Source organism: Dermacentor variabilis, chromosome 1 (assembly GCF_050947875.1).
Source record: "Dermacentor variabilis isolate Ectoservices chromosome 1, ASM5094787v1, whole genome shotgun sequence".
NCBI lineage: Eukaryota > Metazoa > Arthropoda > Arachnida > Ixodida > Ixodidae > Dermacentor > Dermacentor variabilis.
Genome location: NC_134568.1, coordinates 151,762,662 through 152,010,443, shown reverse-complemented (window position 1 = coordinate 152,010,443; position 247,782 = coordinate 151,762,662). Strand labels below are relative to the sequence as shown.

Below are 247,782 nucleotides of genomic sequence, written 5' to 3'. Positions count from 1 at the left end.
AACGTGAGTAAGGTCTGGAGTCGAATTACCAATTAAAGATAAGTATTTTGCGCGTTTCACTACGTCAACGAGACGTTCCTTGACAGCCTTTCCCATATGCTCGATAAATTGATCACAAATGGTTTTTTGACAGATACGGTGGGTGACCTTTTCCTTTGTTCCCCTAGCGTTTGATGTGCTCCTCTAGAAAGGGATCAAACTTGGCAATGACCTCAAGCACTCCCATATAATTGCCATTTCTCGGTGAACCAAAAATCTCCTCACTGCCCCTAACCGCTAGGTTGCGCTCAGCTAGAAGCTTAACTACAACGACTACGCGCTTCAACACCTCTGTCCAGTAAGCGGTCTCAGTGACAAGATGCTTAATCAGCTCCTTGTCAATTGTGCTGCTCGAGTTAGAGCGGGCGAGCCATGCTGCCACGTAGTTCCGGTGCTCGATGCTATTTTCACGTGCGCAAACCTTTTCTTCTGCTCTTTTCCAATCAGAAAAGCCGTGCGTGGTGAAAGCACTAGGGTTGCTTGAAATCGAAAATAGTTTGCACATGAAACTGTAAACGGAACCTTTGGACTCAGAGTACATTAACCAGTGTCGCTGGTACGCCTCCCCATTTACAGCCTTTCGCACGAAAAGATGAGGTGACTATAGCGTTTCTGAGTTTTGTATTGCCTTTCGGAAGGCGGAAAATTTTCTGCCCGATTTTGAAAATAAAATGGCCCTTTATCGAGGCATACACTCCGAAAGCTGTCAGTAATAACGTCCGGCCACTTAGCAGGGTCACTTCGGAGAATCTCGCAACGTACCTCTTGCTGCGGGGGTGTCTGTACTTCTCTGTTGCCGCAACGAGAAGCCGTCTCATTCATCCTCTCGAGGCACACTTTGTGGGTGGGAACATGATTATTTGAAGCCAAACTAACAGGAAACAAGTGAGCCGGTTCTTGGAGTGTTGTTTCATGGCGCTCGTCTGTAGAAGGAGGCTCATCGGGGAGGTTTGGCACCTGTTGATCAGCAGTAGTAGAAATCGGGCGCGGCGGACCGGACACCTGGAGCTCTGTGGCAGGGGCCCGGCCGAGTAGCATGAACGTTGCTGACTCAGGAACAGGACAGGGCTCGGTTAGCGTCGGTTGCTCAGAAATATGGACGACCGAAGTTGGCACCGTTTTCACAGGATCCAGACAACCAAGATGAGTCAAACCTTGCTTCTTGCCAGGAAACCGTGGTGATGGAGTTGGCAAGTCCTCCACAGGAGCACAGCCGGTACTATAGGGAGTTTGACACGGACTCTGGGTAGAGCGATCATACTGCTCCGCGGAAGCTGCATTCAGTAGGTACTGTGTCATCTTTGGTAGCTTCTTTTCACGCTCTTCTCTTTCTAACTTTGCCTTTCGTTAGGCGCACCACTTTGATGCTTCTGACCGAGCATTTTCGCATTAATGGATGTTAATTTTTCACCGGGCACTTCGTCAGTCCGACGCGACCGCAGGTGTCCAACGGTGGCCGTCCCGATGACTGGCGCACGCTGCCTGGATGGTCCGTGGCTGGCCGAGAGTGGTGCGTCCCCCGGGAGCTCCTCAGCGGGCGGGCTTATGCAAGCTTGACTGGCGGCTCGGGGCTGAATCGCAGCCCCGAGCCCCGAGCGGGTCCTCTGAAGAGAGGACCCGCTACGAACATGTGGGGCTAACAACATGCAAGACAACATCTTTCAGAAAACTTAGGACTGCGTTGGTGTCAAATAAAGGTTCTGGGCCGAGTAGCATTACGGGATGTAGGGGGATGTGCTGCCGGTATGCTAGAGAAAAATGTTTCCTTCTCTCAGATTCGGCTGCCCGACACTCCAGGAGGACGTGGAGGACGGTCAGCCTCTCCCCGCATCTACCGCAGGTTGGAGGATCATTTTCAGTGAGTAAGAAGTTATGCGTGCCAAATGTGTGTCCTATTCTGAGGCGACAGAATAGGACATCTGTTCGCCGTGATTTTGTTACGGAGGGCCAAGAACCTAACTGTGGCTTTATCACGTGCAGTTTGTTATTTACTTCTGCGTCCCACATACGTTGCCAGTGGTTTCGCAGTTTCCTTCTTAAGGAAGGCTTCAGGTCTGTGACAGGGACCGAAGCAGTAGGATTAACTGCATGCAATGAAATTGATGGGGCCATCTGGTCCGCAAGAACGTTACCCTCGATGCCCCTATGTCCAGGCACCCAGCATATAATCACATGCTAGTTAGATATATATGCTTTACACAGCACGGAGTAGAGTTCATTAATTACCGGATTTTTGTGGTTACAGAAAGACATCAAGACCTTCACAACACTAAGGGAGTCCGTATATATAACTGATTTCTGGAGTTTTGATTTATTTATATGCTTTACGACCGACAGCAGTGCGTAGGCCTCAGCCGTACAGATACTAGACTCCGGATGCAGTACATCGGTTTCCGAGAAGGATGGACCGACGGCTGCATAGGACACCCCGTCGTGTGACTTCGATGCGTCTGTGTAGAACTCCATGCAGGAGTATTTTTGCTGGAGTTCCCGGAAATGCATTTGGATTTCAATCTCCGGAGCGTGTTTTGTAACTTGCATGAAAGATATATCGCATTGTATCAGCTGCCACTCCCAAGGAGGTAGCAGCTTGGCTGGATGCATTAGGCGAAGCTCGAGGAGTGGAACATGCATTTCATGACTAAGCTCCCCCACACGCAGCGAGAAAGGCTGTCTTACGGATGGACGATTGTGAAAGGGTGAAGCATATGTCATCTCGTTAACGGTATTATAACACGGATGTTGAGGATTAGAGTGGACTTTCAGAAAGTATGTTTGGCTGATGTATGTTCTCTGGATATGAAGTGACCACTCATTCGATTCTGCATATAAACTTTCAAAGGGACTTGTCCTGAAAGTGCCCGCGGCTAAGCGGATACCTAGATGGTGAACAGGGTCTAGCATCTTTAGCGCACTCGGGGCGGCAGAATGATAGATCACGGCACCATAATCTAATCGTGAACGAATCAGGCTCTTATAGAGATTCATTAAGCACTTCCTGTCACTACCCCACGTAGTCTGGGATAGAAGTTTCATTAGGTTCATTGTTTTCAGACATTTTTCTTTAAGTTGTTTAATGTGGGGGACGAAAGTGAGTCTATAGTCAAGTATAACACCTAGAAACTTGTGTTCTTTGTTTGCGGGTATCTGTTGTCCACATAGTTCTAAGCAAGGATCTGGGATCAGGCCTCTCTTTCTTGTAAAAAGAACGCAAGAACTTATGTTAGGATTGATCTTAAATCCATTTTTGTCTGCCCACATCGACACTTTGTTCAGGCCATGCTGTACCTGTCTCTCGTAGACTGCGAGGTTACAAGATTCGAAAGCTATTTGAATGTCGTCCACGTAGACAGAGTAAAAGATGGCCGGTGGTAATGAAGCACGAAGCGTGTTCATCTTCACGATAAAGAGCGTGCAGCTGAGCACGCCTCCTTGGGGTACCCCCGTTTCTTGCGTTAAAGGACGTGAAAGCACATTGCCGACTTTTACCCGGAAGGTACGATTGGACAGATAGCTTTCTATTAGGTTAAGCATATTGCCATGGATGCCCATTTCTAACAAGTCTCTTAGGATTCCATAACGCCACGTTGTATCATACGCCTTTTCCATATCGAGAAATATCGATAGGAAGAACTGTTTATGTATAAATGCATCCCGGATATTTCCTTCAACACGTACGAGATGATCGGTTGTGGCGCGCCCTTCTCGGAAGCCGCACTGATAAGGATCAAGCATTTTGCTCTGTTCAAGGAAATGAATGAGTCGCCGATTTATCGTTTTTTTTCAAACACCTTACAAATGCAACTTGTGAGGGCTATCGGGCGGTAACTTGCCACTGAGGAAGGGTCTTTGCCTTGTTTCAAAACAGGGACCACAATGGCTTCCTTCCATGCGGTTGGAAGGTACCCTGCATCCCAAATGGTGTTGAAAAGTGTGAGTAGTGTAACTTGCGTATCATTGTGTAAGTGTTTGAGCATTTCATACATGATTCTATCAGATCCTGGTGCGGAGCTCTTGCATGTGCTCAAGACAGCTCTCAATTCGGCAATACTGAATGGACGGTTGTAAGGCTCATTCTCTCGACTTTTTCTTTTTAATGGCTTACGTTCTTCTATTTGTTTATATTTGAAAAAAGATTGCGAATAATGCTTTGAACTTGACATGCTCTGAAAGTGCTCCGCAAGTGAGTCTGCCTGATCTTGCAGTGTATCACCCTGTGTATTTACCAGAGGGAGTGAATATGTTTGTCACCCTCTAATTCTATTTACCTTGTTCCAGACTTTGGCCTCATCTGTAAACGAGTTAATACAAGATAAATACTTCTGCCAGCTTTCTCTTCTGGCCTGTCGGCGGGTTCTCCTGCCTTGGGACTTTACTTTTTTAATGTTGACTAGATTCTCTGCAGTGGGAAAAGCGCGTTGCAACCCCCACGCTTTCTTTTGTTTCCTACGAGAGATCCTACAATCGTCGTTCCACAACGGGACACGCCGTTTACATGCCAAGCCAGTTACTTCTGAGATGCATTTAGATGCAACATCTATAATGAAGGCTGTGAAATACTGCACAGCAGCATCAATTCCTAAAGAAGACATGTCATTCCATGAGATACTAGTGAGAATTCGGAACTTCTCCCAGTCAGCTGTGTCGATCTTCCACCTAGGAGCCTGTGGTAGACATTCTTTTTCTTTATGTGTTCTTAGCAGTATGGGGAAGTGGTCGCTCCCGTAAGGATTGTTAGTAACTTCCCATTCGAGTGCAGGCAGTATACAAGGGGAAACTAGGCTGAGGTCAATTGAAGAAAATGTTCTGTTTGCGAGAGAATAATATGTGGGTGTCTTCTTATTCAGCAGACACGCACCGGACGAAAAGAGGAATTGTTCAACGAGACGACCTCGCGCATCGATACGAGAGTCTCCCCATAGGCTGCTGTGCGCATTGAAATCGCCAAGAACAACATAAGGTTCTGGCAATTGATCTATCAAGGTCTGAAATTCATGTTTGTTTAGTTGGTAATGCGGGGGTATGTAAAGCGAGCAAATGGTGTTGAGTTTGCTTAGTAGGACAACTCGAACCGCCACTGCTTCAAGGGGCGTTTGTGGCTGTAAAGGTTGACACGCTATACTTCTATGAGTGACAATGGCAACACCGCCCGATGATGCGACGGCATCATCGCGATCTTTGCGAAAAGTTATATACTGTCGGGGAAAGTTTGTGTGTTTGTTTTTTAAGTGTGTTTCCTGTAAACACAGCACTTTTGGAATGTGTTTTTGGATGAGTTCCTGCACGTCATCAAGGTTTCTAAGAAGACCTCTGACGTTCCATTGAATTATCTATGTATCCATGTTGGTAGTAAATAGGTGCTGTGTGTACAAAAACAGAAGTATTAATTACAGAGATTTCAGAGCTTAGATTACAGAGCTCTTTCGAGGCCCTGTAATTGGGGTCTTGCCCTTTCTGGGGCGTTCGAGGGAGCCTCGCCGCTCCTTAGGCGCTTGGCGCGCCGGGAGGACAGGTGTAGTGTCCATTGCCTCTTGTGACGCGCCGGACACATGCTCTTGCGAGCGAGAAGTTACCAGGGAGGGTCCCGCCTTGGAGGGCAAGACCCCTGGGCCCACCAGCCCGGAGGTCGATGGGGCTCCCTGGGGGATTTGGCTGCGCCGGCCGTTGCCAGCGCTGGAAGGGACCTGGGAGGTTGAGGCAGCCTCGGCTGCGCCCACCTTCGGGGTCGATGGTCCCTTCTCCTCGGTTAACGGAGCAGCGCTAGCTGCAACCGCCTCGGGGGCAGATGGCGTAACTGCCGACTCACTGCTTGTGGGTCGGACAGCCGCCGGAGGCCGTTGTGACGCTGCCCCCTGACGCGCCACATCGGCAAAGGTTTTCTTTGGCAGGTAGGATACCCGCCTGCGTGCCTCCTTGAAACTTATATTTTCCTTCACTTTTACCGTTACGATTTCCTTTTCTTTTTTCCAGGATGGGCACGACCGCGAGTACGCGGCGTGCTCCCCATCGCAGTTTACATAGTGGAGGGCGTTCGCACAAGCTTCAGTGGTGTGTTCGTGGGCACTGCATTTCGCACATGTTTGGCGGCCCCGGCAGCTCTGCGAGCTGTGGCCGAAACGTTGGCATTTGAAGCATCTGAGGGGATTTGACACATATGGCCTAACACGAAGTTTGATGTACCCGGCCTCTACAGACTCGGGCAGAATACTCGAACCGAATGTGAGTATCAGGTGCTTGGTTTTGATTTCTTTGCTGTCACGCCTCATCTTAATTCTTTTGACATTGATAACATTCTGGTCACTGAAGCGTTCAGCCTCAGTGAGCTCGAGCAAGTCATCGTCGGAGACAACACTGCGGCTTGTGTTCATCGTGCGGTGCGGGGTTATAATTATTTGGGTTTCCCCAAATGACACTAGTTTTGGCAATTTCTCATATTGTTTCTTATCGCGGAGCTCCAAGAGGAGATCACCGCTTGCCATCCTCGACGCCTTATAACCTGGACCAAAGACTTCAGTCAATGACTGGGAAACAAGGAAGGGTGAGATTGTTCTTACTGGTTTATCCGGTTTTGCAGAATGAATGACATGGAAACGCGGGAAGGATTCTTCTTGCCGGCCAAAAAATTGGAAAACTTCATCGGCGCGCCCTCTTTTCTGAGGGCGATCAGGCAGTTGAGGGAAGGAATTATCCATAGAGGAGTGTGTAGTTTTCGGCGATAACGCCAGCCACCCACCGTGGAGTCCTACAAGGGGACGCTACAGGAACTGTAAAAACAGGTCCTGCAAACGCCAGCTGTACGTAATTACTATAACCGAATATGAAATAACCTAGGTTGGCTATTCACACAAAGTTAACAATTGCTGCCTGGAAAAAGTGGAAGTAAGCGGAAGCTAGGAGAAGACAGGAAAGATGAAAAGTCAGAGAAAGACGAAGGCTGGAGGGAGAGAGAGACAGGTAAAGGCAACTACCAATTTCCCCCGGGTGGGTCAGTCCGGGGGCGCCGTCTACGTGAAGCCGAGGCCAAAGAGGTGTGTTGCCGCCGCCGGGGGGCCGTAAAGGTCCGCACACCCGGCATCGGCTCAACCCCCAGGATCCCATTTTCCCGGACACGGCTAAGCCGCGCACGGTGTTACGTTTCGCCTACGACGCGCGGTATAGCCGGCGCGGATGCAACGGACGCCGGGGCTTCGTTCAAAGCGGCGGACATTTTGGCCTGTTCGGCGCCGCCGCTACGCCTCCCCGCCAAGCGCGTCCAGGCATGTTCCAATGCCACGTGTCTTCAAGTGCGCGCGTGTGTGTGTGTGCATGTTGGTGCCCACGCTTGTCAAAGCGCGGCAGCCGGGGAGAGGAGCTCCCCCAACTGTGAAGCGAGGAGGTCTGATCGGCGCCGGCCCGGCGGATGCGTCACCTACTCGTCTCAACGTGCCCGAGCGGCGCATCACGTGTGCCTCTGACGAGGCGTTCCTTCTTGCCCTCAACTGCGAGAGTATAAAAGCAGCTGCTCCCGGACGCCGAGAGAGGCTCCGATTTCTTCAGTTGAGTTATGTGCTCTCCCGTCTCTCCACTTCGGTCGACCTGACCGCCCGCTCTTTTGCGATGCTAGAATAAACAAGTTGTTCTGTTACCAGTCGACTCATGCTTTGCCGGGACCTTCGGATGCTTCCAGTTGTGCCCCAGGCCGCCAGGCCAACGCTACCCTTGGGGCTTGCGACCCAGTTGCAACAACGGGTGTCAGCGCTGAGATTCCAACAACGGCTACGCGCGGAAGGTTCCAACCCTCGTGTGCTCGGGTACGTGGTGTCGCAACACACCAAACGCCTGCTGACGCAGACGCCCCTGCGGGGTGGTTGAGGTTGAGCGTGGCGTGAGATATTGTTGCGAATGGACGTGCATTTCAGGGCTCCGTGGCGGCTACGAAATAAGCTTTTGTGCATGCTTTGAGCTTGCTTTTGTTTTTCATTTGCTGATCTTTTTAGCCTTTAAATAATAATTGGATAGTTTTCTTTTTTTGTGTGAGAAGGTGTGTTTCGTGTATATTTGGTTTGGCAGGATAGTCAGTGTCTTTTCGCGCCACCTGCTTCAGCACGTGCAACCGGGTGGGACGTTAAGTCTTTATAGCCTTTAAATAGTAGCTTGGAAGCTAGTGGCAATACTAATAGCTATTAGTGGTTTTAGTGTGTGTGCTTTGGTATCGGGAATATTGCTTTGGTAGGAAAGTGAGAGAGTGGCCGCGTGGTTGAACACGTGTCGTACCTTAAGCCTGTGCGTCATTGAATGCTTTTAAGACATTGGTGAGAATTACTTTGCGGCATTTTAAGGATTTATATTCTGTGCGTATAAGTTTTTGCTAGAAGGCACGTGCTCTGAAAGTTTCGGTATTTGCATTAGAAAAAGCCATGCAATACATGGGAAGAAAGCCGGGAAAGCGTGCAGTGTGCGGAGGGTCCCTCCAGGCAGACGAGGGGACGGATGAGAATGGACAGGGATTCGAGTTAATCGGCAGACACTGTGATATCGATGCTAGGCTGAAGAAAATGGAGGCTTTCCAGGATGAGCTTATCAAACAAGTCGAAGAGCTCAAAAATGAGCTAAATATGGAGTGTGATGCACGGAAGGTAGTAGAAAAAAGTCCAGCAGCCGAGGAAAACCTGAACAGGGCCGCCATTGTGAACGAGGATGATCGTGATAATGGAACGCAGTCTCCCGTCGTGATAGGAGAGGGAGTGTTAGCAAAGCACGTGAAATGCGTGCAACATAGCGATGGGGTAGCTGGAAAGAGCGGCACTTACCTGGAGGCCGCCACACAAACACACACACACACACACACACACACACACACACACACACACACACACACACACACACACACACACACACACACACACACACAAAATCAGTGTGTTCAATGAGTGTGTACCAGCAAAAAGCACTGTGTGCCAGCATGAGCGCAGGGGTCAATGCGCCTTGTCAAGTCCGAATCACGCGGAAAAGGATAAAGGGAAGCAGGCAGAGGTAGGAAAGAGTGAAATGGTGATTATCGCCGGTGGCTCAAACCTGGCTAGGTGCTCAGGAGCAATTGCGGAGGGAATGAAAGGCGATAAAAGAGTGGCGGTAAGGACGTTTCCAGGGCGGAAACTGGGTTCCGTCATGGAGTGAGCAAAAGCAAAGCTCGCGGAAAATGCCCACGTGCGCAACCTTGTCACAGTAGCAGGTGGGCTGAATGACGTCCTAAAGAGGAAAGGGACAGGACTAGCCCAGCGCTTGGCGAAGGGAGTAGACGACTTGCGGGAGCTGTACGCTCAGGTGCAGGTCGTGGTGTGCACGGTGCCGGAGATTTCCGTACGTGACAGTCACGTACAAAGAGCCGTAGGGGCTGCTAATAAGGCGATATTGAAAACGAGCCGAGGGAAAGGTTTCGAGGTTGCCGAAGTGAACTGGAAAGTGAGAAGGTGTGGTGGTTTTGAACGAGACGGGATCCACTTTGACAATACAGTGCCAGGAAATACCTCGGGTAAAAGAATATAACTACCTTGGTATATGGATAAACGAAGGCAATAGGTATATGGAAACAGGAAAAAAGCAATAACAGTAAAGGGGAACAGAAATGCAGCCATAATGAAGCACAGAGCGCAATGGGGATACAATAGGTACGAGGTGCTCCACGGTATGTGGAAAGGTGTAATGGTTCCAGGACTTACTTTTGGAAATGCGGTTGTTTGCTTGAAATCAGGGGTACAATCAGGAGTCGATGGGAACCAAAGGTCAGTGAGACGCCTCGCATTGGGTGCTCACGGGAAAACTACAAATGAAGCTGTGCAGGGTGATATGGGCTGGACAAGTTTTGAAGTGAGGGAAGCTCACAGTAAAATTGATTATGAAGAATGATTAAGGACTATGAAAGAAAGTAAAAAAAACCTGGGAGAGTGTTGAGGCATTTGTACAGGAAAAACATTGAATCACAGTGGAGGAAAAGAACTAGGAAGCTTACCACCAACTATGCAGCCTGTAGGGTGAGCAACACAGCAAGAAAGGATGTTCAGAGAGGCTGAAGTAATCTCATGGGTGGCGGCAATGGAAAAGAAACATGCCATGACTAACTACTTAAGAGGAAAAAACGAAATCAGGAAAGAAACAATTTATGATAACTCAAAGCGAAGCTCATTACTTTTCGAAGCGAGATCAGGATGCCTTAGAACACGCACCTATAAAGCGAGATATAAGAAGGAAGAAGAAGCATGTGCTTGCTGCGGTAAAGCTAGGGAAACGATGGAGCATGTTTTATTAGAATTTGACGACATTTGACCAGCGGTCGGTTTAGCCACCACTGGCCTCGTTGAAGCCCTTGGGTTCAGCAAGAGCAGTGGAAAAGTAAACACGCCCGCAATAGAGATAAGTAAGAGGCGATTAGATTATTGGTGGAAGAAAAGTAGGAAAACGACAAAAAACGGAGACGTACAAAACCAAAGTTCAGAATAGCGGGTCAGAAAATTTGGTTGTGGGAAATCATCGTGTTTTTTTTTAACCTAGGTAGGACATTAGGCAGGACAATAGCAAGAGCTTGGTGGCGCAACCCACCACCCCGTTTGAAAGGGGACGCTCATAACATCCATCCATCCATCCATCCATCCATCCATCCATCCATCCATCCATCCATCCATCCATCCATCCATCCATCCACCCATCCATCCACCCATCCATTGGGGCCGCATCAACGTCACGCCGTTGGAAACTGTTGGCGATTCTGCTCGGCGCGGTCGTTGGTATTGCTTCTCCCGCTGCTGTTTGGGATGAGACCGCTCAAACGGAGTTTATGATTGGATATGACTTGTATTTATGTCTTAAGAATAGATGCCTTTCTTTCTCTCCTTTATTTCATCTTATTTTTAATTCCGCTCGGTGACTGCGCGTGCATTGAGGCCGCAGTGTCGGCTTTCATCCTACTATGTTATTGTATGGTTCCCTTTGGAGAACAAACATTTCCTTGTTCATCAAGCAACATGTATCTCTCGTGTGTATTTTTGCGCATATTGTTTTTCATCTGTAGGTCTTTCGAAATGCATATGAAAAAAAAAAGCGTATGTAAGCTTCCTGCTTGCCGCTTCAGCCAAATAAAACATATCGGCCCCATCCGGCACCCTGTACTCAGATTGACTGGAAGTTTATAGAAAAAAAAAAGGACTGCAGTGCAACATTCCGTTCATGTTCATGCTCATGTTCCTGTTCATGTTCAACATTCCGTTGCTCGCGTAACAATTCGGAGTAGTTGGCACGGCTTATTTTATTGCGGACGGCACTCCGGCGCCCAAAACAGTTTTAGGTAACTATTATATATGCTAATCTTTGGCCCGTAAGCCGTCTGAAATTTTTTGTACCCCCCGGTGCATGCTTAACAACAACAACAAAAGAAAACTCAGGGCCCTTCCATTCTGTGAAAAAAGGATGACCAGCTAAGCTGTGTATATGTGGGCCCCTTAATGCCGAACTGCACCTCCGCCGCGGGTCGGCCCGGCATGCATTGCACTATCTTCGGGCTATTTTTCTGCACGTGGACACGATGGTGGGGAAAGTAACCCTTAACAGCTTGGCTGTAAAAAAAAAAAAGAAAAAAAACCCCGGCGCGCTAGCTTAATTAGTGGCTACATAGTGCATATAGCGTTGCGCAGCTAAACTCGAGCTCACGGGTTCAAACCATGTCGCGGAATTCGATGGAAACGAAATGAAAAAAAAAAAAAAACACTCGTGTATTTTTGTTTAGGTGCACGTTAAGGAACTCCAGGTGGTGAGAACTGAACAGGGTGCCTCATAATCATACCGCCAGACGTAAAATGCTAGTTTGTTTAATTAAAAAATAACAAGAAAGAAAAGAAGGTAGCTGCGCCCTTCGGCTTTCTTCTAGGGGTGTAAACGAAGGAAATTATTCTCGAGTTTTCTCAGAAAAACATGTTACGCTTATCTAATATTTCACACCTAAATATAATGCCGTTCCCAACTTTACGTCCGCTCAACTAAGCAGTTCCTGCATTGTAAACAGCTACTTTCAGTTATCCGGTGGACTATCATAAGGACAATAATGAAGCAATTAAACGAATGGCGTGCCTCACATACACGTAAAGATATTTGTAGATCTGCTGTATTCGTTGAAGAAGTGTGGTACCCCTTTGGGCATTCAGTTTTAATGGGTTGCAGACATGATGAGACCGCATAAAAAGAAAAAAAAAAGAAAAGTTTTTCTTGCCTGAATCAAGTTATCAGATTTACGGGCTGCCCCAAAACGGTGCGTTCATATCGAATGACAGCTAGGAACTTGTTCACCAGAACCGATTCGCACCCGTGCGTTAATTCTCTCAGGAACTGGTACGTCTCTGCGCAACAGCCACGACTCTCCAGCAGCACAATCATTCGGAATAAGAGTCCTCACTTGTGTCGGCCCCTCACCTTCGAGACTTCAAAAGTGCTGTTATGTGATATTCGAACGGAAGCCGCTATTCGATCATTTTTAATTGTGTATTCTGCAGTCGAATACGATCTGAATAGCAGATTCCATTCGAGTAGACTATATGTTTCTACTTCATTTCGCCTGCTGGCACGTTGAAGGAGATCGCCAGACAAGCCACGGTGATTACATTGTTAAAGACTTCCCGGTCTCCCCGATTCAGTCTGTGTACATAGGCAATATCGTGTCCCTAGCACTGTTGTTCATATTAACGTCCAATAATTGCCTTGATTTCTTTTCTCGTAAACTCGATTGGTTCACCTGGGGCTCTTATTCTCTTATTCCGGTCCGGAGTTCTCGCTTTTTCAATCAGTGCTTTTAGAATATTTGATCATTTTTCTCTTGAATACATGTCGCGGATATATATGTTTATGTACCCTTAGATTTACCTAGAAGTGCATTGGTCATCTGCATCTCTTCGCGTCACGCAGGTAATCAACCTGGTTTATTACACTGTAATATTGGGCCTCTTTGATTTTCGGAGTTCTGGCAGCCAGATGGCAGCCAGCTAGTTCTGGTTCCTATAGGAAGTCACGTGGGCTGGGATCCCAAGACAACCCGAACATGCCCGAAGTTTGCAAAATCGAACGCCGGGACAGCTGGCCTAATGTATGCTACCTGCATGGCAGCGCCCGGCGAGGCCGGCGCGCGTTCGGCGTAGTCGGCCCACTTATGCGTTGCCAGCTTGAAAATATACAGTTGCATTCAGGGATACGATCACTTTCGCGCGACTCGGCACAGGACGCGCACTGGGCCAACCCCACCTTGTGCAGCGCAACAGATGGCCTCCGACGCGTCCGGTGGCGAAACGCGAAATCGTGCGTAAGTGATTGTATATTAAGGGCGAGCTCCACCGCTGGAAAAGCTGGCGCCACCGTGACGTGGCATGAGGGAGCACGTGGACACAGCGGCCGCGTCGGCTGCTTCGGAAGCGCCGAAGCGAGCTAAAAACGAAAGTTTAAGGTCCCAGCTGTGCTGCGGTTCTGATTAAGTGGTAAGGCTTTACCGCCTTGGGTGTCTGCTTCACAACATTTGAAAGTACTATAATCGGCAGTGACTGCCTTTGGAGGCGTGCAGCATGGTAGGCTACTGCTCGGTGCCGCAGTGCCGGACGTACGCAATGGAGCCCGGTGTCAGCCTTATTCACACGTAGCCGCAGGACAAGGAGCTGCGTGAAGCTTGGCTCGCGAAACTTAGAACCGGCAGACAACCATCGGCTACAACTCGGGTATGCAGCAAGCACAGACGCGAGGAAGATTTCTTCTACGGCGCCTTGGACTGCGATGTTCGGTGAGCAGCAGAAAACGCGCACTGAGACGCTCGCCCGCGCCCGCTGCCCGGCTAATGTCATGACGGTTGGGTCTATGAACTTGTTGATGCTAGACACTGGCAAATTCACTGGAACGGAAAGGGATCGGTACGACGCACATTAAAAAAGCATGGCATATGGTCATATTTGTGTTATGAATTAATGCACTGGATTACGAAAAAGAAGCAGAGGGAAACTTCACGCTGAGCCGACCAATAAACATACAGTGCGACGCAGCTTGAGAACTAATACTGAAATGTCCAAGAATTTAGAAAAAAAAAAAGAAAGATTGAATCGTCGCGACGGCACATCGCAGTCGCCGCGCTAGGCGTCGAAGTCTCTACAACGAACTTATTTTTTAACCGTTCTGATAGCGTCCACCCAGCAATGGTTGTAATATACTGTCAAATGCTCATATGCTGCGGCCTAAAGCTCACGGCACGGTGCGAAAACGCGCTCACAGCGAAAGCAAAACATTGTGCGCGGACATGCATGCAAACGCGCAGTCGGTCGCTGCGAACCCGTGCGATCGCTGCATTGAGGCTTCATTCTGTTATGCTCCATTTGGTCATACAGACAGCCCACTAAAAGAACATATTTTACATAGTTTACTCTCAGCGTTTGCCTACCTTTCACGCAAGAAGCCGGTTCGGGAGACTTCATCGCGGCGACTGCGCGCAGTGGCGCTCACTGTACATATTCGGTAAAGAGATGGCGTCTCTAAATGATTCTGTGCTTTCAGTTTGCCCAAGATTATTATAGCGACAGTCAAAAAACTGAGGGTTCAACATGGTTGCGTGACATAAAGGACGCTCCAAAAGTTGAACAGCGTGGCGTCGTAGGGTTTTAGACAGCTGAAGGTGTTTCCCCAAAAGAAATCAGTCGCCGTATGGCTGCCGTGTACATTGAACATTGCATTTCACTGGCCACTGTAAAGCGTTGTAGCAAACGGTTCAAAGAAGGGCGTGAAAGTTGCAAAGACGATCTTAAACCGGGCCAAAGGCAACGCGCAATCACCTCCAATACAATTGCAAAGCTTGATGAGCTGATTAGACAAGAACGGAGGATAAGTATTGATGAACTGGCAGCGAGTGTGAACATCAGTCACGGTTCAGTTAACACCATATTTCATGAACATCTCGGTTATCGGCTCTTGTGTGCGCAATGAATGCCCAATATTTTGAACCACCGCCAGAAGACGGAGAGGTTCGGCGTTGCATTGGCTCATCCGATCTGGTATCAGAATGAGGGTGACGACTTCTTGTCTGCAATTGTCACCGGGGACGAATCATGGTACCACTATTACGAGCCTGAAACACGACGGCAATGCTTACAGTGGAAACATTCGAATTCGAAAGGCCGTCATTTACACCGGAAAGGTGTTGTTGACTTTCTTTTCGATCATCAGGGGTCATTACTGATCGAATTTGCTAAACCTGGAGAGACTATCAGTCGTTTCCGATATTGTGAAACGCCAGATTGGCTGCGTGTCGCAATCAAGAACAAACGACGTGGAAAATGCACGAATGAGGTCATCTTGCTCCCCGAGAATGCCCGTCCCCACGTCGTTGATGTGGTTAGCGCAAAAGTGGCAAAATTCAAGTGGGAAACGCTGCAATATCCGCCATACAGCCCAGACCTGTCGCCTTGTTACTTACACAATTTGGGGAAATTGAAAAAGACAGCTCAAGGGAACCACATTCGTGTGGGACGACGACGTGAAAGAGTCAGTTACAGACTTCTTCAAGCAGCAACCCAAGGAGCTTTATGAGACAGGAATCACGCGACTCGTTAGCCAGTGGGGCAAATGTCTCAGTGCTCATGAAGACTACTTTTAAATAAAGTACCCCATTTGTCATATATTCGCATTGGCTCACTATCATTTGACTCGCCCTTGGTATATTCTGCGGAACTCCTGCTTTTTGTATGTTCTCTTTGTTGCGACTATAGTTTAGGTGCAAATTACTCACAATACACGACCGGTGACAGCTGCTCCTGCGCAAAACATTGTAACAAAGGACAGCGTCATTGAGATTTTCCCTGGCCGTTGCATATGTACAAATATCTAAACGAAGATCTTGAATACGAAAGTTTCATTGATATATTTGTCCTCAACTTGTTCATTTCAAGGCCTTTACATTTTTCATATCAGCGGCATGCACTGCTCTGCTGGTTTCAAACTGATATAGTTCTAAAGTTCGTGTGATATTTTCTTTACTTGTTAAATAGACAAAATAGACGGAAGCATTGATATAAGTTATTTCGGGCACAATTTCTGGGACATACGAGCACATTCTTTTATGAAAATATACATATTTTACTTGTCTTGACAGTGCGTAGCGTTCAAAAATTTGTTTGCAGCATCTTTGGCAAGGAGAATGCAGTTATTATTCATGTATTTGATCCGTCAACAAATTCTATAAGGAGGAGGCTGAGCTGCCCCCCCCAACGCGAGCGCCCCCCCCCCCCCCCCCCCCGAACAAAATTTCTGGCTACGCCACTGGCCGTCAGCGAAGACTCAGTGTGCTACCGATAACAAAGGTACAGGCTGAGGGACCTTTCGGAGATATCGATACAGTAGCAGCTGTCTCCAGTGGGCTACCGAAAGGCTACCATTACCTTTTATCGAACAGCTCATAGTCGTCACTGAATGAAAGTGGGTGCACATTTGCTGAAGCCCAGGTCATGGCTTTGACAAGGTCCAAAGCACGCCAGCTAGTTCAGCAGCTAAGTGAGGAAGATGAACAAAGTGCAAAAAAGGACGATGAAACAGCTATACTAGCTCCGGAGACGTAGTTAAGCCGGAAGAGGAAATCTTTCCGATTTCCCCAACAGAAATTCAGGAGGAAGGTCAGGCTGAGGAGCCGCCAACGGGAAGTAAGAAAAGGCACTCGAAAATGAGCACCGGAAAGCATGAGGTGTCGCAGGGTCAAGAATGCGGCAGAGATGGCGACGTGGCCGAATAAAGCCAAAGCCACTAAAACCTATTGGGAGCGTAGCGAAAGAATTAGAAAGGCGTGTTTGTCGTTTGGAATGTTTCCAGTCAGAGCGCGTCCGAGCCGCCAAACAAGGAAGGGGCGTTCGTTGAGTTCTTTTCGAGGTCTAAGCTGTATGGCACAGGAAAGCGCGGTGGTGAGGCGACGGGAAGTGGTCGTACCAGGCAGTGAATTCGTAATGCAATGCCTATAAGGCACTTTATCAGTGCGTAAAGTGTCGGGGTTCTGCAGCGAGGGAAATGGCCTACGTGCGCTTTGTATTACCTGGTTGACAAGGTTGAAAAGAAGTGCTTTCAGACCGCGCCCGCCTCGAGTACGGCTTAAAGAGATGACGCAACCGTCGGCTATTTTAAATTAATAACGGCGTTACAAGTTTTGTGGAAATAATAGTTTGTTTGTTTCTTTTATTTTAGAGTTTGGTTAAACGTTTTGAGATCGCCGAGACTAGAGATCGTTTCGACAAGCAGGTTTTGAGCTTTGTTTAGGTTGTTTGTTTTAGGAGCTCTGATATTCTGAAAGAGATGGCTTGCACGCGCATAAATATCGGAAACTTTGTTTTCTCGATATGTCTTTCTTTCTTTCACAAAAAATGCTGAACTAACTGATGAACCTCAACGTCGAAGGCTACCGTGGCAACAGAGTCGACCTCAGATTCCCAGATTGCTACGCGCTTGCGCCATATGGGGGGACGAAGGTGCAACATAGGAGGCGGAACGGTGCGACATCATAGGAGGGATATTGCGACCGATTCGACTATTGGGATTGGACGAGATACAGTCATCAAGCCTCCTAGGGAAGACGACGGTATTAAAAGCGGATACTTTAAGGGCAGAGAGAAAACGGCTGTCATACGTGTCCTGATGTAAACTCAGACGTTTAATATGCTCCGACATGGAGTGGACTGGCGTATCTGGAGGCAGAGTAAATAATGTAAAATGAACCCTTTTTCCTTCATTCCTACTACCGGACGTACTCTTCACTGTGCTTGGTGTATTCCTGGCCCAAACGCCACCTCGAGCCGCAACATGGCTAGCACTCCCAGGGTTAGGTCTTGTACACGTACATAAATACCCAAGAATGTGGACGTGGGAACAGCCACCGTAGCACAACTGGCAGTGCAATGCGGAGGTTGTGGTTTCCGCTCACACACATGCCAAGCTGTTCTTATTGCGATAGCAATTATATGGACACTCCAAGCGAATTTCTGCAGTCGGCGTCGCCGTGAGGTTCGTATATATTTAGGTATATGTATGCTATAGGTCATGCAATGCTGTATGATATGCGGCATATGCAGGTTATATTGCCACATCGTTCTATCACTAAAGTTGCTCATATCAAGTCTTACATTCTTGACAAAATTATTTCTCAGAAATTCGAGAATGGCAGCCCACAAACAAATGTCATGAAACAAAACACCGACAGCGCGTGCCTTTTATCTTAAGTCTTCTCAGACTTAAAACGGAGAGAGCGTGCCTGTTTAATTCTCGAAGGCTGATGGAAGAAACTTCGAGCGCTTGCAAATGACGCCATACAATCATTGTGGAACACACCTATATAGAGTTTCCAGCACACACGTCTTCATCGTCTGGACCCTGTCCTCAACTTCGTCCTCCACCTGAACTATCCCGACCCGAGACAAGGGTTCCTTACCGACTGTGGCTTGGTGTCGCTCTTACGAAATCCTTTGCTTTCCGCGTGAAAATAAAAAAAAAGGAAGGTAGTGCTGCGTTTGACCACTGCTGCAACGAGGAAACTATCGAACACGTTCTTTGTCATTGTCCCAAATTCAGCGCTCACAGGGAGCCATTTGCGACCGCGCTGACGTGTCTTGACGACCGGACGCTTTCGGAGCAGACAGTCCTGGAACGCCTAACTATGCAGTCGTCACACCACAAGACAGTCAAGGCATTGTTGAACTTTTTGCGTTCGAGTGGCCTATTAGAGAGACCCTGGTTCTCCCGGACGTTCTCTCGGACATTCCCAACCTCTATTTATTTTTCTTGCCTTTGCTTTTTCTCCGCTATTCTTTCCGTCTTTCATTTCCCCTTCCTCCAGTGCGGAGTAGCAAGCCAGAATCTTGTCCGGTGATTTCTAAACTTCTATTAAATATACAAACAATTTTCCATGTGTTTTGCTTGACTTCATTATCTGTTTGCTTCACATGGTAATGACCCAAAAAAATATCGGATTCCTTGGTTTCTCTTTTTCCCCTCATTTAGATTGTCACCTTTGCCGTTGTAAATCTAGTCCTTGTGGTGGGTGTTGAAATCCAACTGCAGCTAATTTTTAAACCTCGTAAAATGCCTAGTTTAAGATAATATGCCAACCATCCTCTGTGAAAAATATTACATTTGAAATATGAGTTGATGTCTCACGAAAGGCTCGAAAAAATAGACATTTTTGATACTGAAACTGGGAAAAGACGCCGCCATTACAGCTCGCTATAGAGTACTATAGTGTACTATACCAGAACTATAGTTTCCCCCACAGTTCTGGCGCTAGTGTCTCTGCGACCTGAGAGCATGGCGGTTCAGCCAGCATGGGAATGATGATGGAGGAAGGACACAAAACTAGGAGGGAGCACGACGTCAGGCAGCTACTCTCGGCAAGTCGGCACCTCCGGGGCCTACTTGCGCGTTGACTATCGGGAAGTAAACCCTCCGTGGTTGCTGTACCTTTCAAGGCATTGCTTGGCTCCCGGTAGCTCTCAGTGATTACCTCCCCACCATAGTGCCCAGGAGAGCACATTCTAGGCACTATGTCCTCACGATTGACTGTCGCCACCCGCTCTCCTTTCTAATCTCTCCTGTGCTCTCCGCGCGTTCGGCGGCTAGAAATGACCGCTTGCGTATCAGTTGGTGAGAGCCTATTTCGATGAGCCTTTCCTTTCTATTTTTTTAATGACTAGGCTTCAAATCTGTCACGTGACGCTCCCGCCTAGTCTTTTTTTTTTCCCTCGATGGGAATGATTATGGATTTGATTTTGTATTGCGCATTTCATTATATCACAAACAATACACAACATAAGTTTTACAGAAAGATGTCCCAAAGAAAAATCCATAAGTACGTACTTGCACAAAAGATGTATGTAGAAAAAAAAAGTAATTGTAACAGCTGTATATAGAATGCAAGCAGCGATAGGACAAAGTGAATTAGAGACAGCAAAATATATGTGGAATGTGTACAACATATAACCGCCCACAGTAAACTGAAGCACACAAAATGAAAAACATAGAAATGTAAGAAAATTATGACTATAAGTCAATTAGTATACAACACTCTGGCTATCAATAATACATTAGTAAGCAAAAACTGTATAGGCGCACGTACAATCAATGCGCTCACGTGCATGTTAAATTTCGGTTCGTAAGGCATTCCATGCAGATGTATAGAACTCACCAGAATGTCTGTGTAACGCAGACGAAATATCAAACCGAGCTAGCTTAACAGACAATTCACAAGAGAGAGGGATACTGAGACTGACATACAAGGTGACATACTGGTGCTCTGAGGTCGCTGAAACTTGATGCGTGCGAAGTTTTTGATTCTGTAGATGACGTGTACGAGCTACATGGCTTGCGTAAATATTTCCACAGGAGTGTGAACAGTAGGCGAGATGACCATGCGTATACAAAAAGTATAAACAACGTTATACGCGCTGGAGAGAAATAAAAGTGTCGAGTGTTCATTAAACGCGGATACCAAATGCAACCTTTGTTGTAAGTGATTTACTATGTCGGTCAAATTTTATTTGGGAGTCTAGTACGACACCAAGAAATGAGACGGCACCAGACGGGGTCATAATTAGGGGATTGAATTTTTCGCCATCTATTTTGTTTAAATACCTGCACGCGACAGGTATTCTCCCGCGTGCTCAACTCTCTAATAGAACGTGCTTGTTATATATCACAACACACTCGCTTCACTAACGAAGTCCATTAAATCGGCGGTGCAAAAAAGTGTTCATATGCTTTATACTCTCGCTTTTAACCGGGGCAGGTCCGGCAGCGATCGTTTTGACAGCGCTGCCCTCAACTAAACAGGCTTGAAACTGCGTTCAGAGCGTCTTTATAGAAAACCGTTGAGCCTGTAGATGACGCGCACGCAAGGCAGGTATTTATCGCAATTTATTTTCCCCCCAAAATTGGGCACTTGTCGGCACCTATTTTGTCACAATGCCGCCTTTTCAGCATTTGTGGCACTTGACTTTGAAAAACTGCTCAGTGCTCACACGCATTTATATATATTGGGAAGGAAACAGTAGAACGAGAAAGCTTCATTGTCATAAAGGTAGTGGGGCAAATTAATTACAGTCGAAATTTGTTAACATAAATGCACATATATATGCAGAGATGACTTGTGAGAGAGCTGGTAGCGCACTTTCCTGTTTATCATTCTCACTTTGGAAAAGCTGCGTTCCACGTTAGTGAAATTAAGTGCTCCATCAGAAGGGAATGGCCCCTCGGCGCAGTGCGTTCCCCAGAAAAGGACGGACACGGCTGTTTCATGCGCTGTCACGCATATACTCTGCAAATTCTTTTTTTTTTATGTGGTATCCAGCGTGCCTTCGTCGTTTGCCACCATAAAAAGCGTCTCCACCCCTCTCCGACTGAACCACTCCATTCAATAAGGTGTTTCTTTCTCTCCCGTAGTCGGTGCGCGTCCATCATGCCCGCCTCGCTCGGGGAGGTGCGCTGATTTCGCGCAGCGCCAGCAGTCGGCGTACGGACAAGTCGCGCGTCCATTTCAAAAACGCCTCGACGCTGGCCCGCGAACAAAGACGGGCACCCGCAATTTGCTGGAATCCTACTCTATCCACCATGGCCAGTCGGCTTGTGCCTCTTGAAATAGGCTCTCCGGTTGGGTGCTCGGCCTATCTGCGTCCACTAGCTGGCACGGATACTGGTGATGTCTCATGCATGGGACGGGCATGTGCCCATAGTCGCTATCTTAAGCACCGTAAAGATTGAAAATAACCCAACTTTCCTTCTCCCTGCTTTTATTTCTCGCTCTGTACATTTTCTACTATGCTGTCCTTTTTTTACGCCTTCGCCTCCTTGCCCATGTTCAGAACTAGGTGTCAGGTGTTCGCCTTTTGTGTGTGTGTGTGTTGTAATAACTACAATTAACAGTCGCTTTTTCCCCAACCAGATGCGTAAGAGCGAAGATGTGGACTGGTGTGCCTAAATTATCCGATCCCTTTTCGTCGTGACGGGGATGGCGAGAGACACGAGAGGTTCGAATGACGCTGACACAGTGAGCTAGATTCCCTGTAACGCTGGCACACCTGACAAGAAAAGAATAGTAATAAAATTGAGGAATCTGCTCGACCAGAGACACCCACATGCAACGCGGTGGAGCTTTTGTACCAGTCGAGCGGGCACCAAAACCCATTTGGGAGGGTCCGATCGCGTGATGCGGACTCAGTTTGACTGGCCATGACGAATTCCGAAATTCGACCATTTTCGACATAAACGGAATTTCTTACATTGGAATCGGCAGGTTCGGCATTTCGGTTTTCGACACTTATCGGTAAATACCGAAAACTCCAATCCCTATAGTTATAATATGCGAGTCTATGGAAATACGAAGAACGGGAAGAACGTTTTTTTTTTTCGAGTGTGAGAGATCGTAAAACTGGTTTTAAGATGATTAATTTTCATAGGTCTTTATTACACCAAGATATAACATGCAGCAACTCCTCATTTACTGTCGCAGTTAAGATGGAAATATTGTTCTCCGGTGAATGTACTGTCGTGTCGTCGGCGTAAGGTAAGCAGTTAGAGTTATTGGGCACTTCGGTAGATCACTAATATATCTAAGAAAAAGCAATGGTTTTAACATAAAGCCCCGTGGAACACTCTGGTTAATAATGCATGAGTCGGACAGAATGTTAAAAATCTGCACAAGCTGAAGCCTGTCATTAGGATAATTACGAATGAGCGTTTGTGCATGGCTTGTAATTGCGAAGGATTCGAGTTTCAAGAAGAGAATTTCACGATAAATATCTAATGATCTCGTGAGATTAATAAATAGCGCTTCAACGTAGGGGCCGGCATCAACGGAATATTAGTATAATCTTAAAACTGAGCTAAAACTAGTTCAGTTGAATAGTTGAATCGAAAACCGAACTGTTGGTTTGTTAAATGTTGAAAATTTTGCAGATAAGTCCTGAGACAAATCAGAATCGGATATTCAATCACCTTTCTAAAAAAATGCAGGATGGTTAAGGAGCAGTGGTTGTTTAGCATATTACGAACTAATTTCTTAAAAACTGGTACTACCTTCCCTCATTCGATGGGAATAGGAAAATGGCCATACGTAAACGTGAAGTTAATGACTTGACAAAAGGCATGAGAACTATCGCGAGCAGCTACTTATGCTATATATATATATATATATATATATATATATATATATATATATATATATATATATATATATATATATATATATATATATATATATATATATATATATATATATATATATTGTAAGCGAAACACATGCCTGACTTTCAACTTCATCATCTCCACATATCATCATCCATTGTACATCTTCATCTGTATATATATCATTACCAGCAGCTCAGCTTGATCCTCGTGGTAGTCGCACGAGTTCGGCTGGAATAAAGCGGCTCCTTACAAGGGGTGGAGGTGCTTTTTTGTTTCCCCAGACCTCTCGCACGTTCTCACTGGAGCTCCGCTCGGTTCGCCGCATAACACCACCGGCCATGCTCACTTCAGCGAATCCAGGCACGTCCGAGGCCGCTGCTCCACGGCAGCCTTCGCCTTCCGTCGCGACCATCAACAGCCGCCAGCGCGACCCCAAAATTTTCGCAGGTCTACGCGGGGATGACGTAGAGGACTGGCTCCAAAACTGCAACCTCGTAAGCGACTTCAACAAGTGGGACGGTTCACAGAAATTACGGAACGTTCCGTTATGCCTGTTCGATGTCGCTAAAACCTGGCTTTGGAATCATGAGCCAGATCTTCCCTGACTCGGCGACGTTCACGCAACAGCTTCGGCAGATTTTCGGTGCCCTAGCTGTTCGCGCTGAGGCCGCGAAGAAGAAGCTCCGTGAGCGCATCCAATTCGCTGGGGAATCGTACACCTCATACATTGAGGATGTGCTTGTATTGTGTGTGAGCCACCACACACAATGCACACACACACAATGATGACACAATGACACACACACAGGTACTGGGTGAACGCCACCATGTGCCAGAGCGACTGAATGCGCCACATTATTAAGGGCATAAACACCATCGCCTTCAATGCCCTTGCTACGCAAAATCCTGCCACCGTTCAGGATGTGATAACTACTTGCCAGCGGCTTGTGGAGCCCCAGTCCCTTCGGCTATGCACCGATACCTCCAACTTTTGTCTCTCTTCGACCATGGACTTGTGCACGCTGATCCGCGACATCGTCAGTGAAGCGCTTCACGGGCGGTGCTCTTCCTGCGCTCCGCAAAGTAAGATCACGTCCGCATCGCGCCTACTGCGCTCCGACGGCCCCTGCACTCATCAGGTATCAACGTATGCCGACGTTGCGGCGCTCTCTCCAGCCATTGCCGTTCCTCTGCCTACACCAGGAGACCGCCCTCCAGTGGCTTCGTTGTCACCGCCAGTGTGTGTACAGCGTTACCACTCCGCTCCGCGTCCTGCCAGGCTCATTTCCTACTACTGTGGCTATTGAGGGCACATATCTCGCGATTTCGTCGAGGGCGTCAACAGGATGAGCAACGTGGCTATGCTCCCGAGGAACGTACAAGCGTCCATCCAGCATTGGGCTATCAGCGCACGCCCTACCGCTCCTCTGATTACCAGTCACCTTCTCCTTGCTACCCTACTGATGTGCCTGTGAATCCTCGTGAATCTCGCCGCAGGTCGCCGTCTGCACTTCGTCGTTCGGTGTCTCCTCTCCGACACACCTCCTCATGTCACGAACGCCCGCTCGGAGAACTCCCCGGTGCAGTTTTAGGAGGGGAAACTGCATCCACTGGACAGCCTACAATTCCTCCGGAGCGACCGTCGAACTTGTCAGTTTTTTGTAGAATGTGTATGCGTCAAAGCTCTCGTGGATGCAGGCGCTGCCATTTCGATTATTCGTGCTGAATTTTGTTCCCGCCTCCGAAAAGTGATCACGCCTTACTCCGGCCCTCCTCTTCGTGCACCGACTAAGGCTACTATTCGTCCAATCGCGCAGTGTACTGTTCGTGTCCATAGACAGAATTCGTCACCACATTGTTTTTGCGTCATTTCGTGAGTGTACCCACGAACTCATCTTGGGGTGGGACTTCTTCTGCGTCCGCTTCTATCTCTTGTCGTCAGCGCCTCATACAACTGGATGCCACCGGCAATTCTCTTCCTAACCACGAAGAACGCATTCGTCTCGTCACCTCTTCCGATTACGTTCTTTGGCCATCTAGAGAAGAGATTACAAGTGTAAACTCCTGCAACATTGTGGATGGCGACGTACTCATTCTAACCTACGGCCATACGCTATCTCGAGGGATTCTGATTACGCCTGGCCTTATTCGCTTTTCTGAAGGGTCTGCATTGCTTACCACCTTGGACCAAACTCCCGAACCCCAGCTGTTGCCTTGTGGATCAACTGTCACTTGCGCTGTTGACACTCATCCCGCTGCAATTGTCGCCCTGTCGACAGTGCCACCCGAGTGAAGATCGCCGCCAAGTAATGTCTCTTCTACACTATCGTTGGCAACCACGAGCCCTGACCTAACGCCTTCCCAGAGTCAAGATCTCCTCGCACTACTGAACAAATACTTTTCCTTGTTCGACGTCAATTCGCCCGTCCTCGGTATGACTACTGCCGCTACTCACCGCATGCAGACTTACGGCTCCCGCATTGTTCAGCGGCGCCCATATCGCGTGTCTCTTACAGAGCGCAAAATCATCGCGCAAAACGTATCAGACATGCTCAGACGAAATATCACACGTCCTTCCTCGAGTCCCTGCGCTTCCCCAGTTGTTCCAGTACAGAAAGAAAAGGCTCAGTGCGCTTTTGCGTCGATTACCATGCGCTGAACAAAATCACGCGCGAAGACGTTTACCCCCTTCCACGGATTGACGATGCACTATATTCGCTCCACGGCAGCGAATGTTTTTCAAGCCTTGACCTTAGATCAGGCTACTCGCAAATACCAATGTCCGAATCTGACAAAGAAAAAATGGTGTTTGCCACCCCTGATGGGGTCTACGAGTTCAACGTGATGCCTTTTGGACTCTGCAATGCGCCTGCCACCTTCGAACGCATGATCGATAATGTCTTGCGTGGTTTGAAATGAAAACCTGTCTGTGCTATCTCGACGACATTGTAGTGTTTTCAACCAGGTTCTCACAACATTTGCAACGTCTTGATGAAGTCCTTACCCGTCTTGAAAACGCTGGCCTGCAGCTCAACACAATATAATGAAGTTCCACCAGCAAGACCACCAAAGTTCTGGGGCATTTAGTCAGCAAAAGAGGTATTCGACCTGACCCCGAGAAACTTGCTGCCGTCCTCGAATTTCTCTGTCCGCTGCGTCAAAAAGACCTGCGCAGTTTTCTCGGACTTGTTTCTTACTTCCGGCGCTTCATACGCAACTTCGCTGTGCTTGCGTCCCCGCTCCAACAACTCCTCGCCAGTAATGCGCCAATCATTTGGTCCCACGAATGTGAACGTGCTTTCCTGGGTTTGAAACATGCCCTGACGTCGGACCCAGTACTGTGCCACTTCGATACCGAGCGCGCCCATCAACATTCCCACTGACGCTAGCAGTCATGGTCTCGGTGCCATTCTATATATATACAGCAACGTGACACCTTCCGCGAACGAGTAGGTGCTTACGCTAGTCGTATACTTACCACTGCACAGAAGAATTACACTATAACCGAGCAGGAGTGCCTTGCTGTTGTTCGGGCAGTGCAAAAATTTCGCCCATACCCTCACGGCCGCCATATTACAGTCGTTACCGACCATAACGCGCTGTCCTGGCTTTCATCGCTAAAGAACTTATCGGGTCGCCTTGGTCGCTAGGTTCTTCGCCTACAGAAGTATGATTTCGATGTCTCCTACAGGGCTGGAAAGAAGCATCAAGACGCCGATGCTCTATCTCGCTACCCTATGCCGAACCATGACGGTTCACCATCGCCTCTCCGTACTAGCGTACGTCCCGAGTCCTCTTCATCATATTTACCCATCGCAACCCTCGACTAGCTGAGACCCGACAGCCCATCTGTCATTGTGTCTCACCAACGTATCGACCCATACTGCCAAAATATTCTCCGACGCATGGAATGTTCTTCGTCACCTCCGAACGCCCGACTTCGTCGACAACTTAATCAATTCAAGCTGCACAATGGGGCATTACATCGCTACATTTATCACGTCGACGGCAACGAATGGGTCCCAGTCATACCACGTCCTCTGCAACGTGAGGTGCTCGAAGCCCTTCACGATCATCCGACGGCCGGTCATCTAGGCTACCACAAGACTTACGACAGAATACGAAGTCGCTGCTCCCAGCCTGGCCTGTCTTCAGTCGTTGTGAAGTACGTTGCATCCTGCGTTCATTGTCAAAGCCGCAAACAACCGACAACAGTTCCTTCTGGCTCTTTTACAACCTCTACTTTGTCCCGCTTCGCCTTTTGAAGCAGTTGGAATAGACTTGCACGGTCCTCTTCCCATGACCTCACATGACAATCCTTGGATTGTATGGGCCGTAGGCCATCTAACACGCTACGAGGAGACAGCATCTCTACCATCAGGGACTGCTGCTGAAGTCACCGATTTCTTTCTACGCAACATTTTCTTACGCGATGACGCTCCGCGCGTTCTCCTCAGTGACCACGGCAGAATCTTCCTCTCTTCGATCCTCACTCAAGTTCTGCGCGCCTCTAACACAATTCACAAGACAACTTCCAGTTCATTCGCAGAGCAACGGCTTGACGGAGCGTTTTCATCGTACCCTCTCCGACATGACTGCGATGTACATCCGCCCTTGCCACACGAACTGGGATGCAATGCTGTCGTTCGTGACATTCGCCTACAACACGGCTACGCAACGTTAACCGGTTTTTCACCTTTTTTCCTCGTATATGGCCGTTCACCAAGTTTCGTTCTTGATGTACGTTCCTTTGGACTCCTGTACCCCCAGCAACTCCTTTCTCGGAACAGTTTCTGACTCGCCTCGCGGACTGCCGCCACCTCGCCCGCCTTAACACCGGCATCTCCCAGGACGCTCGCAAGTCTCGTTACGACTCGACCCGCCGTGCTGTGACTTTTTCTCCTGGTGACGAAGTTCTTCTTTGGACTCCTCAGGTGCGCGTTCCTGGCGCATGCGAAAAATTCGTCACGCGTTTTATTGGACCTCACTCGGTCATTTACCTGTCAATTACCACATCTCGCGCCTTAGAACGCCGTCCGATCACCGTTGCCGTGGGACAAAGATAGTGTATGTCTTTCGTTTAAAACCATACACTCGACGCATTTAATAATACTTCAGGCGGCCACTTCCACAGCGAGAGGGAATCAGTGTGAGCGCAACACATGCCTGTCTTCAACTTCATCATCTCCATATATCATCCATTGTACATCTGATTCATCTGTATATATCATCACCAGCAGCACAGCTGAATCCTCGTGGTAATAGCATGAGCTCGGCTGGAATAAAGCGGTTCCTTACAATATATATATATATATATATATATATATATATATATATATATATATATATATATATATATATATATATATATATATATATATATATATATATATATATATATATATAAAGGTGTCGACGCTAAAGAAGGCAAGATCGACGTACAAGGTGGTTCAAATGATTTGATGATTGTATGTTGATAATATCTCTCTATTCTCTCTTTTTTTAATGTTCAATATTCACTCATTCCGTACGTTATTTCACGCGCAATTACATCAACCTTGTCTTTAGCGTCGACACTTGGTTGACCCTTTCTTTTTCAGCAAGCGGTCAGGTGGACCCATGCCGGAGATAGCGCAGGATATGGTGCAATGTGGTTAACTTTCGACCGCACTTGCGACTATGTTGGCTCTAATTACACCCGCACAGTTAATTTTGCCTACTCTGTGACTAATTCTCACTTTTTGTAGGTAGCACCGAAGCCCCGCCTTCCAGAAACCATAACCTCGTGCGAGCTCTGCTACAGTCCAAGTGAACTTGCTCCATTTCCAAAAAGCGTGCAGTTCGGTGGCTTCGCCTCAATTTGTCTATATCAACGGCGGTACACCCTTTACAGGGGTATAGTGCAGTGTGGTTAATTTTCGACTATATTAGCGCTAATTACGCCCGTGCCCTTAATTTTGCCTACTCTGCGACTAATTCTGGCTTCTCGGCTCACTTAGACCTACATTCTTTACATCTTTTTCGACTCGCTACGACGCTCTCGGGGTGCGAAAGGGCCGTTTTTGCTCGATGTGGTGACAAGACCATGAGATCCCAGGTACGCCAACCCCATATGAAGTCAGCTAAGAAGACCTTCTCTTCAAAAGAAAAAAAAAAGAGGAATCGGGGGAAGGCATCCAGGCACGTGATCACGCGTTCGCTTCGAGTCGCCTCGCGAGGCTACGTTGGGTTGGCTGTCTGCTTGTCTGCCAGTATGCGACATACAGCGTTTTGCTGTCAATCCGCGTGTTTGGTGGTAAGTAGCTTCATATCTGCGGTGTCATTCGTGTAAACACGTCGTATTTGCGACACAATTAAAAGTATGGAGTGTTAACGTATAATTACATGACGCGTACCCATATTTTTCGTTCATATGTGACGCATTATTTTTTATAGCGAATGCAGGTATTGAAAGAAGTCTCACTAACCTTCGTAGCGTTACCTGCTTTATCTGAAACAGAGAACGTTTCTTTTATTCGGGCACTCATTTTAGCAGCGTTTTGTGATGGAGCTGCCTGGCGAGTCCACTTACTAAAAAAATGAGCGCATTGTCATCCGAAGGGCGAATCTCGCAACATTCACGCACATTGGCGGCGCCACGCAGTTTCTTCGTGAACCAGTGAAGCGATTATCAGTCTCGGCGATGCTGGCGACTGCTGCGCTTTTCAGCAGATAAAGAAATGTGGGCAACCTGCCTATCCATAATGCCTGTCCACAGTAGAAGTGTGGAATATTCAGAAAAAGCAGATTTTGCTTTGAGCTCTAAAGCGGCGCGAAAGAAAAAGTTCTGCACGAGAGAGAAAAAAGCTCCACGCGGCTGCTAGACGTTGTGTGCCTCAGATGTGCCACGAAAGGTCCGCGTTCAGAATACCCGTCGCATTCTTCATCGGTTCTTTTCCTGTTCTGTGTCATGTGTATAGATGCCAGTGTTTTCTTATCGCGCATATTTTGCACTCACTTAGTTTTGGTGTAATGCGTGCTGTCGCAGCGTTTCTTTCTTCTTTTTTAGTTTCTTTTTAAATCTTTTCTTTGTTTCACGCATATTTGTGCACACCAGATCATTCATGTTTCCCAGCCGGATATTGTTTTCCTTCTTTATTTATATCACAAATTTGTGCCCATTTCTGTCCGTGAGCAGCTGCGTCCTGCAAATTCACCGTGTGTATTTTAACAAGCCGCGCTTTCCACTGTATGCCTTGTAGGGGGCACGGACCCGCGTCAAGCCTTTTCAGGGCTTCTTGTCCGTGCCCCTAAGCATCTTAGGATGTTTTGATTTGATTTGATTATTCCGCGTCGCAAGCGCCTGTAAAGTTCCTTTCTTATAATATCTCACCTTCACATCTCCCGCGGTCGCCGTATCCACATCTTTCTGTCTGGTTTTCTTTGCTAATGGTGCTCTTTTTTGTTGCCCGCGCCCATTACCTTTTTTCTTGCATTCCTCAAATACAGGAAACGTAAAATCGAAAAGAGAGGCAACATTTATTAAAGGTTACTATTTTAACCATATGCTGGTTTGCTTGCTGCTGGCGCACTCGCACGAACCTTACGCTGTTTCCTCCTCAAGGTGACCCAATAGAAGCACATCGTCGGTAATCGGATATGCCTCCAGAGTCGCCCTTTCTGTTTGGTCGCAAAGTGCAAAACGCAATTATTTGATCACTTTGTTTGCTTACACATGCGCAAACTCCACTTCATCCTCTTCATTTCGTAGGTCATAATACAAAATACATGCCAGATTTGACAGCCCTCGGCCGACACTGAAGTGAAATAAACGCCAGACTGCGGAGTACAGTGCGGGCAAGAACATAAAACAGCGCATCTCTGAGAATTTTTCTTACTTTACTGAGCCGTATTCGTGATAGTTTCATACTTTCTGACAAACTTTCATCAATGATTTCGAGCTAGCGACGCCACAGGCTGCTGCGTTTGCAGTATGTACAATTTTATGCATTTAGAACTTCATGTGAGTGCATTATGTACCCAAGATGTATTCAGTTATGACAAAATCTACTTGGCATCCTTGCATACGCAATATCATGCAGGGTGTCCCAGCCAACGTTAGTCCAAGCTCTGAAAAATGAAATATAGAATACGAGGACGCAACCAACGGTATTATGTCAGCAAAGATGTACTGCACCAGGAGGATCTTATTTCATAATTGGACTATCGATAATTATATTACATTAGTTAACGAACTTTTTAATTACTGAATTGAGGGCGCGAATTTTGATAGAAAAGTAATAATTGTGTTTGAAAACATCCAATTCAGTTGTTTTCAGCTATGTATGTCTCGCGTAATTATGTCTTTCCGCGTTGTAAAGAAAACACGCGAAATATGAAAATAGCCGCACAATTATACGCGTCCGCGCGCCGCGACACCAGCCGTATCAGGCGTTACTCGAAAGAAACTCGTATGCTGGTCGTGGCTTTGTGTGAATCGTTTAGCTCTGTTGAACACAGCTCTGGCGGCCGCGCCCCGCGGAGATGTCACGAGCCACAGGGCGCCGACGAAGAGGCCCGTAGAGGAGGAGAACATCGTTACGCGTTTAAATACACCGACGGTGGTCAGAGGTATATTGTTCTCACGGTAAGTGAAGCTTGACGAAAACAAAGTTCTGCGGTGGTGGTGGTGATAAACTTTATTGAAAGGGGGAAGGGTAAAGAGGGACGTGGCTGAGGGTTAGGGCTCAAGTAAGGCCCTGGGCCTGCTTGGCCTTTTCCGCCCAGTCCACCAGTTCAAGTTGTCGGTCGACGTCCCCGGAACTGAGCCAGGCTGTCCAGTCAGTCTCGCTGCTGACGGGGGGATGAGAGAACGGGAGCGAGGTGCATTCCCACATTATGTGTGTGAGTGTTCCTGTTTCTGAACAGAGCCTACATTTGTCGCTTTCCCTGCCCCCTGTGATTTTGTTAATGTATTTTGGGTGTGGGTATGTATTTGTCTGAAGTCGCCGAAACGCGACCGCTTGCGTTTTGTCGAGTTGCTTGGCCGGTGGTGGGAGCGCGCGACGCCTCAAGCGATACCGATGGGCTATTTCATAATAAGTCTCGCAGGGTTCCTCGTGTCTCTCGTCCTCATTCACGCCGTCCGCATCCGCGGACGAGGCTCGGCGCGCGAGATCTCGAGCCAAACTGTGAGCCGACGCGTTGCCGGGCACAGCCGCGTGAGCGGGGGTCCACACGAGGGTTGTCAAGCCGCTTAGGGGGCGTCGTGTGAGGACATGGTACGCCTGTTTGCAAATTCTACCACGGACGAAATTGCCGATGGCCTGCTTGCTGTCGCTGATGACGGTGTTCGCTTCCGCATGCATGGCCATGGCAATCGCGGTTTCCTACGCTTCCACCACTCGGCCAGCCGTGATTGTTGTATGTTCTATCAGTCCTCCGTTGTGATCAGCTACCACCGCAGTCATGAGGTCGCCGCGAGGGTGTCTGGCTGCGTCTGTGTAGACCACTCCATCTTGCGAGCCGTAGCGTCGCCAAATGCGGTATCCTCCGCTCGGTGCCGAACTGTAAGCGCGTATATGCGTGCGGCTAATGCATTGATCGGGCCTCCTTGTGACCATCAGCCGTTCGATGTGCGCGGAGGCGAACGTTCCTCTGTCGAATCTTGTTCACTCTCGCACCGCATCCACCAACCTTCACTTCCCTGTGCCCCTCGAGCACACGTATATCTGCGATAAGAAGGGCTCGTCCCTTAATTACGCTTCTTTCCCATCCTTCCATATGGTTGGTTTACGTGCCGCAATTGCATCGTCCTCAGGCACACTGCAAAGCCGTTACTGACCAGCAAGACGTTTATCGTACATATTCTGAAGCACAGCGCGGTTTCAGTCAGTGATGACACGCTAGCAGGAATCCACCAAAGACGGCAAATAGATTCTCAAATGGTCCTTCGTCTGTGGCGTGGTACGTGTTGTACGGCGTTGCATGTGCGCTCGTTTCACGCTTTTTACTTCTTCCAGTTCCACGTGGCCACTGTTACGTCTCGGGAATACAACAAAGAACTTTATTTAACTATACATAGCTGGGGTGCATGTGCGCACGTTGTTGATGCCGTTGCTGTATATCTAACACACACAGGCTTGGGAAGACGATCAAGAGTTAGGTTATATATGTAGGTGGCGTTGATGATCAGATACAAATATGTAACACGCCCCCTTTTTATTGCTAGGTCTCTGCAGTTCAGTTCTTGCACAAGCATATCGTCTTCAGCGATATCTTGCTGGAGCAACAATTCGCCTTCCTGAGCGTGTAGCGACAGTTTGACGGGGTATGTTGGTATGACACTGCTGGTGACGTTGATTGCTGGAAGTCAAATTCTCTGAGAAGTTGCGGTCCATGGCTCGCTGAAATAACTCTAGTGTACTCTTAAGTCCAAAGGGAAGTCGAAGAAACCTGTACCGTCCACAAGGTGTGATGAATGTACACAGCTTGGAGCTGTGCACATCGAGTGTTAGCATCCAGAAGGCTGACTTCGTGTCAAGCACTGTGAACACGGTGCAGGTGCTCAGGTTAGCAAGGAGCTCATCCTGTGGGTATGCGGTAATGCTCGCATTTGATTGCATCATTTAGCTGTTTTGAGTCTAAACACAATCACAAGGTGCCATCCTTTTCATGACGATGACGAGTGGAAGGACCCAATCTGTTGGTTCTGTTACTTTTGTTATGATGCCTTTTGTTTCCATGTCATCAAGCTCATGCTTTACCTTGTCTTGGATAGCGAGGGGAATCTTCCTGGGAGCTACAATGACAGGTACTGCGTTGTTGTTGAGAGTGACGCTGACCACGCCTGGTAGTTGACCGATGCCCTCAAATACGTCAGAGTATTCGTCTAAAATAGCTTGAGTGCTGCAATGTAGCGAGCCTTTCTCGTCGAGAGCATTGGGCTTGCTACTGCTTGAGTGCACGCCACTGAGACGGGCGATCAGCCGTAAGTCTTGGTATGCAGATGCTCCGAGGACTGGAAAAACTTCTTTGTTGGTGATATGGTATGTCAGAGTATGGAACTTGCCTCTCACTAGGGATTTCATTTTGCACTCACCAAGTATTGGCAGTCCTGTGCCATCATTAGTTGAGACTTTCACACTGGAATACATAAGTTTTGGTTGCTGCTGGCATCTCCTGAGCGTACATCACGTTTACATCAGCTCCTGTGTCGAGCTTGAAAACAACATCCAACCCATTGATATTGGTTATTTCTCTCCGTTCTGCTGCTGCATGGAGTCTGTGCACTGTCAACATGCCAAGGTACACTGGATGAGTGTCCGAGGGGCACTGTGGTTGGGTATCCAAAGACGACACTGCATTTCTTGAGGAACGTGCATGCACTTTCTGACGACACACAGAAGCGAAGAGACCAAACTTGCCACAGGAGTAACAGTGGCTACCGTATCCTGGGCAACTCCGTAGTGGATGATTGGTGCCCCATCTTGAGCACGTGCGACGAGAAGGCTGAACACAGCTGACAGGTTGTTGCTGCGTGCGATGTGCGCTGGTGCGTTGCAGACGGACTTGTTTCGTGCTGTGCGCGTAGTTGCGATAGGCGATCCACAGTAGCCCCTCCCTCCTTGTCTTGTACATCACCAACATGCTGTTTCGAGATTTCGGCAGCTTTGCAGGCTGAAATTATTTTCTCCAGAGTCAGTTTAGGCTCTCTGAACAGGCGTCTGCGTAGGGCATCGTCCCTGATCCCTACAATGATACAGTCACCGATCATGCGGCTCTCTTGTTGACCGAAGTCGCACTTGCGTGCCTGCAGTTTCAACGTGGTGACAAATTCGTCGACGGTTTGACCCGGTTGCTGCGCTATTGTATTAAACAGTGCGGTTGCTTGAGTGACGTTCTTGTACGGCGTGTACAAGTCGTCAAACTTCTTTATGATTGCCTTCACGGAATCTTCGGCCTGGACCTCGGGAAGCGTTTGCTGAATGCGTCGCGCTGACGGTCCCAAGACGTAGAGGAGAAGTGCGTATTTTGCGGCGTCAGGCTTAGCTGAATATTCTATGGCGGTTTCGTAGATCAAAAAGGCTTCCTGCCATTCTTCCCATTCACTTGCTGGGTTGTTGCCGGGCGTGAACGGCGGTGGAGGTTGTAAAAAGGGACTTGCCATGGCGGTCACGGGCGGGCTTTGCGGAGCTGTCGGCTGCTGCTCTTGTTACTTCTGGCCCACTTCTGACACCATGTTACGTCTCGGCAATACAACAAAGAACTTTATTTAAGTTTACATAGCTGGAGTGCGCGTGCGCACGTTGATGCCGTTGCTGTATATCTAACACACACAGGCTTGTCAAGACTATCAAGAGTTAGGTTACATATGCAGGTGGCGCTCGTGATCAGATACAAATATGTAACAGCCACAACTAAAACCCCTCCATACACGTTTTCGCCGACCAGGTTAAGTACCGCCAACGTACCCTCGTCCTCCACGCTTCTCCCTCATTCACCCCTTAGCTTCCGGCATTGAGCGGAACTTGCGTAGTCCCAGCTTCTGGTTTTAGGTGGAAGCAACGTCACTGCTGCATAAAGGTGCAAGTGTGCAACAAGCGAAAATTCAGGAAACAGAAATCCCGGAAGCGCAACGACCAGAAACGGAAACGCCGGAAGCAGGAATTGCGGAAGTGGAACTGGTATGAGCGACAAACCAGGGAACAGCAGCGCACATCAAATGTTGGCGGTGATGGCGCGTGGATGGAGGGGCTTTAGCCACAACAACAGCTTGGAGACCATAACTTAGATAACACAGCGGTACAAAACACGGGGACCATGATTGCATCGTGTGAGCACACATGCGCACATGACGCCTTTGCCACTGTATGAGACTTACGGTGCAGCGCACGCATGAGCACACGCCACCATAACAAAACCGTCATTGTGCCCCGACAACATGGCCGCTACAGCGAAAAATAAGACGCCGCTTCCTCCACATTTTTCTCCTAGCACATGGAGAGGGTAGGGCCTCTCCTCAGTTTTTTTCTTCCTCCATGGTCGCGGTCATCTCAACGGCCGCTATGTTTGATGTACAGTCATGTGACCTATGGGCCGTTAAAGTTGCGGTTTTGCGTTGCGTTGAAGCTCCTCAGACGGTGTTTAAGAATACGCGGGTGCACGGCACGTGAGGCAACTTCTGCTGCGCCGCAGAAACAGCACCCAGGAAGCCATCAGGCGTCTCACAACGCTAGCATGATGAGGAGCTCTGCCAGCGGTTTTGCAGGCGTCGCACCTCAATGGTGTACGATCGAGGTGAGACAGAAGGAGAACCGTCCGGGTATGGTAGCTTGAGGTGCACGACTGTCCGTTCCGCTCAGACCGCGCACTTGCACAGTAGGAACGCTAGCGTTTGTGTGTACAGTGCCAGCAGCGAACGGCAGAACGCTGCCCTGGCTCCGCTGCAGAGCCGATTGAGCGGAGCGTCCGTCCACTTGGCTTTGTTGTTTTCGCGGGAAAACGCAATGCACGTCTCTATATACCTTCTAACCCTTAACGCGTCAGCCGCGCTTGCACTGTCGATACCGGGACAGCACGGCGGTGGCAACGACAGTGCGAACGCGCCTCAGTGTCCATAATATAATTGCCATCACAATAAAATTATTTTCGGTAACCGCAGCACCAAAGCTCTACAGATGTAACCGTGACAGCACGGCTGCTAGAGTTCTACAGCACCATTAAGACCTTTAGTTGCGCAGGTAGACGCAGTGCCAAATGAAGTCGCAGGTGAAATAGAGGCGCACACATCAAATGCGTAGGAAAACGAAGGCGATCACAAGAAATTCGTACATTCAAGGGCAAAAAAAAAAAGAACCCAAGCAAGAGTGATTCCTAAATGGAAGCGCACTACTGAGTACCGGTATCTCAGTGGGCAGCCTACAGGGGCAGCCCTTGCGAATAAATCACACTGAATTCGTGGACGTAAGCCCATTTGAACTTTTCAACAACTTTCTCTCCTTAAACACTTTTCCCCTTTCCCCTCCTCAAGTGTAGGGTAGCCAAGCGGGCACATCCTTGGTTAACCTACCTACCTTTCCCTCTTCATTTCTCTCTCTTTCAACAACTCGCTTAAAAAGAAAAGCATTGACCTGATAATTGAAAAATCGAACCGCTATGCCCGACACCACAATGGTCATGCCTTCGAACTGACGGAAGAAGTTTGTCAGTTCGTAGCAATTGTATTCTTTAGTGGCTACCACAAGCTTCCTCGTACAGATCTTTACTGGTCAAAAGCTGAAGGTCTCAGTGTACTACTTGGGTCAGGTACAATGAGTCGTTGTGTTTTCCGGGAAATCAAGAAGTACATTGATACTGCTGATAGCACAATGCTGGAAACGGGAGAAAACATGTCGAAGATCCGGTCCCTGTTTCGGCTAGTCAATACTCTGCTCCCGAAATTTGGAACTTTTTCGACTAATGTTATTGTAGATGTCCAAATGACCAGATTTTTGTCGGGACAGCTGGAAAACATTCGTGAAGGGAAAGGCAATACGCTTTAGCAACAAGCTGTCGATTCTCTCATTTTCATCAGATTACCTATCTGATAGTGAGACCTACCGCAGAAAAGTTGATCAGGAGAACATGAAATCGCCACTCTCAACGCACGTTGTAGTGAATGTGCTGAAATTTGCAAACTACACAATGTTTATGGATAATTTTGTCACATCTTCCTCGCTTCTACTAGAGTTGAAAGTGCGGGGATTTCGAGCAGCCGGAACCACGACAGCGAGCAGACTGAAGGTGGGCATTTAGAAAATTCAAAAGAACCCTCCAAACGAAACAGAGGATCTCTTGACTACTTACCTGATTGTGAAATACTCGCTTTCAAGTGCAACCAACAATAAGTGTGTATGCGTTGCCAGAAACTCTAACGCAATTCACACAGCAACAGCCAGTTGCTGTAGACAGAAGGAGCGAGAGAGGTGAATGTGCCACAGCCGAAAGTAATTCAAGAATGCAACAAGCATATGGGAGGTGTTGGATTTCTTGATCGCTTTGTTAGCGACCCTGGTATCCACATAAAGAAGTTGTACTGATCAATGCTAAGCCCTTTGCTGGTAACGCTACGCATCGCTGCTTGGAGGCTTTATATGGAGCGGGGAACTGGGCCAAACCTTGACCAGTTACAATCACAAGGCGCGTGGTACAAGGCCTATTGACTGAGATGGCGATATCTCGAGACAGACCAAGCCCGATGGGAGCCTTTTCATTACACTGCACAGAAAGAAGTGGTCCCTATATGGTGCAATTAGGCAAGCAAAGCCACTGTTGGAAATGCAGAAAAAGAAAACACGCGAATAATGTGTCAAGTGTGCAAAGTTCTTCTGCATAATCATTCTTCAAATGCTTACCACAAGGAAAGGCCACAAGTCTCCACAACTATAAGAGAAAAAAGTAATGTGCTGTGTATATACATTGCGCCAATGTTCCCTTTTGGAAACGTGCTGTATATTATGAACCACTTGTTCAAATCAAATAAAATTTGTTATCCAAATATAACGCTTCCTATGGAAGAAAATGCTGAAATTATTTCGTTTTCTTATGGGCGCTTCTAATACCGGCGTTTGATGCGTTAAGGGTTTAACGTTTCGGCCGTGGCACGGCCGAAATCTTAAACTATTAAACATGCAATTTTTTGAAGTATTCCCCTTCATTTTTTCAACTACCTATGCACCGGACCTACAGAACTTTTCTTGGATATATATATATATATATATATATATATCTTAAGACATAAGTTAAGTTATTATTAAATTTAAGAACTAGACGGTGTACAAAGAAAAGCTCTACGGTATATATACAAAAAACATAATCTAACAGACTCGCCCACCGAACTACTAAACAAAGTCGTAATCTTAACAGTACGAAACCGAGCACTACTAGCCCGTTCTAAACTTATGTACCATCTCCTACACAATAAGCTTAATATTGATACCTCTAGGTGCATCTGCAGAAATGAAACACGGCCAACGCGACATAAACGCTCACAAACACTCAATAAGTATTCTTTTCGTACTGACTGCTTCAAGAATTCATTATTTCCTTTAACGATAAGAGAGTGGAATAAACTGAGTGAATCCATTAGTAACAGCTCCTCATTAGATACATTTGCTAGTTCAGCGGAAAAACATCTCCTCGCCTTACAGCTCTGATTTACTTACTCTGGTTTGTTACCGATCTTCAAAGGATAACACTTTAATCTATAAGTGTTCTTTTTGTGTGATCCATTATATGCATGACTGCATCCTGTTTATCATGTTCATTACGTGTTTTATATCACATGTGTTTACAGGTGGTCTTTTTTTAAGATTTGGTTTCTTCTTTTCTCAGATTCTTCTAGGTTATAGTATATTGTACTCATATATTGCATTTGTGATGAAGTAGTTAATTCTCTTGTTTAGCGAAGCAAAAACCTGTGCAATAACACACTCGTGATTATAAAATGTATTTATATTCTTTGATCGCAAATACTACCATTTGTACTTGCCCTCCCTGTCATAATCCCATGAGGGATTGACAGTATGTGAAATAAATAAATAAATAAATAAATAAATAAATAAATAAATAAATAAATAAATAAATAAATAAATAAATGCATGAGATAGAAAGATGGGACCAATGGTATTATGTTGGGGATCGGAGGGTTATGGTTTATGTTATAATTTATTAGCTTATTAGTCAAAATTAATTACTTAAATAAAAAATACTCGTATACTCGAATGTGAAATTGTGCAACGCATTCGAACACGTTATATGCAGTAGTCCAACTCGCTGCATTCTAGCTTTCTAGTTATTTTGCCGCGCCTCATGGCGCAAAACGCGAACAAGATGGCGAAATGAGCCCGCGCTACCGGGCGGCCTCGCGCGCATGACAGCAGCACTTTCGAAATGGATTTCGAAGAACTGATACTTTCAGTGGATGACTTCATGGCCATCTCGGGCTATCTAACGTTCACTTAAGTCTAACTGCACTAGCGTTCTTGCATTTCGCCCCCACAGTGGGCGGAGACTATGTATGTCTTCCATTGGCCGTGTCGACTCGCGTCACAATTACGTCAGGCTAGAGTTACTGTTTATAGGCCTAAAGGAAGCCTATACAGTAACTCTAGGTCAGGCCTATAGTCAGCGCCAATTTCTTTTTTGGCTGTTTAACCTCCCTGCCTTTCCTTTTTATCTCTCTCTCTCTCTCTTCTTTGGCTTTAACTCTACGTCAGGCCTATATTCCGCGCCAATTTCTTCTTTGGCTGTTTAATCTCCCTGCCTTTCCTTTTCATCTCTTTCTCTCTCTTCTTTGGCTGTGGATGGCGTAAAAGTAACTCACAAACACAACAAGACTGGTGGTGACACTTTTTCTTTATTGCAACTTTTCAACTTTCTTATTGCAATAGCAATTAGATAGACACTCCAGGCGCATTTTTACCGTCGGCATCGCCGTCGCCGTGATGTTCCGTACAAAGTCCACGGGCGATAACACAGTCGCCGCGTGTCGTGTGCTGTATGTGCTAGTGAAACCTCGGGAGGGGAGCCGATGATCACGGCTCAATCTAGTGTCGCTAGGCGGAGTGCTGGCTTCTGCGTGTTATTCACGCAGTGTGCCAGCGGTTGGAAACGATATACAAAGCTTAATTAAATTTTTAATAAAAGTTTTGAACACTGACGAACACCCAACACACGCGACACCCTGGAGCAGGATCGGGCTTTATACATCGATCTCTAGCGCCATCTGGCGGCGGCGAGCGCGGTGCAGTCTCGAACTTTATTTTTGGGGTTTTACGTGCCAAGTCCACGATTTGATTACGAGGCACGCTGTAGTGGGGTACTCCTGATTAATTTTGTCCACCAGGGGATCTTAACGTGCGCCCAACGCACGGGGCACAGGCTTTTTGCATTTCGTCCCTATCGAAAGGCGGCCGCAACAGCCGGGATTTGATCCCGCGACCTCGTGCTTATCATCGCAACACCATAGCTGCTAATCCACCGCGGCGGGTACGGGCACGGTGCGATAGCGTCAGTCAACGGGAAACGACATTTAAAACTTGACTACGGAGCAACGCTTAAATAATCTATAGATTGATCTCTTACTAAAATAATTCTTGTTCTTGTGGGAACCGGCGAAGTCTCTTTCCAGGCATCATTCCGTGAAGTCTCATCAGGCATCCAGCCCTGCTGGGTTCAAACGAACCCGTTCAATTTCCCAAAGCGTGCCGTACAGTGGCTTTGCCTCACCATCACTCTATCTACGGCGGTGCATCTTTTACAGGCGTATAATGCACTGTGGTTACGGTGAGGTTAGAATTTTGGTCCAAAATATCGATTTTCTGATTTTGCGTTCTTTTCATAGCTATTATCTTCAGCTTTCAAAAAAAAATGTATAACACATGAGTACACGCGACTTTCAGAGTACTTATTTATTAAAGTTATTAAATTTATTTATTAGATGCCACTTCGTTGAGTCTCGGTTTCGTATGAAGGTTTCATCACATAAAACAACTTTACTCTATTACGATAGCAATAAGATGGACACTCCAGGCACATTTTTTTCCGTCAGCATCGCCGTCGCCGTGACGTTCCGTATAAAGCCCACGGGCGACAACACAGTCGCCGCGTGTCGTATGCTGTACGTGAAAGCACGCGAGGGGAGCCGACGATCGCGCCTCAATCTGGCCCGCAAGGGAGGAAAGCGGAGAGCAAACGCGCTGTCTTCCGTCACGCGAAAGGGTGTGGAGGAATGGGAAGGAGGGAGGGAGGGGGGCGGCGTTGTGCTCCGGTGGTAAATGCGTATTTCGCGACCAGGCACAATGGGAACTGACGATCGCGGCTCAATCTCGCGCGCAAAACGGAGGAAAGTGGGGAGGCAGCGCAGGAGGGAGGGAGGGGTGCTTCTACTATGCCAGCAACTGCGTACTTTGCGCGGCGGCGCGTGATCGCGCGCGCCATATCTTGAAAGCGATCTGCGGACGGCTCATACCTTTGTGCGTGCTTTCTCGCCGCTGTTTGCGTTGAAGCGATAGACAGCACGGAGGTCACCTCGCTCGCTGCTGCTGCCGCGCTTGCTCGCGTCAGCGTTTTGACAGCGAGTGTCCACGGTCATCAAGTGTGATGTGTTCATGCTTGCCTGTGCGCGCTGACATCATGCTTGTTAATTCAGTTAGTAAGTGAATGTTTCCCAGTTTTTACGGCTGATAAAACTACTATCTTCGTGTAGTTGCCTACTAATTTGCTATCGCACCGATGCTTCGCCTTTCGGGCGGAACTGAGACTTTTTTTTATTTGACAGAAGTTTTGACTTTTTTGTTTGTTTTCCGACTTTCTTGTTCTATGCAGTACATTTCATAGTCATTAGGGAAGTCTCTGTAGCTCTCGTGCGCTGTCTATTGTCTGTTTCTGGAGGCACGTGCACTTTGGACATACTCACGTCTGTGAAGCATCTAGTATTTTGTGCCATTTTCTCTTTTGCTCATGGGGAGAACTCAAAGACGTACATGAAAACGCGAGTATTTATGGCAACCGCTACATTGCAGGCGTGCTAAAGCTCGTATGAGTCGCCTCTGGACACTTGTGGGCTTCCCTGTGCACGCTATTAATGGCCCCGCGGCAGGTAAAAGCCACTTTAAATTGAAATTCAAAGCAAAACAGCAATGAAAGAACCGCAAAAATAGAGAGGACGACAGTAATGTTCATCACGAAAAAACTGCAATGCATTCCCAGTGGTGCCCACCTGCGGCAAGTTGTTTTTTCATCCACTTTAATTTCCATTAATTTATCAGTTCTTTATTTCACTTATTAAGCACAAAGTAATTTCTCCTATGTTGCCCTTGGTGTTAGTGTTTGTTGGCTTCTTATGATAGTCGTCACTGTGTGACTCTCGTTGCTTCGGCTATATGTTACATATATTCTTTCCGGTATCGACTGACTTTGCTGACACTCGCATGCCAAGGTCAGTCATGAGCATAACTACATGACGTCGACTATATGACGACGATTCATGAAAAAGGGATAATGTTGATGGAATGAAGAAGCCGCTGCGACGAAGGCAGCATGAAGACATTGAGATGACGATTCTGAAATATTAGTAATGGTTTGACAGCGACAGAGCCACGACGGCGGCATGAAGACTTTGGGAAGCTGACAACTTTGTGACGTCGATGGCGTGACGACAACGGCATGACGAGAGTCAGGTGATGAAGTTTGAATGGCGACACTGGAACGAACATGACGGCATCACGACGGGGGTGCAGCAACGAATGTTTTACATGAGCATGAGCAAAACGAGAACAAGGCAAAAGCGGGAGCCAACGTTTCGACAAGTGGACTTGTCTTCTTCCCGGCGACATATGCTTTCTTCAGCACAGTTATATAGGTAGGGTTTTTTTAAAAGGGAGAGGCGAGGCAACGACCGAGAGTGTTAGCGGCGAGGGTGTAGAATTGAAAAGGAAGGTGTGCTATTCGCACGGCCGTGTGTTCTTTCGCGGAAGTGGCCTAGACGACATGGGGGGGGGGGGGGGGGGGTTATCTGCTGCACTGGAGGTCAGCGAGCTAGCGTATTTGTGAAAGAGAGAATAAAAGAAGCGGCAGAAAATGGCGCCCGTTCAAAAAAAATGTATAAAATGGAATAAATATATAAATAAAAGAAAAGCAAGGTAGGAAAGAGAAGAAAAAAAAACAAAACACTAAGCAACCCAATGAAAACTGACTAACTGCTGTTGCCTGCAGCTTGAAATTTACTAAGTGCAACGGCACTCGGTTATTTTTTATTGGCCTGCTTAGTGGTTTTTTTTTCTGTGTTTCTCTTTTTATGCGTACGTTTCTTTTTTCTTTTTTTGTATATTTATTCCATTTTAGTAATTCTTTTTTCAACGAGAACCATTTTCTACCGCTTCTTTTATTCTCTCTTTCAGAGAGACGATAGCTCACTGACCTCCAACGATAGCAGATAATCCACACGACCGCTGATACACAGCCGTGCCACCGGCCGTGTGTCACGGTCGTGTGAATAGCAAAGCAATTCTTTTCAATTCTACACCCTTGCCCCTAACACACCCTCGGTCGTTGCCTTGTCCACTCGCCTTACCCCTCCCTCCCCTTTAAGAGAACCTACCTATTTATACTGTGCCGAAGAAAGCATATATCGCCTTGAAAAAGACAAGTCTACTTGTCGAAACGTTGGCTCCCGTTTTTACCTAGTTCTCGTTTTGCTCGTCGTCTTGAATTTCCATCTCCCGCCTTCCCTGTGTTTTCTCTACATGAGATCGGCAGCATCAAGATGACTGTACGATGATGACACAGTGGCGACGATGAAATGATGAAGAAGGAATCGTGTTGATGGTACAACGCGGACGATATATTGACGACGGCATGAGGAAAATAAGATGACAATTCTGAAATTGCTTCCCATTTGATGCGCATGTGACCTTTTTAATGCATTCATAAAAACAGCAGTTGCCACTCCCCGCTTCCCTGTCTTTGAATGTGCAGATGAAAAAGGCAGAAAACCCTTCTGAGAGAGGGGGCATAGGCCTATAGCAGACATGACCTGTGCTCATCCAAAGAGAGTGAAGCGGGGAGTGGCAACGGCTGTCCTTAGGAACGCATTAAAAAGCTCACGTGCACATCAAACGGGGAGCGGTTTCAAGTCTCAAGTTGCCCGGTTACAATCAGCGGGCTTCCCGGAATTTCGGTGCGCAGCATTGCCGAGAAGCTTGTCCAAAAAATGCAAATTGGACGAACAGTGCACGCTATCACCAACGACAAGCGGAACATCGCTGTCATACCGTATATCCATAAGATTTCACATCACATCAAGAAAATTGCTGGAAGGGCCGGGGTGCGGGTTGTTTTCTCGGCGCCCAACAAACTATCACGTTTACGCAGGCTGGCCAACCGACACGATGCGACGACCAAAAAGTGCAAGAAGAAGAACGTGAGGAAATTCACGGATTGGCCGCGCAGCGATGTTGTGTCCAACATTCCTCTGTCATGTGGTCTTTCGTATATCGGACAGACGGGGTGCTGTGTTAATGGCCGCCTCAGGGAGCATTCATGCTGTCGGCATGCAGCGGTTGCAAACCAGAATTGGCGCGCAGCACTATACTGAAGACATACAAGAATCGCCTCACACTCGAAATATTTGAGGTCCACGCAATCCACCGAAGAGACAAATGCGTCAGCATCCATCAATCGATCTGACAGTTAATTAAGGAGCTTGACTACCGTGCGTAATAGATGGAGACTCATTCCTCGACTAACCACGTGCGTATTTGCGTCAGTATATATGCTCTGTGTATTTTCAAATAAATCATATGTTGATAGACTGCGCTCGTGCTTGTTTCCTTTCCTGTCCCATCCTCGAGCAGTTCACCCAAAATTTAATGTGCACCAACTAGCCCAGCTAAATTTACGCTGTGGGAATCGATGTAAGCGAAGCTTTCCGTGCTGGATGCTTTGATTGGCGATAATTAGCGTTGATATTGACGGCTAAAGCTTAATTTCTTCAACGTTTAGGCTAACACAAGAGTGGTGAGTTGATGTTAAACATTACCTTGCGTGCACCACTGCTGCTTGCGTAGTACACAGAAAACACAGGAAGAGGTGCTTGCTTGAGGCATAGTTGTGTGCCATATTTTATAAGCTCTGAGAGGTTAGAGCTTTTTCATTTCTTCACAAGCCACATCGCATTGTGGCAGAAGTATTAAACTTGAATTGGATTATGGGGCGGTACGTGCCAAAACCCCACTCGGATTGCGAGGCACGCCGGAGTGGTAGACTCCGGATTAATTTTGACACCGTGATGTTCTTTAACGTGTCTCAAAATCTATGTGCACGTGTGTTTTCTATTTCGCCCCCGTCGAAATATGGCTACCGCGGTTGGGATCAAATCCACGACCTCTAGCAATACCATAGCCGCAAAGCTAACGCGGCGGGTACAGAAGCGTTGATTTGACGGTCGACCGCTTCCGTAGTGTCTCCTGGACCCTGCGGTGCGCTTTAATTAAGGCGGCTCTGCTTCTGCACGCCCTGCGTAAGTTGCCCGCTTGACATATTCGAATGGCGTTTATTTTTCAGAAATAGCAGCAACGTACTGTACCGTACCTTGAACTTTAAGGGCCCCTGAAACGGTTCGGACAAATTTTGTAGACGCGTAGGGTACAGCTAAAGTTAATCATTCGCCGAATGGACGATTGCAAGTTACCCTCATCCATAGTCATGCATTTTCTCCTCAAGTCGTTCGCCGAGTGATCGGGGCTAAGCTCCGCCTTCACTGGCTCTGCGTCATGATGGTATGTCGTGTCGTCGACTTCCGGTTCTCTAGGAGCGAGCGCGCGAAGCCTCTCCAAACTCTTCGCCATCTGCTTGGCAGTTGACCCCAATCGAGAGCTATCGAAGCAGCGTGCGTTGCCAGCATTCTGTCGCAGTGCCGAATGTGTCTGGTATTCCGGTAACCACAGGCAAGCTGGGCGTTTCGAAGGAACAGTGGAAGCATAAACTCAAGCCGATGAAGGAACTTCAGCGTATACACGTACGTGAGCTGCCTGATCGGTCTCCGCGATCCAGCTTAACCAGCCAAACAAAGAGCTAATATTGCTCTAACCAAGTGTAAACATTTTAAACACTTACAAAAACAACATGTTAATGATTGCACTCCTGCGAAAAATGTACACCAGCAGCAAAGAATACATTTCGTTACTGCTACTGTGTGTGGTTGAGCTCTGTGCCACCAGGTGGCTGCACCGTGCAGACCATTCACATTTGCGCTTCTGCTCATCCCGTGAAACGACATGGTTAAACGGCCACGCCCTGTCCCCTTGCGCTTGCGTTTACCCTAATACCAGACTCGCGAAACGCTATTGCGTTAGTAATCTTCCGGTGTAAAGTGACGGCCGTGAACGCGCCTATCCTGGCGCCGTACGGATAGCGGCAGTCCGATGCGCTGCAGCCAGTCCGCTCGTCTGCTGCCTTGCAGAGGGACACGATGTCGCAGCTTGACATATTGCCAATCGCTACGTTTGCAGCCCACAACGCAACGAAGTAGAATCATGGTGCTCGCGAAAAGACTGAGACCGACACTGATCGCGGAGCTCTCGTCAAAATGGAGCACGTTGTAACACAAGCAGACGACGCTTCTTGTGTGCCGGAAGTGCCTAAGTGTAGTGAGAAATGGTTCTTGTGCATTCTCGTTCTGTTACTTTCCTTTTATAGAAACAAATTAACTAACATTACAACTATTTCGAACATCATTTGTTCACCATAAAGGTGGAACAATTATCGATGACGCACCCTGGGCAGCCAATCAAATAGCTCGGCCTATTGACGTCAATTGGGTGATAAACGTCATATGAGTAGGGGCGGCTGAAAATTCTGCCGAGCAGTGTGCTACGATCGGCAGCGATGTACATGTTTAAAGCCTTATAATAAATTACACGATTTATGCGGAGCACTTAGATGCGTCAATTAATGATCAGAAGGACCTACTCTAACGACTCAGTGCGTTTGTACAAAATCGTCAAAATCGTTTCAGGGTCCCTTTAAGCGTATCTTATTTCCCCGCAACCGCTGTCGTATAGTAGTGGGGTTTCCTTGCCTTATCACGTCACCTCCCCGCTCTCTTATATGGGAACTGCCTCTTCTCCTCCCTCTCCTTCTCTCTGCAGTTCTATCTGCGTCCCCCTGACCTCACACGTTAGTAGAAACGGAAGCGCTGCAGTTTCTCCAATGCTTCTGAGGGGAGTCACGAATAATTACAGCTGTCAAGCGGCAAATGTGGGGACGGCCAAGGAGCTCCAGAGGGCATTGTGCACATTCGACGCGGTGGGGTGAAAACAAGTTTCTCCCGTTGCCTTTCCTTTCTGACTCGCGCTCTGAAACACCCCCCGACGCGGTGTGCGCGACAGCCGCCGCCACAGCAACCCACGGCAGCAGCAGCAGCAGTCGGAATGTCGAAGAGGCAAAGAAAGCTTCGCTTTGAAACAGTTCGTCATAATGAACTCCGCATATTAGACTGTGAGGCCGGTCCTCCGATACGTTTGCCGGCTTATCTGAAAATAAATCTGTGCAGTCTCTCTGCACTGCAAGAATGAAGAGGCGATGAAAGGCAGCGCACTTTACGCACATTGCGACACATCTACCTATGGCTAGCCCATCTGCAGTTTATGGGATCAAACTAGTATGCTAGTCGTGGCTTTATGTGAATCGTTTAGCTTTGTTGAACAAATTTCTGGAGGCCGCGCACCGCGGAAGTGCGACGAGCCACAGCGCCGACGAAGAGGCCAGCAGAGGAGAACGTCATTGCCCGTTTAAATACACCGACTGTGGCCAGAGGTGCATCGTTTGCACGGTAAAATGTTCTGTGGTATCATCCGCGAGGTGCCCAGCTACTCGCGTATGCGTGCTACTACCGCGTTGACTGGGCTTACGTGCGACCATCAACCGACGGATGTGCGCGCACGCGTGCGTTCTTCTGTCTTCCTTGTTCACTCTTGACCCGTATCCTGAAGCGCAGCGATTTCAGTCTGTGATGACACGTTAGCACGAACCCACCGAACGCGGCAAGTATACTCACAAATCGTCCTTCGTCCGTATCATGGTGCGTGGTGTATGGCGTTGCATGCGCGCTCGTTTCGCGCTTTTAAAGGCGAAAACCGTAAGTGGCTCATAGGTGATCCCCGATGGCCTTGAAGAAAAGCGTCGTCCGATCCGGCGATACAAAAACTATCATCACCAGCAATCGTTCATCCCTCTCGTAATGCAGAGGCTACAAGCACCCATTAAAGTGAAGCGTAGAGTGCGTACATTCATTAGAATAACGCGTGCAATGTACAGAAACGCGGCATCTAGTCATGTGGTAAAAAAAAAAAACACTTTACTTTCTCAATGGCTCATACCCCCGTAAGCAAGCAAAAAATGCAATGGCTCATAAGCATGTAAGGCTGAGGCTACAAGCGTTCAGCAAAGTGACGAGAACAGGGCATACATTCATTGAAATCATCCATACAGCACACAGAACAGCATACGTTTCAATCCCCTGCTGATTTGATGCAACGTAATTTCAAAAAACAAACGTCGTTGGCGCGAATCTGACCCCGCTATACGAGCACTGGAAGCCGCAGCTAAGCGTGGAAAACGAGCCGAAAAAGCCGAACAGCGAAAGCAGCAACGCGACGATGCGAGACGGCGCATGTACCAAGTGTGCCGCAGGCGTTCGCCTTCACGTGTTACGGGAGTGTAACATGCTGCCGAATTTTTACTTTTTCCAGTCCTACCTGGCCACAAGAACAGCTGGGAGAGCATGGTCTAGGTAGCAGAGCGGAACAAAACACGTAGACCAACGCAAACTCGCATACACGACACCTTTGCCACGGGACGAGAAACACGACTGCTACAGCGAACGATACCACGTGACTTCCTCCACCCTATTCTCCTAACGCGCGGAGGGGGTAGGGCCTCTCTCTCCTCAATTTCTTCTTTCCTCCATGCTTGGCTCACTCATACACATTTTGATAGAAATCGTTTCGTACTCTGTTACTGAAAGTGATTCAAGACCCTGAAACATATAGAAAAAAGTTAAGCCAGTTCCACACAGTGAAAGCTGTCAAAACAGCGAAGCTGGTGGTCGTTTTGTCAAGTTCGAACTCATGTTTAGCGTGATTTTCGTAAAAGTTTGAGAGTTTATTTAACATAATGAACGTGTACAATGGCAAAGTACACACTTTTAGGACCCAATAAATTTGGTAAAGGGTCCCTACCGATTGTTATTAGAAAAAAAAAAACACTTCTATGGCAGCTGTTTCTTTTTTGTACTCTAAAATCACATAACATTGAAATAACTGAATAGGTAAAACTTGAAAATACAGTAGTAGAGAAAATTTCACAAATGAGATACATTTTTCTAACAATTTTCTTTGTTACGTCATCGAAATTCTTTGTTACGTCATCGAAAACATTGGCACAGGAAAAGAAGAGAAAAAAAAAGAAAAGTGAGGACATATGCAAGCACGCGCAGTGTTACGCATTGTTAATAAGTGAGTGTTTTAATTGTTTAAGAAATGTATGCAATGTTCTTAGAGTGGTTAGGTCACTATCAAGCTTATTCCAAACTGAGGTGCCTGTAAACTGTAGTGTAGAGCGACCGTAATTAGTATTTACCTTAAGCAATAAAAAACGACAGCGAGATGCGTTTCCAACATTGCGAAGTGAGGGATGGAGCGAGACTGTTGTCAAGGCTAGTATTTCATTAACTATTTGATGCATGACGGAGGCGATGTTGTATGTTGTCAAATCGTAAATGTTGAGGATGTTGAGGGTTTTAAATAAATCTTCACTCTTAATATGCATAATGTTGGGTGCTATAATGCGAAGAGCTCTTTTTTGAAATGTAAACACCGGTGACAGACGAGTTTTCTGTGCAACCCCAGATCGCTAAGCAATAATTAATGTGAGAGTGAACGAATGCGTAGTAAAGATTGATAAATATGTGGGGAGGGAAATAGTTTCGACATTTCGACAGCACATACAAGCCATATGAAGCCTTATGAACTACGGAACGCACATGAAGGTGGAATTTTAAATGGTTATCGATAATAACACCAAGAAATTGTGTCTCACTAGATTGTTTTATCGGATGGTTATCGTAAACGACATCTGAATGAATAGCCGTTTTCCCCTTTTCAGAGTGAAATCTTTTGTGTCGTTGTCGTCGTTTTGCTAGATTCGAGCTTCGCTTCCGGATTCCGAACACTCTTCACTTGCGTGAGGTCGTGACCAAACCACAGTCTATCACACACCTTGCAGCTGTAACCGCACTCACGGTCGAGGAAATGTCTCTTGAACCGTCCATCGGCACCCTCCGTGGGAGGAATCTCTCTGCGTCGACGTCTCTGCTCGGCCTCCTAATCTCGAAGTTGGGGGTTAGCTTGCCTCTGCAGGCGCTTGGCTTGGGTTGCCTTCTCTTGAAAGTGGGCGTTGGTTTGCCTCCACCGGCGGTTGGCTTTACCGACCGCTTTACCGGTTTGCCTCCACCGACCCTCGGCGGTAGCGGCTTTCCACAGCTGGCACTTTGCTTGCTCTTCTCGCTCTCGAAGCTCGGGATTTGCGCGACGTCGGCGCTGCAGCTCTTGTGCGAGCTCCCGCTGCCACTCGCGCCGAGCGGAATCCATAGGTCGAAAGGGTGCTCGCCGGCGAAACACTTGCTCCTATACCCCTCTCCTCCCCCATCCCCCGGCGCGCCCTCTTATTGGTCCGCTCCCATCTCGGTGGAGCCCTGGATGGATGGATGGATGGATGGATGTTGCGTCTCCTTTGGAACGGGGCGGTGGATTACGCCCCCAAGCTCTTGATATTTTACTGCCTAATGTCCTACCTAGGTTAAAAAAGAAAAAAGAAGAAAAAAACGCACCATGCATTCCCATAACCAAATTTTCGGACCCCCTATTCTGAACTTTGCGGAATATTCTGAACAATTGTCCTGCACTCCACATAAGGCAGTTCATGTTTAATTGGGCAGGGTGGTTTTCTGCAAGTGGCGCCACTGACAACTTTGGAATGGACATACATATATATATATATATATATATATATATATATATATATATATATATATATTTGTGTCCTCCTGGGATTAAAACCAGTTGATGTCTAGCGTTCGGTGTGTCTTTTTTCTTGTTCCTGTCCGTGTCCTTTTTTACGCGCTAGTGCAATGTCCCCTTATACGAATCACCATGCACCAACTAGCCCAGCTTTCTGCCTTAAATACATTACTTTCTAGTACATTGGGCCCTGTGCTCCCCCCCTGCTTTATGTTTAAAAAAAGCCCAATTAAACATGAACTGCCTTAAGAGGAGTGCAGGACAAATGTGGTGTACAGAATTCTGCTGTCATGCGGAAGTTGCTACATCGGCCAAACTGGCCGGTGTATCAACATTCGTCTAATGGAGCACAAACTGCTTGCCGAGGCGCCATCGGGATCGGGGCACTTGGGCTTGCAAGCGCTGTGAGTATCAATGCATGCCGCTCTTTGATAAGACTCAAGTGATTACTTCTAGCACAGATCAGAGAGAGCGTGAAATACTCGAGGCATTCCTTATTCGTCGACAAAAACAGGCCTGCGGCAGCAAACCCAACGTATCTTTGACGTCTAAAGAAATAAAATTCTTGCACAATAAGGTGCCATTGCGCATGCGCTTCAGGGATTGATCATGTAGCACGTGTCTTTTTGCATATATGTTTCTGTCCTCCTGAGATTAAAGCCAGTTGATGACTTGCGTTCGGTGTGTCTTTTTTCTTGCTCCTGTCCGTGTCCTTTTTTACGCGCTAGTGCAATGTACCCTTATACGATTAACCACCAACTAGCCCAGCTTTCTGCCTTAAACAATTATGGGGAACGGGCCGACGGCCTCGTCAAAATGGTTCTCAACACGGATGAATTATCACCAGCGCGGGAAGACCTCGTTCATGAGAGGTTTCAGCAATTAGCAATGATACGGCTGTCACCTGTCAGCAGCACAAACTGGCGTGTCCAAGCCAGAGACGCGCTCAGTGCGATGATCCGGCCATCACCTCTCAGAGTACGATCGGCGTCAGCGGAAAGGGCAACCTACCTCCGGATTGGTGGGACCTGATGTCATCGGTCTCCTGACACCGGATTGGTGGGACCTGATGTCAGCGGCCTCCTGACACCGGATTGGCGGCACCTGATGTCATCGGCCCCCTGGCAGCGGATTGGGGGAAGTGACCAAACAATGGTCACGCAAGGCGTAAAAGGAGCTACGGACGGCGGGAGTGATCGGCGACTGCAACTTCATCATCAACTTTTCTGTATTTCTTTGCATTTTTTGTACTTACGTCAATATATACGTGTTTGTCTAACGCCCTGAATATCGGACCCAGCCTCACGTTCACTCACTCCTCCACGAGAAAAGAGGATACCACGTCTTCGAACGCCGAGTCGCAACACTGGTGTTGCGCTGCTAAGCACGAGGTCGCGGGATCAAATCCCGGCCACGGCGGCCGAATTCGATGGGGGCGAAATTCAAGAACGCCTGTGTCCCGTTCATTGGGGGCACGTTAAAGATCCCTTGGTGGTCAAAATTAATCCGGAGTCCCCCACTGCGGCGTGCCTCATAATCAAGTCGTGGTTTTGGTACGTAAGGCCCCAGAATTCAGTTCATTGTACCCGCGCACATCATGACAGCGGTAACCGCCAAGCTAGCGTTACGTAATAGTTTACTTAGCGTTGACTAATGCCGATGGTTTCCCCTTGGTCTCATCTCGTGCAGCGGGTGCAAGGTCGAGGTGCGACGCCTGCAGCGCCACTGTAGTCGCTCATGACGCCAGCGTTTTCAGGCGTGTGGTAGAGGGCGCTGTTCCTTCTGCCCAGGAGGCACCTCTGGCCTCCTTGAAGCCCGTGGGTTCAGCGAGAGCAGGGGGAAAGCAAACGTGTCCTCAATAGAGATTAGTAAGAGGCGATTGGAAGATTGGCGGAAGAAAAGCAGGGAAACGACAAACAACGAGGTCGTATACAACAACAAAAATCTCGATAGGTGTTCAGAAAGTTTGGTGATCGAAATTCTTCGTGTTCTTTTTTTTAAACATAGGTTGGACATTAGACAATATAATAACAAGAGCTTGATAGCGCAACCCACCGCCCTTTCCAACGGGGACGCCCATAGCATGCATGCATGCATCCATCCTTCCATCCATCCATCCATCCATCCATCCATCCATCCATCCATCCATCCATCCATCCATCCATCCATCCATCCATCCATCCATCCGTCCGTCCGTCCGTCCGTCCGTCTAGAAGGCGTTGCAGCATTCTGCATCTGAAGTATAGCACATGACTGTACAGCCATTAGCATAGTACTGCGACAAGCGGACGACAGCAAGAAAAAAAAAGTGCTGTAATGAGCCTTCTCAAACACCGCAGAAAAAATTACGGATTGCCTTACTGGGCCTCAAAGATGCGGGGGCCACTGCACGGATTTTACAGAATCTAGAGAATAGTCACACACCCGGCGCTCATTTGTCTCCTTTTTTAATGTGAAATGAGGCTGCGGGAACTTGAATAAACACAAGTCAAGTTCCTACTAGGACGCCCATTTTCCTGCTGTCCTTTTCGCGAAACAGGAATTACCATAAGCGATTTTATCAGTTTTAACTAAAGGACTTACGCCATCAGTGAAATGCATTGGGACTACATATATGTTGTCACCTGTTTCTTTTTTTTAAACGTAGAGCCAGAACAACTGGATCTTCACTTGTACGATAAATAGGTTTCTATGAATATACCTTGCTGCTGTAATAGCCAAGCTAGAATGTAAATGTGCATTATAAACGTTCTGCAGAGGTGATATCAAGTTCCTATTATGCGGTCATATGTAGGTATAAACCATCTTCGTTTCTTATCAACATAAGCAGAGTTGTCCCGCCCTTTCTTTTGTATATAGACGAATGATTGACTGAGGACTAAGCCCATTATTGTCATATGGTGCACGGCATCCTTCATGATGCTCCCGAAGAGAATATACTTTGCTCATTCAGGCTCAGTAGCCTTAGCGAAAAAGAGATTTGTGAGGGTAATAACATAATAAAGAAGGTTATGCCGATTACAACGCACTGTGGGAATAAGTGAAAGCAAAGTTTCCTGCGAAAAACAGCGCTTCTTTCCCCCAATAATTATCTGAAAAAGCGATCACTTCCACCCTCTTAGCGTCGACATGGCTGGCAAGTGAAGCGGAACTTTGCTCCTGTAAATCGCGCTCATCGCAACCGCGGCTCAAAACGGGTGGTCGTGAATCCAAAGAGGTGGCGTCGACTAGAGCGGTCAGCTCAGGATGGGCTTCCATCTCTTTTCGCCTTTTGAGAGTGATCTTTTGCTGTGAGCTGAATATCGAGGACTTCACGAGGTTCGGCAACCTGTGGGGACACTGTGGATACCAAACTTTCCGGTGAGCACTTCGCCAAGCCTTTGTGACGGGCCCAAACGTGTGTGAAGTGTGAACGCTAACGGCGGCGGTGAGGTGGCGGCAGCTGGTACGCGGAACGCGTCGGCTACGCGGCCGCGACAGATGGCGACGCTTACGCCGACTCTAGCTACGGAAGCGCCGAGTACGCCGACGACGTTTAACAAGGCAGCAGTCCCCGAGAAAACACCCAACGCGCAAACCACCTTCTCGGACCGAGATGAGATGGAATACTAAGAAACCGATAATGGGGATGGGGATTTCATTGTCCTCCAGAGTACCGAAGAAACTGGCGGACCCCATGGACGCCAAGACGACGACAGAGATTGGCAAATGGTTTTGGCCGCGCGCCAAAAGAAGGCGCTCGCACGAGCGGGCAAAAAGGCTATTTCCACGAGGGTGGCTACGAATCATCCGGGCCATCAGCCAAGCCCCTGGTACAACCAGCGAAGAAAAAGAAATCCAAGATAAGGCGGCTTCCACCACTGCCTAAGGACGACTAAAGTGATCGTGCGCCCTTACCAAGGTCTCCCTATCAGGGAACTCACGGCGCCCCAGATCGCAGGAGCAGTTATAAACGCCTGCGAAGGAAAAGTGAATGGAAACCAGTTCCTACTGAGATTGAAACCAGGATACAATATTTTTATTATCTCAAACCCTACCGAAGAGGTGGCAGATATTGCAAGAAGAATAACAGGTCTCACCTTAAACGGTCGTCTGCACGCACTGAGTGCGTACGCAGCAGTAGGCGACGACACAAAGAAAGGAGTGATACATGGCATCGCTCCTCACACAAGCCCTGAAACCCTGCTATAGCCAACCTGCGTATTCGTACGCAGGGCGTCGATATACTAAGAGCTACGATGCTGGGTGAAACGAAAACAGCCGCAATTACCTTCTTTGGCCCCATCATACCGCGATACGTGTATTACATGGAAGGGGAGCTTCACTGCTTCCCATACAAGAATACTATACATTTTTGCAAGACTTGCAAGCAAACGGGCCACAGAACAGGCGTCTACCCGAACCCCCACCTGCCAGTATGTCCCAACTGCGGTACTATGGAGCCCCAACCAGACCACGACTGCAACCCAGTCTACGCCACCTGCGGAGAAAAGCGTCTCATGGGATCCAAGGAATGTAAATGTCGTTTCAAGCTGCCACCACAGTGACAGCAGCCAAAATCATTAAACCGGATGGCAGACAAAGCGCCAGGCAAGACGATCAGGTCGTCGTGACCAAAACCGAGATGGTCTGACACAGACGATACGGGCAATGACGTCTGGCTTCCACTGCGGACTCAAGAGGACATTCCAACGTCGCAACCCTAAATTCGAAAATCCAGATCAAAAGAAAGCAAGTAGAACGGAGAGCAAGGGCTGTCTGACCACTCCGCCTCCAGACACCACCGCATGTCCTCCCGATCCGCTACCCCATCCAGGACTTCAGTGGTAGCAGGAGACTCGACCCAACACAAGGTGAGCTGGGCGGGGATGGCACGAAAAGGGGTTCCGATAACCTCCAACCCTAAGTACCAAAGAATCCGTTCTGAAAATCGTCAGCTTAAACAAACAGTAGAAGAACTTAAAATCTAGATGGCAACGCTGAAGGCACAGTTTCAGAATACCAAAATTGGGCAAGCTAAACCAGCACAAGGGGATAAACCTGCCGCCCAACAAACAAAGATTAGCAACATTGAAAGAATGATGAATCAAGTAGTCGAACAAATTCAGGTTTTGCAAACGTTTCAACAGCAATTATTCGCTGAGGAGCAGAACCAAAGTTTATGTCGACGAACAAATCTCTAAACTGCAGCAAACGTCACGTAAAAGAGCCAGCAGTAATCCCGGAACACAGACAGCGAGAAAGGTCAAGAGAGAGATAGAGATTCTTGTTATGAAGGAGGAAAAATTGGGGTGAAGTGTAGCGCAGTAACTGTTTCCCAGGAGAGGACACCTCAACCGCACTGCACAGGGGGGAAGGGAATGAAAAGAGTTGTGAAAGAAAGAGGGAAGGAGCAGCAGCGGTCGAACCGCCATAGGCGCGGGGAGGGGGCTCAGAAGAACGGGGCTGTTTCCGATTCGACGGATAGCGAAATCGTAGCTAACCATGGCCAATGAAACAACCCGAACCAAGGACACCGCTGAGATATGGCAATGGAACTGCCGCTCTTTTCAGAAAAGAGCGGCAGCGCCAGAAGCATATTTGGACGCCGCCATTACTCAACCGGACGTCACTTGTCTACAGGAAGTTGGGAAGGGAGTAGTGAAGCTTAGAAACTACTACACCTTTGAAAATCCCCTGTGTCCTATAGTGGCGACGCTGGTGCACAAGAATATTACGGTTAGTGACCACTACTATCGCCAATGCTCAACGGAGCACCAATTTATCGAATTACACACTACAAAGAGGAAGAAAACAAAAACGTTTATTGGCAACGTGTACAGCCCACCGAAAGAACGGCAGACTGCGTTTCCCGAGATGCTTGAATGGACACTTAGACATCTGGGAAAAAAAGATAGGTATATTTTAGTCGGGGATTTTAACGATCCCCACACCAGTTGGGGTTATAAGACAAATACAAAAAAGGTTAGAAACCTAGTAGAAGCAGTAGAGAAATATAACATGCAACTAGAGACCTTCCCCCTCGCCCCCACGAGACATGGAAATAGCATGTGCGGAGACACGTACCCAGACCTCACCTTTACATTTAACGTAAAAGAGGGACAGTGGAGGAACCTGGATGAAAATCTGGGGAGCGGCCATTATATTATTAGTTACTCCACTACGACTCCCAAACTAAAGAAAGCCTTTCAGAAACGCGAAACTTACAGACTCGACTGCATATAGACATTACCCGACCTCTCAGCATCCGATAGATACAATAGAAGAATGGGTAGACGAAATGATGCAGGCATACCAAAATAACACAAAGCACGTCCCGCTAAGCGAAAAAAACACCGATAGTGGATATCCACCACGTTCAACTGTGGGAAGGCAGGAGAAGTCTTACTAAACGATGGAAGAGACAGCGCTTTAACAGAAAGCTCAGAGCTAGAATAGAACAACTGACAAAAGAAGCAAATGAGTGTGCTAGGGAACTACAAGCGAACAAGTGGATACAATTTTGCGACTCGTTACGAGGAACGCTCTCAACAACCAAGATAGGGGCAATTTTTCGCAGCATCCTTGGCCCATACTATACAAAAACAGTCACTACTAGGGCATTACTCACATTGGTAGGAAAATTTAAGGGGGATGACGCATCATTGATCCAGACCCTAGCAGACAGATACATCGGGACAGGAGGACATAACATCGATAAGAGAGAGTACAAAGGCATGGACAATCCCAAGCTTGATGCACCCATAACGAAACAAGAAGTATATGCCGCCGCTCTAGCATTAAAACGTAGCTCAGCCCCAGGCGAGGACGGCATCACGAATGCTATGTTAAGAAATATGAGTGATCAGCAACTAGACCGACTAACCCGATACTTCAATTAGAAAATCTGAGAAACGGGACGTTTGTTCAGCATCAAAAACGTCTGAAACTACTCACTGCGGCATTATTCCTTGATATAAAAGGCGCCTATGATAATATAGCACATTATGGCATTATAGATGCTCTGATTGAAGCCGGAATCGGTGGCCGCACTTTTCAGTTCCCGTGCAGTTATTTGACCGACAGGCATTTCTTCGTCATGACCGAGGATGGCGCCACGACTCAACACCAAGCGTTCCGTGGAGTACCACAAGGCGGAGTATTGAGCCCGACGCTATACAGCCTAGTGCTAGTTGGCCTAGTCAGATGCTCGCCCAACACAGTTCCAGTATCAATATATGCCGACGACATTTGCATTTGGGCGTCTGCTGTAACACGACTGCAGGTACGAGCACGGCTCCAAAAGGCAGCTACGTTAACATCACTGTACTTGCGAAAACAGAACTTATAGCTGTCTTCAGAGAAATGCTGCCTCGTTACATTCACTCGGAAGGTAATGAAGCGTTACTCTGTAAGTGCCAATGGGCAAGCAGTTGCAAATGCACGGAAACGCCGCTTTTTAGGGGTAATTATCGACCGCGACCTATCATAGAGCCCGCACGTTTCATACCTAAAGAAGAGGTTAATGACAATAATACATCTCCTCAAATTTCTCGGCGGAAAGTCATGGGGCACATCGGTGCAGTCAATGCTGCAGCTTTATAACGCCTTGTTCCTCGGTTACGCAAGATACAGCCTTCCTATGCTTGGTAACGCCTGCAAAACAAACCTGCGTGTACTCAGGGACTACAAGGTCAAGCCCTAAGGACGTGTCTCGGTCTTCCCAGGTGTTTGTCTACAGCGGCAACGATTGTCATATCTCGAGATCACCCAATATCAACGTACTTGGCAACCGAAGCTCTCAGGGCGAAGGTAGTCGGGCACGTTGCCTGACTACCTTCTCACCATCTTACCGCTCTACCCGCAGAAAGGCCACCCGCAACTTTCAGTCGTATAACTGTCGCCAATCGTACCTCATTGCCATGGAACTACGTACCTGCAGCAGGACCATTCTCACCTTTATGGTGCCTGCACAGACCTGAAATACGTCTCACCATCCCAGGAATCACGCAGAAAGCTAACATGCCGTCGTTTGCCCTGAAGCAAGCCACATTAGAAATTTTACATGTGGTGCACAGTGGCCGCGTACACGTTTACATCGATGGCTCAGTCACATCTGCAAGTTGAGCTGCCGCTGTGGTGATACCAACAAGATCCGTCAAAATACAGCTAAAAACGTTACGTGTATCATCAACGACAGCTGCTGTACTGGTAGCCCTGCGTGCGGCTCTTCATTTCATTCAGGAGGAACCATCCCACGCATGGTCAATCTTCTGTGATTCCAAGGCATCCCTACAGAGTGTACTCAGCACTGCGCCATGGATCACATGAGCAGCTCGTCGCAGGGATCAGAGAAGTTCGCCATCGCATAGTTGACAAAGGACACGACATAATATATGAGTGGTTGCCTAGTCACTGTGGAATACATGGCAGTTATTGAGCAGACGCAGCTGCCCGATCTACCCATGACAGCTACAACTGCGTTGCCATTCCTCTTCCTATTTCCATCTAAGTCCTATTTTCCATCTTCAAAGGAGCGACTATATTCGTATTTCAGGCATTGATTATACCTATGATGGCATATCAGACTCTGTGTGGCTCTCAATTCTTGAAGATGTAAGGCGAAATATTCAAGATGTTCAAGGGTATGATTTACCCCTATCAGAAAGAAGGTTCTTAGCGCAGTCTGTATTTTGCGGACGAGTGTGGTACGTTTGTCACGTCGTGCAGCCACCATTACGGGTTACTAGGTCCTTGCAGTCTCTTCTTGGTGCCTTCTTCTGGTCGGGCCTTACAGAACTGGTCTGCCGCGCGGCGCTTCGGCAACCACGCTCTCGCGGTGGGTTCGCCTTCCCATCCGTGTCTGTCCGCTGCCGGCTGCTTGCTCTGCGATTTCTGCTCCGTCTGTTACAGCATGATCAGTGTCCAGCGCGTGAACTCGCTTCCTATTTTTTGGCACAAAAATTCGCTACAAGTTACCGGGCGTGCACTTAAATCGCGGACCACAAGTGTTAAAGGCACCTACATTTTACTGTACGGCCGTGGCATTTTATCGCCACATACAACAGGTATGTTCTGATGTAGACGTTCTCCAAAACCGTGTAGTAGATACTATGTCAGCGTTACTGCTTCCTCTAGTTCCCCCAGCGCGCCTCGCACGTTCTAATAATGTGTCGTGGGATGCGACAACAGCGTCATTTCTGCCTGGCCACCTACACGACTTCATGTGGCGTCTAGGGTGGCAAGTGCTTCCAACTCGTGACAGGCTAGAGCGGTGGGGTGTTGTCCCATCTTCACTGTGTCCCAATTGCCCCCTTCAAGAATCCAATAAACATGTACTGCTGCAATGCGTCGTTGCCACGGTATTTTGGAGGGCCGTGCATACTGGTTTTCGAGGCCTTGGAGTTAACCGCTTTATTACATCTGGCCGCTGCTCACGTGGCCGCTTCGCGCGACATTTAATTGCTGCGGGGGCCTTCTGTCTATGGCGTAACCGGTGCGAGGCAGTTGCCACGGGACGTAGTCACCGCGCTCTGTTTGCACTTATGGGGAGGCTCTACTCTGAGCTACTGTCGTTTCTGTCAGAGGAGTTGTTCTTCCTTGTAGAAGAAGAGTTCCTTCGACAGTGGCCATGCCGTTTCCTGTCGGTGGCTGATGGACGCATATGGCTGAATTTTCGACCAGCCTGGTTCTTGTAGCCAGACCATCAGACGTATTCATTTAATGCAAATAGAATGCAGGTGCCCGTGATTTCTGTGTGTGTGTCCTCGTATACATGATCATTTTTGTATATACACATCTCGTGCACATCACTTCACAATTGTGTAAGGTGTTCTTTCACATCATCATTGTACATAACCATTGTGTACACTGTATATATTGAAAATCATTTTGTACATGTGACATCTAGTTTATATGTAACTGTGCCTTTCCGTGGTTATATGTGTTTATATGTTGGTGCGCGAGGACTCGGACATTACTTACTTTGAAAACATGCCATGTTTCGTTTGTTATATGTTATCGTCCCGGTGGAATTGTGCAGTAATTATGACTCAGTGTTCGTATCGTCTCTTGTCGAAATAAACTTTTTCTAAACACAAGTCCTAATCATCGAGATCGGAGCAGATGGGTAAGGCCCCCCGCCCCCCCCCCCAACGTTGGTAAGCTACTGTAATCAAAAGAAAGAAAATCTCAGACAATCACTTCTACTTGCGTGTTGTATGAGCGCTGCACATGCAGGGGCCTCGTGCCGGCCCTTACAGCATGCATCGAAAGTAACCGGTGGAGCTCGCGACATCGCGAACAGGCGGGCACACCATCAGAATTGTACGCTGAAGATACAATGAAGAGGTGCGGCGGGCACACAGCCCAGACGTGCCAACAGGGTGCCTGCCCAGCGCTCGCGATATCGTCCCAATAGGGCGAGATCGGGGCAGTTGGGTAAGGACAACGTTGGTAAGCTACAGTAATCAAAAGAAAGAAAATGTCACACGATCACATCTACTTGCGTATTGTATGAGCGTTGCACGAGCAGGGGCCTCGTCCCGGCCCTTACGGCATGCATCGAAAGTAACCGGTAGAGCTGGCGACATCGCGAACAGGCGGGCACACCATCAGAATTGTACGCTGAAGATGCACTGAAGAGGTGCGGCGGGCACACAGCCCAGACGTGCCAACAGGGTGCCTGCCCAGCGCTCGCGATATCGTCCCAATAGGGCGAGATCGGGGCAGTTGGGTAAGGACAACGTTGGTAAGCTACAGTAATCAAAAGAAAGAAAATGTCACACGATCACATCTACTTGCGTATTGTATGAGCGTTGCACGAGCAGGGGCCTCGTCCCGGCCCTTACGGCATGCATCGAAAGTAACCGGTAGAGCTGGCGACATCGCGAACAGGCGGGCACACCATCAGAATTGTACGCTGAAGATGCACTGAAGAGGTGCGGCGGGCACACAGCCCAGACGTGCCAACAGGGTGCCTGCCCAGCGCTCGCGATATCGTCCCAATAGGGCGAGATCGGGGCAGTTGGGTAAGGACAACGTTGGTAAGCTACAGTAATCAAAAGAAAGAAAATGTCACACGATCACATCTACTTGCGTATTGTATGAGCGTTGCACGAGCAGGGGCCTCGTCCCGGCCCTTACGGCATGCATCGAAAGTAACCGGTAGAGCTGGCGACATCGCGAACAGGCGGGCACACCATCAGAATTGTACGCTGAAGATGCACTGAAGAGGTGCGGCGGGCACACAGCCCAGACGTGCCAACAGGGTGCCTGCCCAGCGCTCGCGATCTCGTCCCAATAGGGCGAGATCGGGGCAGTTGGGTAAGGCCAACGTTGGTAAGCTACAGTAATCAAAAGAAAGAAAATGTCACACAATCAGATCTACTTGCGTGTTGTATGAGCGTTACACGTGCAGGGCCTTCGTGCTGGCCCTTGTGGCACGCATCGAAAGTAACCGATGGAGCTAGCGACATCGCGAACAGGCGGGCACACCATCAGAATTGTACGCTGAAGAAATAGTGAAGAGGTGCGGCGGGCACACAGCCCAGACGTGCCAATAGGGTGCCTGCCCAGCGCTCGCGATCTCGTCCCAATAGGGCGAGATCGGGGCAGTTGGGTAAGGCCAACGTTGGTAAGCTACAGTAATCAAAAGAAAGAAAATGTCACACAATCACATCTACTTGCGTGTTGTATGAGCGTTGCACGTGCAGGGGCCTCGTGCAGGCCCTTGTGGCATGCATCGAAAGTAACCGGTGGAGCTACCGACATCGTGAACAGACGGGCACAACATCAAAATTATACGCTGAAGAAATAGTGAAGAGGTGCGGCAGGCACACAGCCGATACGTGCCAGCAGGGTGCCTGCCCAGCGCTCGCGATCTCGTCCCAATAGGGCGAGATCGGGGCAGTTGGGTAAGGCCAACGTTGGTAAGCTACAGTAATCAAAAGAAAGAAAATGTCACACAATCACATCTACTTGCGTGTTGTATGAGCGTTACACGCGCAGGGGCCTCGTGCAGGCCCTTGTGGCACGCATCGAAAGTAACCGGTGGAGCTGGCGACATCGCGAACAGGCGGGCACACCATCAGAATTGTACGCTGAAGATGCAGTGAAGAGGTGCGGCGGGCACAGAGCCCAGACGTGCCAACAGGGTGCCTACCCAGCGCTCGCGATATCGTCCCAATAGGGCGAGATCGGGGCAGTTGGGTAAGGACAACGTTGGTAAGCTACAGTAATCAAAAGAAAGAAAATGTCACACGATCACATCTACTTGCGTGTTGTATGAGCGTTGCACGAGCAGGGGCCTCGTCCCGGCCCTTACGGCATGCATCGAAAGTAACCGGTGGAGCTACCGACATCGCAAACAGGCGGGCACACCATCAGAATTGTACGCTGAAGAAATAGTGAAGAGGTGCGGCGGGCACACCGCCCAGACGTGCCAACAGGGTGTCTGCCCAGCGCTCGCGGTCTCGTCCTAATGGGCGAGATCGGAGCATTTGGGTAAGGCCAACGTTGGTAAGCTACAGTAATCAAAGGAAAGAAAATCTCAAACAATCACTTCTACTTGCGTGTTGTATGAGCGTTGCACGTGCAGGGGCCTCGTGCTGGCCTTTGTGGCACGCATCGAAAGTAACCGATGGAGCTAGCGACATCGCGAAGATGCGGGGACACCATCAGAATTGTACGCTGAAGAAATAGTGAAGAGGTGCGGCGGGCACACAGCCCAGACGTGCCAACAGGGTGCCTGCCCAGCGCTCGCGGTCTCGTCCTAATGGGCGAGATCGGAGCATTTGGGTAAGGCCAACGTTGGTAAGCTACAGTAATCAAAGGAAAGAAAATCTCAAACAATCACTTCTACTTGCGTGTTGTATGAGCGTTGCACGTGCAGGGGCCTCGTGCCGGCCCTTGTGGCACGCATCGAAAATAACAGGACCCGCCGTGGTTGCTCAGTGGCTATTGTGTTGGGCTGCTGAGCACGAGGTCGTGGGATCGAATCCCGGCCACGGCGGCCGCACTTCGATGGAGGCGAGAACACCCGTGTACTTAAATTTAGGTGCACGTGTTAGAATTTCAGGTGGTCTAAGATTCCGGAGTCCTCCACTACGGCGTGCCTCATAATCGGGAGGTGGTTTTGCCACGTAAAACCCCATAATTTTTTTTAATGTAACCGGTGGAGCCAGCGACATGGCGAACAGGCGGGAACACCATAAGTATGGCGAGCGTTGTCCTGTCGTTCCCGTCGGCCCGCAGGTCACCAACGTAATCCGCCTCTACTTGCCGTCCTTCGTTCCGAACGAAATCCTCGTCCTGGCACTCACCATACGGCAAGGTTCTGTCTGTCAACGCTGTTGTTATAAGCGGACGACGTGGCGTGCTCACGGGCCCCCGCTTCGTTCGGATGGAAATGAGCACCACAACCCCTGTCCCCAATTATCTGGGAGTCTCTGGTGATCCTGTGACGTGTGACTACCGTGGCTTGCAGCGCGTGTCGAAGAACTGTCGTGTGTACTGCATGTGGAGTTGGCGCCCCTGGAATTGTTCCCGGGGCGCCGACATGAACAACACGACCAGGTCAGTTAGGCGCCACTTTTAATTAAATATGGCTGACACCCTGAATATTATTTCATTCAATGCACAGGGGTTCCGAAGCCCTATAAAACAAGCCGAAATTTTCAGCGTGGCCCGCGCTAACAATTGTGACATTCTGTGTTTGCAAGAAGCCACATTTTTTCACCATTGGACATGTTCTTACTCTCAAACGCACTTTCAACCTAGATTATTTTTTTTTCTCTTTCGCGACGTCACGCTCTAGTGAAGTCGGTATTATTATATTTAACAGAGGTTTATGCGAGATTATCATGTTTTTTAATGATAGGACCGGACGGATATTGGCATTTGATTGTGTGCTATCTTCATTTAGGTTACATATCTTGTGCATCTACGGACCCGCGCAAGCCACTAAGTCCAATGATTTTTTTCGTGACCTGGACGTATATTTCCTGGACAGCCGTGACGTGGTTCTTGTTGGAGGTTTTAATTGCGTTTTAGACACGCGAGCAGATGTGGAAGGCCTGGGCTGGGGTCGCCCTGATTGAAACGCACGGGAGTTGCGTCGCCTCGTCCAGCACTTTTCGTTGCTGGATACATATCGACTTTTTCATGGTTCTCTATTTGCCTGGACGTGGCGACGCGGCGCGTCGTCAAGCAGATTAGACCGTGCCTATGTGGCAATCAATTTAGCTCAGTATGTCTCCCAATCTGATTTAATAACTTTACCTTTATCTCCTGTTTATATTTCCGATCACTGACCAGTTATGCTCGAAATTTGCTTCCCTGCGTCTTCATCAGCAAAACCTTCGCGCCTCGACATTCGCGTTCTACAAGACGCGCATTCGCGCTCTTGTTTGTCAAGAGTCTTGTGAGCCTCTGTTTCTAGCTCTGACCCAGAGTCATGGGACGCGCTCAAGGTGCAGTGGCGTCTGCATGGTTCATTTGAAAGTCGTGCACTCAGACGACGCACGTCAGAACTGGCGAATACTGCAGCGAGGCTCCCTATTGCCCTTCAGGTCAGTCAATTGACTCCGCTGATGCGGTCATGGCAGCGTGAGCTACGCAGGCGTTTCCAACGCCTCATCGCAGCGTCGTCTTTGCCAGCTGCTGCTTGGCGATGCAGACGTAATCCGTGTGCACACCCTGAAATTATGCGCTTTGCAAGAAACTGGCTTTTTAGACAGCCGAATGCATTCGTTTCGGTTGCCCCTAGAGCACTTCCTCTTATGTCTCCTCCCGCGCGTGATTACTCGCTCTTTGTATCACATTTTGAAAACATGGCGCGTACCAATACGCGAATGAGTCATGATAACGTCGATATGCTTAGTGATCTGCCTCAGGTTCCACCTATGACCGCTGAACGTCTTTGTGCACGACTGTCAGCTGACGAGATGAAGGCAGCATTATCGACCATGAAACGTGGCTCGGTCCAAGGGCCGGACGGGTTACCCGTAGAGTTTTATCTAACCATCTGGGAAGACATTGGTACCACTTTCGTGTCTGTTATTAGGCGCTGCTTTGAGAACTTTGAATTCCCGTCTAGTTTTCGTGGGGATCGTATTGTGCCGATACCTGAGCACGAACCATCATCAGTTTGTCCAGAAGAATGAAGGCCAATCACGCTTCTCGACATTGACTACCAAACCTTTACAGCTGTTCTCACCCGAAGCTCGGGAAGTCTGATGCCTTCCTTAATAGGACACCATCAGGCATGCTCAGACCTTGGCAGAGAGATACATAGTCTCTCGTTCGTTAGGCGTAGCATAATGACATACGCGCTGACCAGGTCAGCATGTGGTCTCCTAATTTCACTAGATCAAGGAAAGGCATTCGATCGCCGTGAATATAGCTACATATTTTAATGTACTTACCTCGTTCGGCTTTTCGTCAAATTCTGTTGAACTTATTAGGAATGCCTATTCAAATGTCCGAATTAAGTTCATTGTTTCTTGATGGTCGTGAAAGTGCACCATTTCCCTTTACTCGTAGTGTTCATCAAGGGTGCCCTATATCGCCAGTGCTCTTTGTGCTCAGCCTTGAGCTATTTCTGCGCTCGGTACTGAGAGACCCTTACGTCTGCGGTCTCCTACTGCCTGGTAGCGGTGTGGTGAAGGTGACAGCCTTCGCCGATGACATCACATTTTATCTCACTTTTTGTATCTCAAAATTTTCACAGAGTACGGAAACATTTCCGGTGCTGCGATAAATTTTCCAAAATGTCGTTATTTGTTCATTGGTTCACCACAGACACGCCTAAGTCCCCTTTTCCGTCTTCAAAAGAGCGATTTTTTTTGTATTTTAGGCATCATACCTTGGTAGTGAAGCAGCGCACTGACAAGGACAAGGCGCAGACACGCAAGAATACACGACATTCGCTGCTTCACCACCAGCGAGTGTCCCCCCCTCAACACCCCTTACACACACAAACACATATAAAATACCATTACCAAAGTTTTGTCACCCATATCATTTGATGTTTCCTTTGACTTGGCTCTACCTTTTCACGTAAAATTTTATTGGGGCTAATACCTTACTGCATCATTATTGGCGCGGACGTGCACGGCATTTAATTCATAATTTCGTTTTATTTCCTCAAATTTGACAGTAGCGTGACAAGCACATAAGAAGCATCAACGGCGGCTGCTTCACCTGTATTTTTTGACTCCAACATTCTTTTAAATTTGCACTTTAGAAACCCTCCACATGCACATTATATTTAAATATATAAAGCGGACAAAGTTTATTATATTTTTGAAAGAGGGGTGCCTCATAATCAAATCGTTGTTTGGCACGTAAAACCCCAGAAATAATTTTGAATTTTTGAAAGAGTAGGAGGTAGCCAATTAACAATTATTTCTAAGGGTATCGATAGCCTATGCCTCGAGAATGAATATGTTGCTGTATGTTCAAATTTCTTTGCGTGATTTTTTTTGACAATTGAAAAAAAAAAAAACCTGCTGACTTCTGTGACCCCTTCGGGAGAGTCTTTTATCAATGATGTGTGAAACGCATGTGAATGATATGTGTTTCAGTATTGTTTCTCTTTCCAGCATGCATGCAATGCTAACGACTCACGAAAAAAAAGAGAGAAGCTATTTTAATGAGTTACAACATTTATTAGAGATAAAAAATTATGGGGTTTTACGTGCAGAAACCACTTTCTGATTATGAGGCACGCCGTAGTAGAGGACTCGGGAAATTTCGGCCACCTGGGGTTCTTTAACGTGTGCCTAAATCTAAGTACACGTGTGTTTTCGCCCCATCGAAATGCGGCCGCCGTGGCCGGGATTCAATCCCGCGACCTCGTGCTCAGCAGTCTAACACCATAGCCACTAAGCAACCACGGCGGGTTTTTTTGGAGATAGAAACATCGTCACTTGCATGCAGAGGTCATAAATATATACAGGGTGTCCCAATTAACTATGATGCACCAAGATTTAGAAAAAGAGGAATTGCGTTACTCGAAGAAAAGCTAATGCATATTGTTTCCAGTGCAGTGGAGTAGCCGCCGGTAATTTTTTTCGTTACTCAGAGTTATTAGGTATAATTGTAATTAATTATCTAACTCGAGACGTACTATCCAAATTACATTACATTACCTACCACCATAAAAGCGAGTTGGCAACCTCAGTGCAAAGGTTTAAAGGTGCGTTTTGTTTCGTCCCAGTCGCCGCGTCTTTCTCTAATGAGCTCAAGGAAAACATGATCCTTTCATTGGGAGCTACAAATAGCAACGCGAAAAAGGCCGCAAATATATATCAGTCATGGAAGTGTGGCGGTAGACCAAACGCATCGACTATCATCAGAAATTATGAAACCCTGAGACAAACCGGCAACTTCTAGAAACAGGGGAGGGCGCCACCTGCTGCCCTAGCGACTGGCCGCACTCCGTATGGGCTCCGTATTTCGAATCATCAACGAGCGGTTCCCCTGCCTTCTCATTACTGAAAATACCATCAAACGATACTACTCGGCGAGCGGCATCGATCGAGTCCAATTTCTTCAGGATCCGCTGAGAACCTGGCATCTTATTGGCTTTGGAAGTTTTGGACCACCGGGAGCCGCCGCGCTGAGCCTTACCCGCGCTTCACCTCGCCAGCCTAGACGCGAGCGCGGCCTTTCCCAAGCCAATTTACTCCACTCAGATGGAGACCGACGGCACCCGCCCCCCTGACACCATGGACGCCGACGCTTGGTCCGGTCAGGCCGAGGAGGACACCAACTGGTTTCTCGTGGCTCGGAAGAAGAAACGCTTAGCTGAAGCTACTGCGAACCTGCCGCCTCCTCCGGTACCCCAAGCACCCCGCAAGACGAACACGCGACTTCTGCCACTGCCTGTCGACGACTACAAGATTGTGTTCCTCCCGAGAGACGGCCTGAACCTCAATGCGTGGCCTCGTCCTTCTGTTGCGCAAGCCATCGACATAGTAGCGGGGCTGGTCAGTGCCGTTCTCAGCGAACTCGTTATTCGCTTCCGCACTGAGCAAAATCTTGCGGTGCTCAGCACACCGGACGATAACCTCGCGGCACGGCTTCAGAAAGTTCAATTCATCTCCATAGGCCTTACTCATCACGCCTTCCAAGCGTACGTAGCTGCCCCAGACAACTCTTGCAAGGGTGTAATCTCAGGCCTAGAGCCCAACACCGCTATGACGACGCTGCTGGAAAACCTCCGCTGCTCAGATGCTCCTGTTTTACATGCTCGCATGATGGGACCTACGAATACGGCCCTGGTCACATTCTCCGAAACCCATGAACCTCGCTACGTCCGTATTTACGGAGAACTCCGCTACCACGTCTACCGACCGCGCCAACAGGTGTGCAGCGTGTGCTTATCGATGGGCCATCAGGCGGACGTCTGTCCTACGCCCGAAAAACCCCGTTGCCAGGCGTGTGGCATCTCAAACCCACCGAAGGAACGTGAGTGCACACCTAAATGTATTCACTGCATAGGCGCTCATCCCGCCACTGACCCTCGCTGTCCATCGTGTCAACTGCCACCACACAACAAATCGCACGTGCTTCGTGAAAAAAAAAAGCATCAGCGCCCCCCCCCCCCGCCCGGATTAGTGCAGGGGGGAGGGGGGGCCCGAGGACTAGCCTGGCACGAGGACTGAACTGAGCGCTCAGCAAAATATGACCCAAGCGGCAACGACACCGGGGAGCTCGGCGGAGAACCCCTGGACTAGAGGACGCAGCCGCACTCGCGGCTCACCCGGGGATCGGAGTCGCTCCAAGGGCTGCTCCAAGGGCCGGACTTCCAGCAGCGGCCGTTCGAGGGACCATGGCCATAAAGGAAATGGATCCGCCAAGACGGAGCAAGCGGTAAGCTGGGCAGCGCAGTTTCCACCTCTATCCTCCTCTCCACATCTCCACACCCCATCTGTCACACAACACTCTAAGCCCAAACCCACTCCGCAACCCATGACCGAAAATGAGCCGCATCTTAACGACTCCGTACAAACCTCTCGCACGGACTACAGTACACAACAGGCACTGAACGAAATGGCCGTCTCTCTAAAGACAGAATTGGTTGCCATGATGCAGGCAGAAATGCAAATAAGGAACGAGGTCATTATGGCTGAAGTCACAGCTCCACTTCAACAGTTAATACAACAGGCCCTGCAACCCGCCGTCCAGAAGATAGTGGCCGATATTAAACAACAAATAGCGGCTGCACTCGGCAACTTTCAATTTCTCCGCCTTCATCCAAACGCTCCCTGTCCCCTTCACGGCAAACACAAAGATCACATCCTTACCTTCGTCATGCCCGATTACCGTCACCGGACCGAAAACCCGCCTACTTGGGCCCGGAAAACTCACTTCCCGGCACCTCCCAGGCCAATCAGCCGCCTCTCGGACAGCCCCCGGGTATAAAACACACAAATAATACTTGATCATGGCCAGAAACCGTAAAGGGACACGCACTACGCCCCAACTCCTAAACGTGTAGCAATGGAATTGCAGGGGCTACCGCCGGAAGCGCGGCTCCCTTACGCAATTCATCGCCACACGGCCCCATCCCCCCGATGTAATAGCGATGCTGGCAGTGCTTTGTACTCCTACACTTCCTGGCTACAACACGTACATGGGCACAATAAATAGCAACACATCACACGTCACAGCCACATTAGTGTCCAAACATATTATTACGATATCATCGAGCGATGCTCAAGGGACGAGCCGCCACGAGAACGACGACGAAGTGGGTCTGTGCCCTTGGCGCGAGCGAATGTCGGCCTGGCGCTCTGGCTCGAGTCCAGCGTAAATAGCCTGTAAATAGCCTCTTTCATCTGTGTCTTTCTACACATAACACTGTGGTGGAGGTCACCGATTCCCGTCCTCGCCACGGAACTCCGGAGTAATCGGTGCATCGAGCTTGTCACCATGCCTCCCGGTGACGAGCCCGCCTCTGCAACGGCTTCGGCTGGTCCGACTGCTCCAATCGTCACGGTTGCCCAATATCGCGACCCTGGTGTGTTCTCTGGCCTGGAGGGACAGGACGTTGACGAATGGATCAAGCTATATGAACATGCCAGCGCTAATAACAGGTGGGACCCAACCATTATGCTCGCCAATGTCATCTTTTATCTTGGCGGCACCCCACGCGTGTAGTACCAGACGCATGACGACGAGATAAGCAGTTGGGGCACTTTCAAAGAAAAGCTACGGGAACAGTTCGGCGACCCCATTGGCCGCAAGGTTGCCGCGAGAAAGGCTCTTGCGCCTCGTGTTCAGACATCTACAGAGCCGTACGTTTCATACATCCTCGACGTCTTGGCTCTGTGCCGCATGCCGCAAAGCTTACGATGCTATGTCTGAATCAGATAAAGTGTCACATGTTCTAAAAGGCATCGCCGACGACGCTTTCAATTTGCTTGTTTTTGGCAACGTCTCGACAATCGACGCCATCATTAAAGAATGCCGTCGCCTTGAACAAGCCAAAAGCCGCCTATCACACACCACATCACTCGGCTACCCAACACCGCTGCTACGTCGACATGTGAGGCTCGACCGCGTCAGGCGACCACCTGTGACGACGTTACCCGTATTGTTCGCCGCGAGCTCGAGGCCGCCTGTTGGCCAGTTTTCTCCGCGACGCCTCCCGATCCGCCAGCAACCACGATTGCCATGACTCAGGCCGTAGTCAGACAGGAATTTGAGGAGATGGGTCTGAATTCCGTGCGTTCAACATCTCAACCCAGCGTTCCCCAGTTCTCTACCGGCCCTCCTCGTCCCCGACAGTCCTTTTCTACCACATCTCGCCGCAACCCGTCCGAATGACGTACCCCTGATGACAGACCAATCTGCTTCCACTGCTGTCGCATCGGCCACGTCGCTCGTCACTGCCGCGACCGATGGCCACCGCCTCCTCGGACATACACCGCCACTTATTCCCGCACCTTTGGACCTTCTGTTCCCTATGCCATCCGCCATGAACCCACTGCCACTGATGCCCCTGCTACGAACCTTCGCTACAGCCGCTCGCCCTCACCTCGACGCCATCAGTATCCTTCGCCCCAGCCCCGCCGCTTCTCTTCGCCGCCTATCGCCTCCCGGGCCCAGCCAGAAAACTAGGCACTGCAGCTTCTGGAGGTGAAGCTGGGTTGTCGACACTGCCCTCAAATCCTCTGCTCATGTTAAACACGAACCAAAACCTTCTTGACGTTGACGTTGATGGCTATCCTGTCACGGCACTCGTCGATACAGGAGCACACCTTTCTGTTATGAGGGCTGCCTTCCGACGACGACTGAACAAGCTCCTCACCCCAGCGTCGGCACGCGTCGTCCGCGTTGCGGATGGCGGTACTGTGCCTATCATCGGCATGTGTACGGCACGTGTTAGCATCGCCGGCCGCCACACTCCTGTCCTCTTCACCGTGATTGCTCATTGCCCCCACGACCACATTCTCGGCCTCGATTTTCTCTCCGCGCATTCTGCTCTTATTGACTGCTCTGCCAGTACCCTTCGCCTTTAGTTGCCGATTCTCGCAGAACATTCTGACGCACCCCAGTGCCGCCTACGCCCCACCGGCTTTATTCGCCTGCCGCCAAAATCAATAGCCTATATTGAACTCTTGCCTTCCCCACCAGTCCCTGAGGGCGAGTACCTCGTCACTCCTCTGCCCTACATTCCACTACAGTATGACGTTACCGTGCCTCACAGTATACTTACTATTACTGCGAACCGCACTTTCATGCCCATCTTTAACTTTGGATTGGCAAAGCAAATTCTAGCGCAAGGTATTTGCCTTGCCAACGTTGATTGTCTCGGCGACCATCACGTGGCAACTTTATCGACCGATGCTTCTTGCGAGCTTAGCAGGCCCATCGTGCCAGCCTCGGTCGCCGATCCAAAGATACAGAAAATGGTTGCGACGGACCTGTCTTCTGCGCAGGCTGAAGACCTTTATTAAGTATTATCGTCCTACAGAGATATTTTCGACTTCTACGATCGCCCTTTAGGCCAGACGCTCGCGGTCAAGCATCGGATTCTTACTGGCGATGCTACTCCTATTCACCGACGACCGTATCGAGTTTCTGCGTCGGAACGCCAAGTAATTCAAAGTGAAATGAACAAAATGCTAGACAAAAACATCATTGAGCCTTCTTCGAGTCCCTGAGCATCACCTGTAGTGTTGGTTAAGAAGAAGGATGGCACGTGGCGCTTCTGTGTAGACTACTGTCATCTGAAACACATTACTAAGAAGGACGTCTACCCGCTCCCACGTATAGACGACGCCCTTGACTGCCTCCACGGTTCCAGCTATTTCTCTTCTATTGATCTTCGTTCTGGATACTGGCAGATTGCTGTTGATGATATGGACAGAGAAAAAACCGCGTTCATCACACCTGATGGCCTATACCAATTTAAAGTAATGCCGTTTGGATTATGCAACGCCCCTGACACATTTGAGCGTACTATGGACTCCTTGCTCCGAGGTTTCAAATGGTCCACATGTCTCTGCTACCTCGACGACAGTCATCGTCTTCTCGCCCACGTTCGACACTCACCTTGAGCGTCTAACAGCTATACTTAAGGTATTTCGAAAGGCGAAGCTGCAACTTAACTTGTCCAAATGTCGTTTCGGCCGCCGCCAAATTACTGTTCTGGGCCACCTCGTTGACGCTTCCGGAGTACAGCTTGATCCCGGCAAAACTCGCGCTGTCCGAGACTTTCCGGTTCCAAAGACAGCCGCAGACGTTCGAAGTTTTCTAGGGCTATGCTCGTACTTTTGTCGTTTTATTCAAGATTTTTGCGGCAATTGCTAGACCCCTCACTAATCTTTTGAAGAAAAGCGTACAATTCTCGTGGCGTACTGCAGAAGCCGCCGCCTTCTCTCGTCTCGTTACTCTTCTCTCCTCACCACCCATTCTCGCCCACTTCGACCCTGATGCCCCTACAGAATTGCGTACAGATGCCAGCGGTCATGGCGTAGGTGCCGTCTTAGCCCAGCTTGCAGCGTGGCCAGGATCGCGTTATCGCATATGCGAGCCGCCTCCTCACACCATCGGAACGCAACTATTCCATTACGGAACGAGAATGCCTTGCTGTAGTCTGGGCGGTTGCGAAGTTCCGTCCTTTCCTTTACGGTCGCCCTTTTTCCGTAGTCACTGACCATCATGCTCTCTGCTAGCTGGCTCTCATCGCTAAGAGATCCTACAGGCCGGCTTGGTCGATGGGCTTTGAGGCTACAAGAATTTTAATATTCCGTGGTCTACAAGTCTGGCCGCCTGCACCAAGACGCTGACAGCTTGTCGCGTTAGCCTGTTGACGACCCTGACTCCTACAATATTACCGGTGCTGCTTGCGTATTCTCTGTGTCGCAGCTGCTTCATTTCGCCGACGAGCAACGTCGTGACGCCTACATCAGAGCACTCATCGACCGTTTTGAACACTCTCCGGCCGACGCCACTCTACGCCTCTTCGTCCTCCGCGACGGTACTCTGTACCGTCGTAACCTTCATCCGGACGGCTCTGAGTTCCTACTTGTTATACCTAAACACCTCCGCTCAGCCGTTCTAGAAGAGCTTCACGACGCACCAACGGCAGGACACCTCGGCGTATCTCGAACCTATGACCTGTACGTCGCCGTTTTTTCTGGCCGGGCCTTGCCCGTTCCGTACGACGTCACGTCGCCGCTTGTGAACTTTGCCGACGACGCAAGAAGCCTTCCCAGCTCCCCGCTGGTTACCTGCAGCCGCTCGACATCCTTGCCGAGCCCTTCCATCGTGTCGCCTTAGACCTTCTCGGCCCATTTTCGGAATCTACATCAGGAAACAAGTGGGTTGCAGTCGCGACGGACTATGCGACCCGCTACGCCGTAACCCGCGCTCTTCCGACCAGTTGCGCAACTGATGTTGCGGACTTCCTCCAGCAGATATCATTTTGATTCATGGTGCTCCGCGTCAATTGCTAACAGACCGTGGCCGTACGTTCTTAGCCAAAGTCATTGACGACATCATGCGTGCCTGCTCATTACAGCATAAATTTACCATCTCCTACCACCCTCAAACGAACGGCCTCACTGAGCGTTTGAACCACACCTTTACAGACATGCTATCCAAATACGTTTCAGACGACCACCGTGACTGGGACCAGGCTCTACCTTACATTATCTTTGCGTACAACTCTTCCCGTCTCAACACTGCTGGCTTTTCTCCTTTTTACCTCTTGTATGGCCGTGAACCGACGCTACCACTGGACACTGTGCTTCCGTCCACCACAGCATCAACTAGCGCTTATGCCCGTGATGCTATCGCCCATGCCGACCATGCTCGCCAACTTGCGCGCGCTCGTCTACAAGTCTCTCAAGACAAACAAAAGCAGCGCTACGACCTCCGTCACCGTGATGTCCAATTTGCGCTCGGCATCCTCGTGTTGTTTTGGTCACCATCGCGTAAATTTGGCCTTTGTGAAAAACTGCTTTCCTGCTACACGGGCCCATATCGCGTGCTTCGCCAAGTGACCGATGTCACCTACGAAATCGTTCTAGCCACGCCCACTACGTCCTCTGCTGTGACAACCAGTGACATTGTCCACGTCGCCCGACTCAAACCCTACAACTCTCCACGCGCCTTAGATATTTAACAGCACCGTGACGGCGCTTTTGCCGCCGGGGGGTAGTATTACGATATCATCTAGCAATGCTCAAGGGACGAGCCGCCACCAGAAAGACGACCAAGTGGGTCTGAGCCATTGGCGCGAGCGAATGTCGGCCTGGTGCTCTGGCTCCAGTCCAGTGTAAATAGCCTGTAAATAGCCTCTTTCGTCTGTGACCTTCTGCACATAACAATATGACCTTTATCGAACACACCCTCGAAACGTCACCCATACCGCACACACTTCTCGAATTGGTCCCGTGCTCTCGCTCCCATAGCAGCCTGTTTGTGCTTAATATCTACGGCGCACCTAATGCGAGGAAGCATGAGTTTGGACATCTTTTTGCACATCTATGCAAATAGGCTAAACAGATGGTCATTGTAGGCGACTTCAATGCCCCGCACCCAGCCTGTGGTTACCAAACGGAAACGCCCAAAAGACGCCGGCTTGCTCAGGTTCTTGCGCTCCATCGCATAACTCTGCTGACGGAACCAGATCAACCAACACGATTAGGCAACAACATAAGCAGAGATACGTGCCCGGACCTCACGATGGTCAGAGAGGTAGGTCAACATTCTTGGAGCAATCTCGTGGAGAACCTGGGCAGCGACCATTACATTCTAGCTACTGAACTGCAGGTACAACCAACACGCACTCTTGAACGCACTATTAATATAACGAATTGCGATACATTTAGGCGTAACCGGTCCTCCCTAGCTCCCCAGGACACCCCCTCCCTTCAGGAGTGGATCAAACAACTTCAAACTGATCTAAAAACTGCAACTCAACACATCACTGCCACAACAGAGACCCCCGATGTGTGTCTCCATTTGCCCCATCTCTGGGAGGCCCGCAGAGGCCTGACCCGGCGGTGGCAGCGGCAAAAACAAAATCGGAAACTTCGTCTCCGTATCCCCCGCCTAACTGCGGAGGCAGATGACTACGCGAACCCTCACTAACAACAATTGGCACAGCCTTTGCGATCGCCTCAGCGGCACGCTAAGCACACCTCGGACCTGGTAGCTACACCGCGCATTATTAAACCCTACGCAAACCAAAGTAAACACTAGCAACACAGTCCGCACCATTCTCCACAAATCAGGTCTCGATGATACTACTCTAATTCACACTCTACAGCAAGGCTACATTGCTACAGGCACCCGCCCCACCTACAGAGACTACCCACACATAGACGCCACCCTCCTAGACGCCGATATTACAGAAGCCGAGGTTAGGGCGGCCTTGCAGGTCATTAGGCGCAACACTTCACCCGGGCCTGATGGGATTCAATACACACTCCTGCGCAACCTAGATGATCGGGCCATTCAGGACTTAACTACATTATGCAATGACCACTGGAGGAATGGCACGCTTCCAGAGGAATGGCGCCATGTGGACATCATACTAGTTCCTAAGCAAGACAAGCCACTGTCCCTCCAGAATCTCCGACCTATATCCTTAACTTCGTGTGTAGGTAAATTCTTCGAGCGCGTTGTACTTTCCCGGCTACAACCCTTTCTCGAAGACAGCCAATTCTTTCTGGATACACTTTTCGGCTACCGTCCTAACCTCTCTACGCAGGACATTGTGCTGCAGCTTAAGGAGGACGTTGTGGGTGGCCCCACTGTGGCACAGCCCAGAGCTATTCTGGCCCTGGAACTCAAGGGGGCCTTCGACAACGTCTCCCACGACCTAATTCTCGACAATATGGCTTCTTCCCAGCGCGGCACAAACACCTACAACTACGTCAGAGCTTTCCTTTCGGACCGCATAGCCACCGTTGGCATAGGAGAGCTCTGGTCGGACGTCATCACCATCAAGGTAGAGGAACACCACAGGGTTCGATCCTATGACCCACCCTCTTCAACGTGGCTATGCCTAAGCTGCCCCCTTACTAAACCAGATAGCCACCATCCGGCACGCTCTCTACGCCTACAACGTTACGATCTGAGCAACCCAGGGATCCGACGCGGCCATCCCGGATGCTTTCCAGGAAGCTGTGCGTGTCGTGCAAAAATATGCACTCGCAGGCGGCCTTGCATGTCCATCAGAAAAGTCCGAATTGTTCCTCGTGCACAGGCGGCGCCGTAGAACCTACGAATCCCCTAATATCTCCCTGTTTTTACACGGCAGCCCCACCCTCTGCAGGTAGTTGGACTCCGTATCTCATTTGGGTCTCCGCATTCAGTCTGATGGCTAAGCCTCGCACACTACGTACCTTCTGGGTCAACAGATAGCACAAATCACACATATGATAAACCGCATTACTAATCGTAGAAGAGGCCTTCGCGAGAAAGATGTCGTGCACATAGTCCAGGCTCTAATAATCACCGGCTCCCCTATCACCTCCCCTGTCATAATCTCACCCTCATTCAGACTCAGAAGATGGATTCCCTTCTACGGAAGGCAGTGAAAGCGGCTCTTGGGCTGCCTCCAAATGCTTCCACACAACGGCTTCTTCAGCTTGGTATCCACAACACTGTAGGTGAGCCTCTCGAGGCTCATCGCAACGGTCAGCTCCAACGCCTCAGGCGCAGCCGTCAGGGCTGCGCTGTATACTCTCTTGTCATGGCAACCCTGTCCCTGAGACACCCACACACGTCCCACAATACCGCCTCGCTCCTGCTCTACGCGTTAGCATTCAGGTAGCTCCGATTCCGCGCACTATGCATCCCGAGCGACACGCCGGCCGTAGACGCGCCAGAATTCAGGTCCTGGCACGCATTTTTGGAGATGGCACCACAATGACACCGGTTTTGTACACTGACGCGGCCCGCCACCCAGGGAGGCGGGCCATGTGTTTAGTTGTAATTGACAACACAGACACAGTTCTGACAACGGACAGCTGCGCAGCAGAGGAGGGAGCTATCGCTCTGGCCGTTGTCCACGCCTCGACCATTCCCGCACATGACACCCCCATCACCATAGTGACGGACTCGCAGGCTGTCTGCCGGGCCTTCGCGCAAGGACTTGCGACTGCACACACACCTCGAATCCTCTCCTCTGTGCCCCCTCCCGCGTCACGCAGGACGCGTATCGTCTGGACTCCTGGGCACGCCTCTCTCCATGGTAATAAACGCGTTAATGCGGTAGCCCGAGGTCTGACTGGCCGGGCACCATCGGAAGAGCTGTCCAACCCAGACGACGCACCGACAAAGCCCCTACGTTACACCGCGACGCTCGAGTACAACCGACAAGGCCGTCATAACTATCCCCCTCCTCAGCATTCGCTTAATAGGGTAGATACCGCTGCCTGGCGGCAACTGCAGACCAATTCCTTTCCTTGTCTCCACACATATCTTTCATCCCACCCTATACCCTTCCTATTGTCCCTACTGTGGGGCCAAACCCATGGTGTACCACTCCACACGGGAATGCCCTAACCCTTCGCGAGTTTCCCCTATACCCAATCCTACCCTTTCCTCTTGGGAGTCTGCGCTGCTCAGCACAAGCCAGCAGAGACAGCAACGGCTGATCCAGCGGGCTCGCGAAGTCGCGCATGGCAATGCAGCCCTGGACTGAGGGCCCCACTCATCGAGGAAAATGTCTTACTTGCTTTGCCAAATAAAAGTTTATTCTCTCTCTCTCAATCCAGAAACAGGGGAGAACTCCATCTTTGAGTCCCAGCCTACGCACGGATGTTGAAGCATTTATGGCCTCAAACCCTCCTGCTAGCGTGCGGGACGTGGCCGCCCAGTTACCAATTTCGAAGTCATCAGTTTGGAGAATTCTAAATGACTCGGCCTTTCACCCGTACCACCATAACCTGCACCAATGCTTGGATTTCTGAAATTAGGTCCTCACAAAAACCGATGAGTCACCGGACATCTTGAGTAACATCATGTGCACAGATGAAGCCAATTTTTGCAGAAACGGCCAGGTAAATTTGCATAATTCACACTATTGGAGTGACTACAATGCACACTGGATAAAGCGCAATCGGCACCAGTACCAGTGGGCGTTCAATGTGGGGTGCGGAATTTACGCCGGTGCTATAATCAGTCTCATCTTCGATCACACACTGACTGGACAACGTTACGTGGACGAAATCCTTGAAGGAGTGGTGGACGAGTTTCTCGGCAAAGTCCCGCTGTCTTCCACTTCTGTGGTATCAGAAAGATGGGGCAGCCGCACAGCAGCCGAGCACGAAACTGGCTGGATGCGGCTTTTCATGCACAATAGATTGGAAGGCACGGGCCTGTAAATTGGCCGGCTAGGTCACCTGACCTCTCTCCACTCGATTGCTTTGTTTGAGGTTATGTGAAAGAGCGAACTTACACAGTCGAGGCGGATGTCAGATTAGATCAAGGCAAGGATAACGGATGTCTGCGTGGAATTCCGGCGTCGGTCATCGAGAAAGCCGCTGAAGATGTGATAAAGCGGATTCAGTTCTGCGTAGCTGCAGAAAGGTACCTATTCTAACACGTGCTCTAGGCAGCGGCTCGTGTTCAACGGCGCTTACGAATTCACAGATAATAAGGGCTACTGAAATCTGATCGTTTTCTTTTACGGTTGTTTTTTCTGCCGACGTGCGGATTGCCAATTCGGCTCACTTGAAAGTGGTAGATGTACATTCTTGAACGCATCGGCTTTGCCTTTTCTCTACACGTAGGTTGCTTCCCGGTCTGTTTATTCGCTTTTATTTTTTGCCACGAGCTTGATTTTGCAGCAGGTATACACTCTCATGAAACAGAAAACCGTCATTTTGATTTGGCTTTGGCCCGAGGCAAGCTTCTGGCGCGAAATATAGCTGTGCGCGCACTCTTTCGATGCGTTACAAGCAGAGCCCGGATTTTGAAACATTCCATGCCTATTCCATTGCTTTTCGCGTTTCGTGCGTGGTCAGAGCGGCGCTTCGGCCGCGTTATCAAGGGGCTTTTGTTATCAATGTGATCAGTCGCTCTTGAGAAAGGGATTTTAATGCTATCTTCGGCTGGTCGTTTCTGAGCACTCTGGAGCGCTCTCGCGAGCGGCGTTGTCTTCGGCTGGTTGAAAGAGGGTGCGCGCCCTGCGTTCGGCTGGTTCTTCTCGATTGCTCTCCTCTATCTTGGAGCGCTCTGAGGCGCTCCGAGCCCTGTCGTCGGAGCAGTCATCGAGACTGAAACGTCATCGCAGCGCCGCGTCGCTGCTGTTGGCGACGGCCCACCGTAACCTTGGCAACCTAGGCCACTGCATGCTGGCGTCTCGACGAACGTTCGTCCCGCCGGCACGTCCGCCGGTTTTTCCGGCAGCGCCGGGAGCTTTGGATAGGCGAAACATCGGACGTTGGCAGTAGTCACGTGGCTTCGCATCAGCAATTTCCTCCTCCGAGAGCGAGTCGCACGTTCGGCTTGCGCGCTTGTCCCCTACCTTTGAGCTCGGGAAACGAGCGATCTACCCGACTCTGCTTTGGGGCATACAGGCGACCAGTCGAAGATACCATAAGTGTGCTGTAGAAATGAGAGGAAGGAATAGCTGCTAAGCCGTGAAACCTGCTGTTGGTGCTCCTTCCGTACCATTATCAAGGTGATGAGCTGCCTCTTCGGGTTTGCGACAGGCAAATCAGTTTCTTTCAATCAGCTTATTTGAGTGCACTGCTTTATGATACGGGTCGGAGCGCAGTCAAGTGATATATTTGATATTTTGTGGGATTTCTTTGCCAGCTAACTGGAAAAAATTAGTACCATAGTGTTAGTACGCCATTAGTGCGTTGTTGAAAACACCACAGTTAGATGTCATTTGGGGGTGCCTACGAATGCCTCATTGACACTTTGATAACTATGACAGTACTTCTCGAGTTAGATAATTAAATACAATTACCTAAATAAATCTCATTAACGAAAAAATTACTCCACTGTACTGGAAGCAATATGCACTAGGTTTTCTTAGAGTAACACAATTGCTCTTTTTTACATACTTAGTGCATGATAGTTGGGACACCCTGTGTAATTCACTCAATAACCGAAATGAGACCAATCCTAATTCACTTGAAATCAAAATCAACAGCAGTCATGCGCAGCAACGCTTATAGTCGGACTCATAAGGAAAAAAAGGAGAGAGAGAGAGAGAGAGAGAGAGAGAGAGAGAGACTACAGTTTCTCGGGAACCTAGGCGAATCACTATTTGTGAGAGCGAAGTATACGACAATTGCACGAAGGAAGATTACATCACCGAGAAACGTTAGATTCTTGGTGGTGCGAGAAGACTGAGGCTGTGAAATTGAACTGTCTTCTGCTACGAGGTCTTGTAAATACTCATATAAGGCCATCACTTCAGAGAACAATTCTTCGAGGTCACACGAAGTTTCTCCAAGTGCAACAGTTATTATATATATATATATATATATATATATATATATATATATATATATATATATATATATATATGGGGTTCGTAAGGCTGGTCGGGGCCCAGCCCCCCCTCCTCCCCCCGGAAGAATGAGAACTTTCCGCCTCAGTACATATTTGCTTTAAAGTTTTTGTTTGTTGTCACATGACGAGTTTTCAAAGTTTGCTCAAATACACGAAATATCCTTCTGCGAGAAAATTAATGTCAGTGTTATTTCGGCGAGTATAGCTAGACAACTTCGCCTGCTGAACCTAGAAACACCAGTCACGTTTCTCGCAATTAGGTACTCCGTGTAAAAATATGGCACAAAATGCATTAGCTAGGCTTGTTTGTTGGTCTTCCATTGCCGTCTATGTCTAATTTTGGTTAGCGTCGTACGATTTTTTTTATTTGACCCCTGAACCACGCTCCGCATAGTTCCGTAGCACCACGTCACCGCACTGCGCGATGGCTGTCGTGATAGTCGGCATGCGCTGCGTGTGACTGTAACGCGAATTTCGTTAGCATCTAGGGCCTCACTGTATTGCCCTCTCCCAAGAAGCATTATAAATATGGTATTAAAGTGGAAAGTTGGGCGAGTTGTTATGCATTCATAATGAGAACAGCGCGAACAAGACGACGACGGAGTGTAAGAACACAGGCCAGCGCTGACTCACAAATACGTTTACTGAAACACACACCAGGTATATAAGCGAAACAAGCGATCACATGGTCAATCGAGGAACGCGCAACCGGGCCACGTGTATATAGGGCATCTGTTACCGTATCGAGCTATCTAGGTACGCTAATTCCTGCTGAGAAAGCGCGATCGGAGGCTGGCTAATGCACCCCGTGCCCTTTCGCTCAATGTGGTCTGCTTCCACGACTAATCTGCTGGATGCATCAGTATGCTTAACCAAAATTTTCTTTTTTGTCTCTTTTTTGTGTGCGCAGGTGTGCTTCGTGTATATTTCGTTTTGCAGGATAGTCAGTGTCCTTTCGCACCATGTTCTTCGACACGTGCGACCGTGTGGGACGTTAAGTCTTTATAGCCTTTAAATATTAGCTTGGAAATGGCAACACTAATAGCTATTAGTAGTTTTACTGCGTGTGCTTTGGTATCGGGAATATTGCTTATGTAGGAAATTGAGAGCGTGGCCGCGTGGTTGAACACGTGCGAACACGTGTCAAACCTTAATTCTGTGCGGCATTGATTGCTTTTAAAACATTCGTAAGAATTACTTTGCGGCATTTTAAGGATTTATATTCTGTGCGTACCAGTTTTTGCTAGAAGGCACGTGCTCTGAAAGCTTCGGTATTTGCATTAGAAAAAGCCTTGCAATACATGGCAAGAAAGCCGGGAAAGCGTGCAGTATGCGGAGGGTCCCTAAGACAGACGAGGGGACGGATGAGAATGGACCAGGAATCGAGTCAATCGGCAGACACTGTCATGTCGATGCTAGGCTGAAGAAAATGGAAGCTCTCCAGGATGAGATTGTCAAACAAGTCGACGAGCTCAAAAATGAGCTAAATATGAAGCGTGATGCACGGAAGGTAGTAGAAAAAGTCTTCAAGCAGCCGAGGAAAAGCTGAACAGGGCCGCCATTGTGAACGAGAATGGTCGTGACAATGGAACGCAGTCTCCCGACGTGACAGGAGAGGGAGTGTCAGCAAAGCACGTGAAATGCGTGCAACGTGGCGAGGGGGTAGCTGGAAAGAGCGCCACCTACCTGGAAGCCGCCACACACACACATAAAAAAGCAGGAGCGCAGGGGTCAATGCGCCTTGTCAAGTCCGAATCACGCAGAAAAGGACAAAGGGAAGCAGGCAGAGGTAGAAAAGAGTGAAATGGTGATTATTGCCGGTGACTCAAACCTGGCTAGGTGCTCAAAAGCAATTGTGGAAAGAGTGAAAGGCGATAAGAGAGTGGCGGTAGGGACATTTCCAGGGTGGACACTGGGTTCTGTCATGGAGCGAGCAAAAGCAAAGCTCGCGGAAAATGCCCACGTGCGCAACCTTTTCATAGAGCAGGTGAGCTAAATGACGTCCTAAACAGGAAAGGGACAGGACTAGCCCAGCGCTTGGCGAAGGGGGTAGACGACTTGCGCGAGCACTCGTCAGCCCTCAGGTGCAGATCGTGGTGTGCACTGTGCCGGAGATTCCCGTACGTGACAGTCACGTACAAAGAGCCCTAGTGGCTGCTAATGACGCGATATTGAAAACGAGCCGAGGGAAAGGTTTCGAGGCTGTCGAAGTAAACAGGGAAGTGAGATGTGGTGGTTTTTATCGAGACAGGGTCCACTTCAATTACAGGCTTGGACTAGAAGTGGGCTGGTGACTTGCTGGTCACGCTGTTGCTTCTTTAGGAGGCTCACTGGCGCTCAGGAGGCCAGAGTAGGTAGTCATGAAGAAGGTCGCGTAGGGGAACCTCAGAATAGCATCGTCGTCAATAACCGAAAAAGGAGGAAAACAAGAAAGAGAGCTCGCCATGCAATAGGCTACACAAACATGCAGGGCGACAGAAGGAAGGAAAAGTGGGCAGAGATTGAGGAGCAGTTAAATAGAGAACAAATAGGGGTGTATGCGGTTACAGAAAGACACCTTAGAGACTCGGAAGAGCCGCCAGTGATTGAGAATTATGTTTGGGAAGGGTGCAACAGAACTAAATCAGAAACAAAGGGAGGTTGAGTCGGAATGCTCATCCATCAGGGAGCCAAATGGAAAAGAGTAAATTCAAGTTGTCAAGAGCGTATTTGGTTATCAGGTACAATGAGTGGAAAGAAAACTTCGCTGGGCGTAACGCATTTGTGGACTGGAAATAATTGCACAGAGAAGAATCAAGAGTTAGTGGAATGCCTGAGCGCTGATATTAAGGGTTTCGGGAATGATGCCATAATTATCCTATGAGGTGACAGGAATGCCCACATAAAGGATCTAGACGGCTATACCGACAACCATGGGAAGTCAATGCTAGATCTTTATGAGCAACATAACCTCGTTATCGTAATTGCAGGGCAGGGCCTAAGCGTGAAGGGCAGATCACGTGAGAATTAAGTGGGAAACCGGCAATCGACCATTGATTACTGTCTGATGACACAAGGAATTCATGATAAGTTGAGAGAAATGGTCATTGACGAGGAAGGGTATCGCAGCACGGGGAGTGACCATAAACGCATCATTTTGAAATTGGGATATGTAGCTGGGAAAGAGGGAAAGGGGAGTGCAAAATGGCCAGTCCAAATTTGAACACTGAACAAATCACAAATATTGGCCTCGAGCTCCACCACTGGAAAAGCTGGCGCCACCGTCGGCGTGACGTGCTAGGAGGGATCACGTGGACATAGCGGCCGCGTCGGCTGCTTCGGGCGCGCCGAAGCGAGCTGAAAACGAGAGTTTAAATTCCCTCGTACGCTGCGGTCCTCATTTAGTGGCGAGATTTGCCCACTTCGAGTGTCTCCTTTACAACGCTTGAGAGCACTACAATTGGTAGTGGCTGCCTTTGAAGGCGCACAACATGGTAGGCTACTGCTCGGTGCCGCAATGCCGGACGCACGCAACGGAGCACGGTGTCAGCCTTATTCACACGTAGCCGCAGGACAAGAAGCTGTGTGAAGCTTGTCTCGCGAAACATAAAACCGGCAAACAGTCATCGGCTACAACTCGGGTATGCAGCAAGCACAGACGCGAGGAAGATTTCTGCTACGGCGCCCCGTCTGCGATGTCCTGAAAACGCGCACTGAGACGCTCGCCCGAGTCCGCTGCCCGACTAATGTCATGACAGTTTGGTCTATGAACTTGTCGATGCTATAGATACTGGCAAGTTCAGTGGAGTGGAAAGGCAGCGGTAAGAAGCACATTTAAAAAAAGCATGGCATATGGTCATGTTTGTGTTATGAATTAATGCACTGGATTACAAAAGGGAGCAGCGGGGAATTGCACGCTGAGAACACCGATAAACATACAGTGCGACGCAACTCGAGAAATAGTATTGAAAGGTCAAAGAATTTAGTAGAAAAAAAAGATTGAATCGTCGCGACGGCACATCACAGTTCCCGTAGGCGTCGAAGTCTCTACAATGAAATTATTTTTGAACAGCTCTGATAGCGCCCACGCAACAAAATGGTTGCTTGTATACTGTCAAATGCTCATATTCTGCGGCCTAAAGCTCATGGCACGGTGCGAAAACGCGCGCGCGGAGAAAGCGAAACAGTGCGCGGACAAGCATGCAGACGCGCAGTCGGTCGCTGCGAATCTGCGCGATCGCTTGATTGAGGCTTCATTCTATTACGCTCCATTTAGTTATACAAACACTATAAGAACATATTTCAGATAGTTTGCTCTCAGCGTTTACCTACCTTTCACGCAAGAAGCCGGTTCGGGAGACTCCATCGCGGCGACCGCGCGCAGTGGCGTTCACTGTACGTATTCGGTAAAGAGATAGCGTCTGTAAACGATTGTGTGCTTTCAGTTTGCCCAAGATTATTATTTAGACAGTAAGAAACTTCTCTCGTTTCGAAAGTACTTACAGAAATGTCCGGGAGAGCTCGCGCGTGGTGTTTTCAGTGAGCACTGACAGCAAAACCTATGAGGAGCGCGCCACGTGATCCCTCATACTACGCCAGCGAGGCGCTTCCGATAGATGGCGACTCCGTAACTCCTCGCCGCCAATAGTCACAAGAGTCGAGGAAGAACTTGGCAAATGGTAAAGAGTGGGGATATAGCGAGCTTCAAAGTGTAATAACGACAGAAATACGGAAAGAGAACAATATGTTCGTTGCAAAGGAAAAAAGAAACCGAAAAGCTGGTGAAACAGGGAGATACGAGAAGCAATCGCCGAACGACAGAAAGCATCCCGAAAGCATAGGCATGCAAAAAAAAAAAATAAGCGCAGTTGCCGCAGGATGAAGTAGCCAGTAAATGGGAAATAGACCGGGCGAAAAAATCTATGGTTCAAATACTGGTTCAAGCAAAGATAAAAGGTGAAAGTGGACGTCGGTTGTCAGAAATATTTGAGAAAAAGGAGGCCGCACCTAGAATATTTTGGAACCACATGAAATGATTAAACAGGAAGTCAACAACAATACATCAACATATCCTAGACGAAGATGGAAACAAACTGGAAAGGGAAGCGGAATTAAATTACATCCGAAAAATAACAGTCGAATCTTTCCGAAGCAATGACGAGGTTGTAGTTGAAGAAAAAAAGAGCATGAAAGAGAACCAGATGGAAAAGGAGCTGGGCCTGACAAATTTCAACTGGAAGAAAACCGAAGAGAAAATTCTACAGCCGCAGGGCCAGACGAGATTCCCGCTAGGCTGATTAATGAAATAGGCCCCAAAAGCAAGAAAGCTCTTTTGAATGCAGCGAAAAATACTTATGACATAGACGAACACGAGACAGTTGGCGACAAAGTAAAATGCACTTACTTTATAAAGGTAAAGGGAATAAAGATAGAACTCACTCGTATAGACCGTTGAACATTACTTCGGTAATAATATGCAGGTTAGCAATGTAGGCAATCAAATTAAAGCTGCAAGCATAGACAGATAATAATGGCATTTTGGGAGAACTTCGGAAGGGCTTTAGAATAGGTAGGTGTCTGGATGATAACTTATTTGTCCTTACTCAGTGTATTGAAATTTCCATAGCAAAAAGCAGACCGTTAAATGTGACCTTTTTAGACATCACAGGAGCGTATGACAACGTAGACCGCAATATTTTGTGGGATATTCTGGAAGGGGAACACTTAGGCTACGATTGTCTACAGCTTTTGAGAGAGGTTTATTTTGAAAATTATCTTGCGTTGAATGGAAAGGGATGAGGAGTGAGGAGAAAGTTGATATCAACTGAAACAGGGGCGCCCTTTATCCCCACTGCTGTTTATGATGTACAAGGTGAGGATGATGAGGGTGCTAGAATGAAGTTATGTCGTGTTTAATCTCTCATACAAACGGGCGGGTACAGTAGTAGACCAGCAGCTTCCAGGTTTATTTTATGCGGACGGCATTGTGTTGCTAGCTAACAAGCAAATTGATTTGCAACGTCTGGCTAATATCTGTGGACAGGAAGGTAAGAATTTAGGTTTGAAATTTAGCGTTAGAAAATCAGGTGTTATGGTATTCAATGAAAACAGTCAACAGACAGTGTCAATTTAGAAGGCCAGGAAATACCTTGCGTGGAAGAACACATATACATTGTTAAATGGATAGACGAAGACAATAGATATATGCAAACACATATGAAGAAACAATAACAGTAAAGAGGAAGAGAAGTGCGGCCAGAATGATACGCAGAGCGATATGGTGATACAATAGGTACGACTACTCCAGGGTATGTGGAAATGTGTAATGGTTCCAGGACGTACACTTCGAAATGCGGTTGTTTGCTTGAAACCAGGGTTACGATCAGGACTTAACCAACGGTCAGTGGGACGCCTTGCATTGGGCGCTCACGGGAAGACTACAATTGAAGCTGTGCAGGGTGATACATGGACTAGACAAGTTTTGAAGTGAGGGAAGCTCACAGTTAAAATGATTATGAAGGACGACTGAGGAATATGGCAGAAAGTAAATGGGCTAGGAGAGTGTTGAGGTATTTGTACAGGAAAAACATTGATTCACAGTGGAGGAAAAGAACTAGGAAGCTTACCAGCAATTATGCGGCCTGTTGGGTGAGCAACACAACGACGAAGAACGTCAAGCGGAAAGTCAGTGAGGGTGAAATAATCTCATGGGTGGCGGCACTTGAAAAGAAACCTGCCATGAGCAACTACTTAAGAGGAAAAAACGAGATCTGGAAAGAAACAATTTATGATAACTCAAAGGGAAGCTCATTACTTTTCGAAGTGACATCAGGATGCTTTAGAATACGCACCTATATATAAAGCGAGATATAAGAAGGAAGAAGCATGTGCTTGCTGCGGTGAAGGTAGGGAAACAATGGAGTATGTCTTATTAGACTGTGAAAATATCTGCCCAGCGGTCGATTATGCACCGCTGTTCTCTTTATAACTCTTGGGTGCAGCGAGTGCAAGAGGTATGTAAAAAAGAAGCGATTGGAAGATTGGTGGAAGTAGGTAAACGGCAAAAAAATGGAGACGTACAAGAACAAAGTTCACAGTAGGGGGTCAGAAAGTTTAATTATGGGAATCTATCGGTGGTTTTTTTTTAACTTAGGCAGGACAATGAAGAGTATAATAGCAAGAACTTCGTGGCGCAGCTCACCGTGTCGCTTCAAAGAGAACGATCATAACATTCATCCATTTATTCTTACATCATCTAGAGCCATCTAGCGACGCAAATGCGAATAAAAATAAGTGGGCCGTCTACGACGATTGGCTGATCGGCCACTCAGTTAGGCTGTCGGTTTGTACCTTGTTGGCTGTTTCAGCCTATTTGCTTAGGAAATATTTGGCAAATATGCGATAGTGTAAAAATTGGCAAGTCACTGTTTCGTATAATTTTTCTTAATCGTCTGTCGCCTGCAGAAGGGATGCTACTAGTGGACGTAAGCTGTCTACTGAAAGGGTACTGTTCTTAATGAATGTAAGTTAAACTTTGCAGTTTGCTCGCAACAGCCCTTAAATTATTGAATTGCAGCAGATATGTAGCGCAACTAAGCATATGCCGACAATGAAAGACCCGCAAGTATGTAACCGTTAGGGATCATTTGTCGGCACTTGGCGTGGACCACTCGTTTGACGCCTCCACACTGCTCTATTTCGGCGCCTGTCAAAATATTAACACACAGTAGTGTATGTATACATACGTACTGCTTACTTCCTATGATGTGCACACGCTTTGAAATGTCTATGCCGCTAGAAATGTGCAACGCACAAGGAGCGCGTTAACCAGGTGGGAGTTCCGATGACGCGTTCGCGTCAATTTATTCTATAGTGCTTCGCGTCTGATTTCGCTCGCCACTTGCACGAGCTGTTTGCTTTGCCCGGCGCCCGCAAAACGCAGTATTAGCATCATATAAAAGTGTGCTTATGCTAGCGTGTTGTGACACGGTACGTTCATTTTCCAAGTCAAAAGATGTTTGCGTGTGGATTTTAGTGTCAATAGGCCTTGATGATCGGAAAGCATAATTTTTGGCTGTCGACGTTGTTTTCTGGCACGACAACTAATATTTCTCGTGTTCTGTAAATGAAACTCTGATGGTTAACGATAAGCCTTCTGCCTTCGCATTGATAAACGCAAAGAGCATTGCACGTTATGCTTAAGACTCTTTGCCGTGTATAGTTAAGGTGATCAATTGCAATAACTTGCGCCGAAACCGCAAGAGGAACAGCTAATGTTGGAGTGCATCATCCGGTCATTACGTGTATTACCCGGCAAAAACTTGAATCTGCATTTAATTTACAGCTTTCATTTAGTACTGCTCTGTAAAAAAAAAAAAAAAAAGATAGAGAGAGAGAGACTAGCATAGGGCATGTTTAATGTACTCTGGTAAGCACATTTCAAAGCCTGCGCTAGGGAGAGCCCTATTAGTCATTTCTCCACAGCACTGATCAATGTTCTGTATATCTATTAATAAATTTGAGGATGTATTTCACTAAGTTTCATTAGTGTATAGGGTTTTTGGAACAGTATGACTTAGATCACTTTCTGGTACAGATTTAATGATTCGTGAGCGCTAGACGACAACAAAACATTGCCTTAGTCTCCTTCATGTGTATATTGCAGTTGGAGAAGATACATATCGAAATTGTACGGAAACAAAGTTCGTATTCTTCATATGCTGGCATTCTTCATTTTGTTTATATATTACTATGAAAAAAAAAAACAACTTTCATCATTGCTGTCATTTTTTTCCCCCCAAATGTTAAGTGTTCCTTGCTCTGTGGCTTTTATCTTTTGTACTAAATCTTATATTTTGTAGAACACTTAATCTTTTGATGTGAGGTATTGGGTTCCACGTCACCAGTGCACACTCCAGCATTCAACATAGTGTTGTATCTACTGTGTTGTTTCTGTGTACATGTGTTTGTAGCAACTGTTTCTGAAGAGTTTCAGAGCTTGTCAAATATCCATATTTTTTAAATAGAATTACAGAATGGAATATGGAATGCATGCAAATATGTAAGCTCTATCTTACTCTGCCATTTTTTTTAATCCATTGCAAGATCTTTTTGTAATGATCATTAATTTTCTTCTTGATTACGTAACAATGTGAAGCTACTTGCTGTGAAACATACTGTGAATGTCTGGCAAAATTACTGTTCTTGGAGGGTGCCAACTTATTGCCAGCACAACTGGCTAATGGTCATGTTAAGCATCCTGCTAGTGATAGACTCCTTACAGTGGGGCTTTTTATGTTATTGGTTTCCCACACAACAGAGTCACATTTTATAAGTTACCTTGGGGTGGATTTTGTGTATTGCATTTCCTTCACTGAGGGTAGTAAAGAAAGTGCTGATTGTTCAGGGGGCTGGGGCTGGCATTCGGATATTAAATACACAAGAGGCACACAGTTGTGTACTGACAAGTGTAACGCTGTAACCACAACTACTGCTTTTGTAGTCTTACCCGCCGTGGTTGCTCAGTGGCTATGGTGTTGGGCTGCTGAGCACGAGGTCGCGGGATCGAATCCCGGCCACGGCGGCCGCATTTCGATGGGGGCGAAATGCGAAAACACCCGTGTGCTTAGATTTAGGTGCACGTTAAAGAACCCCAGGTGGTCAAAATTTCCGGAGTCCTCCACTACGGCGTGCCTCATAATCAGAAAGTGGTTTTGGCACGTAAAACCCCAAATATTATTAATTTTGTAGTCTTCCTGCATTGCCTCATTTAACGGTTCCACCTAAGTCACAAGGAACTGAAACGGCTGAACTTGTGGTAATAATCAAGGCAGTTCCTTACATTTTTTTTCAGCTTTCTCGAGTTCAGACAGTATTAATCGAGGCAAAATCAGCACTGCAAGTTCTTGCATGTGTGATGGAAGATAGCCGTTATAGACTTTTTGCTCAGTCACATTGCACTGCCTAGCTGAATGGAAAGGGCAGCACATAATGCATCAATGGAGCCTTGTGCATTGCTGTCCGCATGGCGGGGAACTTGCTGACACCAAAGCAAATAGTTCCCTTGATGCAGTGCAAGTGCTCATGATTCCCTTTTCTGTACCAGACATTTATTGGCTTCTCTGCAGTGTTATACTGGAACTGGCAAAAAGACACAGGCCTATCTAAATAATCCTTACAGGCACTTCTAGAGACTAGACCCGAAGCTGTTATTGATGCAAAAGCATCAAATGGCCCATTGGGCAAAAAGCTGGCGCCTGTAGCAGCGAAACGTCGCCTAAATTCCCATTGGCTGTGACGCCACATCGCATGCGTGCCTTGACGGAGCAGAGCAGGCGAAAGGGAACACTTGCTACCAGGTGTTGCGCAAGGGGAGAGGGCATCGCTGCAAAGCCAGGCCACCCTTACTCTGGGAGGCATCCACGCCTTCCTTGTCTGCGCACGCTCTCGCCTGTGTTAGAACTTTACCCGCCGTGGTTGCTCAATGGCTATGGTGTTGGGCTGCTGAGCAAGAGTTCGCGGGATCGAATCCCAGCCACGGTGGCTGCATTTCGATGGGGGCAAAATGCGAAAACACCCGTGTACTTAGATTTAGGTGCACATTAAAGAACCCCAGGTGGTCGAAATTTCCGGAGTCCTCCACTACGGCGTGCCTCATAATCAAAGTGGTTTTGGCACATGAAACCCCATAATTTAATTTTAAATTTTAGTGTCAGAACTTCACCTAGGTAATTGCTATACAGAAATTAATGTATAAAAAGCAATACATTTGAAAGGAAAAACGTTGGCGGTAGTGAGTTTTGAACCTACGATCCTAGCCAAGTGCCTTGCTTACTGGGCTAAACCAGCACCAGATAGCAGGCCTGTGCCCTCTGCTTTATGACATCATGCTACTTGGACCAAAATTTCCTTTGCCAAGCCCGGCGTGGCGGAAATGGTGACGTTAAAATAACTGTGGCTTACTCAGAAGCATCCCCATTATATTCTATGGCAGTTGGGCAAGGCAGCATCACGTCACAGATCAAAGTGCACCAGCCTTGTGCTATCTAGGAGGCATTGGCCAAGCGTCTCAGCGCGCTCGCTTGCTTGCGACGAGTTCATAACTCGGACTGCTCAGCGGCATTCAATTGGACATTAATGCTTTTGCATTCACAACTCATAAGAAGTGCTTAGGTGTCCCCGGATTTTTTAGGCTACCGCCCAACAGCGAGTGCAGCAGTGTCAATCCCTTGCACAGTTTGAGGCTGGAAGTGGTGTTTTCACGACTTCATGTGATGCACACTCTTTCCATATTGTGATATATATCATGTACCGGAATCTGTAGAGTATATGCCATGTCAACTGAATATTGGTAAGTGCAGTTCCAAGACGGGACAAAAGAAAGACACAGAAACACAGGACTGTCTTCCTTTTGTCCCGTCTTGGAACTGCGCTTACTAGTATTCAGTTGTTAAGCATGAACCAACTAGCTCAGCAACAAATTTTAATGTATGCTATGTGTTTACCTTAAATATATACACAATCTACAGATGCTGCCCCACTATTCTTGCCTGTCTTGAGAAACAGCTCTTATCAGAGCAAGTTATTCTGGGTTCTTGATGAAACTTTAAACTTAATCTTCAATTGATTTGAGCCTCACTTAATTTCTTAAAGGGCCCCTCAGCAGGCTGCATTGGAAGTTTTGGTTATACACTGGAAGTTTGAAAGGACCGTTTAGGGAGTGTATTACTGCAGTAATTTCTCAATTTGCTCATTATTAGAAGATATAAAAGGAATCCAAATGTTGTGTTGCCATGCTGCCAGGAGGCACGCTTCACTGCCAACTTAAACACTCTGTTTTTACCAACTAGCATTCACAAGCAACATTCCTTCCCTGCCTTCTCCTATATCAGAGCCGCGAGACTGTGTCACGTTTATGTCACAATCTCCTTTTTTTTTCCCTCTATTTTTTCTCTGCACAGCACACTTTTAGGGGTGGTTTTTCACGTTTTGCATTGGATGATTTACCGAAGTAGCATGCCGTAATTGCTGATATTACAGGCAGTGCATGGGACGTAGAGGCGTATATGCATGTAGCCTTCATTCTCAGGTGTGAAACGGAGCTCCCTTGAAAGGAAAGGTGCGTGGAGGTTGGTGTGACGTAAGTCTATTCCAATCTGTTTTTATTTCCAAATCAGCTATTGGTCCTCTGTGATAGGCCAGATAGCTAGACAAAAGAAAGGACAAGGCACACGGTAGTGCATGCATGAGTCCAACCTGTATGGGTGGGCGCCCCAGTATTATGGGCAGAGCCCGAAACATTTTAACCTATCACGGAGGTCTAATGGCTGATTTAGAATAAAAACAAATTCGAATAGTTTAATGTCATGCCGGCCGGGCATTGCTGCTTTCGTGCTGTGGAGCACTTTGGTACTTTGCAGGCATGATCGTCAATGCATGATCTATGTGCCGTGCTTATCTGTTTACATTGCCCAAACATACTGAAGGCCCCTTTAAAGAGCACAGGCTTGGATTTTTATCGACACAGTCATGAGCTTTGTCTCTGCACTCACTAACAACAATCATGCATCTCTTTCCCTTCCTCCAGAACAGAGTAGCTGGCTAGAGGAATCCATCTCAGGCTGACCTCTCTACCCTTTCTTATTGATAATTTTTGTATCTCTTTGTATATTATGTTACATTTCCTTGTGCCATCTGCCTTTGCCTTCATTTGATGCTGCTCTTAGCGATGAGCTGTTTTCCATCTAGTGTACCTTTACAGTTTTCATCTGTTGATGCCTTGCATTTGTGAACTTTAACACTAAGCATTCTGTGCACTTTGTGTTTTTGTGATCTGCTTTATATGTTAGAACTTTGCCCTTATGAATTCTTGTGCAATCGTTTATTGTTATTGATGACAACTGCATATAATTTTTAGTGAAATGGGCACTTTGGATATTTACATGCCACATTCTTCTTAGATTTATAACCGTTGAAGCTGTCATTGACCCTTGCATACATGCTGATCTTCATGTACAGGAAAAGCTATTCTTGTATTAGCATAACAAAAGCACGGTATATTTATTTATTTATTTTCAATACTGCCAGTCCCATCAGGGACCATAGCGAGTGGGCATACAAAAATGAAATACATGGTAATAAAAGTTCATGTACAAATTTCGTGTCAATAAGCCAAACAAGAAACACAAATGAACAAGGTAACAATACATATAAAAAACAAAGAAATATAGATATCAAATGTCCAGTAGACATGCGCAACAATACTGCGAATACATCATGAAAAGGATAGCAAATGGGAACAAAAATACCAGTAAACACCTTCACGATAATCAGCAAATCTTACAAGAGTTGAAAAGCATATTATGTGAATAAGACTGTGTTATTGATTACTAGATGTGGATTCTAACCGTGATGTGAACTGAAATAATGAGTCTGCAGAAATGACTGAAAGGTTGAGGTGATTCCATTCCCTTATCATGAGGGGGAAATAAGAGTACATGAATGTGTCATTATGGCATGAATATTCTGTTATAACGTGTACATGTTTATGTCTCGATGATCGTGACTGTGAAAAACATGTATTTTGTTAGGTCTATATCATAATAGTTGTGAATCAAGTTACATAAAAATTTGAGCCATGCTTGTTTCACTCTCGGTGATAGTGTCGCTAAACCCGAAATAGCCGTAAGGTTAGTGGTGTTCATAAGTGGCGTAAATTGCTCGTTAGTTGACCCACTTTGTTGTATTAAGTGCATCACGTGGTTTGTATGTGCTGCTGTATCAGAAATCAACATACTTAAGAATAGCAATGGGTTAGGAATGACTGGATTGTTGCCAGAGACAGTGAGATATCGCAAGATGCTGGGGAAGTGTCGGCTATCATTGAATTATTTTGTCAACTGTCTAGCCTTCAGCCATTTATTATGCATGGTCTTGAGCTTCTTTGAAATAGGCCTGGCCACAGTTTGCTTTTTTTTTTTTTTCTTCAGAATTTCGAGCTGAAGTACACTGTTCCATGCCTTGATGGGCACATGCTACTCAAGTAAGAGCAAGTCAGCCTCACAGCCGTACTCCTCTGCTCCCATGTCGGCATCCTCTTCTCAGGATAGTGCGCTACGTCTACCACGAGCCACTCCTTACACAAGGGGAACTGTCGCACCAATAGATACATCAGAGGTGAACTTCAGACGTTGTATTCCTCCCCCTACTAAATACCGTGCCAACCCTTCTCAATCTGGAAATCTGCAAGGCAAAGCCAATGTCACAGTGACAACAGACTTTGCAGACAGGAGCAGGAGAGCTGTGACTGACAATGCTGATGTGAACAACCCTAGCTTCAATAACAACTTTGAGGATGGAAGCTCATCCCAAGATTTCACTAACTTTAAAAAGGATGTTGTCGATACTGGTGCATATAATGTAACAGACAGCTGCTCATTGCGGGTTAAGACAGAGGGGGCCAAGGTGTCTTCTGAGAACTCGGAACAGATGCGCATTCAATATGGCGCCACCAAAATCCCAACCAAGATTACAGCACACCTGAGTGGGCTCCCCAAGCCTCAGGTTGCTGTTGTGACAACCAGAGTTCCACCTGTGCCGCAGAGGGCTACAAGTGAGAAGTTACATGCAACAGCTCGAACGTCCAACCAACCAGTGGGAGAGGCTGCTGCTGCAGAAAAGCGGACTGGTTGCCAGCACCGGGTGTCGCCGGATAAGGAAAGCATTTCAGACAGGAGCCACAGCGGAGACAGCGGTAGCACCGACTACGACTCTGGTCTGGGCCACTCTCTGAGTGACCCACCTGCTGGCAGTGAGAATGGCGGGAAGGCCCAGAGCAGCAGCACGACGCTACAAGTGGAGTCGTCGCCTGTTCTAAAGGAGGCCGTGGGTGTAGGAAAAGAGTTCGACTCAGCTGTACTGCCCACAACGCTCCCTGTTGGAGCACAACTGACTACAGTTGATGGAACTGCCTCCAAGATGGGTGTGTATGACCAGCCGGACTCCTACGCAGCATACCGGGGAATCCTGTCTTATCGGCGCATCACTCCAATAAAGAAGTATTCAGAGACTCCTCAATGGAAGCGGTCTGTTGAACCAAAGATCACAAAAGGCTTCAGCAGCCCCACTCGGGCTGTCATCGCCAAGGGAATACTGACCAAGGGAGCCAAGGCAGCAAAGGATTGCTCACCAGAGCAGAAGAGAGAGGGAGTTGCAAAAGGACCATCAATGCTGTCAGCTCCACTCAGCCCCCCAAACAAGGAAGAGAAGAGTGGTGGGTTTCTCAGCCCCACATCAGATGGCTTCCTAATCGATGATGACATCTCTGATCAGCCTGGTCTGATTGCTCTCGAGCGGTCTAGAGGAAGAGGGGCACCATCAGTCAAGAAGTCCATCTTTGAACTGCATGCTCTACAGTCATTCAGTGGGCGACAGACTAAAGTTGACCGAACATTGGATGACCTCCATCCCTTATGTTCTGATGCTGGATCGTCTTGTTCAAGCCTGGGTTCCGATGACCTTATGCTGGACTTTGAAACTCCATGCAAGGATTCCCCAGAAATGTGAGTAGTCTGCTTGTTTTGCTTGATGTACTAAACTTCTGTGTGCTCGATATGCTACTTCAAACCTGAGGATGCTATAGGTCTTGTCCCGTTTCAGTTCACCACACAATGGCATCGAGCTCATATTTCACGAAATTTTTTGGAGATATCTTTTGATGTGAAAGCATCAAATGACCCATTGAATGAAAAAGCTGGCATCTGTCATTGGGAAAAGCGAAAAATGGCACCGAAGTTCCTATTGACTGCGATGACACGTCATGAGCGTGCCTTGACGTAGCATAGTGGGTGAAAGGGAATACCTGCTGCTGTGGTAGTGTGCCACGTGTTGCGTGAGGAGAGAGGGCACCGCCACGAATCAGTGACGAATCAAAGTGCACTGGCCTTATGCGATCTAGGAGGCATTGCCCAAGCATCTTAATGCGCTTACTTGCCCACGAGGAGTTCGTAACTTGAAGGACTGCTCAGCAGCGTTCAATTTAACATTAATGCTTTCGCATTTACAACTCATAGGAAGTGCTAAGGTGTCGTTGGATTTTTTTAAACCTGTGCCATTTGGGCACTCTGACAATACAGCACATTTATAATAGGAAATTTTGGCATATAGTAAACCATCATTATAACTAAGTATTTTACTATATATTTTTATCCCTGAACGTCTTGTGTTAAAATGTGCTTGGGCCTTGTTTGGGATTGTTTGAAATGTGATGGGGGTGTGAGCATCACCAAAGTACCTGTTATTGCGGTTTAGGTGGCACAGAACTAAAATTTTTCTCTGTGCTGATAAAGACTTTGGGAGATTCTTTGTATGCTGTAAATACAAATTTCTCCAATTGATGAGCCATTAAAAAAGGTAGAGAAGCTGGCAAAACCTTTTTCTTCACAACTGTGCTATGCAGCAGTAAAAGGAGTAGTACTGATGGTCTGGGAGTCTTTAGCTGATCTTAAAAGGGACACGAAAAGAAAGCGTGCCTTGACGTAGCATAGTGGGTGAAAGGGAATACCTGCTGCTGTGGTAGTGTGCCACGTGTTGCGTGAGGAGAAAAATTATTGAAGTGTAAGTAAACTACCCTTCTGCAGTACCAAAAGAAAATAATCTGGGAAAGGAGGCTTGATAAACCAGAAAAGAAACAAGAAAGAAAGACTGGTGGCGACGTTGCCTCGGAAGTTTCTGCTCCAGCTTGCCGGGGGGTTATGGATTTTTACTGCATCTACTCAGACCTAGTTAAATGGGCAAAGATGGACTGCATTGTATTCTAAAGAAACCAAAGAATGAACATGGCAAATTTTGGGAACTTTCATTCCGCCACAAGGCATGAGTACAAAAAATACTTGAAATTCTGTGATGCCATACTGATGTAGCGGCGCTAGGGTTTTGACATGAAATTCAAGAAATGGAAGTTTGACCTGCATTTTTTCTTCTAATAATCAACCAATTAACATGATATTAACGAAAATAGTTTTTAAAGAATACATTTTTTATCAGCCTAAACTGATTTAGTTCTTCCCTTTAGGGTCCCTTTAAAATATTTCATAACTACTGTAGTGAATATGAGAAAAATAGGCTTTAAATAGTGCAGTAATTCTTTAAACTCATTAATATGCAAAATAAGCAATTCATTCAGTGAAATCAAATAATCTGATTATACTTATTCACTGATATTCGAATAGTATAATTTATGATTAAAATTGTATGCTAATACAAGTACAAGCTTTAAATATCGGATTTGAATGTTGAATGTTCTTTGTTCTAAAATAAATGCAGGAAAAAGAAACTTAGAGATGCGGCATAAAAAAATTTATTTTAGTACACATAATACAGAATTGTGATGAAATTGGTAACCTATAATCAAGCAAAAAGTGCAGGGCCACAACAGTTCCTGGTTGTTCTATTTTCGTACTCTCGCAGCTCTCCTGAATTTCTTGCAACATTGACGAATTTGGGCTCGTTCTACGATTTTACGAATGTTGCATCAAGGTTCACGAAAAATTCTGTTCACGAAAAAGTTTTGCTTGTTGGTCCCCGACCATACCCTCGAAAGTGTGATGATGATGAAAGGACACCAGAGGGGTACCTGCCTTGAGCAACTTTATTCAGACAGCTTTCTATGGCCGACAATGTTGCTGTAAAAGTAACTGATCACAAGCAATGTTGTGTTGCTTGTCAGTCTCTGCTGACCTAAGTTTGCTGCTGCTTGTGTGCTGTGTCGAAAGTGTGTGCTGCATCTGTTAAGATGTGTATATATCCCAAAAAAGGAGTTCACTCAGGGCAGGCTTTAAAAACAATGCATGCTGTGAAGTCGTGCCCATGGGAAATTTATGAATTTTAAGTTTACCCATGGATTGGCAGGTATGCATTTTCATTGTGGGCAGCCTCCTGTGTTCATAGTATTCTGGTATATTCAGGCATAATCAAATATTTGACAGTTTTAAATTTCTCAAATCTAGTACTTTAAGTGGAATTGGAAGCATTTATTATGTAATTTTGAAGGTTCACACAACTGAATCTTGCTTGGGAAGTATAAGACTGTATGTATCATGTGTGGCAATTTTTTTTTGTCTTGCCATTACTTGACTCTTTATCTACAAATAGAAGTCTTTAAATCTTTACAGGTTTCGCATACAATTTACTTTGCAGATACTTTGTTTTTCTGTTGCACTCTTAGATCCTGGGGGGTCTTGTGCATGTGTGTATTGCAGTACATCCAGTCCTGCTATCAAATATGCTGGAACACAGCTGAGAAGAGTGGCACGCCCATCTGTTGCTTCACAAGCAGAAAAGAGGAACTCGTGGGACAGTAATCACTCAGAGTAAGATATCATTTCTATAATATTACTTCTTGATCCAGGAAGTGGTCAGTGTGCTAGCATGCAACATATTTATTATTTTTTTCTTGAAGAAGATAGAACTGTTGTTTTTGACAGTGATCACAGGTAACATCTTTTATTATGGAGCATAATGTAAGAAATAAGTGCCACTTTTTGTGCATAATATAAAAGCTCGTAGTGTATATAAAATGTCTATTCTGAGATTGCACACTGAGGATACACTTGATAACTATAGCCGCAACATAAGGTGGCTGCAAATATACACTATTCGCTTCTTTGGTTGTCATGGCTGGTACAGTTGTAACAACTATGGCTTAAGAGACTTACACCATCTTCAAAGTAGTTTTGCACTGTATGTAAAATGGCATATTTGTATATAATCTTCTGTCTTGAGTGGAGATATGTTAATTGTATCTGCGATTGTGTTAGAAATAAAGGCATGAAATGACAGAGCTAAAACTGAGTAAAGACAATGAAATATTTCATTTTTTGTAATTTATATCCTTTGTGATGAAGTGACATCCTTAGTCACATCTTGACAAAGGGGGACAAGGAATGCGGGGCCTCCTTTGCTGCCTCCATCTGAAAAGAATGTGTGCTGTAAATACTGGAGACTCGAGCATTCAGCCGACCACTTCCTTTGCAGTGAAGGGGCCGCCTTGCGTCGAGCTTCTGACTCGCTTGCATCTCGGTGGCCTCTGAAAACGCCATCCAGTGCTACAGCAGCTGAAGCACGTCCGCGCACTGTCAGCTTGCCACTGCGTCCTCCTCGTCAGGTGGTGATGCAAGAGTGTGATGATGGTGGTGTGAAGTTAGACTCATCTTCATACCGGTCAGTGTGCCAGGACCTCAATGGACTCAAGACTATGCTCCTCAAGCTGCGCCGCATACTACAGGATGTGAGTGTTTTTTGCATTTCAGACATAGGCCACGAGGTCACCTGGTATTGTAGGTGGTAAAGAGAAAGTAAATCTTGCAAAAAAGATAACTTCGGTTCATATTACAGCGGAGTTGTTATACGCTAGGTTCTTTTGGTTTGTGGGAGTAGACAAAAAGGATGGCGGCCACCCCAGAGCTAAGAGAGCTGAAGCTTAAAGCAAAAGCATATCGTTGGCTATGTCCCAGCTGTGTTTAATCATGGAAGGTGTCAAAACATATTGTGATACAAAAAATATTGTAATAAAAAAAGTAAAACCAGGATAGACACTATTTAGTATGGATTGCAATGTTACATCACGGGCTCTATGCAATGGTTAGGCTGTGTGCGGTGAGGACTGTGGAAGAACAATGCACCTATGAAGAACACAGTCGTGAACAGAAGCGGGAATGTGCGTGGCGGGACGGCGGGCGGCACGTAATACGGACGAAGATCGTGCCACAAATGCCAAGTGTATGCACCTTTGGTTGCATCACCCGAGTCCACTCCCATCGTAACTGCAGGTGATTTCAACATAGACATCTCTTGGCCAGATGGAAAGGAGTTCGTGGCATTCTCTTGGAAATGTAACATTTAATGTTACACAAGCATCAATGTGCCCACGATGCATCATCGGTCATATATACACCTCACATTGGCCAAGAACCTTTCCAGTGTCGCCACAGAGCCACTGGCCATATATCATAGCAATCATAAAGCAATAGTCTCCTTAGTGATCAAATAATAAATTCAAGAAAGCAAACAAAAGAAGGCTAAAAATAAAAAAAAAGCATTCAGTAGGCAATGTAATAAAACAACAAAAAATCGTAAAAAAATGAAATTCATTGTGGTATGTATCTTTTATTTTCAGTCAACATATTTATCAACATATTTATCACCATATATACAGCTCCACTGGCCATCCACCTTCACAGAGTGGAATGGCTCTGAATTTTTTTCTCTCAATCTCTGTGCGACTAATTTCAATAGCCTTTTGGGCTTAAATTGAGAAGTATACTGAAAAAAATTTTTTAAAAAAAAGAAGCAAGCTAGTGAAGTCTGTTAAAGCCAGTCACAACATTTAGTTTTAATGATTAATACATTATTATACAAAGATGCAAATAATTCTCATTCACAAATGTATGCATTGTGCATCAGTGGCAGCAAATATCACCTCATTGATGGAACTCAGAAGGGTATTTTGCCAGTGTTTGCTTCTCCAGTGGTGTTTACCAGATCTATTTTGGCAAACTCAAAGGAAGCAAATGAAACTTCAGGTGCTAGTTATTATTTGACTTGGAAGGGCAGCCCTCCATACTGCATTGTTGGGAAATATTCACAGTTGAGCACCTAGGCCAATAATCTCTCCCCATCATATTATGTGAAGTTTCTTTAAATTGCGTAGTCTTGTGTATGTACCTGGTGGGTACATTACTGCTACTGCTAGATTGGCCCATCTTGTTCCATACAATGAGGCCATATTTGACATCTCGCTGAATACATCAGGTCTGATACTTCATCTCTGAGACTTGCTGCATGTACATCACAAATGTAGTGAACTCAACTATTGCAGCAGTAAAAGAAGTTATAAAAATGGCCCAAGTGGGTCATTTATTATTTGTCTTTGTCTTGGAAGAGATTCAGGGCCATGGAGGTGTCTATGCTTTTTGGCACTCTCTGGAATAGCTTTCCGCACAAAAGGCTGGAGGAGCCACTGATCACTTTGAGAATGATTGCAAAAGTTCCAAGAACGTGCCTCAAAGACGCTGCTAAATGCAAAGCCACATTGGAAGGCATTAAGTGTGCGGGAACAACTGGTACACACCTCCACTGTAGTGGATAAGGCAAGATTAGTTTGTCTGCAAGTATCTGTTAACTGACAGTGCTAGTTCATCAGCTTTGCAAACTGCTCTCAGGACTGTTTTGTTTTTGAGGGAAAATGAGTTGCAAATAATCTGTTGTACGAGGGTAATTTCTAGTAATTGGAACTTTTGACTGTAAACTAACTGCAGTTCATTAATTAATTAATTCATTCACTTACACTTAAAGGGCCCCTCACCAGGTCTGGCTATCTTGAACTGACAAGTGCAGTGCATACAGTGTGTGGAAACGATCGTGTCTGCTAAGTATTACATCCCTACGCACTTTGGAAAGAGCTTAAATTTTAAACCAAATGCTGTTTGCACTTCTCCTCGCGGGCACTGTGTTCCCAGCCAGACAGCAGAGGTCAATCGCGCAAGTGCGTCTATGTGCATGGTAGTGCTGTGATGTCACTCATAGTGACATGCAACTTCGAGAATTATTCTAGGCTGCATCAGTTATTTCTTTAATCTCTTTCCTCAGCAGATGAATTAAAGTTTAGAGAAATAATAAAACATAAAAACTGAATGTCCATGTGTTTTTGCTTTACTTCCTACTGTAGCAAGAGAGATGTACTTCCGTTTCATCTGCTTGTTCCCAAATCATTCAGTTGCACCCGCAGAGAACGAAACTGTCATTTTCTACCGTGTTCCAACGCCGTGATCATGCTTTTTTATAGTCGTGCCTGCCTCAGTGCTCGGGATTGCTCGTGATATTGCTAATCAGGTGTTCTTGTGCAGAGCATGCAAAATTGTCTGCTGTGCTAAACTGTGACATATTTGTCACGCGATTCTCTGGCTCCGGTATGAGAGGACACAGCGAGGGAATTTCGCTTGTGGAGGCTAGATGGGATAAGTGGAGAGAGTGTCTATGTTGGTGATGACGCTCGCCTCCTGAAATCATGTGTTCGTGGCACTTCAAATATTTCTGTCTCTACTATTAATTAATTTGAAAAAATTCTTGTGGTAGAATACTCCTTAGAGGGCACATTACAACTTCAAGCATATCACCTTGAATTAGCTCTGTGGGCCGGTGAGGGGCCCTTTAGTGGTCCCATGTGGGACATTTATTACATAAGGGGGGAGCAAATACAAAGCTATATTTGCAAAATTAGAAGCACAAGACAATAAGGCAAAAAAGTTACAGGTATGACAACAGACACCGAGCAAAAGAGAATAATAATAATGAACAACATAATATGTAAATGTATTATTTCATAGCAACACTATGGTCTACCCTGTGGACAAGTAGTACATAACTGTAATTCACAATTTAAACTATAAATTGAGCTATATTAACAGCAAAGAAAAACTCACTGCACATTAACACTTGTAATTATTAGTCTCTAGTTCTTTAAATTATCAGGTATTGCACAGAATGTTGTCTAGGAGTCCGTTCCATTTTCCAGTGGCAGCAGGTAGCAGTGATTAATTAAAGGCTACAGTTTTGCTGAATACGCATTGAACAGATGAGGAGTTAAGCAGCTGCCTAGAGGTATGTAATGGAGGGAAAAAATAATATTATGCAGGCTGGGAAAGTTGTAATATAAGTTGTGAAACAGAATTGTAATGTGTACATGTGCAATGATCTGGTACCCACACCAGGGTGTCTACCAATCGGGAAAACCGGGAATTCTCGGGGATTTTGAGTAGTCTGGAAAAACTCAGGGAAAACTCAGGGAATTTGTGCCTCTATCAGAAAAAATTAGCGGTAATTTTGTTGAAAGGGTCGAAAGTCGTGGTAATGATGGCTCGAGTAATAGATAGGAATCGTAATAAATCGTCTTTGACGCCCTGTCGTCGGCTGGAGGAGTTTCCAGTGTGCAGTCAATGACCGACTTTCTGGATGCCCGATAATTTGGACGGCTTCCCGGCACCACCACTTACCCCATATAGTCAATGTATCGGAACGTCTGAAATTTCGGACGCAAGAACCCTTCGCCGTCCGATTTTCCGGACTTTTTGCCGTGACCGCAGGTCCGAAACGGCATTAATCAAAGCCACCACCGCTGCCGTTTTGATTACCTCGCCGCCTCGAACCGGTGCTCTCGCATGCAGTTCCGCTGGCAGCCGTAGTCAGCACTGCGGCAACGCTAGACACTAGCTGCTTCGACGTTAGCTATTAAGCTTCTTGCCGTTGGGTGCCGTATTTTTCGTTGAAAGAATTCGCTGCTGTCAGCAATGGCACCAACTGCGCCTTTGTGGTCCTCGCAATTGGCTTCAAAGCTCGGAAAGCACGGCGCGTTGGATAACGCCGGTTCCTGAAAGTCAGCTTCGCCTCAGTACAGGTATGTTACGTGGTGAAGCATACGCAAACGTATTGCGGTGAAGCATTACAAGCGTTGGAAGGGGTATTGTCATGGGTCACAATACGTGTGCCTTAATTATACACGCGTGCATCCGGGATCTCCTGTTACAGTACGAGCACCCATATGCCTAATACGTGTACCGACAGGCCTTCAGGGCGTTTTCGAATGTGCATGTTGCGGTTTCAGCCCTTAAGAGCAGTAAATGACATGCATTTATTTTTTCCATCTGGCCGATTTTCGGATGTTTTCGTGGCCCCTAGGGAGTACGAAAAATCGGACGTGGACTCTGTAACTGACCAAGAAGATACTTATACGGTTCGTGGGGTGTGCGAGTGGCGGAAGGAGGACAAGAACAGAAAGAACCTATGCAATGAAGAATGAACGGGAAAGGAAGCGTGCTGCTGCCATTTTGAAGGAGCTTGAGCTAAAAAAAAAGTGTTGGCTGATGCCGGGATGCAGGTGTCCATCATCCAAACCAAAATACTCTTTAAAGCAGTGAGACACAACACTGAGGCGTGGTGCGCTGGCTGAGAGTATGTCAGGACAGCTGAGGTTGACTTACAAGCTCTTGAGAGAGAATCTCAATTGTGAGAAAGTTCGGGCCTCATACCACTGAGCTTGCTATAAGTTGATAGAAATAGCTCATATTAGAAAATATTTGCTTCTGTATGCATCTCCTTTTTATTTGTATTTACGATGTCCGACTCGATTTGCAATTCCTTTGAAGACATTTTATTTGCTGTGCATATTACTAACCCCTCCTTTCTATTCTCTTTTTGAATAACATAAACGCTACTTCTTAGTATTCAAACTGGATTAAGTCGGTTTTTTTTATTTGTTTCATATGATTACTAGAGAGTGACAGCATCGGGCAACATGGTTTCAGCCCGTCTTGACATAAAACATAGTTCTGCGTCACTCAGGGAATTTTGCAAAGGCACTCAGGGAAAACCTGGAAAACTCGAGGAATTTGGAAATGTCAACTTGGTAGACACCCTGCCACACACTCTTAGACAAAGGTACTCCCTTTGGGGTGTATATCTGCCACACAACAATAATCGTCATCTGCCTTGCTTGTGTTTCCTTTCTTGAAACGCCGCGCCTGCTACTTTCCTGTCGGGAATGCTGTGTCATGCTGATAGCGGCCGTGCCGTTTGTTACTGGGAAGTACCTGGCTCGAAGCATTAAAGAAAGGAAATGCAGACAAGACAGGTGACGTTTATTGTTGTGTGGCAAGATACAACCCAAAGGGTGTAATTTTGTTTGAGTGCATGAGTGGAATGCACCTGCTAAATGCTGCAATGTTCCCCATCACCACAGCTTATTAAGAGCTGTTGCTCACTTTAACTTCACTCATGTGGCAAATTATAATAATCCCAGCAGTCTCCAAGAAAACTGTTTAAATTTGGAATGTGCAACATTTTTTGGCAGGAAAGCTACTCAACAAGTTGGAAAATAGTACAACTCATCTAGGTATTTGAGAACATATTGACGACTTCAAAAATAGCAGCACTACGTGTGACAAGAAGCAAAATATTCCTTCCAAAAATTTTCATTGTCTCTTTTTACTGCTGTTTCTAGGACTGTTGGATAAAACCATCTTCAGCCTCAATTATTGACTGAATCTACCTTTGACAATGTCTGCATGCTCGGATGAGCTAGCACGTGTTGATGTTGGGCAGTGGTTCCACAAAAGCAGCATTGAGCTAGTTTTTAACATGGTGTGGCTCTTTGTTAGTCTCCTTATATGTAGCAGTGTAGCCAGCTTATATTGGGAATTACGACACCACATTGAGGGTGATGTGGTTGCAGAAATTCACAGCCAGGTACTCTTGTGTCACTCTGGCCTTGTGGGAGTAAGCAAATTCATTACTTAGGAGTGAGTGATACATAATGGCATTGTGCGCAAAAAGCCTGGCTGCTGAACCTTTGAAGTTGCGGTGACCTGCACATAGGTGACTAGGACAGCGTATCACTTACCAAATTAAACCACTTTAATTCCAATGCATAAGTTGGGGGTCCTCCAGGTAAAAAGCTTTTACAGACAACTTGAGACCTGATGAACTTGGGATATCTCCTGTGCCAGTATGGAAACTTATACCTTGGAGTAAATATGCTAGATAGGTGACAGAGGCATTGAAGACAAAGTTAAGCGGCCTAAACAGACAGAATGAAAATGGTGATGGTTTATGGTGATTCAAATCTGTGTTCTGAAATACCTCACTAGCCCGGGATACTTCTTAGTTGTGGCTGGTAGTGTGTGAGGATTTGTCCAACATTTACTATAACTCTTTAAATATGTTTCAAATTTTAAACTCTGAAATGATGGTAGGAGTGGTGAGAATCTAGCAAAATGGGAAGTTCCTTTTAAGTGTTAATTTCTGAGCCAACACTGAGTTTCAGTAGTGGTTATAACCACTGCAGCATTGAGGAACAACACTGCTCCTCAGAGATTGACAGTGTGCTTCAAATTTGTATTGTAGGTACTGATGTGTGGTTGTGACTGTCTTCAACTGAATGCTGCATGTACAATTGTCCTTTGTTCTGTGTGTGTGCTACAGTTTTACTATGAATGCAACATCAGAGCGCTTGATCCTCGCAATCGACACCACAGGCACTGATTACAAATTAGAATGACACATTAGCTAGACAGGAAAACTGTTGACGTTCTGATCAATAGTAACAAAAACCTATTTGACTCATTTTTATAATTATTTCTACAACTGCTCATATGTGCAATTGTACGTTGTCATATGCATATCATATATGTAATTGTTTTTGTAACTACCCATAATACTCATATTGTACAATTGTTTTTGTAAGTAGTTATGTGTCTGTATTACTGAACTGTAATGCAAATCATCTTGTCATTGCTGCTTTATAGGGGGCTACAGCTTAGTCAGGCTGTGCAAGTACAGCTTTTTTCTTTGGCCACCTATTTTCACAGCAACATAGTATTGTTTACAGCAAAAATAAATTTTGTGATTGATGGATTAAACAGTTGATTTACGACCCTAGCAGCCTAAAAATATACTTTTTAGATATTATGACCCTAATGCAGTATGTTTATATGCTTGATATTGTGTAAAAAGATTGTACTTAACCAAAGGGGTCCCTGAAATACCTGTGGCCAAGTGAAGGGGTGTCATTGTAGCTGGAAAGTTGAGAACTGCTGACATAAAAGGTTTGAACTGGCAAAGGGAAGTATGAAACTGCCATGTGGGCACTGGTAAAATTAAAGAGCATCAAATGGCATGCATGAATGCCCCATTTGGTTCCTGATCAAGTATTCTGAAGTTGCTGTATTTGAAAGGCTTCAAAGATTTGCAGTTAGCTGCTGGCAGTACTGAGGTTTAATAACCTTTTCCTCTCTTAGCAGGTAATCACCTTGTAAATATCCTGCATGCACGTGTGCTCCGGTGCTTGCATTACAGGTGTTACCATTCCAATGCCTTTTTAATATGTACATTGCTGTTCTTGCTTGCTTCTTTAATATTGCCTACCTTGCTTAAACTCTCAAGTGGTCTACAGTATGTACATGATTATACCTACCTTCTTGTTCTAACATTGTTAGTAGTTTGCACTTGCTGCTTTATTGTTTCCATCAAATTTTGCAATAAGACTGCATTTGCTTGGTCTACGCTGTTGAATGCAGTACTTGGGTATTGTTGTTCGCCTGGCTTGCCCAGGCAACAGGCTGCAAACCAGTCCATGTCGTTGAAGCAGCTCGCTCCTCTGGTGGCAAGGTGTGCATATGACAATAGATTAAAATTTTTTCCTGTATGAACCAGCCAAGCAGAGATGCCAAATGCTTCATTGAACAATGCAGACCAAGAATTGTGTTCTTGTTGCAAAATTTGAGCACGAAGAAAGGAATAGCAAGCGCAAAAATGTTTTAATGCTATTGTATAAACACTTAACTATGTGGAATACAAAATATGGTAAAAATTTTAGCAGTTTGTAGACTGTGGATATGAAAAACACTCAAGAAGTCTCCTGCCTGCCTGTAATGTGTATCAGCATTAAATTTTTTTATATGCACATCATGCAAGAACGACTGAACATGATGACATGAAATTTCATGTCATTATGTTGGGTAGAAAATAAGATAGCAGGAAAGGAAAACTGTATGTGAGGTGGATACTGGGAGGGAAGGGACAGCTTCTCCCTCCTTGTTAGCCATGCCTTGCCTTGACTGCCAGATACGTGTAGCTGACTAAAGCTGAGTAACCATCAGTCACTGCCATTTGGGCCTGCACCCTGCTTGAAGTGCATTATTATGACAGAAAACATATTAAAGTTAGCATAAATTCCTTCAATGATGACTACATTTGCTTGTTTCTAAAATTATTAAGCATATTTGAAGCTGCTGTTGCGAGAATTAGTGCAGGTAAAATAGTATATCCCCTTTGTCAATGGGCCTAGCCTTCACATTTTGGGCATCCTATACAGACTGACGCACAAGTGCCAATGCAGTTATTTGTGGGAGATGAAAAGGTTGGAAATATAATTCATAGAGCTAGAATGTACTGGAAGCTCTGCCACTTGATAATTCCTTGATTTGTTTTCTTTTTTGCAGGCTGAGACGCTAAATCCCTTTGAACTCCCAAACACTAAGGTAAGCTGGTTCTGGCAAAGTGAGCATTCTCTCTGCTTTGTACTTTGCTTCAGTGGTGACAGCATTCATGGCATATAGAAATAACCTGAACCAAAACTATCTTTTTTTATACGGGTGGCAGTCATAGTCACAAATTGAGAATTTTCAGTGCTTGAAATATTCCATGTGTCGAATAAGACATGGATTCTGTGCAGTTTTCTGTGCAGTTCAGAGTTGGCATTTTCATTTTTTGTGTTATTAGCCTCGTTGGGTCCATTCAGTGTCAGGAGCTTGCTATTTTGCCTGTCAGGCTATAATTTGAGCAATATTGTTGTAGTATACTCATTAACATATTGCCATCTGGTGTTTTGAGCCAGCAAATGGTCAGCATAACATGCCCAGCAAAAACGGCAAAGATGAAGATGACGAAGACAAACATCCCACGCCAGCTGGAGAACTGTTCCTTCGTGCCTGGCATTTTGTGTCTGGCTGCTGTTGTGCTGCTTACTCTTGCCTTGGCGCGTAACGAACTGGTGGAGGTGCGGGGTGGTTGGAGCTGCCATTTTCGCTGGGAGCAGTCCAAACTCTGGGGCTTGTGCACGGATCCTTCTGCTGGCGTGGTGTACAGGCGTAAACACTGCTACGGGGCTGGAGCTCCTGCTGCTCAGAGGGATTGATGCATGGATTAGATTATCCTGCACCTCCACCAGTTTGTCACGTGCCAAAGCAAGGGCAAGTAGCAGAACTTAACTGGTGACTAGCATCACTAATATGTTTTGTAAACGAAGTATAGCTGACTATTAAAGAGTCCTTGCAACAGCCCTCATTGCCATTTTTCCTGCGTCTTGGTCCTTCATGATACCTTATTGTCCTTATGACATTTTTATGTGTGGTATTTCATCATTAAATGGGAAACTTATTAGCAGTAGGTTTGTTTTAAGGTTCAGCGGAGCATATTCATTGGCTGAATAGTGTAAGGAAAATGTTTTAAAAAGCTCCAGACTCCAGTGATTTTTGATTTCGCCTATCTGAGTTATGGTAAATTGTAGTCGTGTCTCTTTGGCTGTTCAATAAATTTATATGTACTTCCACGTGATCTTGTGAAGACTCCCCCACACCAGTGCTGCCTCAACAAATGTACGTAAAACCCTGAACAACCCCCCACAATCTGAAAAAAATATCCAGTGTGCACGCGATAGCAGATGCACAATGGCTGCAGCACCATCCTTTGGCAAGTAGGACAGGCAAGATGACATGTCTGGTTAGCAAGCCCTATGCAAATTATCCTTGTGTCATTGTGTTGTCACTGTTTACCTTTACCATCTTTTACTGTGTTTGCCTTTACTCCTGCATATTTGTTGCACACTTGCTCCATGAACCCATGAATCTCACAGACAGCATGTGCATACTTGCCAAGTTTTACAATTTTATCACAGAATGCCTCATTTTTTTAGCCTAATTGTTGCAATCACCCCTATAATATTCATTTTTTATGTTTGTTCACATGTGGAAAAAACTGATATTGAAAGAATGCAAATCTTGCATATTTTGCCAAAGCAACAATGTGGAGCAAGCGTCTGTAAAGTTCAATCTGTGTCAGGAAAATTGGTTGGTGATTGTTGTTAGCCTCATAGTAACCAATGGCTACATATTTTTGCATTTGCATCATCAGCTTCTCTTTTTCCCACTCCATGGGTCCTGCCAAGTGCATTCTTCCTGTGTTAAGAGATGCAGTTTCGAAAAAGCACCTTCAACTGTGTACTGTTACTTGTCAATTTGCAGATTTAATGTGACTTGAAAGGCCCTGCAATGAGGAAAATTGCATTAACATGTGTAGTTAATTGACGTTAATATTTTTACTCTGGTTAGCACAACCTCTTGGCACATCTGAACACATGGAAGAAAAGGACAGGGACAGTGTTTTCAAGAGCAACAAAAAACGTGGTGCATATCTTTGTTCACCTGTGGTGCAAACTATTCTAGATGTAATTACGGGGAGCATTTAAAGGGGCTGCGACCATAGGCGGAAAGTTTTCATTTTTCCTGGGGGAGGGGGGGGGGGAGGCTGAGGCCCGACTAGCTTTCCGAACTCCACACATGCACACACCTCAGCCTTAGTCTTTTTGCACCACCAAGCATCTGGCATCTCTCGGAGGTGTAATCTTCCTTCATTGAATTGTCGTATACTTCGCTATCACTAATGCTGCTTCGCCTTTCCGGAGAAACTGCACCCTCTCTCTTTCTCTCTACTTTTTTGCTTTACTGTGAGCCCGAGCATAAGGCCTGCTGTGCATGACTGCTGTTGATTTTGATCTCGAGTGAATCCTGCTTGGCCTCATTTCGGTTATTGAGTGAATTGTACAGGGTGTCCCAACTATCATGCACCAAGTCTTTAAAAAAGAGCAACTGTGCTACCCAAAGAAAACCTAGTGGATATATGGTTTCCAGTACAGTGGAGTAGCTGCCAGCAATGTTTTAATTACTGAAGTTTCTTTAGGTAATTCTAATTATTTGTCTAACTTGTGAAGTACTGTCCTAATTATCAAAGTATCAATAAGGCATTGGCAGGCACAGCCAAGGGACATCTAACTGCGGTATTTTCAGCGACTTACTAATTGCATACTAATTTTTTCCAACTGGTAAAGAAACCTTACGAAATATGAAAAATACCATGTGATTTTGCTCCCACCCACATCATAAAGTAGCACCCTCAAAGAAGCTGGTTGAAAGCAAATGCTTCGTCTCTCTCAAACTCGAAGAAAGAGACAGCGCATCACTTGGATAATTATACAGAAGGAGCCCCAACAGCAGGTTTCGCGGCTTTGCAGCTATTCCTTCCTCTCATTTCTATGTCGCACTTATCAGTCTCTCAAGGCCGACTGATCACATTGATAACAAAAGGCCTTTGATAACGTGGCCAAAGAGCCACTCTGACCACGCACAAAAGGCGAAAAACAATGGACTAGGTCCAGAGTGTTTCAAAATCTCGACTCTGCTCGCACCACATCGAAAGGGTGTCCACGCAGCTATATTTCGCGCCAGAAACTTACTTCGGACCAAAGCCAAGTTAAAGCGATGGTTTTATTTTTCATTAGAGTGTATATGTGCTGTGAGACCAGGTTCGTGGCAAAAAAATAACAGCGAAATAGACAGGGAAGCGACCCTCGTGTAGAAAAAGGCAAAACCAATGTGTTCAAGAAAATAAATGTACCACTTCTAAATGATCCGAATTGGCAATTGGGACGTATGCATAAAAAACAGAAAAAGAAAACATCAGATTTCAGTGGCCCTTATTACCTGTAAATTCGTAAATGCTGTTGAACACCAGCTGCCGCCTAGAGCACATGTTCGAATAGGCGTCCTTCTGCAGCAATGCAGTACTGAGTCTGCTTTATCACATCTTAAGTGGCGTTCTTGATGACCGATGCTGGAATTCTATGGCAGACATCCGTTATCCTTGCCTTGGCTCATCTGACATCGCCGTCTCGATCATGTAAACACTATCTTTCACATAAACCCAAAGAAAGAAATCGAGTGGAGAGAGGTCAGGTGACCTAGCTGACCAATTTACAGGCCCGTGCCTTCCAATCTATTGTGCATGAAAATCGCATCCAGCCAATTTCATGCTCGGCTGCTGCTGCGTGCTGGCGATACCACGCAAGTGGAAGACATTAAAGCGGGACTTCGCTGAGAAACTCATCCACCACTCCGTCAAGGATTTCATCCATGTAACGCTGTCCAGTCAGTGTGTGATCGAAGAAGATGGGACCGATTATAGCACCGGCGTAAATTCCGAACCCGACATTGAACGACCACTGGTACTGGTGCTAGTGTGCTTTACCCAATGTGGATTGTTGTCACCCCAGTTGTGTGCATTATGCAAATTTAATTGGACGTTTCTGCAAAAATTGGATTCATCTGTGCACATGATGTTGCTCAAAAAGTCCGGTGCCTCATCGGCTTTAGTGAGGACCCAATTTGAGAAATCTGGACGATTCTGCAGGTCCCTATCTTCCAAGCATTGCTGCAGGTTATGGTAGTACGGGTGAAAGGTAGAGTCATTTAGAATCCTCCAAACTGTTGACTTGGAAATTGGTACATGGGTGGCCACGTCGTGCACGCTAGTATGAGGGTTTGAAGCCATAAATGCAAGAACATCCATGTGTAGGCTACGACTCAAAGATAAAGTCCTCTGCCGCTGTTTCTGGAAGCTGCAGTTTGTCTCAGGTTTTCATAATTTCTGATGATAGTCGATGCATTTGGTCTACTGCCACTGCTGCCACTGCTGCCACACTTCCATGACTGACATATAGTATTTGCAGCCTTCCTCTTGTTGCATTCGCAACTACCAAGGCAAAGATAATCTTTTCTTTCTGCTCATTAGAAAAAGACGTGGTGGCTGGATAGAAACTAAATGCACCTTTAATCCTTTGCACTCACGTTAATTCGTTATTGTGGTGATAGGTTTTGTGGCAAAAAAAAAAAAGAAGACATCATCCATGCATTTTATCTACGCTAAGACAACAGCTATCACAGCTTGTTTCCAACTAACACCAAACGTGACGTGTTATTTCAGTCGGGCTGCAGCAGATAAGGCACTATAGCTTGATCACGATGTTTTTCTTTCTTTGCTTTATTTCATTCTGGCTAACTCAGAGGGAGCCTGTTCGAGGGCACTGCTTTATATTGCAGGTAGGAGCGCAATCACGTGGTATTTTTTATATTTCATGGGGTTTATTTATCAGGCGAAAAAAATCCGTACGCAATTAAGACGTCACTGAAAATACCGCAGTTACATGTCCCTTGGCTGGGCCTACAAATGCCTCATTGACACTTCTATAATTAGGATAGTACCTTTCGAGTTAGATAATTATTTACAATTGGGGGGGGGGCTTAAATAAATCCAAGTAACTCCACTGTACTGGAAGCACTATGCAGTAGGTTTTCTTTGAGTAATGCAATTGCACTTTCTTTTTTTAAATATTTGTGCATCATAGTTAATTGGGGCGCCCTGTATATATTTATGACCTCTGCATGCCCGGGACAATGTTTCCATCCCTAATAAATGTTGGCTTATTGGAAGAGTTTCTCCTTTCTTTTTCATGAGTCGTTAGCATTGCTTACTGGAAAGAGAAGTAATACTTGAACACATATCATTCACGTGCATTTTGCGTGCCATTGATAAATGACTCTGCTGAAGGGGTCAGTGAAGTCTGCAGCTTTTTTCAGGGTCACAAAAGCACGCAAAGCAATTTGAAGCGAGGTGAACATACAGCAGCATATTCATTCCTTAGGCATCAGCTGTTCATACATTTAGGAATAATTGTTAATTGGGCTACCTTCTCCTCTTTCAAAAATACAATAGACTTTGTCTGGTGTATGTATTTAAATATACTGTGTGTGTGCATGGTGTTTACAGTGGAAATTTAAAACAATGTTGAAGTGAAAAAATACGGATGAGGCAGCCGCCACTGATGCATCTAATGTGCTTGTCATCCTACTGTCATAATTTGAAGAAATAAAGTGAAATTGTGAATTAGGAGTTGTGCATGCCCATGCCAACAATGATGCAGTAAGCTATTAGCCCCAATAAAATTTTAGGTGAAAAGGTAGAGGCAAGTCAAAAGAAACCGCAAATGATTTAGGTGACAAAACTCTGGTAATGACACTTTAGGTGGAGGTATGTCGTCTTCGACACCGCCCGAGGGGGGGGGGGGGCGCTTTCGGAGAACTCTGGAGGGGGCTCAGGCCCCGGAGCCCCCCGTAGTCAGTGCCTATGGATGCGACAAACCGTGGTAGCCATGCCACCATTGGACGCACCGGTTTGACCCATTGCACAGCCTCTCCCAGCATGCTGCATGCATTTCAGTTTGTTTGCCTGTACTAGCCCATATTAAATGTTGTACACAGTTCTAAAGAAGAGTCAGTTTCGGCATACTAACAGCAAAGAGCTTGTCAAGGGCTCAAATGTCGACAAACGAGGTAAAACTGCAGTGAAGCGACCATGTTTTCAATGTTCAAGAAAAACTTAACAGTCTGCAATCGAGCATCCTGAAGGGAAGATGCCTGTGACAGACGAATGGCAATATGGAAGCATGCGGTGTCGTGGTAAAGGTTTCTAAGCACCTTTTTCTAGCTACTTTATTCTTTAGAGTGAAATTAATATGTATTTGTACACTGCTATAAAGAGAATATTACATTTTCATATAAAGAGTACTACATTGAAAGTTGCGCAGGAAATCAATGAGCACATACATTGTAGTGACATCGCCTACTGCTTTCTATGCAAAATGGGTAGAGGAAAGAAAAATGTGCCAGGAGATGTCACTGTGGTCAGCAGAGATGTGGTCCTTAAGTTTGTTTTTAAAAAACAGGATCTATGTGGAACACTTAAAATTGGGTCTTAATATGTGTATGTAAAGATCACTCCTTTCAAATCATTGCATTCGCACGCAGTTGTAAATATTGTTTCAGGCTTCTTGGAAGGCTGCACCTCTTGGGTAGTGAAAAATTTTGCTCAGGCTTGCTGTTGTGGTAATGCTTTGTCCAATTAATCTTTTACCTGCCATGGTTGCTTAGTGGCTATGGTGTTGGGCTGCTAAGCACAAGGTTGCGAGATTGAACCCCGGCCATGGCGGCCACATTTCGATGGGGGCGAAATGCGAAAACACCCATGTATTAGATTTAGGTGCACGTTAAAGAAGCCCAGGTGGTTCAAATTTCCAGAGTCCCCCACTGCGGCGTGCCTCATAATGAGATCTTGGTTTTGGCATGTAAAATACCATAATTTAATGCTTTGTTCAATGTTAGAAAAATGAAGTGACAGCTGGTATCTGCTTGTTTTTGTAAGGAGGGAAAAAAAACTATCTTTCCAGAACTATTTCTATCATGCACTGGCTAGTACTGATCTGCCCCATGGGTTTACACACACTCCAACTGGCGATACGCCTGATTTCAACCCCATTGATCCCAATGATGTTTTGCAGGTATGTTAACCTTGGATTTGGTCTATACATATGCATGCTCTAAAAGGTGTTGGTAAAAGGAAACAGAGCAAGTGACACTACACTGTTAGGATAATTGCAGTCTTTTGGCACTCTTAGTGCTTTTCTGCAGTCTCTAATTGAAAGTGCTGAGTTTATCATATGGTGTCTCTCATGTAGCATTAGTAATATAGTTACATTTTGCTCTGCATCCTTACTAGCTTTCCTCAGTTCGTGCTGTCTTTGTTCAGGGTGCCTACCAACTGATAAAATGGAATTCTCAGCGATTTTGAGTAGTCTGGAAAAACTCAGGGAAAACTCGGGGAATTTGTGCATCTATCAGGGAAAATTAGCTGTAATATTATTGAAAGTGTCAAAAGTCGCGGTAATGCTGGCTCAAGTAACAGACAGGACTCGTAGTGAATTGTCTTTGACACCCTGTCGTCGGCTGGTGGAGTTGCCAGTGTACAGTCAACAACCGACTTTCCGGATTCCTAATAATTTGGACGGCTTCACGGCACCACCACATACCCCATAGAGTCAGTGTATCAGAACATCCGAAATTTAGGACGCCAGAACTCTTCACCATCCGATTTTCCAAACGTTTCACCGTGACTGCAGGTCTGAAATGGCACTAATCAAAGCCATCACTGCTGCCATTTTGATTACCTCGCCGCCTCGAACTGGCGCTCTTGCACGTAGATCCACTGGCAGCCGTAGCCACCACTGCGGCAATGCTAGGTCTAGCTGCTTCGACATTCGCTATGAAGCTTGTCATTGGGTGCCGTGTTTTTTATTGAAATAATTCGTTGCTGTCAGGAATGGCACAAACTCCACCTTTGTGGCCCTCGCGATTGGCTTAGAAGCTTGGGAAGCACGGTGTGTTGCATAATGCCGGTTCCTGAAAGTTAGCTTCGCCTTTGTACAGAAATGTTACTTGGTGAAGCATACGCAAAAGTATTGCAGTGAAACAACAAGCGTGGAAAGGGCCTATTGCCACGGGACACAGTATGTATTTCTTAATTATACACGCGTGCACCCGGTATTTCCTGTTGCAGTCTGAGCACCAATATGCCTAATATGTGTACTGACAGGCCTTCAGAGCGTTTTCGAATGTGCCTGTGGTAGTTCGAGCCCCTAAGGGCAGTAAATGACATGCATTTATTTTTTCCTGCTCGCCGATTTTTCGGGCATTTTCGCGGCCCCTTGGGGGTTCGAAAAATCGGACGTAGACTGTGCAATGTGCAACTGACCAAGAAGATGCTTCAAATTGTCTGTGGGGCGAACGAGTGGCGGAGGGAGGACAATAACAGAAAGGGCCTACGCATTGAGGAATGAACGGGAAAGGAAGCGTGCTGCTGCCGTTTGGAAGGAGCTTGATCTGAAAAAAAGTGTTGACTGATGCTGAGGTGCAGGTGTCCCTCATCCAAACCAAAATAAACTCTTTAAAGCAGTGAAACACAACACTGAGGCATCGTCTGCGGGCTGAGAGTATGTCAGGACAATTGAGGTTGACTTACGAGCTGTTGAGAGAGAATCTCAATTGTGACAAAGTTCGGGCCTCATACCACTGAGCTTGCTATCAGTTGATAGAAATAGCTCACATTCAAAAATACTTGCTTCTGTATGCATCTCCTTTTTATTCATATTTGAGAATGTCCAACTCCATTTGCAATTTTCTTTAAGACATTTCATTTGCTGTGCATTTTACTAACCCCTTCCTTCTATTCTCTTTTTGTATAACTTACACACTACTCCTTAGTATTCGAATTGGATTGAGTAGTTTTTCTTAAATTTTTTTCATATGCTTACTAGAGAGTGACAGCATTGGGCGATATGGTTTCAGCCCGTCTTGACATAAAACATAGTTCTGCATCACTCAGGGAATTTTGCAAAGGCACTCGGGGAAAACCTGGAAAACTCAGCAAATTTGGAAATGTCAACTTGGTAGACACCCTGTTTGTTACATGATGACTTATTTATGCTTAACTAGTACTTGCAGTGCATTTGTCATTGCATTATAAGTTGTGAGTTTTGTGGTGGTCATTCACTTTTGTGTGCACCCTACACCAGTATGAAAAGGAACACCAGATTTGCATTCAGCCCTGGTATATGTTCCTTGTTCTTGTGCTAAATTCAAGCAAGCACTTCAGAGTCAATTCTCCTATCTGAGAAGTATGTAGCAGGTAGCAGCAAGTAATGTTAATCTACATGTCTGCAAGTATCATCATGGCTTGGGCGGTGTTTCTTTTTGTATTAGTGCACTGTGTACATAATGGGATTTTGTGAAATGTTGTAGCTTTATTATTTTTGCTGTGATTGCACGTTTACAACTTTGTAGTAACATGTTTGCCATATGAATGCTCCATGTTGCGATTTTGTTGTGTTAATGATTTTGTTGTGGCCATGGCCAACAGGAAAATATGGACCTCAAGCGGCAACTCATTCTAATGCAGCAGCAGCTTGAAGACAAGGACCATACAATTCACCTTCTTCAGCAGCAGATGGTGAGATGTGCTTTGCATGTTCTAGCATATCTGAGACATGGTAGCAGTGGTGTTCCTCTCTCACATTCATTGTTGCATTATATCACTGCTTTAGTTTCACAACCCGCCTAACATTCTGTGGTGCCTTCACTCTTTCACTCCTCCTATTCTGTTCTTTATGCTGTGGTATTACAGAGGCTATTTTCCTTGCCTTTTTCACTATGTGAGTGCCAACTTTGTCCAGTGCTTTGCAGTTTGATTAAGAGATAAAAGTGAGTGAGTAAGAAGGTTCCTGTGAGCAAAGAAATGAGTAAAGAAGGTGCCTGTAGGACCATGCTGGCAGTACAATATGCACTGCCAGTGCGGCATGCTCTTCACTTGTCATCTACTACTTGGAAAAGGCACAGTTGGCCTAGTGTTCCGCACGCATTAGTTCTAGTGTAGAAAAAAAATCAGTGTCACACCAAAGCAACTAAACAGCTCGTATATTGTGGTACTAGGCAGGTAGCATGCATATGTGAATCTCTCAATCTTGAATGACGACATTTTAATTGAAATAGCAGTTTTAGCATATGTGCCTTTACCTGTTGAAGTTCAGATCTTTAGAGCGTAGCTCTTAGGCGCCCATTCCTGTGGTGAGCATCGGTGTTGGCAGCGTAACTGAGCGAATGAGCATGGTGAAAGAAAAAAGAGCAAACACAAAGCAGGAGGTGAAAGACGCGAGCTGCAAACAGCGGAGACCAATGAGAGCGGCCCCTTCAGTGAGTTGTGCACGGAACTTGTGTCATGCGGACCCGCCCTGCCGCTTGATGCGTACTTATATTTGGTCTAAGCCGGACCGCTCATTTTATGCTATCGTCTGTTCACGCCGGCTCTGGCTCACACTTGTTTGGTATGCATGGTTTGGTCGTGTTCACACTTTTTTCGGTTGTCATGCTTTGCAGTTGATTTGTAATATGATTGTATGCACAACGCGAATTGTGTAGTACTTTCTGGAAGCCATGTGGCACCAGCGATTACACTGGAACCTTTGATGAGTCAAGTATAAAAGCAGACATGCTTGACCCACAGGTCCGATTTTTGATGATTGCCGGCTCTGCTGCATGTCTCTCTAAATTCTTTGCCTCAATACATTGCAAAATGAAAACACATATAAAGCTGTGCTCAAATTTCGCATTAGGGAGTATCATAATCGTCGGTGAATATTTTAATTCTTTTTCTGTAAGGCATGAATGTAACTCAAGCACTTGAGACCACCTCCTCAGAACAACTATGTAAATTGCAATCATTATAAACTATCCTGCAGACAAGCGTGTGCCCAGTGTGCCTCGTCTGGCTAAGCCCCTGACACCGAGCCACAAGTACAGTAAATTGTGTGCATTTGCAGCAGTTACTGACTGGTAGTTTTGCATGTCAAATTGAGAATGGCCACTTCATCTTAATCAGTGCTAGTTAGTTTATCTTCAGAGTAAGCCGAAACAGTGCAGCTAAACAAGGACAGAGATGTAGTCATGTATTGCAGAGAATGTGCTAGTCCTGTGGCGCATGTCTGCTTCTTTGCCCTTGCTTAGTCATGCTGTTTGACTCACTTTGAGCATAGTCATAGTCTACTGTTCTTTGTTCTCAAACTGAAACAGTTGCCAGACCCGTCACAGTGGCGTAGTGGCTTTGGCCTTGCGCTGCTAACCCTGAGGGCGTGGTCAAATCTTGGCTCAGGATGTCTACCAACCGGGAAAACCGGGAATTCTCAGGGATTTTGAGTAGTCTGGAAAAACTCAGGGAAAACTCGGGGAATTTGTGCTTCTATCAGGGAAGATTAGCTGTAATTTAATTAAAAGGGAACGAAAGTCGTGGTAATGCTGGCTCGCGAGCAACAGAGAGGAATCACAACTAATGGTCTTTGATGCCGCGCCGGCTGGAGGAGTTGCCAGAGTACAGTCAACGACTGACTTTCCGGACGCCAGATAATTCGGACGGCTTCGCGGCACAACTACCTACACCATAGGGTGTTCGGGATGGCCATACGGGGTGACAACGTGCCAGCTATCTCAGCCCGCGGCACGTGTTCCTATAGCTCAGGAATGTGGTACTCGGCCGCGCCACCCAGGACGAAGCAGAGTTCTACGAAGCCCCTCTGACGTCGGCTCCGGACCTTTACACCTGTGTGTGTGTGCGGCACTGAAACCTGTGCAACACGTGTTTGTGAGCCCTCCTCCAAAAGGGCGGGTCATCTACGGTGACGTTGAACGATGACTGGACGAATGTTTCCGTCCACTGGGAATCAAGGGGGGATCAAATGCTTATAAGCAGCGTTTGCCGGCTGCTAGAGTGTGCTCGTTGTCGGGAGCTGAGTGCTCATTGTCATGCTAGAAATGTACTCGTGAGCTGTGTGCTCGTAAGCTGTTTGCTGTATGTTAGTCTTGCGGGCTCTATATGGGAGTCACGCTAGACTGTCGATGTATGTCTTGTTTAAAATGTAGATACTGCAATTAAACCCTGCTCTCCTAAGCCCCGACAAAGAGTCAAGCTCCTTCCTACAGCTACGACAGCCAAATCTAATAACTGAATGGCAGCAGTGAGATCAGTCTACGGCTCCTAGATCGGCCTACGACTCGGAGACAGCAACGGCAGCTGACGGACGTTGGCACATGGTGACCGACCGGTATCCTGATCAAATTGGAGGCCACGTGAGATTGACCACCTCTTGCAACTGACTGGGTACGGCGGAGAAGGACCGGTGATATGATGCTGCTTCAGTGGGTAAGCGTTTGGTTTTGGCTGTAAGATTTACCAGGCTTCAATTTCTCTGTGTTTTTTAATTTGATTCGCTGGGATCTTTTACTTGTATTTTGATTTGCGTGGGTATCGCAGCAAGTATTGTGTGACAGCAGAGCCAAAGCTTGAAGTAGCGACCATGGTCCTAATGTGTTTGACGAGAGCTGACCTGTTGTGGTTGTGTGAAGAGATCGAGGTAGACGTAGAGGAGGACTTGACGGAAACAGAAATTCGTAAGACAATTTTAGAAAGTGGCAATAATTTGAAATTCGTAGAACAAATGGGTAAACGAATTCTAAGCAAAAGACAGGAACGGGAATCAATTGGGCAAGAACGCCAGGAGCGTGAGCAGAGACGGCAAAAGCTTGAAAAAGAAATGGCAGCATTGAACAAACAGATACAAAATTCGCAGCAGTTAAACGCAGGAAGTCAACAGCGGCTTGAGAAATCTGTAGGCTGCACGAGGCGAAAGTGGGAAGTAGATAGCAGATTTCAGTTGAAAGCCGAGGCAAGTAGTAGTACCTGTGAGAGTAGCAGCACGTTCACAGGTGAACTTGAAGTGCTAGCAGCTAACGATGCCTTAGTGGCAACAGAGGCCGTTAAAGGCCAGAGTGAGAGCGACGAGGTGCTGTGCCAACAGAGGACTGTAGAGACAGCTAGGCCAGCTGCGAACAAATTGGCACAGTTACCGCGTGTGTGCGTCGCATCTCATGGTAGCGAGTTCGTTAGCGAGATACAGAATACTATGGACTTGACAGACACGAGCACCCATGTCGAGTCAAATCTTCGTGCCGAAGAGAAGTGCCAGCTGGACGATGCAGTTGAGAGCAGTTCTCAGGATGGCGAGCTCCGTAGCTCACGAGAGAACAACCGCATTGTTCAGGGATCGGTGTGGCTCTCCGCCAGTCTAGGTAGCCAAGAGAGGAATGATTTAGTTAAGGATCATTCAGACTGTGCGGATAAGAGACCGATCCGGGCCGACGAGATGTGTAACGGCCAGCACGAGGCGCGAGGTGACGGCATGAAAGAGAGTTCGAGGAGAAAGCGCCGAAAAGATCGGAATGCAGTGACTAATGTAGCGAAGCCAAAGACGGCGACAGGCGCGAAAAGGCAGGGCGCGGGGAAAAGAAAGGTGTGGTCGTCACGGACGATGTTGACGCATCAAACACGTTCGAGCCACCGGTCAAAGGGGGACCGAAAAGCATGTTCTGCACGGACGTGGACAAAGGGCACGGGGCAGTTAAATTCTTCGTCCCGTTGTTCTTTTCGAAGCTCAGCGTATAGTACAAAGAAGCGCAAGGTGGCAAGACGAGACCAGGTGGGGAATCGCGACGCGGTCACTCGAGGTCACGAGGAAAGCGGGGCGCCAGGACACAAATTGGCATTAAACTGTAACGTCTTGGGGGAGCTGATAGTGAGTCAGCCCTTTTGTTGTTCCTCGGTAGCCAGAATAGCTTTCGAACCGCGACCACCTCGAGTACGGCTCAAAAGTATGAGTCAGTCAAAAACGTTTGGAACGGGAGGCCAAGAGAGCTTCCGTAAAAGTGAAAGGTGTTGTTTTGTTTTATTTTTGAGCACTTGAAAATTTCGCGTTTTAAGTTTCTTTCAATATGTAAAGGTATGAGCTTTGTTTATGTTTTGTTTGAGAAGCTCCGAAAGTTGATTGAAAGTCGCGTTTTAAGTAAACCTGTAGTTTCGCGAGGTGTTCATTAATAAGTTGATAGGCTTTTTTTTTTTTGTGTGTGTAAGTAACCTGAGGTAAGGCTTATGGTAACGCGCATGTGTATTTGTTAACCTTCTTTTTTTATGCGTTTTTTTTATTTTCTAAGGTTAACCGCGTAGGTTTTCAGTTAGTGCATCATTTGCACTGAAAAGAGCTCTTAGGTCCATTAGCGTGTGTCCTGTGCGGACGGAAGAAGCAGAAGGTTTATGACTGGGTTGCTCGTGTGTGTTAAGGGCAGCCGTATTCTGACTTCTCTAGTGAGCATGCGTGGAACGAGTTATTAGCAGACACATTTGTTCGAAGGTTCCTCTGTGTTGTGTAAGTTACGCAAGTTTGGTTGTTCGTTTAAGGAACGTGTCCTGTAGGGGCTAAAGGAACAAATGTGAGTCAGCGTGATGAAAACTTTGTATGATGCAAGCACATGTTTGGAATAGAGACCACAAAGCTAGTGCGATTCTATTTACGTACCTATGGAGTTGGCCAGACGGTTCAGTGGCAGCAGTACATGAGATAAGTACGCCACTGTGATAGGATAAGAACAGGCTGTTCACGAAGTTAGGCTCCTTAAGTTATGTTTGGGTATTGGTGGTTGAGAAGCCTTCGGTTTAGTTCTACGTAAACCTTTGCTCTTATGCAGTGCAACGGTCAGGTTTGGTCAATCTCAGGGGGAACGTGAACGCTCGCTTTGGCGGCACAAAATTTTGGGGCAAAATTTGGGATTCCCATTTGAGTGACTTGCATTGAAATTGTGATAGGAGGCCTGGTGGATTAACAGCTGATTCCGGGCGTTTGAACGCTGAGCGGTATTGTGTTGCCGGGTCGACTCTTCTGTGCCAGTTGTTGTGAGATGGTTGAAGGCATTCCAAGTACGCAGGGGTTGCAGAGAGCAAAGCCATCGTCTTGCTCGCCAGCCATTCTTTTCCTGCCCAGCGGTTGCCAGCACTGGCCAGGCGAGATTTTCCGGGCCATGGAGGAGCTGTTAGGAATGGCCATACAGGGTGACAACGTGCCAGCTATTTCAGCCCACTGCACGTGTTCCTATCCAACCGGATGGGGCGCACTTCAGAGAACTGCGAATAAACCGGCAGCCACGTGGCGCGGGGTCAGCTCAGGAATGTGGTACTCAGCCGCGCCACCTGGGACGAAGCAGAGTTCTACGAAGCCCCTCTGACGTCGGCTCCGGACCTTTACACCTGTGTGTGTGTGCGGCACTGAAACCTGTGCAACACCGTGTTTGTGAGCCCTCCTCCAAAAGGGCGGGTCATCTACGGTGACGTCGAACGGTGACATCGAACGATGACTGGACGAACGTTTCCGTCCACTGGGAATCAAGGGGGGATCAAGTGCTTATAAGCAGCGTTTGCCGACTGCTAGAGTGTGCTCGTCGTCGGGAGCTGAGTGCTCGTTGTCATGCTAGAAATGTACTCGTGAGCTGTGTGCTCGTAAGCTGTTTGCTGTATGTTAGTCTTGCGGGCTCTATATGGTAGTCACACTAGACTGTCGATGTATGTCTTCTTCAAGATGTAAATACTGCAAATAAATCCTGTTCACCGAGTTCCTCTCTACGACCTTCAACTCCTTCAAATGGTGGCAGCGGCGAGGTCGTCCGACGACTCCTACATCTGGTTGACAGCGGTGGTATCGTCCGACAACTCTTACAAGCGTCAATGTATAAGAACGTCTAAAATTTCGGACACAAAAACGCTTCACCGTCCGATATTCTGGACTTTTTGCCGTGACCGCAGGTCCGAAATGGCATTAATCAAAACCACCACCGCTGTCATTTTGATAACCTCGCTGCCTCGACCTGGCACATTCGCACGCAGATCCGCCTGCAGCCGTAGCCACCACCGCGGCTATTCTAGGCCTAGCAGCTTTGAGGTTCGGTATTAAGCTTCTTGGCATCGATACCGCCTTTGTGGTCATCGCGATTGGCTTCGAAGTTCGGAAAGCACGGCGCGTTGCATAATGCCGGTTCCCGAAGGTCAACTTCGCCTCATTAAAGTAATGTTACGCTGTGAAGCATAACAAGTATAGGAAGGGGCAACTGTCACGGGACACAGTATGTATTCCTTAATTATACACGCCTGCACCCGCCATCTCCTGTCACAGTACAAGTACCGATATGCCTAATAAGTGTACTGGCCAGCCTTCAGAGCTTTTTCGGACGTGGTTGTGGCGATTTGAACCCTTAAGGGCTCTAAATGACATGCTTTCATTTTTTCGGACGTTTTCGTGGCCCCTAGGGAGTCCGAAAAATTGGACACTGACTGTACAATTGTCCAGAAGGATGCTTCAAATAGTCCGTGTGGCGAACGCGCAGCCGAAGGAAAACAAGAAGACTAGGACCTACGCATTCAGAAATTAACAGGAAAGGAAGCATGCGACCACTTTTTTGAAGGAGCTTGTACACTAAAAGCAAAGTGTTGCCGAGATGCAGGTGTCCCTCATCCAAGCAAAAAAACTCCTTAAAGCAGTGAAATGCAACACTGAGGCGTTGTGTGCAGGCTCAGAGTATGTCACGACAGTTGAGGTTGACTTACCAGCTGTTGCGAGGTAATCTCACTTGTGATAAAGTTCGGACCTCATACCAATTAGCCTGCTATCAGTTGATGGAAATAGCTCATATTCGAAAATAGTCTGCATGCATCTCTTTCTTATTGGTACTTGAGAATGTTCAACTCGATTTGTAATGGGTTTTACTATTTCTCTCGAATATATTTTATTCGCTGTACATTTTACTAACCCCTCCCTTCCGTTTTCTTTTTGAATAAAATAAACACTACCCCTTACTATTCAAACTGGACCAAGTTTCTTTTTATTTTTTGACGTGCTTTCTAGAGAGTGACACCATTGGGCGACATGATGTAGGGAGCCCGTCTCAACATAAAACAAAGTTCTGTGTCACTCGGGGAATATTGCAAATTCACTCAGGGAAAACCTGGAAAACTGAGGGAATTTGGAAATGTCAACTTGGTAGCCACCCTGTGGCTGTGGCTGCTGCATTTTGATGTAGGTGAAATGCAAAAATGCCTGTGTACCTTGCATTGAGTGCACGTTGGGAAACCCCCAGGTGGTAAAAATTAATCCAGAGCCTCCCAACTATGGCACACCTCATAATTATATTGGGGTTTTGGCATGGAAAACCTCAGGATTTATTATTATTATTATTATTATTATTATTATTATTATTATTATTATTATTATTATTATTATATTAAACAGCTGCCAAAATCTGCTCAAGCATGCCAGGGAGATAACACAGCCATCACACTGTGTGGCAGCTGTTGGAAGAGAGGGTCAAACTGCCTAATTTGGTGCTGCCACATTCGGAAGGTTTTTTTAGACCTACTGAAGGTTGATAAACAGGGAATCGCAGCAGAACAAGAGAGCAATGTAGCCCTCGACAAGCTGAAAGAACAAGAGCAAAAGGGGATAGCCAGGAAGAACATAACTTTTCAGTGCCACGGTGGTCTTTGAACCAACAGTACAAAGACACGAAAGGTGTACAGTATGATCAGCTCATTGTTCCCTCAAGATACAGAGCAGAGATACAGATACAGAACCTGTGCCATTGCAACGGCTGGGCCAGTCATCTAGTAATAAGGAAGGCTAAAGTATACTACGACAGCAACAGTTGGAAGTGAACTTTCACTGTAGGAGATAAGGTGCTTTTACTGGCGTCGTCCAGAAAAAACAAACTAAACTTTCTTTGGGAAGGACCTGCGGAGGTCATAGAAAAGCTCTCAGACATGAACTATGCCATCAAAATACCAGGCAGGTGTAAAGACCTGAGGATCTACCACATGAACCTAATGAAGCCTACTAACAGTGCATTGTGCAACAAAGCTTGCTGCTGGTAGATGTACTTTAAGCTTCCACCTCTTACCAGCAGTCAAAACACCGTTGTATCTTGCTGCACTTAATAAGTATGTATGTACTCGTCTGAAATTTTAGGTAGTTTGTGCGGCTTTAGTTGGTTATAGGGAAATTACTTGTGCTGTAGAGACTAAATAAATAAACAAACAAACAAACCTATAACCAATATGCATTTATCTTTCCTGCTGTATATTTTGGCCAGAGGAGAGTATTCACACTATTATTTAATAGTGCATTAAGTTTTACTGCAAGGATTAATTTATATTGTTTTTTAGAGATGATCACTCTCCGAGGTGTTCCATTTTTTCAAATTTCTTGCAGTGAAAATGCCCTTCTATATGCTACCAAAGTTGTCATTTCTAAAACGCAGTCAAAAGTGCCCATCTGGCCATAAGGTTCTGCTTAATTGTACATTGTATATCTGGTAAAGGCAATGTTCTATTCCACCCAGTCATTTTAAGACAACCTTTGCATAGGGCACAATTACCTCTTGCATCTTGTAAGACATGAACTGCCATACGATATGCCCCATTTCTTTTCTTTGCCTACCATCCCATTGTTTCGCCTAGGTTGTTGGTCGGTCGGTTTCTAACCAAGTAGATTCAACCTCATTCTTTAGGCATTCAGCGGCAGGAATTGAACCTCGGCCCACCAGCGTAGCAGCCAGATGCTCTAACTATTAAGCCACAAACACGCATATACAGTCCAACCCCTTTATAACAATATTCAAATGCCACGCTAATTCCATTGTTATAACCGATAATTGTTAAAACGGGGTTGCATGAAAAAATCAAAATAGGGGGATCACAGAGCTGATCTTAGCAAACTGTATGGCGGGGAGGCCAGTGCCCCTCCCCAATATATCTCAGCCACCTTCCTCCATCTGGCTGCTGATTGTGCTCACTCATTTAACTGCTTCCTGGGCGCTCCGATCACATGTAACAAGCCGCGGCTGTCGGCATTAAAGAATGGCACTGCTATAACTGCAAAGAGGGGTCACGGGCGGCAAGTGATATGCGAGCACCGCCGAGGGAGTGCTTTGATGGGCCCTAAAGGGGCCTTTTAAAAAATGCAAGGAGGTTGCTGCGGTAGCCTGTCAGCTTAAGAAACCCAGAAAGAACATTGGGGTGAGATTGCCACGAGCATCTCGCCACATACGTCGCACTGCATTGCACGAGAAAACCCTATGTCCGTCAGCCTTGCCGACATCCTTCTCCAAGGTATCCAGATGCTCCACGTAGTGCATCGGAAGGTTCTTCGCGAAAACGAAGCCCTGAAGGGACTGAATCATCTGCTGGGCCTCCTGTGAGGACAATGTTGAAGCAGCCTGCCCTACCGCATCATCGCTGCCGTCGTTGCCGTCACTATCTGATGCAAGCACGTTTGCGATGATCGACTCATCGGTTAGAAGCCCTTAGTTTCCAAATCTATAGCCATGCGCTTTCTTTTCACCAACAATGTCATGCATTGTTGATTATCAACGGGCGGGTCAATCATCTTCTGTTTTGACGGCGAGTCAAAAGAGGCTGAGAAACCACGTGGCCAGGAACGATTTCAATGCAAAAAATGAACCCGGGGCTGTTTGCAGAACTGCGCTGAATGAGGAGCCAGCGAGCAAGATGCGAGCAGCGCAGTTGGCACGGTCCATTCGTGTTTTGGAGGGTGGCGCGGCGTAGACATATGGGCGCAGCCCTTTCGTGTTCAAAGGGTTGGAAGAGCGATGGGAGAGAGGCGTGCGGAGAAGGCTGGAAAATGAATGTGTGGCGGCCGTTCGAGCAGCGGGCCATCGTACAGTGGCTCGAATTTCTCGTTTTCTTTTTTCCTTGTAATGGATTTCGCATTTCACTACCCTTTTTCACTACCGGACACCGAGCAGCCAGACTTCATCATTATAACCGATAATGTGGCATCGGAGCATTGTAGTAAACGGATTATTTCGCCATGCAAAACATACAAAAGTTGACAGTGCAGCAGCTTCTCATTGTTGTAACCAATATATTGTTAAAACCGGTATCGTTATAAGTGGATTCGACTGTAGTACTTCTCTTGTGCCAACACCAACTTGCTCTTTCACATGGTTGCCACGTGTTGATTATGATGATGATTTCTATAGTATATGGCACATACCCACAACATGGTATTGGTCAAGAAGTGGGCAGTACATATTATGCCATCAACTAGCTCTTTGAGACAATCACTGCGTGTTGATGATGATTTAAATTTCCATGCTATTTAAATTTCCAGGAAAACACATCTATCGCAGATAAATCAAATAAGTTTTTAGGCACGTAAGGCCCTCTGGGCTGTACTTGTCGGCGATAAGGTAGCCTCGCCGCCTACGGGATTATCTGCCTGAGCTATGTGCAATGCTGGGTTGTCATAGCCGGGGAAGTTTGAATCCTTCTATATGTTTTTTTTAATTTGACCATGGTGGGCTTGGAATTCACCTCCTCCAGTGTACTACATCTGCAGGCTTGGAGTGGTGCCTGACACCGGCAAAAGATGCCGTGAGCGACTGAAGCTATACTAATCCAGGTACAATCAAATTAGGAAGGCCCACTAAGCTTCAACAAAGACACCCCCTCACCAGAACAGGAATTGGCCTCCCTGGTGCACTATTTGGCCACTACCTCCCAAATAATTCCTTCAATAAACCCATGGCCCTCAGTCCCCAGCAGCTGCGGAGCACCTGACCAAGGCGGCAGTCAGACCTGTAACACAGCAGAGTGTGCTAAGAATCTCTGGGTCAGGACAGGCCGCCAATGGAAACTGACCCTGTCAACCTTTAATTGCTGAACTCTGTTGAGTGAGGCTAAATTAGCAGGACTCTTTGAGGAACTATCAGGCATTGTTTGGGATATCATCGGCCTTAGTGAGATTAGAAGAATGGGTGAGGCTTATGCATTGCTGAATAACAGCCATGTCCTCTTCTTAGAGGTCTGCCAGATAAGAAGCAATACGGGGTAGGATTCCTAATCCATAAGGATATAGAGGGCAACATTGATGAATTCTACAGCATTAATGAGAGGGTAGCAGTAGTAATCAAACTTAATAAGAGGTATAAATTAAAAGTAGTACAAGCCTATGCTCCAACATCCAGTCACGATGATGAGGAAGTAGATCTGTTTTATGAAGATGTTGAATTAGCAATGAGAAAAGTGCAAACTCGTTATATATTAGTAATGGGTGACTTCAATGCAAAAGTGGGGGAAAAGCAGGCTGGTGAACAAGCAATTGGCAACTACGCCGTCGAGTCTAGGAACGCTAGAGGAGAGATGCTGGTAGAGTTCGCAGAAAGGAATAAGCTTCGAATAATGAACGCCTTGATCAGGAAGTGTAGCAACAGAAAGTGGACCTGGAAAAGCCTTAATGGTGAAACAAGAAATGAAATGGACTTCATACTTTCTGCTGATGCCAGCATAGTGCAGGATGTAGAAGGGATAGGTAGGGCAAAGTGCAGTGATCATAGGTTAGTGAGGGCTAGGATTCACCTTAATTTGATGAAAGAGTAAAATTGGTCAAGAAGAAACAGGTCAACCTAGAGGCAGTAAGGGTAAAATCAGACAAAGTCAGGCTGGTACTTGCAAACAAATATGCAGCCTTAAAACAGAGAGATGAAGGTGACATAGATAATGAATGAAACTGTAACTAGGCTGGCTTCACAGGCAGCAATTGAAGTGGGAGGCAAGGCACCAAGGCAACCAGTAGGCAAGCTCCCCGAAATAACAAAAGACCTAATAAATAAACGACAAAGAATGAAAGTGTCCAACTCATGAGATAAAATAGAATTCGCGGAACTGTCAAAACTGATCAACAAGGCGAAAATAAGTGATATTCGTAACTATAACCTGAGAAAGACTGAAGCCGTAAAGAATGGATGCAGCCTGAAATCAGTGAGAAAGAAACTTCGCATAGGACAAACCAAGATGTATGCACTGAAAGATAAGCAGGGTAATATCATCAGCAATCTCGAAGATATAGTAAAAGAAGCGGAAGAATTTCATACTGACATGTACAGTACCCAGAGGAGTCGGGATACCTCCATTAGAAACAGTAATGAACAGGATACAGAAACTCCTCTTATAATTAGCGATGAGGTCAGAAGGCCCTTGCAAGACATGAAACGAGAAAGAGCGGCAGGAGAAGATGGAATAACAGTCTATTTAATCAAAGATGGAGGAGACATAATGCTTGGAAAACTGGCGGCTCTTTATACGAAGTGTCTATCGATTGCAAGGGTCCCAGAAAACTGGATGGATGCAAACATTATACTAATCCGCAAAAAGGGAGACATTAAAGAATTGAAAAATTATAGACCCATCAGCTTCCAGTATTGCAAAAAATATTGACAAATTGCCAATAAGGACAACACTTGGCTTCAGTCAACCTAGAGAACAGGCTGGCTTCAGGAAGGGATACTCTACAATAGATCACATCCATGTTATCAATCAGGTAATCGAGAAATCTGCAGAGTACAATCAGCCTCTCTATATGGATTTCATAGATTATAAAAAGGCATTTGATTCAGTAGAGATACCAGCAGTCACAGAGGTTTACGTAAATATCTTGGAAAATATCTACAAAAATTCCACAGCTACCTTGATTTTTCACAAGGTAGAAAGAGACTAATAAAGTAAGTGGTCAGGCAAAGAGACACAATCTCTCCAATCTGCATGCTTGGAAGTAGTATTCAAGCTATTAAACTGGCAAGGCTTAGGAGTGAGGATCAACGGCAAATAGCTAAGCAACCTTCGGTTTGCCGATGACATTGTTCTTATTCAGCAGCAATGCAGATGAGTTACAACAAATGATTGAGGACCTTAACAGGGAGAGTGTAATAGTAGGGTTGAAGATTAATATGCAGAAGACAAAGATAATGCTCAATAGCCTGGCAAGGAAACGAGTTCAGGATCGCCAGTCAGCCTCTAGAGCCTGTGAAGGAAGACGTTTACCTAGGTCAATTTCCTTGATCGGGACCTCACCTGGTCCAGATCTTATCATCAATGCATAAGTTGTGAATGTATGCACTAGTAGTGAATGTACGGTGGAATCTCGTTGACACGATTCTGCATAATGCATTTTTCAGGATAACACATTTTTTTTCTTTTCCCTGCCAACATCCCATAGGAACAATGTATTCCATGCGGTTAATGCAATAGAGTTTTCACCTGAAATGGAATAATACGGCTGCAGAAGAGGGTTCTTGCTGGTATTTCTAAAACTTGTAGCTTTACATACCAGTCTACTTGCTTAAATAAGGTTACAACGACCCACGAACAACGTGTTGCACGCCTGCAGCCGTGCAGATTCTGCAGGAGCAGCACAAAGAAATTGCCACTGGGAGAGAGTGGAGAGAGCCACTGCCACACTGCCTATTTGAATTGCCTGGATGATGATGATGATTATGATGATGATGGTGATAGTGGTGGTGGCACCAGCGAGGATGCAGAAAAGACGACAGTAAAGAAGGCTGTTGTTGGTGTGCGCGACAGCACGTCACGGCCGCTGGTACGCTCTTGTGTAATCGACTGGGCAGACGTCTTTTTCTGATGTGCCTTCTTTATAAACTTGAAAATGTTTTTACACACATTGAAAAGAAGAAAATTCAGCGCAGATTGACAAGCTATTTCAGTGTTGCTGAATAAAAGTGCGTTGGCTGCCATGTGTGTAGCGTAGATTGATGCTGCTCCTCATAACGTGTTATGTGGAGCAGTATCACTCTATGCCACACGAATCTTTGTTGCTGAGTTTGTCACCAAGTGCACCTATTTTCATACTTTTTAAGTTTGCTTTGATACTAAGATTTTCGGATAATACATTTTATTTTCCGGTTACTGTGAAAATCGTATTAGTGAGATTCCACTGTTCATACCTCGTGTAATACCCTTGACTAGAGACCTTTGAGGGAACTGAATCGACTAAGTTTTAAAAAATGTACTCTACACATTTTGCCTCCCATGCAGGGTACGTACATCATAAGTGCATGCTAGCTAAGGGACAGGATAGGCCATTGTGCCCCCAACTTCTCGCACCGATATCTGGCAGGTTCAGATCTGGGTACCCCTCGGCGTCTCCCCCTCGAGACATATTGGCAGCGGAGAGAGTGACAACCTAATAGCACGAAGTAGTGCGTTTGCAGAAGCTTTTGGTTGGGAAATAATAGTTGGTTTTACCACAATATGGTGCGAGCTGACGCCGAGGCTGGTGCGTACGTCTAGGTCAGGCCTAAAGGTGAGGTGATGAGCCCTTGGTATAGTGTTTGCATTTCTGCAAATAATAGCTGCATATGTACCAATGCACAATTGTCAGTTATTTACACCTAAAAATGCTTCAGAAATGAAACACATTCAGTTATCTTCCTTAGTATCTGTATTGGTTATTAGTTCCTCGGCATATAAATGGGAGATACAGTGCTGTGTAGTGATGCCAAATTTTAAACAATAAGAAAACAATAAAATTTTGTGTGATAAGTGCTCATAAAAAAAAACAACGTAAATCTTATTTTTGATGAGCATTGAAAAGAGTATTCCAAGTATGTCCTACAGATCGCAAATGCCCTGGTGCTAAAAATCTCGCATTGTAGACGATGTTCTTCATACATCTAATGATGATCAATACTTCCATTACCAATTATCTTTGCCAAAAAGGCTCCTAAACTCAATAATGAGTCACAGTAACAAATTCTGCGTCAGTTTGAGTGCTGCGGCTTTCAAAGATGGTGAAGCTGTTGCTTGTGTGAGTTGCCTTCATTTACTTTCATTGTGGCATTCACTCATTCATTTTATTTGGCCTTTCAGACCAAATACATGGACATTACAAGTGTTGAAAAGGATCCTGTTAAAGTCAATGTTGCAGTACAGACAGAAAGGGTAAGCCAAAATTTTGACATTGAAGTGACATCTTTAATTATGATATGTTATATGACTGGGAAATTGATACAAATATTAATCATGAACGTAACAAGAGGCAGTCAACCTTCATGGCTGCAAATCACAGTTAATGTGGCCACAATTGTTTCTATATTATGTGTAGTGGAATGTAGGCCTGTTTGCAGCAGGCCATAAAAGTGTGACACTTGTGTTTAAGTCTGGATCAAGAGACAGTGTTCCTTGATACAATCTGGCCTGGCAGTGCAGGATTTTTCTTTACTCATAGTTTTGGGCCATACATAAATACTGACATTGCCTTGTGCACTTTCTTTTGGTTTGCCATGCTAAATTTTGTCTTTCAGCTCGCATCATAATTCTTGTAGCATGTTCTAGAACTGTCCTGACATGAGTCAGGCTCACTTGTGTATATTAGGCTTGCCATTATGAATATATAGTAGTATGCATATATAGCAGTAAGTTCTGGAAATGACAGGATTATCATTGCATGATCCAAAATGGGTCATGATGACCTACAAAAAGGGACCCCATGTAACGAGGTATTTCATCAGATGGCTGTCGACACAATGTTACTCTTTGTGCCACAGAATTATTTATGGGAAGTTCATATGCTGCACAGAATTTTGAGCTGAAGTCCACTTTCCTTCCCTGTCAGCCTGCTTGGATATCATCACCACTATGTGTGAGAAGAAGAATTTGTATTAGAATAGAATTTATTGATAGGAAAAACAAAGAGGTCGACCTGAGCTAGTGCGCTCTAGTCTGCTACTCTTCACTGGGGAAGAGGGAAGGGGAGTGAAAGTACTGGGATGGATGATGATGATAAGAAAAGTGGTGAGTGCTTACGTATATGAGACAGTTGCCCTGCTAGAGCCACTCTTCTAGCTTGGCGTCCTGCAGAATCTTCAACAGCGCTTTAGTTGCCTGCATTGAAGTTGCAGTGTCAGGCCATGGGTTGAGTATAGCGTCCTCTGACAGTGGTTTCCTGCCAATGCTGGCTAGGGAACTTTCCGACGTCCTTCACTCCAGCATATATGCTGGGAAATCGCACAGTATGTGTTCCAGCATTTCAGGCATCTGGCGACGGGCGAAAGCAATGCCTAGCCGAATCCTGTGTAGCAATGACGTTTTGCTCCACGCAACCTTCGGGGGCAAACAGAATTTACCGCCTGGGTCGATCATATATAGGTGTCTGTCAGTGGCGTAGCCAGAAATTTCGTTCGGGGGGGCTCACATTGCAGTTCGGCCTCCTCCTTATGAGAAAGCTTGAGCTCTGGCGCCCCTATCTAAATACGTGCAGAAGGAGAATTCGTTTTTCTCTGCAACTACTGCACCGAATCTGACGAGGTTTGTTGCATTGAAAAGAAAAACATTCTAGTGACTGTTTGTTCCTAATTTTTATTTAGGTTGTCAATTCTTTATTAAAAATTGGCAGAAATTGCAAATTTTCAGGAAACGAAACTGTCAAGTTTAAAACTCTAACTTAACAATAAAAAGTGATATCACAATTCTGTAAACTGCACCTAATAGTGCATCTACAGTGGACAAAGTTGATATGTTACACATGAGTCTAAAAAAATTAAGTATTATGGAAATACGACTTTTGCAGAACCCTTGTAAACAATGTAACTAATTCACATAACATGTAAAATGATACATCGAATTTGTCCGCTTCGAATGATCTAATGGATGCCATTTACAGAACATCGATATCTGTTATTCATGCAGAGCAATGAATTTGTAAACTTCGTGCTTATATTTTTTTTCAAACTGTCGAATATTCGAAAATCTCTTTAACAAAATTCAAGCCCTAAATCGAAATTTTGCTTCCAGCAGTCACTTGAATTTAACTTTCTCTCTCAAATGCAACAAATTTCATTAAAATCGGTCCAGGGGTTATCTCAGAAAAGCGTTTCTGCGTTTTACATGTATCTGAAAAGATCAAATTGAAGTTGGGCCCGAGCTAAAGCTTCCTCTTAAGCAATATCTCGAGGGATCAGATGCATGAATAATAACTGCATTGCCGCTGCCAAAGATCCTGCAAATGAATTCTTGAACGCTGCACACTCTCAAAACAAGTAAAATAATTAGTTTTTTTATAAAAGAATATACTCCTATGTGCCAAAAATTGTGCCCAAAGTAACCGATATCAATGCTTCCATGTTTTTGTCTATTCAATGAGTAAAGAAAATATCACACGAACTTTAGAACGATATCAGTTTGAAACCAGCAAAGCATTGCATGCCGCTAATATGAAAAATGTAATGGCCAATAAATGAACAAGTTGAGGATAAATATGTTAATGAAACTGTCATTCAAGAACGTTGTTTACATTCTTGCATACATGGAACGGCCAGTGAAAAATCTCAATAACGCTGTCATTTGCTCCAATGCATTACGCAGAAGCAGCTGTCACCTGTCCTGTATCGTGAGTAATTGCACTGAAATTATAGTAGCAACAGAGAGCACATATAAAAAGCAGTTCTGCAATATATGCGAGGGCGAGTCAAATGAAAGTGATTCAATGCGAATATATGACAAATCAAGTACTTTATTTAAAAGTAGTCTCCATGAGCAATCAGACATTTGTCCCATTGACTAACGAGTCGCGTAATTCCCGTCTCATAAAACTCCTTGGGTTGCTGTTCCAAAAAGTCTGCAACTGGCTCTTTCACGTCATCGTCCGACAAGAATCTGGTTGCCTTGAGCTGTTTTTTTCAGTTGCCCCAAAATGTGGAAGTCGTAAGGCGACAGATCTGAGCTGTACAGTGGATATTGCAGCGTTTCCCACTTGAACTTCGCCAGTTTTATATTAACCACATCAGCGACGTGGGGACAGGCATTGTCGTAGAACAAGTTGACCCCATTCGTCAATTTTCCAAGTCGTTTGTTCTTGATTGAGACACGTAGCCTATCCCGCATTTCACAATATTGGAAAGAATTGATAGTCTCTCAAGATTTAGCAAATTCTATCAGTAATGGCCGCTGACGTTCGAAAAAAAAAAGTCAACGACACCTTTCCTGCGGAACTGACGGCCTTTGCTTTCTTGGGGGTGGTGAATTCGAATGTTTCCACTAAGCTTTGGCGTCGTGTTTCAGGCTCGTAGTAGTGCCACCATGGTTCATCCCCGATCACAAGTGCAGACAAGTCGTCTCCCTCATTGTAATACCGGATCAGATGAGTCAAGGTAGCTCCGAACTTCCCCGTCTTTTGGCGGTGCTTCAAAATCTTGACCATCCATTGCACGCACAAGAGCCGATAACCGAGATGTTCATGAATTATGGCGTGACCGGAACCGTGACTAATGTTCACATGCTTGGCCGGTTCATCTATGCTTATCCTCCGTTCTTGTCTCATCAGCTCATGAACCTTTGCAATTTTGTTGTGGTTGATTGCACGGTGGCTTTGGCCCGGTCTTGGATCGTCTTTACAACTTTCACGTCCTTCTTTGAACCGTTTGCTCCAACTCTTCACAGTGGCCAATGAAATGCAATGTTCAAGGTACACGGCAGCCATACGGCGACTAATTTCTTTTTAGGAAGCACCTTCAGCAGTCAAAAACCTCACGGCACCCCGCTGCTCAACTTCTGGAGCGTCCATTACGTCACGCAACCATGTTCAACCCAGTGTATGAGAGCATTAAAGAACGTTTATCCTCACCCCTGCATGTCAATTTTGTAAATGAGAGATGCCTGTGTGATATGCGCATGCTTCGCAGATAATGAACCGAACCATTATTACGTGGGGTGGTTTGGCTCACTTTCATTTGATCGCCCTCGTACATTACAAATGCGAAGATAGAGCTTGTTAAAGGGCAGAAAAGTGTCACTGGAAACAAAGTTCACTGCACTTATACACAAAACCTCCCAACAAGATATTTAAATATACGTATAAGTCTCCAATTAATCTACGTATCTAAGAAAAAGTCCCTGTATATAATGCATCAAATAAGACAAATAAACATGTTGCACAATCACAGATTCACGGAATCCTAGATCTCGCCCCCATTCCATCCACTCCCCCCGATGTATCGCGCGCAACGGAAGGCGGCGCGCTTCCTTCCCGCTTTTCTCCTTTGCGCACACAAGACTGAGCCACCATCGTCGGCCCACCCATGCCAGTGTCCTCTCCCCCCTCTACGCTTTAACTTGCACATGCAGTACGCGGCGTGCGGTCCCGATGTTATCGCCCTAAGACTTTATATGAAACATGAGGCGACGGCAGTAATGCATCGGTAGTGTCCGTATAATTGCTATCGCAATAATATAATAAGAGCATCTGGCAAGGGAAGCGTCCCATGGCCCATTGCTTTCCTTTTCGCTAAAGAAGAAGTAACAAAATTGAACTTTCATCATGCGACAATTCGCTGTGCCACAACAATGTCTTTTTCTTCCTTTTGTGGGTCGGGGGCATCGAAATGAAAAAAAACGCAAAGGAAAGTATCTCCACAATCAAATGCCTACTTTGGGCCCCTAATGTGGCTACCGAAGGAATATTGACGAAAACGTGAGACGTTTGGTCCACCGAGAACCATATGCATACTGCTTGGTATCCTACACCGGCTAGACAAGACTTTCCGGAGATGCTGCTCTCAAGCGAACGCGGTGCAATCCGTCGAGTCCCCACAGTGATGGCGGCGAGCGGCCATTGTTCCTTTTTCTAGTCTGCTAGCAAGAAAGAGACTAAAACTCTTCCAGGCAAAAATCCACTCGACCAGAGAAAACCGAACGCACCGCGCGGTGGTTGGGGCAACGCGAGAGAAACGCATGCACTCTGGCTGGCTCTGGCAGCCCGCGGGTAGGGTAGCGAGAACAAAAAAATTGAAGAGGCTCAATGTGTCCTCGTGAATAAAAGTCAAAGTTGAAAAAATAAATAAGAACGTAGCTACCTTTGCTGGCTTTAGTGTCTTGACATGAATGCTTTGGAGTAGGTGAAAAAAAAAATGTTGATATTTTTTTGTGTGAGATGGCTGGCACAAATAAATCACAACACTTCGTCTTATCGCACCTCGCTGCGTGTTTTGTCAACTTGTCGGATAGTGTGTTGATTTGGTTGCCTTGTTGAATGTTCCGATGTACGGCATTAGAAAATTCAATACACCTTTGGCGTCAAATGTTTATAACAGCGTTAAACCAACAAAGTTCCGCAATTGAAAATCGGAAGCACAACTTTGGAAATGCCAATGCACATTTTACATCAAAAGTTTATAAGAACTTTATACCAATAAGGTTTCGAAATTGACATCCATGCGCTCCTTAGATTCCGCAGCCTCCGCGAGATGCCACGGCGAGCCTGTTCACCATCAAGACGCCCTTGAAACTTTGTGCTCGGATGGGGCTGCTTGCGTTATGTAACTGCCGGTGCATGGACGCTGTCGTGAAATCACTTCCGAGTTCGCAATGCTCGCGGTGAAATGTTTTTTCGAGCATGAAAAAGACATTCTAGACAAAATCCAGCATGATTTCCGAAGCCGGGGTTGCTTTGGTCAACGGTGCATGGACAGCACGAAAAAATTTCGGGGGGGCTGAAGCCCCATAAGCCTCCCCCCCTGGCTACGCCCCTGGCGTCTGTGTATGTTTTCATCGTGGGCTCTGTATGCCTTTGTAAGGTCCTGCATGAGTGCCTTGATTATAGAGTTGGTGTCAGGTCGCAAGTAGGCAATCCATACTTCATCAGAGGAAGCAAAGGCTGATCTTGCCTCGCTATCAGCGAGTTCATTGCAAATCACACCACAATGACTAGGCACCCATTGAAAAGTGATCATGTGGCCACCTAACTCAGCACTGCGATGAAGTTCGGCGATTTCTGGCACAAGCAGGTAATATGGTCCTTTCTTTAAAAAGCATTTTAGTGCCTATAGCGCTGATTCGGCATCGCAGAACACCGTCCATTTATAAGGTGTCTGCGTTCTCATAAAACGGACAGCCTCCCGTATTCCCACAAGTTCCACAGCCGTACATGTCAATTTGTGGTCTAATTGAAATCGCCGAGTAATTTCAAGTTGTGGGATGACAAATGCTGCCGTTGTGGCAGATGGTGTGACCAAACCATCGGTATATACTTGTACAGTCCCACTATATAATGTAAATACATGGGACAGGGTGAGCTGTTTCAAGCCAACGGAAGAAACGTGGGATTTCTTCATAATTCCGGGTATCTGAAGCCTTACTAGTGGTCTCGGCAATGTCCATGGAAGTGCCTCGGGGGTGTTGGTGACCTGGAACTTTGCAGGTATAATGCTTGTGTGACATGCAACTGCTTTAGAAATAGCACAGTCAAGGTTGGTTCTTGGGAGGGTTGACAGAGGATGGTGTGAGTGTCTGGTCAGCAGGGGAAGATAGGTTCGCACAGGTTCACAAGACCTGTATGTGTCGATTGGACAAGCCCGTGCTTCCACTATTGTGCCCTTAGTTGATGTGCAGCGTGGCAAGCCAAGGCATATCCGCAGTGCTTGTGCCTGAAGGCTCTCCAGCGTGCGCATATAAGATGGTCCCTTGTTAGATAGCACAGGCATGCTGTAGCATATGTAGCCCACAAAAAGTGTTGGGCACACTTGGAGCAAAATTCGTTCAGAGGGGCCCCATTTCAGTCCAGATATTACACAAAGAACGTGTATGAAGTTGGTCAGTTTAGCCCTAACACGTTTGGTCCAAGAAAGATTGCAGTCTATTATCACACCAAGAAATCTGTGGTGAGTGACTAAAGGGAGCGCCATCGAGAACGATTGGATATTGTGACATTGATTTGCGCGTGAATGCCAACACTGCACACTTAGTTACTGAGAGTTGCAGGCCTCTATGGCACAAGTACTTCGCCGTGACGGTAGCCGCATATTGAAGCCTTGCACGCATTTGTGGACATGTGACCCCAGATGATCAGATACAGATATCCGCGCACATGCTGATATGCGTTGTTTCAGGTAGCTCGTCTACAAGGCCTACCAGTGCGACATTGAACAATATTGGGCTAAGGACGCCACCCTGCAGAACACCCCTGGGAACATCATGTTTATCAGTCTTGCCATTCGAAGTGGACATGAAAATGGTGCGGCCACTGAGGTACAGCCATGCATACATCCGGCCACCAACTTCAATATCCTGAAGCACCTGAAGAATCGAATGGTGGAAGATGTTGTCGTAGGCACCTTTAATATCCAGAAATATTGCACATACCAGACGACGGAGCCTCTTTTCCTGTGGAACAGAAGATACTAGGTTGATCACACCGTTAGACGATCGGCCTCTTCAGAATCCATTGATAAAATCAGGAAATCCACCACTTTTCTCGAGTAGCCATTCCAGTCTGCTCAGTACCATCCTCTCCATCACTTTACCGACACAGCTTGCCAATGCATTTCTCTTGGGCAGTAATGTGAAAGATCATGTGGGCATTTCCCAGGTTTTAGCAAAGCCACAAGACGACTGCACTTCCAGTGGCCAGGCACGGTTGCTGTGTCCCACGTAGAGTTGTAGAGCGTCAGGAGAATTTCTCGAGCTTCTACTCCAAGATTACAAATCGTGGAGTATGTAAATACATCTGGTCCTGGACAAGATGACCGGCGGGAAGTAGATAATGCAGCGTCGAGCTTATGCATAGTAAAAGGCGCATCCAGACGGTGATCACTAGATGGTGGAAAAGTCAATCATGATTGCGTTGGTATACCGTTAGAGGCACTCACAAGTAATTTGCAGAAGTCATCGGCAACCTCATCTTCACGCCGGCCTTGCCGTATGGCTACAGCGCTGAACGGGTGGCGGTGTAGGTGCAGTTGTTGTGGAGGCGATCGAAGGCTTCACACTACTTTCCAAATTCTAGAGAGAGGTTTTGTCGGATCCAGAGAGCCACAGAATGATCTCCAGCATTGTTTGTCGAGCTTGTCAAGGTGGTGCAGGACATGATGCTGAGCCCGGCGAGATGCAGCGATGTCTAATGGGGATTTTGTCCTTCTGTATTTCCGTTCTGCTCGACGCCATATCGCGTGAAGTTGCTTGTATTGGCCATTAATAGGTGATTTAGGTGCAGGTGGGCTGAGCTTATTTGTTGTGTCATGTAATGTTGACGCGATGACATCTTCAATATTGGATGGTGATTGAATGGCTTGACAGGTGGTGTTCACAGATGGTCACTTCCATGGGTGTTGAGATCAGTACACCATCGTGTAGCAAACAGCAGGCTCTTTGAAACAAACGCACTGTCAAGACAACTGCTTTAGTAAAAGCCTTGAAGGCATGTTGGGGAGCCATCATTGATCACCATCAAGCCTTGACTAAGCATGAACTCAGCCAAGTCTCTACTGCGGGCGTTCGTTGAAGCAGAGCCCCACATGGTTTGGTGGACATTAAAGTCGCCGATGACTATGTGGGGACCTAGACAAGTTTGCAGTATGGACAGCAAACATGGAACAGTCTATGCTCGACATTGGGGGTATATATCCTCCAATTGCTGAGAATATGTGCCGTTTGCACTTCAGCATTGTGCAAATGTACTCAGAAGAATGTCCTTACAAAGGCACGTTAAATTGCAACGAACAAAAATGAGCACTTGGCTTAAATTGTGGTCATTCCTTGACCAAGTGGCACATATCCAGATATGCGTAGTAAAGACGCCATGTTTAGTTCACATATTACAGCCACGGAAAACTGGTACTTGGACATCCATTGCCGAAAGTCTGCAAGGCGGCCTCGTAGGCCTCTGGCATTCCACTGCATTATTGCGGATTTTCATAAGTGGTTTTCAAAAGATAGTGCCATGATGCCTTATTGTAGAGCCGCGAGGAGCGGTTCCAAAGCATCTTGAACACGTAGCGCGGTCTTAGCAACCGGTGTCTGTAGTCTGCAGAGTAGGGAGTGCATCGTATTTATGAGGTGTTTCAGCATACTTCGTACATTTTCATTTTCTTTCTTATCATTCTCAACCACCTTTGCAGACACATCACCCGACGCATTCATGCCTGACTGTTTGGATGGGAGTGACGGCCATTCAATGTCAGAGTTGGTCGGCAGGAGCGTCGTTTTATGCTGCGCATGTGTTCCACATACTGCTGCCGAAGAAGGTATATCGGGCTTGCACCTTGATCGCAGAAGCAAACTTGGCAAGCGAGGAGTTCGGCATGCGGCCGGTGATCCATCTGTTCGTGGAAATACTCTTGTCTTGCTGTCATCGGTGTCGCGATCGGCGCCTGCGGCGGCGTATCGATGTAGCAGTCTGTCTGTGAGTGGAGTTGTCCCGCACTATCTTTCGAAGCACTGACATTTCGTCCTTGATTTTCTGGCAGTCTTTTGATGTCACTTCATGTGGACTGGCGCAATTTGTACATTTTAGGTCAGTAGCATCGCAGCTATCATTTTGATGGGCCCCTCAACACCGTTGGCATGTTACGTCGCCCTTGCAAGCCGCACTTACGTGTCCTATTTTGAAACACTTGCACCAGTACACCAGTACAAAACGTACACCAGTTTTGGCACGTAGGGGCGTGCATGGTGTCTTATGTATGCAACTTTTACGTAGGCAGGTAATGTTTCAGAGTCAGACTAATTTAACATGCAGGGATTGACTGAAGTGATGAATCTGTGCTATTTGTGCGGTAGAATTCAAAAGCCTCTCGAAGTTGGTGTCTGCGATTTCTTTGTCCACATCAGAGATAACGCCAGTTGAGGTTCCTTTTCCATGCACAAATAAAGAGCGCACTGGGATGTTTCCCAGTAGCGTGGCAGCTTTCAGCATATCCAGAATTGACTTGTTCACGTCAATCGAGAGAATTTTCCTCCGTGCGTTACTTCTGATCTCGCTGACTCAGCCTGGAGCAATTCGTTCAAAATACTCTATTAAGCTTTGCCTGTTCAAGGTGTTAAGATCGTCGGTTGCTGTGGTAGGGATGTAAGCAACAGTGAATGATTGCTTACCAGTGTTCTGCCTGGGCAATGATTCACTGTCTGTTGATCTCCTCCTGAGTTTTCTCTTCAAGCAACGACCCGCGGCAAGTATGAAATCATTGTCCGATTCCATTTCTTCAACCGTTGAGCTGTCGGAAGAGTCAACGGCGATAGGGGAAGGGCCAGTGTGGTTCCTTGTCTTCAGTGCAGCCAGTGGTGGACAACCAGGGTCAAACGCTTGGTTGGGATTCCTATCCCCCCTCCCGGAGGATGACGTTGTTCCCTTTGCACAACCTCTGATGTCGAAAAATGTTCGGGACGCAGGAAAATGAAGAAACCACAGGTCTTCTTCCGAGCTGTGAGAAAAAAGAATAAGCGAAACAGAGGAGGGGCTCAATATATAGTGCCAATTGTCTGAAGTTAGCGAACCAAGGAAAAGCATATGGTGGTTTAACAGTTTTTTTATAAATACAGATGAGGCTTAAATTTATGATAACAGTTCTGTTCCCAGTAAAGGAAAAAGTAAATGAAAGTAGAATGACCAATCTGCTGCTAATTAGGAGCCAAATGCACAACTTCAGCATGATGTGTGTGGTGCTATACTAATTGAGCTATGGTGGTGGCTGTCCCTCTGTCCACTTTTTTTGGTGTATTTATGTGCATGTAGTTACAACCTAGACCTGCTATTGTTAGCTGGTGCCACTCGTGACCATGGCAGTAGATGTGGAACCACCTTTTAAACTGCAGACAAGACATAATATGTATTGCCACCATGTGACACTGTTGGCTTGTAATTTTTGCATAAATGGACTAAATAATAAAAATGGTAAATCTCTTTACTAAAAGATTTCCAAATCAAATCTCAGATTGTATCCAGCAATGGCTGTCATACGTGGCCTTTAGTTCTGCGACTTTTGTTGCATAGCCACAGAAAGTTTCTACTTGTGGAATTCTATTCTTAATGTAAGTTTGCTTGTAAAGAACCTGTACCAAATACCTTTTGCTGTCTAATAAGAAAGTTCCTAGTTACGACTTGCGTTTTTCAAGCGTGCGCACCATAGCTTAAACTGACTGGTCTAAAAGGGTATTTGTGTATTCTATCACTGATTGTACACAGGTTAAGAAGCATTTGTACAGTTGTTTCAGCCAGGAGCATTTGATTTTCTTGGAGACAGTGCTGTAAAGTGTGTTCGCCTTTGATTAGCTAATAATGATCAAATTAGTTAATACATTATTTTACTACTTTAGGGCACAAGTGTTCCAGTCTGTTCAAAGCATATCCTTTAACTAGGAAGCTTCAGACTAGCTCCAATTTTGATATGTGAAATCTTGAATTTGTTCTGAAGTAAGTTGGTCTTGAAGTTATGAAGTTATGCCCTGTAGTTTGCAAGGAAGACTTTGTGAAAGGCCTTCATCTGCAGAGTATAATGGTGAGGATGTTGATCTCAAAACTTGTACTAGCCTCAATGATTTCTGCAAAGTAAACGTGCCTTGAGTACTGATTAGCTTCAATTGTACAGTTTCATTGTGTTGCCTAAACTAATTAAACATTAATAATAATAGAGGTAATTAGTTAATCAGCAAATACCATCCATGCATTTACTGATTTTTACTGCTGCAGTTGATGAGTAAAGCCTTTTAATTTGATTCTTGTTAATGTGGAAAATCAAGTAACTTGAACTTGCCATATGGTTTAGGTAAACATACGCCTTATTCGTTGGCATCAAACACTCATCAGTGTGGATATGTTTGGCCATGCATTATTTAAGACAAGCTCTGGTGCTTGGTTAGCACAGTGCATCACAATATGTGTGGCTTAAGAGTGGTGCTAGCATCCAAGTGAAACACCATTGCATACGTGTAATAATGGCACAATGTAATGATTTGGGAAAAAATTGTAGGCATCATGAAAACATTTTGAGAACCATCTATATATGGGAGCACTCTGCACTTTTTTTAAGGTGAATAGCTGTCCTAAGTGGAGTATCTGGAGAGTGATGTCAGTGGTGGCCTGCTGAAAAAAGTGGCAGCGATTGTTGAAAATGGTGGAGAGAGAAAAAGGCGACATCTGTGCGTGGCAGAGAGGAAAAAGTGTGGAGAGGTTGCGGTGCGATCGACTTGGATTGGCGCGGCAGAGAGCAATGCTTGCTAGTCTGTAAATGAGATAGAAACCACATCGTGAAAAATGTTTGATAGTGAGAGAGAGCAGAGGCCATTGAGAAGCGTAAAACAACAAGCAACAAAGTAACAGCACTGTTTTTCATGGATCCCAGTTGCTTTGGGAGGTGATATCGCATAGCTGGCCAGTGTACATAGAGGGTTGCTTGTCACTTGGGTTCACTGTAGGATGGCTCTTTGCAGGGGCAAGTACCAGTTATGAAGTGCAGTAGAAATCTCCCGAAAGTTTGTTTTCATTTTTTTAAATTTCACTGCACATGATGCTGCATTAGTCACATGCCTGTAGGACTGTGATCTGTATCATTGTGACAATGGACAGGTTCTTTGCAGTGGTTGCAGTGGCAGTTGCGGCAAGAAGATGTTTCATTTTGACTTCGTGTGAAGCACAAGGTGTGACAAACATCACGGTATCCATTAATAAATAGGGTAAAAGGGGATTCAATTGTCACCTGTGCACTAGATTTGAACTTGCTGACTAGTTTGAGATGGTTGATTGGTTGCCAGCTGGCTCACTGATGACAAAATAGTTGGGAGGTGCACTTGGTAATGAAAAGCATGTCTGTTTTGATCATAATGTGTATGAATGCTGCCACTGATTTTGCAATACGAAGTCACGAGGCCCCCATGATGTTTCACAGAAATTTTTTGGGAGTTCTTCCAAATGCTTGCATGAGCTTATCGTTTACATCAAGCAATGAAACTTGCAGTTTTCACCAAGATTTTGTGTGTAATACATAATCGGAGTAGTGCCTCTTTTACTAAATAAAGGCATGCCATTGCTCTGTTTAATTTTTTTGTCTCTATATGATTATTTGACATTTGGAAATTTCTTCTAGTTCAGTAAGATACAAATCCAGAAGTTTTTACTGGTATGTATTGCTAGAAAATGGGCTATATTATCTGCATTGCGTTATGTTGAAGAATATTGGAACATCTTTGTTTAATTGGGGGCTAGCATAAAGCACTATGAATGTGCAGGTTTTTAACAAACCATGAGTAAATGGGGTGATTGCATAAATGTGTTGACTGGTCGTAGGGTGCCTTTCGTTAAATCCATTGCTTTCTGCCTGTTTCTGCACTTCTTTATTAGCTTCAGTTTAATGTGCTTGTACCTGAAAAAGAAATGGTGCTTTGCCTACGGAAGGCTTTAGGAGTCATTGTGCATTTGTTGCTCAGTGTTCATGGTGATTTAGAGACCTCATGTTCCTTGCAATGTAGGCAGGGGGCTCTCTTTTGAGACTTTATTGTGGGAAACTTGGAAATGTGTGATGTCACAGTTTTTGGCTCTTCATTTCCCGAGTATTTTATCTTTCTTTTCTTTTTTTTTTCTATATGCTCTTTCTGCAACATAAGCCATCACTTGCTGAAGCCTTGTTTATAATATTGAAGCTGCTCGGTGATACTTCCATTTAAGTTGCCAAAGTATAAACTACTGAAGGCTGAAAAACAGATTTGAATAGTAAGAAATTTTTTTTGCCAAAAGAGTGAAAGGAAATTCAAAAGAATTACTTTCACAGCACATTATCCGGCATGTTGCGTGTAAACTGTGATTAACATTCTGTAGCCATTGCTGGATGTTACCTGTTTTATACATGGTGATAGTAAATGATGATCAGAGTGCTGATGTCCAAAATACTCATGAAGAAACTTTCTGTAGGTTATATAAGTTGATTTGATTTAAGGACTAGCTTAATGTTTCAATTGGTATTCCTGGAATGCTCAAATGTGAGATGTGTGCAGAGCACAGAAGGTAAAGATGTTGAAAACATACTGAGCAAAGATCAGCATGGTAGCAAGTGACTAAGCAAATAAAAACAGAATGAGTTGACATTTGCATGTATATAAATCTTGGAATGTTACAGTATCAAAAAACTATTTTGAATAATGAAGTCCCACTGTTTCGTTGACACTTAGTCACATGCTGATTCAGACTAGCACACGGCACTCCCAAGTCCCCACTATAGTAGGACACTTTTATCACTTGTCAGAAATCTGTTTACCACTTTGTCTGAGCTGTATAGCTCTAATGATTAGCCAGTACTTTTTAGAGATGTTGACAGTTGCTGATAAAAGGGAAGTAGAAGCATACAGGGGCTTAAGAATGAAAAGATGTAAGCAGAGTTGGAAAACACAAAACATGTGTAGGGGAAGGTGTAAACCCAGATTAAGGTGCTTGAGTTGTTGTTGTTGACTTCATGCTTCAAACAGAGACAGACCTAAGTTTCTCCCACATAATTTTGCCCCATATAGTTTTTTTTTTTTATAAACACTCAAACTGGCTCTTCTGAAACATGCTGTTGACATTGGTTTGGCTTATATTCATACTTGAACATCCTTGTGATTGGTACTTCTTCCGTTGCACTCTTTAAAAAAGAAGTGAGAACTACATGGATGTTGTATGTGCTATTGGTGATATAAATTTTGTAGACCATAGCTCGAGCAGTGGGAAAGCTTAATTATCTTGCAGTCTTCATGTATTCCATGATTTGAAGAGGTTCACTAAAATAGTGACACATGTAAACACGGACTGCTCCTCTGAATGACATGCTTCATGCTTGGCCTGTAATATTGCTACACGCGTGTAGTATTTGATTGTTTGAACGAGGCGCGTGGTTGTCATCACTCGAGAAAAAAGGAGAAAGAACGAACGGGGCTTGCACTGTGAATCTAACCGGCCAGCATTGCAACCGCTGTTGTAAATATAACTTGTAAATAGTTGCTCGTCTCACTGACTCATCCTTTGACTTCGTCCTTCATCCTATGACTCTGCTAGTACTCAACTTTGTGTTTGGTTTGTGGCACTACAGCGGTAGTGCTGGTCACCAAACATTGAGTATGTGCCTTTTCACTACTCTTCTTAATAGAGAGAGAACTAGCACAACAAACTGAATTATGACATTTTAGGTGTTGATATTTGCAAAATTAAATTCAAGAAATCAGCTTACTGCACGTTTCACTACCTTAACCCTTTTGCTACTGAGTGAGAGCTGGGCTCTGCCTTTCTAAAACCTTCAAAACACAAGTTTGGCTTCAGTGCTCGTACAAGTTTTTTGTACTGGCACCTATTGTTTCAGAGTGGTGCTGTATCTAGTAATTATTTGGCCTGGGCAGTTAGAGCAATAAAACGGGCCAAAAATATGTTTTTGACAAAGTTGAAGCTCAACAAAAAATCCTTCAAAGGTATTCCAGCTAAGCCAGACTCATTTTCATTATCAATCATTTTAAATGCTTCATCAAAGCTTTCCTCTGAAATTTGTGTTACTTTTTCGTCGGCCCATTTTTATCATATACACTATCTCGTTGCATATTTCATTAAACAAATAAAATATTTAGTATATTTAGGTCATACTTGCAGTAAGCCCTTGGTTCAGAAAGGAATAATATTGTATTGTAGCTGGGATTGAGCAAATGTCGGCTCAAACAGGAATCCTGCTGTAAATTTAAATATGCTACAGGAGCTAAGCTTGCATTGTGTATATGGTGGCCCTAGTTACCATTGCATTATCAATCAACTATATTTTTAAAGACTGCTGCAACAAGAACTAGCTGTTGCAGTTTACAGCTTTCACTTTAAACATTCTTTTTTAGCAACATTGTTTTGTGGCAGGACTTTTGAAATCCAGTCTCTAAGGGTGTATTGTATTCTGTTCTGCTTCTCTTTTTGCATTCTTTCTGTGATGTTTGTTGTATTGAGGTTTTGTGAGGGATTCAAGGAAGACATGAAAGTGTTTTAGTGTGTGTATAATAGCGGTGCATGTCTCTCTGTATTAATTACCATTCAGAGATGTTGTAGGTACTCTGTGCATGTTTTCCTTGTGTGGTCCTTTATTTTCTATTCTTTCTCTCTCCCTTCTTGATGTACAGCCAAAATTTCTCCAAAGCATCTCATCTTCGGAAGAAGGTTCTTCTCAGGGGCGTTTAGTCAGGTGGGTAGAGGACTGCATTGTCTGTAGGTTCCCTGTTTCTTAGAAGCCTCTCTCTTTCTTTTCTTTTCTGTCTATCTTGTATTTATTTTATCCAAAACTGTGGCTGCCTTCAAACTGAATAATGCTTGCTCTGTATGCAGTATACTCTATGCCTAGCAGTCACTTGCGTCAAAAGGGCCCTGCAGCACATTTCATGAAAATTTCTAATAGTCTTGGCTTTGAATAGGCCTCAGTTTGTCAATTTTCTCTTGCATGAATACTCCCAAAGTATTATGCAGCAGCACCACTAAAAAATGTAATCTTCAGAATTTTCATTTTGTTTCTTCTAGTAGGCTGAATTCAGTCCTTTGTCAGTGAGGTTGACACTGTGTAGGCAGAGAAATTATAGTACTATAGCAAAGCTTTTCCTGCAGCTAGAATCGGACAATTAAGTGTGCAAAGAAGAGCATATGCAAAAAGTGTGTGAACAGCAAATGTCCACACTAAGTGTACGAGAACTAAAAATGGATTGGTACAAAACCTTTGAATGATATCGATGTATGTGCAGGGGAAATTGTAAAGATGTGGGTTAATTCTAGAAGTCTCGTAGAATTATCAGTTTTGCTAATTGAAAGTGACATCGACCAAGATGTTTGAAATGATTGCTCAAGGAGAACTTAGTTGATTTGAATAAAACTTTAAAATGTTAGAATGGGTATGTTTCGAAATGCACTAGAGATGTTAAAAGATGTGGGGCATTGTGAGAGTTGTAAGAAATGATTAAAGTTGCACTAATGTAGTGGGACGTTGAGATCATCGAGAAACCATATAAAAACTAGTCAGGTTGGAAGGATCCTCTTTGCTGGGGACGCTTTGCTGGTCTTTGAACAATAATTCCTCAGTCTCATTGGTCAACTAAAGCATCTTTTCATCCTGCATGCCTAAAATGGTTTTGGCTTGTTTTAGGTGTCAAACTTGAGCACTACGGCCTTCCTATATTTGTTTTATTTCTAATATCGCACCTGTTGATGGAATCTGGTAAATTCCTGATGGAATCTGGTAAGTAGCCATTTACTCATGTCAGCCTTGCTAACAAAGGATGGTTGGGAGTTAAGGTTAAGGTCATGGAATGACAAGCAATGCTTTTAGTGAAATTGTAAGTTCCTGTTGTGAGTAGGTGAATTATGTTTGGCTCGTGTACTTTTAACGTGAAATAGTTATGGGCAGGTTTATTTACCATATTCAAAGAGTGTTGCAGGGCCCCTTTATGCGCTTTAGGCTCAATTTTTACCACAAGCATAGTTGTACAACCTTTTTTCTTTTATTTTATGATAGTATACCCAGTGGGTGGTGACTTCATTTCTTTTCTCTTTCTTATTTGTTACTGCTACCTCTGAGCAGCTTCCGGATTGGACAGGTATGGTGTCATGGGCTGTAGGAGCACGTTGTTTTATTCTGCAAGCCTTGCTGGTGTACTCCTTTCAGTCTTTTTTTTTTTTTTTTTGCAGTCTTTTCTGTGTATTGCACGCATAAGGTGAGAGGTGGAACATGGTGAAGCACACAATGTTGGGAAAGTTACATGCACTTTACACATATGAAGGGTGTTTGAAGTGTAAATAATGGATTAAGGGGATGGCAGATTAATGCATGTGTTTTTAACTATTTCTGTTCCATTGATTCCTGTAGGAATCAATATTTTGCAGGAAATGTTTGACATTGAGAAAAACAAGCAAATTTTTTTCATACATCTCAATGTCAACAATATAAATACTTCCTTTGTTGACTCTTTCTGCTGCAGATAAATATGGCTCTCCTTGAAATTTCACAAATGTCCATGCACTGCATCATGCTGATGTTAGGCTTCCGTGCTCAATTTTTTTAGACTGCTGCCTAATGCATATAACTTGCCTCGGATGGCACAAACAGTCTCCAAATAATCCGTGGCCATATTTCACACCACTACGAGTGAGAGTTCAGAAGCCTGAAGAACCAAATGGCTCGTTATAACACATTGAATTTTTGGCAGTTCATGAGAAAATCCTTTAATTGCCAAAAACATCCGTGGAAATGTTTTTTTATCTTTCCCGGACTTGCCTTTCAGATACACATAATATAAAATTTTCACTTCATTGAAAAAAATTGAGTCAAAGTCAGCAGGCCGAAGATGCTGCCAGGGCCCAAGGGCTTGAGGACGTCATCTAGGCAGAGAGGCCTAGGTCTAAAATCTGCTGTCTATAAATGAAGTTTATTCCTCTTCCTCCTCAGAAAGCGTTTAAAGTGCAACTTGCTTGATTCAAAATGTAGCCAAATGCATACCTTCTTTTAGGCGCATGTGCAATTTCTGAGAAGCTCGTGGGATTTCAACGCTGAATATGGGATATTTGTAGACATTATATGTACTCAGTTTGTACATTTCCCTGTGCATTTGTTGGCATATATGGCCTTGGAGTTGCTAGCTGTTGGCAGAGGAGTTAAAAGAAGGCTCTCTGTTACTGGCAGCTGCATTCTGTCTACTGTTCTTTATGCAGTAAAGGTCACTGATACATTGTATATGGGACTAATAACACTTGTCTCCTGTGAGAAAAGAGAATTAGTAGTGTAATGAAGTTACTCTTCTTTTATTGAAGTGTTTGTGGTTGCAATTAGCCTTTATAGCAGTAAGTAGGTTATAATTTTTTACTTGTGGGAAAGTGCAGCTGCTCTTGTCTGTGTTAGTGCATAATTTTTATTTTTATTTAGGAATACTGTAGCCCTCACTTGAGGGCCATTACAGGAGAGGAAAAAAAAATTTCAACACCGACAATACAACGTTATACATAATAATTGCCCTTAGACTGGTTTGTTAATGTTTCGTGTTTGTTTTTACAGCGAAGCTGTTTAGGGCTACTTTCGCCACTATCGTGTCCGCGTGTAGAAAAAAATCCTGAAAATTGTGCAATGCTGGCCCGACTCGCGGCGGAGATGGCGCAGGCATTTAGCACTCCCCATATGTAGGCTGATCCCGAAGATAGTGCAATGCCGGGCCAACCCGCGGCGGAGGTGAAGCAGGAGTTAAGCAACCCCCATATGTGGGCCGATCCCAAAGGTAGTGCAATGCCGGGCTGACCTTCGGGGGAGGTGCAGTTCGCCATTAAGGGGCCCAGATACACAGCTTTGTTGGTCATACTTCTTCACAGAGTGGAAGGGCACTGAGCATTTTTCATGTATGTAACGACTGTTTCTTATGACTGGAATTTCATGTTTTTCAGTAGGTGGATTGCATGGTGTGCACATACTTATAACATATCCTTTATGTTACTGTTCATATGTTTTTTGAATAGAATATCTCCACTGCAGGCAGGTTGTCTTTCGTAAAGGTGGAGTGCTTCATTGCTCAGTGATGGTAATGTTGGGTTTTCAAAATCACAAACAGACCTTTGTTCTCAAAAGATGGGCTACTGTGCAATCTTATCAGCTTCTTGATGACCTGATGAAAACTATACCTATTGATTTTCTTGTGCAGCTACTGCATAAACTAGTTTACTTTTTTTTTAATTGGAGAAGCCTACTAGCTCATAAAATGCAGTATAAGCCACAGATTGCTGCAAGTTTAAGGTCTTTTGTTTGTCAAGACATCAATGCCTTATTAGTAAAACGTGTATTGTTACAAAATCATGACACTTGTTTTCCACATTTATTGTGTGTTATGACATTCTGCATTCATATGCCTGTTATTTTCAGATAATTAAAGAGGCTGTAACATGGTTCACTGACGTAGTGGGATCTTTTTTTTTATTACATAGGGAAAATGAGTCACAGGTGAGGCACATATGTACAGTTGAAACAGTACAGGCATAGAAGACTACCAAAAAAAATAAAAAGGTGGAAGGCAGGGGGAGAGAGACATAGCAAATATATACACTAAGTATTCCAAACAAGTTCAAGAAAAAAATGAACGAGAAAAAAAAGAAGGGTGAAATTTCTGTGTAGTATGAAAAGCAAACATAGAAATAAAAAAAAAAACAATCTGCTCTACACTTGTCATAAGGTTAATCGCACAGGCTCGACATTGGACATATCTGTTAGCACGACAAATTCAGAGGATAGGTAGTTCTTTTGTTGGACAAGCGGTGAATTCTGATATTTGTTAGTTAGAGTGAAAATCAGTTTAACTTAATAAGCATGGGCACTGCAGCCTGAAACATGCTAGTGCAAGCGAATACCAGGTTACTGTGATAAGAGACTGTAAAAGAAAAAAAAAAAAACTAGGCCAGGTAAGTTTTCTTTATAAAGCAAGCAGCATTAGATTAAGTCTAATTTTCAAAGTGTATATACTCTTACGTGCTTGTGACTGGGAGATAGTGTGCTACTCTATTCTGTACTGATTCTGGCAAACTCCTGAGGTTTTCATGATGAGGGTGTCATATGATTGATGCATATTCCTTATAAGATCTGATTAAAGTGTTGTACATACGTAGCCTTGTATTCACATTTGTGAGATATTGACTTTATTTTAAAAGGCCCAAGTCTTTATTGATTTCGTAGTAATATGTTCTGTGTAGTATTCCTGCTTATATCGAAGTTAAGGAATGTATTTAATTACTTAAATGAAGAAATTGCTTTAATATTGGCCCAAAAGTACCTGTTTACATAATCAGGAAGTTTTCAAGTCTGCAGACTTCTGTTCTTCCAAGATCAACTTGAATTATGAGCTCGAAGATGATCCCACTGATTGTAACTGATATGTTGACATGTAGGTTGCGACTTCAGGAACCTTCGCACACCTGTGCATTGTATGCAGCACGTAAACCCATAGTACATATGACATACAGCTACACTGAGCTGACACAGCACTTAAACAGTCATCATAATTCAGTAAGGTTGCCAATTTTTCCCATCAGTTGCAAAGTGCAACTGCACTCGCCCTGTGTGACCATAGTCACTCTAGGCAAGCATGACACTGGCCAATGATCAGTGGAGTCATTGATATACATAGTTGCTGAAATACCGGTCTGGCAAGCTATGCTGATAACAGCACTGACACAATTGACAACTTGAAGGACTTGTAGTTTGGCTGGCTTTTGTGCTGACAGAGCCAACACAAATAATGTCATTGTCATCAGACTGGTCTCTGGGAGATCTGTTGCCGAGTCAGAAAAGAAAGAAAACTCTGCCTAGATGACAGAAGCTCTATTTACTTTCTTTTCTCAAATGGATAGAATCACGCTTCTAATGCTCAGACATACAAAACCTAGTTCTTGGCAGTCACGTATAAAAAAAGACACAAGTCTAAATAGTTGAGCGGATTTGTAAGTATTGCTATGCAGGCAAGTTCTTTTATACATGTTGTTTGCACTTTGTGTCAAACAAACACGAGGTGGCGTCATCAGTGCACGCAATTGTAAACAGTTGTCAGCATTCACTGCAGCAGGTGACACGATGAGCGAGTCGGGGTTTATAGCATTACAGTCAAACCTGTTTATAACAAACTCGATAGTTCCGCAAAAACTGGTCGTTATATCAGTAGTTCGTTATGTATGGACTCGCCCTTCAAAACACTAATAAATTAACCACACGGAAGCTGACGGCAGCAGTTAGCACTTTGGTCCAAAAACCACATTTTCAGTGTCATTTTTACTCCCGGTGTGTTCCCACACCTAGCGGAAAACTTCCGTTAGAAACATCTCAAAAGAACGAAATACGGCGTCATGTAGCTCAATCTTTCGAAATGGCACCTGGTTCCGATCACCTATCACTTAGAAATTGCAAGCACAGCCGCCATTTATCATTCGAGAGCTTGTGATATGTTTTACAACCAGCGGGCCGTGGCTGTATTCTGCACACGAGAGCGAAGCGTTCTAGTTAGTCGGAATCGAAAACTTCAGAAACTACTGCGGCATGCCGCCATTCTGTGATGGTAACGTACATATCGGCAATGCATAAATGAAGCGCCACTGAACCGTGATCTTATGGTAACAGCGTCGTAACCACCGGCCCTTTGCAACTTTTGTGTGGCGGCAGCGCGTGGTGCAGCGTTCTCGCCAACTCGGACCGCGTTGGCAGGAACGCTTGAAAGGCTGCTGTTCTCGTGGGGGAAAGGCATAGATGGTCATTGCAAATCGTTCAAACAGGCGAAATGCACGTAGTGCCGCACGGAAAACTGATCAAAAACGAGAGTGACGTCGTGGCATCCGATATTGCACCGGCACATGCTGTACGCGATACTTCCCCCTGAACTCAGTGAAGGCATGCCCAAAATGCGCGGGACCTTCTTTGCGGCATCCGAAATCCGCGCGATGTGGTCGCTCGTTTGCTCATCTCGAAGGCCATATTATTGTCGCTTTTGGACTGTAGCGAGGCACACGCTGCCGTGCGCCCAGTTTAGTCGGGCTTCCATTCTTTGGCATTTCGCAGGTGCCCTCTTTTTACTGTGACCAGGTTCGAAGCATTCGTTGTAGCAGTATGGCGATTTAAAAAACGTTTGTTATATCTGGATGCAGTTTCTATAGGGAGGTTTGGAAAATTGTAAATGCACTGAAATGTGGTTGTTATAACTGATAGATCTGGGATCGCTATAAGTGAGTTTGACTTCGTAGGTCTGAAAGCTCAGTCTACCAAGGCACTCAACATTTCATTTTAAATATATATAGACCATCAAATTGACTTGTATTTCACAGAGGGGTCATTTGATGTAAGAAGATGGTGAAGTGAAAAGCTGCTGTGTGAAAATATGGTCTCGTAGCTACTTTGAGGCACCACAGTGCCACATCACTACCTATTGTAACAGTTATCTTGTACAGAGCTGTGCAATTATGGCTTGTGTGCAGAAATTTATTGTATTTGAAGCAGCTTCTCAATTGCGAGGTATTGCTGAAACTTGCAGAATGTGACCACATTAAAGTGATAGTTGGTGAATCGCTATATGCTCTGTGCACAATGTTGTAGGTGTCCCTGCAAAGTACACTGGAAGCCGGTAGTGGCTGCATTCTTTCATGTTCTTCTGATTGTGTTTTAAAATTTCAGTGATCTGCTAAATATCCCTGGCATGTTTGCTTGATATGTTTGCTGGTCACTTACCAGCAGCATTAATCTAGCATATTGTGGGGTGGGGAAGGATGGAAACCGTCTGCCATTGCATATGTATTCTTGTACTATTACCTACAAGACGATTACGTACTCCTTCCTTAGGAGTCACGTGCAAGCTGAAAGCGGCGCATCATACGGTTCCCCTCAAGAAAGTTTAAGCTTCCAAGCTACATTTGTGTGCTGTGAAGGTCGCCATGTGCTGTTGTTATTTGTAGTCGTACTGTTGCTCATGACGAATTTCTTTGCACTCTGTCTGCATGAGATATGATTAGCTTAATATATGCAGGTCGCTCTTGAATATGGTGTTAACAATTATCACACATTTCTGATGTTATACATTTTTTCTGTATTTCCTCTCTTCTAGCACTGGCGCCATTTCCTTGCTCAAAGAAGGCAGTTACTTTTATGCATTTTATGATCAAAGGGAGTTAGCAACAACGTGAAATAATAAGACTCATGAATCTGTAATTTAAGTATTTTGGTAACTTTTTATTCAAGTGCAGGCATCCATGAGGGCTAAATATTCCTTCGTTGTATGTTTAAACTGAGGATAACGATCACTTATGTTTTTAGAAACGTTTGTCATTTAAGGGGAGATGCACCTCAGAGATCCACTTTCAATAATAATGAACTAACTGGATGAAATTTATGCAGAATATAGAATTCGATCTCCAATTTTTTATCATCACTTTTAGTTTTTCAGTATCTTAGCTGATTATTGTTCTGCGACACCATAAGTGGGAAAAGTTTCATCTTTTGCGCAAAGTTTGGGCTTCATGCCAGGCATAGCAGAATGTTACAAAATAACATATATTGCTTCTTATGGAGAACTAATTACTATAAATAACCCCCAAAATATTTTTCGTTTAGCTTTAATACTTACAGAAAATTTTTCATCCTCACCATTATTATTGAGAACATCGATGAGTGGTTTCATAACAAGCACATGACCAATATTTTTGGAAAATAAAATGAAACCTAGATACCTGCATTTTACACATTCTTGTGAATGTGCAGCACAAGAAAAGTTTCGCTGAGATTGAGTCACAGCAAGGACAAAAATTTTGGTGCACAAGCAGTGAAAAGTCTAAGATTGCAAAAGTCTAAGATTGCAAAAAGCGAAAAATGAAGTTGATCATTCCAAACATGCTTATTACTATTGGAGATGGTGAAATTGCATGAAATCAGGTCGAATTCAGACCTGTCTTTGCAGAAGCAGTGTAAAACTTTAAAATTCTCCTGCTGCATAGGTGGTGCCCTCATAACTCTTGCAAACTTCCTTCTCCAGGCAGGCTTTCTTTGCTGCACTGTGATGATGAGATTCCGCATCAGCTGTCTGTTTTCCAGACATTCTTCTGATTATTCTCTGGTCTGTCTGGTGGCTTAGAGCAGATCCACTCGCAAGTTGGAAGGATACCCAGCTCATGTAGAACCTCCTCAAAGCCTTTGTGGCCTTTGTTTAGCCACAATATGGCTATAAAAATGGCAATCTCCAGAACAGTGCATGAATTCATTTGAGAACCTGTGAAAATTGGAAAATGAGTTGGTGCCTGTTCAGTTAGGGCACATGCTTGCTTGTTCTTTCACCAGGAAAGTTCACCCTCTAGGCAAAACCTGTGGTCATGACCCTCATCAGTTAAGCATGAATGGAAAAATGAGGCCCCTACAGCTAAAGTGGAACCCTGGTTATGCATCCCCCGATTTTCCTACATCCTTGGTTTTATGACGGATTAGTGCAGTCCCAGCGAACTCCCCCCTAGAGACTATGCATTAAAAACCTAGATTATATAACGGCAATATTACATGTGTCCCACCTCATATGAAGAACTATGCTGCCAGCTTCTGGCATCTTCCTTGCGGCCTTTGCAGCCTCTGGCATTCCTGTGCCGTCCCCTCTTGGTGGACGAGATGGCATGGAGCCACATAAGCCATGAAAGCCAACATCGCCCATGGCCAGAAGATTCCATAATCTTTGTTGAAGATAATTCTGACAAAGAAGCACCAGGCTTATAGTTCTGTGATCAATGTTGACGGCACTATTCTGAAAGAAAACGCTGACATTGAGCATTGCATCTGGGCATTGAAGATTTCCATGCATTGAACGGCTTCCCGGACCACCTTAAAAGAACAAAAAAAAAAGGAACAATATTGTCTACAGCCGCTCCCTTGGAGGAAAGTTCCTCTGTGGATGCTCATTGTTGACGAGTGGGTCCAACCACTGCCAGAGCTAATCATGGAGTACAAGCCGTCTGATGTGTTAAATGCCAATGAGTGTGGAATTTTCTATAACATGTAGCCAGAGCAAATGCTGATGTGTAAAGGGGACAGCTGTCCCGGTGGCAAACGAAGCAAGAAGCATGTGACAGCACTTTTCTGCACAAATGAGGACAGCTTGGAGAAGCTCCCCAATTGTGAAGTTTGCAAAGCCACGCTTCTTCAAGAACCTGAAGACACTGCCAGGCCACTACAACGTTTACAAAATGGCTTGGATGACATCCTCGATCTCAACATTTCTGCAGCAGCTAGTTGGCAAAATGTTAGCCAGCGCAATGCATCTTTTACTGGACAATGCATCGAGCCATCCACCAGACCATCTACCGTTCGAAATGTCATAATGATGTTTTTGCTGTCAAACTGCATGGGCCAGGAGCAGCTGCTGGATGGTGGGGTCATTAAGTGCATGAAACTGCTCTACAAAGCATTTAGTGCCATGTTGACTGGCGGCCATGGAGCGGAACGATTCCAAGAAAAAATTTTACTTACCGGATACTATGCATCACATCACCTGTTCCTGGACTGCAGGGCTGCCATTTTGTAGCAACGCCTCTTCCCCATGTTAATGCCTTTCGGCATTTTCCTTGTTTCACGAGGGGCCAAAGCAATGCTCAGCCCGTGGTGGAGTGCCACCTTGACCACTCACGGCAGAGCGTTGCTTTGACCACTCATGAATGCGGAAAGTGGGGAAATTTGGAAAAGGCATCGCTGCAAAATTGTAGCCCAGTTTTCCAGACCACCACCGTGAATTCATTCAAGCACTGTGGCTTCAGGAAAGACTGTGACTCCTGTGCTTGCGACACCACAACCTTTATGGACCGCACTTTCACGGCCGATGGTAATCCAGACTTTGGAGGTTAAAACGTCCCTGTGACCTTTGTGGTGTTCATTGATATCGACAACAACATTGCTGTCCACAGCAAGCTGTCATTGGGTGATGCCACCGAGGCGGCATTGTCTCATGCCGGCACCACTGCCACCTCGAGCGAAAGTGCAACGGAGCATTGGCAGCACTCAGAGATACATCTGTGCAGGTGAAGCCGTAGGTGACCTCCTCCGGGATGTTGCTGAGCTCGAAAGAAAGCTGTTGCTGCACGTTTTAAAAAATGTCCAGAAAAAACTGAGTGATTTTTTTTTTTTTTTAAGTGTGTAGGTGAAAGAATGCTTTAGCATACTGGCGGTTTAGGATCGCAATGTGCAGTATGCTAAATACCTCCAATAAAGTGTCGCTGACACTTGCCCTGCAGTATACTTTTCACATTTGCTTTATTGATGGTTTTGATTTCTGAGTCCCATAGAGTATTATTTTCTAGTTCAAATTGAACTTCTCACAACTCTGTTGTGCAAGACCGTGTATTATAGACTTAATTTTTGTTGTTCGGATTATACAATCTTTTCATGCAGCTTTTACTTATAATCAGTGTTTCGCTGTAGCACACCTCTATTAAAATTATTTTGGCAGTCTTCTGGATGTAGAAATACCTTGGTATTTTGCACATTAAATTAGAATGCTGAAGTGTAATTCTGCAACCCAAATGTATAAAATTATTTTTTAAGAGATAAGTGCACTTTTTCTACCTGCATCTCCCCCTTAAGAGGGCACTACAGGTGTTTCTAAAATGACTAATGAACCTTGCCAATTTCATTGCACAAGTTCGTTTCAGCTATGGGGCTTCGCTAGTGATGCCCTGTGCATCCTTTATTTTAATATTTTACCACCTGCACTTAGTATCACATTCTTCCTACTTTACATATATGCAGTGAATCACGGATCAAAAGAAATTAAAAGGCTGTAGGGTAGACATACGAGTTAGTTGGTGACTTGTGTCAAAGAAACAGCTTGATATAGCTTTCAGAATGACTAATCCTCGTAGACAGGGCTGTGTCCTGTCCCCTTAAGCTGTTGTCCTATCTATGTGCTGCTTCTTTTCCATAATAAATTCTTGTCGTTTTGGCACACACCATTTTATAGTATGATTAAACCTCGAACATTTGCGGTTGGCTGCAAATAGTTGCCTTCATATGTTCTAAACATGTATTTTTCTGCAATGCCCATTACATGTGATCTGCTTCATTTAAAAGCTCTCCCATCTATACACCACTCTTCCAGTTATTTACTCATTTTGGTGCTACTTCTTAATTATCATGGTGTTCCATTTAATTTCTGTGACACATGTCACTAACAAGGTTAACAGCTTGTTTGGTGGTGTTTAAAAAGCTGACACCCCTTCACAAGAATGCCTCACATGCCTCTCTCATTCAGAAAGATTATTTAAAAGAGTTGAATGTAGGGCTAGTTGGTATTTTGACATCATGACCATCTTGATATAGCGCGCAACGGGATGGTGCAACAGAAAGGAAGACGAACACGGGTCCAAACTAACAACTGATTTTATTGAAGCCAGACCCACAGGTATATATATATATACAGCTGCGCAGGCGCACCGTTACAAAGAAAAATTGAAATTCGTCAAACTAATTAAACCAGGCACAAAAGGAATTTCATTCTGCATTGTCATCTTGTCAGTAGTGGAACCGCATTTCAAGAAATTGAAGCACCTTGCTTGCAGGAATGTCGCGGACACCCCGGCTAGGCACTCAGAGGCTGGAAGTGGTTCCTACATGCACAAGGTCACACATTGCCTGAAAAAAGTGGCTACTTGGTTTAACATGCCAATGGTTTTTTCAGCCCCCAAGAAGCTTGCTCAGCTGAGCCGTCGCATCACTTGTGCAGACAGAAATGTGGGCTGTAATAGGAACCATGAGAAGTGTCCTGTAGTGTGTGCCAACAACGTCATGTACAAGATCCCCTATCCTGTGGAAAAGTATACATTGGCCAGACGAGGTGATGCATCAATGACCGACTCGGGGAGCATGCAAGAAATCTAGCTAATAAAGAGAAGACGCATCTTGCTGACCACTGCAGTAGCTGTACCACTTGTGAACCACGCTTCCATAGTGTGAAAATCCTAGGCAAGCGCAAGCAAACAACCCCTTGTGAAATGTTAGAGGTATTTTTTTATCAGAAAAGCAGGTAAGGAGTGTGTAAGCGAAACATCAATTGCACTACAATGCAGAAATGAAATTCCTTTCGCACCTGGTTTAATCACTTCCTGTTTGACGAATTCCAACTTTCCTTGTAAGGGTGTGCCTGCGCAGCTTGTGAATGTATATATACCTGTGGGTCTAGCTTCAATAAAATCAGTTGTTAGTTTGTACCTGTCTTCCTTTCTGCTGTGCCACCACTTGCACGCTATATCAAGGTAGTCCTCGTTCAGAAAGATGTTAAAAAAAACAGTGGTCACTCGGCCAGAGGGCCAAATCTTCATTTCCTTCAGTAGATTCACTAAACTTTTTAAAAAGTGGGATAATTTGCAAAGTACTGCACATATTCTGTTGCACCACAGGTTATTAGCATAAAGAATCCAGATTTTCATCTCAACTTTAAATCAACTTGTGTTAGAAGTATATAATAAACCAGATTTCATAGTCAAGACTCTTGTGCCGCCTGCGGCAGTGTAGCAGTGTTGGCCGTGGCTTTTGAAAGAGCTCATTTTTTGTTTGTGTGATATGTATTGCTCTAAACCAATTAAAAATTAGGTGCAGTTCCACATTTGCAAATGACAGTCGAGTTACTGTCACTGCACCCCGCAGGGGCGTCTGCGTCAGCAGGCGTTTGGTGTGTTGCGACACCACGTACCCGAGCACACGAGGGTTGGACCCTCCCGCGTGTAGCCGTGCGCGGCTTAGCCGTGTCCGGGGAAAGGGGGATCCTGGGGGTTGAGCCGATGCCGGGTGTTTGGACCTTTAAGGCCCCCCGGCGGAGGCAACACACCTCTTTGGCCTCTGCTTCACGTAGACGGCACCCCCGGACTGACCCACCCGGGGGACATCAGCAGTCGCCTTTTCCTGTCCTCCTCTCCAATCTTCGTCTTTCTCTCTCGCCGTTTTCATCTTTCCTGTCTTCTTCTCTCTTCCATTTACTTCCTTTCTCCACGGCGGCAAGGGTTAACCTTGTGTATGTGCCCTCCCTTGGGTATAATATATTAGGTTATAGTGGCAGTGTACGGTTGGCGCCTGCAGCCTTACCCGTTAAGTCCTGCAGCGTCCCCAAGTTGGGCTCCATGGTGGGTGGCCGCCATTGCTGCTGAAAACATACCAAATTACTATGGGAACACCCGCATTTCCCCGCCTACTTGATCGTCACCCTCAGAAGAGGGGATGCACCGAAGACTTAAGCACTTGTTTCAACCGCACGAAAGAGACCTATCCAAAATACCACGTAGTACACAGTGAGAATCCTAAAAAACAAGCTAGATTTATTTCTCCATTCACAGTAGCAAAATCTTTGACCGAAGCCTTAGGGTCAGGTTATAAGGTAACGAAAATGGCAAGCGGAGATCTTCTTCTTGAGATCCCACAGAAAAATCAATACGAAAAGCTAGGCAGTCTGGTGACCTTTGGTAACATACCAATTTCAGTTACACAACACCGAACAATGAATAGCTCACGGGGAGTCGTGTCAGAGGCAGACCTCCTAGACTTGACAGAAACTGAACTCCTGGAAGGCTGGAAAGAACAAAATGTTACTGACGTAAAACGTATTATAATTAGACGAGACAACAAGGAAATCCCCACTAAGCATCTTATCCTCACATTCTCATCCAGCGTACTGCCAGAAACCATCGAAATAGGATACATCAGGTTAAATGTTCGACCATTCATCCCCAACCCTAGACGATGTTTCAAATGTCAGAGGTTCGGCCATGGCTCGCAGAGCTGCCGTGGTCAAATAACTTGTGCAAAGTGTGGAGTCCAGGGCCACCCCTCAGACAACTGCAGTGGCACACCTCGCTGTGTGAACTGCAGTGGTGACCATCCAGCCTACTCACGCTCCTGTCCGAACTGGAAGAAAGAAAAAGAAATAGTTACCCTCAAAGTCAAAGAAAACATTTCATTTAAGGAAGCCCGTAAAAGGTGCTCTCCATTCCACAACACACCTTATGCTGATGCGGCGCGTCGAGGGGCAGCGTCGCAGCAATTGCCGAGTGCCCTGCCCGCGTGCAGCGAGCAGGCACCTTTGGCTCCTGCCCCCAGGGTGGAAGTAGGTAAGCCTACTCCATCCAACCAGCAACCAGGCCCGGCTACCCTTGGGTTGCCGGCCCCACAAGAGTTATCTGCGGCAACCTGCGCTGCACGCAGCGATGCCGCAGGACCGCTAGCGGCCACGAAGGTAGGCGCAGCCGAGGCTGCCTCGACCTCCCCGGCCCCTCCCAGCGCTGGCAACAGCCGGCGCAGCCTAATTCCACAGGGAGCCCCATCGACCTCCGGGCTCGTGGGCGCAGGGGTCTCGCCTTCCGAGGTGAGACTCTCTCGGAAAACTTCTCGCTCTCAAGAGCGCGTGTCCGGTGCCTCACAAGAGGCAATGGACACTACACCTATCCTCAGGCGCCTAAGGAGCGGCGAGGTTCCCTCGAACGCTTCAAAAAGAGCAAAACCCCGGTTACAGGGCCTCGCAAGAGCTCTGTAATCTAATTCATCATTTCTGTTTCCGTATACACAGCACCAATTCACATTAAATATGGATACACAAATCATACAATGGAATGTCAGAGGTCTTCTGAGAAACCTTGATGATGTACAAGAACTCATCCACCAACACAATCCAAAAGTGCTGTGTTTACAGGAAACACACCTACAATCAAAACACACAAACTTTCTCCGACAGTATATAACCTTTCGTAAAGATCGCGATGATGGTGTCGCATCATTGGGCGGTGTTGCCATTGTCATCCATAAAAGCGTTGCGTGTCAGCATTTACATCTACAAACGCCTCTTGAAGCAGTGGCGGTTCGGGCGGTTCTCCTAAACAGACTCATTACCATTTGTTCACTTTACATACCCCCACATTATAACTTAAACAAACATGAATTTCAGTCCTTTATAGACGAATTGCCTGAACCTTACGTTGTTCTTGGCGACTTCAATGCGCACAGTTGCCTGTGGGGCGACTCTCGTATAGATGCGCGAGGTCGTCTTGTTGAACAGTTCCTTTTCTCTTCTGGTGCGTGCCTTCTAAATAAGAAGGAAGCCACATATTACTGTCTTGCAAACAAAACCTTCTCTTCAATTGATCTCAGCATAGTTTCTCCATCCATACTGCCCGAACTCGAATGGGAAGTTACAAACAATCTTTACGGAAGTGACCACTTCCCCATACTGATAAGAACATCTAAAGAAAACGAATATCCTCCACAAACTCCTAGGTGGAAGATAGACACAGCCGACTGGGAGAAATTTCGAACTCTCACCAGCATCTCATGGGCCGACATTCCATCTTTAGAAATTGATGCTGCCGTGGATTATCTTACATCATTCATAATAGATGCCGCAGCAAAATGCATATCCGAAGTAAGTGGTCTGGCATGCAAACGACATGTACCGTGGTGGAACAGCGAATGTAGGATCGCCCGTAAGAATCAGAACAAGGCGTGGGGGTAGCTACGCGCTTCTCCCACAGCAGAGAATCTTATGAACTTTAAAAAAGTAAAGTCCCAAGGCAGGCGAACCCGCCGACAGGCCAAAAGAGAAAGTTGGCACAAGTTTTTATCCAGTATTAACTCGTTCAGAGATGAGGCCAAAGCCTGGAACAGGGTGAATAGGATTAGAGGGCGCCAAACATATTCACTCCCTCTGGTAACACACAGGGCGATACACTGCAAGACCAGGCAGACTCACTTGGGGAGTATTTTGAGAACGTGTCAAGTTCAGCAAATTATTCACAATCCTTCCTCAAATACAAACAAATAGAAGAACGTAAGCCTTTCAACAGAAAATGTCGTCAAAATCAACCATACAACCGTCCTTTTAGTATTGCAGAGTTTAGAGCTGCCTTGAGCGCATGCAAGAGCTCCGCACCGGGATCTGACAGAATCATGTATGAAATGCTGAAAAACTTACACAATGACACGCAAGTTACACTACTTGCACTTTTCAACACTATCTGGGACGCAGGGTACCTTCCGACCGCATGGAAAGAAGCCATTGTGGTCCCTGTTTTAAAACAAGGCAAAGATCCTTCCTCAGTGGCAAGCTACCGCCCGATAGCCCTCACAAGTTGCATGTGTAAGGTATTTGAAAAAAGGATAAATCGACGCCTCATCTATTTCCTTGAACAGAACAAAATACTTGATCCCTATCAGTGTGGCTTCAGGGAAGGGCACTCCACAACTGATCACCTTGTACGTATTGAAGCAAACATCCGTGACGCATTTGTACACAAACAGTTTTTCCTATCCATATTCCTCGATATGGAGAAGGCATACGACACAACGTGGCGATACGGGATCTTAAGAGACTTGGCAGAAATGGGCATTCACGGTAATATGCTAAGCCTCATAGAAAGCTATTTGTCCAATCGCACATTCCGTGTAAAAGTCGGCAATGTACTGTCACGTCCTTTTACACAAGAAACTGGTGTACCCCAGGGAGGCGTGCTTAGCTGCACGCTCTTTATAGTGAAGATGAACACGCTTCGTGCTTCATTACCTCCGGCCATTTTTTACTCTATCTATGTGGACGACATTCAAATAGCTTTTAAATCCTGTAACCTCGCAGTGTGCGAGAGGCAGGTACAGCATGGTTTGAACAAAGTATCAAAATGGGCAGAGAAAAACGGATTTAAAATCAATCCTCGCAAAAGTTCTTGTGTTCTTTTCAAACGAAAGAGAGGCCTGGTCCCAGATCCTTGCTTAGAACTGTGTGGACAACAAATTCCTATCAACAAAGAGCACAAATTCCTAGGTATTATACTTGACGATAGACTCACTTTCATTCCACACATCAAATATCTCAAAGAAAAATGTCTAAAAACAATGAACTTAATGAAACTTCTATCCAAGACTACGTGGGGTAGTGACAGAAAGTGTCTAATGAATCTCTACAAGAGCCTAATACGGTCACGATTGGATTATGGGGCCGTAGTGTATAACTCTGCCGCCCCGAGCGCGCTAAGGATGCTGGATCCTGTCCATCATCTAGGTATCCGCCTAGCCACTGGTGCTTTCAGAACAAGCCCGATCGAAAGCCTATATGCCGAATCGAATGAGTGGCCGCTCCACTTACAGAGATCATACGTCAGCTTTACTTATTTCCTTAAAGTGCATTCCATTCCTGAACACCCATGTTTTAATACCATTATCGATATGACGTATGCTACACTTTTCCGCAACCGTCCGTCCATAAGACAGCCTTTCTCGCTGCGTGTGAAGGAGCTTAGTGATGAAATGCATGTCCCACTCCTGGAGCACCGCTTAATGCGCCCACCCAAGCTATTACCTCCTTGGGACTGGCAGGTCATAGAATGCGACGTATCCTTTGTAAAAGTTTCAAAGCATGCTCTAGAGGTTGAAATTCGAATGCATTTCGTAGAACTTCAGTACAAACACTCATGCACAGAGTTCTACACAGACGCTTCCAAGTCACATGGCGGAGTATCATATGCAGCCGTTGGTCCTTCTTTTTCGGAATCCGATGTACTACATCCAGAAACAAGTATCTTTACGGCAGAGGCCTACGCTGTATGGTCGGCTGTAAAGCATATAAAGAAAGCAAAACTCCAAAAAGCCGTTATATATACAGACTCCCTAAGTGTGGTGAAGGCCTTAATGTCACCCTACAAACATAAAAATCCTGTACTTACTGAGGTCTATTCCGACATGTGCAAAGCTTATCTATCTAACCAGCAAATCATCATATGCTGGGTACCCGGCCACAGGGGAATCGAAGGTAACGCTTTGGCAGACCAGATGGCTACGTCAATTGCACTCCCTGCCGTTAATAATACTGCTTTGGTGCCCTTCACAGATCTGAAACCTTACATACGAAAGAAACTGCGAAACCACTGGCAACGCATGTGGGACGCAGAGATAGATAATAAACTGCACGTTATAAAGCCACAGTTAGGTTTTTGGCCCTCCCCAACAAAATCTCGGCGAACAGATGTCCTATTCTGTCGCCTCAGAATAGGACACACATTTGGCACCCATAATTATCTGCTTACTGGAAGTGAACCTCCAATCTGTGGTAGATGCGGTGAGAGGCTTACCGTCCTCCACGTGCTCCTGGAGTGTCCGGAAGCCGAAACGGAGAGAAAGAAACATTTTCCGCTTGCTTACCATTACAACATCCCTCTACACCCGGCTATGTTTCTCGGCAAGGAACCGCTTTTTGACACCAAGGCAATCCTCAGCTATTTAAATGATGTCGTACTACACGTTATATGCCCATTAAATTCGTAGAGCATCCTCGCTCCAGAGGATGCCACTGCGATAATAGTTTTGCATAGCACATGCCTCCAGGCCCTTGTTCTTCAAGGGCTCTAAGGAGGCAGCAGTGCTCTAGCATATCTTATAACCTTATATATTTTTACGCATCGTATCATTCTATTTAAATGCATCTTACTGTTCATGGTACACGTCATAAGTCATCGCCATAATCTTATTATATAGATTTTGCGCACTTTAGCGCGACCATTTTTTAAGGCCCCTCTACAGCCACGTCACACCAACTTCATCGAACTCATGATTTCACTGCAAACTCATCAACACGGACATGGCGCTCTTTGGCCATACTTGGCCCTTGCTCCATAAAACATCAAACATTCATTCATTACTGTCACTGCAGCATAGAAATATCTTGCTGTGCTCTCCATGGACAAAAACTCTTTATCATGAAAACTAGCTGTTTCCGCAGTTTGCTTCCAGAAGTGCCCACTAGGTTGCCTACAGTGGTGCCTCCTACACGTGGTGCACGAGGCGTATATTAAAGGGTTTTATGTCAGCCTATTCAATCTTGACTTGTTTTAGGAATTGCTTTATGAAAGGAAGAATTGACCGTGTACCTACATTAATAATTTATGGTTGTTGTATCATTTACTCGAGATGGAACTTGTGCCTCTGAGCTGCAGACACATGGGTTTATAGGACAAATTATAATTATAATTGACACAGTTAGACAAAATGTTGTTTGTCAGATGTACTTAAATTAAGGGATTCATCTATAATTAATTTTCCGACAAAGCCCAGACAGAAAAACAAACAGGGTGTAGCATTGTGTCAGCTTTATTCTGGCCATCTGTCCTGCCGGGATGCTGTTTGCTGTAATGATAGTGTAACTACTGGTTCAACTTTACACATTGCTGAATTATACCCTTGTGGGCCTGCATGGTGGGTTACAAAGGAACTGTAGTTGTAAGAAAATTGTGTAGGCCTACTGGTCATTGGAAAGTGAGAAGAAATAAAGTTTGAAAGAATAGAAGACTAGAAACAAAAGCCAGAGAAAAGAAAATGTGGAAAAAGGAAGTATTGAAGAAATACACTAAATGTATAGGTGAAACATTCAGGATTCTGTCCCAGAAGCTGCATAAGTGACGTTTCGTCCTGTGTACATAACTTAATATATTTTCGCTGTTTGAACAGCATTAAGGCAGTGAAGTACAATGTGTTGGAGCTCTTGTATTAGAAATTTTCTTTATGTATAGTATGTGAGATGTGTGTGGGTTTATCTAGGTTGTATCTGCCAATGTGGCAGGCTTGCGGCAGCTAACTGAAAATTTCCAAACCTTCAAACAAGTGCATTTTGATGATTTATGCAAATCTGAAACTTGTAGTTCCTTCAGGTGCACTGCAATATAGTTTTCAAAAATTCGAAAACAAGTGCATTTTGATGATTTATGCAAATCTGAAGCTTGTAGTTCCTTCACGTGCACTGCAATATAGTTTTCAAAAATTCGAAAGCTCATGCTTACAAATACTGTGGCTGAACGAATTTTGACAATTTTCACAGACTTAAACTGAAATGTATGCATGAAAAGTACATTTTTCTGCCCACAGGCAATAAGTATCATTCACCTGTCTCACCACTGGCTGTTGTCAGTGGAGAACGAGTGAATTCTGGTGAATTGCATGAATGATTATTGTTCTGAACTTTTCAATGTGCCAACCACTATGGCTAAACTAAACCCTAATAAACCAATAATTTATCTCGCATTATCTATTTCGCTTTATTTTCAGGCACCTTAGACACCTTGTAGAATTGCTGTTTGCCATTTCCCACTGAAAAAAAATTTTTTCACACTGAATCTCCTTCATGTAACCAGATAAGACCAAATGACAAGGTTGGTGATTTAAAAAAAAAAAAAAAAACATGGTTTCTTTTTTACGAAAGTGTACACATTTGTTTAGAAAGCATTCCAATGGTCATGAAACCGGCATAGGGAATTTAGTCGTGAAATTTGAAGACAATTTTTGGTGAGGCACAGTCGCACCTGGAACTTATTGCAAAATATTCTCGACCAACCCTCCCTTGCATTCTTTACAATTCCATCTAGATTAATCTGCTTCCTCCCCGAGCTTCAGGCCAGTGCTCAACAGTATCATACTGGACATCTGCATTGGGCCACTAAACGCATCATTTCCTGGAGAAGTTCAGGCGGCTGGTCTTCAATTTCATGTCATGGTTTTCCATGCTTCCTTGCACTTGGTATAGATGTAATGAGTGCCTCTGCAACCTCTAGTAGGAAGTGCATAAATTCTAGAAGCTTTGAACTCCATCCTTTTGGATAACCCTTGATGTACATAAAGGCTTTTATTTCTTCAGATGTGCTGATGTTTCGGAATGTCTGGATGCTCTGTAAGTTTGCTCTGCGATGTACTCAAAAACAGATTTCGGCACACACTTTTCAAAGTAGTTGTGTGGAGCGTTCAATTATCTTTCTCTCAGTGAGGCTGCAGAACTGTGTCTTAGGCGGAGTAATGCAGTGTTTCCTTCTCGGTTGGAATTTCCTTTGAACATTGTCTGATGAAGGTATTTCTTGCAGTAATGCATCCGGCAGGTTGTTTTCATCTTTGCGGGCAGAACATTGGGAATTAAGTCTTTCCTGGCCAACCTCATCTTTGTTGCTTTCACCAAAATCTTATAAGCTACTGGAAGCAATGCCATCTAGCAATGTCCTTTCTGCTGAATGTGTTGTCACATTGTGAGCTTTTACTCCCCTCCGCCCCCTTTTTTGTCAAGCATGTTGCGCAGAGTACACACATAAGGCACTTATCACAAGAGGACCGGCGGGGGTTCACTTCACGTCCACCATAATGCTTTGTACACATTTGTGAACATGCACTAATTCCACTGCTGCCATAGTGCTGAGCAAGGCAATAAATATATGTTGCTGTATGTAGTCTGGAGAAGTTCACACATTTGACGTATTTATAAACTTTGCATGGCATTCAAGAAAATCTGAAAAAAAAAATGTATTTGCTTACCTGCTGACGCTGCCACAGGCATGAACAAGCTGTTTGTTTTGGTGCATAGTTAATGCTCAAGTAGCATGGTGCCTCAAACATGCAAATTGCCATAGCAGATGCACAAAATTTGGGTAAATTTAACAAATACGCCTAGTTTTGAGCGTAATGAAAGCAAACTATATGCTGTATCCCACATATCCTGAACTGCTTTCTTAAACAGTTGGTTTTGCATGAAAGGCGAAGCATCGATTGGGATAGCAAATTAGTTGACAGTTATACGATGTAAGGTTAGTAGTTTTACTGGCCGTATAAATTTTAACACATTTGCTTACTAATTGAATTAACAAGCATCGTGCCAGCGTGCACAAGCAAGCATGAACACATCGCACTCGATGTTCGCGGACACTCGTTGTCAGAATTCTGGTGTGAGCAAGTGTGGCAGCAGCAGCGAGTGAAGTGACTGTGCTGTCTATCGCTTCAACGCAAACAGCGGTGAGAAAACAGCATGCACAAAGGCATGAGCCAACTGCAGGTTGCTTTCAAAATGAGCCGCGCGCAACCACGCGCCGTCACACAAAGTACGCAGTTGCTGCCGTAGTAGAAGCCCCCCTCCCTCCTCCTCCCTCCCTCCCATGCTGCCTCTCCACTCTCCTGTTTCACACGCAAGATTGAGCCACAATCATCAGTTCCCCTTGCACCTGGTAGCGAAATGCGCCGTTGCTGTCGGAGTCCAACGCCGCCCCCTCCCTCCCTCCCATCTCCCACGGCCTCTCGGGCGATGGAAAACTGCGTGTTTACTCACCGCCTTCCTCCCTTGCGCGTTGCAGATAGCGCCACGTTGCAGATAGCGCCCTTGTATGCTTTCACTTGCACATACAGCATGCACCGCGTGGCGACAGTATTATCACCCTTGGACTTTATACAGGCCATCACGGCAACGGCAAAGATGCGCCAATGTTAAAAGGGGACTTGATAGCCGTGTGTGACTACAGCACATAATTTTTGGAACTGTGACAAATGTTCAGAGAAAAATGAACTGTATCTTTGGTAATAAACTATGTGCTTATGTTTAACTGCCATTTTGGACTATTGTTATTCTAAGCATATATTTAATGCATATGTTGATCAGGAATTTAAAACTAGTAGTTTGATCAGCTCTTGAGACAATGTGGGTAAAGTGTGCTCCTCTATGTGCCCGAAAGTTTGGTTCCCAACTACACTTGGTGCAGTTTTTTTTAAGGGGCTAAAGAGATCAAACTTTATTTTATACTTTAGAGTATATCACCTGGTAGCCACACCAGTGGCACAGTTTAAAAGGGTGCACATGTGCAAATAATGCCACTTTCTCTTGGGCCTTCTATTGTCGGTGGCTTCGAGTGCAGATGATGCATGGTGCATTGGCAACTATATGTAAAAAACAAATGACCTTGTGAATCATTGGCTGGAAGTTGTAGAGCTCATTAGTATTAGTTGCATTATCTAAACCATCGGAGATGATGCACGAGGAACTTGCAGAACTTCTTTGCAACCACCTGATGCCTAACACATGTGACGTTGATGGATGTGCTAAATTTCCTGAGCATAGTCAACTAGGCGAATCATTCAAGTGTCGCACAGTGCTGTGTAGCAGGATGGCAAAGGCCTCTTGAGTTATTCAAATGTGGCTGTTTTTTTATATTTCGTTCAGGGACAAGTGTGTCCGTGGTTTATCTTGTGCTGAAATGCAAGGGTATTTGTTTGTAGAAGTTGAGATGCTAGCATTTAAACAGAGAGTTAGGAAGCCTTGGCTATGGGTAAAGAAAAATCTCCAAGAAGTGCATGTGAAAGAATAGAGCAGTGATTGTAGGCAAAAAGGCAAGGAGGAAGCATTCGTATGAGAGTTACTGCTGCAGTGCTGCTGCGGCTTTGACTGCTGAGCATGGAAGTCATGGGTTCAATACCCAGTAACGGGGACCACATTTCTATGGTGGCGAAATGCTTTTCACAAAGTCTGTTTTATACTTCTTATAAGCCTTCTCATAGAAGGAAAGGTGTTCTTATGAGACAGTTGGGCCTTGCAGCACATAAGTGGCACTGGCATGGACTAAGCCGTTGGCAAGGTGGCACACAGGTTTCTGGCAGCAAGTGGATATAATGCATTGTGACAGTCGCAGAAGCTGCACAAGTCGGGCCTATCAAAAAGAGAGCTCCTACTTTCACTTTAAAGTTCCTTTTGTTTCATTTACTTGTACTTCATCCTTCTCATTTAGAATAATTCCCGATGGGGATGCACTGAGTTAATTTTTTATAAGGAATGTTTTGTTGAAAACAGCGGTATTGTAGCAGACAGAGATGAACCGTGTGCATCACTAAGAAGTTCTTGAGAAGATGTCCATTGTGAAAGCCCGCTGCTGTCACAGTAAATGAGTTCAGAGCTGCAAGAATTGCTGAAGTCTATTTCTCTATCCCTGTCTCTCCCTGTACTATTCTGAAATTTTTGGTCCTGTTGCTGCTCAGCACTAGACACTTCCCAACACCGTTGTTGCAGCTGTTCCTTTTTGAGCCCCCCCCCCCCCCCTCAGAATAAGCAGTGTGCAGTCAGTCAACGATGGTTTAAAGCTCAAAGCATCAGCGGTTCCCGAAGATGTGATAGCATTCACTTTTTGCTTTTGACTGTAAATGCAAAAGTGTCCTCATAGACAAGAAAAACTTAACATGCATGTTAAGCCTAGCTTTAGTATGTGTGGCTACACTTATTGTCGCTGCTAGGCCTAATGGGTGCCTTAGTCGATGAACCATGAGTTTAGTAACTTGCTGCTGTTTGTTACAGTTAACTATTGGCATCCTCTTTGCCATTATTAACTTAAATCTAACGGTGGTTACAAACCGGAAAGTTAACTAAAGTTCATTGCGGTGAGTCTACTCCAGCTACTTGGATTTGGAGGCTTTGTTTCTGAGAAAAGCTTACAATATCTTATTTTCAACACTGTTGTAACCTGAATTTTTTGACCACTGGTGTTAGAGCTTTTGACTGATTCAAATGCATGCTGTGCTGATAATTAATGTACCTTTGACTTGGAGTAAGAAATATACAAGCTGTTCTTAAGGTGGATTGTCTAGCTTTGGTATACATGATCACGTGGATGCATGAGTGGCACAGTTATTTGCACAATGTTTTGTTTGCTTGCTGACTTGCTTGCTTGCGAGCTGGCGTGCACCTTCTGCTTGTTGAACGCAGACAGGGGCCTGATCATTATTGCTGATAGTCTTAGCCCTGAAAGTGGTGCAGTAGCTATGGCGACGTGCAGCTGAGCATGAGGTTGCAGGTTTGCAGCAATGGTGGCATTAAGTTTCTGTTAGGTCTTGTGTGGTATGCTCTGGTGCCCATAAACATTTGTGACTAGATGAGGAAGCTAGTGCAACTGCTACACACACACACACACAGTGAAAGTTCAGGAAGTGCGTGGAAAAAAAACACCATTTTGGAAACTGGAGTTGTGCTGCTGTGGAGAATGGCAGTGACAGGGCTCATGCTCTAGCCCTTTTACCTTTCACATTCCTTTATGCAATCTGCATTTTCTAGTGAAAGAAGGAGGAACTGCTTTTTCTGTGCACCCACTTTGCTCTGGCTGCTGAATACACATGCTCGTGTTTGACCCTTGCATATTGCCACTACAATTTCCTTACTCATTGCTGAACTCCTTTTTTTTTCCCCTTATTCATGTAATGCTCTTGCTGGATCACGTGTGTAGCTGCACACCTATTGTGTACGTATCAATACTTTTCTAAGATGTGCCAGTATATTTTTGCAGGTGTGACATTGCGGAGAATGTAGTATAGTATGTTTAATGGTGGACTTCACTTGGAGAAAGTGCTTTGACACTTTCAAAAATCACTTGCAGTTTAGGCAAACAACCACTTTTAAGCAGATTGCACCATCCAACTTGTGCCAAGCTCAAAAAAAAAAAATGCCTATGTACGACAATAATACTAGCACTTGTATTTTCTAAGCAATTATGTTCTGAACATGCCAGCAATTAAGAAATTCCACCTTACGAGCTAAAGCTAAGATATAAAAATAATAATATGAGTATGTGTGTCCCAAGTAGCACCGTGCATATATATAGCTTTTGAAAGTTCTGCACTCACTTGTTTACAGCATACTACCTGTAGATGAGAGCCCAGAGAACTTTCTCACCTGCATGATAGCTTGCCTCTGCACCTTGATAGCACTGCTCTCTAACATGCTACAGGTAAATGGATCCTAAATCTACATTGGCCCAGAGGTCCTGTGGAAGTCGAATTTGACGCATTCCGCAACATTGAATAGCCATTTGTTGCTGTGAATGTAACAATTGCTCTAGAAATTGTTGCCCACTGTGGACCCTTGGACCATGCAAGAAGTGGGGTTCATTTCATGACTGCAAACAACATGCAGCTACTTACATCTGTGTAGATGTAAAGTGGTGTGCTTTCTTGATCCAGCTAGCTGTGCCATCTTATGTATGTTTACACCATAGCGTAAGCAGGGTGCATGCATAATTGGCTCATGTGAAGTTCTGTAGTTTTGTTTGTAGTGTGCTTATAGAACTGTCAAACATGTTCTGGCTGTGGTCAGTAAAGTGTGCTAGTTTAATGTATAGAAGGTATTATAGCCTACATGATCATTTCTTTTCCTCGCTCAATTTAAGTGTTGCACTTTGTTTTTCAGTTCTGATATAAAGAATGCCCTTGAAGAGCATTTCAAGTCAAGTTCCATCGTAAGTAGCTTTTTCAGGAGTCATAAATGCTTGAATGTTTCTCTCATGAACATATTTGTTGTGTAATATGAGCGCCATACTAAAAGTAATGAACCACTATTTCTTGTCTGCAAGACTGAAAGTGCAAAAGAACAGGTGTTTTGGGGTACAGGGTACCATCGATTCTGCCATCACAGACAACCAATTGGCATAAACAGGCTACATGATCTGGCCACCAGTATGCTAAACAAAATGGCAACACACGGCATCTCATTTCATCTGTGTGCAGTCAGTGTTCATTAACGGCTTCAGGTGGCGTATGGTGACATGTGAATGAGCTTGAGTAGTGTGCGAAGATTGATTGGGTATCTTAAAGAGGACCATAGTAAAATTGAAGATCATTCCCGGAGTGGTCGTGCTCAGACGCTGTGACTGAAGCCACCAAGGCAACTGTTGATGCACTCATCAAAGAAGACAGGCAAATAACAAATAATAAAATGACGAGAATGATTTTAATAGGGCACAGTGCTGTCCAGGAAATCATTAAAAGCTTAGGTCACCAAAAAATAAATGTTGCTCTATACATTAAAATGCTGCAGAAACTCCATCTCTGCACAACATGCATAAATGCATGAACGTGACCTAGCTGCATGACAATGCACACCCTTACATTTCTTAAGAGAATTCACAGAATAGAAGGGAAGTGCTTCCGCACTTGCCTCAAATGCCTCCAAATGCAAGGCCCATGATACGAGACACCAGAGACGATCCTTGCATTGGTGCATCACCATCTTTACAAGGCTTGAATGGAGTTCTAAGGGGTACATTCTAGTCGCTCAATTGGTAAGAGAAATGGATATATGGAAAAATGTACAAAAGCTTGAAAAATAAAGTGACGAATTTTCACTTTTAGTAATGTAGTGTAATCATTTGTGAAAAGTCTATCGTTAATTTCAGTATGACCCTCCTTTTAAGCCAGGTCCCATTAAGGCAGCTTGCTTTTTTTTTTTTTTTTACTTGTGCAATGTGTCAATGAGGATAAAACCTGGATCTTGTTAGCCCAGGGACTCATTACTGGAAATGAGTTTCCTGTAATTTGTGCATGCTATCAAGATGTTGTGTTCTTGTGCATTGCACTGCTGATGATGCATACTTGAAAAAGTAATGGCAAGTTGATTGTACAGTGACCTGCATTTTCATTCTAAGAACTTCAGTAATAGATCTTGTGCTTACCACTGCCTTGTTTGCCCTGAAATTCTGCCATAGGATCACATATTATGATACAAATTGTTCAATATACCTATTGAGATTGTTGCATATCTGGTTTCTTTAGCACTAGTGAGCTTCCACATGGACTGGACTTGATTTTCTGACTGTTGGCAATTAAACAGCATGGATAACTGGTGAACCAGTGTAGCAGCTTCATGTGCTGTGCTGCTTTGTGTTGTTTTGTGTTTCAGTAGTGCATAATAGTTTTGTGATTTCACTCAAAGCAACAAGACAAAATGAAATTTTCACATCAACAGTGAACACTTGAAGTCACCCTGCTGCACTTCTTATTCATGCTATTTTCTTTAGTTGCCGACAGGTACCAAAACGAGTTCATATATATGAAGCAGCTCACTTATACTTACATAACGGTGCTTTTTTAATTTTTGACGACTGAACCAGACAAGCAATGATGCCAAGGGTTACACTGAATGATCCAAACCAAGGAATGTGATGTTGTAGCAAACATTTATTGCAAACAAAGCAGCTGTAGGCACAGGATTTTTTTGCTTGTTGACGTTTTTAGAATAAAAAGCTCGGGTCACAGTGTTGACTGAAACAAATATGCCAGGCATTTTAAACCCCATGAATGGAAGATGCATCTCTAGTGAATGTGTTGAATGTTGATGATACGAGGTAGTACAGGTTTAATTAGAATGTCGTTACGCAGGATGGTGTCTTCTATCCACTCTGTTGAGGATCATTGTGTTTTCATAAGGTGGTTGTGGTTGAGAGGAGTCAGGGTGATTAAACATAGCTATAAAGCTTGAGAGTGATGAAGACCTCAAAGAAGTAATTCTCCGAGAGAAAATGGAAGTTGATGCACCATTGTGTGAAGTGCTATGAATAGAAGGGAGATTATGTGAAAGGTGAAGTGTACTTTGTGCCTGTACTTGAAAAAAACATGTTTCAATACTTTGAATTTGCAGTTGATTTTTGTAGCAGCCTTATAATGTGATGCCTGATAAAAAATGACTCATTTTGTATTTTCACCCTGCAGTACACTGAATGCATTTGTGCATCTTAACCCTGTATGACTTGTCCAGCCATGTGAACAAACCCTTAAATATACACACACGATCATCTGGGGTGTAGTGAATATTCTGAATTCAGCACCTCAGCAAGTCATGCTGTTTGTAGGCCTACAGCATACATTTAATGATCAGGCATGAGCAGTGCTCATCTTAGCTTTTATATTCATATTGTTGAAGTAGATTACCACCCGTGAGGCCCAAAGTTACCTTGCTGTGCTTGCCACTAGTAGACCACACTTGTCAACTCATTGTCAGTCATTCAATTTAGCTACTCCATGGATCTTACTTGCTAGTTTACATTAATTTCATTATCATTTAATTAAAGATAGCCTTTTGGGTTCGAAAGCATCTTTTTTAAGTGAAGCTTTTCTTTACGAACCTTAGGATTGCGTCAGGGGGGCCCTTTACCTCCCTGCTGTTTATGATGTAAATTGTAAGGATGGAATGGGTGCTAGAAGGAATCAATATTGGGTTTAATCACTCCTACAAACAAGCAGGCATAATAGTAGAGCAGCAGCTTCCAGATTTGTTTTATGAGGATGACATTGTGTTGCTTGCTAACAAGCAAAATGATAAGCAACGTCTGGCTAATATCTGTGGGCAGGAAGGTGAGAATTTAGGATTGCAATTTAGTGTTAAAAAAATCAAGTTTATGGTATTCAATAAAAACAGTGAACAGACAGTGTGAATACAGGGCCTGGAGATACTTCAGGTAAAAGAATACAAATACCTTCGTGTATAGATAAAAGAAGGCAGTAGATACACAGGAAAAAACAATAATAGCAAAAGGGGAGAGAAATGCGGCCATAATGAAACGCAGGGCGCCATGGGGATACAATAGGTACGTGGTGCTCCGGGGTATGTGGAAAGGTGTAATGGTACCAGGACTTACATTTGGAAATGCGGTTTTTTGCTTGAAGTCAGCGCTGCAATCAGAACTCGATGGCAACCAATGTTCAGTGGGATGACTTGCATTTTGTGCTCACGGGAGGACTACAAATTAAGCTGTGAAGGGTGATATGGACTAAACAAGTTTTGAAGTGAGGGAAGTTCAGAGTAAAATTGATTTTGAAGAACGACTGAGGAATATGAAAGAAATTAAATGGGTTGTGAAAGTGTTCAGGTAGCTATTTGTACAGCAAAAACATTGACTCACAGTGGAGGGAAAGGACTAGGAAGCTTACCAGCAAGTATGCAACTGGTATAATAAGCAACATGGCAACAAAAAACGCCAAGTGCAAGGTTACTGAAGCGGAGACAATCTCATGGGTGGTGGCAATGGAAAAGAAACTTGTGATGAGTAACTACCTAAGAGGAAAAAAATTTACGATAACTCAAAGGGAAGCTCTTTACTTTTCAGAGCAATATCACGATACCTTAGAATGCTTAGTTATAAAGCAAGGTACTATCGTGAGCATTATGAGCAGGAACACGCGAGCGCGTGGGAAATAGCCTCGAAACCGACATGGGGCGATGCGTTGCGGCCGCTGTAGGAAACAAAGTGGAAAGGGTGCTGTGGTTCCGCCAACTGTCGGCACTCCCGCCTCACTAGCGTTGCTGCGTAACGGCACCGGATTGCATCTCACCGGGCGCTAGCGATGATAAGGCGGTTATGGCATGCAGAGCGTGGACCGCGCTGTCTGTAGTTCAGCGCAAAATACCGCTGTTAACCTTTTTTGTTCCTTTTTTCTTTGTCTGAGTGTGCGTATGTGGAGCGGTCAGACCCGACTCTTAGATATTTGCAAGCATGCGACAGGGAATATTTTCTGGCCGACTTCTTAAAAGGTCTATCGTAAGGCCAGTCGCACCTTTCATGGAAACGTTCGAATCTTTGATGAACAAGAAAAGAAGTAAAAACGCTACGTCACGGCCGACGCGCATCTTTAATTTCTTTTTCGTGGCAAATGCTTATAAGGGAGACCACGACTGCCCGCGGTTAGAAGTGCGTTTCAGCGTCCTGCGATGTCTCGAGTGCCGTTGAATAAGCGGGAAGAAGTCGTTGAGTTGTGGAAGAAAGCTTACTCGCAGCGAAACATTGCTGCCTTGACGGGCTGCCGGTTGAACACAGTCAACAGGATAGTGCAGGCGTACCGAGATGAAGGACGCATTAAGGATGCGCCGCACGAGAGGCGACCTCGCGCCACGTCGGCGGATCAAGACCTGCAAATTGTTGCTGCAGTCAACGAGAAGCCATTTCTAAATGCGAAGGAGGTGCGCAGTACTCTTGCCCTGGAACATGTAAGCGACAGCACGGTGCGGCGAAGGCTAAGGGAAGCCGCCCTCCGTAGTCGTATCGCTGCTCAGAAGCCCCTTCTCACAGTTGCCAACAAGACTGCTCGCCTAAAGTTCGCTGTCGATCACCGCAGCTGGAAGGTCGAGGATTGGAAATATGTCATCTTCTCTGATGAATCTACGTTCTCAAGCCGCTGGGACCAGCAGAGAAGAGTGTGGCGCATGGAGAATACGCGCTTCTCTCCGCAGAACGTCAAGCAGGTGGCCGCAAGTGGACGCACGTCAGTAAACGTGTGGGCGGCTATTTCGCGGGATGGCCTAAGTCCTATTGTAAGAATCCCTGGGAGATTTACGAGTTCTGCATATTGCACATTGCTGGAGCACGAGATGATCCCCTATGCTCTGAATGGTCCACACCCGGATGGGTATTATCTATTCCAACAGGACTTGTCTCCCGTTCACACAGCAAAGGTCGTGGCACGTCTTTTAGGCGAACTAGGGGTAAGGAGCTTGGAGTGGTGTGCGAAGGGTGCAGACATGAACATCATAGAACATGTTTGGGCACGTATGAAGGCTAACCTTTCAAGACTCTCCTTGGACTCGACGACCAGTGATGAACTGTGGGAAGCCATAAAGCGCGAGTGGAAACATCTTCAAGATGACAAAGCCTTCATCGAGGCTCTCTACGTGTCTCTGCCAAAAAGAATGGAGGCCGTCATTCAAGCAGGCGGAGCCATGACCCGTTATTAACGCATGAAGCCTGCAAGGAAAGGTCAAGCTGTAACACTGATGTATTGGGATACTTTTTGTGCGGATGAAAATTTTGTTACCATTAAGCAATCGTCTAATAAAACCTTTAAATTCACTGCTGCGTACAACTTTTCTTTGTTCACAATAACCGAGACATAGAAAAACACGCATAACAAAACAACCCTGCTTTTTCCTGCGTGCGAGCGCTATTACAGGCGCCACAGTATCACGCCGGTATCATTGCGATACGTTCCGCAAGTATGATAAAAAGAGAGCTAGAGATATTTTGCGCTCAACTACAGACAGCACGGTCCACGCTCTGCATGACATAACCGCCTTATCATCGCTAGCGCCCGGTGACACGCAATCAGCTGCCATTACGCAGTAACGCTAGTGAGGCGGGAGTGCCGACAGTTGGCGGAACCGCGGCGCCCTTTCCACTTTGTTTCCTACAGCGGCCGCAACGCATCGCCCCACGTCGGTTTCGAGGCTATTTCCCACGCGCTCGCGTGTTCCTGCTCATATTGCTCACGATAGTACACCAAAGAAGAAGCATGTGCATGCTGCGATAAAGCTAGGGAAACAATGGAACATGTTTTATTAGAATGTGAAAATGTCTACCCAGCTGTCGGTTTAGTCTCCTCTGGCCTCCTTGAAGCCCTTGTGTTCAGCGATAGCAGGGGGAAAGTAAACATGTCTCCAATAGATTAGTAAGAGGCAATTGGAGGTTTGGTGTCAGACCACAAACAGAGGTATAGAGAAACAAAGTTCCCATTCATGGTTAAGAAAGTTTGATGCTGGAAATTCTTTGTGTGTGTGTGTGTGTGTGTGTGTGTGTGTTTTAAGAGGGGTAGGTCATTAGGCAAAATAAGAACCAGAGCTTGGTGGTGCAGCCTGCCATGCTGTTTCAAAGGGGACACGCATAGCATCCATCCGTCCATCTGTCCATGGCAGTGGCAGTGCCAGCCATATGGGGGAAAGAAAAAAAGAAAGGAACCAGAAAGCTCATTTTCGTGCATCCGTGGCTGCACGGTAGTGAGGAAATAAACGCTTCTTGCAGATAGAATGGATTTAAATTGCACTACGTTGGTATGCGCACGCTGCCTCTGAAACTGCAATGCGTTCAAGGCATCCGTCGTACTCACTAGTAGTCAGTAACTCTGCTTGGTATAATTTGTATACACCTGCACTTGTGTGCGTGCGTGCTTGCTTGCATGTGTGTAATCATGTTTCGGCTCTAAGCACTCACACAAAGCTTCGCTCTATGTAGATTCGAACTCATTGGATCTGTGGCAATTTTTGTCAACTAGTTCATTTTCCTAATGTCCTGAGTGAATATAAATGATACATACCGTAAATGTAACACACCTTTTACCAATAATATTGTGCATAACAATTTTTTGAAATATAAGTACTGACAAAATGTTGGACTTACTTTTTTTTTCTGGGAGGTATTGAGGAATTAGATTTATTCATAAAACCAATAATAAAGGAACATTTCTGTGGTAGTGTTGTACGTCGTAATTATTCCTATGTATTATAATCTGTTTGCAGTGCCATGCAGCTTTTAGTAACAAGATTGAGGATGTGTCCAAGAGTCTGAGCAACATCACACAGGCTTTGCGGCTGCACAGTTCAAAGCCACACCTGCCTAACAGGTCTCAGTCAAGCTGGGAACTACTTTCGTGAGCTAGCAGGTAGTTCCATTGGTGCCAGTTCAGCAGTCTGTGGTGTATGTGTTTCCAGGGATATATTTTCATGAGTTCATCTCCTTCTGTTCATATCTTTTACTCTTTCAGATTTATATTTTGTTCCATGGGTGTTTTCATGTTGCATTCATGAATATGTTGTTTTAAGATGTGTGGACACTTGGCTTGACTTATGGACTCTTGCAGTTAGGTTTCAGCCAAAGAAATTCTACTTTATTTCAGTATGAGCAGTGATGGAAGTTAAAAAAAGAAAAAGGGCACTGATGCCAATCTCATCACCTTTTATTTGAACCCAATTGCAGGGTTTCTGTTGCAGGAAAAATGATTTAACATAGCCCTTTGGGCATTAGCCTATTGTAGTGTTCTGCCCTGAGGCACCAAATGTGCATGCAAACTGTGCCAGTTGCGCATGTGCACTTGGTACTTCAGGAAAGTGGACAGTGGTAATGCATTGCCCTTTTGCTATGTTAAAGGGTCATGTGATGGTTGCGTAGCATTTTTCATTGCAAAAGAGCCAGGTGTTTCACATTACACTACTTGATCAACGCTGGCTCTATGTCTTATTGATGCAATACAGTACCACAACCTTAGCTCTTCTTTTACAGTTCTGCCATGTCATGGCATGGAATTTTCATTTATTGCCTTTACTGCTCTGTCTTGCAAAAAGGGCCAAGGTGTTTTTGAGATTCAGTGTGGCTGTTTGTTTTTGTTGGTTTTATTTCTGTGAAGCCATTTGTTGGGAGCTACTAACTTCTGGCTACAGAGTGCAGATCATTGTTTGTATTCCCGCCACATGTTGCTGTTAACCAGTAACTTCCCAGCAGCAGCTTCTCATCTTCAGAATGCATTTCATCTGCTTCAGGAGGCATTTCTTTTTTAAATTCCAGGGCAGCTTTCCTGCTACAGTTTTTTTTTCTGCACATTTATGGTTGTGAAGTTGAGGCCAAGATAAAATACATAAATACTAGAGACACATTATCTGTATGATGCTATAAGCAGCTACATGTAAACTTGGTTACTGAAATAGTAATAGCAGCATGTGGTGGATTTATTTTTGAATGTACACTATGTATATCTTGTATACAGATTTAGGCGCAAACAAGCATGTTTACTTTCTGTGGCTACGAAGCTTTTCGCTCCATTTAAGTGGTCTAGTTCTTGATGAACATGCTTGACATATCCATCGGCATGCAGCAACTTCCTGTTACTGTAAAGGGGCTATCTTGTTTTTTTCTTTCTTGCATGCCCCATTGCTGGCAAGGTTATGGTTGCTTGTTTTGTCCATACCAGTGCAAAACGTTCTACTCTTCACATCTAAAAAAGCATGAGGTGATGTTGCATTTAATTTGGCAAAGGCTATGGCATGTGTAGAAAAAAGAAAGATATATTCTGTATTGGTTACTTAGTCCCACACTTAATATCTTACGGGATATGTTGAGATGCAGTTAGGAACAGCCTATTCATGTGAAGTCGACTAGTGCTTTTTTTTGTACAGGGAAAAGGATAAAAAGAGGGAACATGACTCTTCACTTCGTGAAAGTAGCTGCAGTGTATGCGTGTGCAACTGAATGTAGCAGCCCTGCTGCAGCATTTGACATCACTGTTTGCAAATACTTTTCTAATATAGCTGCTCTTGGTATGATATATATATAAAATGTGCAGTATATATATATATATATACTGCACATTTTTCCCAGGTTTACTGTTCCAGTACAGAGTGATGCATCACTGGTTTATGTTTATATTCCACACATTCTACGTTGATTGTTGTGTTCCTGCATACTCATAGACTTGAGACTATGTACAATATTTCTGTCTAGTACGCACAGAAAGCTCATCCAAGTGTGTGGATTTGTAAAGTCAGGTGTATTATTTTATTGAACATTCTTTTTGGGGGTGAGGCAGGTAGGTGAGCTTGGAAAGGGAAACACATAAATTAAGTTCAACTGAATGTACCTATTCATTTTTTTTTATCATTGCGCACAATACAAGGCTTTCATGTTAGTGGCGTGAATATGCAGAGTGATTAGGGTTTGTATTATTTTGCCTTATATAGCACAATCAAACCTTTCTTTCTGAACACCTTTGCGAGGGTCAGCAAGGGAAAACTACAGATTTATTAGTCAGCCTGTCATTCAAGCCATCGAGGAGAGATGGCAAAGTGAGCAATCAAAAATTACATATTACATTGCTAAACGAGAAGAAAGGGGTTTAAACAAGGGGCCTGATTTTTTTAGTCATATCATAAGAAGCCAACAAACACTGACACCAAGGACAACAGAGGGGAAATTACGTGTGCTTAATAAAGGAAATAAAGAAATGATAAATTAATGGAAATGAAAGTAGATGAAAAAACAACTTGCCACAGGTGAGGAACGATCCCACGTCTTTGCATTATGCACTAGCATAATAGGAGTAATATAGTAGTAACACAAAGTAACAGATACTAATATAACAGTAACAGTAACCGATAGTAACACATACTAGTAGTATGTAACGCATAAATACCCCAGAAAGTGGATGGGAAGACTGTGCCACGGTAGTTCAATTGGTAGAGTATCGCATGCGTAATGCGAAGATATGGGATCGTTCCCCAGCTGTGGCAAGTTGTTTCTTAGTCCATTTTCAATTCCATTAGTTTATAATTTCTTTATTTAATTTATTATCATAAGTAATTTCCCCTATGTTGTCCTTGGTGTCAGTGTTTGTTGGCTTCTTATGATATGAATAGTATTTTGCTGAAACATTAGTGTTCACCTCTGATAGCTTTCAGTGTAGTTAGCAATTTCAGTGCATTCCCTTCACATACTGTACTACATAATGTAAGGCTGGCCTGTCTACAATAGGATCCTACTGTATCAGAGGCATGTTTTTGGCAAGAAACTTGAGCCACGAAATCTGGAAATTCAAGGTTCCTGAGTTATTTTTTACAAACAGCTTTCTATATTCTCATTCCCTTGATGTACTACATAATGAAGGGCTGGCTTTATGCAGTAGGATCCTAATACATCAGAGGCATACTTTCTGCGAAAAAACTTAAGCCATGAAGTCTGCAAATTTAAGGTTCCTGTGTTAGTTTGTATAAACAGCTTCCTGTATTTTCTTAATCCGATGGTTCACAACGAATTGACTTGCAAGCTTTTGCTGATAATTGCGGTATCTTCTGGACTTTGACTTGTTATGGGAAAATAATTTGATTTTAGGGAAACTGCTGCAGTGGTTGAAAGAAGGGAAAGGATAATTCTGTGTACTGATTGTAAATGACGTTGTTAGAGCGATCAAAAATATTTATGTGCTGTGGAAAACGGTTCCCAGTAGTTTATAAGCTAGTGAGAATAACTGCTCATGCTGTGGCTTTGGTAGAAGTAGGAGCAGCATTTAGCAAGCAGTATTGTTTTGCCATATTGGAACTTCACGGTGGTGGTGGTCAGGTACTGCACATTGCATGCTTGAAGAATTTCAAGAGCTGAACCTTGAGCTTTTAATGCATTGCTCAAGAGATACAGAGCTGAAAGAAATCAAGCTCAATGTTTCAATGGTTTTCTGTACCCAGATAACAACAAAGTAGCCAAATTGTTTCAGTATTCTTACTTTGCATTCTTTGGTGAACTTGAGTCAGAAGTGTCATGCTGCAGGGATGCCAAGGTGCAAGTAGTATGCAGGGTGTTGCTACAGCAAGTGGAGGTGCATGTTTTGACAAAAAGTGTGACAACCGCAACCCCGCTGGTGCCATCAGCCGAAGTTAACTACACTTTGATTGGCTGACTTTTCCGTTGCGAGCTTCGTTGAGTCATTGCACTTGCAGAAATGGGGAGCGCCAGACCGGTTCGCGAGTGCCATGCGCAGGCGTCTTCAGCTCTCCAGTTATGGTGCGAAACGCAACGCCCTCCCGCAACTTCGAAGAACACTGCCGGCGAGTTAACGGCTCGCGTAATTCTTGGCTTCCGCTTGGGCTGCGATCTGCACCACCTGCACGAACGGCCGCGGAGACGTTGCTGATCGCCGCGTGTAGTCCCCAGCGCTGCGCGGTCGAGCAGTTTCTAGCCACCTTAGCGCAGTGTGCGTTAGCGCGGGCCAAACTTACGCGAGCCGCCGTGTGCACATCTCTGCTGTGTCTTGGAGTAACAACTGAGGTGCCCCTGCGCCCAAGGCGGGCTTCATTTTAATGGCTGCAATGTGGAAATTGATATATGAGGAAAAGAGCGTGTGAATCTCGCTCTGTCTACATTGGTCGGCCGTAAGTACCAGCGTGGTCGTGGGGGCGCATGTCGCGCTCGCCTTTTTTCTTTTTTTGATGTAACTATGACACTCCCTCCGCTGAAGCGCCATGTATGTACCATTTGTTCATGTTTGGGTGTGCGGATTTTTGCACCTTCATGATGACACACACGCTTTGGTGGTCAGCTTTGTTCTCGATTCTTCTACTTTTTGTCGGTGTAAATAAAGAGAAGCATTTCCTTGAAACGTGCCATGTATCATTGTATGTTCGAATTAATGCGCCTGCGCATCATTCGAGGCTGACTTCCTGTGGCTCTAACCTGAGACTGATTGAGTGGCCTTGTCTGAGATAAAAAAAATTATGCAGATCCCACGCACTGTGGGAATCGATGTAAGTGAAGCTTTCTGTGCTGAATGGTGAGGCTCAAAGCTGGCGTCAAATGCTCGTAGGAACACAAAAGAAGGGCTCAGAGAACTAGAAAGGAACTCGTTGGTTGTACATTGCAAAATTGGTTTCCAGCAGAACGTTAATAGTCCAGCGTGTGTCGTATCTTCCTGTCCGTTTCGGAACGTTCTGCGGGAAACCAATTCTGCTTTCTGTGCTGTTTGCTTTGATTTGACGATAATTAGCGGTGATGTTGACGGTGAATATTTTAATTTCTTCAACGTTTTGTTCAACACGAGAGTGGTGAGTTGATGTTAAGCGTTACCTAGCGTGTACCACTGCCGTTTGTCTGCGTAGTACACAAAACACAAAGGGAGAGGTGTTTGCTTGAGGCGTTGTGCGCCATATTTCATGACCTCTGAGAGGGTTGAGCATTCCCATTGCCTCACATGGCACATCGCTTCGAAGCAGAAGCATTAAACATGGATTATGGGGCTCTACCTGCCGAAACCACAATCGGATTATGAGGCAGGCCGTAAGGGCGCACTCCGGATTAATTTTGGCACCGTGGTGTTCTTTAACGTGTCCCTATTATAAATCTAAGTGCGCGAACGTTTTTTATTTCGCCTCTGTCGAAATGCGGCTGTCTCGGTCAAATCCGCGACCTCGAGCGATGCCATAGCCGCAAAGCTATCGCAGCGGGCACAGAAGTGTTGATTTGACGTGCGACCGCTTCCGTTGTGTCGCCTAGCCCCTGCGGTGCGCTTTAATTCGGCTCTGCTTCTGCACGCCCTGCGTGAGTTGTCCGCTAGACATATCTGCATTGTTTTATTTTTCAGAAATAGCACAAACGCACTGTACCGTACCTTGAACTTGTTTATCCAGCGTTTCCTTGCCTTTTCACGTCACGTCTCCCCCCCCCCCTTTTTTTTTTATTTGTATGGGAACTGTGTGGGTAGCAGGGGCGTAGCCGGGGGGGAGGGGGCTTATAGGGCTTCAGCCCCCCCCCCCCCCCGAAATGTTTTCGTGTTGTCCATGCGCCGCCGGCCAAAACAATCCCAGGCGCCGGAAATCATGCTCGATTTTGTCTAGAATGACCTTTTCACGCTCGAAAAAAACATTTTAGCGCGAACATTGCGAAATCGGGCTGGATTTCGCGGCAACGCCCATGCACCGGGAGTCGCATATCGTAACGCAAGGAGCTCCATCCGAGCACAAAGTTCCAAAGGCGTGGCGGCGGGCTTGTCGCGGCATCTCGCTGAGGCCGCGGAATCAGGAGCGCTTGGATTTCAATTCTGACACTTTATGGGTATAAAGTTCTAATAAACTTTTGAAGCGAAAGGTGCATTGATATTTCCAAAGTCGTGCTTTAGATTTTCAATTTCGGAACTTTGTGGGCTTAATGTTGTTATAAACATTTGACGCCAAAGGTGCGTTGACATTTCTAAAGTCATAGATCGGAACATACAACGAGACAAGCCAAATCAAAACACTATCAGATAAGTTGACAAAACACGCAGCGAGATTCGATGAGATGAAGCGTTGTGGTGGTTCATTTGTGCCGTCATGTCGCATAAACAAATATCAACGTTTTTTTTTCACCGAGGCGAAAGCATCCATGTCAAGACACTAAAGCCAGCCAGGGTAACTACGTTCTTATTTATTTTTTCTACTTTGACTTTTATTCGTGAGGACACATTGAGCCTCTTAATTTTTTTTATTCTCGCTACGCTACCCGCGGGCTGCCAGAGCCAGCCAGAGCGCATGCGTTTTTCTTGTGTTGCCCCGAAACCACCGCGCGGCGTACTTCGGTGCGCGTGTGGTTTTCTCTGGCCGAGTGAATTTTCGCCTGGCAGAGTTTTGGACGCCTTCTGGCTAGCAGAGTGAGAAAAAGAAGCAATAGTCGCTCACCGCCATCACTGTGAAGACTTGACGGATTACACCGTGTTCGCTTGAGCGCAACTTCTCCGGTAAGTCTTGTCCCGCCGGTGTAAAATACCGAGCACTATGCGTATTGTTCTCGGTGGATCAAGCGTCTCACGTTTTCTTCCGATATTCGTTCGGTAGCCACATTAGGTGCCCAAAGCAGGCATTGGATTGTGGCCAACATACTCTCCTTTGCCTTTCTTTTTTTTTTTTCATTTCGGTGCCCCCGTCCCACAAAAGAAAAGAAGAAGATACATTGTTGCGGCACAGCGAATTGTCGCATGGTGACAGTTTACTTCTTTTGCGGAAAGTAATGGGCCACGGCACGCTTCGGTTGCCGGATACTATTATTATACTATTGTGATAGCAATTACATGAAGACTCCAGGCGCATTCCTGCTGTCGCCGTCGCCCTCATGTTTCGTATGAAGTCTCAGGGCAATAACGTCGTGACTCCGCGCCGCATGCTGTATGTGCGAGTGAAAGAGTAGGGGGGGGGGGGGTGGAATGTGTGAGCCGACGATGGTGGCTCAGTCTTGCGTGCGCAAAGGAGAAAAGCGGGGAGCAAGCGCACCGCCTTCCGTCGCACGCGATACATCGGATGGAGTGGATGGAAAAGGGGGGGGGGATCTAGGATTCTGTGAATCTGTGATTGCGCTACATGTTTATTTGCCTTGCTTGACGCATTCTATATAGTCACTTTTTCTTAGATGCGTAGATTTATTGGAGACTTATACGTATATTTAAATATCTTGTTGCGAGGTTTTGTGTATACGTGCAGTGAACTTTGTTTCCAGTGACACCGTTTTGGCGTTTATCAAGCATTATCTTCGAATTTGTATATTCCAATGTATCTTCCTATTTCTAATGTACGAGGGCGAGTCAAATGAAAGTGAGCCAACCCACCCCGCGCAATAATGATTCGGTTCATTATCTGCTAGGCATGCGCGTCGCACACATGCATCTCTCATTCACAAAAGTGACACGCAAGTGTGAGTATAAATGTTCTTTAATGCTCTCATACATTGGGTTGAACATGGTTACGTGACATAATTGACGCTCAAAATGTTGAACAGCGTGGTGTCGTGAGGTTTTTGACAGCTGAAGGTGTTTCCTAAAGAGAAATTAATCGCCGTGTGGCTGCCGTGATGTTGACCATTGCATTTCATTGGCCACGGTGAAGCATTGGAGCAAACGGTTGAAAAAGGACATGACAGTTGCGAAGACGATCCAAGACCGAGCCAAAGCCATCGTGCAATCACCCCCAACACAAGTGCAAAAGTTGATGAACTGATGAGAAAAGAACGGAGGATAAATATCGATGAACTGGCAGAGCGTGTGAACATCAGTCGCGGTTCGGTTCACACCATAATTCATGAACATCTCGGTCATCGGCTCTTGTGTGCGCAATTGTTGCCCAAGATTTTGAACCACCGCCAGAAGGTTCTGCGCTGCCTTGACTCATCTGATCCGGTATCACGAGGGTGACGACTTCTTGTCTGCAATTGTGATCGGGGACGAACCATGGTGCCACTACTACGAGCCTGAAACACGACGGCAAAGCTTACAGTGGAAACATTCGAATTCACCGCCCCCAAAGGTCGTCATTTCCGCCGGAAAGGTGTTTACTATTTTTAGCTCGGGCCCAACTCCGACGCGGCTTATTCAAATAAATGTAAAACGCAGAAACGCTTTTCTGAGATAACCCCTAGGTCACTTTAAACGGAATTTGTTGAATTTGAGCAAGTTAACTTCTAGTATCTGTTGGCATAGAGTTTCCTGCAGAAATTACTAGAGGGAACTCTGGCGCTAGTGTCTACGGGAATTGCAATGGGAGCGGTTGTCCCAGTATGGGAATTATGGGAAGTACATGGATTTGCCTAAACTTCGTCCTTTTGGCTTCAAACGGCTTTGTAACTTTGTAAACTCGTCATTTTCAGCAGTATATCGCGCAATAAATAATTAAATAAACATCATTAAATTTGCCCGACGGCAGGATTCGAACACAGGGACTCTAGCACAGAAGCCTGATACTGAAACCATTAAGCCGCGGGCGCATGTATCGACAAGCGAATGAAACACCCTTATGAATTTATCGCAGGCATGCCAGTGCCTTGAGACGCTTGGCGCGTTTCGATTTGGCCACCTAGACAAGCTCAATCGTTGCAATTAATAGCAATTGTACACGTTCCCGGCGTCTTCTGCACTTCGAAGAATATAGATTGCGCAGAAATATACGACAATAAGATTTATATAGCGTAATATACAAAGCCACCCGGACGTTTGAATCCACAAGCACGAAGATCAGACAAATCCATGTACTTCCCATCATTCCCATGCATAGAGTTTCTATTGTAGGAAACTCTATGTTCCCATGGTAGGACAACGACTGCAGCGCCAGAGTTCCCTCTAGTAATTTTTGTAGGAAACTCTATGTCTGTTGGAAGCGGAAGTTCGATATAGGGCCTGAATTTTGTTGAAAATATTTAGAAAAATTTGAAAGTGCGAAAAAAATAGAAGCACGACGTTTACAAACTAAAAGCTCTTCATCAAAAACAGATGTCGCGATTCTTCAAACGGCATCTATTATAAGAGTCAAAGCGGACAAATTCGGTATGTCAAGTTGTATCTTACGTGAATTAGTTACATAGTGCACAAGGGTTCTGCAAAAGCCGTATTTCGATAATGCTTAATTGTTTGAGATTCATTTGTAACATATCAAGTTTGTCCGCTGTAGATGTACCATTAGGTGCGATTCACAGAATTGTGATATTATTTTTCATTGTTGAGTTACAGAGTTTTAAACGTGATAGTTTCGTTTTCTAAAAATTTGAGATTTGTGCCAATCTTTAATAAAAAATTGACAACCTAAATGAAAAATTCGAAACCAGAAGGCAGTAGAATATAAGGTTTTCTTTTAAACGCAACAAACCTCAGCAAATTTTGTGCAGTGGTTGCCGAGAAAAACTAATTCACCTTCTACATGTATTTAGATAGGAGCATCCGAGATAAAGCTTCCTCTTAAGAGGAAGCTTTAGCTCGGGGGCTCCTATCTAAATACATGTAAAAGGAGAATTCGTTTTTCTCGGCAACCACTGCAGCAAATTTGACGAGGTTTGTTGCATTTAAAAGACAAACTTAAAATCTAGTGACTGTTGGTTTCGAATTTTTGAGTTAGATTTCCAATTTGTCATTAAAAATTGGCAAAAATCGAAAATTTTCAAAAAACGAAACTATCAAGTTTACAACTCTGTAACTTAACCACTAAAAATTATAATACAATTCTGTGAATTGTATCTAATAGTACATCTATAGCGGACAAAATTGATATGTTACACATGAATATAAAAAAATTTAATCATAGGGAAATAAAGCTTTTGCAAAACCGTTGTAACCTACGTAACAAATTCACGTAAGATGTAAAATGACATATGTAATTTGTCCGCTTTGAATGATCTAATGGATGCCTTTTACAGAACCGCGATATCGTTTCTTGATGCAGAGCTATGAATTTGTAAACTCCGTGCTTCTATTTTTTTCAAACGGTCAAATATTTGAAAATCGTTTTAAGAAAATTCAAGCCCTAAATCGAAATTCCGCTTCCAACAGTCACTAGAATTTAACTTTCTCTTTCAAATGCGACAAATTTCATCAAAATAGGTCCAGGGGTTATCTCATAAAAACGTTTTTGCGTTTTACATGTATTTGAATAGGCCGCGTCGGAGTTGGGCCCGAGCTAAAGCTTCCTCTTAAGGAGGAGACCAAGCTGCAACGTGAGCCCCCCCCCCCCCCCTCCCCGAACGAAATTTCTGGCTACGCCACTGGTGGGTAGATATGCAAGGGGCGAAATAAATTTGGTCACCCGTGATTCTTAATCTCTGCTCATTCGAGGATTTTTTCAAAGTACGAAATGCAGAAAGTGCCATTTTTTGTCCGTCGCATTGCACTTTCTGTAAAAATGGCGAGCCAGCGCCCCTGGATCACGGGGAGAAAAAATTCGCCGACTATTACGATACCCTATAATGAGAAATTTGAGCGAAGCTCAACACGTGTTTTCATTTCGTGGTATACTGGCTGGCGTGGACATTGTCTCGCGCGCCACGTTGCAAACGGAGCGAAGCGTGGCGCGACTGCCTCATTCATCGGGAGATCGCGAGAGGCAGTGCATGGGTGACGCTGTGGGCGCGATTCACAGCAGCAGACCTCCGCTCATGCAGCGCCTTGTTTTCATAAACAGGTTTTTTTTTTAGCTGCACCAATTTTTTTAAGAGTGCCTATGGCAGATACCACAAATTCTAATCCCTGATCTAGATTACTCGATGAGGCGGCCATTACTTTTACGAGAAATCAAAATGTTCAATTGACTAATTAACATAATCATGCTAATTAAAATTTTAATTAATGACTTTACGCCACATATTTCAATCTGCGAATTATAGCCGGTGAGTTCGCAAAGCGTATCCACTTGGAACGAATGCTCTGGACAGCACCAGTTCCGACGTATTAATTTTCGAAGTGTCCGACGAAATGCATTGGCATCTCAATTCTTAGATTGAAATGTGTGGCGTAAAGTAAGTAAAAGTTAATTATCGTAATTACGTTAATTCAATCGAACATGTCGATTTCTCGTAGAAGTAATGGCCGCCTCATCGAGTAATTTAGATCAGTTGTTAGAATTGTGTTACCTGCCATAGGCAATATTTAAAAAAATTGGTGCAGCCAAAAAAAAAAAAAGGCCTGTATAGTATCGTTGGACGCGCGCTACTCAGTCGCCATCTTGTATCCATCGTAGCCACAGAGCGGCACTGCGAAACCAAACGATGCCGAACGTCTCGGCAACTCGCGGCAGCTACTGACACGGCACGATTTGCGTGGCAAGCGTGTGCGGCTGTGTGTCGGCTCGGGATTTTCTGCGGCATGCCATAATTCAAACTTTGTTTCACACGCAATCTGATACGCAGCAGGGCGCGCAGTCTCGATCGATATTGCTTCGACCGAGCTTTGGAATTTGATGATGGATATCTCGAATTAGGTGCGACTTTCAAGATTTCTGTAAAAGATAGGTGTGCATAAAAATGTCACCGGCCTCCATATGAGCCATTTAGACAACTGCCCCCAAGGCACTAATAAAATAGTTAATGAGTTTTTGTATAGTAGTCTTCGGAAACTCACGGTATTAGCGGGAAAGTATGTGCGCCTTGCCTAGGAACTAGTCTGCAAGAACACCATGTTCGCTTGCTCATTACTTTTTCATAAAAATATGCTCTCTCTCTCTCTCTCTCTTTATATATATATATATATATATATATATATATATATATATATATATATATATATATATATATATATATATATAATAAGCACAGTACCCAATTGACTGATTTCATGGCCGCGTGAAGTTGACAAGGTGGCCGTGTAACTGCAGTAATGCATAGAAATGCTCATTCTTTTTTTCGGTTCAGTCGTGTGCTTGCCGCCCAAGCCGGTGTAGCGAGCTGGATATTGTTGAGCATGATGTTTTCGTATGGGAAGCGCAATTTTACTTTCTAGCTTACGCATTTATTTGAGTCATTATTAATTGAGGTAAACTATTTAGCACCACCGCTGCTGCGTCTCGCTTGTCAGACCGCTAACGCACGCCGCAGTAATCGTCGGTGTTCAGCATGCGGCGCGCACTGCACCGCGCGAGACCCTTAGCAATTGGTTAATCGAGCGTCGACCTTATAATCGACAAAGCCGAGACTCTATCCCGGCTGACGCGCCTTTGTTAACTTACGTATTTGACCCTTTACAAAGGCACACATCGCCGCCATTGCTACCTGTTTTCGATCATACGTAAAGACAAACACTTCCAACAAACTATACACAAACCATCACTTCGACTGAAAAAACGAAAGGAATCACTGAAGTGAGCTTCTGCTCACTATGACTATTGCTATGGAGAAGCCAGCTTCTAAGGACACTTATCGGGGAGTTGTTCTGGCTGGAAGGCACACGGCGAAGCCAAACTTTCTCTCGACAGCTAGAAAACCTACATTGCTGTTTCGTACACTTCTAGAGACGACTTTTGTTCTGCTGCATCCCTCACCAAGTGCAGCCTCTGGTGTCGACAGTTGCAGGACTGGTCTTTGCCTCTCATCTTGCGTTGACACTCCTCGCTAACAGCATTGCTACAACGCGTACTCATAGCGAGAGAATGAAGCACCTTTGTGCTGTAGGGGTTGCGGTTACATGACGAGCTTGTAGTCGCTAAATAAATGAATAATTCTGTGGTTTTACATGCCATAACCACAATCTCATTATGAAGCACGCCGTAGATAGGAGACTTCGGTATTCACTTTCACCACCTGGAGTTCTTTAACTTACCCCTGAATCTATGCACACGAGCTCCTCTTGTGCATCTCGTGGCCATCGAATTGTGGCCGCTGCGGCCGGGATTGAACCTGCGCCCTTGTAGTCGCTTCAATCAGAGGTTTTCAGGCACTGACGAATGTGAGTCTGCGTGCAGCTTTCATGGCCGGACACAGCCACGGTGGAACGCAAAAGCGGATGTATTCTCGCGTCCCAGCCGGTTGCGCACACGAGTCGCACCAAACGGCAGTCGTTCTCGAGGCAGCAAGTGAGAAAAATAATGAGCTGCGTAGCTTCATTATAGAACACGATTAGGCAACATCATTACGACGTCTATCCGATTTCCTTTAGCAGGCTGCGTACGACCACAGAAAATGAGACAGTGTCTAAAGTTGTCTGGAAACCATTGCAATGGGGCTGCTTTTAAGGGTCAGAAAGGGCCTTTAAGCGCAGGGAAGGTTGCATATTCATCGTCATCATCATCATCATCAGCCTACTTTATGCCACTGCAGGACGAAGGAGTCTCCCTGCGATCTCCAATTACACCTGTCCTGCTCCAACCGATTTCAACTTGTGCCTGCGAATTTCCTAATTTCATCACCCCACCTAGTCTTCTGTCATCCTCGACTGCGATTCCCTTCTCTTGGCACCCATACTGTAACCCTAATGGTTTGCCGGTTATCTAACCTACGCATTACATGGCCTGCCCAGCGCCATTTGTCAATGTCAATTGGAATATCGGCTATCCCGTTTGCTCTCTGATCCACACCGCTCGTTTCCTGTCTCTTAACGTTATGCCTATCAATCTTCGTTCCATCGCTTTTTGCGCGGTCCTTAACTTGTTCTCAAGCTTCTTTGTCAGTCTCCAAGTCTCTGCCCCATATGTCAACACTGGTAAAATGCACTGATTGTACACCTTTATTTTCAATGATAGTGGTAAGCTTCCAGTCAGGATATGACAATGTCTGCCATATGTTATCCAACCCATTTTTATTGTGTAAATTTCCTTCTCATGATCAGGGTCCCCTGTGAGTAATTGACCTAGGTAAACCTATTCCTTCACGGGCTCTAGAGGCTGACTGGCGATCCTGAACTCTTGTTTCCTTGCCAGGCTATTTAGCATTATCTCTGTCTTCCGCATATTAATCTTCAACCTTACTGTCACACTGTCTCTGTTGAGGTCCTCACTCATTTGTTGTAACTCAACCCCAGTGTTGCTGAACAGGACATGTGATCTGCAGACTGAAGATTGCTTAGCTATTTGCCGTTGAGCCTCACTCCTAAGTCTTGCCAGTTTAAAAGCTTGAATACTCCTTCCAAGCATGCAGATTGGAGAGATTCTCTCTTTGCCTGACCACTTACTGTATAGGTATCTTTCTACTTTGTGGAGAATCAAGGTAGCTGTGGAATTTTTGTAGATATTTTCCAAGATATTTACGTAAGCCTCTGTGACTGCTGATATCTCTTCTGAATCAAATGCCTTTTTGTAATCTATGAAAGCCGTATAGAGAGGCTGATTGTACTCTGCAGATTTCTCGATTACCTGATTGATAACATGGATGTGATCTATTGCAGAGCATCCCTTCCTGAAGCCAGCCTGTTCTCTAGGTTGACTGAAGCCAAGTGTTGTCCTTATTGGAAATTTGTGAATATTTTTTGCAATACTGGAAATAAGCTAATGGGTTTATAATTTTTCATCTCTTTAACGTCTCCCTTCTTGTGGATTAGTATAATTTTGGCATTCTTCCAGTTCTCTGAGACATTTCGTATAAAGGGCCGCAAGCTTTTCAAGCATGTATCCTCCATCTTTGATTAAATCGACGGTTATTCGATCTTCTTCTGCCGCTTTTCCCCGGTTAATGTCTTGCAAGGCCCTTCTAATTTCATGTTGTATATACTGTGGAAAAATGCTGCGACAGAACGCCACATTACGAAGCAAATTTTGCAGTGGTAAAAGTATCGACAGGCCAAAACAGTTTCATGTCATGCCGATAACGACCGATTTCTGGCGCACCTCGAAAGAACTCGTTGTTTTCATTCTGACGCGTTTCTAGGCTTCTCTTTTCGAACGCTTCTTGGCCTTTATACTTCGCTGTTTTTTCAGCGGAAATGGTGATCGTTTCGCCGTGCTCCTTTCGAGATAAAAATAGAAACGCAAGTGACGAGGCGCGTCGTCGTCGATACAGGCCGCCAAACATGATGCAGGAAGACTGCACCGCCATGCCGCCGTTTCAAATCTCGGCTTACGTCTGACGGTGACGGCTGCGAAGGCTGCGTCGGGGCCAGGCGCAGCGCTTATGTACTTTCAAGTGAGCGCGCTGCATTCGTAGACCCAGCCTTGCCTCTTTCGCGTTTTCCTGATATGTATAGCTTCTTCGGCGAAGAGAGCAGAGTTGAGCGTATGCCGGCAGAAGAGGCAGAGATGAGCACGAGCGCCGGCTCTTCCGCGATGTAGGGAACGCGCGCGCCAGCATTGCAAGCGCTCGCGCGTCGGCATTCTTGCCCTGGCCAAATGGCGCTGTGACTGCCCGACCTGCCGACTGCATCCGCTTATGCTTGTCCGTGATCGGAGGCGAAATTGTCGACGAGAACTGCATTGCGGCTTTATGTCTTGTAAAAGCGGCGCGTTATGTGTTGGGCACGAGTTGCTACGCTTGCAGTGACGGAGGTGCACGTTTGCGAAGTTGGAATAAACGAGACTATCGCGTCCTTAGATTATGAACATCTTCGGTGGCCCAGCGGCTAAGGTACCCTGCTGTAGAGCAGGGAGTTGCGGGCTCAATTTCCGGCCGTGGTGGCTGCGTTCGAATGGGGACGAAATGAATAATAATAATAATAAAACCAGCTCGTGTATCGCGTTTTGAGTGCACGTTAAAGAGGCGCCGCAAAAATCTGGAGCCCTCCACTGCGGCATCTGCAAAGGCTAGCCGTAAATGTTTCATGGACGTATGGTGGTGGTGGTGGTAAACTTTATTGAAAGGGGGAAGGCTGAGGGATCGGGCTCAAGTAAGGCCCTGGGCCTGCTTGGCCTTCTCCGCCCAGTCCACCAGTTCAAGCTGTCGGTCGACGTCCCCGGAACTGAGCCAGGCTGTCCAGTCAGTCTGACTGCTGACGGGGGACGAGAAAACGGGAGCGAGGTGCATTCCCACATTATGTGTGTGAGTGTTCCTGTTTGTGAACAGAGCCTACATTGGTCGCTTTCCTTGCCCCCTGTGATTTTGTTAATGAACTTTGGGTGTGGGTATGTGTTTGTCTGGAGTCGCCTAAACGCGACCGCTTGCGTTTCGTCGTGTTGCTTGGCTGGTGGTGGGAGCGCGCGACGCCTCAAGCGATACCTGTGGGCTATATCGTGATAAGTCTCGCAGGGTTCCTCGTGTCTCTCCTCCTCGTTCCCGCCGTCCGCATGCGCGGACGAGGCGCGGCGCGCGAGATCTCGAGCCAAACTGTGAGCCGACGCGTTGCCGGGCACAGCCGCGTGAGCGGGGGTCCACACGAGGGTTTTCAAGCCGCTTAGGGGCCGCCGCGTGAGGACATGGTACGCGTGTTTGGAAATTATACCGTGGACGAAATTGCCGATGGCCTGCTTGCTATCGCTGATGACGATATTCGCTTCCGCATGCATGGCCATGGCAATCGCGGTTTCCTCCGCTTCCACAACTCGGCCAGCCGTGATTGTTGTCTGTTCTGTCAATCCTCCGTTGTGATCCGCTACCACTGCGGTCATAAGGTCGCCGCGAGGGTGTCTCGCTGCGTCTGTGTAGACCACTCCATCTTGCGAGCCGTAGCGTCGCCAAATGGCTTCACTACGAGCCTGCCGACGGCCCTGATGGAACTCGGTGTCCATGTTGTCCGTATACAGTCGGCGGGTGTGGAAGAGAGTAGCCGCCAAAGGTCGATGCCCAGGAAAAGGCGCTGGAAGCCGAAAGTGCAAAGAAGAGGTGAGTTTGCAGCCGTCTCTCACTCAGGTCCGGCACATCGGAACATCGCAGAAGTCGAGCCAGGATTTCTCGGTCTGACCTCACGGGAGCAACCTGCGAAGGAATGGGAAGCTCCAGTTGCCATCGAGGTAAAAACCGTCGTGTTTAAGATTGACACTGTCGTTCCTCAAAAGATGCCGATGTCCGCTGTGATAGCGTGCTGCTGCCGCCGTGAGTTCAAAACCGGAGGAATCTGTGGCGTGTCCTGCATTCATTTTTCTTCTTTCTTTAATTTTTACTGGCGGACGAACTAAAATAATGAATGGAATCGTATAAGTTAGGCATTTGCGACTAGAAAGTTGTACAAATGGTGTACTGCGTCTGCTGTTACGATTTACAATCTTCCATAACAAAGGACGAAATGCTGGACGAGAATGATAATCTTCGGTGCCGGGATGCGCTGCACCAATCGTAGGTAATTGGTCACTGGGTGGAGCTGCCGTGCCTGGCGCGTTCACGCTAGGACTGTGGAGTGTAAGGGTATACGGCCTCAACTTGCGGAAATAAGCGCGCGCAAAGCCGCGCACTTAAAAACGCGCGCCGCGAAAGGCGCTTTCGCGGCAACAATTCTCTAGAATAACAGCTTGGGCTTGTTGGTTTTCCACCCTGGTGTTACCAGCGCAAAACGTAGACGGGACACGAGACGAGAAGACGATACCACAAGCGCTGCCGAAATAAGCGCGCCGCCTTGCGCGCGCTTATTTCCGCAATCGAATACGTACGTACCTTAACATCCGGACGGCGGTGTCAGCCAGTTTACGCATATTGCGCGCGTCGGGATCGCGGAGAATTCCGTCTGACACTAAAGTGAAGAGTGCTCCACGTCACTGGGTCGCTGTCTCGATGCGTTGACGTTTGTTTAGTGACGACGTCCCAATACGCAGAGGCTATATAAAGCGCGGCTAGCTAGCTTGAAAGTCTCACTGAGGGGTGCGACGATGGCAGCATGAATTACCTAGCAAACCGATGACAGTGCATTGTCCGAGAATCGCAACGGTGTAGAGATCGTTGCCCTGAGCCTGCGCAAGTGACGCGGCGCATTTATTCCGAATTCCCGGCCATGGTGGCAGGAGCGCCGTCTCGCCCTTCTGTCTCGCGATGCATTGTCGGGAATGTGCGTGGAAGCGTTGTTCCATGCAAGCACAGCTATATTTTTTTTTTCGGCACAAGGATGCCACATCCGATAGATATGGAAGCTTACCTTATAAAGCATAGTGGGGATAAATGCGTGAGATGATCGAGCTTCCGTAGCAGCATTTAATAATGAAATAGCACTTATTGAACGCGCGTGTCGGTAACGCATGACCAGATGCTGTGGAATGGCGTAGCGCATGCGTAAAGTACATACTTATGGGTGTTTCCTGAATAAACGACTAGTTATTAGTTCGTGTTCATATCGTCGTTTGTTTGTGTGCCTTCATTAAAGGCGGATATTCATAGAGGTATCTGTCTGAAGAAAAATATGCGCCGATCTCGAAGGCAGTGTAACCGTCTCAAAGCGCTAGCAGTCGCGAGAGAAGAATGCGAGTAACTGGCACGTTACGCACCTGCCAGAAGTTTTAAAGATCTAATTAGGTGCGAAAGAAGCATGTGTCCGATCGTGGCCTAATGGTTAGAGCACTGAAATACAGTGCTGGAAAACAGACGCTCGATGCCACCATCGGTCATGTATTTCTTTATATCATTATAGGTGGTATTCACCCACGTTTGCAGGCATCTAACGGAAAACTCTAGGTGTGTTGAGCGAGCGCGTCACTGTGTGCACGAAATCAAGAGTGTATAAAAAGATACGTGGTATAGAAACGTCACGTTGGTAAATCAGACGGGGCATGTGTGCGCGCGCAGCTGTCGAGACTTCACAATCGAAGTATGATGTCGCATACTTAGAGAGTTCGCGGTGCTAAATTGAATTGAATTCTGGGGTTTTATGTGCCAAAACCACGATTTGATTATGAGGCACGCGGTAGTGGGGGACTGCGGATTAATTTTGACCACCAGGGGACCTTTAACATGCCCCCAATGCATGGTACACGGGCGTTTTTGCATTTCGCGCCCATCGAAATGCGGCCGCTGCGGCCGTGATTTGATCCCGTGACCTAGTGCTTAGCAGCGCAACGCCATAGCTACAAAGCCACCGCAGCGGGTGTGGTGCCAAATTGTGGCCCAGTTTTTTTTTTTTGTGTGTGTGCGCCTTTTTAGTTAGCGCCGTGTCCACACCAAGTAATGCATACCAACTGGCTTCATTCAACATGTGCTTCTAATGACATCTTTGGATCGTTGCTGTGATCCTCCGAACCCGAGCTGAGCGATTCCGGAGGCACTCAGGGTCCAAATAGGATATATCTTGTGCCAACCGAACAGCCAGCTGCTTTTGGAAGAAATGAGACGGAAGGAAGCAAAAGCTGAACGGAACTTCCGGTATAACGCTGCCCATAGGCGCCGACTAGGGGAGGGGGGGGGGGGGAGGGGGAGGGGCCCGAGCCCCCTCCGAAGTTTTCTGGGGGAGGAGGCAAAAGACACCCCTCCCCCTCTACCCCCCTAAAGTGTACTTAGAAAGGTTATGTTACCCACATCATTTGAGGTTCCTTTGGAGTTGCCTCTACCTTTTCACTTATAATTTTATTGTGGATAAAACCTTACTGCATCATTGTCAGTGCGGACATGGACAGCTTTTAATTCATACTTTCGCTTTATTTCTGCAAATCCTGACAATAGAAGGACAAGCGCATTAGAAGCACCAGTGGCGGCTACCTCATCCGCGTTTTTAAAGCGACGCTATTTTTACCTCTTCGACTTTCCCACTGCAGCTGCTGCTGTCCGGCACGCCGCAAACGCCGGCCACGTCAGGACGTAGACGCCGCGTTGGGACGTCGTCGTGAAGTGGCCATGTCGCAAAAACTTAAAAAGGCATGCGCTGTCGGTGTTTTGTTTCATGAAATTTGTTTATGAGCTGTGATTCTCAAAATTCCGAGGATTAACTTTGCAAAGACTGTAAGACGAGGTATGCGCCACGTGGAGCGCCTGCGCCGTTGTAGTTCAGAATGATTATTCGACAAGCGACAACCGCACCGTCGACACTGGATTTTCTGCGACACGGGGCCCTTAGCGCTATCGCGTTAGTACGTGACAGGGGTGTGGCACAAAGTAAATACGAAGATTTACGCCACTTCGCATCTGCACAATGCCTTCTGGATGCCTAATGGGCGTCATCATCATTAGCCTGGTTACGCCCACTGCAGGGCAAAGGCCTCTCCCATACTTCTCCAACAACCCCGGTCATGTACTAATTGCGGCCATGCCGTCCCTGCAAACTCATCCGCCCACCTAATTTTCTGCCGCCCCCTGCTACGCTTCCCTTCCCTTGGGATCCACTCCGTAACCCTTAATGACCATCGGTTATCTTCCCTCCTCATTACATGTCCTGCCCATGCCCATTTCTTTTTCTTGATTTCCACTAAGATGTTATTAACTCGCGTTTGTTCCCTCACCCAATCTGCTCTTTTCTTATCCCTTAACGTTACACCTATCATTTTTCTTTCCATAGCTCGTTGCGTCGTCCTCAATTTCAGTAGAACCCTTTTCGTAAGCCTCCAGGTTTCTGCCCTGTAGGTGAGTACTGGTCTAATGGGCGTGACCCCTCACAAATGCTGTGCAGGAGCTGCCGCGCTAGTCTCCGTGCTCACCCGCAACAGCAACGACAGTAGAGAGAGGAGGTGGGGAGAATGTTAGCGAGGGAATAGAGCGAGAGGAGCATTTTTGTGAGCTACAACGCTACAACCCAGAATGGCGCCGAAGCGTGCACTTAGTGCCTACGAAACGAAGGCTTGCATAAAGTGTCGAGCACCCGCCGTGGTTGCTCAGTGGCTATGGTGTTGGGCTGCTGAGCACGAGGTCGCGGGATCGAATCCCGGCCACGGCGGCCGCATTTCGATGGGGGCGAAATGCGAAAACACCCGTGTGCTTAGATTTAGGCGCACGTTAAAGAACCCCAGGTGGTCAAAATTTCCGGAGTCCTCCACTACGGCGTGCCTCATAATCAGAAAGTGGTTTTGGCACGTAAAACACCAAATATTATTATTATTATTATTATTATAAAGTGTCGAGCGGAGCAAGAACAACAAACACAAGCGGAGCAGGCAAGGTAACATTTCACATCCCGTCAGGACTGTCTGTGAACGCAAACAGCGTATATAGGTTCGCCTACATCTGTCGGGGGTGCTCCCCCGAACCTCAATGAGTCTGTTCACCCCCCCCCCCCCCCCCCAGGCTGCGCGCGACCTCACTGACTGCCTTAGAACACGCACCTATACAGCGAGATATAAGAAGGAAGAAGAAGCATGTGCTTGCATGTGCCATAGGGAAACTATGGAGCATGTTTTTTTAGAATGTGAAGACGTCTACCCAGCGGTCGATTTAGGCACCACTGGCCTCCTTGAAGGCCTTGGGTTCAGCGAGAGCAGTGGAAAAGTAAATATGTCCGCAGTAGGGATTGGTAAGAGGCGATTGGAGGATTGGTGGAATAAAAGTAGGGAAACGACAAAAAACGGAGACGTACAAAAGCACAGTAAGCAATAGGGTATCAGAAAATTTGATTGTGGGGAGTTCATCGTGTTTTTTTAGTATAATATCAAGAGCTTGGTGGCGCAACCCACCGCCCCGTTCCAAAGGGGACGCTCATAACATCCATCCATCCATCCATCCATCCATCCATCCATCCATCCATCCATCCATCCATCCATCCATCCATCCATCCATCCATCCATCCGCGCTTCTTCTGTAAGGAGCGCCGATTCCCTCACCTCTACGGCCACAGGGACGCTCCCGCTACTCATAACGAGGTTATGAAATTATTCTACATGTCTGGAAGGGTCTCTCCACCACCTCACCCTAAGTTGAATAGGGCGCAAGCCGTTTCTCTTAGACTCTTACAGACCGGCACATATACGTGTCTGGCCGTTCTACACGAAGTTTACCCCGACGTATATCGCGACGACGCCTGCCCGCACACATGCTCCGGGAGTGCGGGTCGAGTTAGCCGAAGTTCAGCTAGGGGGAGTGGGACTCACTTCTGCGTAGCCCCGCTCTAGACAAGCAAATCCTGGCTGTACGGTGTGCCCGCGACCGGGCCGGTGGGCTAGACCTACCGGTCCCGACGTGGGACTAGACGGGTGCGCGACGAGCTCGCGTCCTCGCCGGACCTCCAATAAAGTTCTTTCACACACTCACTCACAGTGCGTAGAATCTGCCCATACCATTCTTAACTTCAAATTAAAAAAAAAATTATGTTGTGGACACCGTGCACAAACAATATATTTAAATATATACACAGGACAAATTTTATTAATCTTTTTTTTTTTCAAGAGAAGGTGTAGCCTAATTATTTCTAATGTTATGGGTGGTCTATGCCTAGAGAATGAACGTGTTGCTGTATGTTCACCTCGCTTCAAGTTGCTTTGTGTGCCTTCTTGATCCTGAAAAAAAAAAAAAACCTTCAGACCTCAGTAACCCCTTCGGCAATGCATTTTATGAACAGTGTGTGAAATGCACGAGAATGATATGTGTCTCAGTATTGCTTCTCTTTCCAGTAGGCAATGCTAACGACTCGTAAAAAATAGCTCTGCTAATAATTTGCAACATTTATTAGGGATGGAAACATCACCACTTGCATACAGAGGTCAAATATAAATATATATATATATATATATATATATATATATATATATATATATATATATATATATATATATATATGTATATATATATATAAGTATATATATATATATATATATATATATATATATATATATATATATATATATATATATATATATATATATATATATATATATATATATATAAAGGATGTTTATTACACGATGGGCCGATGCCGATGACCGGTACAGCGCTTTACCGAGCACAGTCTCTAAGCTCGAGCACCTGCGGCACGCGATGTTGTTGGCAGTCCTACAGCCTACGTCAAGGCGTTCTTCTTCATTACAATGACCCCATCGGAAAAGGGAGCCATCCTGGAGGCGTAGTCTGAAGAAGAGGACGCAGAATCATGATAGGGATTGAGCCGCTGGACGTGGACGACTTCCCGGTTACGACGATGCATGTCAGACAGCGGTATGAGTGGTTCTATGAGGTAGTTGACGGGATAAGTTCGCTGCAGAACGCGGCATGGTCCATCGTATTTATTTAGGAAGTTTTGAAGCGAGGCCTGGTGCACGGGTCGGTACGGACAACTAAACGAGGGTTCCCAGTAGAAAAATTGGAGTCGAGGTGCGAGCATCGTGTTTGGATTTTTGGCGATTCTGATCGTCCGAAGTGAAGCGGCGGGCCAACTGACGACATTCTTCAGCTTGTCATGCGGCGTCCAAGATTGGCAGGCATTCTAATGGATCTGGGTAGTAGTGCAGAATGGTATTGATTGTATCAGAAGGATGACGGCCATAAAGAAGATAGAAGGGGGAGAAACCGGTAGTAGCTTGCGTTGCGGTATTGTAATTTTAGGTGACGAGTGGAAGAACTAGGTCCCAGTTGGACTGGTCGGATGCAATGTACATAGCGGGCATGTCACCAAGGGTTCGATTAAAGCGTTCCGTGGCACTATTGGTTTGCGGGTGATAGGCGGTGCATGCGCGATGAACGATAGCGCATTCAGCAAGCAATTTTTCAACGACTTAGACAGGAAGGCGCGGCCTCGGTCGCTGAGGAGTTCACGAGAACCTCCATGACGAAGAACAAAACGGCGCAGTATAAAAGTGGCGATTTCCTGCGCTGTAGCAGCTGGGAGGACAGCAGTATCTGCATAGCGTGTTAAGCGGTCGACGGCAACTATTATCCACCGGTTGCCTGACGTAGACAAAGGAAGTGGACCATATAGATCGACACCGACACGATCAAAAGGTTGGATATGGACATGGCAGGGGTTGTAATTCACCGGCTGGAAGGTGCGGTAGAGGTTTGCTTTGCTGACATTCCCGGCAAGAGCCGACGAAGTTCCGAAAGAAGGTGCATATCCCCCGCAGTAGCAGCGGAGCCGAAGTCGCTCATACGTCTTGAAAACGCCGGCGTGGCCATAATGGGGGTCCTAGTGGAAAGAGGAACAGATCTCTGATCTTAATGCTCTCGGGATGATCGAGCAACCACGTGGTGCACAGCTGCGTCGGTACGCGAGCTGATCACTGATCGCAAAATGAGGAACTCGGCGCTGAAGTGTTCGAGAGGCCGGAACTGTTGAAGTATCCGACAGAAGGTCGAAAAGGGATGCAATCCAGGGGTCATTGTGTTGGTCGACAGAAATAGTTTCAAAGTCGAGAGACGACAACGTGCGCTCACAGGGGGACTCAAGAGTGGCCTCTAGCGAGAGTGCTGAGTGGGAAAGACCGTCAGCGTCGGAATGCTTTCGCGTGGAACGATACACCACGCGTATGTCGTACTCCGGGATTCGCAGGGCCCAGCAAGAGAGGCGGCCAGATGGGTCTTTTAAATTCAAAAGCCAACACAGCGCATGGTGGTCGGTCACTACGTCAAAAGAGCGGACATATAAATAAGGGCAAAATTTGCCAAGCGCCCAGTCGATGGCCAAGCATTCCTTTTCCGTGATGCTGTAATTGCCCTCCGCCTTGGTCAGCGTGCGGCTCGCATAAGCCAATACGTATTCTGCCTGACCAGGATGACGCTGTGCGAGAACAGCACCTAGGCCTACACCACTTGCGTCGGTATGTACTTCAGTGGTAGCTTGAGGGTCATAATGGCGAAGTGCAGGTGACGTTGAAAGAAGACGGCACGATGTGGTGAACGCATGGTCGCAGGCAGGGGGCCACGATGAGAGGTCTTTGGCGCCACGAAGCAGTTGCGTGAGGGGTGGTAGTATCGATACAAAATTTCGAACAAAGCGCCAGAAATAAGAGCACAAGCCAATGAAACTGCGAAGTTCTTTCATTGTAGTGGGCTTAAGAAACTCAGAGACGGCCCGCAATTTCTCGGTATCCGGAAGAATACCATCCTCGGACACAACGTGGCCGAGGATCGTCAACTTGCGTGCGGCAAAGCGACATTTCTTGATATTAAGCTGCACACCGGCGTTGTTCAAGGAACTCGTGTGTTCCTTGACCAAGGCGGCGCAGGTGTGTTGCGAAATCAGGGGCGAGCACCACGATGTCACCAAGGTAACATAGACATATTTTCCGTTTAAGGCCGCGCAAAACTGTATAAATCATCCTTTCAAATGTAGCAGGCACTTTGCAAAGTTCGAAAGGCATGACAGTGAACTCGTATAGACCATCCAGTGTAACAAAAGCAGTTTTGGAGCGATCAGCCTCCGCCTACGGGACCTGCCAGTAGCCTGACCGCATGGCCAATGAAAAGAACTCGGCGCCTTATAAGCAGTTCAGAGCATCATCAATGCGCGGCACATCTTTCAGCGTGATCTTGTTTAAGCGCCGGAAATCTACACAAAAGCGTATGGAACCGTACGTCTTTCTTTGTGACAAGTACCACAGGAGAAGCCCATGGGCTCTGTAAAGTTGTCAACACGCCTCGACTGAGCATGTCGACCTGGTCGGCAATGACGCGGCGTTCCGCAGCGGATACGCGATATGCCGCGGACGTTGGCGCAGCTGTGAGTTGGAGCCAGTGTCGATGTGGTGCTCGACTGTTCATGTGTGGCCTAAGAATGCCTGTGCGACGTCGAAAGAAGTTCGGGAGTGCTTCACAATGGTAAGAAGCTGGGATCGCTGCGAGGGTGTCAGATCCTCGGCGATAAATGGGCTGAAGACATCCGTAGATGTTGTATAAGGAGCAGAGGACGGTCGTAGGGGCCGCCTCGTCGGGGTCGGGTACACTCTGCATAGAATCGATGGTCTCGACGTGACGAAGGCTTTCGTGACGAAGCAATGAGAGCGGGGATGAAAGCGTGTTCAGAACGGGTATTGTGCTGAAACCGGCGGCAAGGTCAAGAGTAGCAAAAGGCAGAGGAAGGGCTTTTCGGGCAACGAAGAGGTCGGACGGCGTGAAAAAGACCGTTCTATCGTAGATAGCACCACATGAGACTGGTACAAGTGCTGACGAGCACGGCGGTATAATGGTGTATCCCTTGACGACAAGTTTATCAGATCAATGAAGGTGAGGTCAGTGAGCTGGGTGAGGTCAACCTCAGCGCAAGTGCAATCGATTACGGCGCTGTGGGAAGAAGGAAAATCCCACCCTGGAATAATTGCGTGGAAGTACGATGAGAGCATTACAAATTCTATAGTGTACATAACGTCTTGAATCAAGACACGGGCTGTACGTGCTGCGGTTGGTTCGACGGGTTGAGCACTTGCAGTCCGAAGTGACAATCCAGAAAGAGGTGTCGTTACCTAACGAAGTGATCGGCAAAATCTGGCATCCATAACAGAAACAGCTGCGCGGGTATCAACTAGAGCAACTGTAGTGACACCTTCGACAAACACGTCAACAACATTCGCAGGTAAGGAACGAGGACTTCGGAATTTTGAAACTTGCGCAGTTCTTGAGGGAACTGCGTCGTCTAGTTTCCCTCGTTGTTAGAGACGGGCCGCCGACGCATCGGTGAAAGCGACCGGCGATGTGGGGATGGTGAGCGGCGATGGTCGAAGAGAGGAGGATCAGTCAGAGTACGAGTTGGCGGTGAGTCGGATGGAGTGTAGTTTGCATTGGAGTCGAGCGGATAACGAAGCGCCCGGAGATCATTGTCGATTGTTTGCATCCGGCGGCAGAACCTTGCGATTTGTCCGGGATACCTACATGCAAAACATATAGGCCGATCGTCGTGCGTGCGCCACGGGCTGGCAACAGGAGGGCCGGTCCAGGAGATGGGAGAAGGGCGGCGCACGGGCTGCTGAAAGGGCGTATCGACTCTTGGCGTGGCCTGGCAGCTACAGCGGAGTGGCCGCGCGAGCGGCTGCTGGGGAGCAACCGGTAGTGCGTCAGCGAATTCCCGTTGAATGACGTTGCGGATGGCGAAGGACTAGCAGGCACCTGAGTGAAGGGTACCAAGGACAGCTGTGGTGCTACTTCTTCACGGACAAAGGCCTTGATCTGCGTGATCAACGACGCTTGCTCAGAACCAATGGCCAGGCTGGAGATCGACGCATCGGTTGTCGGAGGAGGCCTCGTCAAAGCTCGCTGTTTGCGTAGCTCGTCGTAGCTCTGACAGAGGGTGATAACGTCGGAAACAGTGCTCTGGTTCTTGGCCAGTAGCATATGGAAGGCATCATCATCAATTCCTTTCGTGATGCGCTTGATTCGGTCCGCTTCCGACATGGTGGCATTGACGCGTTTACATAGATCGACAACGTCCGCTATGTAACTGGTGAATGTTTCACCCATGTCCTGTGCGCGGGTGCGCAAACGCTGCTCGGCTCGGAGTTTGCGGACGGCGGGACGGTTAAATACCTCTGTAAAAGCAGCCTTGAACGTAGCCCACGTTCGGAAATCCGCCTCATAAGGTTCTTGAACCAGAGGTTGGCCACGCCCGCGAGATAGAAAACGACGTTGGTTAGCTTGGTCGAGTCATCCCATTTGTTATGAGCGCTCAGTCGCTCGTAGGACGCAAGCCAGTCTTCAACGTCGTTGTCGTCCGTCCCGCTGGAGATGGTATCTATAGGATCCCGCTGTCGAATAGAGCCAGCGCAGAGAACAGGCGGCGACGCGAGCGTCTGCTGGTCGGCGTCTGGCATGGCGGAAGGTAGCGTCCGAGTGCGGAGTTCCAGGATGGTAGAATATATATATATATATATATATATATATATATATATATATATATATATATATATATATATAATTCACTTAGTGACCGAAATGAGACCAAGCCGCATTCATTTGCAATCAGATTCAATAGCAGTCATGTGCAGCAGCGCTTATACTCGGACTCGCAGAAAAAAAAAGGGGGGGGGGGGCTTTAGTTTCACCAGAAAGGCGAAGCAGTACTAGTAATAGCGAAGTATAATACAGTGACACGAAGCAAAGTTGTAACTGTATAAATCCGTGTAAGGGCCGCACTCATGAAAGGGCCGGAACCCCAACTTGACAGCCAATATCTAAAAACAATATCCACCCGATAAGCAATCTCAGCAAACATTGATACTAATGTACTTAATTGGATAAAAGCATTTCTAACATACCGCATGCAATTTGTAAGCGCTAATGAAGTTAATTCAACTCTAACCTCAGTCAAATCAGGTGTTCCACAAGGGTCTGTGCTTGGGCCGCTGTTGTTTTTGATCTACGTTAACGATCTACCTGATAACATTTCGTCTAAACTTTGTGTTTTTGCAGATGACTGCGTAATATATCGTAAAATTACTAATGACACTAATATTTCATCTCCTCAGGACGATTTAAACACACTGCATAACTGGACTATAAAATGGCACATGCAGCTTAACGTCAACAAATGTAAATCAATGCCAATATCCCGTAATAATGAAGCTTGTCCTGCCTATTTACTTGATAACATTCCTTTAAAGAGCGTAAGAAATTACAAATATCTGGGCGTCCATATAACCTATAACTTATCCTGGAAGTACCATATCGACTTTATAACGAGCAAAGCTAATCGCACACTTGGATATCTTCGCAGAAACTTCTCGCTCGCACCATTATCACTCAAGCATTTGTTATACACGACATATGTCCGTCTACAGTTGGAACATGCATCATCAGTATGGGACCCACATCATGCCATCTCAATTAACTGCCTTGAAAGTGTCCAGAATCGCTCCGCTCGGTTTATACTAGCTAATTACCATCGTACGGCAAGCGTAACACAAATGAAGACTACTCTGAACCTACCTTCGCTATTAACCCGCAGGAAACAATCACGCCTATGCTTATTTCATAAGATTTACTACCAGAACGCTGCGCTTCGGTCGGCATGGATTAATCCAGCACCATTCATCTCCTCTCATAGAGATCATACGCATAAGGTACATGTTCCTCGCTCTAACACACTAACACATTCGCAATCATTTTTACCTAAAACATGCAACGAATGGAACGGTCTACCAGCATCCATTGTTAGTATAAGTAATCCTGTTCAATTTAGAAATGCTTTAGTTAACTACATGTAAATCATGAAACTTGCGTTCAATATATCATGTGACTTGTTATTGTATAAGTACTATTTTTGCAAGTTAACTATGTGTGTATTTACTTATCATTCCCAACTTGTATATTGAAGTGTATGATGACATTTCTATGGTGAACTACGACTATTATTTTTTGTGTAAATTAGTGAGCTAGTATAATTTTCTATTGTTACTTTTACTGTGCCTTTCCTGTACATCATTTTTTTTATCTCCTTTATGTAGCCTCTCCCCTCTATAATGTATATTTACTCTGAGGCTACTGTAAATAAATAAATAAATAAAAATCTCGTTCGGTGCACTAATTCCGATCACGCGCAACAGCGAATTTTCGCGCTCAGCGTACTTTGGCTTGTCGCTACTAGATGGCGAGAGGAGGCGATCGCGGTGGTTTACTGCGGATTTGGTGCACGTAGTTGCAAAAATTAGGTCAGATGTCCAGGTGCCATGTAGGGCTCGTCAAAATCGCCACAAGAAAGTGTGCCCCTTACACGAGTCTTTACGTTAGTTATATGGGCCATATAAATTGTAGTAAACATTGACTTATCAAAATAACAAGGATGGTATAATGCACGGACCATGTAAACCTGTAGGTATCTCAGTGGATGACCATATAAACACTCGCTGTCACAACGCTGGCATTGTGAAGAACGCCGGCAGCGAGGGCGAACGGTTCGTGCAGCCGCGCGATCACCGCGACTCCGCAAATTAGATTTATCATCGTCATCTGGCCTATCTTTATGTCCAGTGGCGTAGCAACCGGGGCGGCCGGGGGGCCGTGGGCCCCGGGTGCAAGGGGCCAGTGGGGGGGGGGGGATGTCGTACGCCAGTATCCAGTAGCCTGAGCTCATGTACCCGATGCGTTGCGCTGCAGAATTGTCGGCTGCAGCTCTATAAACACCCCACGAAATAATTACACGAATGTGCGGGCTAAAAAATTTAATTCACAAAATGGTCGCTAAACTACTCGCCTTAGCGGAACGTTTCATGTGGGGTGGGCTCGTGCCGTGTGTTCATGCTGGAAGCAGGAGTCGGTAAACATGCAGTGAGGCGTAGTAAGGCGTTGAGGCTCTTGGGTCCCTCTTCCGTTCAGAACGCGCAGCGAAGACGAACAAAGACAGCAACAAGAGGGCGTTCAACCAGCGCGCCCGGCGCTCGGGTTTACGGCGAAGCGTTCGTTGAGAGCGACGTTGCATAAGTGCGGCCGTCAAAAGTCGCGAATGGGATTCTCTGGATCGTCTTCAGACTCGGTGCGGCCGAAGAGTTTGGCGGCGTTTGACTCGACAGGCTGTATATAGCGCGGGCGCTGCGATGTTCGGCTCGCTTTTACTTCCCCTCTCCCGCTCGCTCCGAGAAGCCGCTGCGAAACCTGCCGGTATGTTTCACGCTTTCCTTCCTACCCTCGAAAGTTTCATAAAACTGTTGTTGCTGTGTGACTTCATGTCACAAGTACAGTGTCTGTGTCAGCTGAACAAAATTTTACAAAAAAAAAACGTGAATTTTGTAAGTATACTTCCCGATGTTCTATGAAGTTACGTGTCTTTGTGATTACTAGGGACTCGGTAGCGTGAAAAATATGGCAGATAAGTAATAACCATATCCTTAATAATTCCTTAATTAGTACCTATAGAGGAAGCACTTCAATTCAAATAATTGAGGACTCAAAGTCATATTATTAACTCAACAAAAACTTCTTAAACAAAATCGTTTTGGGTGCTACAACCTACAGTACTTTGGCACGGCGGGTGGCGCCCAGTATGGCAGTAGCGAAAGAAATATGAAATAGTGAACCAGTGACGTTGATCCCTCAACCCTGTCCATTGCGAGTGCAGACCAACAGGTTTCGCTGGCACAGGCTTCATCGCGGTCTTCTTTTTTCTTTATGGTGACGCCAAGAATCGACGCGAAGCGTGCTCTATTCTGTTCCCAATCTTTTGGCGGTATTGCAGCTCGGATAATCACGTTTGTCCCGTATAGCAGCAAATAAAAACAAGGCTTTATTGATTAGAATGGAGAGAACTCGTAATTGTCATAGCATTGGCGCCCGTGCAGCAGGGAGGCAGGTGGCGTTTTCCGTTTTTCTAATATGGTGGGGAGATCAGCGTCACTGAGAAACAACTTAATTTTCGTTTTCGTTCGGGGCTGTCCACAGCCAAGATACTGCGGGCCGTAGTACCTACGACGATTTTTGTGAAGTTGTTGTTGGGCAAGATATGAATGTCGGCCTTCAATTTTGCAACTGCAATGTTGTCGCTAAAATTGGTAATTAAAACTATATAAAAGATTTTTTTTACTTGTGACGTGAGCCGTAGTTGCCACGATGCCGCATTTGTATTGGTTGCCAAGCCTTACAGTCTGACAGAAGATGTGCACATGCGCTTATCACAAGTTATCAAAACAGCACTCTGTGTTATTTGGCGCAGAAAAAACAGCATGTATTGGCCTCGAGCTCCACCACTGGAAAAGCTGGCGCCACCGTCGGCGTGACGTGCTATTAGGGACCACGTGGACATAGGGGCCGCGTCGGCTGCTTCGGGAGCGCCGAAGCGAGCTGGAAACGAGAGTTCAAGTTCCCTCGTACGCTGCGGTCCTCATTTAGTGGCGAGATTTTCCCGGTTCGAGTGTCTCCTTTATAACGATTGAAAGCACTGCAATACGTAGTGGCTGCCTTTAAAGGCGCGCAACATGGTAGGCTACTGCTCGGTGCCGCAGTGCCGGACGTACGCAACGGAGCCCGGTGTCAGCCTTATTCATACGTAGCCGCAGGACAAGAAGCTTCGTGAAGCTTGGATCGCGAAACATAAAACCGGCAAACAGTCATCGGCTACAACTCGGGTGTGAAGCAAGCACAGACGCTAGGAAGATTTCTGCTACGGCGCCGGGTCTGCGACGTTCGAAAACGCGCACTGAGACGCTCGCCCGAGTCCGCTGCCCGACTAATGTCATGACGGTTTGGTCTATGAACTTGTCGATGCTATAGATACTGGCAAGTTCGCTGGAGTGGAAAGGGAGCGGTAAGAAGCACATTAAAAAAAAGCATGGCATATGGTCATGTTCGTGTTATGTAATAATGCACTGGATTACAAAAAAAGAAGCAGCGGGAAATCGCACGCTGAGAAAACCGATAAACATATAGTGCGACGCAACTCGAGAAATAATATTGAAACGTCCAAGAATTTAGAAAAAAATAAGATTGAATCGTCGCGACGGCACATCGCAGTCCCCGTAGGCATCGAAGTCTCTACAATGAAATTATTTTTAAACAGCTCTGATAGCGCCCACGCAACAATGGTTGCTCGTATACTGTCAAATGCTCATATTCTGCGGCCTAAAGCTCATGGCACGGTGCGAAAACGCGCACGCGGCGAAAGCGAAACAGTGCGCGGACAAGCATGCAGACGCGCAGTCGGTCGCTGCGAAGCTGTGCGATCGCTGCATTGAGGCTTCATTCTATTACGCTTCATTTAGTTATACAAACACTATAAGAACATATTTCAGATAGTTTGCTCTCAGCGTTTACCTACCTTTCACGCAAGAAGCCGGTTCGGGAGACTCCATCGCGGCGACCGCGCGCAGTGGCGTTCACTGTACGTATTCGGTAAAGAGATAGCGTCTGTAAACGATTGTGTGCTTTCAGTTTGCCCAAGATTATTATCTCAGTTTGCCCAAGTTGGTAGCTATCGCATAGTTCTGACCCGTTCTGTACTAGGGCGCCAGTTTTACAGAGTGCTCCTTCTACACTAAGACATACTGAGGTGTTCAGTTGGCAAAAATTATCAGGCACTAATACGAGGCGACGAGGCAGTGAGGGAAGCTTCAGTGAAGTGAGGGAAGCTTCAAGTAAACCACCTGGTTTAAAAACAGCGCAAATAGTTATACAAAGGAACGAAAACGGGGTACATAAAAGCGCAAGCAGGGTGATGTCTTTTGGGTGCGCAGATACGCTTGGTTCCGCTATTTGTAAAACTCCCTAGAGGGGTGGCATCAGCTAAGCCAACCTAAGGATCTACCATTCCTTCCTCATCAGCCATATCAACTACGTGGCTTCCACGCTAAACTGATCGCGGTCGGAGGAGAACAAGATCGACGCACTCATCAGGAAGAGCATTAAACAAGTACTCGGCATTCCCGTGACGACCAGCACGGAGAAGCTGGTGCAACTCGGGGTCCAGAACACCCTGAGCGAAGTCGTAGAAGCACCAGAAAACGGCACAGATCGTTCGCCGGCCGCCGCATACTCGACATGGCGGGTCTGGCAGCCATGGCCGAGGAGTCGTGCGCCGTCCCGCTCTGCCAGGGTGAAAGCCCTTACAAAAATGACTTTAGACTGTCTATAGAAAGTCTATAGACTTTTCATAGACGACCTTTCCTTTCTATAGATTTGGACTTTTGTTGATATAAAGTCTATAGACTGTCTATAGACTAAAGTCGATAAAGTTTCTATTTCTTTTTGTCTATTCGCAGTCTATAGACGGTCTATATAAAAAAGTCGATAAAGTGTTTGTTTCCTTTTTGTCTGCTTCCCCTCTATAGAATACCTACAGACGAAAGTCGACACAGTCTCTATCTATTTTTGTCCATACTTTGTCTTTAGACTTTCTATAGACGAAAGTCGATAGGGTTTCTATTTCTTTTTGTCTATTCGCAGTCTATAGACGGTCTATAGAAAAAAGTTGATAAGGTGTTTGTTTCCTTTTTATCTGCTTCCCCTCTATAGAATACCTACAGACGAAAGTGGATACAGTCTCTATCTATTTTTGTCCATACTTTGTCTATAGACTTTCTATAGACGAAAGTCGATAGGGTTTCTATTTCTTTTTGTCTACTCGCAGTCTATAGACGGTCTATAGAAAAAAGTCGATAAGGTGTTTGTGTCTTTTTTGCCTACTTCCCCTCTATGGACTACCTATAGACGAAAGTGGATACAGTCTCTATCTATTTTTGTCCATACTTTGTCTATAGACTTTCTGTAGACGAAAGTCGATAAGGTTTCTATTTCTTTTTGTCTACTCGCTGTCTATAGACGGTCTATAGAAAAAGTCGATAAGGTGTTTGTTTCTTTTTGTCTATTTGCCCTCTATGGACTACTTTTAGACGAACGTCGATACAGTGTCTATTTATTTTTGTCCATATACTTTGTATATAGATTTTCTGTAGACGAAAGTCGATAAGATTTCTATTTCTTTTTGTCTACTCGCAGTCTATAGATGGTCTATAGAAAAAATTCGATAAGGAGCTTGTTTCTTCTTTGTCTACTTCCCCTCTATATGGACTACCTGTAGACGAAAGCCGATACAGTTTCTATTTATTTTTGTCGATACTTTGTCTGTTGACTCTCTATATTATGGACAATAGTCGACAAGGTTTCTATTTTTTCTCTACTCCTGGTGTATTGAATGTCTATAGAAGAAAGTCGATAATATGTAATTCCGAGTTCCCATACCGCCCGCCCTCTGCGAGCGCGATGATATGGCACTGGTTCATGCACGACGGCACCACAACCCCGGCGCGGCAGGCAAACCGTGCAGACTGCTAGTCTGCGTTCGTTGCAGCTGCACCGAACGAGGATCGCGGCGGAGCAGGCACCGTCCGAGTCACCAAGGTCTTCCAGGCACCCGAAGGCCCTAAACCTGGCTGCTTCCCGGACGTACACTTCGCGAAGACCAGGTGGTGAAGGTCAGATGGTGAAGATGTGGCAAAGGGGGTGAATAAGTGGCGAAAGCCCGCAGACCAGGTGGTGAATTCACCACCTCTGAGTTGTCATGGTCTTGCATGTCTATAGATTAACAATAGACAAACATCGTTAATCTGGGCCCAACCCGTGTACCCTGTAACCAAGAGCAGGTACCGGTGGATAATACATAGCTGCATTTGATATAAGCCACTAAAGTTGTATACTGCTGAGATTGCTGTAGAGCCTATTTGTAGAATTTAGTATACACAGTGTATACCTCCGCATTTGTTGACCACATATGATCTACGTAGTCGCTCTCGGCAGTCCCAAGACAGTCTTCACAGTTGTCGCATCACTTTTGCGGCAGTAGAATAACGGAAGCAAAACGCCGATCCAATTGTTAAAATATATGTTATGAACGCCAGCTTCAGATACAAGTGGATTCGAAACAGGCATCAAGCTAACAGCAAAGACACTCGTAATGTTTGTAGCTGACAACGCGGACTTGAATGTGCCATGAACCGATGTCGCGCATGTGGTGTTCGCGTTGTGTGTCGTCCGATTCTCGGATACTTTCACATTCTCTTCATATCTAGGCTGCGTCACTAACATCGGGCGACTTTTGTTGCCTAATATCCTGCACTATAAACTCATCAAAGTTTCTCATTCACTTAAAATAGGTGCCAAATTCTCTGAGCCCACCCAGTATTTCGCCGGCGGTATGCCTGCGCAGCCACGCATATGAGTATCTCAATGCTGTACTGATTGCTTTGACCTATCATCGGAACAGAAAATTAGCACTAACATACGTGCGGGCATCACATTTGGCGGTACGCTGGAAGATATGCTACAAATACGCTGTATTACTCATCGACGCTGGCAATAATGCGTCTAAAACGTCTGAAGGGCCCCGTAACGGCTTTTACAAACAGCGCATTCATGTTAGCGTTCCAGTCTCATACGATAGCCCACAGCGTTTGTCATACAACCTGCCAGCGCATATCCTTCGTCCACGAAAAAAATGCATAACGGAAAAGAAAAGTCACCCGTTCCGGCGCGCATGGCGCGCAGAGAGAAAGAGACAAAGAAAAAAATGGAGGAAAAGGCGCTCACACTCCTCTGAGCGCGCACGCCCTCCCGCGCGGAGCTCCTGCGCATGCTCGGAGCTCTTGCGCATGCGCGGCCGTGCGCCGTCTCAACGAGTGCGCCAGGCACGTTAACGGTTGTGCCGGTGTGCGGTGTCTCCTTGAAAGTTGGTGTCTGTGTCTGCGTGTCTTCTTTGTGGCATCACACGTCAACTACACTGAATGGTAAGCTTTATCAAAGACGTTTTGCGTCAATACCTCATGATTATGTGAGCGCATGTCGTAGCGCGAACCGGCTGCATGTAGCCCAGGCGACTCGGGTATAGTGTCGGTTTGTCGTTGACATGGTTTGATAACGCGCTCTTGTTCTCGCTTCTACTATACGGAATGTTTTACGGCGAGCGATCGCTCGTGCTTGTTGATTTTATCATTATAGCTTAGGTGCGTAAAAAAGGAAGTACACCATGTTTTAACTTGATACTGAGCTACCACTAAGCGGATTGTGTGTGTTGGGCAGCCAGTGTGGTAGATCTCATTTAGTGGCGCTTGATCCGGCCGCGATGAATGCTGCACCGTATGTGTAGTGAAATTCTCGTGACACGCTTTACGTATATATCTCGAAATTGTGTTAGCATCAAGAATTTTCAAACAGACAGGCATAGTTGAATAACTGCCATCGTACTCGGATGAAAGGCCGTGTTTGCGGGGCATGCATCAGCAGTGTGTGCGCTGCCGTTTTCGCATAGTTTAATAGTAGCAGTATTTTAAAGGTTCCTGGCAACCAATCTAAATAATTTTGGGAAGTTACAGCAAGCAAAACACGAGACTTGAAGAAATATCTAGTAGAAATCTCTAGATTCACCCAATCTATTTATATGCAACCACAAACGCTTTTGGAGCATGAAACCTGCGATAAGCTCAGTCACTTGCAGCTTCGCAACTTAGCCGAAAAAATTAGAGAACAATAAATTAGTCGCTCCGGGAACACCTTTACACGTTTCAAACTGAAGGCATTGCGTTTGACGGTAGTTGGAAGATTTGTTTTTTGTCTCTTTTTTAAACAATTTAGCAGCAGAAGTTATCTTTCGAGCTATATGAAAAGCGTTAAGCGGCTTCCGATGCTTCGGCGTTCTGCAGTTTACGTGCTCTTAATCACAAGGCAGCTGCTGGCGCAGATTCGCATTGTGCTAATCGTGCATGGTATGAAGCCATTGTGGTGCGTAATAAGTGTTCCGGTTTTCATTACTGTTGCATGTAGTGCCGCCGTCTTGGACAGACTGCATACAATATGCGCTGTACAAAAGAAAAAAGAGCCAGATTATCAATTTGGTGGTCTTTTCTAAGTAGATAACGCACAGATTATTCAAATAATTCAGTGGGCATTGCATTTGTTCTACCCTTATCAACACACCTAAGAGATCGTAACATGTTTTAGTTGATAAGTAACCTGATCAGTACGCCCCCATTCATGTGCATTCTACTGAAAGTGTGGCAAATGTATTCATCTCGAAGTATGAGAAAAGAGACATTGCAGACTGTTCTAAGCGGAAATAAATTGCAAATGTTAACGTGATTGTTCAAAACTGCAGTCAGTATGCTGAGCATGTTCATTCGGCACGGGCATATTGCATTAACACCTGAAAAATGTGCATAGTCCAGCCGGGTATCTTTGTTTCAACAAGTATTATTATAGGAATCGTTTGGGATTCTCGCATTTCTTTTATTTTTATAAGTACACTGTGTGTCACATGAACCTGTCTTAAAATGAAACGTACCGTTGCTGGCACCGGCGACCATTACGGTTGTCTAACTGCTTATCATACTGTAGTATAACGAAACATCATAATGATACTGATTAATATTGCCATGTAGTCTTTAGTCAAAGGTAAACAAAGTTAACTAGAGGCATAAGTGATGAGAGCAAATTATATTGAAAACTACTATTGAACCGTAAAAATAACTAATTGTATAACTCATTGTATAGTTTTTCCTCACATTGTTGCATTTGCTTTACGTGTGTCTCTGTGTCTTCCGTGCTGTACTCGTGTGGCCATCAATTACGAACTTGCCGAAGCCCTTGTCAGCTTTATTAATCAAGGGATTCAAGTCAGTTGAATCTAATACTGCATGTCAAGTGACTGACGTGTTATTCGTTTTATCTAAATATGATGGACTGGCAGTACTTGGCAAGCATTAAACCACAATATTTTTTTATTACACTTAAGCTGCAGGCGTCATAGATTGCCAGAAAATTTTCATGAAAACAGCCAGGGAAGGCTTGGAAAAAGATCGGGAAATTTTAAAATGGCCACATAGGTACGCTGTCTTGTTATATGTCATACAAAGTTTTCAGAGAATCTCTGAGTTAAATATATTTTTAAAACGTTTCACCTGATAAAAATTGAAGGAAATTGGTTCCATTTATTGAAAAATAAAAGAAATTCAAGCTTACTGACAAGGCATTTCTTACTCAATATGTGTTTTTCTTTTTGCGTTAACTAAACGTCCTGAACCTCGATAGCCTAGAAAAAATTTTCATCTTTCAAAGCACCTTAAATAATTTACTGTAATAGAATTCATTCGAACTATACTATCAGTTCTGTTTCCTAGGAGGTGCATATCTGTCGTGCCATGACACAAAGTGCTCGTGTGGTATTTCGGGTGCTCATGTGGTATACCTAACTTGGAAACCTGTTAGCACGCCCAAGAGGCCTCATTACCCGTAACAAATTAAGTGACCATATCGATACAATCAGCCCATCTGCCTTCCGTTGACGTTATGGCCAATCACCCATTCATTTAAAAGTATGAGAAAGACATTTAAATGTGTATTAAGCAAAATAAGTTACAATCTTAGGCATGATACTGTGAATATTCCAGTCACGTCTTCTGAAAATATCCCTCTGCATGGGCATACTTAAAGGGACACTAAAGGTTACCAGAAACTCAAGTTAAAGTGGTAGAGCAATGTTCTAGAACGTCTAAGGCGTCAATATAATCGCGAACAGAGCTTTAGTAACCGAGAAATTGAGGTAAATGCATGACACGATTTGAGACCCCCCAGCGACATTCCGGTACTAGCCCGATGACGAAAGGTCTCCTCATAATTTGTGTTACTAATACTCAACTACTCGTATTAAAAATATCATTTCATTCGATTATAAGCCGGAAAAAATGCTACTTGTCTACGTCTATTCGATTCTAGGAAAAAATAACATTTTGACGTTACCCTTCAGTAATATGGGTGTTCGAAAGGTTTCGTTTTCGCTCGACTCTGCGCCGCGCACGCTTTGGAGTTTCAGTAGTTTCGTTATCGCGTCGTGCTGTGAGGGTTCTGCTCGCGAAACTTTCATTTGGAACAAGCAGCGAAAATGCCACGTCCATGTGATGTCGTGGGAAGCCCTCGTTGCTTTCCCGCTCCGGAGAGCCGGTGTCGAGGCCGCCGTCGTAGTACGCAACGACGCCGGCAGTGCGAGCCCTCAGAAGCAGGTCGCGCTCGTCGGTGCTCAAATCGCTGAAGTTGAGCCCACCATCGCGAGCCAATCTGTCGGTGTCAGGGTCCATTGCGACGAGCGTCGAAGTTAGCGTCATAGAATGAAGTACCAGCTTATGGGCGTCTTGCGCTGGAGTGTGAGGTATAGTAGCGGCACCTGGTGGCGGTGCGGGAAACGACATCTGGGTCGTGCCAGCTTGGGTCGTATTGAGCCCTGGCTGTGGCGAAGCACGTTTCTAGGCCGGGGTTTCCCTCGATTCGCACATTTTTATGCCATGTTGCGAGTGCGAAAAGGCTCGTCGCTTCTCATAGACCACGCCGACCACGCTGCGAGCTCGCTGCAGCCTATAGTTTAACGAAAACGGACTCTCCGTGTGCCGTGGGACGTAACGTGGGACGTAATTCGTTCCTCCTTCCGCTAGCCACCATACTCCCGCTTTCGCTCTGCTGTCGGCTCTGTCTTGGCTCTGTTTCTGGCCGCGCGTTCGCGTTTTGCGCAGAAAAGCCGTAGCGCCGTCTGCGGACGCCGTTCTACTCACCGATGGCGCAACGTCACTAGGAGACCATGATGTCAGTTCTCCTCGAACGGAGGGCGGGCGATTTGAACTGCGCTAGAGGTACGCGGACGCTTCAGAACGCATTTTCTCTTAAAATAAGTCTCTCCTTGGCACGAAACAAGCGTTTCGAGGTTTCTGGGATGGTATTTCAACAGTCCACGTTGACTTAATAGTAACCTTTAGTGTCCCTTTAACTACCAGCCAAAAAAAAATGTACAGACAGCCCAACTGGGTAACGTTTCAGCAATAAATATAGAGACCATTTGGGATAAGTACAATAATGCATCATATATGAACTTGTCATAAAAGGGAACATACTGTTGCTGGCACGAGCAGCAGTTGTGACTGTTTAATTGTTCACCATACCATGCAATAAAACATTGTATAAAGGTGCTGATTTGTATTGACAAGCAGCCATTAGTCATAGTTAAACCGCATTAAGTATTGACTTAGATGGTTTGAGCAAATATATTAAGCTGCTTAATGAACACACAACGAATATACACTTGTTATTTTTGCCTCATATTGCTGCATCTACTTATTTGCAGCATACACCTGCAGCACCTTTGGGACTAATGACACAAAGGTCAAGGCCGGCCTGGCGACCATGCTTGCCAAGGAGTAGTGTAAATATTTAATCTGTTTCCATAATAGCATACGACATGAATTTAAGGAATTTATCTATTATATCGAGCAATAAAAACGGTGAATGCATTGCTGGTGCATTTGTTTTATTTTTCGCACTGCATGATTCAGCACTATATAAATTCTTTCTGTTTATGCAACATACATGAAAGTACAGCTGGTTCAGAAGCATTATTAATCTACTAACGGTAATGCATAAGTGCAGATGAAAAGGAACAGGTGCACATGCATAAATACATTCAAAACATTTTGCTACCGCATGTAAAAAAAATGTAAACTAACTTGTAGATAGCCGCTATGGAGTTATGGCCTTATACACTCTTTGTAGACTTGTCTATAAGATGTCTGTGTATATAGAGTGCCTATAGATTTTTAAAAAATTCATATTTGTTAACAAATGTCTGCAGAGTGTCATAGAAAAAAGTGTATCGGACTATAAAGTTCTGTTTTTGTAGACTGAAGTCTATAGAATGTCTATAGACTATCTATATACATTTGTATATAGACATTCCATAGACTTCAGTCTACAAAAGTAGAACTGTATATATAGTTCTACTTTTGTAGACTGAAGTGTATAAAATGTCTACGGACAAATCTCATCTGCAGACATTCTATAGACTTCAGTCTACAAAAGTAGAACTGCAAGCCTATACACTTGTCCATAGACAGTCTATAGACAGTCTATAGACTCAGACTTCTTATAGACTAGTCTATAAAAAGTGTATGGCCATAAGTCTCTAGACTGTCTATAGGCAGTGTATAGACAGTCTATAGACTCAGACTTCTTATAGACTAGTCTATAAAAAGTGTATGGCCATAAGTCTATAGACCGTCTATAGACAGTCTATAGACTCAGACTTCTTATAGACTAGTCTATAAAAAGTGTATGGCCATAAGTCTATAGACAATCTATAGACTCAGACTTTTTATAGACTAATCTATAAAAAGTATGGCCATAAGTCTATAGACTGTCTATAGACTGTGTATAGACAGTCTATAGACTCAGACTTTTTATAGACTAGTCTATAACAAGTGTATGGCCATAAGTCTATAGACTGTCTATAGACTAGTCTAAAGAAATGTGTATAGACAGTCTATAGACTCTGACTTTTTATAGACTAGTCTATAAAAAGTGTATGGCCATAAGTCTATAGACTGTCTATAGACTAGTCTAAACAAATGTCTATAGACAGTCTATAGACTTCATAGACAAATGTCTATAGACTGTCTATGGACTTTCTATAAAAAATTTTGTAAGGGAGGGGTGCCTTTCGAGTCACCCCCTTCCCGAGGAACGTTCACCCACAACACAACGAGGTCCGGCGCGTAGCCAGGGCCCGAGCACTCATCAAGTCTGCCCTGCAGAACCCAGAGATCGCGTCCTTTGTCGACGTGGCGCAGTATCCCGGATCAAACTCGTACGCGGCCACGGTGGTTGACCCCCAGGGCAAGATCCCGAATGCAGCGTCTATCCAACACTCGACGGCGTCCGTTGCAGAGCAAGTCGCAGTGGCGCTGGCTCTGTGCGAACCCGGGCGCACCCAGCGGCGATGTCCTTCCTCGCCGGCTCGGCCGAGGCTGCGGCGGTGCTGAGGACCCGCAAGCCAAGCACGGCCCGTCGCGTCATCACTTGGTTCCCGGCTCACATGGGCCGGAATGTCTCCCCGGCTCGATCAATCCCAATAAGCTGGCCCACGACCAGGCGCTAGGGCTCGTCAACCGCGGTCCGAAGGGCCCGCCTTCGCAGGGGATCGACCGAACCACGGAGCCGCTGCTTGCTTTCCACGACATCACTGCTCACTACCAGCTGGGACGCAGGCAGTTTCCGGCTCCTCACCCGAAACTAGGCAGACTCCCGGCCTCGGTGCTGAGAATGCTGCAGACGGGCTCCTTTCCGTCTCAATCCAGGCTGAGCCGCTAAACTCCAGGTGTGGATCCCCGCTGCCCCGACTGCGGCGAGGAACGGTTCACCTTGAGCGACATGCTGTGGCAATGTTCTGCGTTGCACCACTCGCCTTTCAACAGGCAAGAAGACTGGGAAGCCGTCAAGAGCGACGGCCTTCAAGTCCAGCTTCGGGCTGTCCAAAGGGCCTGCGACAGGGCTCGAGATCATGGTCTTCGGCCCCCGGCACGGGCGCGGCCCGCGACTACGACAACGTAGTCCCTTAGGACCAAATAAAGTTTCTTGTCTGTCTGTCTGTCTGTCTGTCTGTCTGTCTGTCTGTCTGTCTGTCTGTCTGTCCGTCCGTCCGTCCGTCCGTCCGTCCGTCCGTCCGTCCGTCCCTAGTCTATATGCTATGCATTTTCCTTATTAATTTTATTCGTCATATGCTTTATCAGGTGCTCAATATAACGTAATCCAACGTGGTTCCTTCTGTAATGGTTAGGGTCAGGCATGAAATAGATGGTAGCTGACCCATGCCGTCGTCCAACTCATCCACGCTGAGGACGTTATTGAAGGGAGAGACTTGTTATCATCGAGAACGAAGAATATGGGATTTATTTACAGTATCTACATGAGAACGTTACAGTTCATCCGTCTAGCATGACTGAAAGAAGCATGACTGAAAGAGAATGCACACTCAGCAGCCGCGCAACAGCTGCTTATAAACACTCTGTCCTCCCTAGATCCCTAGGTGAGGGAAAAGGGCCGTTCAACCTTCGGCCAATTCGGAGCGTTCAAAGTCATCGTAGCCGACCCACCTTAGAGGGGGAGGGTTTACACACTCACTTCCGCACAGGTTTCACTGACCATACCAAAGTGAGAAGGTTTTAGCAGACACAGGTCTTGCCCTAAGCAGGTGCCTCATGATCCCCGAGTTGACCCCGCAGACAGTGGCCGCCGTGTCTGTCCATTGACTGACGACTTCTAAGGCCCGTGAGACGGCGCCGCAAAACATCTTGTTCCAGGAGTTCCCCCCTCCAAACAAACGGTGACGGCGAGTCGGCTAACAATACTTGGTCCGCCGACTGCGTCTAGACATCCCGGCGCCGTTCGGCTGGGGACGTGGCGCATTGTCGTCATTACAAAGCGAGTCGCGACAGCGGGCCCGGCAGGTTTCGACGGTCGCTTCCCGAAGATCGCCAGCCCCCGCAGGTCGAACGTAACAGCTCCTCCATGGCCCGGAAAATCTCGACGGGCCAGTGCTGATAACCGCTGGGCAGGAAGAGGACGGCTCGTGGCAAGGGGGGATGCCTTGGCTTGCAGCGACCAGCTGTGAATTGATGACACCGCCCCAACAAGGACCGGCAACGGTAAAGCGAATCTCACAACACGGCTCTTGCCGGAAATGACGTATCTTGGATCTCGCTTTAGACCCGCTAGGCTTCAACGAAAACAAGTGCAGAAAGAACAAATGCCGCACTTCGCTACGCCAATATTTTCAGGAATTTCGTGCTGACAAATTGAGCAATCATGGAGGGAGTTCTGCTAAATGAGAGGGGAGCTTCTTGGCTTAACAAAATCAATAACCCCAAAATTTAGACGGGATCCCTAAACGCAGAATTCAAATTATCCTGCTCAAGTTATCCGCATTGCTATGCAGCTTTCCCTTATATCTAACGGAGAAGTTGTACTCTTGGAGAGTGAGGCTCCAGCGGAGCAAGCGGCCATTTTTGTGTGACATTTGATTGAGCCACGTCAAAGGACAGTGGTCGGTCTCGAAGATGAACCTCGCTTCGTACAAGTAACACGACAACTTCTGGGCTGCCCAAATTAAACAAGCAGATTCCTTCTCTGAAGCGCTGTAGGCTTCCTCTCTTACAGTTAGTTTACGGCTGGCATAGAGGATAGGATGTTCCTCATTATCGTCGCCGACTTGACTAAGTACCACACCCATACCCCTGTTGCTTGCGTCGCACTGAACTATGAATTCCTTTGCGTAGTCTGGCGCGCGAAGCACAGGACGAGAAACCAATAGCGTTTTCAAACCTTGGAAAGCGTTCTCTTTGTCCTTATCTCAGTTCATGTTACTCGGTGCTCCCTTTCGGAGGGCGTTCGTTAAAGGACTTGCTATTTGTGAGTAATTCGGAATGTACTGTTGATAGTGCCCCACAAGCCCCCAAAATGAACGAATGTCTGTTTTCGTGCGAAGCTGTGAAAATTCTCCAATCGTAGCTGTTTTCAGCTCGACCGGCCGTCTCGTGCCCTGACCGACAACATGCCCCAGATAAGTAACCTGCGAGCAGCCAAAGCTACACTTTTCCGCTTTCATCGTTAAGCCGGCTTCACTCAACCGTGAGGGCACCTGTTTGAGGTACGATACGTGCTTTTCCCAGCTGTCCGAAAAAATGGCTACATCATCAAGATATGGCAAGGCGAACTCCTGCAAGTCTTTTAGGACAATATCCATTAACTTAGTGGAGCTAAACGGCGTGTTCTTCAGCCCGAAGCTGAGGGCGAGAGGGCGAAAAGTGCTTACAGGTGAAATAAATGTGGCATAGCGGCTGGCACTTTCGGAAACGGGAACTTGCCAGTATCCCGGCACGAGATCTATAGTTGAGAATGTATCTAGCAGCCCTTACTCTTTCGATTCGTTTCTCAATGTTGGGTATCGGGTACAGCTGATCCCTAGTGATGGCATTTAACTTCCTGTAGTCAACACACGGATGAGCGTCCTCATTGGGGGTTTCTACAAGTATTAGCGGTGACGTGTAGTCACTGTCGGTGGGCTCAATAACTCCCAACTCCAGCATGTGCTATATCTCTGCCTCCATAATTTCTCTCTGTCGTGGAGACACCCTGTAAGGCTTTGATCTGACGGGTTCGGTTGATGTCAGCTCTATTTAATGCGTTATTAGTTCGGTTCTACCTGGCCGATCGCTTAATCTGTCGAGATATTCCCCTAACACCCCTTTTAGCTCATCTAGCTGCTCGTGTCTGAGAGCATGCGAGCTTACCGAATGTTTCACCACTTCTTCTATGCTGATTTCGGAGTTGGAGGTGGCCTTATACTCATTAAATTCGGTACTAGTGTCATCCTGCTCCTTGATGGTACAGTTAACGACTCCGCTCCGCTCTACGTACGGCTTCATCAACTTGCAGTGGTATATCCTCACCTCCTTCCGGCGACCGGGCATCTTCAGAGCATAGATGACGAAGAAGTGGCTCTTGAGCGGAACCTCGTTTTCTACTGCTCTCATTTTACGAGTGTTTTTGCATGATTTCGGGAGACGCCGCTCGTCAGACCTTCGGCGATGGAAACGGAGTCCGCTAGACGTCCGGAGGAGACACGTCACAGCGTCAAGCGCTCATAGGAAGCGCAACCACCTCATGAGAGACACAGGCAGCGAGGACACCATGCTGTACTACTCTGCTTCAGACGAGGATCTATCGGATGACGGTGAATACTTGACAGTTGTGAGGCAAAAAGGAAAGAGGAGAATCGTCACTGCTTCCTCGTCTTCAACAAGGATGACAGCGATGGCAAAGAACAATGACACGGCTCATACCATCCATCCTCTTCTTGCCAGAGACGCCGACCGACGAGCTGAATCGGCTAAACAGGCAAGACATATCTGTCACACTGGAGGCTCTTGTTCCGAATGAGATTACAGATTCACATCTTCATATCAACACCCGTAAGAGCATTCACTCAGATTCACTCAGTCAATGTGAGGGACAGGGCAGCGCTGGATGTCTTGAGAACAGTCAAAGTGCTGGGAAAGATTAATGTTCGTACCATAATACCACAGGACAGCGATACTTCATGAGGTGTGATTTATGATGCCGACGAGTGAATCAACGACAACGATCTGCCTATATTGGTTAAACCCGCCACAGGAGATGTCACTATTATTGAAATCCGTCGCCTAGGAGGACCACGTTGTGAAGGATAACCTTCAAGGGAGGAAGCTTGCCGTCACACGTGAAAGTCGGTTTTTTTCGTCATCCAGTGCGACCGTTCGTTACGCGATTACTTCATTGCTGTAATTGTTTGAAGATAGGGCATGTCAACGGCGTATGCAAAAATTCGACCATATGCCCGAAAAGCTCTGAGCAGCACAGCGCTGATGCTTGCCGTGCGATTGATTTCAATTATGCGAATTGCTCTGGTCCTCATGAAGCATCGTCGAAAGACTGCCCGAGACACAAGACAGAGCTGAAAGTCCTAAAACAAATGGTGGGGGATTACTCAACGCACAGAGAAGCCGCCGCCAAAGTGCTACGGCGTCGTTTCCGCCGCAGACGATCTTCGTCTACTAGAAATACTGAGACCGTCGTAAGAAAGACACTACTTCCAACAGCTGGTGCTGCCATGACGCTCACCCACACTAGCAACACGGCGTCTGGTGAAGCATTGAATACCTCTTCTGCAAACGCCTGGCCTGCACTTCCGGCATTACGTCCTCCAGCAGAACAAAGTTCGACGGTGGGCTACCAACGCACCAATGACGGTACAGATCGCGTGCGAAGACAAGCAAATAATCGCTATAGTCAAGTCTCTAATGAAAGTCATTCGCGTGTTGATAAATGACATGCAGACGCCGTCTGCTCGGGGTGCACTGCTAGTGCTAGCAAGCTTGCCTTCGTGTATAGCGTTCGCAGCCAGCGTTTTCCAGACGGTCTGTATCCGGTTTTTGCGAGCCTCGAATAGCAAGCGCAATGGCTCTACCGCGTCAGCCGTTTTCAGACAAGTCAAGGAAGCGTCTATTATCCAATGAAATGCCCGTGGAATGAAATCCCATATTGCTGATTGTTGCTAATACATTTTCACCCATCGATTCCCCATTATCGTCATATGTGAACCGAACCTACAGAAACCCGTCCAGATCTCAGGCTATGAACCTTATGTGTCATCGACTTGTAATGAAATTAGCAAGGGGATCATCTAGATACAGTGTGAACTGACATACATTTTTCATCCAGTGCTGCCATATGACAGTAATCAGTATGTCTGTTTGACCGTGAAAAAGTGCAAACTTTCATTTACTCTAGTGGGCGCTTACCTTTCTCCATTAAGTCGTTTCGACAGACAGAGAGTGAGTGGCATTATAGATGCGACTCCTGGTCCATGGATTGTTGTTGGGGACGTTAACGCACATCATTTTCTTTGGGGAAGCGTCAAGGTAAATTCCAAAGGAAGAAACCTCGTTTCCTTTGCCTGTGACCATGAATTTTGCTGTCTAAACGATGGCAGTCCCACGTTTCTGCGCGGCCGGAGGTACAATAGCTGTTTAGACTTGATTTTTGTCTCGCGATGCCTCACTCGCCACGTCCTTTGGTTCGCAGATATAAAACTCATTGAAACGACCACATTCCTACCTACCTGAAGATTAAAGGCCTAACCGTATCCGTCCCATCCAATTTTAAACAAACAATACATTGGCCCGTGTTTAAATCACTTATGGAAGATGCATGCCACGAAGGCTTTTCGTCCACACTAGAAACTCAGATCGCCAAGGCTATGCAGGATGCTATGCGTTCATTTCGGCCATTGGAGAAATACACAGATTTTGATGCGGAAATACAGAGCCTCCGTGCAATCCGCCGACGAGCGGAGCGATGGTACAAACGGACTAAATCGGTTTACTACCTTAGAGAGGCCAGACGTATTCAAAAGAAAATTCAACGTCGTCTTGCTGTACTGCAAGATCAACGCTGGAAATCCTTTTGTGAGTCTCTCGATCCGCGTAAACCTCTATCAGTTGTCTGGAGAACAGTCCACGGACTTCGAACAGCTCCTCAAAGCGCCGGCCATTTAAATCTCTAGCCCTCCATCAAGGACGCCGAAAAGCCGACGTAGCCGAGGATTACTGCGCAAGGATCGCGGGTCCAGCGTTCACCTATTCACCTCGCGCGCATATTCCTATTATTGTCCCCCTTTGCTCCCGAGATCCTCGTATGGACGCTCCTTTCTGCATCGAAGAACTGGAGACCGCACTTGCTGGGTGCAGATGATCTTCGTCACCAGGACCCGATGACATCACATACTCTGCGCTTGCAAACCTTGGTCAAGAGGGTAGAGATTCACTTCTTGGCCTATACAACGCATCATGGCGTGACGGCCTGGTCCCTACCATGGGGAAATCCAGTCACCTTGTTCCACTCCTCAAGCCTAGCAAGTCTCCACTGGAATTGTCATCTTACCGTCCGACACCACTGGCCAGCTGTGTCGGCAAGGTAATGTAGAGAATGATCCTTAATCGGATAGAATGGTACTTGGAATTTTACAACGTCTATCCAGAGGTAATGGCTGGCTTTCGACGATGACGCTCGTCAATAGATAGCGTTATTGACCTCGTAACATATGTACAGCACCAGAAACATCTGAAGCGAATCACTGCGGCCTTATTCCTTGATGTTAAAGGTGCGTACGACAATGTCCACCATCATGCGATTCTGGACGCCTTAGAAGCTGTAGGGATTGGTGGACACGCCTTTCGCTGGATACGCAGCTATTTGAATGGAAGATCTTTCTTTATTTGGACTGAAGACGGACCGATGCCGTCTAGCTATACCAATTGTGGTGTACCGCAAGGCGGAGTACTCAGCCCGACCCTGTTCAACCTGGTGCTCGTTGGTCTCGCCGATTCGTTACCGTAAACCGTTCAGCTCTCCGTATATGCAGACCACATTCGCATATGGGCTTCAGGGGTGACACGTCTACAAGTCCGCGCACGACTTCAGAAAGCTTCAACGGCCGTGTCAACATACCTGAGAAGGCAAGGCCTAGAGCTTTCCCCTGAGAAATGTGCACTCGTTGCCTTTACTCGCAAACCCTGTATGCTTTGCGGATTAATGATCAAACAGTACGATACAGACGAACGCACCGCTTTCTTGGCGTCATCTTTGATAGGGACTTGTCTTGGAGCCCTCACGTCTTGTACACGACAAAGCGTTTGGCCGCCATCGTGGACCTTCTTGCATTTCTTGGCGGGAAGTCCTGGGGCGCAACAGTACCATCAATGTTGCAACTATATAAAGCACTCTTTTTGGGCTCCCTGCGGTACAGCTTACCTGTATTAAGAAATACTTGCGCTACAAATATCCGCAAACTTCAGAGTGTGCAAGCACAAGCACTCAGAACTTGTCTCGTTCTCCCCAAAACTACGTCATCGATTGCGACAGTGACCATTGTCGGAGACACTCCTTTGACAGCCTCTATAGATACAGATGTCCTGAGAGCACACACCCGACACCTAACTCTTTCCCTCAAGCCATCTTGCTTGCTTGCCAGCAAAGAGGCCACATTCTACTTTTGCCAAAAGTGTTGTAAGACATCAGTCCTACTTGCCATCAGAATTTACGTCCGCTAAACGATTATCAGATCCATTGTGGTGTCTGCACCGGCCGCAAGTGCAATTGACAATTCCAGGAATCAGAAAGCTGGAGCGCCGTTGCAAGCTTCGAAACAAGCAACTTTGAAACACATTCACCACGTACACAGATTCCGGCAACATGTCTACACAGATGGTTCGGTAAAACTCAATAGCTCAGCTGCTGCAGTCATCATCCCGGCAAGATCTAAAGAAATCAATTTTAAAACTTCATGTTTGACAACATCAATGGGTGCTGAACTCGCGGCACTCCGTGCTACACTTAATTTCACTAATCATGAACCACTGCAACAATAGACAGTCTTTAGTGACTCCTAGGGAGCCCTTCAGTGCATACAAAGCCCAATGCGCCACGGACCCAATGAACAACTGGCCTCAGAAATTCGACACATGTATCATCGCAGCCATGTCAAGGGACACAACATAATCTTTCAATGGCTTCCAGGACACTGCAGCATCAGCGGGAATGACCACGCCGACGAAGCCGCCCGATCTGCACATGAATGTGGTCAACGTGTCTTGATTCCGCTTTCGCGAACAGACGCTGCGGCTGGGCCGCGACTGATGTCCTGTGAATGTACATTGCCTTTGTGGGACCCGAACGCTTTCACCATGTGTCGTTTCCGTTAGTTGTCTTCGGACATATGGATGCACCTACCGCCTGGGTGACCACGACGTGAACAGACCATGCTGTACCGTCTGTGGCTAGTTGCATTTACGAACTCGTATGCTCTCCTTATTGGAATGGCCAACAGCCCCACGTGCGCCACATGCAACATCGATGAGACGTTCGCACATATAATCTGTGTCGGCCCGCGATAAGTGCTCAGAGACAAGTGCTGTGCAGAGTACTGGACCATTTGGACAATCGTCCACTATCAGAACTGAAAGCTTTAGGTCAGGACTTTCACAGAACATCCGCGCTAAAGGCCTTACTCGCGTTATTGAGGTTCCTGCGGTCTGCGGGGCTTCACGATAGACTGTAAGAACGCCGCCCCCTACCGCTCTGTAGTGTACGCCGCTTGGTCGTGCTCGTCTCTATTTCTTTCTATCTCCCCCTTCCGCTCTCTTTCTCTTTTTATGCCCCCCTTCTCCCTTCCCCCTGTGCAGGGTAGCCAACCGGAACGGCCTCTGGTTAACCTCCCTGCCTTTCTATGCATCCTTATCTCTCTCTCTCTAAGAGCATATTAGTATCTGAAAGTTTCTGCAACACTTTAACGGGTCCGTCCTAGTGAACTTCAAGCTTATTCTTTCTGGAAGGTTTGAAGATCATTACCTGGTCTCCGGCGTTAAACGTACGAAGCCTCGCATTATTGTCGTAGTAGAACTTGGCGTTCTTTTGAGCTACTCCCTTGTTCTTTTCGACTAGTTCTTGAGTAGCACTTAGCCGTTCCAGCAGATTTAGCAGGTATTCTACCACTGTTGGACTCTCTCCTCTTTCCTCCCACATCTCTCCTAACATTCTCAGTGGAAAATGGAGTGTCCTCCCATACGGTAGTTCTGCTGGCGATAACCCTGTAGCCTCATGAGGAACCGTTCGCAAAGCAAACAAAGTGGCCGGAACACAATCCTCCCAGTCCTCCTTGTGCTCGTAACATAGCGCCCGCAAAACTCGCTTAAGCACTGAATACCACCTCTCTACACTATTTGACTGAGGGTGATAGGCGGAACTGTGTATCAACTTTACCCCACACTTTTGTAAGAATGTGGAAGTCAGTGAGCTGGTGAATACTGACCCTTGATCCGCCTGAATTTCGGCTGGAAACCCAACTCGTGCGCATACTGTCAAAAGCGCGTCTACTATTTCGGTGGAGCTGAGCTCTTTCAGAGGGATTGCTTCCGGAAACTTTGTAGCCGAACACAGCGTGGTAAGCAAGTATCTGTAACCCGACTTTGTGTTTGGTAGAGGCCCTACCGTGTCTATCACAAGTCGTCTGAAAGGTTCTGTTGTTAAGGGCACTACCTTTAGTGGAGCTTTCCATGTTTCTGCTGCTTTACCCGAGTGCTGGCAGGTGTCGCATGATCTTACAAAGTTTTATACGTCTTTGAAACAGCCGGGCAAGTAGTATTCCATAAGCAATCTTTCCTTTGATTTGTTTACGCTTAGGTGGCCAGACCACCCATTTCCATGATAGAGACTCAAAATGTCCTCTCTGTTCTTAGTAGCTACGACTAACTGATCTAGAAGGCTACCCTTTCGGTCTCTGTAGTGCCGATACAACAATCCTCCTCTCTCTTGTATCGTCACGTTGCGCCTAGCAATGCCTTCTTTACCTGTGTGATGTAGTTTAGCTAAGTTGTCATGATTCTTTTGCTCGGCTGCCAGTGACTGTCTGTCCACACGTAAGAGCTGATCAAAGTTCTTTGAGACCGGTGACAGTAACGACCCTGTCTCGCTTGCAAGTGCGTCAACTGGCTTTTCCTGCAGACGTGAACTTTGACACCATAGTCATATGCTCTCATTGAGCTGGTCAGCTGGCAGGGTTTCCTCAACCGTTTTTTCGTCCCTCGAGCCTAGCTCGGATTCGGTTACTGAAGTTACCTCTTTTGCTACTTCCGCTGGAGCAGCTTTTGCATTTTCAGCCGAATGCGACGCGATTTTACGAGCTTGGCCTCGCGTCAATGTCTGTACTACTCACTAACTGGTCCGACCGATTCGAAAAAATGTAAGGGTACTGTAGCGACAAAAATTTGGAAACTTCAGCCTCGGTCACGACCTCCCCGAACAGTCCACTGATTTTGACTTCGGCCATGGGTAGACACACGCTGTGTTCTTCTACAGCCTGTTTGATCTATGCTACTTCTCCCGTGAAGTCATCTACCCTCACGTAAGATGAATGTACAATGTTCATACTTGCGGTACCGTCTCGCAGCACCCGGCATGGTTTGCCATTAACTTGCAGGTCGGGAAAATATCGGCTTAAGAGTTCCATATTCTCGTATTTTTCATCGACGTAGGAGAAGACTACGCTAGGCTTCCCGCGGTTTGCAGCGATGTCCTAGTTTGTTGGCACTTATAGCAGCGGATCAGTCTAAAAGATTCGAATGTTCTTTTCTGCTCTTTTTGTATGATTTCCCCGTTTGAATTCTCCTCGCTCTTTTCTAAGGGTTTTCCTCCACGTCTACAGGCTCCGGTCGTCTAGTCTGCGAATCCTTTTTGAACGGAAATGGTTTCCGCGGTACATTTCGACCGTCCCAATTTCCGTCCTCGGCGTTCAGCTTTCTAGGCGTTCCGTACTCTTCGGCTAATTCAGCCGCCCTTTCCACAGTGTTTACATTTCCTCTGTCTTGCACCCACAGCTTCACAGATTGGGGGATGCTTTTGTAAAACTGCTCTAGACACATGCATTCAATCATCATGTCTCGGCTCTCGTACGCTTCCGCGCTTTTCAACCACTCGATTAGGTTGGCATTTAAGCTATGTGCAAACTCCGCATCCTTCTTGCTCGTGCTTGTAAACATTTGCCTAAAATCTTCGGCTGAAAGGCGGTACTTTAAAAGACTAGCCTTAATTTTCGCATAATCATGTGCATCTTGTGCACTGAGTCAGGCGATTACTTCCGCAGCATCACACGGCAACTTAGACAGCAACCGCTGTGGCCATGTACTCGGACCGAAGTTCATCTTCTCGCAAGTCCTTTCAAAATTTCTGAGGAACAACCCTATGTCGTTCCCGGCCTCAAATGGCTTCAACAACCTGCTCATGCGGTTTCATTCTGCCTCACTTGATCTACCCAGAGCCCTTTCACTTCCTTGAGACAACTCCAAACGTTTTCTTTCAAGGTCAAGTTGTATTTTTCTTTACTCGCGTTCCTCTCTGTCACGTTCTTCTCTATGCCCCGTTTCTCTCTTTTCCTAAGACGTTCTAACCCAATTTCAATGTCCTCCTAACTGGCCTGTTGGGAAATCAGCTTCTATAATTACGATTTTAGCAGTTGCTCGTGTACCTCTAGGCCCAGTTCCTCACCAACAATCAACCATTCGTGTGTCAGCAGTGCCCTTAACTCCATGATTGCTGCTTTACTGCCTTGATCCTGCTCGCTAAACACACCTAGGTAAAGAGAACCTAGCTAACAATCAACAATCCAGCTTCCCTACTGTTCTAAACAGAACAACCAGAAAATGAAGCCTAGAGAGTCAAAGCAAGAACCAATCACTCACCGCAGACACAGCACCACGTCGCAAAGTCCGTCTCACCGCTGCCAGCCAGTTGAAAGGATTGGGTTCGGGCAGGAAATAGATGGTAGCTGGCCCATGCCGTCGTCCGACTCATCCATGCTGAGGACGTTGTGGGATTTATATGGGATTTATTTACGATATCTACATATGGGAATATGGGATTATGGAAAATATGGGATTTATTTACAGTATCTACATGAGAATGTTACAGTTCACCAGTCTAGCATGACTGAAAGAGAATGTACACTCAGCAGCCGTGCAACAGCTGCTTATAAACACTGTCCTTCCTAAATCCCTAGGTGAGGGAAAACGGCCGTTCAACCTCCGACCGATTCGGAGCGTCCAAAGTCATCGTAGCCGACCCACCTTAGAGGGGGAGGGTTTACACACTCACTTCCGCACAGGTTTCACTGACCACACCAAGGTGAGAGGGTTTTCACAGACACGGACCCTGAGCAGGCGCCTCTTGATCCCCGAGTTGACCCCGCAGACAGTGGCCGCCGCGTCTTTCCATTGACTCACGACTTCAATGCCCGTGAGACGGCGCCACAAAACATTTTGTTCCAGGAGTTGCCCCGCTCCAAACAAACCGTGACAGTGACAGCGAATCCACTAACAATACTTCGTCCGCCGTCTGCGTCTAGACATCCCGGCGCTGTTCGGTTGAGGACGCGGCGCATTGTCGTCCTTACAAAGCGAGTCGCCGCAGCGGGCCGGGCAGGTTTCTACGGTCGCTTCCCCGAAGATCGCCAGCCTCCACAGGTCGAACGTGGCACTACTTGCTTTCGTGTGCTTTCGCGCTTTTGGGATATCGCTGTGGCTTAATATTTATTGATTTATTTGTTAATATGGTTGTTTACTTGTGCGCCTGATAATTTATGATTCTATAACCTTTATTCCGCCGCTAGTAAATCAATGAAACTTATGGCATAAGGCGTCTTATAAGAAGTAAATAAACTTGCGTTATGGAGTCTCATTGCTTTATGCTAACAATTCTAGTCACAAGTTGTGTTCAAAAATTGCTATATGTATTGTGTAATTGCTTTATATGTTATATCTTATCTTCTATACGACCTTTCGTCAGGAGAATATTTCTTTATGCATCTATGTGCATTAAAACTTTCGGAAGGCGCTACATGGCTTTTTTCATTGATGTGTATTTGTGCGATCTAATATGCACAAAACACATATATCTTCCTAACGTGTTTAACTGAATCCGCTTGTCGTATGGCTCATCCGAGAGACGCCAGTCTCTTGGAGGTGCGAGGGGACTCAGGCTGTGACATTTGACGGTCTCCTACAATGGCGTACTATGGCGTCTTGTAAATACTCATATAAGGCCGTCACTTCAGTGAACAATTCTTCGAGGTCACACGAAGTTTCTTCAAGTGCAACTGTTATTAAAGCTTTTATATATATATATATATATATATATATATATATATATATATATATATATATATATATATATATATATATATATATATATGTATAGAGAGAGAGAGAGAGAGAGAGAGAAAATAGCTTCTTTTTTCTTCACTATGAGCTAATGATTTATCGCGCTTTTCTTGAAATAGCGACGGTCCGGCTTCCCTTTTGAAACATCACTACCCCTCCAGACAAAAAAAGCAAAGAAAACACATTCAAGAACCTTGGTTCATGTCATATATGTCATATGTCATATATGTCATATATATATATATATATATATATATATATATATATATATATATATATATATATATATATATATATATATCTGTGCGTGTGTGTGTGACGCTTATGACGCTGCCAACGCCACGGCCGAGTGCGTTTAGACGTCAAACATTGTGGCGACGATAGCGTGCGTGTAATACGTGAATGATAATCGTCGTCGACATAAACCAAGGGTCTTGAATTTTTCTCTTTTCTTTTCTTTTCTTTTTTGTCTGGAGGTGTAATGATGTTTCAAAAGGGAAGCCAGACCGTCGCTATCTCAAGAAGAGCGCGATAAAGCATTAGCTTATAGCGAAGAAAAAGCTATTTTCTCACGCTACCCACGAATTAAAGATGGCTACTTTTGCCGTGCAGATAGATACTGGTCGACGTGTATCTTTGTGTTATTGGTTTCAGGATTAAGCCTTATTGGAGGTCACGTCATCAGCACTCAGCCAAACACAATACCTTCGTCACAAAAAACCAGCTCTTATACTCTAATGAGCCTGGTATTTACATTAACAAAGCAAGATCACCTGATCTGTGAGCGGCCTCCGGCCGAGAAGACTAGTGTTTCTATTTCAGAGGTGAACTTGGGGCGGGCGCTGGGTTGACCCCTGCTGGTAAGAAGCTGCGGGAGCTTCCGCTCCATAATTTCTTTTTAAAACCTCCTATACGTATGAATAGAGCGAGAGTCTCCCTAGACCATTCACTTGTTAATAAGATTTGTTAATACTTTCTTGGCTATTGCAGGAGTCATGAAAAGCCAACAAAGCTTTTGGGGCTGGAGACTAATTTATTTTTGAATGCAGCATGGTTTTTCTTTAAAATCAGTTAACATTTATCAGCCTCGTCGAGACGTTGCCACAAAGTGTGATGTCACGGGTAGCTACATCCGAAAATTTAAAGGTGTCGCCGCCACCACCGAGATTGTGCTCTGAATAACAGTGGACCTATTTGCAATCTCGAAAATGCTGCCGAACTTTCTGGCTTGGCCTGATCCTTTCCTTCGTGACCTGTAGTTTTACGCATGCGTATGTAAATTTCTTTGAAATCGTCTCCCGATGTACTTCCGTCTATCGCAGCCCGTCGAGTCTCGGCGGACACCTTTAATAATGCTTCGCGCCACCGAACGTCACGCCTAGCGACAGTGCACGCCAGCGCGCAAACAGTGGCTCGACTCCGCCCGTGATGCGACGCTGGGTGTAGGAGGAGAGAAGGAATAACAAAGGGGGGTGGCGGCGCGTGTGCGCCACTTGCGTCGCGGCGTGTCATCCATTCCCGCCGTGGTCATTTTTCTGCGGGCGAATCGGCCTAGCGCCGCCATCGTCAGGCATGCAGCTCGGTCGCAGAAATGCCGGCTTTGTTCGAGGCATCGCCGCCTTAAAAAGGACCATTCTTCAACAATTGCAAAATATCCCATCTGTGTCCCGCGCATTCTCCAGACGAGCAGCGCGTCCGACTAGTGGCGTCTGCTGTGCACGAAGAATCTGCCGTCCTTAAGCTAGAGCTGCTGCGCATGCGTTTACCAACTTGGCAATATTCCAGCATCCTGCAGCCCACTATATATATATACAGAGGCGCGGAACAGCGCTAAACTTACTGTGCTGATGCTCCGACTTGCGCCATTTCGCCAGAAGTAACCGGATTTCGATGATTCGTCTCGATTCTTGCTTCAGAAGACACAGTGTATGAATAAACGATTTGTTGGTCTATCTTTTTTTTGTGTGTGTATGTGTTTTTGAGGAAGCTCTTGGTATCGTCGTAGACAATGATAAGGTTGACAACTGGGCGAGTTGTGTACGAATGCGTTGATACGGAGCTGGCGGCGACAGGCTTGGGATGCACAGACGCGGGACAAAGGAGCGAAGGTTCGATTGTCCCCTGTCTTTCGCGCCCTGTGTTGCCGAGAAGTTTGTATATCAGTTCATTCGAAGCGAAACTTAATTTGTTGGGCAAAAGATGCGGTTTCTAGAAAACTCCTCGTTACAAATTCTGGAGAAAATGTTCATCTGGTGCCTACTGGTCTAACTGCGTGGATAACTGTACCATTTCCAGATAAAAACTATTAAAGACCCACAGAGACCAACTGCTGTCTTCTGAGAATTGGTCAATAAATTAGTTGAACTGGCTCCGAATTCACAAAGCTTTTCGTTCGCAAGTGCTGTTTGCCATTGACTGGCCGTCTTCTCTAATAATATGCCTAACACCACGATGGGCCGGCATCTGGTCTTGCAAACAACTTTAGCGTAAGAACGTTTTGTGAATGTGTGCCCTGAAATCTGCTTCAGAATTGTCCAGGTGTCTGCCTCAGTCGAGGCAGGGGATCCCGTCAGCATTCCCTCAGTTATTTTCACCTCATAATCCGCCGTAGTGACCGTAGTGAATGTTGCTGTTGGAGCTTCATCAATTAGAACAGAAAACACAGCGAGTTGCGGACAAGGGCTAGTGGAGAAGGAACTGGACACACACTGGCGCTAACTCACAGTTCTTTTATTTCGAAGCTTGTGAGGCGTCTTAACACCAAACAAGAGTTTAACTGGCATCTCAAGCAACAATACCAACTAACTTAAAGAGTTCAACAAAGGTTCTCGGCATTTTCAAAATTATCCCACACGTATTTCTGTAGCTGGGAATGTCAATTCTTTAGCATAAAAAAAAGTAATGGAGTGCTGATTCGCCTGTCCTCCAAGCTTGATTGTTTTGTGCTTCTGCAATATGAGATGTTGATCTTGATATATTTTGCGCCTATACAATCGCGCCCGTTAACTGGTTTCCGCTTCTTGCTGTATCCGAACAGTCGTGCAATACGGGCTCACAGCCACAGTCCTTGCAGTGCATAGCAAGCCACTCTCTCGTTTTATACATTACGTTGCTTGGGCTCTTGCACAATCTATCGTTTACACAGCAGCCTGTCTGCCCCAAGTAAAACAGATCGCACGTTAACGTTCTACAACGATGTCCCGTGAATTTTCGCCACGTTTAAGTTCCCCTGGTGGCGAAAATTAATCTGAAGTCTCCCACTACGGCGTGACTCGTAATCAAATCGTGCTTTTGGCACGTAAAGCCCCATAATTCAATTAGGCGTTTTACAACCCACAGCTTCAAAACACTATAACCATACTTGGGGTGCTGCTTTTTCCTGCACTGCTTATTAGCATCGACCTATGGATCAGTGGTCTTTACAACTTTCCAAGCTTATGTGGGACCGACAAAACCTACCTTATAGTTGCGCCTTGGGCAATCATCTTTAAGTTGTGCGATACAACCTATCCCTGTGAATGCGAGGGATCACCACCTTTTCTTTTTTTCACGTAGCTTACCGGAACGGCGCTAGCCGCGCTCTTTGTTTTCTTAGAAAGGCCTCCTGCTACAACTGTCATCGGATAACCATCATCCGAAATCTCAGTGGCACCGTCGGCTAAATGTAGTGCTATCATGTAAGGGCAAGACCTCCAAGGTTTTCTTGAAACAAAGATTTATAATCCATTTTTTGTACAGTTTTGGAAGTCCAGAGCTAAACAAAATGCGTCCCGTTTCTTCATTGGGCCTTGTCTTCAACGCGCTATGTTATTTTTTTTTCTTGTGTCCCACCGTACCTTGTTTTGTTGATTCTCCGGCAGCCACTTTTCTTTCGCTGTATTCTATCGTTGTGTTTCGAAAAGCTTTCACCGTGCGGGCTGTCCTCGCTGCATGGGGAACGAACACGCGGTTTTCTCACTAACTAGCTGCCTGCACTTATTTACGTTCGTCGACGCCGAATAAATCACCTTTATTTTTACTCGGCAGGCCGAGGCGTTCTGTTGCATGCCGGAGCGGCTAAACCGCAGTTTCGATTTGCGACCTCAAAGACGCCCGTGCCTCGGCGTGGGCCAGTCGAAGAATGTTCAACACGTCGCCAGGTTTTCGTCCCAGCTGTGGCCGGAATAAGTTGGAAACCCGCTGCAGCTAGTGCGGCGTCGCCCTTCTCTTTGGGACGCAAAGCTCCCCCAATTCAGCGTGTAAGTGCGTATGCGTCCAGTTCGAGTCAATGAGCGGCGAGGAAGCGTGCTTCAGACACGCCTGCGACACGTGCTGTTGCGTTTCGCCTGCGACACGTGGTTTTGCCGGCGCGACTGCGGCGGGGCGGCGGACATTTTGGCCCGATCGTCGTCGCCGCAACACTCATCGCCAGGTGTTTCCAGGCGCGACTGCGGCGATGCGACCGCCTAGGGATCATCCTCGCATTCCAGTCATTGTGCCCGAAACAGGCGATGCCAAAGCAGGGATCTCATTCCAGTTATTGGGCCCGAAACAGGCGATGCCAAAGCAGGGATCTCGTTCCAGTCATTGTGCCCGAAACAGGCGATGCCAAAGCAGGGATCTCATTCCAGTTATTGGGCCCGAAACAGGCGATGCCAAAGCAGGGATCTCGTTCCAGTCATTATGCCCGAAACAGGCGATGCCAAAGCAGGGACCATCTTCTCATTACAGTCATTGTGTCCGACCGGCAGCGCCACGACAGGGTGCTACGAGATCGTGCTCGACATGGTGCTACGGCATCGCTACGACAGTGTGCGTCACCATTAGCCCATTGTACATTCACGTGCTCGTCTTTTGAGGGGTTCCTTCTTGCCCTCAACTGCGAGAGTATAAAAACAGCTGCCCCCGGACGCCAAAAGGAGGGCTCCGATTTCTTCTGTTGAGTGAAGTGCTCTCCCGTCTCTCTACTTCGGTCAAACCTGACCGCCAACTCTTTGCGATGTTAAAATAAACAAGTTGTTTCGTTGTTACCAGTCGACTCATGCTTTGCCGGGACCTTCGGATGCTTCCAGTTGTACCCCAGGCCGCCAGGCCAACGCTACCCTTGGGGCTTGCGACCCAGGTACAACCACGGGCGTCAGCGCCGAGTTCACAACAGATCGTACCAGCAGTCGGATCCAAACATCTGGTTGGCAGCGGTGAGATCGCCTCCGACTTCAAACAACTGTCTGCCTGCGGTGAGATCGCGACAACGGAGGCCAGCAGCGAAGAGATGCAGTTGACTGTATGCTGAGCAGCTCAACGACGATCCGGGAGCAGTGCAACGAGCCCTGTGTGACGACTGGTTGCCTGCAGCGGAACGATTGCGCGGAATTCCTGCCTGCGAGGTTTGGTGAGTGCGGGACTTTCTTCTTCTGAGCTTTGCCAGGCTTTTGTTAGTGTTAGAAACAGAGCTGGTAATTGTGGTTGTCGTTGCTGCCGGGTTAGTTTGCGGCAAGACAATAGTAAGCAGTAGAGAAAGCAGCATTCAGAGCAGCCATGGATTTGAAGTCGTTGCGCAAACCGAAATTGTTGGAGCTTGCAAGAGAGTTGGGTCTGGATGTCTCAGACAAACTAAGAAAACCTGAACTGCTAAAGGCCATTCTTGAGTTAGAGGCTGAGGATGACGAGCTGTCGGAATGCCTTGAGACTATTGAAGAGAGGGAGACTGCAAAAAGACAGGAGCGCGAACTTAAAGAACAAAAAGAGAAAGAAAAAGAAGAGCGTGACCATCAACACGCTTTGGAAATGAAGCGTCTCGAGATAGAGATGGAACGCGCTCGTAATGGAAGTCAGGCACACGGTGCAGGAGAACGCGTATTGTTCAAAATGACTGACCTGATGCGGCCGTTTAAGCTTGGAGAGGACATTGGTTTGTTCCTGGTTAACATTGAGCGAACGTGCGAGAAGCAGGGGTTCTCTCGGGAAACGTGGCCACAGCGCTTGCTCACTTTGTTACCCGGCGAGGCGGCCGACGTAGTCGCTCGCTTGGATAGAGAGGAAGCAGAGGATTTCGACAAAGTAAAATCGAGTCTGCTAAAAAAGTACCGGCTGTCTGCGGAGGCGTTCCGTCGGAAGTTTCGGGAAAATGAGAAAGGCAGAAGTGAGTCATATACAGAGTTTGCGTATGGGCTTATGTCGAACATGCAGGAGTGGCTCAAAGAAGAGAAAGCGTTTGGTGACCACGATAAAGTTCTGCAGTGTTTCGGGCTAGAACAGTTTTATAGTCGGTTACCGGAGAACGTGCGATACTGGGTCTTGGATAGGCCAGACGTGAGTACGGTGGCTAGAGCCGCTGAGCTAGCCGAGGAGTTTGTGACGCGTCGAGCTCGCGGAGCTAAGGACGGTCAAAAGGGTGAATTTGGCTCGAAGTTTGAGAGGCCGAAGTTCACACCCAGGAGAGCAAAGGGGAACACGCGTAGTGAGGATGCGAGTGAAAGCAATCCGACCAAACGTAAAGAGACGGCAGCCGAAGCCGAACGCAGAAAGCGGTTCGAGATGAGGCGAGCGGGCGTTTGTTATACGTGCCAGAAGCCGGGTCACTTTTCGGCGCAGTGTCCGGAAACAACACCAAAAGTTGTGTTTTTTTCAATAGGCAGCACTGACGAGAACATGAAGCTTCTCGAGCCTTACATGCGAGACCTCCTCGTGAACGGGAAAGAGTGCCGAGTGCTTCGCGATTCCGCAGCTACGATGGATGTAGTTCACCCATCTTACGTAGAACCCCGTATGTTCACGGGCGAGTGCGCGTGGATCAAGCAAGCCGTGGAAGCTCATAGCGTGTGTCTGCCGGTAGCAAAGGTGCTTATTGAAGGACCTTTCGGAACGCTTGAGACAGAGGCGGCAGTGTCATCTATGCTGCCACCCCAGTACCCGTACCTATTTTCAAACAGGTCCGATCACCTCCTGCGCGAGAAGGGGCTTTTGTTTGGTGAAGCTAGTGTTCAGGCCTTAACCAGATCGAAGGTTCGGGAGCTCGCTGCAAAGGCGGTAGTTGCGGGGCCGACGTTATCAAACAACGAAAAAGGGTCAGAGGCGCAGCAAGCTGATATTCCGAGCACGCCCGAACTGAATAAACTTGAGTCTGTAACGTTAAAGGCGCCAGATACTGGAGAGGAAACGCCCGACACGGGAAAGTTAGAAGAGCTATCTACTGATTTGCTCATCGCGCCTACGTCAGACGGACTTGATAGGTTGCTAAAAGTCAGCCGGTCGGCTTTGATAGCCGAGCAAAAGAAGGATGGCAGCCTAGAAAACATACGCTGCACTGTCAAGGAAGGTATCGCCAGGAAAAATGCGCGTTTTGTGGAAAGAGGTGGAGTCCTGTACCGGAAGTATCTAGACCGAAGAGGAGTGGAGTTCGATCAGCTGGTCGTGCCTCAATGCTATCGCCAGGATCTGTTGCGCTTGTCGCATGGGGGTTCGTGGTCCGGACACCTAGGAGTTAAGAAAACTAAGGACCGTCTCTTGCAAGAGTACTATTGGCCAGGGTGTTTTCGGGACGCAGACCATTTCG

The 247,782-nt window shown here is 46.0% G+C and overlaps 1 protein-coding gene across 12 annotated transcripts; it reads left to right on the top strand.

Moving 5' to 3' along the window:
* Positions 1 to 90,090: 90,090 nt before the first annotated feature.
* LOC142586544 (uncharacterized) lies at positions 90,091 to 225,406 on the top strand. Of its 12 annotated transcripts, none has more exons than XM_075697662.1 (13): positions 90,091 to 90,321; positions 94,839 to 94,917; positions 96,788 to 98,359; positions 101,057 to 101,167; positions 101,832 to 102,084; positions 110,849 to 110,887; positions 117,742 to 117,852; positions 120,267 to 120,356; positions 135,510 to 135,581; positions 151,515 to 151,576; positions 176,929 to 176,943; positions 177,888 to 177,936; positions 184,755 to 186,451. In XM_075697662.1, the coding sequence occupies exons 3-13, from the start codon at positions 96,822 to 96,824 to the stop codon at positions 184,887 to 184,889; spliced, it is 2,475 nt and encodes an 824-aa protein (XP_075553777.1). In that variant the 5' UTR covers positions 90,091 to 90,321; positions 94,839 to 94,917; positions 96,788 to 96,821; the 3' UTR covers positions 184,890 to 186,451. The 12 variants fall into 12 exon arrangements, with proteins under 12 accessions (XP_075553777.1, XP_075553781.1, XP_075553776.1 ...); XM_075697666.1 differs by lacking the exon at positions 94,839 to 94,917 and adding an exon at positions 152,957 to 152,972 and having other exon boundaries at positions 184,755 to 184,845; XM_075697661.1 differs by lacking the exon at positions 94,839 to 94,917.
* Positions 225,407 to 247,782: the final 22,376 nt, after the last annotated feature.

Coding starts and splice junctions, on each gene's coding strand:
- LOC142586544 (XM_075697661.1), top strand. CDS start 96,822: ATGGGCACATGCTACTCAAGTAAGAGCAAGTCAGCCTCACAGCCGTAC. Junction 135,582..151,514: donor TTGCAGTACAGACAGAAAGG/GTAAGCCAAAAT, acceptor CTTGATGTACAG/CCAAAATTTCTCCAAAGCAT. Junction 177,937..184,754: donor ATTTCAAGTCAAGTTCCATC/GTAAGTAGCTTT, acceptor ATCTGTTTGCAG/TGCCATGCAGCTTTTAGTAA.